Genomic DNA, 288,358 nt, shown 5'->3' with positions numbered 1-288,358 from the left:
ACAGCTAATCAAGTCTTAAAGCTACAAACAATGTCTGTGGAGAGAGCATTAAGACAGGTTAAAGAGATGTGTATTGTCTCCAGACAGGACAGCCAGTGAGACTCTGCAGGTCCAGGCAAGCTGTGGGGATTACAGATAGTGTGACATGAACCCAATATCCCAGTTGAGGCCGTCCTCGTGTGTGCGGAACTTGGCTATCAGTTTCTGCTCAGCGACTCTGCGCCATCGTGTGTTGTGAAGGCCGCCTTGGAGAACGCTTACCCGAATATCAGAGGCCGAATATACTCTGATATTCGGGTAAGCGTTCTCCAAGGCGGCCTTCATGACACACGACGGCGCAGAGTTGCTGAGCAGAAACTGATAGCCAAGTTCCGCACACACGAGGACGGCCTCAACTGGGATATTGGGTTCATGTCACACTATCTGTAATCCCCACAGCTTGCCTGGACCTGCAGAGTCTCACTGGCTGTCCTGTCTGGAGACAATACACATCTCTTTAACCTGTCTTAATGCTCTCTCCACTCACATTGTTTGTACCTTTAAGACTTGATTAGCTGTAAGTATTCGCATTCCAACCATTATTCTGTAAATTGAGTTTGTGTCTTTATATGCCCTGTTTGTGAACAGAATTCCCACTCACCTGAAGAAGGAGCTTAAGGATCCGAAAGCTTGTGGCTTTTGCTACCAAATAAACTTGTTGGACTTTAACCTGGTGTTGTTAAACTTCTTACTTTGTTGATCATCAGATTCCCTCTCATCTAATGTTGACTGCTCCTCATAATAACTCAGGGTATGTGCATGTGAGGTACAAGGTTCCTCCTGCACTTCAGCATCTTGTTCAGATGCTCCAAATTCATACCCAAGTGCCACTACTCTCAAAGAGTGTCTGGTTACCGCGTTGTACTATAACTACCTTGCCGTCTATTCCTATCACTTTCCGAGGCCCTTTCCACTCTTTTTTGCCCTCTCTTTTATAGTAGACCCTATCCCCTTTCTCAAAGTATACACTCGATGGTCTTATGTGATGGCTTACGACCCTTCTTATCTGCCCTTCTGAAACCTCAGCCTTAATGAAGGCCTTTCACCCTGCATGCATAGAGTTTAAATGTGCAGAAAACATGAAGCTAATGCTTGTCCCTTCTAGCACCGGGGGAGCAAGTGTTAATACTGACGGCAACTTTGGATTCCTCCCAAATACCAACTGGTATGGATTGTAGCCCCTCACCTTTTGTAATGAATTTTTCACGTGCATTGCCCATGCTAATGCAACATGCAATTTACAGCCCGGTTGATCTGCCAAAGTTTTATACAACATGTCATCTATAACCGTGTGATTCCTTTCACAGAGGCCATTGTTGAATGCGCTCTCCATTGCAGTGTGCATTATTACAATATTTAAATTTTTGCATATATCTTGAAACTCATCATTTGCAAATTCGCCCCCATTGTCCGTCAAAAATTTAGATGATGCCCACCAATCCTGTTCCAATCCAGTGGGTCATAATTTTATCTATAATGGTCTTTTTATCTTTGCTGTAAACCACCGTGGATATGCTAAACTGGGTGGCCATGTCCACAAAGTGCAATAAATAAACGCCTTTGTCCTTGTCCCATATCTTTAGATCCATCGCCAATACATCATTGAAATCTCGTGTGTGTGAGTGAGTGAGAGTGTGTGAGTGTGAGTGTGTGTGTGTGTGTCTATGTGTGTATGAGTGAGTGTGTGTGTGAGTGAGAGTGTGTGTGTATGTGTGTGTGAGTGAGTGAGAGTGTGTGTGTGTGAGTGTGTGTGTGTGTGAGTGAAAGTGTGTGTGTATGTGTGTGTGAGTGAGTGCGAGTGTGTGTGTGTGTGTGTGTGTGTGTGAGTGAGTGTGTGTGTGTGTGTGAGTGAGAGTGTGTGTGTGTGAGAGTGAGTGTGTGTGTGTGAGTGAGTGAGAGTGTGTGAGTGAGTGTGTGTGTGAGCGAGGGTGAGTGAGTGAAAGAGCAGGAAGGTTGTTATTTTGCATTAGCAGCAGGAAACTGGTCATCATATTTACCCTGTAATGTTCCAGATAACTTATATTCCCTTTACTGAACTACACCATAGGATTGTCCTGTTAATTTAACAGTTTTGCTAAGGCCACTCCCAGTTTGTCCCAATATATTGCTACACAACACCTGGAGAGATTTTATTCAATTCGGCCCCTATGTTGACTGCAGGGTTTTGTGGCTGCAGTCGCCTCTGGTTTCAGAGTTCTCATTCAATGCAGAGTCATGTGGTATCAATTTTAAAATGTATGTTTCTATTACAAAGAGGATTATATGGAGGATTATATGAACAAGACAAACTTTGCTGAATTTGTGTGTGAGAGAAAGAAATGTTCAAATATATAATCAGACCAATATTTTGTTTTTGACAGGGTTTTCAGGTCCCCAAAGGATGGAGTGTGATGTACAGCATTCGAGACACACATGACACTGCCCCTATATTTCAACATCCCGAAACATTCGATCCAGACAGATTTGCTCAAGATCAAATGAAGGGCAAGGATGCACGTTTTCAGTACCTGCCATTTGGTGGAGGTGTCAGACGCTGCCTTGGCAAAGAGCTCGCCAAACTTATCCTCAAAATTCTTGCTATTGAGTTGGCCACAATCAGTCATTGGGAACTAGCCACCAAAACATTTCCTAAGCTCCTGATGGTGCCAGTTGTTTGCCCAGCTGATGGACTAAAGGTGCAGTTTTCTGCCCAGCTTTGCAACAAGAGTAGTCGCTGAGGTTAGTTTAGAATAAGTAAACTCACTTTCAAAGCTGAAAAATATTTATCTTACAGTGTGATCGATAATTTATAACACAATAACGTGACAATTAATTCACTGCTACTTTAATGCTTCAAGCTGCTATCAACGTCTTTCAGTTCCAGTGGGACTCACAGATGTGGGATTGATGGAGTCAGAGCACATTAATGGTGGCGTGCTGCTCCTGCAATATTGTACCACAGATCACTCAAATTCATGAAATGAATATGATAAAGATATCAAACACTTTTTTATTGTGGGGGAGAACAGTGGACCAAGTATCAACAGTGAGCACTTCCTGGTCAGAAGAAGCCCAAGTTAAAAGCAGAGTACACTTTCTGAGGTATATGTGTTAACACGTTCCTGGGAGTACCCAATCGTACAGAGTGACTTTTGGATTTTAGACATCAGCCAGCCTCACAAACTGAAAATACTAACTTTGTACCGTATTATGAAAAGATTGGTACTGTGCATCTTGAGCCCACGCTGAGAACGGTGTTAAGATATTCCAAATTGATTCCAGGTCAGAATCGGGAAAAGCGATATTTATTTTTTTCGGTTAAGTCCTATCTAAACTGTCCTATTACATGAACTGTTTAATGCCCTCACTAATAGCAATATAGCATATCTCTTGATCAGTGGAGTTAGTCAGGCTGCAGGAAGAATTTCTAATTATTGAAACCTTGCTTCAACTCACATACCAAGTTTAAATGACCATTGTACTCTGGTGGTTGTGTGAGTCTCCTTTTATCACACTTGTTAATGTCGGATCTGTTTGATACAGGGAAAGTACAGAGCTGTCACTTGTAGAGCAGAGTAGTTTGATAAGATTATTGATTTTTGATTACGCGCAGTACCTGGGTTGCCTGTGGCAGACAGATGCTACCTGTTGATCTGTCTTTGAATAGATTGTCTACTTTTATCTATTTTAATGCTAATTTATTTATGTAATCTTAAAAAGATTAATTTTTTTTGTACAAGATTCTTGTTTCATTACCTGATTTTAGAGTATTTAACGATATCAAATTGAAATAAAAGCTAGACAATATTGAAAGACAAAATGTATTTCTCCAATTTAGCTCACTTTCCCCTCTGGTCCATGCTGTGTGGATTATCTTCATTGCTGCCAGAGCTGGGGCCATGCATGTTCAACCTGTTTATTGAAATTGGAGCAAAAATATGAAGGTCTTCTTCATCCACTAAGCACAGTAACAATCAGAATGCAAACAAAAGTGAACATCCTGTAAGTGGCATAGACAAAGTATAATCAAAAAGTCAATGTAAAAATGATCCTGGTATTGCAATTTTTTCTTTTCTACACAGTAAAGAGACATGTTTACAGGTAAATCAATAGAAAAGCTTTGGCAGTGTAATACTTACTAAACTTGACAGTGTGCATATCATTCACCCTGTATATACAGTACTCAGTGTAACCTCATACATCTTCATATATCTGTTCATCCAATATATCCTCATATTCCTTCCATACTCTTCAAATACTCTTGTACACCCTCCAAACACTTTTGTACCTTCATAAACCTTGTACCATAGAGTACCAATAGTACAGAAGGAGGCCATTCAGCCCATTGAGTCTGCATCAAATCTCTGAAACCCCAAGCATTTACCCCGCAAATTCCCCTTAATTTTTGACACTAAGGGGCAATTTAGCTTGGCCAATTCACCTAACCTGCACATTTTTGGAGTGTGGGAGGAAACCGAAGCACCCAGAGGAAACCCACGCAGACTTGTACGCACTCTTTGGACCCCCAGAATCTTCATATACTTCATACACCCAGTCCTTCCTCACATTTGCCCCCATACAACCATTATACCCTTGTACTTCATCATGCAGTTCATCTACTGAGACAAACTCATTTATCCAGTACATCCATTATACAACTTCTTTATACCCCACATACTACAGTTGCAACGCATTACCTGCCTGTAAACACTATTACAGTCTCCAAAGACCCTGTAGATCCTCAAACATCATCCATACTCCATATAGTCACTCATACAGCCCCCAAGTACCCCTTATACATTTATTTGTCCTCTATCACCACCCACATAGTTTGACACTCTTCATACAACCAACATATACTTGTAGAGCCTGTATAGGCTGTGGTGCTGAAGACCCATGCTCCAGAACTATTTTCACCCCAAAGTTATTCCAGTGTAGCAACAACACTGGCTTCTCCCTAACAATGTGGAAAATAGCCCAGGCCCGGCTTGTCTATAAAACAAATCCAACCCAGCTAATCACTTTCTTATCTATTCCCAAACATCATCAAAGTGATGAAAGGTGTCATCAGCAGTGCTATTGAGCAGAATTGATCGACCAATAACCTCACAGAGGTTTGGGATCCACAAGAATCACTTGACTCTGGATCTCGTTATAACCCAATGCACACAGGAGGTGAATTTCAGCGGTGACATGAGAGTGACTGCCCTTAACATCTAGACAATATTTGTCTAAGTACGCCACCAAGGAGCCTGGCAAGAGTGAAGGAAATCCTCTACAATCATGAGAAGAATGATTGCCCAAAGTGTGTACATGTTTGGCAATTTTTGTATGTTTAGTTCACAAATGAATGTTGGACCATTTAAGAGCCGAAAGGGCAGGTGGAGGTCAGTTGGGATGGATGGTATTGGGAGTGGTGGCAGAGGTGTGGTAGTAACTGATGGCAATGTGAGAAATATTGTCACTAAGTAGAACATTTGCACCAAAGGTCTTCTCCTGCCTAAAAATATTACAAATGATTCATAAAAGCATTGCAAATCTCTGCTTTTAATTGAAGCACATTCTACAAAATATGTTCAACTTCTTTTTGCAGCGAATACAAGTCATTGAAACAGGGCGGAATATAAAGCCTCCCTTGAAGGAACGTTAGTGGAGGATGAAGTTGAGTGGACAGGCTTCTCACCAATTGAAACCTTCAAGTGGGCAATTAATGCACAATTATAGCTCTCACACCACTGCTGCTGATATTCACTCAGTGGGGGACTCAGCATGCGGGAAACCCAGTTTTTTGGGGGGCGTGGAGGTGTCCCCCATACAAGGAGTGCCACCTCCCTGCCTGGAACGGCTCAAGGTATTAGTGAGGAAGCTGCTTTAATCACAAAGTGATTTATACAAAGTTTCTATTATCAATTGTACCTAATAGCTAGATTTTAATTACTTTTAATTCGTTTTACTGAAAGAATTAGAATGAGGAAGAAGTATACTTGTGCAATGGATAACGCCCTGTTGGGTGCTGACAGAATGCAATTTCCAATCATACGAGATACACGCCTAGCTCATTATATTTTTGGCTTTCCTGACATTATTAATAAAGAGAAACTAGTGACAATTTAGGACATATAAAAATAGACTATTTTGCAGAAGCAAAGAGTGATGATGAAAGAACATAAACACAAGTACCTCTCTCCTAAAACAACATTAACATAGCTAAAGGTATTAAGAACAAAGCACGAAAAAACAAATTTTGTCTTTTATTTTGATGGGAAACAATAAATTTAAACTTATGGTATAATTGTTCAGAGGACACCTGTGGTAGCATGGCCCCTTTAAGGGGGTGATCCCTGAGGGCCCCTATGGAGAGGCAGCCTGGGAAGCCAAGCCAATTGGTTGCAAGGGCGCATGTCCCGTGTCGGGGAGGAACCTCAATTGGAGACAGGGAGGAGAAGAGAGTGGACTGTATTGCAGTTCTGTAGACCCATCATTTGCACATAGATAAATATTGTTGGTAATAACCCCTTCATAAATTGAAGCCACGAGTTGCGTTTGAAGTTATTACACTGGCGACGAGGGAAAACTTCTGTTTGTTGCTGAGAAATCGCAGTGTGCAGCTAGAGGGGAAGGAGAGTGAGCGTTGAGATACAAAAGACAGCTACATATGCCATGTTAAAATACCTTTAATTGGAAAGATTGAGCCATTTGACCCTGGAGTGGAAAACTGGGGGCAATATACCGGTAGGCTGTATTATTTCTTTGTAGCAAATGAGATCACAGCAGAGAAAGAAACAAAAGGTGATACTAATCACAGTCTGTGGCCCACAAACTTAAAGCCTAGTGAGAAGTCTAATATCGCCTGAAGCTCCAGACATAAAGGGTGCGATCTTACCAGCCGTTCACACCACACTCCTGCTGCAGCGAAATCGGACAATTTAGTGCCCAGCCAAATCTCAATTCACTGCAGTGTGATGGGAAAATCCACCGGTGTGAATGGCCACAACATTCCAGTCAAAGTCTTTTGACCAGATAGTTGAATTGGTCAAAAATCATTTTAATCCCTGACTTTCAATTGTCGTGTAGAGGTGCACATTCCATTCAGGGAGCCACGGGGAGTCAATCTCCGATTTTGTGGCCAGATTGAGAAGGTTAACAGAGCCTTGTGAACTGCAAAAATGGAAGTCGACAGAGGAGCCGTGGCCACAGTCATAGGGGAGCAGGCAGTTTGTTACCTTCTAAGAGGTCTGCAACCATTGAGATTGAGTGAGTCAGAAGCCATTTTGTCTACTTATATAGAAGAGACATTGAAGAGAGTAAGGTCAACAGTAGTTGCTGTATCCTGCAGAAACCTAACAGCTCGACTACCTGCTCTAGTAATTGAGAGTCACAGACCTTGCCTAATGGGTCAGGATTGGTTGAGGGAGATAAAATTTGATGGGTTGGAAACATTAAATCTATATGAAAAAGATTTTCAAAAGCTCCTGCGCAAATACTCTGAGGTTTTTCAAAAGGAACTGGGACGAATAAAAGGGGCTAAAGCCAAAATTTATTTGAATCCCAAGGCAACACCAGAACTCTTTCAGGTCCAACCAGTGCCTTGCTCACTGCATTATAAGATAGAAGTAGAACTTGGGGGATTGGATTGGAAGATTTAGGTGTTATAAAAGCTGTGCTGTTCTCAGAATGAGCTGCACCAATGGGTACTGTCCTCAAACTGGACCATACTGCAAGGATATGTGGGGATTGTAAATTAACTATTAATCAAGAAGCTCAGATAGATAGACATCTTATTCCTAAAATTGAGGACCTCCACGCTAAATTATCAGGGGGCCTGAAGTATCAGTCATGCCTACCAGCAGCTGGAGTTGGATGAAGATTCCCAGAGGTCAGTTACTAGTGGCACCCACAAAGGGTTTATACCAGTACACACACTTACTTTTTGGAGTCTCATCAGCCTGTGCCATTTTCCAAGGTACGATGGAACGTTTGTTACAGAGCAATCCTAACGTAGTGATGTATCTAGATGATGTCCTGACTACAGGAGCCTCACCTGAGGCAAACATAGAGGAAGTTTTGAGAAGATTAAAAGACGTGGGCATCCATTTAAAATGAGAGAAGTGCACTTTCCAGGTGGATGAAGTTACAGTTCTGGGTTTCAGGGTAGATGCTAAACACTTACATCTTTTGGAGGATAAATTTAAAGCCATAAAGGAAGTACCACAGCCTCAAAATGTGTTGGGGTTAAAATCATTCCTAGGAATGGTGAATTATTATGGCAGATGGACCGGGCAGACCCATATCCACCTCCTTGCTTCCTCCATAAACCAAATTCAAAATCCAGTTGAATCCAATTCATGGTCACCACAAGAGAAACAAACAAGATCCAAGCTGACAAGAAAAGACACTGCACCCTATCCTGGGCTTGATCTGATGCTTGATCTTAGCCAAAAGGCCGAAAAGCAATAAGGCTTAACTCATGATGGCCAATGAGTTTGACAAGCAGGATTCTCAGGAATGTTAGGGGCTACAATTACTTTCTGAAGCTGAAATAGACAACACTAATAGCTACCATTTATAGTCTGGTTAGTGATCCCGAAATCCCATTGCTTTCAAGCCTTTGCACTCAAGACAGGGCAGCCACTGCATGATCTCTAAATATTTGCCCACCGTACCCTTCCCCCCCCCCCTCCCCCTGCCCCTCACCCACTCACAAATCCACCCAGGCTGCCTACCATCCTGTCTTTCTCTTTTGGGGTCTCATCCAACCAGCCCCTTAGGCTGGCCCCCTTCAGTCTCATCACATCCTTGCCCCCATCTCAGGAGCCCTGCACCCACAGATGCCCCATACCTCCATACCACTAACAACCGTAAACTAGGAGCTTACTTTCACTTCCTTTCCACACAGGCAGGAGTCTCATTTGGGGCTGTGCTCAGTTAATAAAACAGGCAGCCTCCAGAATCATTCAGGATTGTGAACATTTTTTCAAACAGACAGGCTGAAGGCTTCAGGACAACACACACCAGCCGTGACCCCCATCCTGGAAGAGGCCCACGACCATCCACCCACATTCCCCCCCTCCTACCTCACCCCCCCCCCTCCCCAAATATCTCCCTTGATGGTCCTATAGAGGTGTGTAAATGATTGTGGGCACACAGTGGCACAGTGGTTAGCACTGCTGCCTCATAAATCCAGGGACCTGGGTTTAATTCCTGGCTTGGGTCACTGTGTGGAATTTGTACATTCTTCCTGTGTCTGCGTGGGTTTCCTCCGGGTGCTCTGATTTCATCCCACAGTCCAAAGATGTGCAGGTTAGGTGGATTGGCCATGATAAATTGCCCCTTAGTGTCCCAGGATGTGTAGTTTAGAGGGATTAGTGAGGTAAATATGTGGGGTTACGGGGATACAACTAGGTGGGATTGCTGTCAGTGCAGACTCGATGGGCTGAATGGCCTCCTTCTGCACTGTAAGGTTTTTATGATTCTTCTATGAGCATGAGTTGTGTGACCGTGCTTCCTCAGTGTGCATGACCTCTCCTGAGGACTCCCTGGCCTCCTCTCCCTCCAGCTCACTTCCTGGGCCCCCTCCTACCATGACTGCCTAGTTTGATAGGCCAGCCCTTTCCTCCCCTCTCAGCATTTTCACTTCAGGCCCTCTTGCAGCCTGAGGCAGGACCTCCAGTGACTAAGAGAAGCTTCACAGATGTGAGGACATCTCACATACATTCCTGGGGTTTCTGAAGCCTTACGAATTGTTGTAGAGTTCAATGTAGGACTCTGATGCCTACCGGGTTCAATTTAACTAGAAATCCTCTCATTGACAGGGGTGGATCATCATTTCATCCTCTTTGCCTATGGAACTCGGAAAAGGGTTGCTTAGTAAACCAGTCACGACAAAACCCCCATGCAACGGGGGTGTGAGTTGGGCCTGGGGGTGGGGGGAGGGGGTGAGATCCTCTGGCGATGGAGGGGAATCCTGTAGTTGGGGTGTTAGGGGAGGCACCCCTGGGGTTAGGGAGAGGAATCTTTTGGGAATCTGAATCCAGCTAATACAAAGACTCGTGAAAGACAGTATGCAGTTAAAGAGGTTCTTTCTTTGACCAATACGCATTGGGAGAGAGACAGCCAGAGGATTCTAACTTCTCTCTGACGTTACAGTACACGTGTAAAACCTTTTCAAAGGTTCGTTTCTCCTGCCCAACCTGTCATCCAAACTGGATGATCCAATCACATTAATACACATTATTTACCTTGGCCAATAGCATTCTACCCTCTAGCAGAATTAGGAATTCATTGGTCAACTGGACCTAGAAGTTCTTTCCCCCATTGCCTAGCAACCTATCTACACAAATCCGCTGGGTTCAGGGGTCACCTTCACCACCTGAAAACCATGGGAACGGATAGGGAGTCATGTTACTCTGGCTGCTAGTTACCCCTTATCAGCAAAAGCTGAATACGTCTATTCACTGCAGCCACAAGCTAAATGCCTCTATTCATTTTAAAACCTTGGTCGCTTGCAGCTGCAAAGTTTTCTACTGATAAGAGTGAATACATTCTGTCCCTTCTTGTTTCCAAGGAATGTGGCCTGTCTAGTCCATTTCCCATTATGCTTTGGGACAGGCTGCATCTTGGTCAAAGCTTACAAGACATTTTAAATCTACCATACTTAGTTAAAATTCTCTGCCAATGATTATATATGTCTATGCAGACAAAATCTTCACGTGATATACATGAGGCACTTTGTGATTCCTTATTGGTACATATAAGGCACACTGTGATCCCTATTCTAAACTTGTCTACTTTGTTTTAATAGTCTTCAAAATCCTAGGGGTTTCTGTACCCCCTGCTACAGAATCCATGGAGGAGAGTGGTCTGGGTCTGTACAATAGTTACCCAGAAGTTCAAAGTAGCTTTCATTCTAACTATTTCTGGGTAACTTGATGTGACTCAGTCAGAACCATCTGAAGTTTATGATATTCATCACATTTTCATGAGTTTCCGGTGCCACGGCAATTGCTCAGGGGACGTTTGCACTTCTGGGCAACTAAATGCAAACCTTACCTAGAAAGAAGCTCTGAGGAGGATTTCCCAGCGCGTTTTTGGGGTAACTCCCCAGTGCAATGCTGGGAATCTCAGAGGTTACAACCCATTCTTTTCTGGTCAATGACTTTTCATCAGAACTGCAAAAATTTCATTGAGCTGAAATGTTGACTCTCTTTCTCACCCCGCTGATGCTGCCTGACCTGCTGAGTATTTGCAGAATTTCTATTTCACTCAACAGATTATCTGGCCATTATTGCATTGCTGTTTTTGGAATGTTGCTGTGCACAAATTAGCAGCACAATTTCTTACAACAGTGACTGCACCTCATTTACTGTAGAGGAGTTTATGAAGTTCTGACAGGTGCTGTACACATATGGGGAAGTGAAATTGCAGAAAGTTGCGGTTGTGTAAAAGTAACAGTTCAGACCCATTTTCTTATAAAGAGAGAAATCTCAAAGTATTTTAGGAGAGGAACAAATGTGGTCAGCAGCCCTGTAATTACACCATCAACAACTCTTCTAAACTGTGAACTCTGTAGTTTATTCACACGCATGTGTGTGTATGTGTGCGTGTGTGTCTGTGTGTCTGTGTGTGTGTCTGTGTGTCTGTGTGTGTGTATGTGTGTGTGTGTGTCTGTGTGTGTGTGTGTGTGTGTCTGTGTGTGTGTGTGTGTCCGTATGTGTGTGTGTGTCTTTGTATGGAGTGTCTTTATGTGCGTCTGTATTTGTGTGTGTGTGTCCATATTTGTGTGTCTGTGTGTGGGTGCGTGTGTGTGGGTGTGTGTGTGTGTGTCTGTGCATGTGTGTCTGTGTGTGTGTCCGTATTTGTGTGGGTGTGTGTATGGGTGTGTGTGTGTGTCTGTGTGTGTGTCTGTGTGTGTGTGTGTGTCCATATTTGTGTGTGTGTCCGTATGTCTGTGTGTCTGTGTGTGTGTCTTTGTATGGAGTGTCTTTATGTGTGTCTGTCTGTGCGTCCATATTTGTGTGTGTGTGTGTGTCCGTATTTGTGTGTGTGTGTCCGTATTTGTGTGTGTGTGTGTCCGTATTTGTGTGTGTATCCGTATTTGTGTGTGTGTGTGTCCATATTTGTGTGTGTGTGTGTCCATATTTGTGTGTGTGTCCGTATTTGTGTGTGTGTCCATATTTGTGTGTGTGTGTGTCCGTATTTGTGTGTGTGTCCATATTTGTGTGTGTGTCCATATTTGTGTGTGTGTCCGTATTTGTGTGTGTGGGTGTGTCCATGTGTGTCCGTATTTGTGTGTGTGTGCGTGTGTGTGTCCGTATCTGTGTGTGTATGTGTGTGTGTATGTCCATATTTGTGCGTGTGTGTGTGTGTCCGTATTTGTGTGTGTGTGTGTGTGTGTGCATGTTTGTGTGTGTCCGTATTTGTGTGTGTGTCCGTATTTGTGTGTGTGTGTGTTTCCGTATTTGTGTGTGTGTGTGTGTCCGTATTTGTGTGTGTGTCCGTATTTGTGTGTGTGTGTGTGTCTGTGTGTCCGTATTTGTGTGTGTGTGTGTGTCCGTATTTGTTTGTGTGTATGTGTCCGTATTTGTTTGTGTGTCTGTGTGTGTGCTTGTGTCTGTATTTGTGTGCCTGTGTGTGTGTGTCTGTGTGTGTGTGTCCGTATTTGCGTGTGTGTGTGTTTGTGTCCGTATTTGTGTCTGTGTGTGTGTCTGTATTTGTGTGTGTCCGTATTTGTGTGTGTGTGCGTGTCTGTATTTGTGTGTGTGTCTGTGTGTGTGTGTGTGTGTGTCCGTATTTGTGTGTGTGTGTGTCTGTGTGTGTGTCCGTATTTGTGTGTGTCTGTGTGTATGTCCGTATTTGTGTGTGTTTGTGTGTGTGTGTGTATGTCCGTATTTGTGTGTGTGTGTGTGTCTGTATTTGTGTGTGTGCGTGTGAGTGCGTCTGTGTGTGTGTGTGAGTGTGTCTGTGTGTGCGTTTGTATGTGCTTGTGTCTGTGGTCATAGATCACTGAGAATCTGACACTTTGCACAAATTTATTTTTTATTTTAAGTTTGTCCAGAAATAAACTAAATGTTCCCAATAACTAGATTCTGAGAGGGCACTTTCCTTTGAGTCTTATCAAACTCGTGCACAGCAGTATAACTCAGATCTGTCAGCTCCATGTCATAATCCAGAAATAAAGGAAATGGATTAGTAATTTTAACAGGACAAAAGTTCAGATTTTTTAAATAATTCATTCAAGGGATGTGAGCTTCATTGGCAAAGTCAGAAACTGGTTGTGAGCTGCCATCTTGAACTGCTGCAGTCCCTGAGGCGTAGGTACACCAACCGTGCAGTGAGGGTGGAACTTGACCAAGCAACAGTGAAGAAACAATGATATATTTCCAAGTCATGATGGTGAGTGGCTTGGAGGGGAACTTGCAAGTGGTGGTGTTCCCTTGCTGCCCTTGTCCTTCTAGGTGATAGCGGTCGTGGGTTTGGAAGGGGTTGTCTGAGGAGCCTTGGTGAGTTCCTGCAGTGCATCTTGTAGATGGTACACACACTGCTGCTGTGAATATTTGTGGGAGGGATACCAATCAAATGGGCTGCTTTGTGCTGGGTGGTATTGAGCTTCTTGAGTGTTTTTGGAGCCGCACTCCTGCCATGTGCCTTGTAGATGGTGTTCAGGCACTGGGGAGTCAGGGTGACGAAAGGGATCAGTCTTGTAAATTATTCAAATAACAAAATGTTTATTCAACTTTAAAACATACAATGAGAAAGGCAACAGTAAAGAACAACATTTACAATTAACTACAATTAATGGTTACCCAGACAGTGTATTTGAATTACATCCCCTACCAATCCAAATCTATCTACTTTCCTAAACTCCGAGATTACACATCCCCCAAAACAACATCCCATAGGTTTTAACACCATGAGTCAAATCCAGCAAATAATTACCACATAGGACCTGTAGTTTTCTTTTGGAAACACTTCTAGTTTACAGTAGAATTTCCGGAGTTGAACACAACAACTTCATCTGCTTTCAGCACAACAGCTTGACTCTCACTGAGAGAAAAGAAATTCTGTAATTGGCTGATTACTGCGGACGCTGGAATCTGAAACAAAAACAGAAAATGTCGGAAAATCTCAGCAGGTTTGACAGCATCTGTGGAGAGAGAGTAGAGCTGCTGAGATTTCCCAGCATTTCCTGTTCTTGTTTCAGATTCCAGCATCCTCAGTATTTAGTTTTTATCTTCGTGTCTAACTCACTGCCACTTCCCTTCCAGGAATGCCTTCCCTGAAGAAATACTGCTCTTTTCCAGCTCTGACGAATGGTCACCCAGACTCGAAACATTGGCTCTATTCTCTCCCCACAGATGCTGTCAGACCTGCTGAAATTTTCCAGCATTTTCTGTTTTTGGTGCTTTAATTGGCTGAGTTGGTTTCTCCGTTTCTTGTGTATAAGACATACCTGGGCAATTTTCCACAATGCTGGGTAGATGCCAGTGTAGCAGCTGCACTGGAATAAGTTTGGCTAGGGGTGCAGTAACTTCTGGAGCATTGTCAAGGCCCATAGCCTTTGCAGCATCCAGTGCCTTCAGCCTTTTCCTGATGTCACATGGTGTGAATTGAATTGTCTGAAGACTAGCCGCTGTGATGCTGGTGACCTTCGGAGGAGGCCAAAAAGGATCATCCACTCTGGATTTTTGGCTGAAGGTGGTTGCAAAGTACTGGAGTGCTGGGTTCCCCCATCATTGAAGATGGAGGTACTTTTAGAAGTTTCTCCTCCAGTGAGTTGCTTAATTGTCCACCACTATTCACGGCTGAATGTGGCCGGACTGCAGAGATTAGATCAGATTCACCAGTTGTGGAATCGCTTATTTTTCTTTTCAAATTTTTTTCAATACAAATTCAAATTCAATTAAATTCATGATCCCCACAAGAGGGACAAACAAGGCCCAAGCTGACAAGGTGAGGCATTGCACCTCATCCTGGGCTTGATCTGTTGCTTCATCTTAGCCAAAAGGCCGAGATGGCTTTGAAAAATTGCATCAGGCGATGCCTTGGTTAAACATCATTGGCTCTCTGTTCATTGACTCGTCCCTAGCCTGGGAGATTAACCTGCCTGATCATTGACTCTCCCCTGCCAGGTAAATTGTGGGATCGTTTATCTCTGTTTATCACTTGCTGCTTATGATGTTTGGCAGGCAAGTAGTCCTGCGTTGTAGCTTCACCAGGTTGACACCTCATTTTTAGATATGTCTGGTGCTGGCATGCCCTCCTGCATGAGGTTCTCTTCACTGAACCTCAACATTACCTAAACCTATCCTCACAAAATAATTACAGATGAGGAAGGACCTGGCATTCATCTTAATTCACCACCCAGAGAGGTCCTAATATTCCTCACAATGCAAAATCCAACCATTTCTTAAATGACTCCAGTGTTTTTGCCTTTGTGACTTTATCTGGAAGTTTATTCCATTGATCATTCTCTATATGCAGAGAAATTTCCTGACACCTTTACGAGTTTTAACCAGCGTCTCTTTGTCCTACTGCCAGTTTAATTTGGAGGGTGGAATTTTCCACTTTCAAAGTTAAGTGCGGTGGCGGCTGGGTTCCACAACACATTTTTCTGCTGCTCAGAGTGGCGGGAAATTGCGCCCAATTCCACATTCAGAAGCTCATTAATTATGCACAGGTGAGTATCTCTCTGACTCACACGGTGTGTCGGGAGCTGATTCGTTCGCCCTGCGCTACCTATTGGGGTCAAAGGTCCAGCCGCCATATTTAAACTCCACCTGAGCACATACATTTCAGTCTCTAGAGCCTGGCTGTCTGCAGGAGACCCGCAGAGATGGCTGCCAAACAGAAGAAGTAAGCTGCATCCCACTTCCGCCAAGACAACATCCAGGCCTTGTTAAGAATACAGCAGCTCAGGGATGTCCTTTACTCCAGGGATGACTCGAAGAAGCACACTAGCCTCACCTCTCCAGCCTTCAAGTCCACAGCAGAGCAGATCAGCATGGTGGCACCCACATCCAGTGCAGGAAAAGGAGGAATGTTCTCATCCATTGCATCATGATAAGTCAACCATTCACCTCCCTCCAATATCTAATCATGGATGGCACCATGTACTCAAAGAGTTTCTCTCTTCGCAAGCATAAACAGGGCACATATACCACTGATCAGGAATACTTTCACATCACCACCATCTTATCTACAATGCTGCTCACACTCCATCCTGTCATAGAATCCCTACAGTGAAGAAGGAGGCCATTTGGCCCATTGAGTCTGCATCGACCACAATCCCACCATGCCCTATCCCCATAACCCATGTTTACCCTAGCTAGTCCCCCTGACACTAAGGGGCAATTTAGCATGGCCAATCCACCTAACCCACACATCCTCAACCCCTCTGCTGGGGGCTCACCACACACAGTGGGTATACATGTTTCCCAAATGTTATGATGACCACAAAGGCTACAGGGAATCATTAATCGATCTACCTGTAGGCTTCGTGGAATACCAGCTGCCTTATTGAAGGCTCATCCAATGGGAAACAGCCAATGGGGGGGTTTTAATCTTGTAACTTTGTTGTAGGTCTCCAGGTGAAGACTGCCTGGTTGTAAGCCACGGGAGCGGCCTTTTCCTTTGATGCAGAATAAAGGGTGTTGGTGATGGGAAACTAGCATTTGGCTGAATTACTACATCTGCGACGAGGAGAAAAGTTCATTTTTCCTCCGTCTTTCGCTCTGAACAACCTCTAAATGTCAAGAATTTCACATTAAGAAAAAGCTGTTATGTCTCTTTTCGGGAAACCTGTGCCCTATGACACCAGTGGGGAATACACTGAGAACATGCATTACACCTTCTGAGCTGACAACAGAAGGAAAAGAAAAGAAAAAGTGATATTGTTATAACAGTATATAATGCCTCGACTTTCAGTGCGATAAGAAATCTGACCTATCCAGATGTCCCTGACTCAAAAACTTCGAATGAACTGGTAGACCCGTAAAAATAAAACCATGATGACCTGAAACCCCTGGAAATTCTCCAGCGATATTGTTCCAACGTGGCTGGGAAAACCTCTGGAGAACCTGTCACTGGATTCTTGGCTGGGTTGCAGAACCTTACTGAACACTGCGAATTTGGACCACCTCTTAATGAAATGCTGCGGGAAAGATCGGTATGTGGCATAACCATCCAAAAGAAACTGTTGACAGAATCCAATTTGAACTTTAAAAAAATGCTGCCTTGTCACTTGAGAACATGAAAAAAAGGGGCATCAGGCAGCAATGTCTTCCAACTAGGGGAAGGCACCTCATGCAACCAGTCCTTAAAGCAGAATGCTTGTGTCAATCAGGTATTAAGGGGCCCAATCTAATATAGGAACCCTAATGTCACTACTAGACAGTTAAGGAACAGCTATCCCGACAAGACTATTGAAGAACATACTCCAGGAGGGTGTAGTTGCCAGTTGACAGATTACTGCAAGCACTGTCAAAAGTCACAGTCACAGCAATGTGTCAGGAACAGGCAAAATGCACAGGAAGGAAGCCAAGGCTGGTACCTGAGTGAAACATGCACGTATCCACTCTTCCAGAGACAGGGACACTACAATTGAATTGTATTGTACCAATGACATAACCCGATAATGGTGGATTTATTAGTGAATGGTTATCCGTTGAGGATGGAGGTGAACACGAGAGCCATTATCGGGAATCCAACTCCTGAGGTTGGAAGATACAAAGGCCAGGCTAGCCACCTACACAGCGGCTCCTTTACAAATAAGAGGTGCCACAGTGGCCCTACTGACTTATAGACAGTAATCAGCTCACCTCCCACGCATTGTTGTAAGGGGACACAGACTAAGCTTTATGAGGAGAGATTGGCTCCAGCAGATTCGGCTCAACTGGTTGGAAATCTTCAGGCTAGGCGTGGGGGGACTGCACGAGGTTATCAGTAGATGCCCTAATGTTTTGCAGGAGGGCCTGGGGAAAATAGAAGGAGCCAAAGCTTAAATCAATGTTGACCCCCAATGCTACACCTGGGTACTTCAGAGCCTGGCCAGTTCCTTTCTCCATGCTGAAGAAGATAGAAACTGAACTAGGGCGCCTGGAAAACTTGGGTAAAATAAGGGCAATTTGCAAAATGGGCTGCGCCTGTAGTTCCTGTTCTTAAGCCTGACAAGTCAGTTCATCTTTGCAGAGACTATAAACTGATGGTCAATCGGGTCTCCAAACTCGATAGGTACGCTAGGCCCCAGATCGAAAATCTGAACGCCAAATTAACAGGTGGCAAGATATTCTCTAAATTGGATGTGAGCCACACCCATCTCTAGCTTGAATTGGACAAATCCTCCCAGAAATAGGTGACAATCAACACACATGAAGGACTTTATGAAAATATCTGTTTGGCTTTCAGGGTCCCATTGGCATGTGCTATCTTCCAAAGAGTTATGAATAACATCCTTCAAGGGCTACCCAAGGTAGCAGCATACTTAGATAATGTCTTGGTCACAGGGGCTTCAGAACAGGAACACCTGGCTAGCCGAGACAAAGTCTGCAGCGATTTTCCAGGGCAGGAGTTTGCTTGAAAAGGGAGAAATGCATTTTCCAGGTGGCTGAAGTAACCTATTTAGGCTGCTGAGTAGATGGTAAGAGGTTACGTCCGGTAGATGATAAAGTAAAGAGCATCAAGGAGGCACCGTCCCCAAGAAACACCACCGAGTTCAAATCCTTCCTAAGGTTGGTCAATTATTACGGAAAATTTATCCCAAATTTGGCTTCCATGCAGGCCCCACTATGAAAAAAACCATAGATGGTTTTGGGAAGTGCCACAGGCAGAGGCTTTTTCTAAGGCTCAACATCAGTTACTGTCATCCAACTTACTGACCCATTTTGACCCTAAGAGAGAACTTATCCTAGCCTTTGACACTTCCTCATACGGGGTTGTTGCACTGCTGTCACATCACTGGACGCTGGACGCAGGAGCTCATCGCGTATGCCTCCAGGATCCTTGGATAAACACTCCTTTCAAAGTCATTGTGGAGAAGTAAGATCACATGACTCAAGTGGCCATTTTAAAGTTCCTATATGCCTTTGTGAACTGAGAACTATTCAGTCTGGTGAGAAGCAGGCTCCTCCAGGCAAAACAACCATCTGCTCACCTAGCCTGTCTTTGCTGGAAGATTTTGTGCCATCGCCTACAGAACCAGTAAAGTCTCAGCATACTACCTCTTCTTGTAGTGTCAGCAGCAACTGAAAAATGAATAATACAATCCCAATCTTCAGCCAGCTGAACTTGAGTTTAAAGTTTATTTATTATTGTCACAAGTAGGCTTACATTAACATTGCAATGAAGTTACTGTGAAAATCCCCTGGTCACCAGACTCCAGCGCCTGTTTGGGAGAATTTAGCATGGTCAAAGCACCTAACCAGCACGTCTTTTTTGACTGTGGGAGGAAACCAGAGCACCCGGAGGAAACCCACGCAGACACGGGTAGAACATGCAGACTCTGCGCAGACAGTGACCCAAGCCGGGAATCGAACCCGGGTCCCTGACACAGTGCTAACCACTGTGTGCCACCCTGCTGCCCACTTGAATGCCAATGTGAAAGAATTCTTCATTAGGTTTTGGCTTTGGACTCCAGAACACACGTGAACTAATATTCATTTCAGTATCCTTGTCGTTTTTTTCTGTCCCCTTCTTCTGCATGTAAGTGTGTGTGCTGGAGTGGGGCATTGAGGACACCTCTCCCCCAGTTTCTTGAATGTGAAATAAATATAAACTTCTGAGTTAATCCTAACTTGAGTTTGCCATGGATTATTAATTGGATCACAGAAAAATCCAAAGGGTATTTTAAAAACTCAAAACACCTTCTGCTAATGGCCAGGTGGTAAGATCTGCTGTCTGTAACACAACGGATCATCCTTCAACCTTCTCTCTTTGTTGTCTTCAGTGTGCAAAGGACTCTCTTGCTTCTTCGTGTTTCAAACTGACAGCACAATTCAAAATGCAGACTGGTTAAAGAATTTTAAATTTTGACCATCCTAGAATGGTCAGCAGAGACCTGACTAATTTAAGGGTGTTATGATGATGTGACTTGAGCCTGAGTGATATCTGTAATAACCCCCATGAGCTTCATGGGGAATCTCTAATTGATCTCCCTCTGGGGTTCGTTCAATAGGAGTCCCCTTGGTATCGTCAATGCCCTGCCCCCAGGTGGAACTCGGCACTGGAGCCCTTTATAAGGCAGAGACCGGGATGGGTCTGCAGAACTATTGTCCTGCTTGGGACTTGTGTGAGAAATGTTGTCCAGGTTAGGACTCGTGTGTCCTAGAAGGCGAGATCCCAGACGGCGAAACCCCAGACAGTGAAACCCCTGACGGCATAACCTCGGACGGCATTACCCCGGAAGGCGTAACATTGGAAGGCGAAACCCGAAAGGTGGCAGATAATTTAACTGACAATGGACTCCATTTTCATTGAGAGTTTATTTCCTGCTATATTAAGGAAGGTATATTTTTGTTGATATTGTAATTATATCAGCTTGTTATCTTAATAATTCATCATTGGGTAATTATAATATATTTGGATTGCAATGTATTTGGATGAATTTTTTAAATAAAAAAGAAAGTTGAGACTAATGTACGTACGCCATGGGGTAATGGCTTTATATTGTGTTTTACAATAAATACCATTCTTTTCCAGTTGAGTTTCCTGAGTTATTACATTGGCGACGAGGAACGAGGAAAGTTTTGGATAACCTTATCTTTCAATGAACCTGGTAAAACTGTAACGGGGAGATTTTAAAATGCCGCTGTTCGAAAAATTGGAATCGCAAAAATTGGAATCATGTGGAGGATTAGCCCTAGTGGGCTGAATGGGTTAAATACTTCTTCCAGGAAAACGGGATAGAAGGGAACGACTGGCAAAAAGTCATCCTGCTGATTGCTTGTGGGACCCCAACTTTCAATGTCATAAAGAATTTAACCTACCCTGCAGCCTCAGATTCAGAATCCTTTAATGAACTGATAGATTTGATAGCGAACCCTAAACCATCTGTTATATTGCAGCGCTACAGGTATAACACAGCGAATAGCCATTCTGGGGAACCAGTTACAGAATTCTTTACAAGACTGCAGAAATTGGTGGAACACCAAGACGGACCAGCACTTACAAAACCATATGGGGGTATCCTCTTTCAAAGCATTGGCACCTCCTGGCTCATCTCATTGTTCGAGTCAATGGTCTAAGTGATATCTGCATCACTTGATCCATGTGGACAACAGATGCCAGCTGGATGGATCATCGATATGTAATTTCAGCAAGTTGACGCCTCATTTTTAGACATGCCTAATGGAGATACGCCAAGCCATGAGGTTACAGATTATTGTCAAATACAATTCTGCTACTGTTGATGGCCCACAGTGTCCCATGGATTCCTAATTTTGAGCTGCGAAATCTGCTCTGAATCTATCCCACTTAGCACAGTGGTACTGCCAGACAACGCAATGTATGGTATCCTCAAGGTGAAGATGTGGCTTTGTCTCCACAAGTAACACCTACTAACACTGCCGTGTGACAGGTAGATTGGCGAAGGTGAGATTAAATAGGTTTCACTCTGTGTTTCTCATCACTTACCACAGGCCCAGTCTGGCTGATATGTGTATCAGGACACTGCCAGCTCTGTCAACAATGGTGCTACCATAAGGTAAAATATGATATGGTGAATATAACAATGTCAGCCCAGTGAAACCAGTGCAAAAACTGAATTTACAGTATTAGAGTCTGGAGTCACATGTAGGCCAGACATGGCAAAAAAGGTAGATTTCTCCCCTGAAAGACATGAGTGAACTAGATGGTTTTTTAGAAGACTGGTGATTTCATGGTTATTATTAATGAGACGAGCTTTTCATTTCACATTTATTAATTAATTAGCTGCCCTCATGGGACATGTACTCATTAGTGCAGTCCTCAAGATTTCTAGTCCAGTAACTGTTTGTCATTTTCATAAATGACCTGGATGAGGAAGTGGAGGGATGGGTTGGTAAGTTTGCTGACGACACCAAGGTAGGTGGTGTTGTGGTTAGTTTGGAGGGATGTCAGAAGTTGCAGCGAGACATAGATAGAATGCAAGACTGGGCGGAGAAGTGGCAGATGGACTTCAACCCGGATAAGTGTGTAGTGATCCATTTTGGCAGATCCAATGGGATGAAGCAGCAGTATAATATGAACGGTACCATTCTTAGCAGTGTAGAGGATCAGAAGGACCTTGGGGTCCGGGTCCATAGGACTCTTAAATCGGCCTCGCAGGTGGAGGATGCGGTCAAGAAGGCGTACGGCGTACTAGCCTTCATTAATCGAGGGATTGAGTTTAGGAGTCGGGAGATAATGCTGCAGCTTTATAGGACCCTGGTTAGACCCCACTTGGAGTACTGCGCGCAGTTCTGGTCACCTCATTACAGGAAAGATGTTGAAGCCATTGAAAGGGTGCAGAGGAGATTTACAAGGATGTTGCCTGGATTGGGGGGCATGCCTTATGAGGATAGGTTGAGGGAGCTTGGTCTCTTCTCCCTAGAGAGACGAAGGATGAGAGGTGACCTGATAGAGGTTTACAAGATGTTGAGAGGTCTGGATAGGGTAGACTCTCAGAGGCTATTTCCAAGGGCTGAAATGGTTGCTACGAGAGGACACAGGTTTAAGGTGCTGGGGGGTAGGTACAGAGGAGATGTCAGGGGTAAGTTTTTCACTCAGAGGGTGGTGGGTGAGTGGAATCGGCTGACGTCGGTGGTGGTGGAGGCAAACTCGTTGGGGTCTTTTAAGAGACTTCTGGATGAGTACATGGGATTTAATGGGATTGAGGGCTATAGATAGGCCTAGAGGTAGGGATATGATCAGCGCAACTTGTGGGCCGAAGGGCCTGTTTGTGCTGTGGCTTTCTATGTTCTATGTTCTATGTTCTATTACCACTGTGCTACCACCCCCTCTGGCATAGCAAGGTCCCACAAACAGTAGTGAGATAATGACCTGATTATCTGATGTTGCTTGAGGGAGAAATATTGTGCTTGAAACTTCTTCTTCTGATTGTGTCATGGGAGACTAGATGGGAATTTAGATGGCATCTCCAACAGTGCCAAACGTCATCAGTACTGCACTAAAGTGTCAACCTAGAATAAATGGTCAAGTCTCTGGAGACATAGAGACAGACAAGTAGACGGAGAAAGATAAAGGATTATGACATGGTAAATCCTGATAAATTGTTTCCATTGGTCAGTAAAATGGCCACAAATCACACAAGGATACGGGACATTAGAAAAGTTAACTACATGACATGTGATTAAAATATGAAAATTTGTTGGAACTAAGTGTATAAATTCTTCTGATCAGTGAACTGCTTCAAAAAGAGAAGTGCAACCAGGAGACTGGGATTGGACCAAATAGATCCCATACGGCAAAACCCCAGCGTAGACTTAATGAGCCCAAAAGTCTCTTTCTGTGTTGTCAGGTTCTGAGACTGTAACTCAGACCATCTTTGGGGTGTAGTCAGGACAATGTTTTTTGAGAATTGCTCTAATTTTGGGATATGATTCCAATCTGAGTTACACACAATCAGGTGCAGTGGTTGATGGATTTGTTAGCAATGTATTAAAAAATCATCACCTTTGAGCAACTCAGTCTTATTAAGCGAATGCAAAGCACAAGGCTAGGGTGCCACAGACAGGCTGATATAATCCGCTGCATTGGAAAGGTTCTGTCCCCAGTTACTGCAAAATGTGAAAAGGATAACACTAAAAATGCATTATTGGTCTTCAACACACAGATTGGCCTTCTGTATCATTAATTGCTCTTTAATCACTCAATAAATTTATATCTAAAAGGGGAGTAGGTTAGCTCAGTTGGCTGGTTTGTTATGCAGAGCAACACCAACAGTGTGGGTTCAATTCCCGTACTAGCTGAGGTTATTCATGAAGTCTTCTGATCCTCAGGTTAAATCACCACCAGTCAGATCTCAAAGGGGAGAGCAGCCTACAGTCATCTGGGACTACGGTGACTTTACCGTACCTATTTAAAAGCTTCTACAATACTTCCCTACAGACAATGTTTGTGAATGGAATGGACATGCGTGGGCGGTGGGATGAAAGGCTATTACTTTCATTTCCCAATCCCCAGATCAGGGTCTCTCTTGCAATCCATGGTGATATTTCTTGATCATTGTTTTAATTAGAAAAGAAAACTCACAGTGAGTGCTTTTGTCTTTTTAGGCAGTTCATCAAGAATCACTTTATTGTAAAATCATTATTAAAAATCAGACAATGAAAAAATCGAAACAGACCGGAGCATCAGTATCAAGAGTTTCAGAGGGAAGGGAGCTTCGATTCATAGTAACAATGAGCTGGCTGATTCAAGCACCAGCAATCTGATTCTCCTTAACAGACAGGAGAAAGATAACAAATGCCAAACTCGAGGTAAATAGCTTAGATGCTTTCAAAAGGAAAGGAGGTGAGTACATGAAAGAAAAAGGGATAAAAAGCTAACCTGAAAAAGCTGATAAGAGGTATATAGAGTGAGAGGTTTGTGTGGAACACCAACTCATTGGGCTCAAATACCTGTTTCTTTGCTGTATATTCTCAGCAATTCTATGTAAAAATCCAAACTTATCTAAGAATAATCTATCAATACCCGGTATATTCTTCACAATAATGTGAGGAAGTGACCAATAACAACAGGTGTAAGAAATCAGCAAATATTTCTAGAATTTTAAGTTTACGTTTTTTAAGTTTATCACAAGTAAGGTTTACATTAACACTGCAATGAAGTTACTGCGAAAGTCCCCTAATCACCACACTCCAGTGTTTGTTCGGGTACACTAAAGGACAATTTAGAAGGGCCAATGCACCTAACCTGCATGTCTTTCAGACTGTGGGAGGAAACCAGAGCACCCGGAGGAAACCACAGGTTAGAGGTTTTATGCAGTCACAGGTTAGAGGTTAAATCAGTGCCTTTGCAAAAAATGATGAAATCTCTCCAGCCTTTACTGTTCCCTCAAATGGGTTTTGCATCAATAAAAGAAAGATCATTAGAAATAAGCCCAGGAAAGGATAAGTAGTACTGAGATTTTAAAATATCTGCAAGCACAGGAAATCGTTAAGAAAAACAGGAAGTGCTGGAAACACACAGCAGGTCAGTCACTTGTGATTGAAGAGACAGATAGGAGCTGAGTTCTTGGTAAACTGATGCACTTGAAACCTCACTTCTCTTTTTCAAATGCTAACTGACTGTAATTTTACCGTCCCGTCCGCCACGGGAACCGTACCGGGCAAGGGGCGGACAATGGGAAGGTCCGTTTACCATGGGCGGGATTTTACGGTTTCGGGACAAGCGAAGCCGTAAAATCCCGCCCACTGTTTTTCCAGCATTTACTGATTAATATTGTGTCAGAATGGTTGAAAAATGTACCAATAACAATTGCACTTATTTTATTATTGAAACGACTTTAAAAGGCAAGACCAGGAAACTTCTGTCAATGACATAAGCATAATTTTGCATTTTTAGGTTTCCATGTGAACTACTTTCTGAATTTCAGCACCACTGAGAATTCCTGTAGTCATCCTTATGTTCCCTACAATCTGGAGTGCATCTCTCCTTGCCCAATATCTAAGTAAATAACAGACAACAGGAATTCTAACAGAGAATCTTATGCTGTATGCTGGCTCATGGAAGGTTTCACATACTAACGTCCTGATATCTCCCTTTTCCAAACACAGAGTGAATATACATTGTTAACTGGAATTCCTTTAGATTCTGAATCAACAACTGATTTGACTCACAAACATAGCAGGAGAATAACAAAGAGAATTTGCAGCTCAACTACACTTAGGAGCATAGCATCATACAGCTCGCTGCCCTGTTCCTTCCCCGTGGAGCTGACAATTCCTCTTTTCAATTATTTATCCAAATCCCTTTGGCCAGATATTTCTGAGCATGACTCCTTCACCCTGCATTCCAGATCAGAACAACTCACTGCACAAAATAAAATTCTCCTTCTGCTCCCAATTATCTAGACCCTGGGACCTCTGATTTCTAACCGTCCTGCCAGTGAAAGCAGTATATCACGCACTGCTCTATCAAGATGGATTCATTGGTCTCTCTCTAAGAGCCAAAGGGAAAGAAAGACTTGCATTTAAACAGCGCCTTTCATCTTAAGGTGCTTTCCAGTAAATTTAGTACTTTTGAGTGTCATCACTGATGTAATGTAGAAAATATGGCAACCAATATGTGCACAGCAAGGTCCCACAAAAAACATGGGGATAATCTGGTATTTTTGAGATACTGATTGAGGGGTAACTACTGACCAGGGAGAGAAGGATAACTCCCCTGTTATTCTTCAAAATAATACCATGGTATCTTTTATGTCGGCCTGAGGGGTCGGTGGGGTCTTGGTTTAACACCTCATCTGAAAGGTGACACCTCTGACAGTGTAGCACTCCTCAATACTGCACGAGAGTGTCAGCTTACACTTTTGTGCACAAGTCCTGGGGTGAGACATGAACACACACTCTTCTGACTCGGAGGCAAGCATGCTAACAACTAAGTCATGGCTGGCACAATTCCCCGGCTATCGGTGCCAACAGTGAAGGATTCATGAGGATTTAAACTAATATGTAGATGGCTCAGAATGATAGTCATGATCTAAAAGTACAGCTCTTCTCCAGGTTATAGAGATTTGTGCAGGTGGATTCCGGTCTGATATTCTGGCTCAAAGTCTCCCTGAAATATAAGAACATAAGGTAAGAACGTAAGAAATATGAGCATAAGCAGGCCATGTGGCCCTGGAACCTGTTCCAGCATTCAATAAGATCATGGCTGATCTGATCTTGGCCTCAGTCTGTTTCCCTGTAGTTTAACAATCTGTCTACCTTAGTCTTGAATATCAGTCTCCATGGCTTCCTAAGGTAGAGAATTTGAGAGGTTCACAACCCTCAGAGAAGAAATTCCTCCTCATCTCGTGTTAAAGGGGCAACACTGATTCTGAAACTATGCCTCTGTTTTAGACCCCCCCCCCCCCCCCCACGAGGGGAAACATCCCCCCAAGCATTAACCCTGTCAATCCCCCTCAGAATCTTATGTGTTTCAATCAAATCACCTGTCATTCTTCTAAACTCCAAAGAATCTAGGCCCAGCCTGCCCATCCTTTCCTCATAAGACAACCCCTTCATCACAGGAATCAACCGAGTGAACCTTCTCTGAAATCCATCCAATATCACCCTTAATTGACCGGAGACCAAAGCTGTAATATTTAAGGTTATTGAAGTTTTAAGTTTATTTATTAGTGCCACAAGTAGGCTTACATTAACATCGCAATGAAGTTACTGTGAAAATCCCCTAGTCGCCATATTCTGGCGCCTGTTCGGGTACACAGAGAGAGAATTTAGCATGGCCAATGCACCTAAGCAGCACATCTTTCAGACTGTAGGAGGAAACCGGAGCACCCGGAGGAAACCCACGCAGACACGGGGAGAATGTGAAGACTCCGCAGAGACAGTGACCCAAGCTGAGAATTGAACCCAGGTCCTGGCACTGTGTCCAGGGGATTTGTTAGCCTTATGTTCCATGATTTTGCCTCGTACTTTATTTCACCTGTTTTAAGTTCCTCCCTCCTATTGGCCCTCCAGCATTGGGAGACCATGGGCCATCCTTAACTGGACAGTGAGTGAGTTCTCTGGCCATTAGCTGGCCATTTCTTGGAAAATCATGTCAGCTGACTATTTCTGACACCATGGGGTGCTGGGGCCCAGATTTGATCTCGGTGTTGGGATCCTGACCCCACTTCGCCCATGGAATCATAATTCTCTCTATCTCATTCTGTGGATATTGTTCCATTTTGGCATTACTTTGTCCATAAAATTAAACATCAGATCAGTGGGCTGAATGATCTTTTCTTAAACAGCTCATGAGTCAGAGCACTGAAGGTTAAAGTAGGCAACGAGAGTTATACAAAAGCCAATGCATTTTCCATCCAATTGACATGGAAAGAAAATCAGGATAGATCCTGTTGGGGATGAGTTAACCTTGCCTTGTCGTTCAACGATCTGTGTTCAGCCCGAGTGAGTTTAACATTCAGGTGGCAAAGGAAAAATCCACACCAATGAGCATTATTTATTGGCAAGATCCTATATAAATATATAATATATATATTCAAGATCTCTATATACCTAGATTTTATCTTTATATTTACTATATATGTGTTATACATATAATACAAGCAGAGAGCAGGAAGGCAGTGAAGTTAATCTTACCAGTCTCAGTGGGAAAGGAAGAAGTAGTTTTCTTGTAGATAAGAATAGTAGCAACAATAATTAAAAGCAAGCATCCCACAACAGAAACAATCCACAGCAGAGTCATCATCCCTGGGCTTTGGCTGGACTTCACTGCTTCTAATCCAAGCAAAAGAGAAAATAAATCTCTATTGAAGCAGGTCAAGAGGTACAATATAACAAACAGTTCAATACAGTAAAAGTAATCATGGGCATCTTCTCATTTCATGGTGCCAGTGCGATGCAAAGTGATGCCTTATCGGATGCCATTCCTGTCATTAATGCCATCAAGCAAGATGTATAATGGCTGCAGTTCTGTTTGCCATCTACTTTTCCGCCATGCTCTTGTCTGCACTCAAAGATCTCAAAGACATAAGAGTTTACATTCAGTTCTGGATAGATGGCAATTTCAATCTGAAAACGCTCAAGGTGCCTAGAAAGAGCACAGAACATCTGCTGAGTGGGTGACTCCACAGGGCATCCAGCAGCCTGTTGACCATTTTGTCTAGGCCTCAGAACGCTTCAGCCTTACAGTAAGCCTGAAAAAAACAAAGATCGTGTCCCAGTCGGCCTCTGGGCACAAACTCTCAGATACCATAGTCAAAATCAACAATACACTCCTCAGCCCAATTCAGAAGTTCTGTTATCCTGGGAATATCCTCTCCAACAACACTACTTTGAATGATAAAATCGCCCATCACCTGGCAAAAGTGAGTTCAGCATTTGGCAGACTCACCAACAGGTTTTCGAGAGAGAATGAACTTTGTCTCAAAAAGATCAATGTCTACCAGGCACTGCTTCCTGCATCACTTCTCTATAGCTGTGAGAGATGGGCAACCCACCAACTTCACCCAAAGCAACTAGATGCATTCCACTTTCATTGACTAAGACCTATCTACAACATAGGTGGCAGGACCCAATACCTGACACTGAAGTTCACAGCCCAACAACATCACACCAACACCCCACCCACAAATTCCCCCCTCCCATAGACGCACACCAACCCAGGCTCACACCCACACATATACACCCCCGAAACAAACACCACATCCATTCACACCATGCACATTGATACCGACACACATTTATCCACCCATAGACTCCCAAAGCACAAATGCACATGTCCTTGCATCTCACCACCGATTTACACACACATGCACACTAATGTAGACCTTACCCAGATCCTTACTGACTGCTCTCCGCATCGGCTGTCCCAGAGACACGTGTTTCACCTCACACCAGTAAGTGCAGTTACTCTCCCACTCTGCTGTTGGCACGGTGAGCTGGCTCACAGTCTGGTAGGTGCTGTTACTGCCCAAAGCCACTGCAAACTGCATCACTCCTATATCCACTGGGCCATTCTCATCTCTCCAAGTCACAGAGATAGCAGCAGGGTAAAAGTCTGACACCAAACAACTCATTACAACAGTTAGCCTTGCAGATGCTGCGTCAACAGAGGGAGAGATCAGTTGGATGACAGGCTCCTGAATATAACCATCTACAGCAGGGAGAAGAACAGATCATTAGATAAGAGATTAAACCAATATTTACAGCTTTATCACATACATCAGATCAAATGCATTTAAAACATGTTAGGTGAAGGCAGAGGGTAGTAGTATCCTGCTTAAGTAACATCAATAATTTTGCAATAAAGCAGAATTGGACATTCATTAGGTTCATTTTTGTACAACCTGATTGGCCAAACAACAGGTAAAACACCCAATGGTTCCTAAACTGTTAAAGCACAAGGTAAGACTCAGTACAAGATAACATGATTTATACAAAAACTTATGCTATGCTTGATAAATAGACTTTGCAGTTATTTAACTCAATGGTATAATAATAAGCTAAGAACATGAGATAGAATGGAGACATTTCAGTTTATTCTTTTCCTACCAGCTACCATTGACAATGTAGCATGTCTCACAACATCAGGTTAAAGTCCAACAGATTTATTTGGAATCACGAGCTTTCACGTGAGTAATGAAGGAGCAGCGCTCCGAAAGCTCGTGATTCCAAATAAACCTATTGGACTTTAACCTAGTGCTGTGAGACTTCTTACTGTGCCCACCCCAGTCTAACGCCAGCATCTCCACATCATAATTGACAACGTCACTGACTTTTCCTAATCTATGTAGACCCCCGGGAAAGGTGAACAATCACAGGCACAGCTTAAGGAAGAGAAACCATAAAATGTTTTCCTGCTCTGTAACTTACTGATGTATTATTAAAATATACCTTTCTTGATGTCAGTGTATTTGCAGATCATAAACATCTGGTACCAAATTCCTTCTTCTGCTGTCTACGCTTGATAGACCAATCCCACCCACGACAAATAATCATCCAAAAGCCTCCTAACTTTATTAATTGAGAAAACAAATATATTTGATAGGAATGTATTGCATAGAATTATAACTCTGTTTTTTAAAACATCATAAGATTTATAGAGTACCCAAGTGGTAGAGTCTGATCGAGACATCTGTGACTAACAATATTCAAACAGAAGTATTACTGTACTTTGGGAACAAAAAGGTTATGAGAATAATGACATATAGCTATCTATGTAATTATAAAATATTTTGATTCCTTTTTAGTAATTTGATATGCAACACTAAAATTATATGGAGAGGCATTCAGATTGTCCCTTGAACATGCTTCATGCCTTATTTAAGGTCATGGTAATTAATGAGTTCATTCATCTGATTCCTGGAATGAAGGGGTTAACTTATGTGGACAGGTTGGACTTGTACTCATTGCAATTTAGAAAAATCAGAGATGATTTTATTGAAATAAAAAAGATCCTGAGGAGGCATGACAGGGTGGATGCTAAGAAGCTGCTTCCCTTTGTAGGGAGTTTTGAGGGGACGTAGGTTAAGGGTCTTCCATTTAGGACTTTTGTTTCTCTCAGAGTCTGTGAAATGCTCTTCCCTAGACAGCAGTAGAGACTGGATCGTTGAATGCATTTAACTCTGAGTTAGATAGATTTTTGATTGACAATGGAGTCAAGGGTCATGGAGGATAAACGGGAAAGTGGAGTTGAGGCTACAATCGGATCAGCTATGATCATATTGAATGGAGGAGCAGACCCGATGGGCTGAATGGCCTATTCCTCTCCTAACCAACACTCACTGTGGTCTGGGGGAGATGCTGATTTGAAACTGGTGCATGAAGTACAAATGGCCAATGTCAGTAGTGGCCTGCACTAATTTCAGAAAAAACACACTGTGACGATCTGGTGGGTAATACCTCTGCAATATGACGAGGAGACTGGAGAATGAACAGTGGTCTTTTTTTGGATGAGAAAGTTTTTGTTCCTCTGTCACATGGACCCAATATTTTAATACTATAGATCTCGCCGACTTCAACTGAATTGAAGACAAATAAAGGTGCAAATGAGAACTTATTGCTCCTGTATGCTGGTGTTTCTGGATAGGGAATTAATTGAATCAATTGTTGATGTCAGTGGGGTTTAGCTACTAAGAAGGGAGATGTTTATTAAATCCAATCATCCTTTCTTACTCCTAAATACGCTATACATCTAATGCCTGACTGTAACCAAAAGATCGAAATAAGGAAAAGTCTGTATTTTTAATGTTTTATATAATACATTAATAAATATTACAGCCTCAGCAATAACAACACTGAACCCATGACACATTGACTAAAAACACCCTGTTCTGTTAAAGTGGTGAGACTTAATTAGAAGCCAGTATTTAATAAAGCTTCCATACAGAATCTGAAAACAATCTGTTTAATAAACCTACCATCTTTACCGATCGTTCTGATGACTGGCAAAGACAGGGCTTCATGCGAAACAATGCAAGTATAACGAGAGCCATTGAGCCATTGCGATGTTGAAATTGCTAATTTGCTGATCATGGTGTAACGACCATCTGAATCCATCAGTCTACCTGAGTGTGAAATCTCTGAAAGTACCTGCATGCCTCCTTTATACCAAGACACAGATATTTCTTTTGGGTAGAAACCTCTCGACATGCAAACAATTGTACTGCCAGTCTGCTGGGAAATTCTCTCAGGAGGTGCATAATGGACATTCACTGAAGGTGGCCTTGGTAAAATGGCTGAAAGTAGAAGGGGGGGGGGGGAAGGTAATTAATTTCCATTATATTTCATCACATTAAAACAACATGGCCTATCACAGCTCTGATTAAAGCTAGTTGCATGGAATCTCTTACGTATTTTTCTAATCCAGTTTTTGTGCACATTTAATATTAAGCATTAGGTTTGTTCTATAGCCAGCGTCCCTCAAAATATTTTTCTTTTGTGTTTTTCCCATATGTGTGCTTCAAATTATGTGACTGGGCTGAGGATTAAATGTATAAACAGCTGGCGTAAGACTGACTGATGGGAAAACTTGGGTTCATCAGCTTTGAAAGGTGTACATTGATAGCCTGTACAGAGCTATAAACTGGTTTAAACAAACAAGGTCAGGACATTAGGAAATACTTTGTGTAAAGTTTAATGCCTGAATTGATCTTTGAGCTTGGACTGTCGGGTAATGATCTGGATTAATCTGGCAGATAGTTAACGCTGTGTTAAGGAATCAGTAGGTTTCTATGTTTGCCGTGGATTGGCTGAGCTGCATTAGTTGCTTTCTCTGAGAGATTTAATGTATCCTGGGTAAATCAGTTAAACTTACAATCATAGTATACGTTTCAAAGCAAGAGACCATTTTATTATCTAATTTGGGAAAACCAAACACAACATCGTTGATAAATGTTCAATTAAATGAATGGTATCCTTGAAATTCGCATAGCTGATCCATCTGTACCAGCTTCACCCCATTGGCCCTGCCCCTGATCCATCTGTACCAGCTTCACCCCATTGGCCCTGCCCCACTCCATCTGTACCAGCTTCACCCCCATTGACGTTGCCCCTGATCCATCTGTACCAGCTTCACCCCCATTGGCTATGCCCGATTCCATCTGTACCAGCTTCACCCCCATTGACGCTGCCCCTGATCCATCTGTACCAGCTTCACCCCATTGGCCCTGCCCCATTCCATCTGTACCAGCTTCACCCCCATTGGCCCTGCCCCATTCCATCTGTACCAGCTTCACCCCATTGGCCCTGCCTCACTCCATCTGTACCAGCTTCACCCCCATTGGCTCTGCCCCATTCCATCTGTACCAGCTTCACCCCATTGGCCCTGCCTCACTCCATCTGTACCAGCTTCACCCCATTGGCCCTGCCTCATTCCATCTGTACCAGCTTCACCCCCATTGGCTCTGCCCCATTCCATCTGTACCAGCTTCACCCCATTGGCCCTGCCTCACTCCATCTGTACCAGCTTCACCCCCATTGACGTTGCCCCTGATCCATCTGTACCAGCTTCACCCCCATTGGCTATGCCCGATTCCATCTGTACCAGCTTCACCCCCATTGACGCTGCCCCTGATCCATCTGTACCAGCTTCACCCCATTGGCCCTGCCCCATTCCATCTGTACCAGCTTCACCCCCATTGGCCCTGCCCCATTCCATCTGTACCAGCTTCACCCCATTGGCCCTGCCTCACTCCATCTGTACCAGCTTCACCCCCATTGGCTCTGCCCCATTCCATCTGTACCAGCTTCACCCCATTGGCCCTGCCTCACTCCATCTGTACCAGCTTCACCCCATTGGCCCTGCCTCATTCCATCTGTACCAGCTTCACCCCCATTGGCTCTGCCCCATTCCATCTGTACCAGCTTCACCCCATTGGCCCTGCCTCACTCCATCTGTACCAGCTTCACCCCATTGGCCCTGCCTCACTCCATCTGTACCAGCTTCACCCCCATTGGCGCTGCCCCATTCTGTCTGTACCAGCTTCACCCCATTGGCCCTGCCTCACTCCATCTGTACCAGCTTCACCCCATTGGCCCTGCCCCATTCCATCTGTACCAGCTTCACCCCCATTGGCGCTGCCTCATTCCATCTGTACCAGCTTCACCCCATTGGCGCTGCCCCGATCCATTTGTACCAGCTTCACCCCATTGGCGCTGCCCCATTCCAACTGTTCCAGCTTCACCCTTTGGCTCTGCCCCACTCCATCTGTAAGAAGTTTAACAACACCAGGTTAAAGTCCACCAGGTTTATTTGGTAACAAAAGCCACAAGCTTTCGGAGCCTTGAGCTCCTTCTTCAGGAATTGGTAAGGCCACACTTGGAATACTGTGTACAGTTCTGGTCACCCTATTATAGAAAGGATATTATTAAACTAAAAAGAGTGCAGAAAAGATTTACTAGGATGCTACCGGGACTTGATGGATTGAGTTATAAGGAGAGGCTGAATAGACTGGGACTTTTTTCTCTGGAGCGTAGGAGGCTGAGGGGTCTACAAAATAATGAGGGGCATAGACAAGCTAGATAGTCAATATCTTTTCCCAAAGGTAGGGGAGTCTAAAACTAGAGGGCATAGGTTTAAGGTGAGAGGAGAGTGATACAAAAGTGTCCAGAGGGGCAATTTTTTCACACAGAGGATGGTGAGTGTCTGGAACAAGCTGCCAGAGGTAGTAGTAGAGGCGGGTACAATTTTATCTTTTTAAAAGCATTTAGATAGTTACATGGGGGGTACGATGGGTATAGAGGGATATGGGCCAAATGCAGGCAATTGGGATTAGCTTAGGGATTTCAAAAAAAAGGGCGGCATGGACAAGTTGGGCCGAAGGGCCTGTTTCCATGCTGTAAACCTCTATGACTCTATGACTCTATGGCTCTGCCCCTGATCCATCTGTGCCAGCCTCAACGCATTGGCCCTGCCCCTGATCCATCTGTACCAGCTTCACCCCATTGTCATGCCCAATATTTGGCAGGAAGAATTAAAAATTGGTATGTTCCTTAAATGGAGAGAAATTGCTGTGCAGAGGGATCTGGGTCTCCTGGTACATGAACAACAGAAAGTTAGCATGCAGGTACAGCAAATGATTAGGAAAGCAAATGGATTGATTTTGTTTACCGCAAGGGGAATGGAATATTAAAGGAGGAATGTTTTGCTCCAGTTGTACAGGGTGTTGGTGAAACCACATCTAGATTACGATGTACAGTTTTAGTCTCCTTATTTAAGGAAGGACAAACTTGTATTAGAGACAACTCAGAGAAGGTTCACTTGACTGATTCCTGGGATGGGGGAAGTTACCTTCACAGGAAAGGGTGGAAAGGCTGGGCATTGGAATTTAGAAGATTGAGAAGTGATCTTCCTGAAATATGTAAAATCCTGAAGGGTCCCGACAGAGTGGATACTGGGAAGATCATTCCTCTTATTGGAGAGACCAGAACTAGGGGACACAATTAAAAATAAGAGGTCTCCCATTTAAGACAGGGATGAGAACTTTTTTCTCTCAGAGGGTTGTGAGTATTTGGAACTCTCTTCCTCAAGAGTGGTGGAGGCAAAGGACATTGAATCTAATCAAATCTGTGTTAGATAGGTTTTTGATCTACAATGGGGTCAAGGGTTATGGGGGATGGTGAGGAATGTGGAGTTGGAGCCATAATTAGATCAGCCATGATCTTACTGAATAGGCTCAAGGGGCTGAATGGCCTAGAGTTCCTAAAACTTTTGTTCAGATTTATCTACATCATTGACTCCATCCCGTTCCACCTGTACCAGTTTCACCCAATTGACACTCCCCCAGTCCATCTGTATCAGGTGGATATTACTGACTTTGTTCCATATAAATTAATTCCAAATTGTCCATAAGAAAAACACCAAGACATCCCCATTACCACAATAAAAGAGAAATACCTTATGCCAGTACAATCACCAATATTATTTTTTTAAATTCTTTGATGGGATTTGGACATGACTGGCAAGTGCCAGCATTTGTTGTCCGTCCCGAATTGCCATTTCAGAGTGCCGTTAAGAAACAACCACATTGCTGAGTTTGGAGTCACATGTAGGCCAGACCAGGTAAGGACAGCAGATTTCTTTCCTTAAAGCTTTAAAGTTTATTTATTAGTGTCACAAGTAGGCTTACATTAACACCACAATGAAGCTCCTGTGAAAATCCCCGAATCGCCACACTCCAGCACCTGTTCGGGTACACTGAGGGAGAATTTAGCATGGCCAATGCACCAAACCAGCATGTCTTTCAGACTGTGGGAGGTAACTGGAGCACCCGGAGGAAACCCACACAGACACGGGGAGAATGTGCAGACTCCGCACAGACAATCATCCAAGTCAGGAATCGAACCCAAGTCCCTGGCACTGAGGCAGCAATGCTAACCACTGTGACACCATGCCACCCAGAAGGATGGGTTTGTATGACAATTGACAATGGCTTCATGGTCATCAGTAGATTCTTAATTCCATATTTTTATTGAATTCAAACCTCCACCATTTACCGTGTCCGTGGATTACTAGCCCAGTGATAATACCACTACACCACTGCTTAATGATCCCCATTACACTCTGTGGAGCCGATTATATTTGAAATGCTTGTAGGACATTGAAGAGGGAATAATCCTCTTTTGGTGACCTCTAGATCATTGCTCCTCAACAAGTAGGTTCTTTCTTAGCTATGGCGGAGGGGTGGCGAGGGATTCAGTTCATTTGGCAGCCAGATTAAGTCCTCCCACTTGGCTAAATATTTCCTATCACTTACTTGGTTTCACCTTCAGTGTAGTTCCACAGCCACACCAGTCGTCAGCTTCTTTCTCATTTTGACAATAGTATCTGGCCGAATCCTCCTGTTTCACGTTGTCGATTTTTAAAGTGTTCTCACCGGATCCGGAAAAACGGGGTTCGATCCCCGGCATTCGAGTAAAATTGTTAGATCCCGGCCTCCAGGACACGAGCCACTTGATCTCGGTGGAGCCAGGCGGCACATAACCCCACTTGGTAAGGAGGTTGTCCTGGCTGGTTCGACACTGGAGTGTCACCGATGCTCCCTCCTGACTGGACACAGTGGTGGATGATATGTGTAGAGTAGTGTGGGAGAAAAGTGGATCTGAAATGGAAAAAAAAGAGATGGGAAATGTTGAGGAGAATTCCAGTGAGGACAATGTGAAGATGAAGACAATGTAGGAAGCTTGGCTCTTTACCCGTCTGGAGGACAATCAGAAAAAACGACCAAAACATCCCTTGCATTTTCATCTGGGTCGCTGCTTCCAGTACACGCCGGTGAAAAGCTCAAGTGCAGTTTTGTTCCCCAGAGGAGGATTTGGGTCATGTATTTCCTTCTTCTTTTGCTTTTATGAGCTTTGCGAGTTAGAAGTTGTGAAGATTGCCTCTAAATCTGCAGTCGACACTGGGCAGAGTCCTTCTGATCTCCACCCTTTCCCACAAACTGCTTCCTGCTGTCAGAAAGATCTCGTTAGCAGCAAGAGAACTAGAGACATTTGGACTTGTCGACCTCGAAAGGCGGCAGCCGACCTTGTTAAAGTGAAAAAGGTGAATGTGGAGAATTACTTCAAGTACATTGCAAGAGCAGGATAATGGGAAGACAATTTGAGTTTGGCAAGGTCTCCAGAGAAAGAGTGATCCACACTTAAGTGAATTCCCAGGAAAGTTCTGGCACTGTCTGCGGGAGAAGATTATTTTTAACTTCAGTAGTTTTGCCGAATTGGCGAAACTATTCACTAACCGAAAGGGAAAGATAACCAGTTCCTTGCAATACTGAGCCATTAATAGAATACGAGAGTCAGTGTCTGGATATGTCGTGTAAGGAGTTTTCACATTTTTCAGTGTTAGATATTCCATGTTATTCCAAAGCTTTCAGCTGTGAATTAACTTACTGGGCATCTGTCATAAATAAATTCTGTTGAGTGATTGCAGGAAATTGTTCCAAAAGATATCAGACTAATACTTTTAAACATTTACTTTAAACATATAGATTGCCACAACTGCATTAACAAAGCATAACTTTGTTTATTTACGGAGAACATGATTTATGTTAGACTGGGTGTGATCTAACAACATTGTATAGTTACCTTTAGCAGAATAAAGTGCTTCACAGGAGCAATATAAAATAACATTTGACAATAAGCCACCTAAGGCAATCTTAGGGCACAAGGTAAAATGCTCATCACTGAGATAACATTTAAGAATCATCGAGGAGGAGGAAATAAAGTTGAAGAGGATAGAGGTTGGACAACTAAAAACATAGCTACCTGTGGCGATGGAGTGATTAAAATCAAGAGGCCTGCATTAGATGAACGCAAACACCAAGGAGGGTTGTGGGTCTGGAGGAGATTACAGAGATACTCCTGGGCAAGGCCACGGAGGGATTTGAAAACAAGGATGAGAATTTTAAATTTGAGTTGCTTGACTGGGAAGCAATGTCAGTCAGCAAGTACAGGGGTGATAGGTGAATGGGATTTAGTGTGAGTTAGGTCATGAGCAGTAGAATTTTGGATGATCTCAGGTTTACAGAAGTCAGTTACAATCAGAAATCCTGGCACAATGTGTAGTGGGGAGGTTGTGCTCTCTCCCCAACTTGCACTGGGCCCAGTGGTTGTTATGGTGCCTGTTAACCAGGTCCACACCAACAGTTGGTGCCGATGGTGGAGAGTGCAAGGTTCCCCATGATCTGTGAGTGAGGAAGTGGTTTCTTTGGCAGACTTGTGGGCTAGGGCCAGGAGGATGCAGTCAGAAACATGGTGAAGGAGCCACTGAGAGTGGCCCAATAGGTAACTTGGGAACCAGTACTAACTACTACGGATTGATGAAGACAGAACGGATAGCATGGAATCCCCTGAGTTCAGGATGCCCCAAGACACTGAAGATGCAATTTGTGGTTTGGATAGTAAGCTCACTTGTGTCTCACTTATTTGAGTGAATCAATCAACAGGAGTGCCACGGCTTGGGACACTCCAGCTTGGAGATGAGCTCCCAACATATTGGAAATCTTTTTATATGTTAACCTTTTTTTGAGCACAATAAACAGTCACTGAACTAGGAATTTAGTGTGCTTTTGTTCTGCAATACATCTCGAAAGCTAGTTAAGCCTTATTTTAAGAATCCTTACTTGCACATGTTTAGCTACCTCCTCTTGGTAAATTGCTTGCGTACATTGTCAAAAGCTTTTTTTTTGTCTCTGTTCTCCCTACCCTTCAAAACTGTCCCATCTCCCCTTCCTCATGAAGCCCACTACCAACCACTCACTAATAAGTTTCTAACTTCTAATCTTTATTTCTCCAATATGATGATGAAAGAATGTTTCCTCTTGTGGGAGAGATTAAACATATTTTAAACTTAAGGTGTCTTCCATTTAGGACGGGAATGAGAAGAAAAACATTCTTTCACTGGGTCGTGAGTTCTTAGGTTTGTAATGCCCTCAACTGCAATATCATTACCAAATGCTGTGCTCCTCTTTCCAATCATGCCTTGTTTAAATCACTTCAGTCTAATATCTACCCTGTCTGCACTACCAAATTACCAAGGACATTCTTTGGGATTGTGCACATGACTCATTAAACCTTCTTGTCCATATTGAAGTCCCCTACTTGTCCTTCTCCTATTCCTCATCTAGATGCTTCCTCTCAGTAATATAACCTGCATGTATTGGGATTAACTTCTACATGTATCCTAAGAAACACCACTACCTCCCTTCCACCACATTTAACTCCATAACCACTGCTGCAGCAGTTAGCTTCTTATCTGAAATTGTCAGGGACGTGTCAGACCTTTTTCTAACTTGGCAAGACTTCACTTTTCTTTCCTTCAGTCCTGCACTGAATGTCAGTGTAGACATTTTTCGTGGAGTGAAGTGTGAGCCTGGAACCTTCCAGCTCATTGGTAAGAGTTCAGTAGGTTACCAGTTAAAGTTTTAAGTTTGTGTATTAGTATTACAAGTAGACTTACATTAACATTGCAATGAAGTTACTGTGAAAATCCCCTTGTCGCCACGCTCCAGTGTCTGTTCAGGTACACTGAGGGAGCATTTAGCATGGCCAATGCACGTAACCAGCACGTCTTTCGGACTGTGGGAGGAAACCGGAACACCCGGAGGAAACCCATGCAGACACGTGGAGGACATGCAAACTCCGCACAGTGACTCAAGCTGGGAATCAAACCTGGGTCCTTGATGTTGTGAGACAGCAGTGTTAACCACTGTGCCACCGTGCTGCCCTAGTCAAGGTGTAAAAGTGGGGGGGAAGAGGAAATAAATTCAATACTATCACTAGAGAAAAAGTATGAAGGAAACTAATGGGACTAAAGGCCAATAAGTCCCCAGGACCTGATAGTTTGCATCCTAAGATATTAAAGGATGTAACTACAGAGATAGTGGATGCACTTGTTGTAATCTTGCAAGAATCTTTAAATTCTGGAAAAGTCCCAAGGATTGGAAAGCTGCCAAGGTAACATCCTTATTCACAAAGGGAGGGAAACAAAAACAGGATCTATTAACGTTTGTCTATGGGAAAATGTTAAGAGTCCATTACAAAGGACATCATTTGTGCAGAGCATTTAGAAATACATAATATAACCAAGCAGAGTCAGCATGGACTCATGAAGGAGAAATCATGTCTGACAAAATTATTAGAATTCTTTGAGATGGTAATGAGCAAGAAAGATAAAGTGGAACCAGTAGATGTAATATACCTGGATTTCCAAAAGGTGTTCGCAAAGGTACTGCACAAAAGGCTACTTAATAAGATAAGAACCCATGGTGTTGAGGGTAGTATATTATCATGGATTGAGTATTGCCTAACAAATGGAAGCAGATGGTTAGGATAAGAGGGGTATTTTCAAGATGGTGACCTGTAACTGGTGGAGTGCCACAGGAATCAGTGCTGGGGCCACATTCATTTACAAAATATATTAATGACTTGGATAAGGGAAGTGAATGTATTATTGTGAAGTTTGCAGATGACACAAAAATAGGTGAGAAGGCAAGTGATGAGGATGACACAAAGAATCTGCAGAGGGATATAGACAGGTTAAGTGAGTGGGCAAATACTTGGCAGATGAAATATAATGAAGGAAAATGTGAAATCATGCACTTTGGTAGGAAGAATAAAGGAGCTGAATATTATTTAAATAGAGAGAGGCTGCAGAAAGCTGCAGCACAGAAAGATTTGAGGGTCCTCATGAATAAATCACAAAAAGCTAGCATGCAAGTTCAGCAGGTAATAGGGAAGACAAATGGAATGCTGGCCGTTATTTCAAAAGGAATGGAGCATAAAAACAAGGAAGCTTTGCTAAAACTGCACAAGGCACTAGTTAGACCACACATGTAATACTGTGAACAGTTTTGGTTCCCTTATCTAAGGAAAGATACACTGGCATTGGAGGCAGTTCAGAGGTTGATTCTGGGTACAGAGTGCTTATGTTGCAAGGAGAGGTGAAGTAGGTTGGGCCTGGACTCATTGGAATTTAGAAGAATGAGTGGCGACCCTATTGAGATATCTATGATTCTCAGGAGGTTTGACAAGGTAGATACTGAGAGGTTATTTTCTGCTGTGGGAGAGTCTAGAACCAGAGGGCATAAGCACAGATTAAGGGGTCACCCTGAATGAGGAGGAATTTCTTCTCTTGATGGAGCTTAGAAGGAAAAAGGGGAATCTAACTGAAACTTACAGAATACTGAGAGGCCTAGATAGAGCGGGCATGGAGAGGATGTTTTCACTAGTGGGAGAGACGAGACCTCAAGGACACAACCTCAGAGTGAAGGGACGTTCCTTTAAAACTGAGATGAGGAGGAATTTCTTCAGCCAGAGCGTGATGAATCTGTGGAACTCATTGCCACAGAGGGCTGTGGAGGCCAGGTCATCGAGTGTCTTTAAGACAGAGATAGATAGGTTCTTGATCAATAAGGGGATCAAGGGTTACGGGGAGAAGGCAGGAGAATGGGCATGAGAATCATATCAGCCATGATTGAATGGTGGAGCAGACTCCATGGGCCAAATGGCCTAATTCTGCTCCTACCTCTTATGGTCTCTCAGAGGGTAATGAATCTGTGGAATTCTTTACCGCCGAGGGTTGTAGAGGCTGGGTCATTAAGTATGTTCAAGGCTGAGATGGACAGATATTTAATCAGTAAGGGAATCAAGAGTTATGGGGATACGGTGGGAAAATGGAGTTGAGGATTATCATATCAAATCAGTCATGATCTCATTAAATAGCAGAGCAGACTCGATGGGCTGAATGGTCTACTTCTGCTCCTGTATGGTATGGCCGGAAAGCAGAACCATTCATGCTGATGTAGCAGAAAGGAAATTCAAGAGTCACCCTCTATTGAGCCACAGAACCTCACTTGAATTTCCCAGTCAGGCGGTGTCAGGCTAAGCACTGAACTGGGGTAACCGAGCTGGAAATGCAGGGGATGATCTGCACCTTTCTCCTGCTCACCCTGCAGATGGGTAAGCAACAACCCTACTGCCCCCCACCCCAAAAAAATACTTCTTTCCTCCGCTTGTCCCCCATTTGCGTTCACTTGAATATTTCTGTCTGCCTTTCTTTACAGATGCGGTGTTATCTAACGCTAATTTGAGAATTGAGCAGGCAATTGTGAACAGTCGAGAGGGAGAGACGGTGAGACTGGGATGTATAAGCAGCAGAAAGGAGAATGATAGCCTGATGCGATGGGGTTATGTACCCGCTAACTCTACACAAATCAAATGGCTGGTGTTCTTGAGGCCGGGATCTACACATTTCACTCGAATGGCAGGGATCGAGACCCGTTTCTCCGGAACCAACGAGAGCAACTTAACCTTAAAAATCGACAACTTGAAACAGACGGATTCAACCAGTTATTACTGCCAGAGTGAGGTTAGCAAAGAGACTGACTGGTGCGGCTGTGCAATGATCCTGAAAGTGAAAGCAGGTAAGTGGAGATTCATTAGGGGGAAATAGTGACTGATCTCAAATGTTAACCCCACACCCCGGGGAGGAGTTTCCTCGTGTGCTATCTGTAAGGGTGTGTTAACTCTCTCCAAACAGCCAAGGGGGAATTTGATTGTTGAGCTTATCTATTCACTGTCAGCAGCTCGCAATGTGGCAGCTCCCCCGACTGACTCCAGCAACCTGCAACAGTTAGTTATAAACCGAATCACGGAATAGTTATTGCTCAGCCTTCGATGGTCTAAGAAGCAATTGAAGCAATTCACTCTGGAAGAGTAATCAATTCTACACATCCAATCTTTATTGGATGCTGTATTGGTCCAGATGTGTTCTTGTTATTGTTGTAGCTTGGTCTTTTCAACCAGCGACTTAGTTGTGTTTTATATGGGACATATTAATGGTCTAGATCTTGGTGTGCAGGAGACAATTTCATAGTTTACCCATGATATAAAACCAGAAGTATTGTGAACTGTGAGGAGGACCATGTAGGACTTTAAAAGGACACAGACAAGTCGGTGAAGTGGGCAGATAGGTGGCAGATGAAGTTCAATGCAGAGAAGCGTGAAGTGATGCATGGAAGAACTTGGGGAGACAAAATTAAATAAGGGGTAAAATTCTAAAAGAGGTGCAGGAGAAGAGGGGCCTTTTTTATTCTGCACTTGTGGGACATAGGCTTTGCTGGCTGGCCAGCATTTATTGCCCATCCCTCATTGCCCTTGGAGGGCAGTTGAGAGTCAACCGCATTGCTGTGGCTCTGGAGTCACATGCAGGCCAGACCAGGTAAGGACTGAAGATTTCCTTCCCTAAAGGACATTAGTGAACCAGATAGGTTCTTTCGAGAATTGACAATGGTTTCATGGTCATCAGTAGATTCTTAATGCCAGATTGTTCTTTATTGTATTCAAATTCCACCATCTGACATGGCAGGATTCAAACCCAGGTCCCCAAAACATTAACTGAGTTTCTGGATTAATAGTCTAACGATAATACCACTAGGCCATCGCCTCCCCAAAGACCTGGGTATTTATGTGAATAGATCATTGAAGATGGCAGGACAGATGGAGAGAGCAGTTAATAAAACATATAGTATTCTGGGCTTTATTAATAGGGTCATAAAGTACAAGAGCAAGAAGGTTATGCTGAATTTATACAAAATACTAGTTAGACCTCAGCTGGAATATTGTGTATAGTTCTGTACACCACATTACAGAAAGGAGGTGAACACATTGGAGAGAGTGCAGAAGTGGTTTACAAGAATAGTTCCAGGGATGAAAAACCTCAGTTATGAGGATAGACTGGAGAAGTTGGGACTGTACTCCTTGGAGCGAAGGCTAAGAGGACATTTGATAGAGATGTTAAAAATCATGATAGGGTTGGGCAGAGTAGATATGGAGAAACTGTTCCCATTCATAAAAAGGATCAAGAATGAGAGAGCACAGATTTAAAGAGATTTGCAAAAAGAAGAAATTTGCAAAAGAAGAAAAAAGTTTTTCATATAGCAAATGGTTTGAGTCTGGAATTCACTACCTAGAATTGTGGTGGAGACAGGTTCAATTGAGACATTCAAGAGGGCAGTAGATGATTATTTGAATAGAAGCGATATGCAGGGCACAGGGAAAAGGCAGGGGAATGGCATCAATTCACAATGCCTGTTTGGAGAGCCAGTGCAGACACAAGGGGCCATATGGTCTCCTTCCGTGCCGTAACAATTCTGTCATTTTGTGAGGCAATGGTGTAAAGCTCTTCCAGAGAGCATCCAGGGTTGAGTGTCCTCCTTCTGCACTCGAATTCAATGGCCAAATATAGACATTAATACACAGTCAGGTATTATCATCAAAAGCATCAACATCTGAAGTGTGCATACAAAAGTTACAAGAATTAAATAAAGACACCGATCAACAGAACAAGGACCAAATTAGACTTAATTTTAAAGCTGTGGCTAAAGTAGGGTTAGAAAATGGATTGGCAAAATATAGCAAAGCTACACACACAAAATGATATAAGCTTGCACATTGTTAGTGTTACAATAGCAGGAAATTCAGCTAATTATTCCTTATCTTCTGACCTCAGCCACCATGCCTAGAGCGCCTTCAGTTTATCTCTTACATCCATCTCCTGAGAAGGTGTCCCAGCAAACTGACAGCAAACTTGTTTGTGTGGTGAGCAATTTCTACCCAGAAGCTATCTCTGTGTCTTGGTACATTGCCAGCACCCAGCTATCTTCGGGGATTTCTACTTCGGGCGTACTGATGGAATCTGAAGACAGTTACACCACTATCAGTGAACTGGCAGTATCAACCTTTCAGTGGGTCAGTGGGCTTCGTTACACCTGTGTTGTTTCACATAAAGCCCTGTCTTCTCCCATCAGAAAAGTGATCAGTATTGGTGGTAAGTGAAATAAATAAGTTTATTTGAAATCTCTTACACATTAATTATCAACAGCTACCTTTTAAATTAAAAATGCAGATGTTAATATCAATTAGAGAGCAAGATTCTCTCAGGGGACTCCTCTACTACCTCTACTATCTTATTTTTGCAAAAAATATACTTTAGTAGTAAAATATCTACAAGAATACTACAAACATTTCAAAATGGCCATCACACAAAGTGCAATAATATTCGTGTTCTCTACATACATCATGTTGCACTCTGAGGTACTTCAATACAGTCAAAGAAACATTTATTTATTGTGTCACAAGTAGGCTTACATTAACACTTCAGTGAAGTTACTGTGAAAATCCCCTAGCCGCCACACTTCAACACTTGCTTAGGTACACTGAGGAAGAATTTAGCATAGACAATGCACCTAACCAGTACGTCTTTCAGACTGTGGGAGGGGACCCATGTAGACACAGGGAGAACATGCAGACAGTGACCCAAGCCCGGAATCGAACCCGGGTCCCTGGCACAGTGAGGCAGCAGTGCTAACAACTGAACCACCATGCCGCTCCCCAATAAAGAATGATGGGTTTATATGACAATCGACAATGGCTTCATGGTCATCAGTAGAGGCAGCAGTGCTAACCACTGTGCCACCTGAACCAAATAACCTATCTGTCTGCACAGGAATAAAGCACAAGGTCACATATACAAATTAAGGACAACATAAAAAAGGGGTTGCAGGAAGAGCTATCTTCTTGAAGAGTGGCAGCATGTGGAATACATTACTGGTATGTGGTGGAACAAGAAATGTGCATGGATTTTAAGAAAGAACAGGACAGTTCCTTGTCAACATATGGGATTCAGGGTTGTTAAAAATGCACCATAGGAACACTAAATTGGAAGGATAGATGGACCCAAGACCTTCCCTTGCTTGGATCTGTTATTATGTTACTATGGCATAGAAACCATCCAGGAAATATTGTTTTAGTATTTATACCAATATTTAGTATTTGAATAATTATTCAAACAAATAAGATTTATTTTCTTAAGATTTCACCAGAAATTATTCTCATTGCTGTTTGTGGAATTTCACTGTGTGCAAATCAAACCCCATATTCACCAACAAATGCCTTCACTGCTTCTGAAGTGCTTTGGGATGTTCTGAAGCTGTGGTATGGAAATACAAGTTCTGAGTTCTGTAAAATATTACTCTGAACATTAACCGTCTCTATTCATTTAGATCCGATTCCACCATCTATCTATGTTTTGCCACCAACCTCCGAAGAGATTGTTGTGGAGAAGACAGCAACAATTGTGTGCCTGGCTGTTGGATTTTATCCTGAACGCATTTTCTTTAGGTGGCTGGTTGATAACCAGGTTAAAGAAGCTTCCAGTTCGCAAACCTTTCCTCCAGTTCTAAATGCAAACGGGAGCTATACTTCCAGAAGTGAGTTAACAGTTGTTGCGGACAAGTGGGAGTCTGGCTCCGTGTTCACCTGTGAAATTCAACATGTTTCGCTCTCCTTTCCTGTGAGGCATAGTTTGAGGAAAAGAAATGGTAAGGACATTGCAATCTGATTGACTTTAACTATTTACTCCATATATCCTAATTAACATTAAATGTCCTTAAACTACACACAGCCTCTTCCACAGTTTCTTCCAAAATTTCAATTCCTCTTTCCTACCAAACCCTTCAAAATGCTTTCATTTTTAAAAGGTCCGAGTCCACTTAGACATGGCATCCTCCTTTCCCTATGGGACAATTGCTACTGACGCTTTCTCATCAAATCACTGAGCAGTTTCTCAAGACACAGCCACGGAGATGCCATTTTTTTGCCACCATGACTTGAAGCAGATAAGGAGCAGTCATTTAGTAAGCTGACTAGACTCAGTGGATGAATGAACAGTATTTCCATGTCCATTATCCCATCTATTTATCCTGTTGTCTTAAGAAAATAAAGGTAGTTTTAAGGGATTGATATTTGTATTAGTAAATATTAGAAATAAGGTATAGTTTTAAGTGGGTTTAAGTTAGTGTTTCTGTGTAAAGAACAGTAAATCTATAGTTAGATTCCTGCTGGACAATGGTGTTTGTAGATGTGGGGGTTTTGGTTTCAATTCAGACTGCTTCTATTGTGCTTAGACAGATTATGGCATGAAAAATAAACAAGGTTGTTACTTAGCAACCAGGGGCCCTTTTAAGTTAGAAAGGTTTTTGGGTTTAGTTTTAGTTGGATATATTGCAGTTGGAAATAGGTAGTGAAGGAGAAGGCAGCTCTCACAGTGCTGCTAGCAACAGTTGGTTTAGAAGGTTAGAGAGGGAATATCTCTCTGAGCTTTGCCAGAAGAAGGCCATACCATGGAGTAATAATTCAGAAAACAAGTGCAAAGAGCTAAAGTTCAGTTAGTTAAGGAACCTCAAGAGATGAAGAGAAGTTTCCAAGAAGCCTGAGGTTAAAGGTATTAGAATAGAGAAGTGTTCAGTAAAGACAGACAGAGCAGAGAAGTGTGGTGAGATGCCAAAAGGATAACTGAAGTGATTTTCAGGTTTGTGAAACATTATTACAGTTTGGGAGACATTATTAGAAATAATCATGAAAATTAGTGGCTGGATCTCAGAGTTTGTGTAAGACATGTCTTCTGTTGTATTGCACAATACTCCAGAGATCAAAGGCTCAAGCACTAAGTTGCTACTTGTATTTTTCAGTTTCCATCTAAGCATGCCTCAGAGGAAGCTTAATGATCCAATTCCATGATTAGATATTGGTCAGCAAGTGCATCTCAAGCATGAGTGCTGGGTGCTTGGCAGTCATCTTGCATTGCAATGCTGCACTTTCGTCTTGGTGTTGTCCAGTTAATTTAGCTCATTTGCCATCACCGCTACAATGGCTGATTTCTCATTTCTGGTATCACAGGATGTGGTTTGTGCCGGTTGTAGAGGCATATTTAAGCCAGGACTGATGGTATAGCACCCAGTTCTGATCCAGGACCATGGACTGGAATTGATGCAATAAAGGTTATTTCGATGAGTTGTTATGGCACACTTATTTAATGGCGCGGGAGATGTCATATCTACACGAATACAAGATTTTACATCTTCATTCGTGTCATTATCTGCATTGTGGATATGGCTTGAAGACGGTCAATTTGGCAGCATGATGCATCATTCATGATCAATGGCATCATGAGAAGCAAGTTTGCAGATGACAGCAAGGTTGGTAGGGTGTTAATAATGAAGAAGTAGGTCATAGGTGACAGGGAGATATAGATAGGTTGGTCAGATGGGCAGAGCAGTGGCAGATGGTATTTATCCCTGATAAGTCCCAAAGTGACACACTTTGGAAGAAGCAACAAGACAAGCGTGTAGTTAATGAATGACAGGACACTAGGAAGCTCAGAGGCACAGATGGATCTTGGGGTACTTAGTCACAGATCCTTGAAGGCAGGAGAGCAGGTGAATTGCATGGTTAAGAAGGCATATGGGACACATGCTTTTATCAGTCGTGGCATAGAGTATAAGAACAAGGAGGTAAAATTGGAGCTGTACAGTACATTGGTTAGGCCAGAGCTGGAGTACTGTGTGCAGTTCTGGTCACCTCACTCTAGGAAGAATGTGATAGCATTGGGGGGGGTACAGAGGAGGTTCACCAGGACGTTGCCTGGGATGGAGCATTTGAACTATAAGGAGATACTGGATAGAATTGGGTTGATTTCTCTAGAGCAAAGAAGGCTGAGGGTGCATAAAATTATGAAGGGTATGGGTGGGGTGAATATGGAGCAGCTGTTCCCCTTGGTTGAGGGGTCAATCTCGAGGGGGCATAGCTTTAGGGTAAGGGATTGGACATTCAGAGGGGATCTGAGAATTTATTTTCACTCAGAGGGTGGTGGAAGTCTGGAACGCACTGCCTGGAGAAGTAGTGGGGGCCTGAAACCTTATAACCTTCAAAACGTATTCGGATGAGCACTTGAAACATCATAACATTCAAGGATGTGGAACAAGTGTTGGAAAATGGGATTAGTGCAGCTTTAGTGGTAGTTATTGTCGGTGCAGACTCAATGGGCCGAAGATTCTTTTCTGTGCTGTATGACTCTATGACTGTCAGGAAGGTAGGATGCAAGGTGTTTGAAACCATGTTTATGATGAAGAGGGTTAGCTGCAGTTTCAATGTGATTGAATCAAACTCAATGATTTTGTTTTCCGACCTTGTGAAGAATGGGTAGACTGTGGCATCAAGGCACAAGGATCTTTATGTGGAGGTATTTCACCAGAGACAGTCTCTGAGAATCATAGATTCCTTATAGTGCAGAAGGAGGCTATTCAGCCCATCGAGTCGGCATCGAGTCTCCGAAAAAACAACTTACCCAGGCCCACAACTCTACCCTATCCCTGTAACCTTACATATTTACCATGGATAATCCAGTTAACCTACACATCTTTGGACACTAAGGGGCAGTGTGGCATGGTCAATGCACCTAACCTGCACATTTTTGGACTGTGGGAGAAAACCTACACAGACATGGGGAGAAACAGACAGACAAGCACCCAAGGTCAGAATTGAACCTGTGTCCTTGGTACTGAGAGGCAGCAGTGCTAACCACTGTGCCAGCACGTCACCACTGTGATAGCAGTTGTTATTTTGGAGGACCGTATCAAAATCTATTCTGAACAAATACCTATCAAGAAGCCCCTCCTGCACTGAAGCAGCCCTGGATGCGTGTCCTTGTATTGTCGACTCATCTTCATCTCTTTAAGAATGGCTTGAATGTGCACGGGCTTCCTCTTCCTCCTCCTCAGAGGTTGGAGCTCTGCCCATGGCTTCGTTGTCATCTCGTTGAAGGCTCCTCCGCTGTGCGAATGTTGTGCAATATGCAGCACACAATAACTATTCTTGAAACCCTTGCTGGAGAATATTGGAGAGCTCCCCCTAATTAATAGAAGCATGGGAACCTCATCTTTCAAATCTCAATGGCCTGCTTGATGATGTTCTTGGCTGCTGGTGTAATTTTGCTCTGCCGCCAATTATGGGTTCCTAAAGGGGGTGTTATCTATGTTCTTAGGGAGTAACTCTTGTCCCTTAAGGAGTCATTCCCAGACCTGGATAGGTCGCTAAAATAGATTGGGGAGTTATGAATTCCTTAGTGTGAAGGAGTCATGGTAGTTGCCTGGGAAACTTGCACACATTCATTGTGGTCACAAACCATCTGCACATTGATCGAGTGGAACAACTTACGATTCACGAAGGTGAGTTGGGCCTTTATGGAAAACATGAATGGAGTCAATGATGCCCTGCACCCACGGGAAACCGTCAATTCTGGCAAAGGCTGTGGCTCAAAATCCATGGCCAAGCCAATGTGTTCTCCCACATGAGCCTTTCCATCCACAATCACATACTGTTATTCTCATCTACAAGAGCCTCTGCCTCATAACAAAAACCTCAGCCATTGTGTGTTTTACCTGCTGTTAGAGTCACCAGGTTGTAACTGCAATGCACCCCAATATTAACTGTTCACCACGTCCTGGCTCTAGAGTTCTGAATGTCTAATTGATTCCGCTTTATTGCAAAATTATTGATTCTATGTGACCAGAATACTCACTGCCCTCTGCCTTCACTTAACATGTTTTAAATGCATTTGATCTGATCTTTGTGATAAAGCTGTAACTGTGGCTTTAATCTCTTACCTAATGATGTGTTCCTGTCTCTGCTGTAGATGGTTTTATTCAGGAGCCTGTCATCCAACTGATCTCTCCCCTTCTTGACGCAGCCTCTGCAAGGCTAACTGTTGTAATGAGTTGTTTGGTGTCAGACTTTTACCCTGCTGCTATCTCTGTGACTTGGAGAGATGAGAATGGCCCAGTGGATACAGGGGTGATGCAGTTTGCAGTGGCTTTGGGCAGTAACAGCACCTACCGGACTGTGAGCCAGCTCACCGTGCCAACAGCAGAGTGGGAGAGTAATTGCACTTACTGGTGTGAGGTGAAACATGTGTCTCTGGGACAGCCGATACGGAGAGCAGTCAGTAAGGATCTGGGTAAGGTCTACATTTGTGTACTTGTGTGTGGACAAGTATCTGAGTGGGAGGTTGAGTTGCCTGTGTGTGAGTGGTGAGGTTTGCAATGTGAGTGTCAGGATGTTTGAGTTGATGGGGGTCTGCAAGTGTGGTCGGTGTGCATGTAATTGGGGCAGGGGTGGTTTTGTGGATGATGTATGAAAAGGGATGGGAGAGTTAACAGTTAATTGGTAACCTGGGCCCCATGAAAATAGCTCTGGGACCATTTGTACTTTCTGTAGAAGTCTGTGGTTTGAGGAAAGGAACTTCCAAAGCTGCAGAGGGGGAAGCAGCTGCTAATCAAGTGTGTACATAACTGTTAGTTTCATGCACACATTGGTTTACACAGTAAGAAGTTTAACAACACCAGGTTAAAGTCCAACAGGTTTATTTGGTAGCAAAAGCCACACAAGCTTTCGGAGCTCTAAGCCCCTTCTTCAGGTGAGTGGGAATTCTGTTCACAAGGGGCTTAGAGCTCCGAAAGCTTGTGTGGCTTTTGCTACCAAATAAACCTGTTGGACTTTAACCTGGTATTGTTAAACTTCTTACTGTGTTTACCCCAGTCCAACGCCGGCATCTCCACATCATCACATTGGTTTACACATGGTGTGAGTATTAAATTGTAAAGATCAGTTTAGGAGATTGTGTGGTGCAGTGCTGGTGTCCCTATCTCTCAGCATAAAGCTTTGGGTTCAGGTCCCTCTTCAGGGCTTGATGGCCATGGAAGGTATGTCAAATATGGTCAAACAGGTTGACTATCAGCCTGTAGGTCCTGCCAATGCACCTGATGGTGGGTGGTAAGAGCGGCACAGGTCAGATTCCTGCTCAGCCATACCAGAGAAGGCAATGGCAAACCATTGCAGTACATTGTCAAGCATAACAACCAATCCAATGGAAGTCAATGGTTACCAATTTCCTCTTAGGCTATGGTAACTGGAGAATTAAAGCCAGTTTGATATATTCCTCTACCTAAAAGCCTCACCACCTATTCTTCAATCAGGAAATTATTTAATTCCTACCACAACGCTGCCCTGTTTGAAAATAGATCTATTATCTCCTTTTCTTAAAAGCAGTGAAGTCCAATGGAAACCTGGGAATGATGGCTCCGCTGTGGAGTTTTGCTGTCGTGGGAGGCTTACTTTTAATTATTGCAGCTGTTATTCTCATTTACAAGAAAACCACATCTTCCTCCCACGGCGAGACAGGTGAGATTGTTCATTATTGCCCTATATGCACAATTGAAACATTGGCACAATTTAACACAAATGTTGTACCACACTTCCTGTAAGGACTCCATCCCATTCTCCCAATTTCTCCACCTCTGTTGCATCTGATACAATGATGCTCCTTCTGAAATGGACATGTCTTCATTTTTCCTGAATTGAGGGGTCTCTCCCCCCACTCCACAACCTCCCCCCCCACCCCCCCACCCTCCCCCCAAACCCCCCTATGGTTGACAACGCATTAAACCGTGCCTGACCCATCTCCCACACCTCTGCCCTCACCCCTTCACCTCCCTCCCAGAATCATGACAGGGTCCCCCTTGTCCACACTTTTCACCCCACCAGCCTCGGCATTCAAAGGATCATCTTTTGCCATTTCCACCAATTCCAGTGTGATAGCACCACTTCACGTGCCTTCCCCTCATCCCCCAGTGTCAACATTCCGCAGGGATTGCTCCCTCTGTGACATCCTGGTCCACTCTTCCATCACTCCCAACATCTCATCCTCTTCCTACCCCACCTTCCCTTTACCTCCTCACCATCCAAGGTCCCAAATATCCCTTTCATGGGAAGTTCAAGTTAAAATATTTCAGTCAAATACGACATCAAGGTTACACGCTGTCTAGTTCAGTCTCATAGCTACCAAGGAGAGGGACAAAATTAGTGGCCTCCTTTTGTAATATTCCATGATTCCACTAAACCATTGTTTGAAACCTAACTGTGAAAAGAAAGTTATATCAATACACATTTGTAAATTATTGTAACAACATTTAGCGAATGACAGTTTCTTCCTATGTTTCCATTTCTTAACGCAGCTGACTTCAGGGGGACGTTAAGCCTCGGCACCAGACAGGAATCCATCTACCAAAATGTCCATTACAAGGTACTTGGACCATAGTCGTCTGTTTGAATCATGGGGGAGGTGTGTCTGTATCATACGTTTCAGGGAAATCTCTTTGAAGTCTAAGACATGATCGTTAAAGTCACGGTGATTGCACCCTTGCACAGATCTAGTGAACTCTTGTCAGTAGATGCATTTCATTTAGATATCAAGACATAATTCAACCTGACTTAATATCTGATCAATTTTTAACCAGAAAATTCACACTTTGTTGTATTAACTCAATCTACTGGATAATTCAGACTTTTGTTCAAACACCAGCAATGAATTTTTAACAGATGGCAGAAGTAATTTGAATGGTTTCTGTTCTGGTAAATACACAGCCTGTTCATCTTAGCAGTTAAGCTTTTGTGAATGCTGCTGTTCTGTTATTCCAGTGTGATTCTGAATGTAATTTTCATGTTTGATTAAACTAAAAGACAGAGCAATATTATATTGCTGTGTTCTTCTAGCCTTTGAATACCTCTGGACTGAGATACAGAGTGATACCTATCTTCTGACTCTCAGACAGCAGCCTCCAATGAAAGACCAATCTTCACACAGCAGATCTCCAGAGAGAGACCTTTCTTCACATAGTATATCTCCAGAGAGAGGATGTCGGGGGTGGGTTGGGGGGGGGGGGGGGGGGGGGATACTTCTTGCCTTTTGCAGACCTCTGGAGAAATATCTATTTTCTACCAGGTCTCAGACTTCAATTTCCAGACAGAGGGAGAAAGAGCTGATGCTCCTTTTCAAATTCAAACAGCAGCTGCCTGCTTGTCTCTCTGTAAGCCTAGCTCCACCCGTTTACATGACTTTCATCTTCTCAAGCACCCTAATTAAACTCTGCACTGAAACCCAGGGGACAACCCAAAATAAAAGAAAACTGCATTAATTCAGATTAAAATGAATACCCCAATAACTAGGAGCAATTATTCTTCAGCATGCAGGCTGCCGGTTGTAGACAAATTGGCACTGTTTAGGCAGAGTTGAATCTTAACATTTCCTTCACAAGAAACATGACACAAATACATTTCTTAAAGGTACAGTATTGTCACATGTTAACTTCAGTCCACTTCTTTCTAAGCTTTAGTCCTTAAAATAATTTTGTTTTGTTATAGCAGCATTGGTGGTTCAGTGATAGAATTCCCATCTGCCATGCGATTCCCAGCCAGTGCAAGACCAGTCTTTGATTCCTCTCACTGTTCCAGGGTGACACAGTGGTTAGCATTGCTGCCTCACAGCACCAGGATCCCGTGTTCAATTCCAGCCTTGGGTGACTGTCTGTGTGGAATTTGCACTTTCTCCCCATATCTATGTGGGTTTCCTCTGGGTGCTCCAGTTTCCTCCCACAGTCCAAAGATGTGCAGGTTAGGTCGATTGGCCACACTAAATTGCCCTTTAGTGTCCCAAGATGGATAGGTTAGGGGGATTAGCAGGGTAAATAGGTGGGGTTACGGGGATAGGGCCTGGATCGGATGCTCTGTCAGAGAGTCAGTGCAGACTCAATGGGCCAAATGGCTGCCTTCTGCAGTGTAGGGATTCTATAATTCTATGGTTAAAGGTTGCATCAGATATAATATGACATTATTATGCTTTCCAACAGTTGTGAAATGAAGAGTGAGATGATGGATGAATGTAAAAGAGAAGACAGCTTCATGTTTTGGGTGTCAGCTCCCCTAGATCTCAGACCCTGTAGGGATTTTCCAGCCCTTCCCACCGGCAGGATCTTCTGGCCTGCCAAAGGTGAACCCCCAAGTGCCATGGGTTCCCTGGTGGTAGGACAGGCGACGCACTCGAAGTACCATAGACATGGGGGGGGGGGTTTGCCGGAAAATCCCACCGGCAGCCAATGCTGAGTTGCCTCCGCTGCCAGAAAACACACCGCGGTAAGATCAGAAAATCCCAACCTCTTTACAAATGCCAATCCACCGTGTTTCCAGCGGTTTTGTGTTTATTTTTGAATTGTATTGTGAAATTTTGAAATCGCAATGTTAATTATTGTTTTCTAGGTTTACTTCTAAAGATCTTTCTTTTATTTCAGTCAAATACACTTAAGGGATCAGCAAGGGTTGGTGACTTTGCCGGGAACTATGTTTTGGATACAAGCTGCATTTAACTGCACAATTCAATGGGAAGAATAGAAATATTTGATGATTTCTTATGACCTGTATTTCTCTGTCGTTTTGGAACATAAATGCATAGGAAAGGGTGGACCATTTAGCTTCTGAGCTATTCAATGACAGATTGGCTCAACTGAGATCTAACTCCACATATCCATCTTTGTCCCGAACTTTGTGAAATAGATACACAGGCATTGATTGGCTAGCTCACCCTCTGCTTAGATGTTTTTGGATTTCTTTTAATCTTTTAACATAATTAAAGATAATCAGCGAATAGCTCGTTTCTAAACTGTAAAATTACATGTAATTGTGTGGATTCCTTGTACTCTCCTTCCATCCAGGACTCTCATCATATTTACTCGAGGCCGTTTGCCTTGTTTCCCGAATCCCTTGTTTATTTCAAATTTTCATTGACTGCTTCTGCACAATCATCATTCAGCAAAGAGGTGGTTAGTGCATTGCTGAAAACTACAGGGGGTGGCAAATTGAAACAGTTCCTATTACCAGGATTTGATTTTAGCAGATAAGAGGATTCATCAGGGGCTATGGATCTTTATTTACAACGACAAGCCAGGCCTGAGAACTGACTGGGATAAGCTGGTGTTGTACAGCCTCTCTGTTAGAAACAGTCAGATCCTGGAGTCTATTAAGCACAATACAGCCTGTGTTTGAAGGATATAGTATATTGCCCACTGCTTGCAAGGTTTACAATAAAGCTTTTTTTTTTACATGGAACAATGAATATTGATCTAGTATTTAATTTCTTCATTGCACAGAAGCGATTAAGTATAGGGGACTGAAGCTAATACTTGAGCTACATCCAGTTGTCAGTTCACTTTGAGTGATTGTTTTGGAGATGGATGATGCATTCAAAAAAAGTGTTTTTTTAAATAATTATGATTTAATCCCACTGATGGTGAATAATGCCACTCCTGTTTCAGTGAGAAACACTAATTCATACATTACAGACACATCCCTTCCAGTCCTTCAGCCTATTCCAACCCATGAATGGTTAAAATCAGTAGACAGTTAATGAAACTCTGAGTGCAGGTCATTTTACCTGAGATGGTGTTTCCAGCAGGGAAACAGGATCTGCAGTCATGGCTCATAGTAAATAATTCTACCCCCGAACTGAGAGCTTATACTGATTAGGAAACACATAAGAGATTGAGGCTCTCTTTCCCTTGATAAAAGTTGGGTGACTGACGGTTTTTTAAGATTATGAAAGTATTTTGATAAGGTAAATGTAGGTATGCTTTCACTTATTGGACATAAAATATTATGTCCAATAAAGAATTTAGGAGAAATCTCTACCCAGAGACTGGTTAGAATGCAAAATTCACTACCACAGGTGAGAGAAATATGCATTTAAGGTGGAATTAGATGAACACATGAGAAAGAAAGGTAAGGAGAATGTTAATGGGGTCAGATGAAGTAAAATGAGTGCACTTGTGTAGAGTATAAACACCATCATAGACCTGTTAAACTCAGCATAGCTGTGGGTGTGTGGAAGGAAAGTTTCAATAGAATGTGACGGGAAACGTAAACAATGTTGGATCATCAAATCTAGAGAATGGATCTATGATTAAAGAAAGTAGAACTTTAATTATTAATCTTGTCTAATAGTTTAAGAAAAAATGAGAATTAGTGCTTAAATCCAAATTTAATAAACTAGAAAATTAACAATCAAATCAAAAAATTTAGATAGGCAACTTAGTTTTGTAATTATCATACTCAACTTGAATATTAATTTAAACACTGAATTGCTATTTTGGGCTTCATTCTTGTAGTTAGTCAACTAAATATGACTCTCTTGCATATCACATCACTTATAGTTTTATCTGTATAGTTGCTGTCCTGCAACATCCCATATTTTTGTATCTGAATTGTTTAAATAAAATGGAATTTCTCAATAGGTGTGGACTTGATTTTGAAATGTCACAACTGAATTAAAAACATGAAGCAATTCCCGAAACTGTGAGCAACTCAGATTGAAATCGCACAAGTAAAACCCAGCTATCCTCAGAACACTTCGCTCTAACTAGTGTTTTGCACGACTGACATTAGAATGATCCCATTTTTTAAATTTCGTTTATGGGATGCAGGTATTACCCTTGGTGAGCTGCCTTCTTGAATCACAATGTGGAGATGCCAGCGTTGGACTGGGGTAAACACAGTAAGAAGTCTCACAACACCAGGTCAAAGTCCAACAGGTTTATTTGGTAGCACAAGCCACTAGCTTTAAAGCTAGTGGCTTGTGCTACCAAATAAACCTGTTGGACTTTAACCTGGTGTTGTGAGACTTCTTTCTTGAATCACAGCAGTTGATACACTCTCAGTGCTGTTAGGGAGGGAGTTCCAGGACTTTGACCCAGTGACAGTGAAAGGAACAGTGATATATTTCCAAGTCAGGATGGTGAATGGCTTGGAGGGCAACTTCCAGATGGTGGTGTCCCCATGTGTTTGTTGCCCTTTTGCTTCTAGATAGGAACATTGGAATTAGGAGCAGAAGTAGGTAAATTCAGCCCTTCGAGCCTGTTCCGTCATTCAATCAGATCATGGCTGATCTCCCGCTGGTCTCAAATCCACCTCCCCACCTGTTCCCCATATCCCTCTTTCCATTTTTAAAATTAGATACATGTCTATCTCCCTCTTGAAACCATTCAACGATTCAGACTCTACCGTGTTCTGGGACAGCGAGTTCCACAAATTCACCATCCTCTGCAAGTAGTTCCTCCTCATCTTAGTTTTAAATCTACCGCGTTGCAACCTATAACTGTGACCTCATGTTCTAGATTGCCCCATAACAGGAAACATTTGGCTTACATTTATTTTATCAATCCTTTTAAAAATTTTATATACTTTGATCAGATCTGCTCTCATCCTTCTAAACTCTAGCGAGTACAAGCCAAAATGTTTAATCTGTCCTCATACCCCTTCATTCCTGGAATCAATCTGGTGAACTTCCTCTGAACTGCCTCCAATGCCACCGCATCCTTCCTTAAATAAGGAGATCAAAACTGGACACAATACTCCAGATGTGATCTCATCAACATTCTATACAATTGCAACAACACTTCGCTACTTTTTTACTCCAGTCCTTTTGTTTTATTACATGCTGCACCTGCATACCAACTTTCTGCGATCCATGAACATAGACATTAGATCCCTCTGCCCGGATGCAATTTGAATCTGCTTTTCATTGTTATAATTTGCCTTTCTAATTTTTCTGCCAAAATGGATAACTTCACTTATCTACACTTAACTCCATCTGCCAAATTTTGGCCCATTCTCCTAGCCTACCTATATCTGTCTGTAAAATCTATATCCTCTTCACTGCCTGCTTTCCCACCTATTTTAGTATCATCCACAAATTTTGCTATGTTACACTCTGTCCCTGCTTGCAGGTCATTTATACAGATTGTAAATAGTTGAGATCCAAGGACTGATCCCTGCGACACCCCGCTAGTTACATTTCGCCAGCCAGAAAAGGACCCATTTTTCCCGACCCTCTGCTTTCCATCAGCAATCCTCAACCCAATCTAGTACTTGTTGGAGTAAAAGGGAGACGCTGCCAGATGGAATTTCAAAATTAGAAGATACAAGATGGCTACCTGGTACAAAATGGACTCTGTGGAAAGACATTAAAATGTGCTGATTTAGGCATAGACATTGCACAACGGACTAACCTTTGAGCTACATCCTGTTAGTGTATAAATAAACTGCATGTTAGGCCAAAAGACCAGACTTTGAGGTCCATGTGGTCAGCTTAGCTTAGAAAAAGAGGGCTTTTGTTAATGGTCGTTTTTGAAGGAATGTGATTGGAAACTAATTGTAGCTAGGGGAGCCCAATTGGTTAATATATGTAACCGCCCAAAGCTGCTGACGCAATAACTGCTGGTGTCTGTATGATTAAAGTGTATAAAAAAAGGCTAGCCGCCACACCAAATCGAGAAGTTGACTGCGAGCACTGAGGAGTGCCCAGTGCTTCTCCCAAAGCTTTGTTCAATAAACTGCATGTTGAATCTTTAAGTCTGACTCTGAGTGGTGATTTCCCACAACAGTACACTACACCCAATCCCCTGCAATCTCACCTCCTGGATCAGTCTTTTATGCGGCATCTTGTCAAACACCTTCTGGAAGTCTAGATATACCACATCCAAAGGCTCCCCACTATCCACCTTGCTGATTATATCCTCAAAGAAATCAAGCAAGTTTGTCAATCATGACTTTCCCTTCATAAAACCATGCTGATCATGGTGAATTGAGCTTTGACTTTCCAAATACTCTGTCATCACCTCCTTAATGATTGATTCCAGCAACTTCCCAACCAGAGGTCAAGCTAACTGGCCTATAGTTTCCTACTTTTTGCCTCTTTCCCTTTTTGAATAAGGGTATCACATTAGCCTGTTTCCAATCACCGGGACCTTACCAGAATCCAACGAATTTTGAAATATCACAACCAATGCATCCACTATCTCTGCTGCCACCTCCTTTAATGTCCTACGGTGCAGGCCGTTAGGTCTCGGAGATTTATCTGCCTTTAATCCCATTAGTTTATTGAATACCTTGTCCCTAGTGATGGCTGTTGTAGCAAGTTGCTCTGCATTAACTATTTCTTGGAAAATCTTCATTATTCTCTACCGTGAAGACAGAGGCAAATGATGGTAGCAGTCCTGAGTTTGTAAGGTCCTGCCTAAGGAGCCTTAGTGTAGTGCATCTTGTAGATGGTACACAATGCTGATGCTGTGCATCAGTTGGTGAGGTAGTGAATGGGCTGCCAATCAAGCAGGCTGCTTTGTCCTGAATGTTGTCATGATTCTCAAGTATTGTTGGAGCAGCACTCATCCAGGCTAGTCGAGGATATTCCATCACACCCAGAGTCATAAAGGTTTACAGCATGGAAACAGGCCCTTCGGCCCAACTTGTCCATGCCACCCTTTTTTAAACCCCTAAGCTAATCCCAATTACCCGCATTTGGCCCATATCCCTCTATACACATCTTACCCATGTAACTATCTAAATGCTTTTTAAGAGACAAAATTGTACCCGCCTCTACTACTACGTCTGGCAGCTTGTTCCAGACATTCACCACCCTCTGCGTGAAGAAACTGCCCCTCTGGACACTTTTGTATCTCTCCCCTCACCTTAAACCTATGCCCTCCAGTTTTAGACTCCCCCACCTTTGGGAAAAGATATTGACTAGCTGATCTGTGCCCCTCACTATTTTATAGACCCCCACAAGATCACCCCTCAGCCTCCTATGCTCCAGAGAAAAAAGTCCCAGATTATCCAGTTTCTCCTTATAACTCAAACCATCAAGTCCCGATAGCATCCTGACTTCTGCATTATAGATAGTGCAGTAAGAAGTCTCACAACACCAGGTTAAAGTCCAACAGGTTTATTTGGTAGCAAATACCATAAGCTTTCGGAGCATGCTGCTCCTTCGTCAGATGGAGTGGTCTCTGTTCTCCAACAGTGCAGACACAGAAATCAAGTTACAGAATACTAATTAGAATGCAAATCTCTACAGCCAGCCAGGTCTTAAAAGGTACAGATAATGTGGTTGGAGGGAACATTAAACACAGGTTAAAGAGATGTGTATTGTCTCCAGACAGAACAGCTGGTGAGATTATGCAAGACCAGGGGCAAGCTGTGGGGGTTACTGATAATGTGACATAAATCCAACATCCCGGTTTAGGCCGTCCTCATGTGTGCGGAACTTGGCTATCAGTTTCTGCTCAGCGACTCTGCGCTGTCATGTGTCGTGAAGGCCACATTATCTGTACCTTTTAAGACCTGGCTGGCTGTAGAGATTTGCATTCTAATTAGTATTCTGTAACTTGATTTCTGTGTCTGTGCACTGTTGGAGAACAGAGACCACTCCATCTGACGAAGGAGCAGCACGCTCCGAAAGCTTATGGTATTTGCTACCAAATAAACCTGTTGGACTTTAACCTGGTGTTGTGAGACTTCTTACTGTGCTTACCCCAGTCCAACGCCGGCATCTCCACATTATAGATAGTGAGCAGGCTTTGTGGAATCGGGTGAATCACACACCAAGGACTCCTAGCTTCTGACCTGTCGTTGTAGTCATGGTTTTAACATGGCTAGTCAAGTTTAGCGTCTGGTCAATGTTTACCCCCAAGATACTTTGTAGTGGGAGATTTAGCAATGATGATGCCATTGAATGTCCAGAAGCAATATTTAAATTCTCCCTTGTTGGAGATGATCATCACTTGACACTTGTGTGTGCAAACGTTACTTGCCAATTATCAGCCCAAGTATCCGAGGAGTCACAATGGTCATGAACATTGTGCAGTCATCAGCAAAGTTCCCCACTTCTGACCTTACAATGAAAGGAAGGTTGTTGATGAAGCAGCTGGAGATAGTTGGAAGAACTCCTGCAGCGATGTCCTGGAACTGAGATGATTGACCTCCAACCACAATAATTTTCCTTTGTAGGTAGAATTCCAACCAAGAATTTTCCCCTGGATTTCCATTGACTCTAGTTTTGATATCACACTTGGTCAAATGCTGCCTTGACATAGAACATAGAACAGTACAGCACAGAACAAGCCCTTCGGCCCACGATGTTGTGCCGAGCTTTATCTGAAACCAAGATCAAGCTATCCCACTCCCTACCATCCTGGTGTGCTCCATGTGCCTATCCAATAACCGCTTAAATGTTCCTAAAGTGTCTGACTCCACTATCACTGCAGGCAGTCCATTCCACACCTCAACCACTCTGCGTAAAGAACCTACCTCTGATATCCTTCCTATATCTCCCACCACGAACCCTGTAGTTATGCCCCCTTGTAATAGCTCCATCCACCCGAGGAAATAGTCTTTGAACGTTCACTCTATCTATCCCCTTCATCATTTTATAAACCTCTATTAAGTCTCCCCTCAGCCTCCTCCGCTCCAGAGAGAACAGCCCTAGCTCCCTCAACCTTTCCTCGTAAGACCTACCCTCCAAACCAGGCAGCATCCTGGTAAATCTCCTCTGCACTCTTTCCAGTGCTTCCACATCCTTCTTATAGTGAGGCAGTCACTCTCATCTCAACTCTGGAATTTAGCTGTACTGTCCCTTTTCAAACCAAGGCTGTGATATGGTCAGGAGCTGAGTAACCCTGGCAGAATCCAAACTGAGTGTCAGTATGCAATTGCTAAGCAAGGGTTAGTTGACATCACTGTTGATGATCACATCATTATATTGATGAGCAAAAGTAGACTGTTGGAGCAGTAATTGGCCAGGTTAGATTTGTCCTGCTTTCTTGCGTGTACAGGACATAACTGGGCAATTTCCCACATTGTTGGTTAGAATGTAGCTGTATTGGAACAACTTAGCGGAGGGTACAGCAAATTCTGGAGCACAAGTCTTCAGTACTATTGCTGGAATAGTCAGGGTTTCTAGCCTTTGCAGTATCCAGTGCCTTCAGCTGTTTCTTGGTATCACAGAGTGAATCAAATTGGCCGAAGACTGGCTTGTGATACTGGGAACCTCCAGAGGAGACCAAGATGGATCACCACTTAACATTGTTGCAAATGCTTCAGTCTTATCATTTGCATTGATGTGCAGGACTCACCCACCATTAAGGATGGGGATATTTGGGGAGCTGCAGCTGCCTCCTCCAGTGAGTTAATTGTCCAGTGACAATACCGCTATGCCACAGCCTCGCAACTATTGGGACTAAAACAAATACTTCAAATGTACTTCACTGTCACCCCTATGCTGTGTAGAGTTGATAGAGCAGGATGAAGTTGAAAGCCTTATGAATGTCCAACATACTATTTACCTTATATTGATTGGAGGTTTAAGTTTGAAATGGTAAATTGATCTTTGAACATTCAGCATTGAATTAGCAAATAATCCAGACAATAGGGATAAACGATTTTGCTAATCTTAGCCATGATGCAGAGGGGAACTACAATGTTGGTGCTATTCAGGTATGTGAACTTTAAACAAAGCTTGAGCACTGGGGATTTTAACTGATAGTGCTATGAGATGTTTCTGCTAATGGAAAATTAGCAAAGCTCAATGAAGAATAAACATTTGAGAAATATTCAATTCACAAGTCATTATTTGATAAAATTACTAGTGTGAAATTGTTTCTGGAAAACTAGTGATGGAAGAGAATGAATCTGGAGGCGAAATGAAATTTGAACTTAACAATAAGCAGCCAGAAGGTGAAACATTCACATTTCGGAAAGATGCATGGAAGGCAAGCATGTGTGTTTTAGAGATAAAGGATGATGCATTTATGAGACTTAATGATTTGTGTGTGAATATAGGCTGAGAGTATTAAAATGATGTGTTTGATATATATAGTAACTTATGAGACTTCATATTCTTGAGATACAATAATTAGGGGAGAGACTGACTGAAAAAGGACATTTACAAGACGGAGTTCTTGTCAGATAAAGATATGGTGAAGAACTTGAATTTATATAGCATTCCTCACAAGGTGTCCCAAAGTGCTTCACTGTCAATTACTTTTAAAATGTAGTTACATTTGTAATGTTGGTAAATGCAGCAGCCAATTTGTTCATTCAGCTTACCAACAGCAATAAAAGTATTTAAATGATGGTGATTGAAAGATAAACATTGGTTAGAAGCACTCCTCTACTTATCTTCGAATTGCACTGTAGAATATTTTACACCCACCTATAAAATGCACTCAAACCATGGGTTTAACATCTCATCTGAAGATGGCACACTCCACCAAGTGCAGCATTCACAGTGCTGCACTCAACTATAAGCTTAAATACTTCAAGTTGGACTTTTCATTGAGACAAGAATGCTGCTACTAAGTCAACACTGATACTTAACAACTGGTGGTAGTGAAAAAGAGAACCAGCGGAAAATGAACTGATGCAAATTTGATAGAGCATAAATACAAAATTATGAAAAATATATAAAAAATGAAAAGGATAAGGAGTTTCAACTGCCTAGAACAGTTTACAAACTGTTAGCAAAGCAAAACTTCATTTCACCCACCTGATGTACTGTGGGGTCTCCAGCTCAACTTACCTTGACAAATGGAGTATAATGTGGGGAAGCATGAAGTTATCCATCTTGATAGAAAGGGAGGATTTTTTTTATAACCAAGTTGAGACCGATAAATGTTGGTATCCAGAGATTCATGTGTCCAATTAATAAAGTAAATGGTATGTTAGCCTTTCTTGCAAGGGGATTGGAGTATAACAGTAAGGCATTCTTACAAAGAGATCAAACTTGGTGTGCCATATTCAATTTGGTCTCCTTACCCAAGGAATGATCCATTTGCCTTTGGGAATGAAATGACATCACTAGCTTGATTTCTGGGATGAGAGGACAAAAGAGAGACTGAGTAAAATAGGCTTATATTCTCCAGAATTTAGACGAATGAGGGGTGATCTCACTGAAATGTATAGAATGCTTTGAGGGTTTGACATGGGAGATACAGAGGAGCAGTTTCCCCTGGTCAGAGTGTCTGGAACTGAAGGACATGGTCTCAGGATCAGATCAGCCACTTAGGATTGAGATGAGGAGAAATTTCTTCACTCAAGAGGCTGTGATTCTTTGAAATTCTAACTCCCAGAGTGCTGTACATGTTCAGTTGATTAGAATATTCAAGACTGAGGTTAAATTAATTAGGATACAAAAGGAATCAAAGGATAGGGATGTAGGAAAATAGAGCTGAGTGAGTTTAGCCAATATCGTACCGAATAGCAGAGTTGGTTCATAGTCTATTCCTGCTATTTCTTATGTAGATTTCAGAATTTCTTATCAATTCTTCTGGATTTGCTAGGCCTGATGTGTTGTGATAATGTTCATACCCTGAGCTTTTTCTGTACATGGATGGAATATCAACCAGTTCCGGGAAGGAGAATTCCCATAATTCTACAAATTAGATCCCTCCATTTGGACACAAAGGTCTTATGATTAAAACATCCCCCACATATAATATATACCAGCATAAAACACTACAGAATTTTAAGCAAGTTAAAATGAGCATAAATCTAATTTCTGCTATCTTTAACAGTTCTAAAACATTACACTGAAAGGCTACATATGGAAAAAAGAGCATGGTAAGTTTTCACTTGCACTTCTTCACTGGCGATAATTTAAAAAGATTACTCACAGGTTGTGGGCTAAACACTTAGTAAAAATGGATTTTGTGATAATCCCATTTTCAGCTGTAAAAATAATTACATTCTATTATTCTTGCCAATACACTGGTTCATGGAAGATTTTACTTTCACAATAATGCAATGGGTTTGAATGGAAACTTCATTTCGAAAAACTAACACAATTTATACCCAGCTTGCCAACTGCAACCAAAGCAACTCTTAAATCCGCATTATTTCAAAAATTTAAGTAGATAGTTGATGCCTAGATCTTTATATGAATGAATGAGTTTATAGTTATGTTTTCTCTATTGCTCTCATCCTATCCTTCATTTTCTGTAACTAGTTTAATATAATTTCTAACTTGCATTACTATTTATTAGCCAAGTATTTCATCCACTCAATGTGGAAACTGGGACCGTGTCTGACATTTAATAATGGTACAAAAACCAGATAATCCATATTTCGTAATGCTGGTTAAGGAAAGAATCTTGGCTAGGACTCGTGGAGAGCACTATGCTCTTTTGCATAATGCCATTAATCTAAATAAATAGGTGGACAAGCTGTGCTGTCATGTCCCCTCTGAACAGTGTAACACAAGATTCAGTGCTGGATTGAAATGATAACCCATATTACATGCTCAAATTCTGTAGTGGGGCTGGAATTCACATGTTATTTACCGGAGAGAAAACAGAACTGAACTGAAATATGAAGCAGCGATCATGTGTCTGTTTTGTTTTGGTTTTGAGATTTTCTGTTTGTACACAAATTAAATTGTCCTCCCAATTCTTGCTTGTCTGTCTGTCTCAATACTACAAGGTTTATCACTCTTACATCTGCTAGGCAAAAAACAAATTAAGGAGTTGGTTCTCCTAACACCATCTGTCACCAATAACGATATAAAATTTTTATTGTGTAGTGTTCAGGCATAACAGGTTCTCCATTCCAGCCAATCTTCTCAACAACACAATTTTAAACAAACAAAATAAACCAACAATTTCACATTTTGTCATTTAAAGCTTGTTTTCCAACTGATCCTGGACACATCAAGGTTGAAGAAAGTTTAAAAGCAAACATTTTTAAACAACACTGCAATCAAACATGAAATAAAAGGAAACCGGCCCACTTCATTAACTACCCCATTTTTCAAATAACTAATCTACTCTCCAATTTACTGCTCGTTGCAGTATCCTGTGTTTAGCTGTTCTCAGAAATTTCACACATCATTTGGGAGTCATATATCACTCCCAAAGGGGAACAACTTGGCTTTCACATGCTGCCCAAGAACTGGGAATACTCCTCTACCCAGGCCAGGCATATACTGCTGATGGACAGAGTAATCTAGCAGGTCAATTCTGGCCATATGTTTGGACGGCATGATCTACCAAGGCTTCTTTGTACAGCAGTGGGTTCATTACAGATCAAAATCAAGGAAAAATGTTTAAACAGTTTGAATACAAAACAATGTCTTTACTAAAGACCACAGATTTAAACAAGAAGCAAGAGTACATCACAGTTCTAATCGGCAATGATTTTGTATGTCTGAATACTTTAAATACCAACACCATCTCTCAGCAGTTTACTAAATACACTTGTAGATCGAATAGACAAGCAAGCTTGCTCTTAGAAATGCAAAAGCAAGTTATGTGAGTTCAACTGCAGATGAAGATAAGGATCTGATTTAGACTCTGAGGCAAACTGAAAACAAGTCACTTCAGATAAATTTAGGACAGTGTGACAGAAACCTCAATGTTCTTAAATTTGATCTTTGACACCTTATCAGCAGCAAAACACAATAATCATAGCTTTTGCAATAATTCTGAGGGGTATTAGACTTTTAGTGCACCTCTGTTGTATGTTCCACATAGAGTTAAAATGTTTTAAAATATGTGCTTAAATTTTCTACACTTTCTAAATAAACAACAAGATAGTATTTAGAAAATGTGCAACCAACAGAAAAACAATGTCTGAGGCTTAATTAGTCTAATGGAGTCAAACTGTTATTTTGAGTTTTTTTGGTTCCCTTGGAATTTTCAATTTTTGTTATTAATGGCAAAGATATTTTGAATATCCTTACGACACAATATGCAAGAATTTACAGTGACCTTTCCGAGTCCATGCATGACACTACTGATGCATCAGCAACATGAGTATCTAAAACTGAGTTACAATTGCACAAGACTTTGGAAAATGTGACATCTGAAAACAACCAACAAAGTTCATGCCTCTTAATTATCCATTTCGCAAGTTCATACATTGAATGCAGCATACAATCCTGTGAAATAAATTTAGCAATATAACCCTCACTTTTTCATTGCACGTCTGTCTTTGTGGGTTTTCACACAGGTACAATTTTAATATTTAAATTCTCTCAGGCAGTCATGTTGAATGAAGACTCCGATTTCACTATGCACGTCAGGCATTGTGCTGCAATCCGTATGAATGAACTGAAGTACAAAGGTCTCAAGAAACCAAATGGAATGCCCACACCAGAGTCTAGATAGCGCCCTGAAAGAATCTACTTCAGTCTACAAAACACAGTAATGGGGACTTCCAAAATACACATTTGTTTTATTGCGTTCCAGATTTAGAATGTTGATCCATCCAGATTCGGTGAAGTTGCCACATATCACTTTAGGACTAGACAAGTTACCGGAAACTGCAACATCAGGTACAGTTTAAAATCATACATTAGAGATCTTTAAAAAAAACTGTTTCACTGTTCAATCACTGACCAAACCTTCTACAATTACGGGTGTGACGCAAAAAACAGCTGTTACATTAACTGATTCATTGGTCCTAACAAAAACTGCGCATGACAGTAATCAGTAAAATGAGCTAAATAAGATCTGGTATAAACAAAATTCATATGACCAAGAATGATATTTGTAAAACACTCTTAATTGCAGATTGAGAGTTTGCTATAAATTATAACTGCATGTTTACCTAACATTACACCAAGCATTGAATATGCTACTTCAGCATGCTTACAAAAGTAAAAATGGTAGAGTACTTGCTGTACATAACCTTATTTTCTGAAAAAAATGAAAGTTCACAGAAAAATGTGAATTACTGCTAATCCATGGGGAGGGATGGAGGCGAAACAACCTTAAGAATGTCGCACTTTGTACATGTAGACCTCCCAGACAATGGCATTTCTTTAGCTGATTTATATTGCAGGGTGACAATAATTCCTAAATTGCAGATGAAAATTCACTGAATGAATGTAGAAACAACTATTTTAAGACAATAAAATAGAATGTGCTGTATTTTTCCACTGTTTATAGGTGTTAAAGGAAAACCCTCAAAACTTTGCTCATTTTGGGTTGAGATGGATGGATGTCAGTGTTGGTCCAATATATCACAACCCAGATTACAAACTCCCTATTTATGGTTTTACAATTGAAAACATAACCAATACAACTCAATATTCCAATTTAAACAAGCCAAGGAATAATGATGGATGAGATTCACTCTCATTTAACATTTCAATCATTCTCATTACATTTCTCAAAATGGATTTCTATCGAAAGAGTATTTTACTTTTTTCCAACACTGCCAGTTACATTGTTAACATTTATATTAGCTCAACAAAACATAACTAGCACTTCATCTCTTCACAAACCAATTCCAGATGTTTAACCAGAGACAAATACTGCATGTTGGATGTATTTGCTTAGATGTTTTTGTTATATTCAGGTGTTAACAAATCAACCTTTTAAAAAAAGTTTGAAGCTTCATATTGTTAGCACTGAAGGCATAATCACTGCTTTATAAAACATTAATGTAGGTAGTGGTGAGAAGCAGCTCATAGCAAGAGATCATACTGTGTTCAAGATTGAGGCATTGGGACTTGGGTTTCACAGCTGGAGGGATATGTGGTTTGCTGCAATTGGAGTTACACTTACTGAAGCTTCAAAACTAAAAAAAACAAACATGAAAGCTGTGACATATCAATGTTTCAAAACTCAAACTTTTGTATACTCCTAGGTTTTTCAACATTAGAGCACGATACTCAAGTAAATGTTTTCAGTTTATAAACTGCAAAAAAGACCACATCCATCTGGGTTGTCAGTTTGTGTTCAATGTTTTGGGTAATACTGGAATTATGCTTCTCATTGGTTGCCAGGTTCTTGTTCAGTTACTCCTGAATGATTTGCTGCTGCTTTTCTCTCCAGTAGTCCATTGCTTGCTTGGCCAGTGTTTTCTTTAAAAGTATAGCAAAAAAATATGTTAAAATAGTAACACGGACATTGCCACAGAAAACCCTCACCGTGCCTGGTTGAAAGACGACGACAAGCAGTGTCAGTGAGTTATAGGGCACCAATCAGTCAAATTCTGTTTTTATTACAAATGTTCATGATAAATTTTACAGTAATAAAAATGAAAATGCCCTTATGAGCATTTACGCAGCCACCTAGGAATCCTGATCCACAGCAAAATGCAATGAGGATTGCATCATATTTGCTTATATAACCCCTTAATGCAATGCAATGAACCAGATTTTGCCAAAAAGGCATATAAACAAAGCATGTAGCTATTAAAGCATAAATAGGCCAGCAATCTGTAGGAAAGACGAGCTATCCCATAAATTGAAAACTACCACCAGTTTCTGGCTGATTTGTACCAATTCACTAAGCTTAACGTCCCATAATTTTCAGAGTTTCTATTTCCACGTTAATTGCCAGTAAAACTCAAACACAAAGTTAAGTCTAAAAGAAAATACTGCGGATGCTGGAATTTGAAACAAAAACAGAAATTGCTGGAAAATCTCAGCAAGTCTGACAGCATCTGCGGAGGTGGAAAACAGAGCTTACATTCGTCAGAGCTGAAGACAAAGAAAACAGGACGAGATTTATACTGTAAGGGCGGAACGGGGGTGGGGGGTATAATTGACAAAGATGTAATAGACAAAAAGACAAAGGGAATGTAAATGGTGGTAGTTAAGGCTGAGAATGGTGCTAAAAGCAGCCCACGAAGCTCACCTTTTCAGGTGAAGCAGCACTTCACGTGCACCTCCTTTAATCTGCTTTATATTCGCTGCTCACAATGCGATCTACTCTACATCAGAGACCAACGCAGACTGGGTGACCGCTTTGCAGAACACCTTCGGTCCATCCACAAGCAGGACCCAAACATTCCTGTCGCTTGCCATTTCAACACACCATCCTGTTCTCTTATCCACATGTCTGTCCATGGCCTGTTGCAATGTGGAGATGCCGGCGTTGGACTGGGGTAAACACAGTAAGAAGTTTAACAACCTCTTGGAGATCCTCTCCACTTGAAGTTGTTAAACTTCTTACTGTTGCAATGTTCCAGTGAAGTCCAACGCCAACTGGAGGAACAGCACCCCATCTTCCGATTAGGCACTTGACAGCCTTCTGGAATTAACATTGAGTTAAACAACTTCAGAGCATGAACTCTCTCCTCCACTTCCACTCCATTTATTTTTAGCTTATTAATCCATTTGTATTACTTCCATCGTTTCATTTGTCCACTTCTTAAAAATCTCCTTCTCCATTGTGTTCTGCCCCCTCTCACAAGGACATCTGCCACATGCCTCAGGTGGTCCTTTGACACTCTGCACCTTTTTTCTGCCATTTACACATTCCGATCTCTTAATGGGCTGCTATTAGCACCATTCTCAAGTCTTTACTACCATTTACATTCCCTTTTTTTTGTCCATGACATCTTTGTCAATTACACCCCCCGACGTTACAGAATAAATCTTGTCCTGTTTTCTTTGTCTTCGCCTCTGACGAAGGATCATCCAGACCTGAAACATTAGTTCTATTCTCTCGCCACCGATGCTGTCAGACCTGGAGATTTTCCAGCAATTTCTGACAAAGTTAAGTCTAGTAATTAACAATGCAATGATCCTTTTAATGATGTAATAATTATTAATGGTTGCCAGTCAACATCACTTGCGAAGGGAATAAACAATTAAAAGTTACTTCAAGATGAAAACTTTTAGATTTAAAAATGTCTAATTTTAGCTTGTCTTTTCTCTTTTATGTTTCCCAATCCAATGTTTCCCTCACTTGATGTACCTGACTTGACATTGAATTCACCCACCCTAATTAACTTTCTCAGCCCTTCCTCGGTATCTTTCTCAATCCTTCAATCTCATTGATTAAAGAGAAGAAATATTTTGCCTATTGTTAATCAAGATCCCAGATGGCCTGCTGCCCTTGTCAAATTATCAACTTACACTTCAAGCAATTGTTTAGGCAATTTCGCCTATACGTGCAATTGTAAATATAACTAATTGCCCATGCTTTACTGCAACGAAAACAGACACACACACATATATATATATATTTCAGTGCATGATGAGATATCATATATACGTATGCTCATTTTTCCATATCAATATAGGATAAAAATTGCTCAATTAAGCTGCTCAGTTTAACTCTTGTTGAGTTCAATAGTGATAATCTAAGTGGAAACACATCTTCTAAAAATCTATCTCACCAAAAAATGTGTTGCTACAAAAAACAATGCACCAGCAATTTAATGGTTGTCTCATTCTTCAAACTTTCATCCTCCACTTAATAGGATCACACAGATGGTCTGAAATACTTTATTTTTCACATGAATTACATGCACTATTTGACCCTCCCCCCTTCTGACAATACAGAACTCCACACTTGGGCTACCTAGAAGAAATGCTCCACATTCTGAAACTGCCTGTTTTTATTGCCTGGCTTAGATTGCATGACTAAAGATAGAAATTGGAAACTATTCGAACTTTGTGTTCCTTATTCTGAAAGCTAAGCTTCTTCAAAGCAAGGAACTTCTTCAAAAAGGGACACATGTGGAAAGAAAGAAAAATCTACTTCCCTTAACATTCAGACTTACCTTAAGTCTCTGATAATGATCAACAGTGCCACAGTGAGTCTGCTTCGCTGTCTCTTCACTTGTGTAGAAGAGACAGCAGAGTTTGCAATAGTAGCCAGTTTTTGGAACCACATAATCTAACCCTGAAAGAGAGTATAATGCTCTATTAGCTTTCTGATCATTCCAGTGCAAGTACTTAAATATTGCCAAAGCAGACACTGTAAATATTATTCCTGGATATGTTGCACAGCAATGCAAAGCAAACTGGTATAGAATATATGGAAGGAAAAAAGTTAAAAGGTAATGTAGTTCAGATATTACAGGCTGTATACCAGCTTACAGAAATTACAAATATGCAGGGAGTGTTTATTAATATCTACAGAATAGCAGGGCCAATGTGCTTAATCAAGAAGCATACATTTTCCATTAAAAAGGCAAGTCATGGGGTGATGTGGTACATCAGTTCACAAAATATTTTAAAAGTACCTACTCTGATGCCTGACACTATGAAAGATGATGTATTAACATTAGTATCGAGCTTTTATCAAGCACTGTTAGTTACTCAATGCTTGACAGCATTTTTTGTGTTGTAAAACTCAATGGGCCCGATTTTATCATCACGTTGCACCTGTTTTCGGGCACGAAAACTTGATAAAGTCGGGCATGAGGCGAGTAGCGTGATCTGTGTCCGCCTCCGTGCCAGTTCCCCCTTTACCAAGGCCCTAAAATGGCCGCGATCAGGACCACACCCAAATTGGGCGTGACGTCAATTTAATTGCATTTGCATGCATTTAAATTGACTTAATGGGCTGCACTCCCAACTTTACCAGCACTTGCCCCTTCACCACCCCGTTCACCCATCCAGAATCGGCGCAAAACAGACATACTCCATAGAAGTTTGATTCAGGCTCAGTTAGTGAGGAGGTAGGTGCTGAGCATCCAATGGCTCTCTGCTTGAGATCGGGGGGAGGGGGTGGAGGCAGGGATGTGGCAGGGGAGCAGCATTCCTATCATTTTTTTGAGTGCATGTGCAGTTGGAGCTGCTGAAGGGAGCTGCAGGGTTCCAGGCGCATTAAGCCCCGCCCATAGGTTTGTGCAGCACGATTCGGAATTGCTGATATTTTTGCGGGCAGAGCACGGGGGAGGGAGGGGGGGGAGAGGAGGAGAGAATGGGCAAGTGCACTTTCTGGATCAAAACAACCATAATATTAGGCCATTGCTTCTTAATTCATCTGTTACTTAACCTATTCAATGAAGAATCTATGACTGAGAAACAATACCGAGAGCCAGTTATGTAGGTCTACAGCTAACTCAAAATACAGAAATCAACAGCAACAATGGACCAAAATGTTTAGTCCTCTTAAATTTAGGATTTCTACTGTGTAGTCCGGTTCCTGCCTGGTGACACTGCCATTCAAGACACACACAGGTTCAACTGGTACAAGAATCACGAACATTGAATTTGGCAGCTAATTAGTTTTATTTAAGTTCAATTTTCACTCTGGAGAAAAGGGCTTTACCCTCAATGTCACTTTCTGAAGTTACACTGCAACTGCTCCAACAAGCTGTGCATGAGCCAGGGTTTTCTGTTTAAAACTAGCCAAACTGTGCCAGTAGAGCCAGAACAGTGACACCTACCTGGCAATGTAGACAATTGACCAGGTAAGTCTTGTGCACAAGAAATAGGACAAATCCAACTTGGTCAATTTTTGCCCAGTCTACTCTCCTTCATCAGTGAAGCAATAGAAAGGGTCATCAACAGCGCTATCATCTGCTCACTGATGCTTAGTTAGGGTTCCGCCAGGGTCACTCAGCTCCTGACCTCATTACAGCCTTGATTTAAACAGGAACAAAAGAATTGTATTCCAGTCGTGAAGTGAGAGTGACTTCTCTTGGCATCAAAGCTGAATTGACCCAGTGTGGCAGCAAGCTCCAGCAAAGCTGAAGTTAATGGAGATTAGGGGGAAAACCATCTGCTGCTTAGAGTCATACCTAACACAAAGGAAGATAGTTGAAGATCAATCATCTCAGTTCCAGGACATTACTGCATGAGTTCCTCAGAGTAGTGTCCTAGGCCCAACCATCTTAAGCTGCTTCATCAATGATCCTCCTTCCATCATAAAGTCAGAAGTGGGGATGTTCATTGACGAGTGCACAAATGTTAAGCACCAATTGTGACTACTCAGATAGTGAAGTAATCCATGACCAAATGCAGCAGCAAGTAACATTCATGCCACATAAATGCCAGGCAATGACCATCTCTAACAAGAGAAAATCTAACCATTGCCCATGATATTCAGTAGTATTATCATCACTGAATCCCCCACTATCAACATCCTAGAGGTTACTATTATCCAGAAACTGAACTGGACTAGCCATATAAATACCGTGGATACAATTGCAGGTCAGAATCTAGGAATTCTGCAGCAGATAACTCACCTCCTGACTCCACAAAGTCTGTACACCATCTACAAAGTACAAATCAGGTGTGTACTCCTCAAAGCTTAACCAATCTTCCATCCATGCTAATATATTACCCCGACTCTGTGAGCCTTTACCTTGCATAATAACCTTTATTATATTTATTACTGAATGTCTTTTGGAAATGCAAGCATACTACTTCTACAGGGTCTCTGTTATCGATCCTACTGGATATCCTCAAAAAAGAATATGCTTGTCAAACGCTATGCCCCTTTTGCAAAGCTGCGTTGGGCATACTTCAGATTTTTCTAACAGCAGTGTTACAATTTTATTAATAGTAGATTACAGAGTTTCCCTGATGACTGATGCCAGGCTAATGGACCTTTAGTTTTTAGCTCTTCTTCCTTTCTTGGAATATAACAGTAACATTAGATTTGCTAACTTCTAATTTGCTAGGACCATTCGAGAACTAGGAAATTTTGGAAAATCATACTCAGTGCATCAACCAGGGGTGAGAATGATTGACAACAAAAAGTTTGAAATTTGGTGGCCGAAGAGAAAATGGTTGGAAAATGTTGTGAGACAGAATCATGTACACATTATAACGCAATCTGGCAAATACACTACAACATGAAGAATCAGAAAATTACAGTACTTTTAATCAGCTGTAGTGAAATGTTTCTAGGCTACTTCAAATGAGAATTGTATGGTACCATAAAATGAATGCAGATGGACTCACTTTTGGACACTAAATCTAATAACCACCTGATACGGCTAGGATGCACTTTTATTATAAAGGAACACGATACAAACCATACCAAAGTATCAATGATACCAGAGAGAGGGGCAAGAGGGAGGGAGGAGAAGGGAGAGGGCAACACGGTATGGGCGGCACGGTAGCACAGTGGTTAGCACTGCTGCTTCACAGCTTCAGGTTCCTGGTTCGAATCCGGCTCGGGTCGCTGTCTGTGTGGAGTTTGCACATTCTCCCTGTGTCTGCGTGGGTTTCCTCCCACAGTCCAAAGATGTGCAGGCTAGGTTGATTGGCCATTCTAAATTGCCCCTTAGTGTCCCGGGATGCATAGGTTAGAGGGGTTAGTGGGTAAATATGTAGGGATATGTGGATAGGGCCTGGGTGAGATTGTGGTTGGTGCAGACTCGATGGGCCGAATGGCCTCTTTCTGCACTGTAGCATTCTATGATTCTATGAACAAGAGTCAAAGGGATGACAAGAGACAGTCTCCTGTGAACAAATATAAAAAAAAGAAAGCCACTGGAAAGGACTGAACTTTTTTTTTGTTCGGTTATTGTTCTTCCAACAGTAGTTTGTAAACTTGAAAGCCAGACCCAGGGGTGTTTTAAAAGGAAAAATAAGTATTTTAAAAGAGTTGAGAAAGCGTGTATATAAATGAAATAAGCTGCAAGTGTGAAAGTGAGCAATGCTACCTGCTACCCTAGAATCCCTACAGTGCAGAGAGGCCATTCAGCTCATTGAGCCTGCGCCAACAACAATCCCACCCAGCCCTATCCCCGTAACCCTATGTATTTACCCTGCTAACCTCCTTGACACTAAGTGACAATTTAGCATGACCAATCAACCTAACCCACACATCTTTGGAGTGTGGGAGGAAACTCACACAACATAGAGAGAGTGTGCAAACACAACACAGACAGTTACCCAAAGGCTGCAATTGAACCCAGGTTCCTGCCGCTGTGAGGTAGCAGTGCGAACCACGGTGCCACCATGCCCAAACCCCCCACCCCCCCTCCCCGGATTCATGTGGTAGATTGATTAATCAAATTATGGCCAACTCTGGCAGTTTTTTGTTTTGGGGTCTTGAAGTCTATCATAACCCAGGAGTAATAAGGAAATAGAGTAGCGCTTTGCGAGCAGTCCTGCGCCAAATAAACCATAATGTCCTAGATTTGACTGTCAGTGTTGAATTAACTAATCCCTGCCAAGGAAAGGAGCTGTTACAACTAGCACCTGAAGGTTAGGGAAAGGAAAATAATTCAAGGTTTATCATATGATTGGTTATCACTTATCCTGCTGGGAAGTATGCTTGCATAGACTGAAAACCTCCTATATCATGTAGGCTTACCCATGAAGAGTTAGCTTTTAGGGGAGATACCAAATGCCTGTGAGCACCTGCTAAAAATCACTTGAAGAATCAGTAGTTGTATGGGAAAAAAAAGAAAAAATTAAGGAATGAAGTAATTAACGTTAAGAATGCTGAATTAGTGATCCTCAGAAACTAGTTCAAATCCTACCACAGCAGCTGGGGAAATTAAATTCATTAAATAAAAAATCCAGAATAAAAGGTTAGCATCAGCAATGGTGACAATAAAACTATCGGACTGTGATTAAAAAAATCTGGTTCACTAATATCATTTAGGAAAGGAAGTCTGCCATCTCGAAATGCTCTGACCCAAATGTAACTTCATAATTCACAATGTGGTTGACTCTTAACTCCCTCTGAAATGGCTTAGCAAATTGCTCAGTTGTATACAAGAAGGTAGCTCTTCTCAAGGGCATTTAAGGATGAGGAATAAATGTTGGCCTTACCAGTGTCACCTACATCCTATGAATATTAAAGAAAACTTACCTACAGGATTGTTGGGTTTATATGGCCCAAGCTTGTATTCATCTGGAAGAGGAGAGAGCGCCTGGATCTGTTCACTTGATGGTTCTTCACATATTGTGGAACTGTTTCCCTTTGCTTCTTCATCGGTTTTTCTATCAGCTTCAGGGTTTTCATCCATATTGTTTCTTAGATTAAACCTTTGTCTTTCAGCATCTTGTTCACCTTTGCTAACATCAGCATCCATTTTGTCAGTTTGGACAGATTTTATTTTCGGAGCCAGAATACCATGCGGGTCATCAACCTCATCAAGGGCAAAAAACTCATCTACATATTCTGGACACCGTATGCCTTCTGATCTCTGAAGTGAAAAAAAAAATTACAATAGTACAAATAAAATGTCACAGGTTCAAAATGTGATTCAACGGCTTTGCTGTACAGAGAAGTTCACTTATAAGATGTTTGGTTGCTCCAATGTCATTTTTGGATAAGAAAACAGAATAAGAAAACTGGCCTTTTTGGGTTTGAGTCCTGTAAAGAGACAACTGTCTCAAAACCATCACTGCATATAATTTCATTTTACAGTTAAATTACAGACATTCTGAAAGCAAGCAAATGAGTAAAAAACAAATTCATACAGTGAGGCGAAAACTCAAAAAGAATTCAGAGAAAACAGGCAGGTAAAAAGGGATGTTTCTACAGGTAAAGACCATATAAAAGGTCTTTCGGATTTAGTGTTGAAATTCAGCTGGATCAATGCTGGAGCTGAGGCAGCTTCTGCTAAATAGTGCTAAAGACACCACCAACAATCAATGAACGGTCCAAAGACAAGTCAGCAACTGTTATACTCCACCACTCAAAACTAGAAACGTCATCAAGCAGCACTTGATTAATGGCCAAAGGCTTTTTCACCAAAACTTTTGTTAGGCTATACAAACCAATGTGGCTCTACAAATATTATTTTATTTCAGAGAGTTCCTCTGTGCTTAAATGGACTCCAATATGTTCTCGATAGACAGTTCCAAGTACTGACTCACTGGATATTAATATTATTCATACATTTTCATCACCATTCTTCTATCCTTTTTAAAATAATATGCATTCCGATGTTCACCATTTCTCCCCAAATCTAACTACACATTCTCTCGTTTCTTCCTTCCTCCTTTCCCCAAGTATAAACCTGAAGTTTGTACTCATTGGAGTTTAGAAGGTTGAGGGGAGATCTTATAGAGACATACAAGATAATGAAGGGGCTAGACAGGGTAGAAGCAGCGAGGTTATTTCCACTTACAATGGAAACAAGAACTAGGGGGCATAGCCTCAAAATACAGGGGAGTCAATTTAGAACAGAGTTGAGGAGGAACTTCTTCTCCCAGAGGGTAGTGAATCTTTGGAATTCTCTGCCCAATGAAGCAGTAGAGGCTACCTCGTTAAATGTGTTTAAGTCACAGATAGATAGATTTTTAACCATTAAGGGAATTAAGGGTTATGGGGAGCGGGCGGGTAAGTGGAACTGAACCCACTATCAGATCAGCCATGATCTTATTGAATGACGGAGCAGGCTTAAGGGGCTAGATGGCCTACTCCTGCTCCTATTTCTTATGTTCTTATGAAGCAGCTATCTGCCTTTCTTCACAAATAAATGAGAATTTTGTAACATTGGTTAGCTTTATTCATTTACTTTAGTTTGAAGAGGAGACCAGTGAAGTCAAATAGCATAACTATCAGTATCAAAGCGATCAATCATTTGTTGAGTTTGGTCAAATGTAGAGAAGTGGATGGTGGAAAACTGAGCAGTTGATTGGATTTTAAAATGATTCGTACCTTTGAAAAGTTAATGCAAATATAAAGCTGGATGTGATTCACAACATCAAAGCAAACCATCAGGTGAACTGAAATGGCCTGGTGACTGAGGTGTAGTTGATGTGAAAGCAAAGGGATGGTTAATGTAGTCTCAGCCCAGTAGCTGTGGGACTGCTTCCCTATGGATATTCTGCTTTGCTCATTGCTGACCATATGCCATAATAAGAGTTTTAACAACACCAGGTTAAATCATGACTACCATCGACACCGCAAACTGTTGGACTTTAACCTGGTGTTGTTAAAACTCTGACTGTGTTTACCCCAGTCCAACGCCGGCATCTCCACATCATATGCCATAATACATAGTGAAGTCACTATAACAAGTCATCAAGATTCTCAGCACAAGTGCTGCAAGAATTATGACGTCCATTGACTGTCTACACTTCCCGCTGCCTCTGCAAAGCAGCCAGCATAATTAAGGACCCCACGCACCCCAGACATTTTCTCTCCCACCTTCTTCCGTCTAGAAAAAGATACAGAAGTCGGAGGTCACGTACCAACCGACTCAAGAACAGCTTCTTCCCTGCTGCCATCAGACTTTTGAATGGACCTACCTTGCATTAAGTTGACCTTTCTCTACACACTAGCTATAACTGTAACACAACATTCTGTGCTCTCTCGTTATGTACGGTATGCTTTGTCTGTATAGCGCGCAAGAAACAATACTTTTCACTGTATATATGTGACAATAATAAATCAAATCAAAAAATCAAAAGGTTATCCAATGCAAGGCCAGGTACAAGTACAAACTCTCTGAAGGCCAGGTCCATGTACAGTTTTCTAAATTGAAAGAACAAAATCTTGGAAGCAGATAGAAAATGAGAACTGCCCCATCTAGTGACGTAACATCAGAGGAACAAAAGAGAATGATGGTTTTTTGGAAGTGGGGATATCCTACAGTAGAGAACAGCGCAAGAATAGCATGCAGGGGGTCACAGCAATTCTCATCCATTGTTCACATGGAAGTGAAAATAATTTGCCGAGTATATAAGATTTCCAAGTTAATCATGCTACAAGATTACACTCATATGAATTTCTTAAAAAGAACAACCTCCTTATATGTCCACCCCGCCACCTCCCAAGAGAATAGCAATATTCAATCTGTATGTGAAGGCTACATGAAAAGCATTGGGTGTGCTCTTAACCATTGTTTTGTGCTGCCGTGTTGCAATTTAGGAACAGCAACTCATTTCAGACTCCAGCTGCAGCAGGATAAATAGTTCTTGTAAAAGGGAGGGGAGAATAGACAAATACTCATGTTAAAAAACCTTCTATTGCATGATAACTGCTATAATAACTTTATCTTCTTGAACCTTTGTTCTGTTTCTAGTATAGAATATGGCATACAACCATTATCACTATACTACAAATACACACTAAACTGAATCCAGACTGAAAAATGACAAATGCAAGAATACAAAAGCATTCATAACACCTGAATAAAAAGGGTATGAACACTGTTAGGAAAGCATGAATCCATAAACAAGTTTCACCCTTTTCTGTAATCCAAATCACACATATTTAACATTTTAAATTGTCAGTATATTTAAACAAACTATGCCTACCTTTCCAGATAATCGTGCTGAGATCTGAGAACCTGACTCAGCATCATCAGCCTCCTCTTTAGTTTCACATTCGCTGAAGTGCCCGACTTCCATATCTGGTTCCAATTCCACTTCCATATCATCACCAGGTTCAAACTTGGCTTTCACTGATTCATCATAGGCCAACAGTAAGTCTTCTGCTCCATCTTCTTCATCATTATCAGTGTCTGGCGAAGGGCTGCCCTGTGACTTTACTTTTGCAATATTTTCTCCTTCCGTCTGTTTGGAATCTTTATTTTCCTCCATCGAAGGAGAGCCCATCTCTGTACTTTCATGGTCTGTTTCCTTCGAATTCTTGGATTTATCTTGAGCCTTTCTCTTATTGCTGGGGGATCGTGCTCTTTTAGAAGGAGGACTGTGAGAACGACCCCTTTTCCTGAAATCAAACATCCATGAAAACATGAATTGAACTATTAGGCATTTCAAAAAGTGCCATCATTAGTGCTTTCCTTAAGAAAAAGGCCAGAGTTTCAACACACTGTTGGTTTGTATCTTTGATTACAAGCTCCTGATTTTAGTTGATGTTAAAAGAACAGATGCCAAGAATTTGTCAACATAGGAAAATTAATAATCACTCACAGCATTAGGAAATGGACTAAATACAAAACAAAAATATACCGGCTTTGAATCTACTCGCGGATGATTGCATTTGCTTTCTGCTCCCGTCTTAAGACTGGAGCATCAAATGATGACATTGGCAGGTTAAAATCACTCTGAATTCAAAGCTAAGTTGTCCATGATTATGAATTAATTAGTAATTGCACCTATAAACACTGAAGATTTAGTGCCCCACCAGGGGCTGTCACCCCACCTCATTTGTGTTTAATTTATTGATTTTTGTTTTACTTAGAAGAGTATTAAGTCTGAACATTAGTTGCTATGTAAATAGATGCCTTGATGCTCCAGGAGAGTACACTGCTCTCTTAAGGTTATAAACAAATCTGTTATTTAGTCTGAAAAGAATTGGTGGTTAAGTGAGCGAGTGGAAAGATTATACCAATTTTTTTAAGGTCTTTAATTTTTTCTCTCCTTTCCACATGCTGCAATCTATCTATGATGGCTGTCACCAAACCCACAAGCTTTCACCAAAGATGCTCTGAAATTAGCAGCAGAAATGTGTATAGCAGAGCTGTCTTTGTTGCATCTGCCTAATTGCTAATGCCTGTATGTCAAACTGCACCAAACTCCAAAAAAAACATTTACAAAACACTTACACTGCAGATATTTCTAAAGGGAAATTTCTAAATTATTAATATCTAATGCAGCTTAATTACATTTGCTTAACTGTCCCTCAAATAAGTTTAAATTATTCTCAATGAGTTACTGTTGAAACTTAGCCAACATAAATAAATAGAACATTTAAGTACACAGCTTACCGGTTTTCTCGCTCTCTGTTTCTTAACAGTTCGTCAACTCCTTTGCCTTGTTTCTGAAAGAAGAAATAAAATATCAATTCCCTTGTTGCCACCTGAGTTAATTCTTGAAGTAGGCAGAGAATTCTTAAAGTACAATACTAACTCTTTCATGAAGGAGCTCTTATGCTAGACAATTTAAATAATTTGCTTATTAAGGGTATGAGAAAGTATGTCATCATTCTGTTACTAAAGCATCAAACCCAGCAGTAAATTCCACGTTTTTATGAGGTCATTCTGCATGTGCAGTTCAATTGTTCTGGTACACACTGTGAATATCTACTTCCAACTATTTAGCTATTTAAATTACCAGTCAGTACTGCTCAGCAACATTGTTTACTGGGACAGTGTTGGTTCTACTCAGGCAGCAGTGGTATGCTTTGGCTGAGGTAAATGATGCCACAATAGCAATGCAAGTTGAAAGGGCATTTTTGTGTGCCAGCGAAACAGGTTGATTTTGCAAATCCCAAAGTCAACATTTCAATAACCATATCCAGCTACTCACTGGCCTCAATCCTAATAAATAAAATTTAACATTAACATATGACTTACCCTCAATACTAGATTTTTATATTTTTGAGACAAATATACTTTCAGCTCTCTGCCATGGAACATAAGGGGTATTTTCTTGAACTTCTCAATCATGGCCATTGCTATTTGGTGTGTTTCCATTTCCAGGAAAACCTGTAGTTGAAACAAAGGATCATTAGGAAACGTAACTAAGACTGGGAATACAACCAAACAATCCCAACCGTGCAGAAAGAGGCCTTTCGGCGCATTGAGTCTGCATTGACTATCCGAAAGGGCATTACCAAGGCACTCTTAGAATCTTCTTAGAATCCCTACAGCACAGAAAGAGGTCATTCGGCCCATCGAGTCTGCACCGACCACAATCCCACCCAGGCCCTACCCCCATATATTTACCCACTAATCCCTCTAACCTATGCATCTCAGGACACTAAGGGCAATTTTAGCATGGCCAATCAACCTAACCCGCACATCTTTGGACTGTGGGAGGAAACCGGAGCACCCGGAGGAAACCCACGCAGACACGAGGAGAATGTGCAAACTCCACACAGACAGTGACCCAAGCCAGGAATTGAACCCAGGTCCCTGGAGCTGTGAAGCAGCAGTGCTAACCACTGTGCTACCGTGCCGCCCCTCTCATCCTCCCTATCCCTGTAACCCCGTGCACAGAGCACAGCTAATCCACCTAACCTGCACATCCTTGGATTGTGGGAGTAAACCCACGCAGACACGGGAATAATGTGAAAACTCCACACAGTCACCCAAGGCCGGAATCGAACCAGGGTCCCTGGCCCTGTGAGGCAGCAGTGCTAACCATTGTGCCACCCCTCCAGTAGGTTCAGCACCACAGCAGAAATAGACTATACGCAGCCATATAATCAATCTTTGAAAGAAGTTCACTTATAATTAGGAATGGCCAGGAATCTTACCAGGAAAAATAACATTAACACCATCTTTCCAAGAAAATATATATTTGGGCAGCAGACATTCCTTTCTCTCATTGTGTTAGTTCAGAGCCTTCATATTAAGCAGGTTTATTGCTATATATCTAATGATACTACGATCCTTAGAAACAATTCAAATATTTACTATCAATTCTGAATAATCCCTTAAATCTAACAAAGCATCATCCCTAATATCCTTCTATAATGTGAGAAACAAGTAATTCCCACCTCACTTAAAATGCTTCTGCTTTTACACGAGTTTCATCATTCAACATTATAAAATGCATGACTCAGTTACTCTGCCTTCTTATTATTTTTATTGTTTCCACTTTTAGAACAGCACTGATGTCACAACCGCACCAATATAGGTCATCTTCATAGTTGACCATCTATTTTTACCTAACTATTCATATATACCTTTACTCCCACCCATCTCATTTTTCTGCTCATGTCGTGATGTCAATATTTTATCTTAATATTTGCAGATATTACTGTAGCCAATAATTAATTCAAAACTTGGATCAGTGAAGCAACAGCTAGTGCAGCTGAATGAATCAACTGCCCATGACTCAAAAGTAAAAGGAGAGGGGAATGGTTGGATGGAGCACTTCCCATTTACAGTACTGGTGCATGATATCACGATCACCTTCAACATCTCCTCCATGTCTATCCTGACCTGGATATACTTAGTTGCCTCTTTATTGTCACTAAGACATAATTTCTACCCAACAGCATTGTGGGGCACCTTCATGAAATGGACTGCGGCAGTTCAAGGAGACCATCATCACCTTCAAAGGCAATGAACAGATGGTAAATGTCAGCCTTGCCAGCATTGCTCATTCCCCAGAAATTAAAAAAATTGTGTGCTACTTAAGATTGTAGCAAATTGCACTAAAAACAAGTTATGTATTAAAATCTTTCCACTAACCACAAGGATGAGAGTAGCCAATGACAAAAAGGTCTGAAAATTCATGACATGGAATCATGTAATTTTCGTACTTTTTTCATGACCTGCAGTGAACTGGGATTTCTGAAGCTCTCCCCTCCTGGTGTTGGGAGACAGAAGTCAGAAAAATATAAAAGGACAGAATTCCCTATTGCAAAAGTCAGAATTCCACTAAACAATGGAAGTTTCTCCCCCCCTTAAAACACACTCAGTTTTAGAACCAAATAACCAAACAAATGCTAAGTTAAAATAAATGTTAATTCTATTTGAATGATTACAACTGTCAAATCCTAACAGGATAAAGAAGCAAAATCAAGGAACTTGCAACACACTCTTTTTTTTCTATACTTTTCCAATTCAATCAAATCAAGTCCAATTCAGAGTCTCAACAAGTTGAGACATTTCCGATCCATGCTGACAAGACAGGGTATGCAACCCTTTACCCTGTCTTGGGCCTGATCTACATGAGCCAAGCTGATTGGAGTACGAGGACGTCTCCGCCTCCAAAGCTTGATCTCATTTGCATCTTAGCCAAAAGGCCGAGATGCCGCTTTTAAAAATTGCTTCATATGAAAATGAAGCTTAAATGCAACCCAATGACCTCAACCAAGTGCAGCATTAGCAGACCACACTTGATCTTAGCCAAAAGGTTGACACACTCTTTAAATAGCTTGAACAAGGCGAGTCCTGAATCCTTTGGAACATACAGTATTAAAATCTTGCAACCATTGAAATGCCAACAAGTCACACTCCAGTATATATTTGGCGGCTATTATTTTTAAAAAAACATTCCTCACTAGCAGAACAGTAATATATGGTCCAATTAACTCAATTCCTTTTATTACTCAGTCATAAAATATTTCACATTATTGCTGACATTTTGAATTCCACAGCACCTGATTCTTAACTCTCATCAGTAGGTAGTTGGTCACTTTTCCAAAGGGTATACCAAGGCATACAATTTCTGAATCAGTGTAGCCAACAGAAGGCAAGTTGCTGATGTGGACCACCCGGCTGCGTTCCTCAATTTCGTTGCCCTAAACATGAATGGAAAATACATTATTTAAACCACATAACCGCCAGCACCTTAACTTTCAACAAAACTGGTGATGAGGTGTCTTCCAGCAAGATCGTCAACAAAGGCCAATTTTAAACAAAACTGGCGATGAGAAAACAGTCTCATCGCCAGTTCATCTGGACTTTGAGTCAAGAGTCGATTTTCAGGGGACCATCATACCATCGATCAAAAGTGCAGTTAATTTAGCCGTGGAAACAGATTTTGTTTAGCACTTGCTGCAGGTGAATATTAACTTTTAAGTTGATAAAAGCACTCTTGACCATTCCATTTTTTTTTTAAATCGACTCAACATCGAGATAGCTCAAGGAGAATCAGGTGCAAGAAAAGTAATAGTTGGTGAACATAGCATTTATTAAATAAATAGGTGGGCTCAAAGCCCCCTAGAAAACGAACAGATTATGTAAATAAGGGAACAAATCTAAAATCAATAATTTTACTCACTGAATTGGAGACTCCTTTCGGGCTCTCCGTCGCACGTGGCGGCGTCGGATACTGTGTCTCAGGGTGACCCTGCTTCTGGAAAGGCAACTGCTCCAACAAACCACAAACGAAAAACAAAGATAAATCAGAATTTAAAGGCAGATCGGTGTTTGCTATAAAAATAATCAAGGAAAAAAAAAATTGGATTTTTTTCCAATTTTGAGTCACAGTCCAGCCAAGAAATAATTTAAAGAAACAATCGTCCAAAAATTTAAAGAAACAACAGTCCAAAAATGTGCGGGTTAGGTTGATTGGCCGTGCTAAAAATTGCCCTTAGTGTCCTGAAATGTGTAGGTTAGAGAGGTTAGAGGGATTAGTGGGTAAATATGTAGGGATATGGGGGTAGGGCCTGGGTGGGATTGTGGTTGGTGCAGACTCGATGGGCCGAATGGCCTCTTTCTGTACTGTAGGGTTTCTATGTATGTCTTTCTATGTAATACAAGTTAAATTTCTAAGAGTAAAAAAAAGGGAAGAAAAGGTTAAATAAGTACTACAACCTAAGAATCAGTACTGCAATGGCGGGGCCATGGAAGTGTTTGAGAAAATGTGGAAAATGGACTGCTTAAGAAGAGAGATTTGAATGTTATCTTGCAGCAAATAGGATACTGGATGAACTTAAAGTAGTCGCTTTCCTTAGCACTGTAAGGTGGAAAACCTTTGCTTTGCTTCAGAGCCTATTCATCCCAAGAAGCCTAAACCACTAACAATTGCTGAGAGCTTCAGATTCTATCAATGGAGCCAAGAGGACAAAAATATATCACAATTTGTAGCAACATTAAGGCGGCTGGCAATAAATTGAGAGTTTGGCTTGACCCTCGGCTGGCTTGACTGTCAGACAGGCTTTTTGTGGGCTTTGAAATGAAGCAATTCAAAGACAATTGCTCACTGAAACTGCTTTAACACTAAAACTTGCTATTGTATTCATGGTATCCATGGAATTGGCCGCAAAAGGAGCTTCTCAAATTGGAGCTGGAACCAAACCATATAAGATGGAAACTGACAGAAAGAAACCTCTTAAAATGCAAGCATGCCATAGATATGCCCAGGTGGGGGACTTGCCACATGAATGCTAGAGCAGAGAAAATAAACATAAAAGCTGTGGCAAGAAGGGCCACAAAATGAAGGCGTGTTGGACACAACATACTCTGCAAACCTCCAAGATGTGCAAACACAAGAAAATGTCAAGATTTACAAAAGGGGTCTACAAAGTATCTGAGGACGATGAAAATTTCCAAGATGATACCAGACTGGAGAAGATCCAAGAATTGAAACTAGGTGTCCTATCCATGCAAGGGGATACGCAAAGGTCTGGGTTTACCCAAAGTTAGACGGAAATGAAGTAAAAATGGAAGCAGATACAGGAGCAGCTATACCACTTCTCCCAGAAAGTATAAACAATCAGAAGCTTAAACATTTATCACTAAAACCTTTAAACATAATTCTGCAAATTTATACTGAGGAGGTAGTTCCATTGAAGGGATATATCGTGGTTCAAGTAGAAGTTAATGGTCAATCAGCAGAATTACCTCTGCATATAGTAACGGGAAATTCTCCTGCACTCTTTGAAAGAACATATAAAATCAAGCTTTACTGGGGAGCATTTAACCAATTGGTTGACAGCAAGAACACGCTGCAAAAACCTCTGGAGAAGGTGGTTGAGAACTCCCTAGGATCCATGACTGCAGTGGAGGCAAAGCGTAAGGTCAAATCTGATAGCAACCGTAGATGTTTCAAGGCAAGAATTGTGCCTTAAGCAGTGAGACAGAAGATAGAAGTGCAACAAGAAAAAATAGTCAAGGATGGAGTGATTGAACCTGTAACAATGAGCAATTGGGCAACCTCAATTGTCCCAATTAGTAAATCTGATGGTTCTGTACGAATTTGCAGGGACTTTAAGGCGACGATAAATCCAGTAGTGTGTGTCAACCAGTACCCTATACCGTTCATCAAAGACCTATTCGCTGGATTATCTGGTGGTCAGCAGTTCAACAAGCTAGACTTGTCCCAAGTATACCTGCAAATGAGGGTGGCAACTGAGTCACTGCTAATGATTGTTATCCACAAGGGATTGTTCCTGTATAAGCAATTACCATTCAAAATAACACTTACAATGGCCATATTCCAGAAATCAATGGACCAAATCCTATATGGCCTCAACAATGCCCAGTGTTATTTGGATGACATTCTAATCACAATCAAAACTGAACAGGAACATTTACAAAACTTGGAGGAAACACTGGAGCATCTAGAGAAGTCGAACCTCCACATGAAGAACAAAAAATGTGAATTTTTCAAATAATTCCCATCAGTTATCTAGGTCATGTAATAGACAAGGATGGCCTACACAAAGAACCTAAGAAAATGACAGCAATCCTAGATGTGCCAAGACCACAGAATGCGTCATAGTTGAGATCGTTTTTAGGACTAATCAATTATTACAATAAGTTCATCCCAAACTTTGTGACACTACTAAAGCCACATCATACTTGGTGTGCTAACCAATAATGGAATTAGATGAAAGAGCGTGAAAGTGCATACAAAGGAGTTAAAGACGTGCTCAAGCAATTGAGGTATTGATCCACTTTAACTCAGAGTTGAAAATTCAAATAGCATGTGACGCATCGCCCTATGGGGTGGGTGTGGTATCTCCTCACATTATGGCAACTGCGGAGGAGCGGTCAACAGCGTCAACGATCTCAAGCGCAGGAACAAAATTATGCAGAAATTGAGAAAAAAGAGCTCTGCATAGTTTTGGCATTAAAACGATTTCACTTGTATGTGTATGGTAGATGAGTTATTTTGTTGACCAACCACAGGCCATTGACAACCATTTTTAGTCCATACCAGGGAATTCCATTATTAGCTGCAAGTCATCTAAAAACATGGGCATTGATATTATCAGTGCATAATTATGAAATCAATTTCGGAGATCAGAACAGCATGCCAAAGCAGGTCCTTATCGAGCTTATCACTTCAAGACAAAACCGAAGGCAAGACAGCAATATCAACATATACTTTTCCCAGGTAGAGAATGCTCCAATAAAATTGTCTCAGGTACAAAGGCACGCAAGGAATGACTCGGTAATGGGTCGGGTCATAGACATGGATTTAAGAGGAACATAACATAACGGCACGGTAGCACAGTGGTTAGCACTGCTGCTTCACAGCTCCAGGGTCCCGGGTTCGATTCCCGGCTCGGGTCACTGTCTGTGTGGAGTTTGCACATTCTCCTCGTGTCTGCGTGGGTTTCCTCCGGGTGCTCCGGTTTCCTCCCACAGTCCAAAGATGTGCGGGTTAGGTTGATTGGCCAGGTTAAAAAAATTGTCCCTTAGAGTCCTGAGATGCGTAGGTTAGCGGGATTAGCGGGTAAATATGCGGGGGTAGGGCCTGGGTGGGATTGTGGTCGGTGCAGACTCGATGGGCCAAATGGCCTCCTTCTGCACTGTAGGGTTTCTATGATTTCTATGATAACAAGAATCCTGAATTAAGACTTTACATAATGAGGGAACTTGAATTAACTGTCCAAAATGGAGATTGCTATGAGGGATCAGGGCGATCCATGTTTACAAAGCTGAATCCTGGATCATCTGCACAAAGATCATCCAAGGGTAATGCGAATGAAAGAGCTTACACAAAGCTGTTTTTGGTGCCCGGGACATAACTCACAAACAGAAGAAAAAGTGGGACAATACCAGCCATGTGCCAGAATATTCCACCCTACAACCACTTCACTCATGGGATTGGCCAAAACAATCTTGGCAGAGGCTACATATCGACTTTGCAGGATCCATTGAAGGCTACATGTTTCTTGTCCAAGTGGACGTGCAAAGTGGCCCAAAGTCAGGATAATGAAAGACGGAAGAAACCAGAGTTGGATGAGTTGCTCACAAGATTTGGATGGCCCGAACAACTAGTCAGTGATAATGGGACTCAGTTAACATCTCAGGAATCTTTCGGTTAACTTAAGAGCAATGGTATACATTAGGACTACCCCATATCCATATCATTCGTCTGCTAACAGATTGGAGGAGAGGCTAGTACAGTCACTGAAACATGACATTAAAGCATCCAAAGACGAAGGTCCGTTATCTGGGGGAGTAAACGACTTTCTCAAGTCCTATTGGAACACGGCTCATACCACCAGCAGTGTTGTTCCTGAGAAGGAAACTAAATTAGATCTACTCACACCACCTGACACAACTACAATAGTAGACCAACAACAACAAGCATAACTAACTCGCCATTAACAAACATCAAAACTGAGGCATTTTAAGCAAAGAGAAAGAGTTTTAGCGAGAGGCTACTCTGGGTACCTGCAACCATTCGAGCTAAAATGGACCTGATGGACATGGATCAAATTCCCACTTCAAAAAGTGAGTGAGCAGAGACAGTATCAGAAAGGCTTATGTCAGACACCAAATCCCTGAACCAAGAATTACTACAGACCTAAGTTCAGAGTCTACTCCAGTAGAACAACCAACATCTCAGGAAGCTAAAAACGAAAAAATAACTTCATAAGATGAAATACCTGATATTCGTAAAGAAAAGGCTATCAAGGATGTCAAAGATCAGACTCCAGAACGTTGTATCTTACCAAAACGAAATCACATTCACCAAAAAGACTTGTGATGTGATTGCGTATTAATTGTACATATATCGGGTTTAATCTCAGTTGTTTGGGTTTAATCTCAGTTGTTTGGGTTTAATCTCAGTTGTTTGGGTTTAATCTCAGTTGTTTGGGTTTAATCTCAGTTGTTTGGGTTTAATCTCAGTTGTTTGGATTTAATATCAGTTGTTTGGGTTTAATCTCAGTTGTTTGGGTTTAATATCAGTTGTTTGGATTTAATCTCAGTTGTTTGGGTTTAATATCAGTTGTTTGGGTTTAATATCAGTTGTTCTGGGTTTAATCTCAGTTGTTTGGGTTTAATATCAGTTGTTTAGGTTTAATCTCAGTTGTTTTGGGTTTAATCTCAGTTGTTTGGGTTTAATATCAGTTGTTTGGATTTAATCTCAGTTGTTTGGGTTTAATATCAGTTGTTTGGGTTTAATATCAGTTGTTCTGGGTTTAATCTCAGTTGTTTGGGTTTAATATCAGTTGTTTAGGTTTAATCTCAGTTGTTTTGGGTTTAATCTCAGTTGTTTGGGTTTAATATCAGTTGTTCTGGGTTTAATCTCAGTTGTTTGCGTTTAATCTCAGTTGTTTGGGTTTAATCTCAGTTGTTTGGGTTTAATATCAGTGATTTGTTCCCAGGAGCAGGCTGAGGGTAAGAGAGTGGGTTTTCTGACTTTAATTAATTATTTATTTTTTCAGTTAATTTTGGGTTTAAAATCGGAGGTTTTTTTCAAAACCAGAAGTCGGGCCAGGAGAGGCCTGGGGAAGTTTTTGGAGGTTTTAAAAGCGCACCAAAGTATACAGCGGGCAGCATCGTAGCGGGCAGCAGAGTGAGTGGGAAGTTGAGTGAGCTGTCAGGGCTTTGGCTCACAGGGCTTGGACGAGCAGGGGTGAGTTTTTGTTTCCTTACACTCTTATTAACTTTTCACTGTCTTACTTGACATAAAGTGTCCAGTATGAGTGTGAAACCAGTGTGTTGTTCCCAGTGTAGGATGTGGGAGGTCCTGGAGGCATCTGGCCTCCCGGACATCCACATCTGTGAGGGGTGTGTCGAGCTGCAGTTCCTGAGGGACCGTGTTAGGGAGCTGGAACTGCAGCTCGAGGATCTTAGGCTGATGAGGGAGAATGAGGAGGTGATAGACAAGAGCTATCATCAGGTGGTCACACCAGGGCAACGGGAGGAGGCCAAGTGGGTGATGGCCAGGAAGGGTAAGGCTAGGGTGGTTGAGAGCACCACAGTGGATTTGCCCCTGCACAACAAGTACTCCTGCTTGAGTACTGCTGGGGGGGACAGCCCGCCTGGGGGAAGCAGCAGTGGCCGTGTCTCCGCAGTGGAGTCCAGCCCTGTAACTCAGAGGGCTAAGGAAAAGAGGAGGAAGGCGGTATTAATCGGGGACTCGATGGTGAAGGGGACAGACAGGCGTTTCTGCGGAGGTAGGCGGGATTCTCGCATGGTGGTCTGCCTCCCTGGGGCCGGGATCCAGGATGTCGCTAGTCGCGTCCCGGAAATCCTGAGGTGGGAGGGAGAGGAGCCTGAGGTAGCGGTACATATTGGTACCGCTGATGTGGGTAGGAAGGGAGAAGGGGTCATGAAAAGGGAGTACAGGGAATTAGGGAGACAGCTGAGAAAGAGGAAAGCAAAGGTAGTAATCTCAGGATTACTGCCTGTGCCACGGGAAGGTGAGGGCAGGAATGGAGTGAGGTGGAAGATGAATGTGTGGCTGAGGGACTGGTGCAGGGGGCAGGGATTCAGGTTCCTGGACCATTGGGACCTCTTTAGGGGCAGGGGTGATCTGTATACAAAAAACGGGTGGAACTTGAATCACACGGGGACCAATATCCTGGCCGGTAGGTTGGCTAAGGTTACTGGGGAGAATTTAAACTAGATAGGTTGGGGGGAGGGGAGCTAGAAGAGTTGACTAGGATCAAGGAACTAATTGATGGGGTGGAGGATGCAGGGGTAAGGGGAATTACAAAATTAATGGTAGAGGAGAGGGTGCAAGTGAATGAAGGCGGTAATTTAGATAAGGGAGTAGAGGGAGAGGGTGTTCGCGACTCATCAAAGCGGGTCCAGATAAAAGCTGGAATAAGGACACTTTGCCTGAATGCACGAAGCATTCGGAACAAGGTAAATGAGTTGATGGTGCAAATCAGCACGAGTGGGTACGATCTAGTGGCCATTACAGAAACGTGGCTGAAAGGTGACCAGGACTGGGAGATGAATATCCAGGGGTATCAGGCGTTTAGGAAGAATAGACAGGAAGGAAAAGGTGGTGGGGTCGCGCTATTAATAAGAGATAATATCAGGGTAGTACTGAGGGATGACATAGGCTCTGAGGAACAAAACGTGGAATCATTATGGGTAGAGATGAGGAATAGTAGAGGGAGAAAGACACTAGTAGGTGTGGTATATAGGCCCCCAAATAATAAAGTTGAGGTAGGGAGGGCTATAAACAAGCAGATAAGGGATGCGTGTAAAAACGGAACGGCAATAATCATGGGGGACTTCAACATGCACATTGACTGGCAGACTCAAGTCGGTAAGGGTGGAATGGAGGAAGAGTTCTTAGAATGCTGTCGGGATAGTTTCCTTGAACAGCATGTTACGGAACCGACGAGGGAACGAGCTATTTTGGATCTGGTATTGTGTAACGAGGTAGGTAGAATTAAGGATCTTATTGTGAAGGACCCTCTTGGGTCTAGTGACCACAATATGGTCGAATTTCTGATTCAGATGGAAGAGGAGAAAGTTTGGTCCCAAACCAGTGTCCTCTGTTTGAACAGAGGGAAATATGATAGGATGAGGGATGAATTGGCTAAGGTAGACTGGGAGAGCAGGCTGGCAGGTAGGATAGCTGAGGAACAGTGGAGGATTTTTAAGGAGATCCTTTTCAGTTCTCAGCAAAAATATATTCCAGCAAAAAACAAGGATTGTAAGAAAAGGGAGAACCAGCCGTGGATAACGAAGGAAATAAAGGAGAGTATTAAAATAAAAACAGCTGCGTACAGAGTGGCCAAAAATAGTGGAGAAACAAGTGATTGGGAAAAATTTAAGAAACAACAAAGAGAGACTAAGAAAGCGATAAAGAAAGGAAGGATAGACTATGAAGCTAGGCTAGCAACTAATATAAAAAATGATAGTAAAAGTTTTTATAAATATATAAAAAGGAATAGAGTGGCTAGAGTGAATGTTGGACCCTTGGAGGACGAGAGGGGGGAGTTAATAGTGGGAAATGAGGATATGGCTGAGTCTTTAAATAAGTTTTTTGTGTCGGTCTTCACGGTGGAGGACACAAATAGTTTGCCAAATATTAACGATAGAGGGTTGGCAGCAGGAGAAATACTTAATACAATTAATGTTACCAGAGAGGCAGTGCTGGGTAGACTAATGGGACTGAAGGTGGATAAGTCCCCAGGTCCGGATGGAATGCATCCCAGGGTATTGAAAGAAATGTCAGAGGTAATAGTGGATGCGTTAGTGATTATTTATCAAAACTCGTTGCATTCTGGGGTAGTGCCGGTTGATTGGAAAACGGCTAATGTTACGCCGCTGTTTAAAAAAGGAAGGAGACAAAAGGCGGGTAACTATAGGCCGGTCAGCTTAACGTCTGTAGTAGGGAAAATGCTGGAATCCATTATTAAAGAGGAGATAGCAGGGCATCTGGATAGAAATGGTTCGATCAATCAGACGCAGCATGGATTCATGAGGGGAAAGTCGTGCTTGACGAACATGTTGGATTTTTATGAAGATGTGACTAGGGCGGTTGATGGAGGAGAACCGGTAGATGCGGTGTTTTTGGATTTCCAAAAGGCGTTTGATAAGGTGCCCCATAAAAGGCTGCTGAAGAAGATTAGGGCACACGGAGTTGGGGGTAGTGTGTTAAAGTGGATTGGGGACTGGCTATCCGACAGGAAGCAAAGAGTCGGAATAAATGGGTGTTTTTCCGGTTGGAGGAAGGTAACTAGTGGCGTGCCGCAGGGATCGGTACTCGGGCCGCAACTATTTACCATTTATATAGATGATCTGGAGGAGGGGACGGAGTGTAGGGTAACGAAGTTTGCAGACGACACAAAGATAAGTGGAAAAGTGAATCGTGTGGAGGACGGAGAAGATCTGCAGAGAAATTTGGACAGGCTGAGTGAGTGGGCGAGGATATGGCAAATGGAGTATAACGTTGAGAAATGCGAGGTTATACACTTTGGAGGAAATAATAACAAATGGGATTACTATCTCAATGGAAACAAATTAAAACATGCTACCGTGCAAAGGGACCTGGGGGTCCTTGTGCATGAGACGCAAAAGCCCAGTCTGCAGGTACAACAGGTGATCAAGAAGGCAAATGGGATGTTGGCCTATATTGCGATGGGGATAGAATATAAAAGCAGGGATGTCTTGATGCACCTGTACAGGGCATTGGTGAGGCCGCAGCTGGAATACTGTGTGCAGTATTGGTCCCCTTATATGAGGAAGGATATATTGGCATTGGAGGGAGTGCAGAGAAGGTTCACCAGGTTGATACCGGAGATGAGGGGTTTGGATTATGAGGAGAGGCTGAGGAGATTGGGTTTGTACTCGTTGGAGTTTAGAAGGATGAGGGGGGATCTTATGGAGACTTATAAGATAATGCGGGGGCTGGATAGGGTGGAGGCGGAGAGATTCTTTCCACTTAGTAAGGAAGTTAAAACTAGAGGACACAGCCTCAAAATAAAGGGGGGTCGGTTTAAGACAGAGTTGAGGAGGAACTCCTTCTCCCAGAGGGTGGTGAATCTCTGGAATTCTCTGCCCACTGAGGTGGTGGAGGCTACCTCGCTGAATATGTTTAAAGCGCGGATGGATGGATTCCTGATCGGTAAGGGAATTAAGGGTTATGGGGATCAGGCGGGTAAGTGGTACTGATCCACGTCAGATCAGCCATGATCTTATTGAATGGCGGGGCAGGCTCGAGGGGCTAGATGGCCTACTCCTGCTCCTATTTCTTATGTTCTTATATAGATTATACTACTTGGTAACGCAACTGATGTGGATAATCATTAAAGTTTAAAAGCTTGTCGTTGTACTACTGAAGCAAAGAGGGAGAGATGTTATGTATTGTGAAGCAATGCATCTCTGTATAATTCGTCACATGACATACTGTGATATCACCGCAGGCACTCTCAGGGTTCTCTCTCTCTCTTCCATCTTAGACTGTTATAAAGCCACACACTAATCCAAGGGGTGGCTACCTATTCTTTTCTTCTGTAGAAGAGGTCAAATGCCCAAAACATAACACATCCCACATTAAATAAAATACCTTTATGGTCAATTTTTTATATTTCTGAGAGAGTTCTACTCTGATGACATTGCCATCGACAAAGGTAGGTTTCATCTGGTAAAACTTCACCATGGCTTGAGCCGCTTCAGGATATGCCAATTCCACAAATCCCTATAATTAAAAATATAAAATGTTGAATGCAAATAGATCTTGACAATCACCTGTAATTTTTTTTGTATGACCAGCTCCAAATATGGATATTCAAACCTGATGGCAAGCAAGCGATGTACAGTGGGAGAAGGGGCAGGGGGAAGAACAACACAATTACAGACTGAGGGATGGAACTAGCACAGAGAAATTTCAGTTATGTGACAGCAGACCATCAGTTCTAATGTTGAAACAACTTAGTGAAACAACTGTAAAACAACAGAATACTCGTTTGGTAGCACAGAATTGTGATTGCTGAAAAGGGAGACTTTTTTGTCAAAGTTTTTCATCTTGCACTCATCAGGACAATTTGGAAGAATACCAAATGTAAAGGGAATGACAATTTATACTATATGAGAAGGAAGACAGACTGGTTGGCAGGTGTGCTCTGATTGATAGTGGCATTGCCATGGCCAATCCACCAGTTGATGGTGCCTGACAGTTAACTGCTAAGCATTGTTTGAATTTTAAACCAAGTAGCTTGACTTTGATTGGTCAAGGCATTGCCCTGTGGAATGAACCAGCAAATGGCTGCCAGTTATTTTGATTAGCTGAAATAGGCACAATGTATGCATGTTCTTTCTGTCTGCAAAGAACGGGGTCCTGCATATTCATATACGTAACTCCCAGTACACGCAAATGGCCCATACTGCAAGCCTGGCAGACAATCTTAAATTGGTTATCACCATAATTCTGAGCACACTGAGGATTATGTAGCAAATGTTATCCAATCGCGGAATTACATCTCATGTTGGAAACTGTGCTATCAGTCTCACATAATTGCAAGCACATGCTGGTTGGGTATGGTGTGTATCCTGCAGAGTATCGGGCAAGCTGTTTGATAGCGCATATTACATGATTCTGAATGGCCTGTCTGATTTTCACATGCAACGCAAGTGTCTTACAGCCTAGAGACCAACCGGGACATACACAGCTGTAAACTTGACAAAAGAATGGGAATAATCATCCATAACAAGCATGACTATATCAACAAAATGCATGCCATTCTTAATTATGGTCTAAATTTGCATCCATTGGACTTGCTGCTCAACATGACCTTGCTCGTAAGTAAGCTAATAAAAACCACTTAGTGGGCTTGTGTAACAGCCATAAGCTGCCGTGTGATATAGATGACAGGGTGCGTGCTCATGAATCACTGTGTAGACGTATGTATGGGCCACCCAAGATGCACAAGAGTCATGACCCGTTATGCCCTATTTTATCAATTACTGATTTTGCACAACATGAACTGTCCAAATGGTTGGGTGACTTGTTACAACCAGTTTTGAGCACGTTTTCCCACATACACAGTGAAGAATTCCTTCACATTTGCAAAGACCACACAGGACTTGCAGATCAATAGCAACGATGCATCCCTATGCTTGTTTAACATTGCTAGCCTATTCAACAATGTTCTATTTAAGAACATAAATATTTGCACTATAGCACTGTATCATGGTGATCCAGACCCGCCATCATTACATGAATCAGTATTCATCGAACTTATGAACTTTGCAGCTCACGCAGTTGAGTTCAGTTTTAACAACGCAATGTATGCCCATGCAGATCGTGTTGCCATGGGATCCCTCCAGGCCCATCTCTTGCAAACATCTTTATTAGATTTCATGAGGAACGTGCCTTTGATGGAATGACACCCAACTCCTATCCCTTGCATATTTACGATATGTGGATGATACATCTGCTACATTGAAATCTGCAGTTGCCTGTAATAATTTCCTTGGATGGTTTAATAGTCTCCATCCTGCACAATTTCGCCTTGGAAATGGAGCTGTCATATGAACTCCATTTCTTTAATGTACTGGTTGTGAAATCTACCAGGGGGTTCTCTAGCACGGTAGTTAACTGTCAGTGACTATCAACTGGCGCATTCTCTCTGGCAACACCTCTACTAATCAGAGTCCACCTGCAAACCAATAGCACTCTTCTCATATGGTATAAGTTATTGTTCCCATTACATTTGGTATTCTTGCAAGTGCCCAGATGAGTGTAAAACAAAAAACTTCAACAAAAAAATATTTTTTCCCCAGCAAAAACAGAATATTGGAACAACCATCAGAACAGTACAGAAAAATTTAGAGGTTAATTGATGAGGCCATACTTTTGAGAACTACATTCCATACTTCAAAAGGAAAATATACATATTGATGAGGGGGCAGGAAAACGATGATAAAGAAAAATTAACAAAAGATCTCCCTGAAGTTTGCAAAATATTAAATGGTTTAGATAAGGGGAAAGCATAACAATAAATGAAGGTTAGGCTCGCCAGTAGAACAACAGCTAAGATGGAGTCAAGAGAGTTTAAGTGATTGGTCGGGTAAGCTGGAAATATATATCACCATTCCTTCACTGTCACTGGGTCAAAATCCTGGAACTCCCTCCCTAATAGTACAATACCTACACCACATGGACTGCAGCAGTTCAAGATGCAACTCGCAACTCAAGAACTATTAGGGACTGGCAATAAATGCTGGCCTAGCCAGCGAAAGTCCCCATCCCTTAAATAAGAAAAAGAACACACTGGAAGGCTGAGCTTCAATTAGCTGACCAGCCTTTTCTCACCACCAACATTTTCTATCATAATTATCAAACTTTCTTTAAGGGAATCTGTCCTTTCTGGCCATCATGACACAACTTATAAATATATCCAGGAATCTGGAATGATTATGAAATTTCCACAGGCTTCAACACAATGCAACAGAATAAGTTTAGCCATGGCTGATTCTTACCTCACCCTTTGACTTTATCAGCAAGTAGTTTGTCACCTTCCCAAAAGGTTCAGCCAGCTTGATCAGGTCACGATTCATACATTTACCTCGCTGCAACTCGCTAATGTGAACTACTCGGCCAGGTTCATCGTTCAAGTTCTAAGATACAAGAAAGGACGAGCAGCAAAAGACATTTATTAAGCTCGAGTGCATTGTAACATTAAATTATATACTGTTCCAAATGCACCAAACTGACTAGGTCAGGTAATGGCCTCTGGTTGCAACGGTGTGCTCAGTCAATGTAGAACTCCCAAGGTACACTGTATTACAGGTATGGTCACACAGTGACAATTATTGCTCCCATCACTCAAATCCATACCTGCAATGTGCTGCTCAGATCACACTGTGCTTCCTAATGCAAAGCAAGTTTAAACGACACAGTATTCTTCATGTGCAACATACTGCTCAGGCACACAGTGATGCCTGGGCAATGTTACAGTAAAAAGTGCATCCTGTCATATCAGACATACAGGAAGTAGATTTTTAATCATAAAGAGCAAAAGAATAAAATGGTACCAATATTTTCTATTTTATGCTCTTTCAATTCAATATTGAACAAAAATCATTACTCAGATATCAGAATTCTTCTAGTTTTGATCAATTTAATGTGGTTGAGTAAAGGGTTCACAGAATCCCTACAGTGCAGGAGGCTATTCGGCCCATTGTGTCTGCACCAACAACAATCCCACCCAGGCTCTATCCCCATAACCCCACATATTTACCTTGCTAATGCTCCTGCCACTAAGCGGCAATTTAGCATGGCCAATCCACCTAACCTGCGCATCTTTAGAACGTGGGAAGAAACCGGAGCACCTAGAGGCAACCCACACAGACATCGGGAGAATGCGCAAACTCCACAAAGACAGTCACCAGAGGCTGGAATAGAACCCGGGTCCCTGGTGCCGTGAGACAGCAGTGCTAACCACTGTGCCACCATGCCGCCCATTCTTCTTTAATATTTTGCTGATGTCCAATGGTTCGTGGAAATGAAATTTAAAAATATATCCCCCTTGAAAAATAAATTCTTGGCATATTTTCTCTTTCTTTCTCCAAAACCCTCTGAACAACGTATATTAGTTATCAGTCCAAGGAAACTGGTATTATCTAATGGCTTCCTGATGTTGTTCAGAGATGTTACTTAAAATAATGGAATCCTTAAGCAAATATAACCTTGACCTCAATAAGCATGCAAATTGGGAAAATCTCACCTATAAATATATCAAAACGCTGAACAGCAGGTATAGCAGTATTGATTGTAGCTACCTAGTTACACAGTTATACATTAACTTGTCCAAAACAGATATTTGTTCACAGAAGTCTAATCATAATTTCCACATTTTTCACAAAGTATAAAGAATGATCACTGTAAAATTATGATACTAAATTAAGAAGTATTCTTTGATGCATGCAAAAGTTAATTTGAGTGGACACTAACTGGCACGCCACCATTCCAGGATCCTTCATATTGCAGGCACAAGTTTGTGGCGATAAGAGTATCAGAAAGCTGCATAGATCTCTATATTTATATATGTTCTATATTTATGCTCAAACAGGTACAGGAGAGTACTTGTGACTCACTGCTTGATCTTTCTTCATCTCATACACATGCTGAGGATTTCAACCACAAACATATTTCAAGGTAGGGTGCTGATCACATGGATAACTACTGATATTCAAGTGTGTTGATTATATCCAACACCACTGCAGTGGCCCCCACACCCACCTCACTACGCAGATTAACTAATGGTACTGAAAATACAGCCAAATCCCTCATCAAATCATTAACTAGCTTCTCGGAAACTAGATTCTATTCAGGGCAATTCGTAACTTTCATTTAAGAATCTTACAAGAGAATGAAACACTAACCATTCTAAGTGGCTTCTTTAGCCTCTGAACATTGTTCCCTTGCTGGTTATCCATAGGACCTTTGCGACTTGATGCTAAAATAGAGAAAGAATTAAACAACGTCACTCCCAAAAGATTTCAAATTCAAGTATTTTGCATTTCTTTTTTCCCTTTGTCTTCTTTTATTTTCACTTCCCAACGAATGTTTTTATTAAACATTGCGGCGCAATATCACCAGCTTGGCTGAAAATTATGGACAATCAAAAATTAGATTAATTTATCAAAGCTTTGAACTGTTATATAAAGTTGACCTCAGAGGCGCTAAACTTATCAAGAGTCCACAATACATTATAACAAAGAACTCAACAAAAATAGCTACATAAACATGAAGAAGCACTATGAACCTGATGAAACTAGGACGGCCACACCCTTCACGTTATCTCCTGGCGGATTCACAGGGCATTCTCAAACACTTAATTGCAGTAAGTTTGCCTTTTTGGTTCAAAATAAGGAGCAGCCACCTCCCCCACCCTCACTTCACAGGAAGGACAGATTTTCTATAGGGTACCCACCACCCCCGCCAAACCCAACAGATTATAAAGTTCTCCCCTATTTCATGTATTGAGGGTAACCTTATCAGTTGTCTGTGCTGCTGAGTCGCAGAAAGGCGACAGCACAGTTTGATTTTTAATGAAGGCCTTCAGCACTGAGATCAGATTAAGTAACAGTATGTTCCATTGCAAGTTCACATACTAACTTGAGACAATCTCTGTGGGACTTCTCTGAACTAAATGTGAACTTTTATGCCAACTGAAGTCAACCAATAGCGTTCTCAATTTCTGGATATGGATAAAGATTGGAGCAGATCCTTGCTCATTTGGCTTAATTTAGGTTTGCTTCAAATGACTTTTTTTTCATTGATATGAATTTTAATAGCTTATTTAGCTAATAGCTAATATTAACCCCATCCACAGGATCATCAGTTGACTGTCTCTTAAAACTCTTCAGCATTGCCTTGACATACTCCCTGTTAGGATATCTTAAAATGATTTCAATTGATCAAAGTATCCCAGCTTATCAGTAACATTTTAGCTAGAAAAGAAATGCGGAGGAATGGGAAAATGCATGAACAAAGGCAGCTTAGAAACTCAAAGACAAAGAATGATTTATACCTAGTTCAGGAGGCAGGCCCTGCTTAAATAAAGGGGCAGTTGCGAAGATATCACATATGAAAAAACTGCAAAGCCACTTGGCTTACTCATTCCAACAACTTAAAAAAAACCTCTAGAACAAAAGATGAAGGTCAAAATATGAGAAGCTGGTAAACAATTAAACATAGCCTTCGCAATCTTGCACCTACACACGTGTTGTGTACAGATGCCGTAAGTAGCAAAGTAGAAGAACAACAGGACTCATTTTTCTTGAAGGATAGAGCACTGTTGGGGTAACTGGAAGTCATCTATGAAAGATAACAAGTCTGAGAAAGTAGGACTAGACTTTGTGGAAAGATAAGCAGGTATTAATTGCTTCCCATTCAATATAAACTGTAGAATAGTTACAGAAAATCAATATTGTCAATAATCAATGTATATTAAAACTTTGTATGTTTAAAAGCCACTCAGGCCCGAATCTGAGGAGAGATTATTGTTCTAGATTAACAACCCAAGTCCTGCATCCCAACAATCTTTCATTGAGTTTCCGAGGGAACAACTCAAAACATAGCCAAGAGGAGGAGGATCATTAGACAATTCTACAAATCCTCAAATCTGGATTAATGGTTTGTGAACAAAATTAACCTACAGTGCTTGCTAACAAATTTTGAAAATCTCGAGTATTTCTGCAAGTTTAGCTTCTTATGCAGTGGGCCTGTTTCACCCCTTTCACGAGACTCTAATCAGATATACATGGATATTATTGAGCAAGCTACTGTCAACTAGCTGGCAGATGCATCTACAATGTCCAGTATGGCATCTTTGCTACTTGCCATTTAAGCCTGAGGTTGGATCATAATTGGAGATTGGTTACCTCATCCAGTCAAGACTGAACAGGCATAGAGGTTGATGCATCGTGATTTAGAAAATCAAAGACGGGGAATATATACATATATATGTGTTGCTGCTTACCTGCTTCTGCAAGCAACATGTCAAGAAATAGCAACAATATGACAATATTGTACTCTGCAAATTAAAACTCGCTCACCTGTGTTCATGCAACTCAACCTTATCCTTGTGTTGAAGTTAATGCAGAGATCTTCCAGATGTTTTAGATGACTAATCTGGGTCCTGATTCTCAAACTGCGCTGGCGTGGCAGTTTGCACCATGCCAGTGCCAACCTGCGCTGGGGGAAATGCCATGGGTGGACCCCAGTGGGAGCCTCATGGGTGGGATGGGGAGGGGGTGAATTATTTACATGTGGTGGTGGGTGGGAGTAGACATGGGAGCTGGGAATGCCAGTGATGGCTGTGTGGATGGGGGGAAAAAGGGCCAGATTTTTAGAGGGGAAGTGGGTGCCAGCACTGACTGTTGGAAGGGGTGGGGGGTAGAGGCACAGATAATCCACTTAGATGGACAAATCTTTGAACACTAACAGACAATTTAGCAAGGCCAATCCACCGAACTTGGACATCTTTGGACTGTGGGAGGAAACCAGAGCACCCAGAGGAAACCCCACACAGATACTGGGGAGAACATGCAAACTCCACAGTCACCTAAGGCCAGGGTCGAACCCGGGTCCCTGGTGCCGTGAGGCAGCAGTGCTAACCACTCTGCCGCCCTCATGCAAGGGTGTGAAAGTTTATGATTGCCAAAGATCATCTTCCACTGCTGAGGAAATGGCAGTATTAATGCCCTGACATGTTCTCCCTTCAAACATCCTAAAGAGGTAGTCATGGAGATTTGTCATATGCAACTTTACCCTTAATTTTATTTTCTTTATTTTTCTGTTTTATGAATTCCTAATATATTGGATTGTATTCAACATTTGCTTTCTGTCCAATTATTATTACAATACCTGTGTGTTGTATCAATGGTCTGATATTTGTACTTTACGTATGATTCGGCACATTTTAAATCTGAACACAAAGCACAATTTTAATCAAAATAAGTAATCCTAACAGCATTTAACAATTGCATTTGTTTACTTACACAGTCCCACTGCCGACTGCAATGCAAATTAAGATTCCAGCCACAGATTAATTACTTAGAGACCGCAAAATACATTAGTTTTCAGCACTGAGCACAATGCTGAAAATTACACTCTCCCCATTAACTTTAAAATGTAATAAAACGATTGATGGATGATCATTACCCCCATGGGATTCCATTCCTCTGTTGCCGGATGCAAGAAAGGATCCAGATGGTGGAGGACCCAGGATACCTGGAGCCAGGTTGGTTGACTGTAAAACCAGCGGATCGGCCCTGGAAGCAAGGAAGAAACTTCAAGCAAACTTCAGACACACACCAGAAATTATGATGGATAAGCAAAATGGTTTCATAACATTAATTCAAAGGCAAAAATAATTGATTGAAACTAAAAGTGTTGCATATCTGTTACTTATATGCAATATATGAGTTTTTTAATTGGTTATATTGAAACAAGGTGGAGCGATGACAGTGGCTCAAAAGGATGATTAAGGAAGGTGTCATAAAACAATTCAGCTGTCTTCTTGTGCAAAATAAAAGGACCAGGAACCACTGATTTCAGGTAGCAAAAATTATGGACTCAAATGCTATTATTAAGGTCGATAGATTTTGAAAATTTTGGAAATAGTGCCTTGTCTAAGCTTTGACAGGAACCTACTCCTTGAAAATTCTCCAAACAGAATTAAAAGTAGTTTTATGAAGCACTCAAGTGTTGATAGGCAAAGTGTACTCAATTCCGAATTTACACAGAAAATATGATACACATAAATGTGCAAATAAGTGCAAACTTTAATAGGTTAAACTACTTTTGGTTACTGCTGTTAAAAGACCATATTGCAGTATGCAATCTAACATTCCCATTCTTTTAAATTGTGCAAAAGGAACTGTTCATAATAAATGTTAGTCACACCAAATAATTAAACCTGCTTAATATAGTGGTTTATATGTCATTTCTGAAATAACCTTTTACATATTAGTCCATGAAGTCATGAGTACATGTGCAAAAGGAGATGTATTTTCCTTAGTAGACTTTGTTTCATTGTTGAGCTCTGTCCTGTCAAGGAGTTTATAGCCCTATTGCAAACCAAAACATTTGTTCATTGACGCTAGCTTCAAATTATTCGATTATGATTAATTTTATTGCTTTGATAAATATTACTTGATGAGAGGCTTTCTCCAAACAGTTTTAGTTTACATTGCAGAAATAAAACAGAACATAAACAGAACACTGCAATTTTCCTCACAATGGTCCCTGTTGAATACAAATGATAGACAGAAAAGCAACACAGTAGGTTCCTTGGACGTTGGTCCAGTGTAATTTATCGAGCAGCAATTATAGGATATGCAAGGGATCAAAATGTGAAATAGGGCTAATGACGCTGTTGCACTCAGAATATACAGATAATGCAATACTTATACTTCACACCCCACTTAAACCATGAAACATCAAACAATTACTCTCTAATGCTCAGAAAAAATGCCATCACCAACACTGCATGAGACGTCATCCCAACTATCATACTTTGTATTGATGGCATGGCTTGATAATATTGAGCCTTAGAAATTCTCTCAATGCTAACTGGAAATAAATATCCTTGAGCCCAATTATAGTGCATTAATTTATTTAGTTATACCTTAAAGACGATGAAGGCTTACAATATATAAACACAGGACCTAGGAAAGTCAAAAAGCACCTTTCCCACAGTACCTTCAAGAAAACAAAGTTACTAAAACAAATATTTAAACAACATTTGTCTATGCATGGCGTGGACACTTACATTTGGGGTGGGAAGGCATCTGGGTTCCATTCTGGATATCTAGAAATGAAGACATTTTAAATCACAACAAAGTCCCCTTTATTTCATTGATAGTAATCACAAACAATTTTATCAGAAATGAACAGCTGGCTACTGCAAATACAAGTATATTTGGCATACATCTCAAATTTACATCTTCAAAGAGTCATTCAGCTGCAGAAGAATACATCATGACCATAGGATAATGTCTTGAATCATCATGAGGGAGACTACTGGCCCAGGGACCAATCTGGCCCATTACACTTTTTATCCGGCCTGCAGGGAGATTTCAAAATCTGGTTCCACCCCAAATGCTACACTCTGGGCCAGCTACTGCCATGTTCTGATATCTGAACCTTGGCTGCAGTGATCTGAGGCCGAGGTTCAGGGGAAAGAGCAAAGTCTGAGATCCAGGAACAGGGAACAGGAAGCTTGGTGGGCAAGAGCGAGTAACCCAGACAATATCCCTCTCCACCCACCCCAGATCCACTGATGCCCAAAGATCGGGGCTCAACCCCTGAAAATTGAGGTAGAGTCCCAGGCTCCAAGTTCAGGGGCAGCCTCAGACTGGAAGTTGGCTAAAGCCTTGGGTTGAGTCTGCCCTAGTTGGGAGTGAGATTGCAAAATGGCCGAGGAGGGAGACGACAGACAGAGAGGAGACAAACAGATCAGATGGGAAAGAAGAGAGATAGACAGAGAGAGAGAGAATGGAAAAGGAAAAAAGCAAAGGATAGAGTTGAAATTCAGAATTCAGTTGCTACTCATCAAGGAAAAGCAAACAACCATCACATTAAAGCAGTGGGCGAGTTGTAACACTTTTCTATCTAAAATACATTAAGTTGGTTTTCATGCGTTTGTGGGGCCTGCAACTGCTTTTGCCTACATCTGAGTGGCCTTTGATAAAATAAAAGGTTTTCCACCCCAATGGAAAATGTTTACCACTAACGGTTTCCAACAAACCCTTATTTTATATTTCTATAAGTAACCAAGTATAATTAACTAACCACATAATACAACAATAATGTGGTTGATTAATGTGCTTAAGTTAGTAAAACTATGCTGTAAAACATCATTAGCAAACAAAATGCTCCATACATTTCCACAAGGAGGTCACAAAGCCGTATGTGTGTTGTACTATTTTTGTGCTGGTTCCATTCCTATAAAGGAAGAAAAAGAACATTGAGAAACATATCAACAGAACTTAAAATAACAATTTGCAATACCAACATGAAGAAGTAATTCACAAGCTTGATGGCTCCCCAGCGCTAATAGTATTGTGTGATAATAAAGTAAAACTATAGAAGCATAGATTTCAAAAAGTATTTGCATTATATTTCACCATTAGGAGAAAGGCAAATTCATCTTGAACCATATTCCTCACAGCTTAAATATTCTCTCCATATCGTCAATGAATAAAGACAAACTAATTATTTCATTGATAAATTACAGGAAATGTCAAGACCTCCAGAAATTCAGTTATCCACACTTTTATAAGGTGATTGCAGGCAACCATTGCTGCTTGCCAAACAGAACTAGAATTGACCGAATAGCCTAAATTCTACTCTGATTGGATCTGATTTCACAAATTTTTACCTAGACTTTGGCAAAACGACAGTTCTATTAAGCCCACTGAGTAAGTCAAATTGTTTTAAATGATGTGGGAGCACAAGACTCTTTCCAATGTTCTGGAGATCAAATTTCACACCAAACCATTTCACAACAAAAGATCTTGAAGATATGTAGCATGAAGGAGGAAATCAAAATAGGATTCAATTTCCTTAACTCCATTCACAAACCACGAGGGATAGATTTGTTAACCAATTGTCGTTCCAAACCAAGTTCAGTATATTATGGACTTTCAGTTATACTTTAAAAAAACACAAAATACTACAAGATATGGCATCCAAAGGTTATCTGACTTCTCTTGTTGATTGAAACCCTCCCATCAAGAAAAAACAAAAGGAACTTTCCAGACTGATGTTGACTCAAGTGCCTTTTCCCCGAAATTAATTCAAAAGGATAGTTTCAAATTAAATGGGTCATTCAGATATAAAGACACTCACTGCCTCAAAGTTTCATAAGTGTGAAACCCATCAAGCAGAATATATAATCGACGTGTCCACCCAGAAAACTACTTTGGACTTGTAACAGATCACATGGTCAGAGAGCCATGTTTATTGCCTGTTTTTAAAACAGCAAGCTGTTCTGCAAAGAAATCCATCAGACCAAAGGACTCCGTCAAACAGTCATCGAACTATTGCAAGTCAATTAAGGTAACAAACAACCATACCCTAACCTGTTCCAACATAAAGTTCACCTGAGAACCAACCTCCTGGAAAATTGACTACAAGAGGCTACAGAATCCTCTGCTGTATAAGACCTTCACTTCAACGATAGCATCAACTGAAGTTGCAGGCCTGCCACGAAAGAGAAACTAAGACAATCATATATTGTAATTGTATTGTTTTTCCCTTATTTGTATGTAATCTTTGTGTGAGTGATACTGTGGATGTTGTGTTTTCAACATCCAGGGCAAGTGTGTGATAATAAATAACTTTACTTATTTTTAAACTCACAAAAAGCTTGTTGTTGGAATTATTTAAACTGGGGCAATCACTCTGAAGGCAAGAAAATACACACCCCCTCACTTGCAAAACGCATTGATCATGAGCAGTAAGAAAAGACAAATTCTGACCATGCCATAGTAAATGAAGATTAATAAGTTTAAACTAATGTTCAGAATTATCTGTGGATCTAAAAATGAATAGCAAAGGTATAACAGAATTTCATCAATTACTATTGATTATGGTCATCCTTGCTCTTTGCATAAATATAAAGATAAAAATTGAATGCCAAACTTGAAAGGGGCGGGCGTCATGGGTGTGATTGAGATCATACAGAGAAAGTGCCCTCAAGCCATGTATGGCATACTATTTCTAATCCAGCAATGTTGCATATACTGGCTTATTCTAAACTCCTTTAATTCTTTGAACCCCAATGGAGGTAAGAAAATAACGTTAGCAAAAAGCGTTCTTTTTTAATAAAGTTATACATGCACCAAGTCAGAAAAAGAATCAACTGGAAGGAATAGCAAACAGGTATTTTGGTGGCTGAGTTCACATTTCTTTCAAAAATTGAGTTTCATAATGCCATCATAAAATATTCTTCCTCAGTTATGCAACTTTTAAAGACAATATGCAAATTGATGACAGGCTCCTCGCTTTGACAATTTCCACATACTAATGCTGAAATAATTTGTAACTAGCACTGCAATCCTGATCATCTAAACTTTAGGTTGAATTTTAGCACTACAGTTTTTTCAACATCCTGATCAATCAGGTTAAGAGAATAATGCTTTCTGAAACAATAAACTGCAGTTCATCAATTGATCCTATTCAAAAAGTACCTATGAGAATATGGATAAAGACTTTCGGAAGAACAGCCAAAATTAGGACCAATGCACCTTGGAGCAGGGGGCTGTTCAAAGGTGGAAGGAGGAGGAGCCTAATATGGTAGCTTTGAGGGATTCAACAATTTGGGGGGGGGGGCGTGGGGCATATAGCATTTTTTGTAAACAGGACCTCTTCACTGAAGAGCCAAAAGGACTTGAAATGTTAACTCTGCCCTCTCTCCTTCCAGATACTGCCAGACCTGCTGAGTTTTTTTCCAGCATCCTCTGCTTTTTCAGAGCGCTACTTTGCTTGTTTATACAATTGAAGAGATCGGGCAATTTTCAACAAAAGAACAATTTTTAATGGGGGATTTTAACTCTCTTATAGATAGGAGTAAGCAAAGTAGCATGCCAGAAAGTCAGCAAATGTTTTGAATATGTGCAAGATAGTTCTCTATAACAATATGTGCTGAAGCCAACAGGGGGTTATGTGTATGGTTTACTAATAAGTAATGAGCTATATATATAATTAACAGCCTAACTATGCATCAACATTTAGTTAATAGCAATCACAACAAGATTCAAGTTCAATGCAATGTTTTGAAAGGGAGAAATGTGAAAGATACTAATATTTTAGATTAAGGCTGATTTCAATGGGAGCAGAAAATGTCCAGAGTAAACTGCGCAAATCTGCAAATGGGTAAAACAGAAAATCAAGTGGGCTGTTGGGAGTGTTGACTTTCTAAACAAATTTAAAGTGAATGTAAAGCCATTGGTGCAAGAGCTCTAAGAAACAAAATTGTACCCGCCTCTACTACTGCCTCTAGCAGCTCATTCCAGACACTCACCACCATTTGTGTGAAAAAATTGCCCCTCTGGACCCTTTTGTATCTCTCCCCTTTCACCTTAAACCTATGCCCTCTAGTTTTAGTCTCCCCTACCTTTGGGAAAAGATGTTGACTATCAACCTCATCTCTGCCCCTCATTATTTGACAGACCTCTTTGGATCATCCCTAAGCCTCCTATGCTTCAGGGAAAAAGTGCCAGTCTATCAAGCCTCTCCTAATAACACAAACCATCAAATACCGGTAGCACCCCAGTAAATCTTTTCTGCACTCTTTCTCGTTTAATAATATCCTTTCTATAATAGGGTGATTAGAACTGAACAGTATTCCAAGTGTTATGTTTTGCATAACTTCAACAAGACCTCCCAACTCCTGTATTCAATGTTCTGACCAATGAAACCAAGCATGTCGAATGCCTACTTCATCACCCTGTCCCCCTGTGACTCCACTCTCAAGGAGCTATGAACCTGTACTCCTCGATCTCTTTGTTCTTTAACTCTCCCCAACGTCCTACCATTAACTGAGTAGGTCCTGCTCCGATTCAATCTACCAAAATGCATCATCTCACATTTATCTAAATTAAACTCCATCTGTCATTTATCAGCCCACTTGCCCAATTGATCAAGATCCCATTGCAATCCTAGATAACCTTCTTCACTGTCCACTATGCCACCAATCTTGGTGTCATCTGCAAACTTACTAACCATGTCTCCTAAATTCTCATCCAAATCATTAACATAAAAAACAAATAACAGTGGGCCCAGCAGCGATCCATGAGGCACACTGCTGGTCACAGGCCTTCTGTTTCAAAACCAACCCTCTACAACCATCCTCTGTCTTCTGTCGTCAAGCCAATTGGCTACCTCACCCTGGATCCCATGAGATTTAACTTTATGCAACAACCTACCATGCGGTACCTTGTCAAAGGCCTTGCTAAAGTCCATGTAGGCAACGTCGATGCACTGCCCTCATCTACCTTTTTGCTTACCCTTCAAAAAGCTCTTATCAAATTTGAGAGACATGATTTTCCACTCTCAAAGCCATGCTACTATCCCTGCTCAGTCCTTGTCTCTCTAAATGCCTGTAGATCCTGTCACTCAGAATGCCTTCTAACAACTTACCCACTACAGACGTTAGGATCACCAGTCTGTAGTTCGCAGGCTTTTCCCGGCAGCCCTAAAGACACATTTGCTACCCTCCAATCTTCAGGCACCTCACCTGCGGCTGTCAATGATTCAAATATCTCTGCTAGGGGACCCGCAATTTCCTCCCTAACCTCCCACAATGTCCTGGGATGCATATCATCAGATCCCAAGGATTTATCTACCTTGCTGCGTTTTAAGACTTCTAGCACCTCCTTCTCTGTAATATGTACACTCCTCAAGACATCACTATTTATTGCCCCAAGTTCCCCAACATCCATGCCTTTCTCAACAGTAAATACTGATTAGAAATATTCAGTTAGGATCTCACCCACCTCTTGTGGATCCGCAAATAGATGACCTTGTTGATCCCTAAGAGGCTCTACTCTCTCCCTAGTTACTCTTTTGCCCTTTATTTGTAGAAACTCTTTGGATTCTCCTTTGCCTTACCTGCCAAAGCAATCTCATGTCCCCTTTCTGTCCTCCTGATTTCTCTCTTAACTCTACTTCGACAACCTCTATACTCTTCAAGAGATCCATTTGAACCCAGCTATCTATGCATGTCATGTGCCTCCTCTTTCTTTTTGACAAGGGTCTCAATATCCCGAGCCACCCAGGGTCCCCTTGCCCTTCACTCTAAAAGAAATGTGCTTATTCTGAACCCTGGTTAATACTTTTGAAAGCCTCCCATTTACCAGCCACCCTTTTGCTTGCCAACAGACTCCCCCAATCAACTTTTGAAAGTTCCTGTCTAATACCAATTTAGAATTTCAACTTTTGGGCCAGACCTATCATTCTCCATAGCTATCTTAAAACTATCTTAAAATTCCTCCTGAATAAACTTAACAAATTTCTCTCCATCCAAGCCCCTAATGCTATGGGCTGTCCCAGTCAATGTTGGGAAAGGTCAAGTCCCCTACTATTACCACCCAATTGTTTCTTGCAGCTATCCTTACACATTTGCTGCTCTTCCACTGACTATTTGGGGGCCTGTAGTACAATCCTAAAAAAGTACTCTCTCCCTTATTTTTCAGTTCTACCCATATAGACTCAGTGGGCAACCCCACGGATATATCCCCTCTCAGTACTGCCATGATGTTCTCCCTAATCAAAAATGCAACTCCGCCTCCTCACTTACCTCCTGTTCTTTCTTTCCTATAGTATCTGTATCCAGGAAGATTGAGCTGCCAGTCTTGCCCCTCCCTTAGCCATGTTTCAGTAATAACTATAATATCCCAGTCCATGTACCCATCCATGCCCTGAGTTCATCTGCCTGGCTTAATAATAATTGGAATCAGAGTATTCTATCTTTTTAAAGCCAGTCTGGCAGTGCCAATTTCACGGAGTTGCTGTGCAGCTGCTTCAGAAAACAAAGTGGCCCCAATTTTTTCTCCAAATAGCCTGCCAGAAAGCAAAAACTGTCCAAACGTCAGCAGCAGTTGAAAAATAGTGGGTGAAATCCCAACAATTTTCGAACCAATTTAATGCTGTGTGTGTGTGTAGGGGAGTGTGCGTGTGTGCGCAAGGTGGGGAGGGAGGATCCAAATATGTTCCGGATATTGGAAAACTCAATAAGGAAAAGGGCAATGACCACGCTAAACTGGTATGGTTACAGTCGTTATATAGAGAGGCCTTATAAACAATAAATTGTATTACTGGCACGTGAAACTTTACAATGAATAAATGAAGCCTCGGCACGCCATTTCTGAAAGGTTGCTGACCCCTAACTTAGATAATAGGATAGAAAGCTATATATCCAAATCTGCTGATGACACAAAGATATGCAGCATTGTGTATGGAAGCATAACATTACAAAGAGATATTGATAGGTAGAGTGAATGGACAAAACTTTCAATCTAGACAAATATGAAGTTCATCATAGAAACCCTACAGTGCAGAAGGCAGCCATTCGGCCCATCAAGTCTACACTGACAACAATCCCACCCAGGCTCTATCCCCGCTTAGTTACCCTACTAATCCCTCTAACCTATCACATCCCGGGAAACTAAGGGTTAATTTAGCATGTCCAATCAACCTAACCTGCGCATTTTTGGAGTGTGGGAGGAAACTGGAGCACCCAGAGGAAACCCACACAAACACGGGGAGAACGTGCAAACTCCACACAGACAGTAACCCAGTTCGGGAATCGAACCCAGGTCCCTGGAGCTGAGAGGCAGCAGTGCTAATCACTATGCCACCGTGCTGCCCCCAAAGTTGTGCACTTTCGACCGAAAAAGATAGAACAAAGCACTTTCTAAATGGTGGAAAGCTAGGAGGAGGTCTAAAGAACCTTGGTGGTTCAGATACCAAGAAATTTAAAATGCCATGAAGAGGTATATAAACTAATCGATGGGTAACACAAGGCTGGTCTTCATATATCAAGAAAACTGGAATACAAGGGGATAAAAGGTGTGGTAAAAGCCCTGGTTTTACCACACCTACTAGAGTACTGCAAGTAGTTCTGGGCATGACACCCTAGGAAGTGTTTCTTAGCAGAGAATTTTACCAAAATTATATCTGGAATTCGAGGGTTGAGTTTTAAAAATGGTGATTACACAAATCAGGGTTGGATCCTCTGGAATTTATAATGTTAACAAGTGATTTGATTGAAGTTTTCAAAATGTGCTTTTTGATACACAAAAGTGCAAGGGCTACATTGTGATCAGAATGAGAAGATGCAATACAAAATAAGTGCAATTCTAAAGTGGGTGCAGGAACCAAGAGATCTGGGGTTAAAAGCATATAAACCATTGAAGGTGATGGGACAGATTAAGAAAATGGTAAATAAGGCATATGGGATAGTTTAATAAATAGAGAACAAAAGTACAAAAGAAATAAGGTTATGGTGAAATCTTATAAAGTGCTGGTTTGACCTCAATTGCTCAGTGTGTCCAACTCTGAGCACTATAATTAAGGAATGATATGAAGGCTTTACAAATAGTACAGAAAGGACAGATAAGAATTGTTCCAAGGACAGAGGTCATCAGCATCTGGATTGACTGGAGAGAATTGGGTTATTCTCCTTGTAGAAGGGCAGTTTGAGAGTAATGGTGTGCAAAATCATGAGACATCAGGGCATTGTTAATAAAAAGAAAGTGTTGCCTTTGACAAAAGGGTCATGAGCCAGAGGATAAGGTCTGAAGTGATTAGCAGAAGATCCAAAGATGACATGAGGATTCTCACACAGCTGGTATTTACAATCTGAAATGCACTGACTAAATGCAGTGGAGGCAGATTTAACTGTGGCTTTCAAAGGGAATTGGTAAGCATCTGAAGAGATAAGAAAAAAATCCAGGGCTATGTGAAGAAGAACGGGGAGTGGGACTAACTAAATGGCTCTTACGGCAAGCTAGCACTGACTCAGCAGGCTGAATGCCTTCCTTCTCTACTGTAACTATTCTCTAATTCCATTCTGCTGTTCAAATATTCTACATTGAGAATAGACAAGGTATATAGAAACTCATTTTGTTGGTTGGGGAGTCAGACTACAGCGAATAAAATCAGAATCTGGCCTTTCAAGAGTGAAATTTTCAAACCCTTTCTTCACACAAAGGATGGTAGAACTTTGGAACTCTCTACTGCAAACAGAAATTAATGCTATATCAACTGTAATTTAAAAAATTGAAACTGAGAGATTTTGTTCACCAAATGTATTAAGGAATACAGGGCAAAGACAGGTAGATCGTAGACCAATCATGGTCTCACTGATTGGCGGACAGGCTTGAGGGTTAAATGGCCATTCCTAGTTCCTGAATTGCAAACTGCTTTGTTTATAGTTACAAAAGATAACCCTGCACAAGCAAAGTGGGTTCTGACTGTTCTAATGTTTTTGGTCAATACGCAGAGGTTGTTTTCCATCACCCAGTTCTCTAGCCTATATTTACTTAAAATGTTGTCCCCTTCACCAATTAACTGGTTCAATCTAAACATAATCATTACAAAATGAATCCACACTCTGAAATAAAAACATAAAATGGTGGAAATATTCTGCAGGACAGGTTCCTGCACCTTCAGCAAAGTAAAATTCCATGACTGTTCCATGCTGTTTTGTTCTCTCCATGTTAGTCACCTCGACTACTTCCTCTTGTAGCAAGTTCCAAATTCTCACCACTCTGCATAATCCTGTTCTAAAACCTCTCAAAGTTCATTTATCCTGGATTCCCCTTTAGATTTATTTTCTCTTTTAAGATGATCTGATGAAGTTATTACAATGCTTGTATGAACACAAGGACTTAAAATGAAGATTCACCATAATATCCTGGTAACATGGCTGACATTTGTCAGAAGAATATATAACTGCAAAAAGTCCTCTTAGCAAGGCTCTGTTATTACAGCTGCGTGCGTTGGCCCTTGAAACAGGCAAACAACACATTCAAACCCAAATTCTGACACACTGCAGTGCAAGTAGCTCCACAGACTTATAAGTGACCGCCTTAAGTGAAATCTTTTCAGCATACTTGGTAGATAACCTTACCTTTGTTTACCATACTCCAGTTCTGAAGAAAGTATCCACTGGGGAGTCATCTGCCTCCACAACAAATGTCTGGAACTGACAACCAACAAACACACCTCTCCTCATGAGAGGCATGCAAAAAGGACTGCGGAATCCAGTGCATAGTACTCGGTCAATTACAGCTATTGTTCTGGCAGTGTCCAAAGAGCCAACCATCCCAACTGACAGACTACTCAGCCAATGTCTGCTGTTGTTCTGGCAGTCTCCAAAGCAGCATCAGTGTTCGCAATGGATTCCGAACATGTGGCATAAAGCAAACAATCAGAGAGAGAAGGAAGTGAGTGTTGGGAAAACATTGAAAAGGTTGGAATTTGCCCCAAATCAGAAATGTCTCATCCTTGACTTTATAACATTGTGACTTTTCAATCACTTTGGGCCTTTTTTGGAAATCTCCGTAAGTTTTACAGGCCTGGAAAATCATTTACAAATTCCATGGCTTTTCCAGATTTTCCATGACCAGCAGGAACCCTGAAGAGAGACTTGAGATGGAATTTTCCCAAAAAGATTCGAAGTGTCAAACGGGTGAGAAAACCTCAGTGAGCTGAGTCTTGGTCATTTGCGGTGGTTGGGGGCGGGTGAGGTCAGAGAGCAAAGTGAGCCTGAACAATTGCATCCCGGGCTTACCAATAACATCACAATGAGGTTATAAATATTTAAATCAGCCTCGCGGGCACGAGGGACAGGATTCTCGTTTTAGCCTCCCATTGCAACTTCCCACCGTGCAATGCTACTTGACCAGCACAGCAGGTCAAAAACATTGCACCCATGGTGTTAACAGTCCAGGTTGATGATCTTTCCACCAAAATCTTTTTAAGCTCTTTCCACGAACTTATAATAAAGTCTCCTAAGAAACACTGCATAGTAAAGACTTCTGCACAGTCTCTTGCTCACCTTACATTTCAACGTAAGGTACTGAAAATCCTTGAACTGTTCAGAAACAGTGCTAGATTTTTTTGCCCACTGGCGAAGTTGAATTTTTTGGGAAATATAGCCACAGTATCTTTCTCTGAAATAGAGAGAGGTAAGCTTCATAGGATAATTCAAGTCATTCCCAACAGTCTAACAATTAGATTGGTAACCAATTCTGTCACTAAGTAAGTATAATTTAAGGAATCTGTACACTGCTGAGGAAATCACAACCACACTCTGTTGTACATATATATATCCCAGCAATTTTAACTGCAATTCTGTTATCAAGCATTCTCCCTAGCTCATTTGCAGTTCATGCTTGACTCTCAATACAACATGGTGGCTTTGGTGTCTAGCTTTCTTGTCCTGGATTCAAAGCACTACTTTCTCTTTGACCCCTTATCTGGTCCCTGAAATTCTAACAAAGTCTCTTTTGAGTCTCACATAGACACAGCCTGTCTGATTTTATATCCTGCTTAAATTTCTACCCTGGTTTTTTGACCTTTTGTTTCATTTTAACATTTGAGGTCAATAAAACATTTGACAAATGAAGATGCGAGCCATAATTTGTAATGATGTCATCTCTCTGTTGCTTCTATCCAGGATATATTACAAGATGGAGGCAAACTATTGTAGATGCTGGATGACGAAGGGTCATCCAGACTCGAAATGCTAGCTCTATTCTCTCTCCACAGATGCTGTCAGACCTGCTGAGATTTTCCAGCATTTTTCTGTTTTTGTATATTACAAGATGGGTTAAGTAAGTAAATGAGTATCATCATAACCACATTTGGCTTTTGTTTATTCAAGAAAAAATGTGGAGTAGGAATTGTGTAGGATTCTTACAGTGGGACTTAACATTTCCTCCATTCAAATCCTGTAAAAGGGAAACCGGGAAGAGAATAATTGAAAAAAAGCATATACAAACTTTTCATTCTGCGACAAACTTCTTGTCAAGTAATTTTCAACAGGGTATGAGGACACAGAGACCTGAGGATTCACATATGGATCTCTTAAGGTGTCAGGTCAAGTAAACAAGATGAATGCTTGTATAAAGAGAGACATAGAGCACAAGAGCAAGGAAGTTGTAGTAAGCTTTACAAATCATTATCTAGGCCTCAGCTGAATGATTCTGTTCAATAATGGATATCACACTATAGGAAGGCTATCAAAATCTCAGGGATGAAGAGATGTATGTGAATGATACCAAGGATGAGGGTCTTTAGTTACTGAGACTACAGAAGCTGGGATCATTTTCCTAAGATTAAGGGAGATTTTCAAAATTATGAGGGCATTTGACAATAAACCAGAGAAATTCAAAACATACAAACATGTTGTCAGCCATAATATATGGTGCACCGAGAAACATGACAACTTATTATCCTTTAGAAAAACTTGGGATTTTAAATAGTGTTTTTAAAAGAGTAAAATATCCCAAGGTGCTTTGCAGTAGAGCAAAATAAAGCTGCAGGAGGAGATATTAGGGCAGGCGACCAGAATTTTATTCGAAGGGAGAAGTTTAAAGGAGCACCTTAAAGGGGTTTAGAGAGGGAATTCCAGATCATAGGGCCTTGACAACTGAATGCATGGCCAGCAATGGTCAAGCAATGAAAATTGAGGATGCTTCAAGAGGCTAGCTCCATTAAAATGCAAACATCCATATTTAAAGTGAGTTTCAACAATGTAACTGACGTTTCCATTGATTTTCATAGAAATCATAGAAACCCTACAGTGCAGAAGGAGGCCATTCGGCCCATCGAGTCTGCACCGACCACAATCCCACCCAGGCCCTACCCCCACATATTTACCCGCTAATCCCTCTAACCTACGCATCTCAGGACTCTAAGGGCAATTTTTAACCTGGCCAATCAACCTAACCCGCACATCTTTGGACTGTGGGAGGAAACCAGAGCACCCGGAGGAAACCCACGCAGACACGAGGAGAATGTGCAAACTCCACACAGACAGCGACCCAAGCCGGGAATCGAACCCAGGTCCCTGGAGCTGTGAAGCAGCAGTGCTAACCACTGTGCTACCGTGCCGCCCGTGTGCTACCATTGCTGCTGACATTTAAGATGGCAACCGACATTGCACTGTGGATATGCATTAGTTCACATATGCGCACAGTAGTCATTCACATCATTCCAGAGTGTCCACGATGAAAAATTGCCAGTGCTGATTTACACGTGCAAGGGTGACATCATTATGCATCAGCAGCAAAACGTGAATCATAGAAATCATAGAAACCCCACAATGCAGAAAGAGGCCATCTGGCCCATCGATTCTGCACCGACCACAATCCCACCCAGGCCCTACCCCCATATCCCTTCATATTTACCCGCTAATCCCTCTAACCTATGCATCTCAGGACTCTAAGGGGCAATTTTTAGCATGGCCAATCAACCTAATCTGCACATCTTTGGACTGTGGGAGGAAACCGGAGCACCCGGAGGAAACCAATGCAGACACGTGGTCACATACCTTATTCATTCAGTGAATCAAAAGTAGCCATGTGGCCTTATGGTTATAAATCATGGTGTTGCCAGAGAATTGCACGTTTGAATCCTGCCCCAGACTTTTACACAAATATCTGGTTCAACTTCATGAAACTAAACTGTGTTCCTAGCCATGAGCTGAAAGTGCTGATTTTCCTACCAAAAATTGCAGGACTCTTTAGTAAAACAATATTTTCTGTTTATATATTTCTCATTCATTTTTGGATTTTGTTTAGTTTCTAATAAACAAAATTGAATTCATCCCGATAAATTAATTAGGGCATCAGCTGTGCCACAGTTGGTAGCACTTTCACCTTCACATCTCATAAGCATATTGTCTTGTGTTAATGCATAGTGTTATCTTTATTTCTTAACTGAACAATTGAGCAGCACCATCTTTCATACTGGCAGCTGAACTGTCAAACGTACAACACTGTGCCACCTAGCGGTTCCATTGGTGTTAGGTGCAGCCTTTTACATTAATTCATCTCCATGCTGTAAAGCTCACAGGAATGCTTTCTTGTTTTCTAACATCAGCAAGATGCTATAATCTCCATTTGGTTCCTATCAAGTAACTGCTCTACATCAGGAAATTGGTTGGCATGGGGTAAAGGCTTACCTCTGAAAACCATTCTTTTTTCTAAGCCTAAGACTTCAAGGCATTTTAACATTTACTTTTGAAAATCAGATCCTGAACTAACTTGGAAGATGTAACGCAATGTTTTCATCAAATACAAAGGCAGGAGAGACCATTGCTTTCTATTCTTCTATAATCATTACATTTGATTTTTCTGCCTTTCCTCTGCTCTGCCAAATATTAAGTGTGCTGATACTTTAGCTACAGAAGATACTTGACAAGTGGAGGCATCATTTATATTAATATACCAGTTTTTGTAACAGCTTAGTTGGTTTGATAGCATGCTTGACCTCCTGTGTTTTCCAACAGACATTAAATATTTTCTAACGCCATTTAAGGAAGCATGGAGTTCTCCCATGTCCTGGCTAATAAATCTCCTTCAACGATAAAAAAGAACTGATCATTCATCCCACAGTTATCTATAAAATCTTGCTGTGTTACATTTGCCTACATGGCAAATCTCTAAACTTTTAATTTATTTTCTGTGAAACTTCTTTTTGCACTCTGAATATGAATTATATATCAATGTAAACTTATTAATATCTACACTGGAACATAAATAGAAATATATAGAAATGGAAATGACTGACGAAAGTGGATCAGCCATTAATATTTCAATTCTGAGGCACATGAAATCTTATGGATATGTTCTCCAGAAGCACAATATAACTACTTTTTAATAATTAGCACGTACCAGTTTCATTCAGAACAGCACCAAATATTTCCCCTTCCCATGAGTACTCTTTATCTGCTCAACACTTGCTGTGACTGGATTCTTCAATCCGTCTTTCTGCCAGCTCCTCCATATCCATAGCACAAACTTGATGGTTTGGAGTACCAAGTAGAAAACAGTCACCAGCAGTGTGAAAGTTCACCCGTAAACATCTTTTTTTAAACAATGGTAACCATTTTGATTTAAAGGAGAACATTTTTAAAATAAATTTGACTAGCTGTGATAAATCTTACATTTAACTTCCTAATTATGCCATTATTGAAAGCTTTCATACACATTAAAAGCCCTCTGCTCATATTTATTTACATTAGTGCATTTTTGTGGGAGACAAAAACTGAATTTTCCAGAGTGCAATCTGATTTGGATTTTTATGTTTTCATCTTTTATTAAATTTAAAGATGCCTTAGCCTGCAATATAGAACATTAAATTAAGTTTTCCCATTGCTTATTTTTCATGATAGAGCCACCACCTGTTGCCCTGAAGGTTGCCTACTTGATTTTTAAAAAATTCTTTGGATTTGAACCAAGATTTGGTCTGATCCTTAAACGTTCTTCTCGTCTGAAAAGAATGAATCCTTCCATTCCCATCCTTGTAATCTTCTCTGCCCTACAAACCTCCGGGTATCTGCAGTGCTTTAATTCAGGCCTCTTCAGCATACTCAATTTTAATCACTCTGCTATGCCTTCAGTTGCCTTAGCTTTAAGTTTGGGATTTCCTCCCCATACTTTTCTACCTGTACCTTGCTTTTATGAAGACCTAGTTCTTTGACCTATCTCCTTATGTGGTTGTGTCACATATTGTTTAATAACATCTCTGTAAAGCATCTTGGGCTGTTTTATTACATTAAAGAGCCAACAAGATACCATTTGAATAATACTGCTATCTTATCTACGAACATTAGATAATTTTGAAAGGATTGAACTTCATCCTGTTATGGAGTTTAACTTCTCATGAATCTTCATATACAAGCCATCCCGTTATCAACACAAAACCATCCCCAAAACCAGGACCAGCCCAAAATACTTGACATCCTTCTCCCTTCCCCCAACCTCAATACCACCAATACCAACCCCAACAATATGAAACTGAATGATGACATGGCACAACATATTTAATAAATTGCAGGATATTTCTAGAAACAGAATTTCCTCTTAAATAGGTCTGGAGTTCATCAAACAAAATAACACACTTCAATAACTGTATTTAACAGCCTCACTATTGATCCGAAAAACACATACTTCACCATGACTGTTTTTTTATTACAGCTTTATTCATTCCTCACCCACCATCCTGTTCAACAGAAATGCAAATTGCTCAACAGCTCAATTTCTTTCCCTTCTCTTCTGTAAGCCTTATGCTTTGTGTCCCAACACAATCTGATGTAAGCCATGTCTGTGACTTCATAATGTGTGGGTTAAGACAGCATTGTAGTGTCATCATTCCTTGCGATGAATATCATATGCAATTGATTTTTCTGTTGATAATTACTGGAGTTCAGAAATAACAGACCACAAACTGGACTGAGGGGGCAAGATGGCCAAATCGGGAAACTGCAAAGTGGTTATGGGACAAGGAGATTTTGCAGCTAAGAAATTAGAGCAAGGGGAATTAACAGTTAAGGACACGTGTAAAATTTGCTTGGAGGACATTGAGCTAGCCAGCAAGTGAAAGTTGAGGAGACTTTTTTTAGGCTTAGTTCTCTCTCTCTCTGAAAAAAATGTCACATGACACCTCCAAATACATAATATATATGCAGTCAAATGCAAGAGGGGAAATTGCTGTCACTTGTCACCTACAAGCATCACAGATTGAATACATAAGAAATATGGATTTGAATGATGACAAGACATAACATTTGATCATCTGTGGTTAATGTAATTGGAGACATAGATATTATAATTCATTGAAACTAATAATATTCTGGTTTGTGTTTTGTAGCTAAGTTTAAGGGAATATATAAAATCTCAAGAGACAATAAAAAGAATAGAAGTGAGACAACCTTCGCAAAAGTGTTGAACAAATGCTTCAAATAAAGTTTTTCTCAGATGTTAAAGGAATACAGCTTAGCCAACCGTACACTTTAATTAAAATGTTACTGACACTACCATCATAATCAAGGAAATGTTTCCATAAACAGGATTTTGACATTTTCCATCTTCTTAAGTCTGTTTTACTAGAATTATATTTTTAGTATGCACCACGTGAAGCAAATCTGAACAAGGCAATTGACAGTGATACTTATTCTAAAACATGGTAGCTTATGATAGCAATTGAGAATGAGAATGCTGTTGGCTCTATCTTTGCTGGAAAACTCTTAATGACAAACAGCCTCCAGAGGAGGGGAAATAAGAGTATCAACCTTGTGATGTAGAAGGTCACTCCGATAAATATATTGAGCAGTCAATATTAGTTCCAATTTCAATACATACTGAAAGCTTTTCAAGACTAGTTAACCAAGGACAATGGACTGTAGCTGGTTTCAAATTCCAAACCCTGCCTCACATTCGGTCAGGTACACAGTTGGCACTCTTGGCCAGACTAGTGAGGCACACACCATATGTTGTTCTTCTTTACTGGCTTCCAATACAGCAATAGTTGCAGAGATGTCAACAAGAACCCAAAGGCCTGCAAAGAGTGTTAAAATATTTTGGAAAGCAGATTTAGCTGCAGGTAAAACACAATGTTGTGGTACAAACACATGGGTTGGATGTGTAGTTCTAATTCCTTGTTCAATTTTTTTTCTATTTATTTGTATGTTAACAATTTAGCTGAAGAAAGGTCATTCCATCTCTTTCATTTGGGGGTGGGGGGTGGGGTGAAAGAAATGCAGTGGTAATAGGGGACAGTATAGTGAAGGGGATTGACACTGTTCCCTGCAGCAAAGAGTGAGTGTCCAAATGACTGTGTTGCCCACCTGGGGCCAGGGTTCAGGATACCTGCTTGGGGCTGGAGGAGAACTTGGAATGGGAGAGGGAGGATCCAGTTGTCATGGTCAATGTAGGTACCAATGACATAGGCAAGATGAAAAAATTAAGAAACAGAACATCTCTGAGCCACATGCAAATTGAAATAGGGCAAATAAAATTAGAGAAATGAATGCTTAGCTCAAAGACTGGTGTTGGAAAAGTATGTTCATGGTTTGTGCATCACTGTAATCAGCACTGAGGAAAGTGGGGGCTGTCTGATGGAGTGGTCTGCACCTCAACTGGGATCGTAGAGAGGGCTTTAAAGTAAATTGGGGTGGTGGGGGTCAACCTAAGGTAGATGTTACAAATCTGGGGTAGACTCAAGGCAGGAGAGCAAACTAGTAATACAGGAAATGAGTCAGAGAATGACAAGAAGGGAAAGAGAGAAAAAGATCTAAGAGCACACCAACAGTCAAAACTAGATGTTCCATAGATAGCGGCACAGTGGCAAGCATTGCTGCCTCACAGTGCCAGGAACCCGAGTTCACCCGACTTGGGTGACTGTGTGGAGTTTGCACATTCTTCCCATGTCTGCATGGGTTTCTTCCAGGTGCTCTGGTTTCCTCCCACAGTCCAAAAATATGCGGGTTAGGTTGATTGCCCATGCTAAATTGCTCCTTAGTGCCAGGGGGATTAGGAGGGTAAATATGTGGGGTTACGGGGATAGGGCCTGAGTGAGATTGTTGTCGGTGCAGGCACAATGGGTCGAATGGCCTCCTTCTGCACAGTAGGTATTCTATGATTCTAGATCAAAAAAAGGCTGTGTCTGAATGCATGTAGCATTCATCACAAAATAAATGAATTGATAGCACACTTTGTAGTAAATGAATACAATCTGATAGCCATTACAGAGACATGGCTGCAGGATGACAAGGACTGTGTCCTAAATATCATGGGGTACAAGACATTCAAGAATAGGAAGCTAGGTAACGGTGGAGGGGTTAATCGAAGATGGCATTGATGCAATAGTTAGAGATGACCTTGGCTTAGGAGATCAGGGTGCAGAATCGGTTTGGGTAGAGATAAGGAATAATAGAGAAAATAAGTCACTAGCGGGAGTGGTTTCGCCCCCCCCAACAATAACCACAATGTAGGACTAAGTATACAAGAAGAAATATTGGGTGCTTGTGATAAAGGGACAGCAATAATCACAGGTGATTTTAATCTACATATTAACTAAAAGTCAGCCTGGCAGTAGTAGCCTGGATGTGGAATTCATAGAATATTTTCAACTTAGTTTCTTAGCATTTTTGAACCAGAGAGCAGTTTATATTAGACTTGGTATTGTGTAGTGTCACAGGATTATTTGATAAGCTCAGAATGAAGGCACCCATAGGCAACCACAATATGATTGAATTTGACATCAAGTTTGAAAAGGAGAATAGAGGTTCTAAGATTATTATTTTAAACTGAAATAAGGGCAGCCATGTGGGCATGAAAGCTGAGTTAGCTGAAATGAACTGGGATACGAGGCTTGAGGATAGATCAATAGAGAAGCAGTGTCAGACATTTAAAGTGATATTTCAAAACATTCAGAATAAGTTAATTTCTACAATTAAGAAAAATTCAACGCGCAAGACCAATTATCTAAGATTAATTAAACAAATTAAGGAAAGCATCGCACTTAAGGAAAAAACATATAACTGCACAAAGAGTGAGTGGCAGGTCAAACAATTGATCAAAATATAAAGAACAGCACAGAGTGACTAAAAGGTTAATCTGGAGAAAGAAATTAATGCAAGAGGAAGCTAGCTAGAAATGTAAAATAGATAAAGGGTTTCTGCAGGTATTTAAAAAGAAAAAGAATGCTTGTTCCTCTAGAGTGTGACAATGGAAAGTTAGTAGTTAATAAGGAAATGGCAGATGAAATTAACAACTTTTTGCTTCTGTCTTCACTATAGAGGATACAAAAAACAGTTCAGTAATAGCTGTAAATCAGGAAACGGAGGAGAGGGAACTTGGTGAAATTATGAACACTAGGGCGGCAAGGTAGCAAAGTGATTAGCACTGCTGCTTTACAGCACCAGGGACCCGGGTTCAATTCCCGGCTTGGGTCACTGCCTGTGTGGAGTTTGCACGTTCTCCCCGTGTCTTCCTCTCAGTGCTCCGGTTTCCTCCCACATTCTGAAAGGCGTGCTGGTTAGATGCATTGACCCGAACAGGCGCTGAACTGTGGCAACTAGGGAAATTTCAGTAACTTATTGCAGTACTAATGTAATCCTTACTTGTGACGAATAAATAAACTTTACTTTAGGGAAGCCTTATTGAGCAAACAGATGGAGCTCCAGGTTGACAAATCTTTGGGTCCTGATGGACTTGACTCTTGGGTTTTAAAAGAGGTGGCTAATGAAGTAGTAGATGCATTGCTGTTACTTTTCCAAAATTTGCTAGATTCTGGAACAGTTCCTTCAGACTAGAAAGTAGCAAATGTGTTCAAATCTGTTCAAAAAAAGAGTGAGGCAGAAAACAGGAAACTATAGGCCAGTGAACCTGACATCTGTCAGGAGGAGGCATTAGATTCACTCAGTATGGAGATTAAAGCTGGGCATTTAGAAAAACTAACGTAAATGGGAAGAGTCAGCATGGTTTTGTGAAAAGGAAATCATGTTGAACCAATTTATTGAAGTCCTTTGAAGGAGTAACATGTACTGTGCATAAAGAGGAGCCTGTAGACTTACTATACTTGGATTTCCAGAAGGGCTTTGATATGGCACCACATCAAAGATTATTGCAAAAAATGAAAGCTCTTGGTGTCAGGGTGATGTATTAGCACAGACAGAAAATTAGCTGGCTGACAGAAAACAAAGACGATGCTTAAATTGGTCTTTTTCTGATTGACAGTATGTAACAAGTGAAGATTCCACAAGGGCCTATGCTGGGGCCTCAACCTTATAGAATTTATATTAATGACATTGGTGAGGGGACTGAAAGCATGGTAGCTAAATTTTTAGACACGGAGAAAGGAAAATATATTATGAAGAGGTTACAGATGGCTAAAGATAGGTTGTGCAAGTGGGCAAAAATCTGAATATAATGTGGAAAAATGCGAATTTGTTCACTCTGGCAGGAAATTTTAAAATAGAATGTTATTCAAATGGAGTTCAGATGTACAGAGAGATCTAGCTATTATAGGTCACAAAAAAGTTGGTATGCAAGTCTAATGATTTACTCGGAATACTAATGGAATGCTATTCTTTTTTATGAGAAGATGTTATGCTTCAGTTATACAGGGCATTGGTAAAACCACATCTCGAATACGGTGTGCAGGTTTGGTCTCCTTATTTGACAAAGGTGATAAATGTATTCGGAGGCAGTTCAGGGGAGGTTTACTAAATTGATATTAGGAACGAGTGGGTTGCCTTATCAGGATAGGTTGGACAGGCTGGGTTTGAAGAGTGAGGGGTGACTTGATTGAAGTATATGAAGTGGAAAGCATGTTTGCCTTTGTGGGGGAATCCAGAACTAGGGGACACAGTTTTAAAAGTAGGATTTGTTCTTTTAGGACAAAGATAAGGAAAATTCTTACTGCTTTGGATACTGTTGGAGGGGATGGCCTCTTAGGGGAAAGCAATAGTAGCTAAATTCACAGCACCGTGGGTGCCTCTGCTGCTCAGAGGGGCAACAGGAAAACTAACAGTCGCAGGGCTAAAGTGATAGGGAATTCAATAATCAGGGGCAAAGACAGACAATTCTGTGGCTGCAAATATGAATCAAGGATGGTATGTTATCTCTCTGGGGCCAGGAGCAGGTGCAGTGCATCCTTGGGGGGGGGTAGGTGTATAGCCAGGGTCGTGGTACACATTGGTACCAACAACATAGGTAATTTAAGGGATGAGAACCTGCAAGCTGAGTAAAGGAATTAGGAGATAAATTACAATGCAAGATCTCAAATGTTAGGATTATACGCTAGAGAGAGCAGGCAGAAGAGGATAGACCAAGTGAACACGTAGCTGGAGCAGTGATGTAGCCGGAAGCAATTCATATTCTAGAGGCATTAGGAATGGTTCTGGGGAAGATGGGACCTGTACAAACCAGACGGGCTGCACCCAGGAACCAATATCCTTGCGGGGGCTTTTGCTAGTTTTGTTGGGGAGAGGGCACTAGTGTGGCAGGGGGATGAGATCCCCGGAGTAGGATCAGATAGGCCAGATTCAGGTCAGGAAAATAGAGGCAGAATATTAGCTAGTGATGTAGAAGGTATAGTGATAGATTTGGAATTACAGGAGAAGCAAAGTTTAAAAAGTGTCCAGCAAGTGAAATTGAGTATCACAAAGGTCAATGAGTTAATGGTACAGATAGAAGGGGCAAAATTGGCAGCTCAATGTTCCTGGTTATAGAATTGGGGGGGGGGGGGGGGGGGGGGGAGGAGGAGAGAGAGTAGCACTAAGGGGGGGGGGGGGGGGGGAGAGAGAGAGAGAGAGAGAGAGAGAGAGAGAGAGAAAGAGTAGCACTAATGGTTAAAGAATCAATTCCAGTTGTGAAAAGAGATTATATACTAAACGGGTCAACAAACAAGGCTTTATGGTTGAGCTTAGAAATAAAAAAGGGGCAGTCACACTACTAGGGGTATACCATAGACACCCAAATAGTGAAAGGGAGATAGAAGAATAAATATGTAGCCAAATTTCTGCCTGTAAGAACAAGAGGGTGATAATAGTAGGAAACTTTATCCCAATATCAACTGGGATTCAAACAATATAAAGGGTACTGAGGGAGGAAATTGCATGAAGCATGTCCAGGAAAATGTTTTCAACCAATTAGTTGAGGGGGGGAAAGGGGGTGTCAAATCTGGATCACTATGGTTGTCTAGAGGAATACAGGAGAAGACCACACGGAAAAAGAAAGTGTACGATTGGTACAAAGAACTAAGCACTGCAGATAGCCTAGACGAATATAGGAAGTGCAGGGACGAAGTTAAAAAAAGGAAATCAAAGCGAGGGCATGAAAAACATTAGCAATTTAAAGAAAATGTAAATATATTTAGATGTTTTACCAATATACTAATGGTAAAAGGTTAGTTAAGGAAAAAGTGAGACCTATAAGAGATGCAGAAGGGAACTTGCGTGTAGATGCAGAGGCTGTGGAAAGGGTTTTAAATGAATATTTTGCCTCCGTATTTACAAAGGAAAGGGATGATGCAGATATAGTAGTCCAGGAAGAGCATTGTTGAGAAATTGGACAAGATAATCATAAAGAGAGAGGAAGTATTCAAAGGGTTGAAATCTTCGAAAGTTGATAAGTTGCCAGGACCAGACGGACTGTTTCTGAGGCTGCTGAAGGATAGCAGATGCTCTGAGGATGATTTTTCCAAACCTCACTAGATAAAGGAAGAACTTGAGAAATGGAAACAAAGTTCCATTGTTTAAAAAGAGATTGAAGGAAATGCCAAACAATTATAGGCCAGTTAGTCTTGTATTGGTAGTGGGCAAATTAGTAGAATCAATCCTGAGAGATCAGATTGACTGTCACATAGAAAGGCATGGACTAGTCAGGGTGAATTTGCCCTCACAAATGTGATTAAATTCTTTGAGAAAGTGGCAAGAAGGATTGATGACGGTTGTGCAGCGGATGTTGTGTACATGGATTTTAGCAAGGCGATTGACAAGGTCCCATATGGCAGATTGCTGAAAAGAAATTAAAGCCCATGGGACATAGGGGGCCCGATTTTACCATTTTCATTCTAAGTGCTGAATCTGGGCGCAATTCAGATCCCACTTGGAAATCTGCTTTCAGGCGCCCCCCATATGCACTTAGCTCCAAAAAATAAAATCGTAGGTCTGAATCGCGCTGTGGGCGGGGCTCAGCACGCCCGAAACGATTGGAGCTCTGAACTGCGCATGCGCAGTTAGAAAAAATTTGAAAAAGCGCGCCCGTGTCAGATCGCTCCTGGACCGCAAAAAGCGGGAGCGATGGCCCCCACAGACATCACTGTCCCCTTTATCCACCCACCCCCCACTACCCAGACCGATCGCGACCCCCTGCCCCCTTCACCCCCACCGATCACCCGCAGAGTGGCAGCGGACCCTCCTACACCCCCCCTCCCTCGTTTCTCCCCCCACCAGAGATCCATCTAGCCTCCCCCTCCCCCCCCCACCGAGAATGATCTGGCCTCACTCCCCCCTCCCCCCAGAAAATGATCCGGCCTCCCTCCCCTCCCGACCAGAGAATGGATCTGACCTGCCTTCCTCCCCCACCAACCAGACAACGATCTGGCCTCACTCCCCTCCCCTCCTCCCTCCCCCACCCAGAGGTACATCTGACCCACCTCCTCCTCCCTCCCCACCCCCTCACCAGAGAATGTTCTGACCCGCCTCTCCCCACCCCCCCTCTCCCACCACCGATCTGAGTCAGAGGCCACCTCTTCAGTAGCTGGAGCACCCGAAACAGACTTTTATTTACCATGTCCATTTTGGCCCGATTCCGGATTGGCGAACGCGGTGATAAAGGCGAACATGCCGATAAAGTTGGACGGGCAGTTCATTAATTCAATTTAAATGCATGCAAATGCATTTAAATCGTCGTTGCACCCGTTTCTGGCATGAATCGGATCGCAGCCATTCCCGGGCTTCGGTAAAGTGGGCATCTGCACGGATGCAGGCGCAGATCGCGTTAATGGCCTCACGCCTAACTTTACCACATTTTCGCGCCCGCAATGGTAAAATCGGGCCCAGGGTAACATAGCAACTGGACAAAAACTTGGCTTAGTAACAGGAAACAAAGGGTAATGCTCAATGGATGCCCTTGTGAATGGAAAGTTGTTTCAAGTGGTGTTCCACAGGACTCAGTGTTGGGATTTTTACTGTTTATGTTATATATAAACAATTTGGACGTGAACGTGGGGTGAGAATGATTGGGGAATTTGCAGATGACACAAAGATTGGTTGAAAATGTGTAGAATATGTAGAGAATAGTTGTAATCTACAAAACAATAGAGATGAATCAGTGGATTGGCGGTAAAGAGGCAGATGGACTTTAACACAAGTGTGAGGTCATGCAGTTAGGGAGGTCAAACAGTTATATGAAGTACACAATAAATGGGAATATACTGAGAGGGGTAGATGAAGTGAGAAATCTTGGTGTACAAGTACATAGGTTAAAGACAGCAGTACAAGTAGACAAGGTTGTAAAGAATGTTCTCCTTCACTGGCAGAGGTATAGAATATTAAAGTAAGGATATAATGTTGGAATTGGATGAAACACTGGTGAGGCCACAACTGGAATATTGTGTGCAGTTCTGGTCACCACATTATAGGAAGGACACAACTGTTCTGGAGAGAGTGCAGAGGAGGTTTATAAGAATGTTGCCAGGGCTAGGAAAGTGTAGCTACAAGAGAGATTTGGGTTATTTCCCTTAAAGCAAAGAAGGTTGAGGGGTGACTTGATAGAAGTGTACAAAATTTTGCAGTGAAGAGATAGAGAGGAAGGATAAAATTGTTTCCCTCAGCAGAGAATTCTAGAATCAGGAGACATAGATTCAAGATAAATGGCTGAAGGTTAGACGGGACACGAGGAACAACTTTTTTATGCAGAGGGTAATGGGTGTCTGGAACTTATTTGGCTGAAATTAAGTGAGACATTGTTATATGCAGAGATCATGGATTAATTTTAAGTGAATATTATAACCACTCACCTTTGTTGATGGGTTCAGTTTTACCATTACTTTACCATACGATGTATTAAATTGTCACTGGCTCCTCAACAGTCCAGAGGATTCAGTTCTTACTATTTAGGTTTCAGAAGCCAAATGCTTATGAAACAAAGTTATAAAGTTTCAGGGACAAATACCATTTAACATGATATGGGCATCTAAAAATATCATAACAGAATAAGTGCTGTATTGTAAATATAAATTCACAGTTGCATTCCCTTTACATTTATAAACCATGATAAATGTAATTTGAATGGCAGAATACCAGTTTCCAGCCACCCAATATCATCTTTTAATACGACTGTTTGCTTCAGCAAAGTTTTGATTATTTTCAAAACATTTCCCCCACTGTCTATGAATCTGCAAGGCAAAACAAGGAAAGCATCACCCATAGATTTTGGTGCAGCTGAAACTCTACAATTCCTAGCAAGCAAGTACACCTATGCTAAGGAGCACAGGGAAGAAACACCATCACTGCAGATGGAAGAGTGATAGGGTCGAAGACAGAAGACAGAAGAAAAAGAGAAGTTGAACAGAAAACAGACAGTCATATAAACTGTCACATAGCCAAATATAATGCCAGACTTTATTTTGATCAGCAAATTTCAAATGTTGGTAACTTTGGAAAATGATTGTTGCTCCCACACGTGACAGAGTTTAAAAGGATGATAGATCCTTTATTATATGGAAATATGGCTACGCAGTCAGGACATCCGATAATACTGTCCACTCAACAAAAACAAAATCATATCTTAAAACAGATCAAAAGTAGTGACTTAGAAAACGTCATAAGGCTTTCTGAGTTTCTAACCTAATTAAGTTTAATAGTGATGTTGTATTACTCAAATTTGAATGAGGTTCACAGCCTCACAGCCAGGACTGAGCAGAAGCTAAATCTCGCTGAAACACTAAAGCTAATCCAATATTCAACAACAGCTTAATTTACACAAATACATTTCATTGAAAGAAAAGATGGTGTAGAAAGTAGATTTAATTGCATCATATTTTTGAATAATGCATCAGAAGCAAAGATTATACAGAAAGACATTTTGAGAGAATTTAAAAACCAAATGATGTTTTCCAAGTCCAAGGAGAGCTGTAGTTGTAATAGTTCTTTGTAATTAAGCAATTCTTAAAGAAGTTAGAGGTCACTCACCTGCACAGAATGAATGTTTAGATCACACAGCGAGCACAAGTAGGGGAACACTGCTGGCAAGAAACCATGGTAATCGTTTATGTTGTTCAATGAAGGAGATCCTCGTTTTCTCTCAAAGAGAGACCTTTCATGTGTACGAGGAGAAGGAAGACGAGCAGCTCTTCCATAATCAGAATCAAATTTATTGAAATTGTGTGAAGGATCAGAGAGGTGAATTTCCTCTCTGGAGAAATCATCGTTGCCTCTTAATCGTTCACGTTCATAGTCCTTCCGGTCATATCTAGAACTTGACTCTCGAGAAGAATGACCGTGGCTATATTCAACCACTGAGTCAAGACTGGAGTCACGACTTCCATAATTACGTTTCCTAAAGTGTCTTTCTTCCTCCCAGTCATCATGGGAGACTCTGTAGGAACGGTCATGTCGTAGAGAAGCATCACCTCTGTTGTACTTTGAAGCTGCTCCTTCATTAGCTCTTCTCCTTTTTATCTCTGTAAGAATTTCTGGCAAGGATTCCGGTGTAAGTTTATCTTCAGGGTAGTGGCTCAGTTCATCCAAATCCCTGGATGAGAGACCAAATGCAGCTAGAATATTACTGGCCCTGTCTGCATCAATCTGTTTCTGAACAGCATGAGATTGTTGATTCTGATTTCTAACTCCAAACAAGGAAGGCAAGCTACTGCTAGCAGTGTCGCTGTATCGTGAGGGCCCACCAGCTGAAGACATCAGACCTTTAGATCTCTGTCCTGCACCTTGCGGGCCAAAGTTCTGACCCTGTCCCATACCTTGTGGGCCAAAGTTCTGACCCGGTCCTGCACCGTGTAAGCCAAAGTTCTGACCCTGTCCTGCACCATGAAGGCCATAATTCTGACCCTGTCCAGAATTTATTAAGCCAGCCAAGTGTGGATTCTGGCACAATGTCCCAAGAGCTGCTTGGATATTCAGAGGTGGACCTGCAGCAAGGCCTCCAGCATCTGCATCATGAAAACGACTCTTCCTCTTAGTACGCATTTGATTGCTCTGGCCTCTGCCAAAACTTGCCATTTTGGCACAAGAGAGTGTCTATTTCAATACCGGTCAAAGCAGGCTAGAAGTTCTTTCTTGGTTAGTAGAAGTTCTAAAAAAGTTGTTTCACTGTCTAACTTGGTCTAAAAGATGGACGATTTCATAAACTACAGGGATGTAATTTCTCCAAGAATTTTTGTCAGGCTGAAAGTTAAAAGAAAAACATTAGATCCAAGAATACGAAAGATTCGCAAGGATAGAGATTAGAGTCAGCTTCAAGTTTTGAAATTCAAAAATGATCTGTAGAAAGGCAAGTAGCTTAAAATAGGATTCAGTGCAATATTTATACAGCTGTATATGGATGGAATGTATGGTGCAACCCATTTTTCTGCCCTTGAAATCAAACTTTAAAAATAATTCCACAAAACTTACCTTAAAGGTATTTTGCAAATATGCAATCAAGGACAGAGGAGTATGAACAAAATTATATGCCATGTGCATACAACATGATGGTGTACAACCACCATTAATACATTAAATGCAAGTCTTTCTAGATGTAGAAATAAAAGGCTTTCTGGATATTTCTGAAAGAAATTCAGTCTACATTTTTTTATTTCCAGGGCTTTAATAGCCATTTCAATCACGTAAAGTTCTACCTTTTGAATTATGTCATTCTGGTGCTACAGTGTTGGTCACCAAGCATGTGAAGTACATCACTGTAGCAATTTGATGCAGAAAAGGTTGTAGGTAATACTTCAACATTGGCATATGTTGCCCAGTCAATTTAAAAGCATAGATCTGCAAAATACGAACTTCGCCAAATGCAAACTAAACTAACTTTGATGATATACAATTTATCCTTACTAAATGTATAGGCCAAGTTTGTTCAGAAATACATTAATTAGTTCAGGGTTTTTCACAACACTTCAACCCAGAGGTGTTTCCTGGTTGTTTGTTTCTTCAAAGGATTGGGTAGATACATAATAATTTATACTAAGAGAAAATAAGCAGTTATACATGAATAGAGCAGTGACAAAAGGTGGAAATATATATTCCAATAACTTTCCGGTACACTCATTGTACTTATTTTTGAGCAGCAAAATTAAGTCACTTCAATGCAGTTTTAAGGTCACCACCTTGCACTAATCTCCAAAATGTAAGTTATCAGCCATCATGGTCACAGAAGAAAATAGTTCTCACAATATGACCAGTTGGGCTTTGATTCAAAACAAAATCTAGTACCTACGTGACAAGGAGAAGCATGAGCACAATTATGAGAGCTGGGTGGTCTCTGGAACAGCAGGTGATATTTTTATTAAATATAACAAAACACTGCAACAATGAGCATAAATCAAGTGATCAGAAAATGTTCAACAAGAGTTGAAAAGAGCATTTAAGGTTTGGAGTATGAAGTCAAATGTGAAAATGCCATCAAAAAGACTAATAGCAGTAGAATGCATTGCAAGGGCACAAATTGAAAGTTCTTCTAACGTTACATGCATGTTGGTGATGTAAAATTTAGATTTTTTTTGTGCAATACTAGTCACACTACATCCAAGGGGATACTGATGTGCTGAAAAGAGTACCAAGCATAATTCCAGGACACTGGAATCTGAATTATAAAGAAACATTCAAATACTTGCTTTCACCACAGGTAAGATAAAACAAAATACTGTTTTTTTTAAAAATGCATACAGGAATGAAAGAGGAGGTGCAAGGAGGATAATTAACTTGAACCATGAGCATATGTATATAAATAATGTATTGAGCAAGATATGAGATTAGAAGGATTTGTTTCCTCCTTGCAGAGGTGTGGAAATGTGATATTAACTCCAAGTAGAAAATGCTGTTTTGATTATTTGTTTAAAAGCAAAAGTATAGATGGAGTGAATCAAATACACAGTAGAACGTGGCTCTGGCAGGTCAGAAGCTGTCATGCTTAAAAATACTCCAGCATGTATATTGCACAATGGATGATTACACAAGTATCCTGGAGCTTTTCTTGATATACTTTTGAGGTTAAGGAGAAAAATTGAAAACTTTTCCTCAGGAGATTAAGTTGGTCAGATGGAGTACATGATACAATGTTAAGAGAAGGAATTGCTTGATGATGCCTTTCATTATTCCATGCTTCCTAATCTTATAATGGCCGGTGAGGTGCTGAAGGTGCTTTTACATGAACACTTTTTAGTTTGGATCGGGAAAGGGCAGGTTGCGCTCTGCATTTACGCTGCAAAAAAACAGCTCGTTTATTCCAGCATTAGAAACTCCTACAATCCAAATTATACAAACATGAATATAAAAAGTGCCAAAAGGGAACTCAGTTCTGTATTCACCAAGTGATCTGACTGTAGGAATGTGCACTTTGTAATGGACTGAACAAGTGCATTATTTTCTTAAAACTTGCACAATAAGTTTCATGTTTACTCAAATTATAGTCATTGCTATCTGTAGCAATATTCAGTGTTTAGATCAGGAACTGAGAATCTTCTTCCTCACCTTTACAAATTAAGCTTATTTCAATGCTTTGATGTTACAAATTGCAATAGTGATTGTATTTCTAAAGTAATCCATTGGCTGTAAAATATTGTTTACCGGGTAAGTAAATGGAATAAATACTTGCATCACATAATGACTTTCACAATCTGAGGACGTCCCAAGCCATATTTTTGTTGATTTAAGTACTTTTGAGTTATAATCACTGTTGCTGGAAACATGGAAATCAATTTACACTCAATGAGCTCATTAATGACCAGATGTTTTTAATGTTGATTGAGGAATAAGTATTAACCAGGTCTTCAGGGAAAAATTCCCTTCTATTCCTCAAAGTAGTGGCATATGAACTTTCATGCCTACCCAAAAGAGCAGATGGGGCCACAGTTCAACATCACACCCAAAAGACGACACCTTTGATACCATCTTTGTTCCTCAGCACTGCACTGAAGTATCAGTCTGTATTTTTGTGTCCAAATCTCTGGATTGAGACTTGAACCCACAAACTTCTGACTAAAGAGATGAGGAGTTACCCACTGTGCAACAACTGACACATTTAGCCCAGGTAAAGCACCTTCTATCATTATTTCTGCAATTAAGTTTGTTTCAACCAAAGATATTTGGGACATGATGCAATTAATTTGACCCTTAACCTTCAAGTTTTAGTAATTTTGATTAAATATGTGACAAGAAAATAACCACTCCTCATTCAAAAATAACATAAGGGAAGCAAAACAATGGAAGTGAATGTTCCCAGAGCTACTACCACTTTACTGCTAACTCCTGCCAAAGATATAGCTGCAATGTGGAAGAGACATCAAGAGTATTCATTCCATCATACAATAAATACACAATGCTATAACTTCGAATTCTGATATCAGATTAAATTCAATTTTGAATTGAAAGCTCTTTCTTTATCATTTGTAAGAGAAATAAATAAATCAATGTGGGTTTTCTGAACCCAAATTCAAAAGGCTGCACACCTACAAAGCAGTCTTTCCAGTAACCCAGGAGGACCTTATGTACACAGTGGGTCCCAAATGGTTTATTTTCCCAGTCTAACTAGCACAAATTTCTGCCACTTTGAAGAGTGATTGCTGTCTTTAAATGTTGGAATTCCATCCAACTTGGTACAATGTGAACACTCTCAAACAATGCATCACATTACGTTAAAAAACTGCATCAAAAGTACATTTTGATCAGTAATGGTAAGATTTGGGAGGATTTAGCAAAACTCAGCAGACCCACTCAGTTTGCAGAACAATGAATGCCTACCAATATGGCTGAAGTGTTGAAGCCAATACTTGAGCAGATAAAAAGGTAAATACTGCAGATGCTGAAGTCTGAAGTAAAAACAGAAAGAATTGGAAACACACAGCAGGTCAGTCAGCATCCGTGGAGAAAATACATAACATTTCACGTGTGTACCCTTCTGGAGAACTGAAAAAGAAGATGACAGGCATATTAATACGGTCAGAAAGGGGGAAGAATATAGATATAAATGACAAACAACAGAGAGGGAGCAGAGTGCACTGAGAACCAATTAACTCCCAGTCAAGTAATAGAACAAAGCACCAAAGAAATAAAAAAGAAAAAAGGCACATGTAAATGGCTAAGGAAGTGAAACGCTTAAGGAAAGTGCAAGAAAATGGGAGATTATGGAAAATCAAGGAGGTAGTTATGAAATTGCAACAGGTTTGAAAGTAAGAATATAGCTAAAGTCTAAAGCCACTGAATCATTTTTCAGACTAGAGGCTTAGATATTGCATAGAATAAAGAAATTGTTTGGAACAGAATAGAAAGTCAATGATAGAGGCAAGAGTGGAAATGAGAGGACTGGTTTAAGTGATGCGCCTTGGACAGTTGTAGTCACACAGACAATTGAAGGAATTTGGCAAAATGATCAACTAATCTACATTTGTCTCTCCAATGCAGAGGAGAACACACCATGCACAGTAAATACTGCATACTAGTTTAGAAGAAATACATTTAAATCATTATCCCACAGAAACTGTTTCTGGGGCTCAGACAACCATATACAGTGGTGGCAGGTGTTGCTTCTCCTAAATTTGTACAGGGCGGTGCCAAAGGAAAAGAGAACCAGGATTTTTCAGAGGAATCAGTTTTCTTGAAAAGTGGATAGGATACTGTGTTCAATTATGCTGTGGATGGTAGAAGATATTCCAGTAAATATACAGACTGCTGAAGTGGAAGATAAAGACTTTCTTGGTTCTGAGAGGACAAAGGAAGAACAACAAAAAATGGGGCTGATCTGATCCAGGACAGTGCTAAACACAGCATAGGGTGAAAATTCATAATTTCTGGTGCAGAAGATAACCAGAGTACATGTATTGAAATGGAGAAGGAAATGAAATTATTACAGGAGACAAGGTAGGATAAAGCATGTTCCATATAGATGGGGAAGTCAGAGTGCCTGTTTGAGATTTATGGAAAGCCAACTGCCATAGCTAACGAGAAATCAAAGGGGAGACAGAGAGAATGTAAGAAATGTACCATAAAGGTAAGGGGTGAGTGGAAATTGGAAGCAAAGTTAATGACAATCTCAAGATCAAAGGGGCAGTAAAAGCAATGTCAACAGTCATCAGCATAATGGAAGTGGTGATATGGAAGTGGGCCTGAAACAAACGATACTTTATAATCAACAAAATAAATGCTGGAACCCACAGTTATCCTTTATTTAGAAGTGAGTAATGTTAAAAAAGAAACTGCTCAAGGCAAGAAATAGTTCTGCCAAATGGAGAGTGGCAGAGGGGGAATATTTGGGACACAATACAAGGAAGAAGGGTCCTGCTGGCAATCCTGATGAGGGATGGAGATGTCATGACTGTCGATCCACAGTGAAAAAAAAATAGGGGTTAAAGAATCTGGCAACAATGTTATCATGGATGTTGGGGAGAAAAATAGCATCTTTTTAGAAGGCAATGAAACTGACCACAGCCTCTGACAATGCATGCATATGGAACAACTTTGCATCAGAAGGATCAGTCTGCTTGTGGAAATGTCTTACGGCAGAGCACAGTTCATTTGATTATACTCTGTAACATACAAAAAATAATTTGACAAGTGGTTAATTCATGGAGGCATGTTCAATTAAGGCATTCCAAGGGGAATTAGATAGTTATCTGAAAAGGGAGAATGTGCATGGTTATGGGAAGAAGGCTGGGGAATGGTACTAAGTGAATTACTCACTTAGAGAGCTGATCCAGACATGATGGGCTGAATGGCCTCCTTCTGTGCTGAAACAATTCTGTGAACTGGGGTGCGAGGCACCGTTGGGGGCAAAGGTCCTAATAAAATAAGCCCATAGAAGTTAAGTGTTAGTTTCATCTTCCGCAGACAATCAAACACTGCAACCATATGAAAAGAAAGTGACTGAGGTGAAAGTAGACATCCAAGCAGCAGCTTTTTTCCAATTTGCGTATTTAGCAGATTGATTAGCGACCAGGGTATATAGTTTGGATACTATTCCTCAGGTATGAGTGAGTTCAAAAGCATTTAGTCACTGGATTGTCTAAGGCAATCCACGGCAATGTACTGTAGCTGATCTCCTTAACTTGTATTGCAACAATCTTGTTATATAGATCTTTCAAATATTTAAAGGTTATGAGCATTGATTCAATGGAAATCATTGTTAACTCTCCACTTCAGATCCATTAAACATTCAATAGAAGACATAGGTCAACACATATAAAACTGTGGCAGCAAAGTGGAAAAAAAAGATATTTTCTAAATGATGTCTTGTCAGCTGCAGTCTTGCTTCATACAACAGCAGAGGTGTTCCTGTCATTAATAAATGTTTGTCTTAACAAATTAATTAACAATATAAACGTTCCCAGAGTTTACTGATAATACTTTTCTTCAATCAATTTTTCAATTAATTATTCACTTTCTTTCAGGTGGGCCAACTAAAATAATTTTAAAAACACATGGGCATATTTTAACCATGTGCATTTCAAAGCATTTTTTTCAAAATAAATATCAATGCATTCCAGCCTACAAACCTGCATCTCTCATTAGCTGAAGTACACCTACTGCATTTGTCACAGCTTCGATGCAATTACAGTCTGTTCTTCCAAAAAATATCATGCCCTTCTAGGAACGTAAGAGTGCTCTAAATTTCCACTGGAACTTTTAAAGCTATAGCAGATCAGAATTGCAGCAGAAACAACTTTACTACCAGTGCCACTTTATGAAGAAAATGTAAAAGTAATTTCTTTGAAAAATACAAACCCATTTTTCATCAACAAAATGAAAACAAATCTACCTGTTAAAAGAAATGTTTATTTTTCACCCCATGACAGCTATCACCTTTTCCCATCTCTACCAAGATCCCAGCCACACCAGTGCCATATAATTACATCCAGCACACACACCCCAGAAAGGCTTTGATTCTTTTGGTACCATAATCTATCTGGAAACAATTATCCATGAGTATGCTTCTGAATGCAGTCAGCAGTTGGAAGTCCCCAGCCCCTAGTTGTTCAATTGGTAATTTCGCTGACCTGTGTACAGATCAGCAAGGTTTCAGGTTTAATCTATTTTCTTAAAAATGCACATACCGATATGTCAGACAAAGACAACTTTGGCGGTACTGACCAGTATTGTAAACTAGTCAATAACGTACATACATATGGACATCTGGTGAGGCCAAAAGAATCTTACATTGATTAGCCATTTCTTGCTGCTTCACTATAATCATAACCCGTGGCTACTTGGATGCAGTACTGGAGATGGTCAGCATGCAGTGTGTTATGCAGCACCTCTGGAAAGCGATTTAGAGAAGCAAAGGACAGAAACACTACAAAACAAACAAGGGCTATTGAAGTAGCTTGGCAAGTGAATAAATCTGTGTTGTTCAAAAACATCTTGCCTTAATCAAGATACGTTCCCCCCACCATGAGATGGAAAATACTTTCTGCAACTTTTTGAAATAAGTTGTTTCTCAAAAATATCAATGTTTTATGACAGTAAATACATCTCCTGAAGCATACAAGGAAGCCTAAAATTAAGAGCCTATATGAAAGTAAAGTGTGCGCACAAATGTTATTGCCATAATACGAGCCACAATGTTCTTAAGTCCACTTATTTATCCACATCCATGAAGCTAGTGTATATAGAAACATATGAAGTTAACAATCCATCTTTCAAAAATTCTAATTTCTATCAATGAAATCAAATTTTAACCCCTTTAAACAAGATTAATTGGAATTGTAGCCCATCAAGTGTAATCATAATAAAGTTGTTCCACATGATTAAGAAAGTTAAGTCTATAATCTTATTTGTCACATTAGGAATAAAATTTACCATCTATAAATAAATAATTTGATTGTCAATGCAAGATGGCTTGTGAGCAGTTGCCCCAGGTCATGCCCTCAGAAATAATGCCGGGCTGCCCTGCCCCCTGCTACCCCCACCTAAACTCTATTCTTTGGACAAGACTTTTGGGACACCCATAGAATAGTACAGCATAGGAGGCCATTCAGCCACTCTCTGCAGGCTCTCTCAAAGTAATCCAGTTAGTCTCACTTGCCTCACTTTTTTTTGGCACATCCCTACAATTTTTCTCTCCCGCAATTTTATTCTGTGGGCTACAAGTGGATTTTTATCCATTGTTGCTATACATTCCAAATCCTAACACTGCAAAAAACGTTTCCCCAAACAATGGAAACAGTTTTGCTTTATTTATTCTCTTTAAACCTTTAGATACGTCTATCAAATGTCCTGTTAGCCTGCTCTGCTCTAAGCTTCTTCAGTCTATCCAGGTAACCCTAATCCCTCATCTCAGGAAACATTCAAGTAATTCTCTACTATACCGTCTACAGTGGTGTCAAAAATTGGACAGATGTGTTGCAGTCGTTAGTACACTGAATCTGACTTGGCTATGCTCAAGAATACACACCCTTTTTTTTGTTCGTTCAAGCACCTAATATCAGCACCAAATACTTTCAAGTAAGGTATAGCATAGCCAAAGCAAAGATTCCTCTAACCTGCCTCCCTTTCAGTTAATCACTGAAACAGAGCAATTTTTTCCCCCATTTCCCAAACCAGCCATCATGTGTCCTCTTGGAGTAAAGTACCTAATTAATAACAGCTTAAATTTATATTGCGCCTTTAATATAGTAAAACATTAAAAAGTATTTCACAGGACCGTAATGAAACATGACACCCAGCTATACAAGGAAGTATTAAGAGTGACAAAAAAATGGTTGAAGAGGTAAGTTTCAAAAATGTCTTAAAGAAAGATAGAGTGGCAGTGGTATGCAGTAGGGAATTCCAGAGCTTACGATTTGAAGTTATAGCTCCCATTGGTGGAGCAATTAAAACTAAGGATGTGGGAAAGATCAGCATAGATAACACAAAGGGTTGTGGGATTGAAGGAGATTACAGTGAGGCCATGGAGCAATTTGAAAATCAAGATCTAAAGCTAACACAGGTCAGTTCTGTGCTGTAACCCATGCTCCCCAAGCACTGGTTTAAGATTACACAAACTGAATTTACCTTGCTACCAAGAGAAACTTTCATTCCATCCATCTGGGCTTGATTTGAATTAGTCATGATTGCTAGAGATGAGAGTGGAATTGGTCTCAGAGACACCACAAAGTTACAATTCCATTCTTAACTCCTTTTGTAACTTCTGGCCACAACTAGCCTCCCATTTTCAGATTACTTAGAGGAATGATTGTCTTTATAACCCTTAACTAAACACGAGACAAAATTTATGATCATTCTTAAAATTCCAAGTTGATCTTGTTCCTTTCATTTTTTCCCATGTTACATGGGGTCACCATATTGAAAGTTTTGGATATGCTGGGTGGTTTTGCAACCGACACCATTCCTGCTATTAACGTTTCTATTAATTCTGGCTCGGGACCAATGATATATTAAAATACCAAGTAAAATTCAAAATAACAAAGAGACATGAAAAGTCAGAATATGGAAGATATCTATTTAATTTTTAAAAGTCCTATGTTGAAGCTTGCTTTCATATTTAAATTAGTCACTATTTTATATGTCCATATTCAGGTCCATTTACACCTGTGTCTTATTTCTCTTATTTTTATTATTGTTTTGCAGCCACATTACAACACTCTTGCTTGTGAGCTTTGAAGGTTCATACTCTTACGCAGATCTCCCATACCAGATCAGTATTTTCTTACAATTGTTCTGCTCACGAACCTGTTGGGAATATTATTTTCCTTAAAGGTTTATGATACCTTTATTTTCTCATTCAGCAGCTCATTATTCCATTGCTGATTCAATGGAATATAAATATGTTTTATATATTTTTCCTTGTACTATAAATTTGAGAAACTGCACTTTTTAAATTGTGTGGTCTTTCAGTGAGTAAAGAGTTAAGTGCTGAGCTGTCTTCTAATGGGTGTTACTACTTGCACTGTTTAGGTTAGGTGTAAATAAAGGATGTCACTTATCAATTAAAGATAACGTGTTGTATGAAACCAGACATTTATAGAGACAAAGGGTAAGAAGTTGGAACAATTTAAAATGACTAAATGCAAATTAGAACAATTTAAAATACTTCAGTCTGTGGAATGTAGTTTAACGATGAGATACAGGAAAAGGGTGATTCAAAATGACTAGGCTGTTCACATTTTGATAATATTGCTATATTCTGATTTTAATGTTACCAAAGAACAATTTAGATTCCAAATCAGGTGCATACCTTAGTTCATTAATGGCAGTTCAGGGTGCAGCTATTGATTGTGTATCAATGGACTATTGATGCAACTGTCAATGGTAAACTGATCATATTGACTGTGTTATGAATAGAGCAAGTCAATTGCTTTTACCAAATACAATAGGAAAAACCTTAGGATACCAGAGCAACAGAGGGATAAAAAGAGCTCTCCGAAGGATCCAGCAGACATTTGGAGACAGAAGAGAGAAGAAATAAAGTCAGACCAAATCAGAACCAGCATCAACCAGCACATTTTCCCCATGTCTGCATGGGTTTCCTCCCAGTCCGAAGGACGTGCAGGTTAGGTGCATTTGCCATGCTTAATTCTCCCTCAGTGTACCCGGACAGGCGCCGGAGTGTGGCGACTTGGGGATTTACAGAGTAACTTCATTGCGGTGTTAATTTAAGCCTACACGTGACACTAATAAATAAACATAAAACCTGTGTCCAAACTGCTCTGCAATGTAAAGGCATGTGTGATGTGTAAATGATCACCTGGTTGTTAATTATTAATTATTTAATAAATCTTCTTAATTTGTTACACCAAAGCTACCATCTGCCAACTTGTCTTATCAAGAACCTAAATGAATTTCAAATAACTTTACTGAACCTTAAAAATTCCTAATTTGCTCAGATCCATCATAAACCAACTCTCTAGCAAGCTGATTGCAACATACCCACTCAGCTGCAGATTCATCATGCCTGTGTTCTTGCATGATTACTCATCTTTATTTAAATCTATCAATGGCCTCACTCCTTCCCACTTCTGAAATTTTCTTGAATGTGACAAATCCACTGAACTTTAAATTTATCTGACACTGGCATTCCTCCATCCTCAACACCACTTCCAATCTTTTTGGCTCATCATTGGAAACCATATCTTCAGGCTCCTAGAGACCACACAGTGAAATTCCCTCCCTAAACCCCTCACTTTCTTTAACCTCCTCTTTAAGTCACTCAGATTTATACCTTCTCCGAATACTTCCTTCTTTGCTTTGGTCAAGCTCCCTCAGAATCCTATATGCCAATAAAATTACCCTCCCTGTTTTTCTAAACACAATGACTATAGTTAAAATCAACTCAACCTTTTCTTTTAAGACAACGCCTTCACCCCAGGAATGAGCTCAGTGAACTCTCACTGAACTGTCTCCAATCCCAGTATATGCTCAACCTATCTATACCCTTTGCAGGCTCTTTGTATCCTCTTCACAACTGGCTTTCTCACCTATTTTTGTATTGGCAGTAAATTTGGTTGCATACACTTGATTCCTTCATCAAGGGCGGCACGGTAGCACAGTGGTTAGCACTGCTGCTTCACAGCTCCAGGGACCTGGGTTCGATTCCCGGCTTAGGTCACTGTCTGTGTGGAGTTTGCACATTCTCCTCGTGTCTGCGTGGGTTTCCTCCGGGTGCTCCGGTTTCCTCCCACAGTCCAAAGATGAGCGGGTTAAGTTGATTGGCCATGCTAAAAATTGCCCCTTAGAGTCCTGGGATGTGTAGGTTAGAGGGATTAGCGGGTAAATATGTAGGGATATGGGGGTAGGGCCTGGGTGGGATTGTGGTTGGTGCAGACTCGATGGGCCGAATGGCCTCCTTCTGCACTGTTGGGTTTCTATGACTTCTAAGGTCATTAATATAGGTCGTAAATTGTTGAAAACCCAGTAATAATCCCTGTAGCACCCCACTAATTGCAGTTTGTCAATCTGAAAATTACACTTTTATTCTGATTCTGTTTGCTATTATTTAGCAATCCGCTATCTATGCCAATATATTACCCCCAACACCACAAGCTCTTGTGCAACAATCTTTTACACTGGAAATCCAAACACACTCCATCTACCGATTTCCCCCCCTTATCTGCCTACTCATTATTTCCTCAAAGAACTCTAATAAATTTGTGAAACAATTTCTCTTTCATAAAACCAAGTTAATCCTGCTTGTCTTGTTACCACTACTTACTTAATAATGGATTCTAGCATTTTCCCAATGTCAGTTATTAGGCAACTGGCCTATAGTTTCCTTTCTTGAATAGTGGTGTTACATTTGCGATTTTCCAATTGACGAGTATCTCTCCAGAATCTAGAGATCGACCAATGTTTACTTTTAGCTACATTCTTCCTTTATACATACTTGTTAAAAGTCAAGACTCTTATTGCTTGTTTTTATATTTGACTAGTATCCTCTCAATTGCTTTTTTCCCTGTTATTTAGTCATCCTTAGCTGGTTTCTGAAACTTTTTGGACTTCACACTAATCTTCACATATGCTTTTTCTTTGATAACATCATTAACTTCCTTAGTTGTCTACAGGCAGTTCATCCTTCTCGCAGAGTCTTCCTTTCTAAATGGAATGTATGAAGTATGAAATGTCTCCTAAAGATTCTGCCACGAATTATCTACTGCCTTACCTTTTAATCTATTTTCCCAGTCCACTTTAGCCAAGTATCTTCAAACCTTTGTGGTTGTCTTTACTCCTGCTCCTAATTTGTATGTTCATTTTTTAAAACTTCATTTGGGTATTGTTGGCTAGGCCAGCATTTATTGCCCAACCCTGTACATTTATTACACTAGTTTCATAACCATGTTGCTCACCTTCAAACTCAATGTAAAATTCTATCACGTCATGATCACTCTTCTCTAGAGCATCATTTACTATGAGATCATGAATTAATCCTGCCTCATTACCAGATCTAAAATAACCTATTTCCTGGTTAGTTCCAAAGAAACTGTCCTGAATACACTGAACTCATCCTCAAGGCTACCTTCACTATTTTTTTGCCCCATCTATATGAAGATTAAACTCATCCTCAATTAATTTCAGCACCTTTCTTACAGACCTCCATTATTTTTTGCTTCAATGTGTTCTATTAGTGCATTTAGCATTAGGAACCCCATAGACTGCTCCCAGAAGTGACATATTTCCCTTGCTATCTCTTATTTCCACCCAAACTAATCCTTGCTATCTCTTATTTCTACACAAATAGATTCTTTTCAATCTTCCAAACCAAGATCATTTCTCACTGCTGTCTTGATATCATTCTACACTAAAGCTACCCCATCTTCTTTCAATGTCATTTTGTCCTTGCAAACGCCTTGGTTAGCATTCAGCTGTGTCCAATTTTGGTTCCCTCATATGTGGTAGATCGAGGGGTTAAAAAAGGCTGGAGGTATACAGGTCAGGCAGCAGATGTGGAGGAAAAAAAGTTAACATTTCAGGTTAATGGAAAGGTGATGCACCTGAAGTGTTAACTTTATCTAGCCACAGATGTTGTCTGCTTTGCTAAGTATTTTCAGCATTTTCTGTTTTTACTTTAGATTTACAGCATCTGTAACATTTTGTTTGGTTTGATGCAGAAACCCTGGAAAAGTGAGGAGGCTCACTGGATTACGATTGGAAGACCCTTCAGTGAAGCATTGAGGGAACTCTGCCAGATATCAAATCTAAAGACATAGGCGAACATAAAAACAGTGGGCATTGGTAAATATATTTCCCAATGTCATCTAGAATTTATTTAATCACCTTCAGATAAAGAGAATGGCAACCCATTTTTTTTCCAAAATTGGCCTTTGATAAGAAGGGGCAACATAATCTACAGGAGGCAGGCTAATAAACTTTATTTTCCTGTGCTCATATTTGTTGCTCCCCACAATTTAATTTTTGGTCCTGGTGGTAAATCTTTTGTCCCTGGCCTTAGGGGGGGGGGGGGGGGGGTTCTAATCCCCTCATCTCCCGAGACATGTCTCATTTGCCAGCTGGAGATTTTTGTTGCACCCCTGGAGATTTACTTTTGCTCCCTGTGGCCTACGTTTGACTTCCTGCGGTTTCTTTACAGCTCCATGAGGTTTATTTGTGACTATATTAAATCTGTGCGTCGCTCCCTCTGATTAAATTTACAGCACGCTGTTTTCTTTTGCTCCTTAAGATTAATTTACCGATACTGGAAATGTATTTCTTGTTACCTGATATCTATTTGTTGAGAGGTAAGTTTGTGGACCCCCGCTGAGGGTATTTTTTTGTTCTGGGAAAATATTTAAAGATCTTAAGAGGTTTTGTTTTGGTTCTCAAGAGATTTATTAATTGACCCCTAAGGCTTCTTTTCTCCTTGATCTTTTTGTTTTGCCCGAAGGTTAAGTTATTGCCCATGGAGGTGTTATTTCTTTCCCCCACAGCAGGCCTATTGCTGCTCCCTCTAATTCAGTATTTTCTCTGCGTGTCTTCTGCAGCCTTTCCCATTGATACAAAATGGCGGCGGCTGACAAACTGCCGCTCAAAGTCGATCGGCCTCCCTATTAATCGGCAGGAGCCTCAATGAACTCTCTCCGCACACACATACACACAACCCCGCTTTTCATCCGCCTGTCAGGTACTTTCCACCTGGCATATTCGCTAGAAAAGATTTTCTAATCTCTTTCCTTCCTCTCTCTCTTCACCCCGTCACCCACATCCCTCTCACTCCGCTTTCTTACCTCCAGCAGCCGCTCGAGCAAGTGGAAGCAGGCCAGATAAAGTCCCACAATGCACCGCGCGCCGGCCGCCCGCCCTGCCAGGACTCACCCCGCCCCCCCGCACACACACACAATCCAACGTGCCGCGGCGGATCCCCCGCTGGTCTGCCAGGAATCCCAACCTCCACCGCGCGGCTGCCGTCCGGCTAGCCATCCCATGCCGCACTGCGAGGCGCCCATTTCTCCCGCCCGCCCTCCTCTACAGGCGCATGCGCAACAGGCAGTGTTTCCCGCCTGTATCCCTCAGCCAGGCTCCCGACCAGGCGACAAGCATGTGGAAGGACCTGAAAGATGCCACTACCACTTAATGCCACTTAATACAGGGAAATACATGTGCTCAACCACAATATGTAATCTCATGGCTCGACATATCCCCTATCTACCATTACCACCAAGCCAGAGGATCAACCCTGATTCAATGCATTTCTCCACTCCACCTGAGGAAGGGGCAGCGCTCCGAAAGCTAGTGGCATTTGCTACCAAATAAACCTGTTGGACTTAAATCTGGTGTTGTTAGACTTCTTGCTGTGTTTACCCCAGTCCAACGCCGGCATCTCCACATCAATGAAGTATGCTAGAGGGCATGCCAGGAGAAAAACCAGGCATACTTAAAAATGAGGTGCCAACCTGGTGAAGCTATAATACAGGACTACTTACATGCGAAACAGCATAAGCAGCAAGTGAAGTACAGGACTAAACAATTCCACAACCAATGAATTCAGCCAATCAATTTGAATTAGGCACTTAGATACCAAGAACCTATTAAATTTAAATCTGATGTTTTTGACAACCTAAGACCAATCGTATTGTGGGAAATATTGATATGTCATCACAGGTATAAAAGAAGGGGGCAGTGAGTCAAAAAGAGAGAGCAACTGCCACTTACCACAGCTCACAGCTCTGAACTCAAGGCCCCGTCTAGATAGCAAAGGTACCAAAGAAGAAAGAAGAATTAACAGAGAAGGCCCAGAAGATTCTGGAAGAGACAAAACCTGGTTGCAAATTCTTTGATTTGATTTAATTTGATTTATTATTGTCACATGTATTAACATACAGTGAAAAGTATTGTTTCTTGCGCACTATACAGACAAAGCATACCATTCAGAGAGAAGGAAATGAGAGAGTGCAGAATGTAGTGTTACAGTCATAGCTAGGGTGTAAAGAAAGATCAACTTAATGCAAGGTAAGTCCATTCAAAAGTCTGATAGCAGCAGGGAAGAAGCTGTTCTTGAGTCGGTTGGTACGTGACCTCGGATTTTGTATCTTTTTCCCGATGGAAGAAGGTGGAAGAGAGAATGACCAGGGTGTGTGGGGTCCTTAATTCTGCTGGCTGCTTTGCCAAAGCAGTGGGAAGTGTAGACAGAGTCAATGGATGGGAGGCTGGTTTGTGTGATGGATTGGGCTACATTCACGACCTTTTGTAATTCCTTGCGGTCTTGGGCAGAGCAGGAGCCAGACCAAGCTGTGATACAACCAGAAAGAATGCTTTCTTTGATGCATCTGTAAAAGTTGGTGAGAGTCGTAGCTGACATGCCAAATTTCCTTAGTCTTCTGAGAAAGTAGAGGCGTCAGTGGGCTTTCCTAACTATACTGTTGGCATGGGGGGACCAGGACAGGTTGTTGGCGATCTGGACACCTAATAACTTGAAGCTCTCAACCCTTTCTACTTCATCCCCATTGATGTAGACAGGGGCATGTTCTCCTTTAGGCTTCCTGAAGTCGATGACAATTTCCTTCATTTTGTTGACATTGTGGGAGAGATTATTGTTGCCCCACCAGTTCACCAGATTCTCTATCTCATTCCTGTACTCTGTCTCATCATTGTTTGAAATTCGAGCCACTACAGTGGTGTCGTCAGCAAACTTGAAAATCAGATTGGAGGGGAATTTGACAACACAGTCATAGGTGTTTCAGGAGTGTAGTAGGGGGCTGAGAACACAGCCTTGTGGAGCACCAGTGTTGAGGATGATCGTGAGGAGGTGTTGTTGCCTATCCTTACTAATTGTGGTCTGTGAGTTAGGAAGTTCAGGATCCAGTCGCAGAGGGAGGTGCCAAAGCCCAGGCCATGGAGTTTGGAGATGAGTTTCGTGGGAATAAAAGTATTGATGACTGAGCTGTAGTCAATAAATAGGAGTCTGACATAGGTGTCCTTGTCATCTATGTGTTCCAGGGTTGAGTGCTGGGCCAGGGAGATGGCTGTGGACCTGTTGCGGCGGTAGGCAAACTGTAGTGGATCCAGGTAGTCCGGGAGGCTGGAATTGATTCGTGTCCTGACTAGCCTTTCGAGACACTTCATAATGATGGATGTCAGAGCCACCGGCCAATTGTCATTAAGGCACGCTACTTGGTTTTTCTTAGGTACCGGGATGATGGTCGTCTTCTTGAAGCAGATAGGGACTTCAGATTATTGTAAAGAGAGGTTGAAGATGTCTGTGAATACTCCCACCAGCTGATCCACACAGGATCTGAGTGCTCGTCCACGTATCCCCATCCGGACCAGTCGCTTTCCGTGGGTTGACCTTCGAGAAAGCTGCTCTAACATCTGCAATGGTGACCTCAGATACAGGTTCATTCAGGGCTTCCAGGGTGGAGGGCATGCTCTCCCTGACGTCTTGCTCAAAATGGGTATAGAATGCATTGGGCTCATCAGGGAGGGGTGCGTTGGAGCCGGCGATTTTACATGCCTTCATCTTGTAGCCTGTTATGCCTTGCAGACCTTGCCATAGCCGGCGGGGGTTGGTGTGGCTAGCCTGGGACTCTAGCTTGGTCCGGTACTGTCTTTTGGCATCTTTGATGGATCTCTTTAGATCGTATCTGGCTTTCTTGTTTAGGTCAGTGTCGCCTGACTTGAACGTCTCAGACCTGGACTTTAGCAAACAGCGGATATCCCTGTTCATCCATGGTTTCCGGTTGGGGAACACACAGATTTACTTCTTTGGCACAATTTAGAGAGTAACTAATTTTTTTTGTTAATGAGTGGGAATTGCATTTATTGGAACAGCATAACCATTAGAATCTTGTTTTATTTGGTTTATTAATAGTTTAGTGAATTTATTCACTGTTAGATAAATAAATAGTTACGAGTTGATTTTAGAGAGTGTCAGGGATTTATTCTGTATTTAACCATTAGAAGTTGCTGAAGCAGGTCACACCACTTCACACACACTTTTTACAGATTATGAGGCGAGGTAATCCTCTTTGGGACTTTTGGTGTTAGTTCTCGGAGGGGGGGGGGAATCAACCTCCACTTTATAACAGTATCTACTCCAAAAGCCGCTCCAACCTGGGTGGCTTCAATGGTGGCCAATGTTGCAGGGTTCCAATCTCACCTTCCGAATCCAATTTCCCTAGATTTGCGAGTGCAATAGCTTGCAAGTATAATTTAAGCTCTTCAGCTGCGCCAAGCAGAATACCACTGCTCCAAAGGGGTACTTTGCCCCAATGGTCCACAGCACAGCGTCACCAAGCTTTGGCTGATTTCATAGATCTACTGGGCTCCTTCACCTAAACTCTGCTCTCCGCAGCCTTCTCTCTAAATTGGAGCCAGTTTCTCCAATCCTTTCTTTTAACTTATTTGGGACTTGTTGCTCCCTGGTGCCTGTCACTTCACCCTGGGGCACTTTGCTGGCTGACTGACTAAACTGATGGCTCACTGAACTTTGAACTAATCTGCTGAACCGGCAAAACATTCCCAAGAGGGTTCTGCCCTTGTTACGAATGTAACAAGTAATGGAACATCCTGTTTCTTAAATGTTACAATCTCGATAGTCTGCTAACTTACCACCTGGAAACACAAGACAAAATATATGTCACAACAGAAGGTGTAGATGATATTTCTATTTTTCCTACCAAAGCCAATCACCTTACTTTTACCTATGTTAAAGTTCATTTGCCACTTAATTGCTCCATCTGAAAGTTTTCTTACATTTTTCTAACCATGTCCCCCTGATTTTGAACGGCATAACCGTAGCTAAATTCCCCATTATCAATATTCTGGGGTTACTATTGACCAGAATCTGAAAATGACTAGCCATATAAATACTGTAGGTACAAGAGCAATGCAGAAACTAGGAATTCTGTAACTCACTTCCTGACTCCCCAAAACCTGTCTATGATCTACAAGGCACAGTGGAATCCTCCCCACCTGTTCAGATGAGTGCAGCTCCAACAATATTCAATAATCTAAATACCATCCAGGACCAAGCAGCTCACATGACTGGCACCACATTACTGCCTTAAATATTCACTCCTTCCACCAAGACACACAATGTCAGCAGCATATACCATCTACAGTACCATCTATACCTTCTCAAAGGGAATTAGAGATGAACAATAAATGCTGGCCAAGCCAGCGACACAGCCTGGGAACGAATAACTAAAAACATGTTGCATTTTCTCAATGTTAGTTATATGTCCCAGTTTGGTATCATCTCCATATTCTGGTATTCAGTTACTTCCCGCCAAATCAAAATCAATAATGTAACTTATGAATAAAGTGCTCTCTATGGCATGGGGGTGATACAGCTAGGGTTCACCAGATTGGTTCCTGGGATGAGACAGTTGTCTTAAGATGAGAGGCTGAGTAAAGCTGATGTTTAGAAGAAAAAGAAATGATAACATTGAAGCTTACTACATTTGTAAGGGACCTGACAAAGTAGATATAGAGGTTGTATACCTTGGCTGGGGAATCTAGAAAAAGAGGGCATATCGTCAGGTTAACAGATTGATTATTTAGGACTGAGGTGAGGAGACATTTCTCCACCCAGAGGTTTACGAATCTTTGGAATCCTCTACCTCAGAGGGTTGTGGATGCTCCATGATTTGAGGCTAGAATAGATAAATTTCTGATCAGTCAGGGGACATGAGAAACGGACAGAAGATCAGTGATGTTCATAGAGTCCATCCCTAAATTAAAGAGGCAAGGTGAGCTGCCTTCTTGAACCACTGTACTCCATGTTGCTTAGGTATATCCACAATGCTGTTAGGGAGGGAGTTCCAGGATAGGATCAAAGGGCCATATATGAACCCTCGAACATGGAGCAGTAATAGTCCATTTGGCCCCTTGAGCTTGCTCCGTAATTTAGTAAGACCATGCCTGATGTTTAGAAAAAAACCCATAAGAAATAAAAACAGGAGTAGGCCATTCATCCCCTCAAGCCTGCTCTGCCATTTAATAAGATCATGGCTGACCTAACAGTCACTAAAGTCCTTTCCTGCCTTATCTCTATTAGTAACCTCAAATCAGCAGCCCACCTACCACCAATCACCCCCTTGCTTACCAAGAATCTATCCATCGTTGCCTTAAAAATATTCAAAGACTCTGCTTCCAATGCCTTTTCAGGAAGAGAATTCCAAAGGCTTTTGACCCTCAGAAAAAAATGCCTCAGCTCCATTTTAAGTGGGGGACTCCTTAGATTTAAAAAAATAATCTCTAGTTCTAGATTCTCCAACAAGAAGAAATATACTCTTCACATCCACGCTGTCAGGACCCCTCAAGTTCTTATGTTTCAATCAAGTCACCTCTTACTCTTCTAAACTACAGCAAATACAAGCTTAGCCTGTCTAACCTTTCCTCAGAAGACAACCTGCCTATTCCAACACATTTATATCCTTCTTCATATAAGATGACTAATACTATGCTCCAAATATGATCTCAATTGTGTCCTGTATTAATGAAGCACAACCTCCCTACTTGTGTACTCAATTCCCCTCGCAATAAATAACATTCTATTAGCTTTCCTAATTTCTTGCTATATCTGCATTCCAGCCTTTTGCAATTCATGTACTAAGACACTGAGATCCCTTTGCATCTTAAAGTTTTGCAATCTTTCACCATTTAGATAATATGCTTCTATTTTATTCTTCCTGCCAAATTGGACAATTTCACATTTTTCCATATACTCCATTTGCCAGGCCTTTGCCCAGTCACTTAATTTATCTATTTCTTTGTGAAGCCTCCTATGCCTTCGTCATAACTTACTTTGCTACCTATCTTTATGGCATAAGTAAATTTGGCAACCATCCCATCTATCCCTTCATCCAAATTGTAAACAATTGAGATTCCAGTACTGATTCCGATGGCACATCATTCGTTATATCTTGCCAACCTGAAAAAGACTCTTTTATGCCTACTCTCTGATTCCTGTTAGCCAGCCAATCTTCTATCCATGTCACTATGTTATCCCTTTATACCGTGAGCTTTCATTTTGTGCAATAAACTTTGATGTGGCACTTAATCAAATACCTTCTGGAAATCTAAGGATAGTACTTCCACTGGCTCCCTTTATCCATTGTATGTTACTTCCTCAAAGAACTCCGATAAGTTGGTTAAACATAGAACATAGAAAAGCTACAGCACAAACAGGCCCTTCGGCCCACAAGTTGTGTCGAACATGTCCCTACCTACTAGGCTTACCTATAACCCTCTATCTTACTAACTTCCATGAACTTATCCAAAAGTCTCTTAAAAGACCCTATCGAATCTGCCTCCACCACCACTACTGGCAGCTGATTCCACGCACCCACCACCCTCTGAGTGAAAAACTTACCCCCAACATCTCCTCTGTACCTACTCCCCAGCACCCTAAACCTGTGACTTCTTGTGGCAACCATTACAGCCCTGGGAAAAAGCCTCTGAGAATCCATTTTATCAATACCCCTCAACATCTTATACACCTCTATCAGATCACCCCTCATCCTTCGCCTCTCCAAGGAGAAAAGACCTAGCTCTCTCAACCTATCCTCGTAAGGCATGCCACCTAATCCAGGCAACATCCTTGTAAATCTCCTTTGCACCCTTTCTATGGCTTCCACATCCTTTCTGTAATGAGGCGACCAGAACTGGGCACAGTACTCCAGGTGGGGTCTGACCAGGGTCCTATACAGCTGCGGCATTATCTCCCGATTTCTAAACTCAATTCCTCTATTGATGAAGGCCAGTATTCCATACGCCTTCTTAACCACAGCCTCCACCTGCGACGCTGCTTTGAGCGTCCTATGAACCCGGACCCCAAGATCCTTCTGATCTTCCACACTACCAAGCGTCTTACCCATATTATATTCTTTCATCCTATTCGACCTGCCAAAATGAACCACCACACACTTATCTGGGTTGAAGTCCATCTGCCACTTCTCCGCCCAGTCTTGCATCTTATCTATGTCTCATTGCAACTGCTGACATCCCTCTATATTATCCACAACCCCACCAACCTTTGTGTCATCAGCAAACTTGCCAACCCATCCTTCCACTTCCTCATCCAGGTCATTTTATAAAAATCACAAAGAGCAAGGGTCCCAGAACAGATCCCTGGGGCACTCCACTGGTGACCGACCTCCATGCTGAAAAAGACCCATCTACAACCACTCTTTGCCTTCTGTGGGCAAGCCAGTTCTGAATCCACAAAGCAATATCCCCTTGTATCCCATGCCCCTTCACTTTCTCAATGAACCTTGCATGAGGCACCTTATCAAACGCCTTGCTGAAATCCATATAAACTACATCTACCGCTCTTCCCTCGTCTATGTGTCTAGTTACATCTTCAAAAAATTCAATTAGGCTCGTAAGGCATGATCTGCCTTGGACAAAGCCGTGCTGGCTATTTCTGATCATACTATTCCTCTCCAGATGTTCATAAATCCTGCCTCTCAGGATCTTCTCCATCAACTTACCAACCACTGAGGTTAGACTCACCGGTCTATAATTTCCCGGGCTATCTCTTCTCCCTTTCTTGAATAACGGAACCACATCCCCAATCCTCCAATCCCCCAGAACCTCTCCCATCTCCATTGATGACACAAAGATCATCGCCAGAGGCTCAGCAATCTCTTCCCTCGCCTCCCACAGTAACCTGGAGTACATCCCATCTGGTCCCGGCGATTTATCTAACTTGATGCTTTTCAAAAGCTCCAACACATCCTCTTTCCTAATGTCCACATGCTCAATCTTCTCAGTCCACTGCAAGTCTGCACTGCAACTACAAAGATCCTTTTCCATGTGAATACTGAAGCAAAGTATCCATTGAGTACCTCTGCCATTTCTACCGGTTCTATAGTCTTTCCCACCGTCACATTTGATAGGTCCTACTCCTTCACATCTTATCCTCTTGCTCTTAACATACTTGTAGAATGCCTTGGGGTTTTCCTTTATCCTGTCTGCCAAGGCCTTCTCATGACCCCTTCTTGCTCTTCTAATTTCCCTCTTAAGTTCCTTCCTACTAGTCGTATACTCTTCTAGATTTCTAACATTACCTAGCTCCCTGAACCTTTTGTAGGGTTTTCTTCTTGACTAAATTCGTTGCAGCTTTCGTGCACCATGGTTCCTGTGATCTACCATAACTCCCGTCTCATTGGAACGTTGCTGTGTAGAGCTCCACACAAATTTTCCTTGAAAATTTGCACATTTCTTCTGTACATTTCCCTGAGAAAACCTCCTTCCAATTTATGCCTCTAACTTCCTGCCTAATGGCCTCACAATTGCCCTTACTCCAAATAAACACTTTCCTAGCTTGATTGATTCTATCTCTCTCAGATGGTGGGAGTCCAGAACTAGGGGTCATAGTTTGAGGATAAGGGGTAAACCTTTTAGAACTGAGGTGAGGAGAAACCTCTTCACCCAGAGGGCGGTGAATGTGTGGAACTCACTCCCACAGAAAGTAGTTGAAGCCAAAACGTTGTGATTTCAGAAGTACTTTGCTAAAACTTCTTTAGAAACTGCTTCTAATATTTTCCCTACAACAGCTGTGAAGCTAACAGGCCTGTAGTTACCCACTTTCTGTCTCCCTTTTTGAATAATGAATAAAAACATTTGCTATCTTCCAATTTAATGGGACCTTCCCAAATCTGGGGAATTTCAGAAAAATGAATCAATTATTTCACAAGCCATTTCTTTTAAGGCCCTCTATACTCTGTTTCTTACACACTTATAAAATAAGAAAATCTGCAATGCTACAAGAAAAGTACTAATTGAATAGCTTTTTCAAAGAGCCACCCCATGCAAAATTGGTAATTGACTTCCTATTCTGTATTAGTCTATATATTGCTTGGCTCAAGGTTGTTAGCCTGTTATCTCAAGTACCTCTAATTTCTTACACATAATGCAAAAATAGATAGCAAGTTAGTGTAATTTTAAATAGTCACTTGGTGCAGAACTTGAATTTTGCTGAAAAACAATACTTAAAAGCAGCCCTGCTGAAAAGCAAGTTACATGAGCACTTGTTGGACTTGTATTAAAATAACAAGCTGCCTGGTAATGTATAGGATAGAATTCATCCTCAGTTCACTGCACGCATGTTTGTATGGGCTGCCCAAGACACAAAAAGCCCTATTATTTAATGGCTCGTTCTGCACAACATGATTTCGCCAAATGGTTGAGCAAGCTGCTACAACCAGTTCTGAGTAAGTTTTTCACATACACAGTGAAGGATTCCTTCACCTCTGTGAAGACTATGCAGGATTTTCATATCGATAGCAATGCCATGTCCATGTTTTCATTCAACATTGCTAGCCTATTCACCTATGTACCATGCATTATATGCACAGCAGCACTATATCATGGTGATCTAAATATGTTGCCATTGTCTGAATCTGCGTTAACTGAACTTATGAACTTAACAATTCACACAGAGGAACATAGAACAGTACAGCACAGAACAGGCCCTTCGGCCCATGATGTTGTGCCGAGCTTTATCTGAAACCAAGATCAAGCTATCCCATTCCCTATCATCCTGGTGTGCTCCATGTGCCTATCCAATAACCGCTTAAATGTTCCTAAAGTGTCTGACTCCACTATCACTGCAGGCAGTCCATTCCACACCCCAACCACTCTCTGCGTAAAGAACCTACCTCTGATATCCTTCCTATATCTCCCACCATGAACCCTATAGTTATGCCCCCTTGTAATAGCTCCATCCACCCGAGGAAATAGTCTTTGAACGTTCACTCTATCTATCCCCTTCATCATTTTATAAACCTCTATTAAGTCTCCCCTCAGCCTCCTCCGCTCCAGAGAGAACAGCCCTAGCTCCCTCAACCTTTCCTCATAAGATCTACCCTCCAAACCAGGCAGCATCCTGGTAAATCTCCTCTGCACTCTTTCCAGCGCTTCCACATCCTTCTTATAGTGAGGTGACCAGAACTGCACACAATATTCCAAATGTGGTCTCACCAAGGTCCTGTACAGTTGCAGCATAACCCCACGGCGCTTAAACTCCAACCCCCTGTTAATAAAAGCCAACACACTATAGGCCTTCTTCACAGCTCTATCCACTTGAGTGGCAACCTTTAGAGATCTGTGGATATGGACCCCAAGATCTCTCTGTTCCTCCACAGTCTTCAGAACCCTACCTTTGACCCTGTAATCCACATTTAAATTAGTCCTACCAAAATGAATCACCTCATATTTATCAGGGTTAAACTCCATTTGCTATTTTTTCAGCCCAGCTTTGCATTCTATCTATATCTCTTTGTAGCCTACAACAGCCCTCCACCTCATCCACTACTCCACCAATCTTGGTGTCATCAGCAAATTTACTGATCCACCCTTCAGCCCCCTCCTCTAAGGCATTAATAAAAATCACAAAGAGCAGAGGACCAAGCACCGATCCCTGTGGCACTCCGCTAGCAACCTGCCTCCAGTCCGAAAATTTTCCATCCACCACACCCTCTGTCTTCGGTCAGACAGCCAGTTACCTATCCAATCGGCCAACTTTCCCTCTATCCCACACCTCCTTACTTTCATCATAAGCCGGTTTTCATCATAACCGAGTTCAGTTTTAATGACACATACTGCCAAATTGCTGGTTTTGCATTGGAATCCCCTCTAGGCCCAGCTCTTGCCAACGCTTTTGTTGATTTTCGCAAAAAACAGATCTTTGATGGAATGACACCAAACCTCCTATCCCTTGCATGTTTCTGAAAGTAGATGTTTGCCACATTTGAATCTGCAGCTGCATGTAAGAATTTCCTTACACACCTAATGATTCTATCCAGAGCTCAAATTCCCTTTTGAAGGTGAGCAGTCGAGTTAGCATCCTTTCCCTGATATGCTAACTGAGAAATCTGACAATGAGTTGTCCATGACGGTTTATCACAAGCCCACTTTCACTGGTTAATTCCCGAGGGATTCCTACAGTTCCATGAATCATAAGGTCAGCCTTATTGGCAATTTCGTAATTGGCCCAAATCATTTTCGCATTGTGCAAGCCTGATGTCAAAATAGTGCACGTCAAAGCTAACCTGTGGGATAATGGTTACTTTGATCAGATCACTGCTCACAATATATTGCACAAACACATGAATGCGCCTAAGGCTGCCACTTATGGATCTGAAAAGTCCCCAGTATACCTCAGGTTACCCTCAAAGAGTAAAATGTCTCAAACATTTGAACAGGTGAAACTTGCTGTTCCATGCTGCCACTATGCAGTAGCAACATGAGTAGTATTTTCTACACTCTCAACCAATTTAAGATCATCAGTCAGACCCTCAGTGTGGTTCACATACTGTGCTAAAAGTTATACATATTCACATACACAGCATCCTGTCATTTACAAACAGAAAAAACATATCCATGCGTTGTGTCTTTTTAACTAAACAAATGTTTGGGGGACAGCCATTCCTTGTTCATTCCCTAAGGCAATACCATGACCAATCAGAGTCAAGCTGTCTGGTTTGAATTTAAATAAAAGCTTGACAGTTAACTTTTCACTGGTGTATTCTCCATTGCAATGTCTATACCAGAGTCAACTTGCCAACCAATGAGCAGCTTTTTTTCAGGCAGCATAAATTATTCCATTTTGAGATTTAGTATTCTTGTGAATCTGTCACGATGAGTGCAAGATGAAAAACTTTGACTGCATATCTCTTTCAGCACGAGTAATTTTCTTTCAAATGCATCAAAAAAAACTAATATTTTAAATTATACCTTCGGTATCACCCTTCACACACAAGTTTGTTGGGAATATTGAATGTTTTTCCCGAAGATGTAGCTAAAGCCTTCTGGAAGTCTAGGTATACCACATCCATGAGCTCCCCACTATCCACCTTACTGGTTATGTCCTCAAAGAGCATTATTTGTCAGGTAGTCTGTTCCACACACCTGTATTCCAGTACTCTCATGGGGTTCTTTGCTCCGATCTGCTATAAGTACCACAGTTTAAATAAAGATACCATCATAGACAGTACCCCATCTCTGTCAGACATTGATCAACCAAATGTGTTGTGCAATCTTTGTATATTGTAGCACTCTTAGAAATGATTACACTATCAACCATGCAGTGATGAAAAAACTTTGTACGAACAGTACTAGGATCAAAATGCTATGCTGCAGCCACATTGAATGGAAACACTGACCTGAATGAAAACCTAGCCTGGAGACATGGCAGCTGTGACAGACAGTGACATTATTAATTCCAGTAAATAAAAATGACCCAAAGCACCACTTATTTGTTTTGGTCTGGTGGGTAGTGCAGGACATCACAAGACGCAGGCCATTACACAATTAGTCTGGGGTGAAAATGGTACATCATTGTTACTAAAGAAGCATGTATTGAGGACCTAGAGCCCCACTTGATACCTCTTCCCCTGCTATTTGAGCCAACACGCTGTATAGTTCTACAAATGCATCTTTGTGCCAAGTCTTCTGAATGCATCACTCAAGAAAAGCCATCTGCTAAGTCAGGAAAGGGCTTCACATTTGAGAAACTGTCTTGATGAAAGTCACCAGAAATAGGTGTCAGAGGAGTCAGTTATCACAAATAATCAGTGATACTTCACATAAGTTTTAAAATACAGATTGGGAAACCACTGACGGCCAAAGAGCCAAAAGGGATCAGCTTTGCCAATTAAGTCAGGATGGTATTTTAAAATGAAATAAAGCACAAGTAATTTTTTAATTAAAACAGTTGGTAAACTTCATGTTTCAAACAACCTTCAAGGGTTCCGTCTCTGTAAATCCAACAGCTCAGTAAGTGAAGGATTAAATACTAAATATGTAACAATCAAAACTCAGATCAATAGCAAAAGAAACTTTCTGTTTTGGGGATAGCCAACCAAAGTCAAAGTGACAGCTTAGAATGGAGCCTCAAACAGTGGTTCAGGACTTCCAGCAATGAGACACTTCCACCTTTTTCCAGAATGCTGATTTTTTGATTATGGAATTGCACCCTTTGAAATGTTTTTCCAACCTCTATCTCCCCTTCCTCATCGTCCTTTGCTTCGCTTTGCATGTACTTAGTCTGGCAAGATGACGTCTCTTGTCCGTGTGGTCTTCATCCTGCATTACATACACAGAGTGCACTGAGTACTGAAATGCTGAGGTCACTTTGGTGATTTTATACAAATGCAGTTGGTCCACAGTCTTGACAACAATAGAAGCTAAACAAAGGGAAAACCAATGTTCCACCCACTTGAAGTCTAACGATTCCATTTGAAGTCACCGAGAAACATTTGCATTTCACTACACATCATGAAAAGTGCTACAATTTTCCAACCCCTCACACTGCAGTGACTTTGCTGCTTTCTGCTGTGTGTACTCATTCCTTGTCACAGAAAAAATTCAGATCTTTTTGTCCTCACCGACTCATCCTTGCATCACAAAAAGTGCTCTTTTTAATGAAAGCCGTCATAGTAGAAGTGCCATTTCCCGAGGCACTGGACAGCTGTGAGAAAATACGAATTATTCTATGAACACTTTTGCAATCTATAAGCGAGTTGAACAATAAAACTAAATTTTCCAGCATTAACATATTACAATTTTTACAGATTTATTAATGACATATTATTACAAATTAGTAACACTCAACATTTATTTTGATCACATCACTTTACAATGGTAATGGAATTCTATTATATTAAACATCATTGACTGGGGGTATAATACAAGGATAGAAATATAAACCAAGCTGAACAATCTCATCCTTGCATTGGATGGAGTTGCCAAGAGGACAGGGAGCGTGGCTAAAATTAGATTGAGCTGACCTAAAAGATTCTGATCATGTTCTGATCATTAGCAGATGCTGGACAGTAAATTGACTAACTGCTTGTAACAAAATGGTACTTGTTCAGAACAAATCGTCAACTCACCACTTTGGATAGAGAAGTGTGTAGCATGGGAAGATCATACATTTTAAATTCCTCGTTTTGCAGCAATAAATGCAAGAAAAAATTGACTTTTGCTAGTTGTAATTTTATGTTTTAAAAAAAAATCTAACTTGAACTTGATATTCAACAGACAAAACTGTTCTAAAATATGGAGATTCACAAAATGGAAGAGATTCCTTCTGTTGCGATCCAGTGGGCATCATCCTGTTCACACTACTGTCAAGGCATGAATATATTCTTAAAGATAGGGTACCCTCTTGAGTGCCCTCTCGGGTGCCCTCTAGGATATCCCCTAGGGTGTCCCCTAGGATGTCCCCGAGGGTGACCCCGAGGGTGTCCCCGAGGGTGACCCCGAGGGTGTCCTCTAGGGTGTCCTCTAGGGTGTCCTCTAGGATGTCCTCTAGGGTGTCCTCTAGGGTGTCCTCTAGGATGTCCTCTAAATGGCGTTCCTGTAATAAAACAATAAGGGATATTAACAAAGATATTAGCAAGAGACATATTTTTGGTAAAACTTGTGATATGACACTATGGTATATCGAGCTGTCACAAAGTAGATCGTTATAGGTTTAAATCCATGTAATTCCCAACAGAAATTCACCTGAATTCTTGGGAATATGTTGTAAATGTTAAGTACCACTAGAAAATAAAACAGAAAATGCCAGATAATCCCAGCAGGTCTGATAGCATCTGTGGAGAGAGAATAGAGCAAACATTTCGAGTGCCTGACACAAAACATTGGCTCTATTCTCTCTCCACAGATGCTGTCAGGCCCCGCTGAGATTCTCCAGCATTTTCTGTTTTTGTTTGCCAAATGCCCAAATTTACAGAATTCAATGAGAATTTGTTGTGGGATTTGACCTTATAATCTCCAGGTTCAGTATCATACACGACTTGCATCATCACCGTCTGCAGTTTGTACTCTATCCCTCTGGCTATATGTCCAAAGATCCAATCAGCTTTCATTGGCACATTAGACTGCTCGCTTCAATGAGTTATCCACTAAGATCCACACAGCTCTCCTGTGTTGTGTCTTGCAGCCTAGAGACATTTAGTTCATGTTGTCTGTTCATTCTTGTTGCCATTACAACCATAATCCTTCATTTTCCACAACAATACATCTAAACTCCTCCTTTCACTTGTCACATAGGCAGCTGTGTTTCCTCATTCAATCCACAACCACAGCTCCTGGAAGACTAATTACTGCTCTAATTTAATTAATCATAACCATAAAGTACACAAATCACAACTTGCACTTATATAGTAGCTTTATGATAGTTAAGTATCCCAAGGATTTCTCAGGAATCCTATCAAACTGAATATGACACCAAACTACATAAGGGGATATTAGAGCAGATGGTCAAAAGCAGGTCAATGAAGTAGGTTTTAAGAAGCATCTTAAAGAAGAAAAGAGTAGTAGAGAGATGGAGAAGATCAGGGAGGGGGATCCAGAGCTTTAAGGCCATGGCAGCTGAAGGCTTGGTCATCAAATGGTTGAACATTCAAAATCGGAAATGCACAGGTGGCCTGAATTGGAGGAGCATAGGTGAAAGGGTTACTAATGACAAGTTTAAAAATCATATAGACTGCTATGAAAAAACCAGAGGTCTTTATAAAAGTCTTCACAGATAAACGTCAAGACCTTTAGTCTGAGAGAGTTCATTAAATCAAACATCTGGACATGGGAGGAGGAGTAATATACAAATACATAGACAAACTGGGACATCAATGATAACTTGTAAGATGATGAATTAGGTCACCTAACATGATTAAGTCTTCACGCTGATTGGATATTATAATTAAGCAGGCATGTAATGATTGTGATTGGTTTTAATAATCAATAACTATGAATAGAATAGAATAGAAACCCTACAGTGCAGAAGGAGGCCATTCGGCCCATCGAGTCTGCACCGACCACAATCCCACCCAGGCCCTATCCCCATATATTTACCCACTAATCCCTCTAACTACGCATCTCAGGGACAATTTTTAACCTGGCCAATCAACCTAACCCGCACATCTTTGGACTGTGGGAGGAAACCGGAGCACCCGGAGGAAACCCACGCAGACACGAGGAGAATGTGCAAACTCCACACAGACAGTGACCCGAGCCGGGAATCGAACCCGGGACCCTGGAGCTGTGAAGCAGCAGTGCTAACCACTGTGCTACCGTGCCGCCCAATGAATGGATAGAGATAACTCCTATTCCTTGATTGGTATATGCTAACTACTTGTAATTGAATCTGAAACTATAACTGTTTGTGTATTCCTGAATTCTGGACTCTGGATAGTTACAGGCTCTGACCTGCGATTTTCCAGTGTTTTCGCTAGAGTTTGAATTAAAAACAGCTGCTTAGGAGAACTCCATTATTTAATCTGGTTACTTGGAAGGGTATCAAGTTGTGATCAATTAAAAGGCTGAACATCAAAGCCCGCAACAGTAGGTATCTTAGAGGGATGCAGGGCTGGACAAGATTGCAAAAATGGGGAGGACCACAGCCAGGGAGGATTTTGTAAAAAAAGGGTGGAGGATTTTAAAATAAAGACATTGGCCAAAATTTTCTGGCTGCTCCCATCAGCGGAATCATCTGGTCCCTCTTAGCGATGCCCCTTCCCTCCCCAGTAGGTTCCATGGCGGGAGAAGCTGCAAACAATGGTAAAACCCATTGGAAGCAATGGGACTGGAAGATTCTGCCACCGGCCAATGGCAGGCCGCCTCAAAACACAAAGGAGGGGTGTGTGGTGAGGAGTAGATGTGCATTGCTGAACCACAAGCACAAGATGGTGTGTGAAAGGGACTTGCTGAAAATTCAGTTTATGGATAGCAGAGCTTTGGATGAACTCAAGTTGAGGATGAGTGAAAAGATGAAAGGCTCACCAGGGGAGCATTAGAATAGTCAAGTTTCGAGGTAACTAAGGTACGGATGAAGACTACAGCAATGGATGAGCTGAGGTAGGGACAGAGTCAGGAAATGTTGAAAGGTGGAAATAGGAGGTATTAGTGATAGTGTAGATATGTGGTCGGAAACATATGTGGTTTAATATATGGTTGTTAACAATCTGGTTCAACCTTAAACAGTTGCCAGGGAGGGAGATAGGAATGGATTTCACAGAGGGCCATACTGCCGATGTACCAATTAAAAAATCTGTCCCACTGCCATATCAGATTGCCAGTAGGCTAAACAGGCTGAGAGTGGAATTTCTGCTCCTCAGTGGGAGAAAGGACTGCCCTTGATAGCTGTTGGTCAATCAGTTCCAGCAGCACCAGAGATTAGTACTGGGAACTGCTGGGACTATGGGACTGCAGAACTTTGATGGACCCTGGAGCAAGGTAAGTTCTTTGCTTTGAGGGCAAGAAGGGATTGGGCAGGCTATGGAATGGGATGGGGCAGCAGGTTTTGGATGGCAGGCTGGGAGGTAAAAAAGGGGTGGGATAACATCTTGTGGGGTGGCTGGGGGCGGGGGGGGGAAGTTGCACCAAATGCACTTAGGGAACTTCCCAAAGGATGTCCATCTCTTCCTTCCTTTGAACCAGCTGTGTTGGCCTTCCCGCACCAAACACATTAGGGCATGGGCAGCATAGAATTCTGGTCGGTTGGGTTGCTAATAAGTTCAATTACCCATTAATTATTTATTTCAAAATGGTGGGTGGCCTACCAATTTCAGCACACTCCCACCTACCGTATTGTTGGGACAGCTCAGGGAAGGTGGTGGCAGGATACCCCTCATATTTCATGTCCACCCCGCACAGAACACACCCTGTGGGAGTGGGGCATAAAATTCAGCCCATGGAGTTGAGTTTAAAGCATCAGTGAATCCCCGTTTCTCCTGCAGCTCTTGTCATGATGCTGCTCCGGTTATCAATTCCTGAGCCAACCCACTGTTCTTGCTGTTTTTCTTCTTGTTCTTCCCAAGTGTAACCCTTTTTGTTCCCTTCTGTCATAAGCGTCACCACTTTAGCAATAAATTTCCTTATTCTTCCCCTCCAGTTGTGCCCCAGTCAGAGCAGATTTATATCTGTATCTAATATACACTCCCCCTGCTATTTCCTATGAATAGATCAACAAATCTGATTTTCATTCATTTCTAAAATGTACATCAATTCAACTTTTCAGTTGCAATGGTTATATATTTATTGTAGCTGAGAGAATTGATCTTAACTATATATCTAGACACAGAAGATTAATTTGTACTAAAGCTTGCAATTCTTTCATTCAACTGTTTAAAAAAGTGCAATTTTCCACTAAATTGCCAATGTCAGACTAATTTTCACTTAAATTCAATAATAAAATTTAGAATCCTTTCCCCTGAAGTGAAAACATCTTCCGTGTTCTTTAACAAGCATTACACAACCTGACTGAACCGTTTTAAATTTATTTATTTAATTGCCTCACCCCCTCACTCGCCAACAAACAAGAGAGAAACTTACCACAGCCTCTGAATATATTTGTGTTGCGGAATGGTTGCTGTTTCTTCAGTTTTATGAAAGGTTTTTTCTTCTTGTTGACAATGACAATCGGCTTTTTAGTCACTGCTGGTAAGGGGTTCATATGCTTCAAAATTTCACCCTTCTTTTTTATCTCTTCTACAGCTTCTGCACCCAGGAGGTCGGATGATGTCAAATTTGGATGATCTTGTGGTTTTACAGGCATTTTGAACTTGAATAACTGCAACACATTTTCTGCTCGAAGACTGGTCAACCAGCGATGAGTCTGTCCAGCGCACACAATAGATTGATGACATGAAATTACTGTAGACTGCAGCCTCTCTTTCAATTTTTCTGTAGTAAGGGAATCTAATTCTCCAGACAACTCATCCAATTCATATTTCTGTATGGCAACTATAAGTGGACCTACAATTTCTGCTACTTTTGACTGTGCCTTACATAACACCTTCTCTGGTTCACCCAACTTTTTATCCAGATCCTCACGTGAGCGTATAACTTTCTTACCAATCAGCAGTTGAATAAATGCATCATCAATTTTTGGTGTATCCAACTCATACATGTCAGGAGTTCCAGTCAGACTTTGCATATGCTGTTCATGGGTTTCTAGCATTGGAACTTTGAAAGCATATGGTAACAATTTGAAGCACTCAAGTTCTTTCCCTTCATGGGTTGGAGGAACCCACAATTTATTTTTCAATGGTACCTGGTCCTCAAGTGGCACTTTGGTCCACCTCAGCAGCTGTGGTGAATATTTAGCCCTTAGTTCAGCTAAATTTGGGGTACATGATGGTGCAAATATGTCTTCTTCAGGTGCAGAAGTATTTTGCTGAACGCCAAATTTTCTGAACATTGGCTTTGCAAAAGGAGGCATACCACCAGCAGTTGGATCCCAGTCAGGAAACTGTAATGACAAATCAATACAAACATTACCAACCATTCAATCTCCAGCATTGCCTTTTCATTTAAATTAACATGTGGTGCCTATGGACACCGAATGAGTGACAGCTTCAGCTATTGCCTGTTTAAGAGTACCCTCCTTTTTGGCTTTCAGTTTGACAAAAGCATTCTGCAGGGTTGTAGAAAATAAAGCTCAATTTTGGTCTACTTGTTTTTCTTGGTTTGTTTTCTTTTCCAAACAGGATCTTAACTCTATCTACAATTATGCTTTCTCCACTGGCTGCTAGTAGCAATAAAATGACAAACAACAACTATCTCCTACCATTTAACTGATAGAAATATCAGGAATTGATCCAAACATAATAGTCACAATTTTAAAAGGCAAGTGTTTTGGGAAAGGGTAAAAGGCGGGACAGGGAGGGAACCACTGCAGGGAAATTCCAAGGTTTCCTTGTGCTATACAGAACAACACTCTTGTTCACAAGGAAACCAAAACAATTGGCCTTCCTGATCCTCCTTATTTTTGCTTTGTGCCAGGCTTATCCAGCAAAATTGACTGTGAATGGTGAGCGCACAACTGTGCTTTTAAAAATCACATTAAGGTCCTATTTTATGACGTTTGCATATTTAGAAGACCTTAGCCTACCTCCAGCAAAGGAATCGATGCTACCCAAAACACACAAGTGCAGGGTAAGCAAAGTGCACTCCCTGTTCTCAAAATGCATAGAATGTTAAAATCTGGCCTGATAATCTTCATGAACCAAGTATTATTTTGACATTTCACATCTACTTCCTGCTGCCTGCTGTTCACCTTCCAGGTTAGTGCAGCAGATTGGTTCACAGAATTCCTCATTTTTTGCACCCTTTTAAAAAATCTATCGAGAAAATCTTTTTCTTCTCATAACAGGCAAAGTACATTGCTTTATGTTTTCAGCAGATAAAGCACTTTATCCCAGTTATTAACATCGGGCACAAAGGAGAAGCAAATTTCATATAATTTAGGGTACAGGCAACAGTGAGTTGATTGTTCCATACGTATATATAAATATTTGTAAAATACCTTCACATTCAACTTCTTATATTTCTGGCACATTTCCACTGTGATGATATTGCCTTGAATAACTGGTGGTTTTGCTTGGTAAAACTTCACCATCGCTTGAGCTTCTGCACTTTTGGACATCTCCACAAATCCCTTAAAAACACATTAAATATAAGCATAGAAGCACAGCCAAGTATTGAGAACAATACAGAAGCTTAATTCTAACAACATAAACCGTTGCCACTACACAGAATAATAATGTGGGTTTATAGCTCAACCAAGGTTTATATGATGTTGAAGAGAATAGACAGTCTTTGTGGAGGCAGTTTGGCTCAAGCTTGAAAATCCAAGAGGGTTTCTGAGAAAACAAAATTAAGTTTAGGCCAGTTCTGAAATTAGTTGTCAGCATTTACGGTACCCAGCTAGACGAGCCACAGATTAACAGCCACTTCAAGATTTTAACTGGCTTATTAATTTCATATTACTCTCCAGTGTAAGAACAGGCTTCTGAGGATGACGGCTAAAAAATAAATAAAAGAAAGTTGCAGGGTTGGGGCACTGCTAAATTCAATAATCTGACTGGTAAACCAAAGCGATTTTGCATTTTGGATGGTCCTTCCAGACTCATGGTGTAATCAACAGATAGCACGCGACTACATCATGCTCAGATGAAAACCAGCACAGCACACACAGCTCACGGTTATTGAAGGCCAATGTAGCAAATAGCACATTGTTCAACAGTAACATCTGGCACTTCAGGGAAGGTAAACTGAATAGACTGCCAAATTAAAAAGTCACCAATCCAAGACTCTGCAAATAATCCAAGACTCTGATAAAACAATGGAGAAATTAAACTAAGGAAGGGCGTGCCTTTTACAATGCAAAAGAAAGAATGACAGAACTTGAATTCTAATCTTGTCAACACTGAAACAAAACACAGAGGGCTCTCAACTGCTTCTAACCCATCTCCCGGGCCACTGCTCTCACTCCTCCCCTCCATCCAAAACCAGGACAGGGTCGCCTCACCCCACCAGACTCCGCATTCAAGGGATCATCCTCTGCCACTTCCGCCAACTCCAGCATGATGCCGCTACTCAACACACCTTTCCCTCACTCCACCTGCCAGCATTCCGCAGGGAACAATCTCTCCGGGACTGACCAACTTCAGAGCATGAACTCTCTCCTACACCTTCACCCCATGAGCAGGGAGGAGGTAAAGGGACCAGTGTTGCCTTCTACGATTGCATGGGAAGTTGCCGTGGGCGGGGGGTGAGGTGTTGGGTGTGATGGAGGAGAAACGCTGGCTCTATTCTCTCCTCACAGATGCTGTAAGACCTGCTGTGATTTTCCAACATTTTTTGTTTTTGTTTCAGATTCCAGCATCTGCAGTATTTTGCTTTTATCATTAGCATCAGTTTGTTAGCCTGATGCAACTATATGAGATACATATTTAACATCCTTTTTTCTTGACTACGTTTCAAACAAGTATCTCAGGTAGACTTCCCCTTATTTTCAAACAGTGTAAAAGGGGGAAGAAAGACACAGGCAGACATACGGAAGGCATGGACTGCTTCAGTATCAGGGGAGTTGGGAATATTACTGAATACTGTAATCATTAGTGAACACCCCCATTTCTGACCAGCGAGGTTCAGATCTACTCTGACTACTAATGCAGGGCTTCTATGTTTGGCCTTAAAGTTAAAGAAGTTGAAGTTATGTTCTGCATATTACAGTAAATTTATTGTGGTCTTTGCTGCAGTTAATTAATTAGTAATAAAACTTTTGCATTTTATAGCCTAAGCCATGGTCTTAAACTTTCCCAAGTCAATGAAGTTATACAAGGGTACATGATCCAGCCAGTAAGCCAATACAGTGACATGGGTTCACTAGTTAGCCAGACATTGGATGGTGAACTACCAGCTCACTGTGCTATCCCACTTTCCAATGGGTTATAATTTCTGCAATTCTATTTCTTATATTCATGGGCTTATCCTCAGCTATGTGGTAGCTATGGAGCCAGCAGTTTCAGCTCAGCTACAATGGTTTCTACCCAATAATGTGGAAAATAGCACGTATATCCTGGCCACAAGAAGGACTAATCTGCCCAGCCAATTAGTGCCACATCAGTCTATTCTCAATCATCAGCAGAATGATGGAATGTGTCACTGACAGCACTATAAAGCAGCACTTACTCAGCAATGACCTGTTAACTGATGCGCAGTTTGGGTTTCACCAGAGATACTCATCTCCAGATATCATCAAAGCTTTGATCCAAACATGGATAAAAGAGCCAAGCTCCAGAGGTGAGGTGAGACTGATTGCCCTTGGCATTAAGGCAGCATTTGACCAAGTGGACATCAAAAAGCCCTAGCAAAATTAAAGTCAATGGGAATCAGGGGGAAAACTGGTTAGCAGAACTTGGGTGAGATTGCTGGAGTCCCAACATTACTGTAGGTGTTCTTCAGTACTGTATCCCAGGTCCAATTTTCAGCTGTTTCATCAACAACCTTCCCTCCAACATAAAGTCCACCCTTCCACTGGCCTTGACATTCAATAGCATCATCATTTCTTAATCCCTCACCATGGGTGGGGGGCTGCTATTGCCCAGAACTGACCCGGTGCTTGATGGCCAGCATAGACAAGATGGGCCAAAGGGCTCTTTTCACGTGCTGTAAAACTCTATGACCCTATGAAAAACTTAACTTGACCAGCCATATAAACACTATGGCTACAAAAGTTGCTCAGAGGTTGAGAATTCTGCAATGAATAACTCATCTCTTAAGCCCCAAACTCTGTTCTATGATGCACAAGTCAGTATTGTGATGGAATCCTCTCCACTTTCCTGGACAAGTACAATTATGAAACTCAACAACATCTAGGACAAGGCAGTTTGCTAAATTTGGCACCCACCCGATCCACCATCTAAAACATTTGTACCCTCCACCAACAGTGCACAGTGGCTACAGTCAGCTACAAAATGCACTGCAGCAATTTGCCAAGCTTCCTTTGACAGCATCTTCCAAACCTGTAGCCTCTACCACCCAGAAGGACAAGGACAGGAGATGCATGAGATCACCGCCAGCTGCAAGTTCCCACAAAGTCACACACACCATCCTGACCTGGAACTCTATTGCAATTCCTTCAATGTCATTGGGTCTCCAAACAGCATTTTGGGTGTACCTACACCACATGAACTGCACTAGTTTAGGAAGACGTTTCACCACCCCTTCTCAAAGGCAAATGTGCTCACAACTTTGATATGAAAAAAATTACTTCCTTCCACAGATGTGATTCAAATTGATCCAAGTTTGGTCAATGTTTGTGCTTACCTCACCCTTTGCTTTGATTAGAAAGGTGTTATTAATCTTGCCAAAGAGCTCAGCAAGGTGGATTAAATCATTTTTTGTACATTTCTCTGGTACCAGGTCAGCGATGTGAACTACTTGTCCAGGTTCTTCCTTCTTATTCTAGGAACAAAGAAAACATAGTAAGGATACACCTGCCACAATGTAATGCTCTGATAAATTCATCCAACACTCACTCCACACAGTGTCACGAAGACTAACATACTGCTCATATCATATACCACAGCACTACATGGGTGCATTATGTTTTTGTAGGTTAGATTTATTGACAGCTTTTGGATGTCATTTTTACAAAAATACTGATTTATGGAAATAATGTTTGAATCATTCCTAGGCAGGGGTGTGTGTGTGTGTGTTTGTGTGCGTGTGTGTGGGGGTGGGGGGGGGGGGGGAGGTTGCTGCATGCAATATCTCAGTGATTAACCAAGCATTCTACACCTATCCCCTGCCCTACTGATTCACAGGTTCTGAGATGTACAAGTTGGTGGAACTTGGAAAGTATTGTTTTCAATAATTAGCATAAGGAAACAAATTACATTTGTGTGCAATAGTAGATAAATGTATACTGGGAAGTTGGATGTTGGTATTTTTGTGTCTTATCTGACTGTTGCATCATATTTGCTGTCAGAGACAATTGCCACTGTATTCCAATTTATGTAGCGTACTAAGGAAAACAGAGAAGTTCCAGAAAAGCAGGGAAGAGGGACTATCAGGCAGGAGGAAAGGTAACAGGATTTTCCTTAATGCATTCCTAAGGCATGCAAACCTAGATCAGCAAGCACATTAGGTATAATCAGATACAGCTTCGTGATGATCTTTGACATTCCGGGAAAAATATTCCAAGAGCAATAACATTTGAATTTCACATTCATAAATAGCGGTAAATATATTACTCACTCCAAATGTCTTTTTTTTAAACCAAGGCAGCCTGCAAAGAGACTGCCTGATACCACAGAAGCCATTTGGATAAAAGGTGAGACGATTGAATCTTCCTAATCATTCAGAGAAATATTGCCAGACAGCCCAGAAAACAATTTTGTCAGAATAATGAGGTCTTTTAAGGATGTCACAATAGAGTTCAATCAGTCAATTCCAAATAGTGTGAGGATTTTTGGACTTAGGTTTTGGCTAGTCTCCAAACTTGAAAACTGAGGGACAGTATTACCCCCACTGAAGGGGACAGTAATATCCTCACTGAGGGACAGTATTACCCCCACTGAGAGAGGCAGTAATATCCCCATTATTGGGTGGAAGTCATACCCCTACTGATGGAGGCAATGATGCAGGTATTCCAGGAATACCTTCAGATGTCGCAATGGGTGGTAGGTACAGGATGGTAATCTCTCTACTGAGGGAGGGAAGGAATGCAAGCCTTCACTGTGAAGGATAGTTTCTGGGCTAGCTGCTGGTGTAGAGTAGAAATGTAGGACATTGTCAGGGAGTCAAGCCCAAAGCTTGGTAAAAATGACTGAAAGACAATTTCTGCTGCCTATATTCAGAATGCTAACCCATGTTTGCAATTTTTTCTCTTAAAAATACATCATTTTCTTAGAGTGTCAATTTTAAATTTAAGCAAGTTAACAGCTATACCGTCCGATGTAGTTGAGTGCCACCTGAACCATGGTTGGCCTATGGTGCGCTGTATGCAGTATTCATCTTAACACAGTTCAGGATTTTAAAAATAGATCTTGCATTCCATGTTAGCGTTGTCTTAATCATGCGGGCAATTGGGATTTGTTTTTAGGGGTTTAAAAAAAAGGACGGCATGGACAAGTTGGGCCGAAGGGCCTGTTTCGACGCTGTAAACCTCTCTCTCTCTCTCCATGACAAGATGCTGCCGAGGTAAATCTAATCACTTCAAATGTCGCAGAAAGAGTGCATCACAGAACTCATTTTATAAAGTCATAGAGGTTTACAGCATGGAAACAGGCCCTTCGGCCCAACTTGTCCATGCCACCCTTTTTTTTTTAACCCCTAAGCTTGTCCCAATTGCCGGCATTTGGCCCGTATCCCTCTATACCCATCTTACCCATGTAACTATCTAAATGCTTTTTAAAAGACAAAATTGTACCCACCTCTACTACTACCTCTGGCAGCTTGTTCCAGACACTCACCACCCTTTGTGTGAAAAAATTCCCCCTCACACTTCCCTTATATATGTGACGTACAATGTTTCTACATCACTGCATTGGAATTGAGCTGCTTACTAGTGACAATGGATTTTAACATATGTAAGGAATCAAGCTTCAAAATTGTTGTAGGAAGAATCATCTTCCACTACACAATTTGGTCACAATGACCGTCACATTTTATAAAGCAATATAACAAAGCCCAGCCATTGGCAAGGACTTAAGATACGTTTCCTCAAAATGTAATTTCTTATAATTCATCTTGCTATGTAAATGATATTCCTCCCAACAGTCTCAGTGTATAGGAAGAAGTGCATATCATTCAGCCCCTCAAGTCTGATCCACCATTCAATTTGATCACAACTGAATTGTACTTAAACTCCATCTGCCTGCCATCGCTCTATGTTCATGGCAAATAAATGTACCACTCAGTTTTCAAAGTTTCAAATTATAACGATGTGAATTCAGATACCACCTTTAACATAGTAAACAGCTCACAATCATTAAAAGAGAAAATTTGATATGAAGTCACATGAACAGACATTAGGACAGTTAGATATATTTTAAGGAACATATTTTAGGAGAAGTTAAATAGGGAAAGAGGTTTAAGAAGGAAAATGCTAAGATTGAGCCGAGGCAACTGAAGTCTTTAAAAAACACTGGTCATATGCCTATTGGAAAGCACCGCTTCCTCCTCACAAGAAACCATACTGAGTTTTTATCTCAAAGACATATCTTAAAATTAGACCAATTATTGAGGGAAATTGAAAAGCACTTTTTCCACACAAAGGTTAAAAAGAAATGTGGCATTCTCTCCCCCAAATAGCTATGGGTGCTTTCTTGGCTGATATTCCTCATCCACACCGAGTAAGCTACAACTCATCCAAAACTCTGCTGTCTGTATCCTAATATTTGTGTTCCCTGCACGAATACATTTACAAGTTTCACGCCTTTCGATTATCATTTTGCTTTTTCTATTCTTACTACCAAAGCAAATAAACTTATAAACTTGCTTATTCCTATCTGCCATCTTGTTGCCTACTCACTTAACCTTAAATAAACAATTGTAAGTCTGAAAATGAGGATTGATTGTTTCAATTTGAGAAATAAAATTGTAAAATCACACTTCAATATTGCTAGATTTATTGTAGATGGTCTTTCAATCATGTTACACTCGTCATTCAGATTTAAGTCTTCATCCTTGATTAACTGTGGTTATGTGATTATCCGTAGTTTTCAAGAGGATATACACTAATGACCAACCCCTTATCTTGAATATGAATCAGTTTTGTACTCTCCAGCCAGAAGAAACAACCTCTCAACAACTATCTTGTTAAGCCTTTGAAGAATTTTAGACATTTCAATGAGACCATCTCTCATTCAGTTAAATTCCAGAGAATATTAGCCCATTCTACTCAATCTCTCTCTTCCCAGGAATCAATCTACTGATTCTTCATTGCATTCCCATTAAGGCTAGTATATTTATTCCTTGCTAAGACCAAAATAGTTCACTATATCCCAGTAAGGATTTTCTTACTTTTGTAATCCAATCTCCTTGCAATAATAGTTAGCATACCATTTGTCTTTCTGTCTGCGGGATTAACTTCTTTGATGTCAAGAAAAAGCTAGGTGGGAGGATAAGTTGTGCAGAGAACACAAAAAGGTTGCAAAGAGATGTAGGACAGCAAAATGATTGGGCAAGAACGTTGCTGATGGAGAACATGGGGAAATGATTCACTTTGTTAGGAAGAATAGAAAAGCAGATTATTTTTTCAAGTGAGAGGCTAGTATTTGTTGGGTTTCAGAGGAATTTGAAAGTCTGTGTACACCAATCACAACAAAATAAAGTGCTCCTATTTAAGCTCTAATTTGGTAATTTCTTCAATTCAGCAAGGCTGTAGATGACAACACTATCAGCTGCCATTCTTGTACTTTAGTGTAAACCATCTATGACAAACTGTTGTTACAACATTCCCTGCTCAAAATCATCTTGCTCTTACCAGCAGCTGGAATATAGGTGGCAACAAGCATTCTTTCTAGTTGTATCTGGTATGGCTCCTGCTCTGTCCAAGACCGCAATAAACTGCAAAGAGTTGTGAATGAAGCCCAGTCCATCACTCAAACCAGCCTCCCATCCATTGACACTGTCTACACTTCCCGCTGCCTCGGAAAAGTAGCCAGCATAATCAAGGACCCCACGTACCCTGGACATACTCTCTTCACCTTCTTCCATTGGGAAAAAGATACAAAAGTCTGAGGACACGTACCAACCGACTCAGAAACAGCCTCTTCCCTGCTGCCATCAGACTTTTGAATGGACCTACCTCGCATTAAGTTGATCTTTCTCTACACCCTAGCTATGACTGTAACACTACATTCTGCACTCTCTCTTTTCCTTCCCCATGTACAGTATGCTTTGTCTGTATAGCGCGCAAGAAACAATACTTTTCATTGGATACTAACATGTGACAATAAGAAATCAAATCAAAACCAAATCAATTGGGTGGCTTGTTTATGCACAAATATTACCCTTCACAAGACGACTTCAGTAATTGCTCTTTGCAGGTGTCAAATAGCTTTCATTCCTTCTAAGCAGGAAGTGGAGCTTCTCCCTGGGCAGGTAATTTGTATTTTAGTTGTCGGCACCCAGAGGATCAAGTGCAAGTCAAATTGTGGCCATGTAAACAGGACATCAGAGGGCTCTATTTGGCCTGTCTGAGCTTAATGCTCCAATCATCCCAAAGGTGCAGTCCCAATCGAAGGGATTATAAAAATGACTATGTGTTAACAATCCAGGAGCACTGGGACATCTAAGCCAAAACATATGTAAAACCTTTTCCTCAAGGGTTAATGTAATATAGGCCTCTTTATTGAATAGATTTACACATTTAGAGTCAGAAAGTTTTCCTTTTTGCACTACTAAACCGTGTATATATGACAGATAATGTTTAACTCTAGATCTATGATTGTCTGCTATATAACTTAATTTCTTTTAAGCCCTAGTTTATGCCTGCAGATTGTTATTTGAATGAAGAGTAAACTTTATATTAAATGAAAAGTGTGTAGATAAAAAGCAATTCTCTAAATTAATGAATAAAATCAACTTCTGTCCCCACAGTAGAGAAAGACATCAACTTTAAATTTACGACATTATACGTGATTTTCCCTGCAGGATTCTGGTCATTCCTATTGCTGGACAAGTGAGGAATGACATTTTCTTGGTTATACCTGCTTCGCAGGTTTCACAGCTGCAGAATTCTGGACTTTTCCAAATTTAGCACCAAGTTTTCCAATAGCAATGTTTGGACAACTAGCAGGAGGCTGGTTCTTAGGTACTGCCATCTGTCTCTCTGGACCAGTTTCTTTCTGTTTCTAGATAGAAAAAGAAAAAAAAAAATTAGAATCAGGTGTACAATTAACAATTGTAATCACGTTGACTCTTACACTTTATTGGTTCACATACATATTTAGTGGAGCACTCTTTGTGAGGTGATGACTAACATTGCTGTGTCAAAGCTAAGTGAGCATGGCCCTATTATACCTGCCTTGAGCACCGCTGATACTGATATACAGAGGAAAATCTGGAAAAGTCTTGCATTCCCCAGCATGATGATATCCCCTCATTTGTGAGAAGAAAACTAAGTCACCAAAATACTAAAAAATTAAGAACAAAGAATATTATTTGAGGCTAAAACTGCAACAATTTGTTGGGGTCAGTCAAATATAATTGTTTTGTTTTGTAGGTTCGTTTTCTATACACTCTCACATCTGATTTACTGCAAGATGGCTGCAGCTATTCAGATAAGAATAGCTAAGTTCAAAGCCAATTTTCCAGGAACACAATGTTAAGACCGGTTTCATTCCCGTTATTAAGGTCAAAAAAGACCTGAAATTCCAATTGCGCAATATTTTGTCAAACAAAATAATTGTGATGGGGATTTAAGTCCTCAAATTAACTTATACAAGTATCTTGGCATCAAGGTTCTAAAGATCTGCTTCCAACTTTTTGGTGGATTTCTGCTGACTTAAATAGATAATTAAAACTTAAATCAGCACATTTTACTGCATATCCTCCATTGACGCTTTCACTTCTTCCTACATATCAGCAACCTCTTGCAACCAAAATATGTGGCATAGCTGAAGAATGGTGAATAAAACCCAAATACATCATTTAAAGAAAACAGCTCAGCATCTTTTACCTTCACTGGCACTATCTCTTGTGGATGCATTCTTACATCAGCTCGATTATCAGTTTTCTTCACTTCATCCTTGGATTCATCGTGTGTATTCTCTACAATCGTATCTTCATCTGAATCAGACTTTTCCATCAAAGTTTGAAGTTCTGAATCACTTTCCAGAAATGGATCAGTAGTCTCCTCTAGAAGCTCCTCTGATCTCATTTTTACATCATTATTTATTTCAGGCTTCATCCTGTCCTCTGAAATATAGTTTTTATAATGTTCCCACAATGCTTTCTCTGCGTCTGCACAGTTTTTCCACTCTCGCTCTATGTTCTCAGTCCTCCCCTGCTTCCCCCTCTCACTGTCTCCCCACTCTGTTCTCTCGCCGCTGTTCCCCCACTCGATCCTCTCGCTGCTCTCTCCCCATTCTACCCTCCTGCTGCTGTCTCCCCACCCTTCTCTCCCGCCGCTGTTCCCCCACTCTATCTTCTCGCTGCTGTCTCCCCACTCTACCCTCTCGCTGCTGTCTCCCCACTCTATCTTCTCGCTGCTGTCTCCCCACTCTACCCTCTCGCTGCTGTCTCCCCACGGTATCTTGTCACTGCTGTCTCCCCACTCTACCCTCTCGCTGCTGTCTCCCCACGGTATCTTGTCGCTGCTGTCTCCCCACTCTATCTTCTCGTTACTGTCTCCCCACTCTATCTTCTCACTGCTGTCTCCCCACTCCATCCTCTCGCTGCTATCTCCCCACGCTATCCTCTCGCTGCTGTCTCCCCACTCTATCCTCTCGTTGCTGTCTCCCCACGCTATCCTCTCGCTGCTGTCTCCCCATTCTATCCTCTCGCTGCTGTCTCCCCACTCTATCCTCTCGCTGCTGTCTCCCCATTCCATCCCCTCGCTGCTGTCTCCCCAAATAATCCTCTCGCTACTACCTTCCCGTTCTCCCCTCTCGCTGCTACCTTCCCACTCTCCCCTCTCACTGCTGTCTCCCCAAATAATCCTCTCACTGCTGCCTTCCCGGTCACTGCTGCCTCCCCGGTCACTGCTGCTTCCCCGCTCGCTGCTACCTCTCCGCTCACTGCTGCCTTTCCGCTCACTGCTGCCTCTCCGCTCTGCTCTTTGGTTGCTGCCATCCCGTTCCCTTTTCTCACTGCTGCCTCTCTGTCCACCTCTTTCCCGACTGCCCCTCCGTTCAGCCCTCTCGCGACTGTCCCTGCGCTCTCCTCTCTCACGGCTAGCCCTGCGCTCGTCTCTTTCATCCCTTGCCCTCCGCCCTCCTCTCTCACGGCTGCCCCATCGTCCTCCCTCTTTACGACCGCCTCTCTGTATTCCTCTCCCTCGACCAGCTCTCCGTGCTCTTCTTTCACGGCTTCGCCACCTTATTCTTCGCTCTATTCTTTCTCGGCTTCTGCGCTGCATTCTTTCACGGGTTCTGCGGCGTTTTCTCCATTCTGTTGTTTCACTGCTTTCATCAGAACTCTTTGACTCTGCTCTTTCACTACTTTCAGAGCTTTTCCGCTCTCTTTCAGATGTTGAGGACTTTTTCAAATCACCAGGTTTATGCTTCATGATAGGACCCAGAAAAGATTCTTTAGTACTGTAATGGAAAATAAATTGATTGTACACAACATTACACTGTCTTATTTTGGCAATTATGCATTTAGTTTGGCTATTCAATATCTTCCAAAGAAACAGCAGTTTTTACTATCATTTCCCTCTGTGTCTCACTTAGTTATATTAATGGACCAAGTTGTGGACAACAATGCTGTTTCGCATTTGGTTCAATATCCAACAAGGATATTGTCACTTTTTTCACCTCTTCCATTTAATTGGTCACCCCCTCTTCACTTGAATATATATCTTTGCATGCTTTCATGGGTACAGATTGTCCTCCAGTCCCTCAGCCAATTGATTTTACTTCCTATGTAATAGTGAGCATTAGCAGGTTATTCAGTTTGCAAGGCTCTAAGAGTAGAGCTCAACAGTACATTTTGATTGGGAGAAGTGGGGTGGGATTCTCCGGCCACACTCGCCCCAAAACCGGAGAATTCCGCCCGAGGTCAATGAATCTTTGTGTGGTCCGCTCCCGCCTGCTACAATTCAGGACGAGAGAATTGCCCTCCATAATCTTGACCGATATTCCCCATGTAGCCTGGAGACACTGAGGCTGTTTGCAGTATCCCAATGACTACATCAGCAGACTGAGAATGGAACAGACAATTAATTTGGAATATTCCTAATCTGCACGGTTCATTAATTGACTTGAGTAGCAATTTTTATTCACTTAAGCTACAAGAACACAAAAAAACTTTGCTTGTAATTCAACTAAGCAGGCATCTAATTAAATACATTTAAAACTGAATAATGCAAGTCATCTTAGTGCATTTTAAACTGAAATGCAAAATGTGGTGGTGCAACTAACTGGAGCTGCAATGTATAGTTGGACTACTGGTTTACTACAAGATCCACATTGAACTGAGTTGTCAGTTCGTGGAAGATCATAGAATCAAAAAATCCTTACAGTGCAGACGGAGACCATTCAGCTCATCAAGTCTGCACTGACTCTCTGGCAGAGTATCTTACCCAGGCCCTTTTTCCCCAACTCTATCCATGTAACCCCACACATTTACCATGGCCTTAGCATTTAACCTACACATTTGGGGACTCTAAGGGGCAATTTTAGCATGGTCAATCCACCTCATCTGTACATCTCTGGAGTGTGGGAGGAAACCAGAGAACCCGAAGGGAACCCAAGCAGAAACGGGCAGAACGTGCAAACTCCACACCCAGTCACCCAAGGCCGGAATTCAACCCGGGTCCCTGGTGCTGTGAGGCAGCAGTGCTAACAACCATGCCACCCTATGTTAACATTGGGAGCTGCCGAGCAGCAGCACTTCCCCACAATATCACTCTGGCATTTACACAAAGATACAAAAAGAGAATGAAAGGCTGAAGGCTAGGACCAAATTACTTGCAATTTGTGCTCAACTGGGCAGGGAAAGGAACTACAAAATATACAACATGGCATGCCACTACTAAAAACAAAATCTCTAATTTATATCTATTATGTCCACCCAATGTCCATCAAACTTTACCTCTAACAGATATAGTTACAAGGCTAAGAGAACACTAAAATATACATTATCTTTAAAATGTGCCATGCTGGTCTAGTTAAGCACTCAAAAATTGCATTTACCAGATATCTGCTTGATTTACTTTCTTCAACATTTCTTCAATCTTTGCGGATGGTTTCTGGATAAATTAATCAAACAAGCAAAAAGAATTAGAGAAAGTTCAAGATAATTGCAGTGGTACACAGTAGACTGGAAAGAATAGGCGGGGCAAAGTGCCTTTCTTGATTCCACAGATTGTCTCTAATTTTATAGCATCATTTAAAGATTTAGATAACACTGAACACAAACAAGGTATGTAGAATTTGCAATATTTGGATTTTGAAGCAAACAATTTCAAAACTTTCCCTTGATTGACAAGTCACCATGGAGGGAAATAAACTATTCAGTTTGAGTCATTTTCAAGTAGGTTTGTTCTGTGTTAGGTTCCTAAGTTCACCAGGGTAATGGCTTACATGTTTCTTTATGGGAAACCCCTGAAAACATTGACGCATTTTTGACACCTACTGAAAATTTGTGTCAAAAAATGTTGAGCACTTCAAGTTTTGTATTGATGCTTTATACAAAAAAATCCAGACTCTTTTCGATCCAGATCTCCAGGCAGAGTGTGGTTTATCCTCAGCTATTATAGATTTTACCCTGTCTCCATAACTCATTTCTTTAAGGGACAACTAAACATATCCTCTGACATCCCCACAAATAAAATCTAAAAACAAAAGTCAGCAAGATCCCTACAAATCTTTCAAGATGGAAACAAAAGTTTAATAACACAAATAATTTGACTAACTCACTTTTATTGAGAAAAATTGCTCTGTAATTGTAGATTTTCACTCCTGCATTCTTTACCTGTTCAATTCTGATTTCTTGCTGTTTCACAAATATGAAATTCTGCCGTTTTGATTCAAAAAGTTGCATATAGAAAAAGATGACACAAGGTCATAGACAAACACGTGCATGAGCAATCTTTTTATATATTATGAGCAGATTTTTTATGTCTTGTTCATGTTGAGTTGGAGGATGCACTGTTTGTGCCAAGTAGGGAATATATTTACGGGTGGCATGGTGGCACAGTGGTTAGCACTGCTGCCTCACTGCGCCAGGGACCCGGGTTCGATTCCCGGCTTGGGTCACTGACTGTGTGGAGTTTGCACGTTCTCCCCATGTCTGCGTGGGTTTCCTCCGGGTGCTCTGGTTTCCTCCCACAGTTCAAAGATGTGCGGGTTAGGTGGATTGGCCATGCTAAATTCCCCCTTAGTGTCAGGGAGACTAGCTAGGGTAAATACATGGGGTTATGGGGATAGGGCCTGGGCGGGATTGTGTCGGTGCAGACGCGATGGGCCGAATGGCCTCCTCCTGCACTGTAGAATTATACATTATACATATCCATATACGTATCAAGAGCTGTTAATTTACATTGATTAAATTTGATTATAATCCCAGAACATAATTAATAAAAATGGAATTTAACATATTTTGCGGGTCAAATTCAAACAAAATAGACAAACGTGTTATATATTTTAGATCTGTAAGCACATCTACATATTTTGCATCTCCGTGCATTTGTCAACTTTTTCATTATAAATTCCCATGTCCAAATTTATAATTGAAACTGTCAATCTATAATTAGATCCTTCCATTAATTACAGTGTGACGAATTTTACATAGGTAATTTTCAATATAAATGTGGACATTAGTTTCTGTAATTACAATTTCTTCTGAAAAAACAAATGCAATTTCATAAAGATATAATTTTATCATGTGGCAAAACCTATGCTGAGTTCAGGAAGTCCGGAACTCTGATCACCGACCATCCTCAGACCTTTCGTGCATGCACCAGCCAAGAACTGGCCACATATCGAAACATAGAAGGTAGTAGCAGGATGAGGCCATTCAGCCCTTCAAGCCTGCTCCGTCATTCATCACGATCATGGCTGATCGTCCAACTCAATAGCCTAATCCTGCTTTCTCCCCATAACCTTTGATCCCATTTGCCCCAAGTGCTTTGCTAGCCACCTCTTGAATACATTCAATGTTTTGGCATCAACTATTTCCTCTGGTAATGAATTCCAAGGCTCACCACTCTTTGGGTGAAAAATTGTCTCCTCATCTCCGTCCTAAATGGTCTAACCCAAATCCTCAGACTGTGACCCTTGGTTCTGGACCCACCTACCATCAGAAACATCCTTCTTGCATCCACCCTATCTAGTCCTGTTAGAATTTTATAAGTCTCTATGAAATCCCCCCCTCATTCGTTTGAACTCCAGCGAAAACAATCCCAACCTAATCAATTTCTTCTCATACAACATTCCCACCATCCCTGGAATCAGTCTGGTAAACCTTCTCTGCACTCCCTCGAGAGCAAGAACGTCCTTCCTCAGAAAAGGAGACCAAAACTGCACACAATATTCTAGGTGTGGCCTCACCAAGGCCCTGTATAATTGCAACAGCACATCCCTGCTCCTGTACTCAAAACCTCTCGCAATGAAGGCCAACATACCATTTGCATTCTTTACTGCCTGCTGCACCTGCATGCTTACCTTCAGCGACTGATGCACAAGCAGACCCAGGCCCCGCTGCACACTCCCCTCTCCCAATTTACAGCCATTCAGGTAGTAATCTGCCTTCTTGTTTTTGCTTCCAAAGTGAATAACCTCACATTTATCCAAATTATACTGCATCTGCCATTGATTTGCCCACTCACCCAACCTGTCCAGATCATCCTGAAGAATGAACTTGGTCAATAGAACTTGAGGAACTTGTTCTCAAAATGAGTTTCTCTGCATGTGGCTGCATGGTGGCACAGTGGTTAGCACTGCTGCCTTCGATTCCTGGCTTGGGTTACTGTCTGTGTGGAGTCTGTACTCTCTCCCCGTGTCTGAGTGGGTTTCCTCCGGGTGTTCCAGTTTCCTCCCACAGTCTGAAAGACGTGCTGGTTAGGTGCATTGGCCATGCTAAATTCTCCCTCAGTGCAGCCAAACAGGCACCGGAGTGTGACGATTCGGGGATTTTCACAGTAACTTCATTGCAGTATTAATGTAAGCCTACTTGTGACACTAATAAATGAACTTTAAACTTGCTTAAGTACTCTGGGATGTAGATTATCAGGCCCTGAGGATTTATCCACCTTTAATCCCATCAATTTTCCCAGCACCATTTCTTTACTAATATTGATCTCCCTCAGTTCTTCCTTCTCATTAAATCTTGCATTCAACAACGTCTCTGGTATCTGATTTGTGTCCTCTTTTGTGAAAACAGAACCAAAGTATGCATTCAGTTGCTCAACCATTTCTTTCTCCCCTATTATACATTCCATCATTTCTGTCTGTAGGGGACCTACCTACATGTGCAGTACCGTTTCATATTCTTCAGGCTCATGACAACCCTGAACAGAAAGCAGAAAAAAGAACAGTGCAAAACCCAGATCAGGTGACCTTTTGCGGCTAGCCATTGTTGAGTAAGTGTCTCAGGACAGGGACAAAGATGTGGGACAGGGAGAGGTCCTAAACAAGGGAAGAGAGTCACGGAGTGGTCCCAAACTAAGGAAGCGGTGAGGTCTTAAAATGAAGTCTCTGGTCAGGGATGAAAGAAATAGGTCCTGTTAAGATAAAAGAAAGAAACAAAGAAATAGACTCAAATGAAAGAAAGAGCTGTAGGGAGCAGAAATAAGGGAAGTGGGCACGAGAGAAGCCTTGAAGGTTTGAGAAAATAACCGAAGGTTGGTGAATCTGTGCTGCTGGCCGCTGGGGCAAAGGTACCCCTTTACAACAGTGGTGTTCTGTTTGGCACAGCCAAAGATGTGAAATTGTACTTGTAAGAGGACTCTTGAGTACACTCAGAAATCCAGGGGAGAGGAATTTCGGAAGGCAAGATTGAAACCCTGCAAGGAGAATTGTTGTTGAAGCCATCCAAGTAGGAGCAACTTTTGGAGAGATCGTCAAAAGTGGAGATTGGAAGCGCTCGTTAGGAAGACAACATTTCAGTGAGATTGGTTGGCTCACAATATGATAAATGTCTGGATGGGTTGTTGAGAAATCCATGGAATCGGGTTTGGTCGCATGTGCCTTTTTTTTCTGTAGTGTGGTGTGCTCAACCACAGTTCGCCTCTTAATTCATATGTACCTCATACTTACCCTGTACATTAACAGTATAAGCCAAATACTGTAAATTGGTTTATCTTTCTGAACTTGTAAAGTTATTTTTGTACCAAAGCTGTGGAATCTTGTGGCTTTATTTACTTAATGAGCCTCTTGAAACTCAAGCTGTCTACTTTGAACAAAACTTTATTGGTTCCAAACTGGAATGCCCTCCACTACCTTGGGCCTGGCCAAGTATCATGATGTGGAGATGCCGGCGTTGGACTGGGGTAAACACAATAATCATAACACATGTAAACACAATGTTTAGTTCTGGTGCTAATGTGTAGACATTCAGGCTAAAAAAAGTTCAATTGTTAAGTTAACATCAATTGAATTAATAGTATGCTGTAGTTAAGTAAACAAAAATAATTTTGTGCAAAATAAATAATTGTAAAAAATTGTTCTGAGCAGTATTTTCTATCATTTAGTTTCACACAAAAAATGAAAATATAATATTCAAACATTCAGAAAATTAGGCACAAATATGCCTATATTTACTTACCTTTAGCAATGGCTGTATTTGAGCAGAGGACAGATTCACAGTCAGTATTCTACCATAAAACAAAGGTTTTCTCTTGAAGTGTTCAATTATGTTATTGGTTGCGATCATGGAATCCATTTTCAGGAAAGCCTATTCATTACAGTATGAACATAATCATTAAACACTTCATAGAAGTACTACAAGTATTTACCAATTAATTATAAAGCAAAAACATTAAAAACTTTTATCACCAGCTCACTGCATCTAAAAATTACCCATTTACCCAAAGCAATCATAGCAGCCTAGCTACTTAAGACTCTTCAATATGGTACCCTCACATACATCATCAAATTATCAACATCTATTTAACAAGATACCACAGTAATAAGTTTAACTTAAAGTTTACTACAACCTTCTTTCTCTTCCATGCCTTGTGGTCTGAGTCAAGTTTCCGCATGGTAGGTTGTTGCATAAGGTTAAATCTCACGGGATCCAGGGTGAGGTAGCTAAATGGATACAAAATTGGCTTGATGACAGAAGACAGAGGGTGGTTGTAGAGGGTAGTTTTTCAAACTGGAGACTTGTGACCAGCGGTGTGCCTCAGGAATTGGTGCTGGGTCCACTGTTATTTGTCATTTATATTAATGATTGGATGAGAATATAGGAAGCATGGTTAGTAAGTTTGCAGATGAAACCAAGATTGGTGGCATAGTGGACAGTGAAGAAGGTTATCTCGGATTGCAACGGGATCTTGATCAATTGGGCCAGTGGGCTGACGAATGGCAGATGGAGTTTAATTTAGATAAATGCGAGGTGATGCATTTTGGTAGATTGAACCAGGGCAGGACTTACTCAGTTAATGGTAGGGTGTTGGGGAGAGTTACAGAACAAAGAGATCTAAGGGTACATGTTCATAACTTCTTTAAAGTGGAGTCACAGGTGGACAGAGTGGTGAAGAAAGCATTCAGCATGCTTGGTTTCATTGGTCAGAACATTGAATACAGGAGTTGGGGCGTCTTGTTGAAGTTGCACAAGACATTGGTAAGGCCACACATGGAGTACTGTGTAGCGCTTCTGGTCACCCCTATTATAGAAAGGATATTATTAAACTAGAAAGAGCGCAGAAGAGATTTACTAGGATGCTACCGGGACTTGATGGTTTGAGTTTCAGGAGAGATTGGATAGACTGGGACTTTGTTCTCTGGAGTGTAGGAGGCTGAGGGGTGATCTTATAGAGGTCTATAAAATAATGAGGGGCATAGATCAGCTATATAGTCAATATCTTTTCCCAAAGGTAGGGGAGTCTAAAACTCGAGGGCATAGGTTTAAGGTGAGAGGAGAGAGATACAAAAGGGTCCAGAGGGGCAATTTTTTCACAGAGAGGGTAGTGAGTGCCTGGAACACGCTGCCAGGGGTAGTAGTAGAGGCGGATACAATTTTGTCTTTTAAAAAGCGTTTGGACAGTTACATGAGTAAGATGGTTATAGAAGGATATGGGCCAAATGCGGGCAATTGGGACAAGCTTAGTAGTTTTTTTTTAAAAAGGGCGGCATGGACAAGTTGGGCCGAAGGGCCTGTTTCCATGCTGTAAATCTCTATGACTCTATGAGTCAACCCATTTTTTCCGCTTACATTCAACAGGTCATATTCTAGATACTTTCCTTCCTGAAAATGGGGCATGAGCCAATTTACAATTCCCCACTCACTTGATGTGATGAGAGTTCACCACTGCACTCCTAAGGCGTGAGCATTCTGCTGAATGTTAATGAAGTACTTAGAGCTCTTAGCTTCACTCATTGAAGTGGGGCTCAAATGTTTAACCTTCTGATTCAGAGACAAACGTTTTTACTGAGCCACGGCTCATTCGTTTCTATCTTACTGGATTCAAATAATAAGATTATTTAACTCTTTGATCCGTGTACTTAAGAACTGCCCTATGTACACAGCTATTAAATTTGTTACACACTACTTGGGATATGCTTGGAATTATAGTCTGCCAATTATTGAAGATGCAGTTAAATACAAACTGTTCATTGCAGTACTTGCAGCAATCCTCTTTGTTTTAAGGGGAGAGACTGCTCTACCCACTAAGAAAGCTTGCTTTCACAGAAGAGAAGTCCTTCACCTGCTTTTTCTCCCTCAATAGGACCAGCATCTATTGGGAACTGCTGGCTGTTCTATGTGATGTATAGTTTATTCCAATTGAAGCTTAATCCAAAAACTGGGTTTTTGATAGCCAAGAGTTACTCCATAATGGAATTTCTACCTAACTTTCAGCATTATAGGGCAGTGGATTGCAAAATTTTTTAGTCTGAGGACCACTAGGCAAGGCAACTGACTCCTGTCCCACCTGCTTTCACTTACCACTGCATAAAGATTAATCACAATTACTGGGAAGTATGAAAAATATTATTTTTGTGTTTCTTACACTACTAAATGCAATAAGTTTATCTGAGTTACTTTTTAAATTAAATATCTTAGTTATTAATTCATGCAAGAAACAAAAGTATAGACATTTTCATGTTATAAACATGAATACTACAAGCAAACATGTTTAATTGAAACATTCTAATGCATGCTATATTCACAGTAATCTTCCGAGAAACTAATATTTATTTTACATTTATAGTAATCAAACAAATTAAACACTATCATAAATCTTGCTGTTCTTCAGGCTTATAAGCAACATGTACCTCACACAAAGGAACCAGTCTGGTTCTGTGACTTCACACAAGTGGCGGCAATAAAGATTCTGGCCTGCTCTTTCATAGATCTTGGTCCTAACAGTGGACAACCTTACAAGATGTTATATCCAACTTTAGGGTTTACAAATGTCTCAAAAGTTAATGAATAATACATTTATTCTCTGAACTAAGGAAAGATTTACTGAAAATAAAGGAAATAATTTTTCACATGGTTTCTATTACCCCAATGTCTAACAAGAAAGACATAGGAGGACGTTTGGATTTTTTTTTTACATTGAAGTTCAAGTACTGAAATGCATTGTCCACTGTGGTCTGCTGGGGCAATTAGACAGCAGGAATGAATAATCCATGGTCAGCTTTTGTAATTAATTAAATAACCTCTAATGTAGACACAGTGAACCAAAATAACATTATTTCCCTCAATATAATTTGTTGTGATAGGATGCCAGCACATTGTTACATGATCTTCAAACTTTATATGAACTAGGTCTGAGATATTCTTAGGGAAATCTAGAGCTCAAGCTGACGCCCCCATGAATTTGACCATTTGTTCAATGAAGTAGAAGTGAAAATGTTACCAAACTCCATGAGTAGGGAAACAAGGTTTAATTTACCATGCCAGTAAGGTAAAATGTATCGGGGCACGCAAGTAGAGGCTGCATACTTGTCTTGAAAGAAAGGGCAAGAAAACTACTGTTACAGATCTCTGACTGTCAACTAAGAGTAACTATGGCAAAGGTCTTGGAGCAGAAAGCTCATCCATAAATAGTACAGGGTCCTTGAGCCATGGAGATAGAACATAGAACACAGAACAGTACAGCACAGAACAGGCCCTTCGGCCCACGATGTTGTGCCGAGCTTTATCTGAAACCAAGATCAAGCTATCCCACTCCCTATCATCCTGGTGTGCTCCATGTGCCTATCCAATAACCACTTAAATGTTCCTAAAGTGTCTGACTCCACTATCACTGCAGGCAGTCCATTCCACACCCCAACCACTCTCTGCGTAAAGAACCTACCTCTGATATCCTTCCTATATCTCCCACCACGAACCCTATAGTTATGCCCCCTTGTAATAGCTCCATCCACCCGAGGAAATAGTCTTTGAACGTTCACTCTATCTATCCCCTTCATCATTTTATAAACCTCTATTAAGTCTCCCCTCAGCCTCCTCCGCTCCAGAGGGAACAGCCCCAGCTCCCTCAACCTTTCCTCATAAGATCTACCCTCCAAACCAGGCAGCATCCTGGTAAATCTCCTCTGCACTCTTTCCAGCGCTTCCACATCCTTCTTATAGTGAGGTGACCAGAACTGCACACAATATTCCAAATGTGGTCTCACCAAGGTCCTGTACAGTTGCAGCATAACCCCACGGCTCTTAAACTCCAACCCCTGTTAATAAAAGCTAACACACTATAGGCCTTCTTCACAGCTCTATCCACTTGTGTGGCAACCTTTAGAGATCTGTGGATATGGACCCCAAGATCTCTCTGTTCCTCCACAGTCTTCAGAACCCTACCTTTGACCCTGTAATCCACATTTAAATTAGTCCTACCAAAATGAATCACCTCACATTTATCAGGGTTAAACTCCATTTGCCATTTTTCAGCCCAGCTTTGCATCCTATCTATGTCTCTTTGCAGCCTACAACAGCCCTCCACCTCATCCACCAATCTTGGTGTCATCAGCAAATTTACTGATCCATCCTTCAGCCCCCTCCTCTAAGTCATTAATAAAAATCACAAAGAGCAGAGGACCAACCACTGATCCCTGTGGCACTCCGCTAGCAACCTGCCTCCAATCCGAAAATTTTCCATCCACCACCACCCTCTGTCTTCGATCAGACAGCCAGTTACCTATCCAATCGGCCAACTTTCCCTCTATCCCACACCTCCTCACTTTCATCATAAGCCGACCATGGGGGACCTTATCAAACGCCTTCCTAAAATCCATGTATATGACATCAACTGCCCTACCTTCATCAACACACTTAGTTACCTCCTCAAAAAATTCGATCAAATTTGTGAGGCACGACTTGCCCTTCACGAATCCGTGCTGACTATCCCGGATTAATCCGCATCTTTCTAAATGGTCGTAAATCCCATCCCTAAGGACCTTTTCCATCAATTTACCAACCACCGAAGTAAGACTAACCGGTCTATAATTACCAGGGTCATTTCTATTCCCATTCTTAAACAGAGGAACAACATTCGCCACTCTCCAGTCCTCTGGTACCATCCCCGTGGACAGTGAGGACCCAAAGATCATAGCCAAAGGCTCTGCAATCTCATCCCTTGCCTCCCAAAGAATCCTAGGATATATTTCATCAGGCCCAGGGGACTTATCGACCTTCGGTTTATTCAAAACTGCCAGGACATCCTCCCTCCGAACCTCTATTTCCTCCAGCCTATTAGCCTGTAACACCTTCTCTTCCTCAAAAACATGGCCCCTCTCCTTGGTGAACACTGAAGAAAAGTATTCATTCATCACCTCGCCTATCTCTACTGACTCCATACACAAGTTCCCACCACTGTCCTTGACCGGCCCTACCTCACCCTGGTCATTCTTTTATTCCTCACATAAGAGTAAAAAGCCTTAGGGTTTTCCTTGATCCGACCCGCCAAGGACTTCTCATGTCCCCTCCTCGCTCTCCTAAGCCCCTTTTTCAGCTCGTTCCTTGCTAACTTGTAACCCTCAATCGAGCCATCTGAACCTTGTTTCCTCATCCCAACATAAGCTTCCCTCTTCCTTTTCACAAGACATTCCACCTCTTTTGTGAACCATGGTTCCCTCACTCGGCCATTTCCTCCCTGCCTGACAGGGAGATACCTATCAAGGACACCCAGTATTTGTTCCTTGAAAAAGTTCCACTTTTCATTAGTGCCTTTCCCTGACAGTTTCTGTTCCCAACTTTTGCCCCCTAATTCTTGCCTGATCGCATCATAATTACCTCTCCCCCAACTGTAAACCTTGCCCTACCGTACGGCCCTATCCCTCTCCATTGCAATAACAAAAGACACCGAATTGTGGTCACTATCTCCAAAGTGCTCTCCCACAACCAAATCTAACACTTGGCCCGGTTCATTTCCCAGTACCAAATCCAATGTGGCCTCACCTCTTGTCGGCCTATCCACATATTGTGTCAGGAAACCCTCCTGCACACACTGCACAAAAACTGCCCCATCTGAACTATTTGACCTACAAAGGTTCCAATCAATATTTGGAAAGTTAAAGTCCCCCATGACAACTACCCTGTGACCCCTACACATATCCATAATCTGCTTAGCAATTTCTTCCTCCACATCTCTATTACTATTTGGAGGCCTATATAGTAAACTCCTAACAACGTGACCGCTCCTTTCCTATTTCTAACCTCAGCCCATATTACCTCAGTGTGCAGATCCCCCTCGAAGTGCCTTTCCGCAGCCCTTAAACTATCCTTGATTAACAATGCTACTCCTCCACCTCTTTTACCAGCTTCCCTACACTTACTGAAACATCTATACCCCGGAACGTCCAACAACCATTCCTGTCCTTGTTCTACCCACGTCTCCGTAATGGCCACAACATCGTAGTCCCAAGTACCAATCCACGCCCCAAGTTCATCTACCTTGTTCCGGATGCTCCTTGCATTGAAGTAGACACACTTCAACCCACCTTCCTGTCTACCGGTACCCACCCTTGACCCTGATACCTTCCCCAATACCTCACCACCCTCACTGACTTCTGGACTACAACTCCTTTTCCCACTCCCCTGACAAATTAGTTTAAACCCCCCTGAAGAGCCATATCAAATTTCCCTCCCAGGATATTGGTGCCCCTCTGGTTCAGGTGCACCCCGTCCTGTTTGTACAGGTCCCACCTTCCCCAGAATGTGTTCCAATTATCCACGTATCTGAAACCCTCCCTCCTACACCATCCCTGCAACCACATGTTTAACTGCACTCTCTCCCTGTTCCTCAACTCGCTATCACGTGGCACCGGCAACATACCAGAGATGACCACATGTTTTGTCTTGGCTCTCAGCTTCCAGCCCAGCTCCCAAAATTCCTGTTTTAAATCCCCGTCCCTTCTCTTACCTATGTCGTTGGTACCAATGTGTACCACGAGATAACTACACAAAAGTGAAAATTCACCAATACACTAATAAAATGGATAAAGCTCTCAAGGTTTGTTACAGAATAGTTTATTTTATAAAGTGAACTTCAGAAAGGTAAGAAGTAGTAAATGGTGAATCCTGATGTACGTGATCAGTAGTACTGCACTGAATGACTGGAATAAAATGAGAATATCTTAAATAAAACAGTGGAAGGAACTGTCACAAAAGGAACATAATTTCTTAAAGGAACTGTGCACTTTGGTTTTGTCCCCTCTACCACAACAACATGCATTTAAGAAACAGCCTTCAAAAGAAAGAACTCTATGCAGTAACAGAGAAGTATGGCAAGCTGGAGGTATAGATGTTAAACTGGGATAAGCACCATGAAATGTTATTTTCATTAGGCTACCATTGAAATGTTATTTTCAGCAGATTTTTGACTGGAGGGAGGTATCAATACAAAGTAGCTTTAGGAGATAGTTCCAAGCTGAAGATAGTGGCAGGTGTGCAGCAGTGTGAACAGTGAAGAAGTAATCCAGAACTGGTGAGCTGAAGGTTGGAGGCACATACTTTAAGAACATTCAGCACACCACCAAATCTGCACTGAAACTATCAAATTTTAACATCAACATAGTGGGAACAGGGATGGAATGTAGTGATAGGGTTTTTGGGACTCGGTCAGAAGTGACTCAGCCACAATGCTTAGAAATATTTGATGCTTATGAAGGATGCTAGGGGAGAGGCCTGTGAATCTAGCATTTAAGAAATGAATCCTAGAAATAACAGAAGTTGAGAAATTCAGTGAGAGATAGAGACACAATCTTAATCTTTCAGTGGAAAATGTATTTTGGTGACTGAATGGATGTATGCTCATGAGTCAAGCACAATCCATGGTTGCATGTACTATGTTGGCACAAACATATTGTGGGGAATAAAAAAAGGTTTATTCACCAACAATGAAAATATTAATTATGAATAATTAGATACTTGGCATACAGTTGAGGAGCCCAATGGTCTTATAAGTCAAAGGCATGCATGTTGGAATGCATGTGAAAGCTAACCTTATGTTTGTTGATGATGTTGCTGAAAGGTAGCACTGCCATTCATCCCACTATTATTAATGGCTGTGATTTTAGCCACCTATGTCCTAAACTCTGGAAAGCTTTTGCTAAATTGCTCCACCTCTGGTTAAAACGCAACTCTTTAACCAAGCTGTATTTCATTTTTCATAGCTCCCTCTTTGGTTCAGTGTCATTTTTAGTCTGATTATGCTTGTGTGAAGTGCCTTGGGAATTTCTTTCTATATACAAGGTGCAATGTAAGTGCAAGCCCTTGTTGTTGATTAACCCTTCGACAAGAGCTATAAGCAGCATCAAATGGAGAGGTGACAAAATTAAGGTTGCAGTCTGTTTTGTTTCACAAAACTTGAACGGAAAAAACATTATTTATATTTGACCCATGTTTCATCATTGCCTCAAAAAATACCTTAATTAGTTACACCAACAACAAGGATCCCTCACCGCCTGCTACTACTATCCTTTGGCACTTGCCATCTGGTATGGCTCAAATAAAAAAACTGAACAAAGTAGGGAAAATTATTACTTTTCATTAGATGGAACTGCATGTTAATAGGTTCAAATCCAGGTGGATCTGTTCTGGCAGTTGCATATGTCAAGCTGCACAACAGACATAACTCTTTCTTTGACATTGTTTAAAAAAAAAAGACCGTTTCATTACCTTTTCCCCCACTTTTAGGTACTTGAGCACCTTTCCAAAAGCAGAACCAAGTCTCACAGTATCAAAATCTGAAAAACCAGATGAAGGCAGATTGCTGAGGACCACAACTCTACTTTGGGGTTCTTTCTAGAGGAAACAATGCAAATAAAATTACAATGAGAGGCAAGATGTATTAAGCGGTGAATTTTTCTTTGAGTCTTAAAACCTAAAGCTTGAATCAAATTTGAGCTGTAATGAAGATTAGATTAGCTCCGAAATACATTGTTTAATTCCCAAGCACCAAGAAAATGTGAAGTGTTTCATCAGAGGGAGAAAGATAGGAGAAAATCGAAGAGCAAGGAAACTTAAAACTTTATTTTAATTTATTCATGGGATGTGGCATCAATGGCAAGGCCAGAATTTATTTCCAAATTTCTAATTGCTTTTGTAACATAGGTGGTGAGCCGCCTTATTGAACCCTGCTGGAGTTTGGGTGATGTAGGTACACTGACAGTGCTATTAGGTTGGGAATTCCACAATCTTGACCGTGGGGTTGAACCCAGATTCAATTCCAACTTTGGGTGACTGTGTGGCATTTGCACGTTCTCCCCATTTCCACGTTCTCTGCGTGGGTTTCCTCCAGGTGCTCCGGTTTCCGCCCACAATCCAAAGATGTGCAGGTTAAACGGATTGGCCCTTCTAAATTGCCCATTGTTGTCCCAAAAATTAAATGGAGATTCATAACATCTGTTCTGTCCAAAAAGCGCCGAGTCAGTCTTTTTAATTTCAATACAACTGTGCTTTTCTGTTTTGAATTCTATGCTCAATTCTAATGGCATGAGAAAACATTGTACTTTAAAGAATTGTGATGAAATTAACACTGACCAGGTTTTCTCGTTTGCTCTGTTCAAGAATCTCTGAAATAAAAAAAAAATTCAATCAGATTTACATTCAATATATTATCTTTAAGAGATTAACTTAAAGGTTTGATGAATATTAATACTGCCAGTCAATAATCGAGTTACAGCTCATGTTCTCAGTTAGGTTTCTTTTCCCTAACCTTCCAATCCACTAACCGGATGTTGCCATTAAGCCAAAAAGACGTTCTGCCGATTACACAAATGAATAATGTGGTATATCAATTTCAGTGCCAGTGTGATGCTAGATCTGCAAGCCGTATGTCCCAAAGACGTATCAAACAGCATCTCCCAGTCACTGTTTGCAATGGGCAAGGTACAAACCATATCCAACCAGCCTGTGCCGACAAAACTCAATACACAGTGTCCAACATTAGATGTGATTCTGCGATTGGACAACATTTGCTAAATAATCCTTGGTGTGCTAGGAATTATGCGGGACAATCAATTAAAGACTGTCAGTCAGACTCTTGGTGTAACACATTTGTATGTACTAGAAGCTACATAGAACCATGGGACCACAGAAAAGTTACAGCACAGAAGGGAGTTATTCATCCCACCTTGTCCTCACCAGCCTGAGGGCACCCAGGTGCCCTTTCTAATGCCAACTTCCTGCATCCAGCCCATAGCCCTGTAGCTTACTGTGATGATACTGTGCCTTTAAGAAATGCATTGTCTTGTTTCTGTGCAGGATGTTTTTAGCAGTCCCTTCCGTTTTATTGGTGCCGCTGGGTCCATAACCGTCATCCTGCATTGTTACCGCAGCAGCATAATTTTTCCTAATTGCTAGAATGTTTGTTTTAATCTGAACTAATGCTGTTCTGCTGTTTTTAGTGGTTTCCTTTGGGGTTTTGCAGAGTAGGACTTGATGGGGTTGATTTTCAGTAATATCATGCAACTGGGTGGAGCTAAACTTACACCGAGAACTCAAGTTTAGTTGTTGTTTAGAAACTGAAGAGAAACGTAGCCCTTTCTCTTTCTGAAGTCTGGTGACTGGGATCTGCCAGAGACTATGTTTATTTCTCTGAGGTTCTGCTGTTCGAGGATATATCTTTCTCTGAGAGTCTGCAGTGTGAGAGTCAAAAGACAGGTGTCTATCTGGATTTTCATCCAGAGGTATTAAAAGGCTAGAAATCTAGCATCCAGGTAAGCATATCTGCTTTTAGTGTTGATTGGTTCTGAAGAAGGGACTTATGTCTGTGGGGATACTGCTAAATTGGAAGAATAGGGATTGATAGCTATTAAGAATTATACATTGTCATGTTTAAGTATTTTAATTGGTAAAGGTTATGCTATTTCTTTTGGTTATATTCTAACTGTGCTCTTAAATAAAGTTTGTTTTGATAAAAGCTTCCTCAATTGAACCATACCTGGAGCGAAACGCCTTCTGCTCACACTAATACCTAAATCAAAAGGAAAAGCTGGGGTCCAGGCTAACTTCATAATATACCTTGGGATTTCTGATCTGCTCCCTAACACTTACAGCATTTAAGGTGCAGATCCAGGTACTTTTTAAAAGTCTCTGTCTCCACCACCATCGTGGGCAATGAATTTCAGATACCCACTACTCTCTGCATAAAGTTCTTCCTCATGTTCCCTCTACACCTTCTGCCACTTATCTTGAATCTATGTCCCATGGTTCTAGAATTCTCCGCCAAGAGAAACACTTTTATTCTGCTCACTCTATCTCTTCTCCTCATAATTTGTGCACCTCTATCAAGTCATCCCTCAACCTTCTTTGTTCCAAGGAAAATAACTCCAACCTATTCAACTCTCCTCGTAGCTACACTTTTCTCGCCCTGGAAACTTTCTTGTAAATTTTCTCTCCAATCTCTCCAGAGCAATTATATCCTTCCTATAATGTGTTGACCAGAAATGCACACAATACTCCAGTTGAGACCTCACCAGTATCTTATACAATTCCAACATTATATCCTTACTTATTTATTCTATACCTCTGCAAAAGCAGGTCAGCCTTCTTTACAACCTTGTCTACTTGATCTGCTGCCTTTAGGGACTTGTGTGCTTGTACGCCAAGATCTCTCACTTCATCTACCCTTCTTAATATATTCCCATGTATTGTGTTCCCTTTAACTGTTTGATCTCCCTAAATGCATGACCTCACACTTCTCTGTGATAAAATCCATTTTATACCTACTCCTCCCCAACACCACCACCACGTTCATGTACAAATCGTTAATATATACATATAATGTGTCCCAATACCGAGCCCTGTGAAACACCACTTGAAACAATTGTCCACTCACAAGGGCATCCTCAACAATTACACTTTGCTTCCTGTTACTGAGCCAACTTTTTATCCAGCTTGCCACATTACACTGTATCACCTGGGCTTTTACCTTTTTGACCAATCTGCCATGAGAGATCTTGTCAACCGCCTTGCTAAAATCCATGTACGCAACATCCGCTGCACTGCTTTCATCAATCCTTCTTGTCACTTTCTCAAAGAATTCAATCAAATTTGTCAGCAAGACCTTCCTTCAACAAATCCATAATGACTATGCTTGACTCGTCCATGCCTTTCTATGTGACGGTTAATCCTATCTCTCAGGATTGATTTTACTCATTTGCCCATTACCGTCGTAAGACTAACTGGGCTATAATTGTTTGGCATTTCCTTCGATCCCCTTTTAAACAATGGAACAACGTTTGCATTTCTCCAGTCCTCCTTTATCTACCCTGTACCTAATGAGGATTGCAAAATCATCCCGAGAGCATCTGCTATCTCCTCCCTGACCTCCTTCAGCAGCCTCAGAAACAGTCCGTCTGGTCCTGGCGATTTATCAACTTTCAAGGATTCCAACCCTTTGAATACTTCCTCTCTCTTTATGGTTATCCCATCCAATTTCTCAACACTGCTACTTCTGGACTACTATATCTGCATCACCCCTTTCCTTTATAAACACTGAGACAAAATATTTATTTTAAAACCCTTCCCACAGCCTCTGCATCTACACACAAATTCCTTTCTTCATCTCTTATAGGTCCCACTTTTTCCTTAACCAACTTTTTACCATTAATATATTGGTAAAATTTGGATTTATGGCTGCAATTCTCATTAGATGGGAAAGAGAGACAAATCACCTGCAAAGGGAAGAGAGCAAAATCTCACTAAACTGTCAGAGGCAGAAGAAGAAAGATTACCAGTGAAGTTAGAAGAATGAGAGAGAGTCAAAGGAAAATATTAAACTGGGGAAGTTGAGATGAGGAAAAAAATCACTGCTGGATCAGATGGAAGAGGTTAATACTCCATTACTAAAATGATTGTATTGAGGGGCAAACTAAATGACAGACAAAATTAAAAATGAAACAAAACACCATTAGCAGTGTAAGTGAGTTTATTGGTACCTGGACTTCTTTTGGCCTTCACCTTTTTTTTGAGTACAACAACAGAAGTTTTGGGCTTCTCAGTCGAATTTTTCCTGCATGCAACCAAAAATAGCTTCAATAAACTTTGAGAAGCGAGCAGCAATTTCAATTAGAAAGAAAGTTACAACCATCATAATTAAAATGCAATGAAAACTAAAGTCAATAATTTACATAAATTCAGAAACATTGGATCAGAACTTGCGACTAGAATTCGAAAGAGATGGTCCGTGGACCCAACATCCCCTTTTTTCCCACTGCACTCACTGCTATAAAGTAAGTAGGTTTAAAGGGCCCAGTAAAATTGACAAGCTAGGGAGAATGTAAGCGTCTAAGGAGTCAGACATTGGCTGAAGGTTAGGGGAGGGGCGGTCGTCTTGTGGGTTCAGTCTGGGTGTTTACAATAGTTTCTCAGAAGTTGGAAGAAAGTTTAATTTTTCTAACCTTCTCTGGGTAACGACTGGTGTAAAGTCTGGTGGAACCATCCGCAATTGGTGATTTAAATCACATTTTTGAATGGTTCCCGATACCAGGCAATTATCCAGATGAAGTTAGCACTTCTGGGCAATTGCCGTGCAAACCTTACCTGTGAAGTTCCAAGAGGAATTCCCCAGCGCATCTTGGGGGTGGGAGAGGGGGTTCAAAAGTTACAGCCCAATTAAATATTATTTAAATCACCTACCATTTGAATAGTTACAACATTTTCATTAAGTTGGATGATTACACAACATACAAAGCAAGATAATTGGCCTTGTAAATTTTACAGGCTTTTTATAAACTTGGTTAATTACTTACAAGAAATCCATTCATTCTTAAGCTGACATTTTTGGAATTACTAAAGATGTTGGAAATTTAAATGGAAACTAAAGAAGTTAAATACTCAAGTCAGGCAGCATCCTTGGACAGCAAAACAGAATTAACATTCCATTTCTGTGACCTTCCATCAAAATTGGAAAACATTGAATATTAGCAGGTTTTAAGCAAGTACAGATGCAGTGAAAGATGTTCATAGAAATCCCAGTGCAGGAGGCCATTCGCTCATTGAGTCTGCACCGACAACTAGGCCTTATCCCCCGTAACCCCATATATTTACTCCGCTAATCCCTCTAACCTATGCATCCTGGGACACTGAGGAAATTTAGCATGGCCAATGCACCCAACCACACATCTTTGGACTTTGGGAAAAAACCGGTACACCCGGAGGAAACCCACGCAGTCACGGGGAGAATGTGCAAACTCCACACAGACTGTGACCCAAGTCGGGAATCAAACCCAGGTCCCTGGAGCTGTGAGGCAGCAGTGCCACCGTGCCGCCCCATTTTTGGGGGAAGCAAGAACAAAACAGACCTTCCCTTTGGTTTTGCCTCCTTCATTCCCTCACTGCTTTTTCCACATTTGTACTTACTTAAAAGCTATCAACATCTGTAAGTTTCCAGTTATAATAAAAAGTACACACCAAAAACCAAATTCTCTTTTTTTTCTCCAACATATTTAGTTTAGTTCTCAGAAGACAACCTGCCTAATGGAGATTGAGTTCTTTATTTAGCCCTTGGTTTGCAATAATTAATTCCCATACATAGGCAGTCCAAGTAAAAGCAACAGAAGGTCCAACAATCTGGTTTCCTTTTGCCCACTTTGGGTTTACAAATAGAACGCTTCTCTCTTGTACTTGGGTCTTATATATGTTTCTGAGTTTGAAGGAACGCTGGAACTCACACACAAAATGAACCATGATTTGAGAGTGTCAATCAAGGACCAATTGAAATTATAGCACACAAGCCTAAAATGTAAAGTAAAGATCAGCCCATTAATAAACGTACTCCTTTCACTGACCATGAAAATACACAAGAACCAGAGATATGGGAAGAGTAAAAATAAAAGCAACATACTGTGGATGCTGGAATTTGAAACAAAAACAGAAAATTCTGGAAAATCTCAGCAGGTCTGACAGCATCTGTGGAAAGAGAATAGAGCCAACATTTCGAGTCTGGATTACCCTTTGACAGAGCTGTTTTTGTTTCAGATATAGGAAGAGTAGTCCATGAGCTGGCTCCACTATTCAGTACAATAATAGCTGAACTTCTTCTTCAGTTACTCCTTCCCATATCCCTTACTATTGAAAAACTGTCAATCTCTGACATGAATATATTCAATGACTGACCATGATTGTTCGCTGTAGTCATGATGTGGAGATGCCGGCGTTGGACTGGGGTAAACACAGTAAGAAGTTTAACAACACCAGGTTAAAGTCCAACAGGTTTATTTGGTAGCAAAAGCCACACAAGGAGGTGTGGCTTTTGCTACCAAATAAACCTGTTGGACTTTAACCTGGTGTTGTTAAACTTCTTACTGTGTTCGCTGTAGTACAGAATTCCAAAGGATAGAGCTGTATCAAAATGTTTGTTGCGCCACAGCCCACAGTGGTGTGTGCAATTCTGGTCACCAAACTATAGGAAGGATGTGACTCCACTAGAAAGGCTGCAGAGGAGATTCACTGTGATGTTGCCTGGACTGGGGCATTTCAACGAGGAAGAGAGGCTGGATTGGCTGGAGTTGTTCCTTTTTTATTCATTCATGGGACATGGGCGAAGCTGGCTGGCCAGCATTTATTGCCCATCTCTAGTTGCCCTTGAGAAGGTGGTGGTGAGCTACCTTCTTGAGTCACTGCAGTCCATGTTCTGTGGGTTGACCCACAATGCCATTAGGGAGAGAATTCCAGGATTTTGACCCAGCGACTGTGAAGCAACGGTGATATATTTCCAAGTCAGGATGGTGAGCGGCTTAGAGGGAACTTGCAGGTGATGGTGTTCCCATTTATCTGCTGCCTTTGTCCTTCTAAGGACTTTTGATAAATTGCTGCAGTGCATCTTGTAGATAGTACACACTGCTGCTACTGAGCATTGGTGGTGGAGGGATTGAATGTTTGTAGATGTGGTGCCAATCAAGCAGGCTGCTTTGCCCTGGATGGTGTCAAGCTTCTTGAGTGTTGTTGGAGCTGCACCCATCCAGACAAGTGGGGAGTATTCCATCACACTCCTGACTTCTGCCTTGTAGATGGTGGATAGGCTCTGGGGAGTCAGGAGGTGAGTTACTCGCTGCAGTATTCCTAGCCTCTGACCTGCTCTTGTAGCCACTGTGTTTATGTGGTGAGTCCAGTTGAGTTTCTGGTCAATGGTAACCCCAAGGATGTTGACAGTGGGGGATTCAGTGATAGTTACACCATTGAATGTCAAGGGGTGGTGGTTAGAGTGTCTCTTATTGGTGATGGTCATTGCCTGGCATTTGTGTGGCATGAATGTTACTTGCCACTTGTCAGTCCAAGCCTGGATATTGTCCAGATCTTGTTGCATTTGAACATGGACTGCTTCAGTACCTGAGGAGTCGTGAATGGTGCTGAACATTGTGCAACCATCAGCGAACATCCCCTTATAGTATCCAATTCTGGTCACCACACTACCAGAAGGATGTGGAAGCTTTGGAGAGGGTACAGAAAAGATTTACCAAGATGGTGCCTGGTATGGAGGGTCTTAGCCAAGAGGAGAGGTTGGAGAAACTTGGTTTGTTCTCACTGGAACGACGGAGGTTGAGGGGCGACCTGATAGAAGTCTACAAGATTATGACAGGCATGGACAGAGTGGATAGTCAGAAGCTTTTTCCCAGGGTGGAAGAGTCAATTACTAGGGGTTGAGGGAAATGGATGATCTGACCTTATGATGGAGGGATGGTCATTGATGAAGCAGCTGAAGATGGCTGGGCCTAGGACACTACCCTGAGGGACTCAAGCAGAGATGTCCTGGAGCTGAGATCACTGACCCTCCACAACCACAACCATCTTCCTATGTACCAGGTATGACTCCAACCAGTGGAGAATTTGTCCCCTGATACCCATTGATTCCAGTTTCTCCAGGGCTCCTTGATGTCAAGGGCAGTCATTCTCACCTCAACTCTGGAATTCAGCTCTTTGGTCCATGTTTGAACCAAGGTTGTAATGAGGTCAGGAGCTGAGTGACCCTGGCAGAACCCAAACTGGATGTTACTGAGCAGATTATTGCTGAGCAGATGCTGCTTGATAGCACTGCTGATGACCCCTTCCATTACTTTACTGATGATCGAAAGTAGACTGATTGGGTGGTAATTGGCCGGGTTGGATTTGTCCTGCTTTTTGTGTACAGGACATACCTGGGCAATTTTCCACATTGTTGGGTAGATGTCAGTGCTGTAACTGTACTGGAAGAGCTTGGCTAGGCGAGGAGCAAGTTCTGGAGCACAAGTCTTCAGTACTATTGCCGGATGTTATCAGGGCCCATTGCCTCTGCAGTATCCAGTGCCTCCAACCGTTTCTTGATATCACATGGAGTGAATTGAATTGGCTGGAGACTGGCATCTGAGATGCTGGGGACCACTGGAAGAGGCCAAGATGGATCATCCACTCGGCACTTCTGGCTGAAGATTGCTGCAAATGCTTCAGCCTTATTTTATGCACTGATGTGCTGGGCTCCTCCATCATTGAAGATGAGGATATTTGTGGAGCCTCCTCCTTCAGTGAGTTGCTTAATTGTCCACCACCATTCACGTTTGGATGTGGAAGGACTGCAGAGCTTAGATCTGATCCGTTGGTTGTGAGATTGCTTAGCTCTGTCTCTCACTTGCTGTTTATGCTGTTTGGCATGCAAGTAATCCTGTTTGGTAGCTTCACCAGGTTGACACCTCATTTTTAGGTATGCCTGGTGCTGCTCCTGGCATGGCCTCCTGCACTCTCCATTGAACCAGGGTTGATCCCCTGGCTTGACGGTTATGGTTGAGTGGGGGATATGCCGGGCCATGAGGTTGCAGATTGTGCTGGAGTACATTTCTGCTGCTGTTAATGGCCCACAGCGCCTCATGGATGCCCAGTCTTGAGTTGCTAGATTGGTTCGAAGTCTGTCCCATTTAGCACGGTGATAGTGCCACACAACACGATGCAGGTTATTCTCAATGTGAAGGCAGGACTTCGTCTCCACAAGGACTGTGCGGTGGTCACTCTTACCAATACTGTCATGGACAGATGCATCTGCAGCTGGCAGATTGGTAAGGATGAGGTCAAGTATGCTTTTTCCTCTTGTTGGTTCCTTCACCACCTGCTGCAGACCTTAGAGCAGAGACGTCTGAGGGCGATCTCATCGACATGCACCAAATTTTGAGGGATATAGAGAGGGCAGATAGAAAGGAACTTTTCCCCTGGTAGAGGGGTCAATAACCAAGGGGCATAGATTTAAGGTAAGAAGCAGGAGATTTAGAGGAGATTTGAGGAAAAACATTTTCACCCAGAGGGTGATGGGAATCTGGAAGTCACTGCCTGAAAGGGTGGTAGAGACAGGAACCTTCACAACATTTAAGCAGTATTTGAAAGAGCACTTGAAACGCCATTGTATACAAGGCTAAGGACTAAGTGTGGGAAAATGGGGTTGGAATAGATAGGTGCTGATGGCTAGCGCAGACACAAAGGGCTTCTTTCTATGTTGTAAAACTCTACAATTCTAACTGTTTGAGTGAAGAATACATCCAATCATGGACCATTCCAAGTAGTTTAACAGTTCAGCAGTTTAATACATATAGACTATTGTGAATTAGCTCTTTCCACACTAGTCTTTCTGAATGTGGTTTCACTTACTTTGCAATTGAAAGTTCTCCAGGGTTCCAATCGGGGTAACTAGAAATAAACATGGAAAACGTTAACTTGATTAACAAAGAAACAGAAAGAAAAGAAAAAAAATCATTCCAAAGCCATTGTCTACAGAAATAGCTGAAACTTCCCAAGAATCAGGAGAACATTTTTTTTAAACTTGTCCTTTCTTAACAGTCAATGTGCCTCTTTAGTCTGTCAAGCTGAATAACCACTTTACAATACTGTTAGTTAACACGGTGAGCACAAAAATAATGCATTTTGTATTGTATAATTCACCACTGCAAAGTGTAAAGCATTAATGTTGCTCATTGTACAATTTCAGAAATTAATGTCACGTGGCCGGACCCATGTATCTTATTTACTTCATACCCCAATTATCAGAAAAAAACCACTGCAAACACAGAAGCTAGTGATCAATTCCTAATATTAATACATACACTCTCTGAAGTAGCAGGCAACGTAGTTTGTGCAATGGATCATTCATATGGTCATTCCAATCCTGTACAACAAGAAAAAGGTTAGATTGTTTTGATAACTAAAAACGGTACGAATATAAACAGCTTACATTTTAGTCTCAGCAGAAATCAGACTTACATAGAAAGACTCTACAAAGTAGAATTGATTTTGTTCATGAACAGCAAATTTAGCATTAGCAATTATATTTGCATTGTACAGAAAATTAAAGATAGTTGGTTGGCTAACTCAAATATGGGGGTCTCTAGCCAGTCATCACAATATCATTTAAAAACTCAAACCAATTTCACAAGACATCAATCATCCTAACACCCTGTTGATTATAACATTGGAACTTACGGTTATTTATTTATTATTCTTTATTCCGCTTGGACAAATCTGGATATGCAATGTGCAAGCTAGCATATCCAATACAGCCATCAAACCAGAGGCTTGCAAAGTTAAATGTAATAATGCCATTTTAAATGCAATCATTTAGATTTGTTCACCAGTATAATGAACCAAAATAACGTAAGAAACTTGTATCTTTTGGCTGCAATGTTAGAATCTAACATGGGAGAACAGATTATGCCAGAAATTGGCATTATCAAGTGACTCACCTGCAGAGTATCAATTATTTTGTCACACAGTGAGCAACAGTGTGGAAGCACTACAGGCAAGCAACCAAGGAAATCTTTTATGTTTTGTAGAATAGGAGTTTTCCTTTTGGTCTCAAGGATGGATTCTTCTTCACACGGAAAGGGGAGCTCCTCAACTATTTCATAATCGGATTCAGTTTCAGAATCAGAATCAAATTTACTTTGAGGATTTGGTGACTCAGTGAAATGCCTCTCCTTTTTACGAAAACCGTCACCGCTTTTTCCTTCCCGTTCAGATCCAGGACTGGACTCTCCAGAGGAAGGATCATAGCCATAGTTGACCAGAGGTTTCAGCACAGTGCCTTGACTTTGAGAACCCCTTTTCTTCAATGGTTTTTCTTCAAAAACATCTTCACGCAGAGTCTTGATGGATTGGTTTTGTTGTGGAGAATTATCACCTTTATTGTGTTTCAAAGATGCTCTTTTCTTTTTAATCTGCTTAAGAATCTTTGGCAAGGAGTCAAGTGTAAGTTTGTCTTTAGGGTAGCTCTTTACTTCATCCAGTTCCTTAGATGAAAGGCCAAGTGCAGCTAAAATGTTACTGGTCTTCTGTGAACTAACTGGTTTCTTAAGATGTGACAACAGCTGGTTTTGCCGTCGCGGTCCAAAGGAAGGCAAACTGCTTTTGGCAGCAGTTTTGGGAAAAGATGCACTACATGAAGACTGATATTGAGATTGATGTTCAAAGCTCTGAGAGAATCCTGCATCTCGCTCAGATTTTTGATCTCTCCCTAAATGTATTGTACCATACGGAATGTGGCTCAATCTCTCAAATTCTATTTGAACAGGAGACTGGTCAGATGTAGAGGAGTCGGCATTTCCTTCTTGAAAATGAACCTTTTTAAACCCACCAATTAGGTTCTGGCCCTTTGACATTTTGACAGTGTGGCTACATCAAGTCTGCTAAAAGTAGGCTGAACCTTGAGTGGTAACAGAAAATTGTAGAAATGTTATCCAGATTGATGAAAATAGAAGTGAATCATTCTCCCAATGTTGCCAACCTGAAAGTTAAAGAAAAGAACAAAGTTTTCAAATCAAACGCAAGTTCAATTTTTTAAAAGCAACTGCAACATTTACACAGTAGTTTGAATAGATATTTTAAAAACTATAAAATTTCAAAATGTTTCATTTACGGCAATTTCAATGTCGACACAGATATCCATTAAAATATGGACAATTGGGAATCTATCAGATGATAGAAAGCGTGGATGAAAGTAGCACAGTTGATATAAAAATGGAAAATGCTGCATCCAATGTTGCTTTTATAGTCATGCAGTTGATATTGTGTAAATAAACATTCAAAAGACATTTGATAAAATACTACCATGAACACTTTTCAGCAAAATTAAAGCCCAGGAAAGGAGCAGATAAATTTGGCTAAATGATAGCAAACATGTAGTTATGGTTTTTTCAGGACAAGACGGATGCATACTGTGACGTTCTAAATCCATGACTGCTACCACCTAGAAATGATGCGGAGATGCCGGCGTTGGACTGGGGTAAACACAGTAAGAGTTTTAACAACACCAGGTTAAAGTCCAACAGTTTATTTGGTAGCAAATGTCATTAGCTTTCGGAGCCCTGCTCCTTGGTCAGATGGAGTGGATATCTGCTCTCAAACAGGGCATACAGAGACAAAAAATCAAGTTACAGAATACTGATTAGAATGCGAATCTTTACAGCTAATCAGGTCTTAAAGATACAGACAATGTGAGTGGAGGGAGCATTAGGCACAGGTTAAAGAAATGTGTATTGTCTCCAGACAGGACAGCCAGTGAGATTCTGCAAGCCCAGGAGGCAAGCTGTGGGGGTTACCGATAGTGTGACATGAACCCAAGATCCCGGTTTAGGCCGGTATTAGGTCAGTATTCTGTAACTTGATTTTTTTGTCTCTGTATGCCCTGTTTGAGAGCAGATATCCACTCCATCTGACAAAGGAGCAGCACTCCGAAAGCTAATGGCATTTGCTACCAAATAAACCTGTTGGACTTTAACCTGGTGTTGTTAAAACTCTTACCATCTAGAAAAACAAGGGCGGCAGAAAAATGGGAACACTACCACCTGGACATTCCCCCTCCAAGTCACTCACCATCCCGACGTGGAAATATGTCACTGTTCCTGGGTCAAAATCCTGGAACTCCCTCCGAAACAGCACTGTGGGTGTACCTACACCGCAGGGACTGTGGTGGTTCAAGAAGTGGAGATGCCGGCGTTGGATTGGGGTAAACACAGTAAGAAGTCTCACAACACCAGGTTAAAGTCCAACAGGTTTATTTGGTAGCACAAGCAACTAGCTTTCGGAGCGCTGCTCCTTCGTCAGGTGAGTGGGATTTCAGTTCACAAACAGGGCATATAAAGACACAAACTCAATTTACAAAATAATGGTTGGAATGCGAGTCTTTACAGGTAATCAAGTCTTAAAGGTACAGACAATGTGAGTGGAGAGAGGGTTAAGCACAGGTTAAAGAGATGTGTATTGTCTCCAACCAGGACAGTTAGTGAGATTTTGCAAGCCCAGGCAAGTTGTGGGGGTTACAGATAGTGTGACATGAACCCAAGATCCCAGTTGAGGCCGTCCTCATGTGTGCGGAACTTGGCTATCAGTCTCTGCTCAGCAACTCTGCGTTGTCGTGTGTCGTGAAGGCCGCCTTGGAGAACGCTTACCCGAAGATCAGACGCCAAATGCCCATGACCACTGAAGTGTTCCCCAACAGAAAGAGAACACTCTTGCCTGGTGATTGTCGAGCGGCGTTCATTCATCCGTTGTCGCAGCATCTGCATGGTCTCCCCAATGTACCATGCCTCGGGACATCCTTTCCTGCAGCGTATCAGGTAGACAACGTTGGCCGAGTTACAAGTGTATGTACCGTGTACCTGGCGAATGGTGTTCTCACGTGAGATGATGGTATCCATGTCGATGATCGTATCCATGTCGATGATCCAGCACGTCTTGCAGAGGTTGCTGTGGCAGGGTTGTGTGGTGTCGTGGTCACTGTTCTCCTGAAGCTGGGTAGTTTGCTGCGGACAATGGTCTGTTTGAGGTTGTGCGGTTGTTTGAAGGCAAGAAGTGGGGGTGTGGGGATGGCCTTGGCGAGATGTTCGTCTTCATCAATGACGTGTTGAAAGCTCCGGAGAAGATGTCGAAGCTTCTCCGAGGCAAGGTACATTGGGGAGACCATGCAGACGCTATGGCAACGAATGATGAACACCGCTCGACAATCACCAGGCAGGAGTGTTCCCTTCCAGTCGGGGAACACTTCAGTAGTCACAGTTATTCAGCCTCTGATCTTCAGGTAAGCGTTCTCCAAGGCGGCCTTCACGACACATGACAACGCAGATTCGCTGAGCAGAGACTGATAGCCAAGTTCCGCACACATGAGGACGACCTCAACTGGGATCTTGGGTTCATGTCACACTATCTGTAACCCCCACGACTTGCCTGGGCTTGCAAAATCTCACTAACTGTCCTGGCTGGAGACAATACAGATCTCTTTAACCTGTGCTTGGCCCTCTCTCCACTCACATTGTCTGTACCTTTAAAACTTGATTATCTATAAAGACTCGCATTCCAACCATTATCTTGTAAATTGAGTTTGTGTCTGTATATGCCTCGTTTGTGAACACAAGTCCTCACTCACCTGATGAAGGAGCCTGAGACTCCGAAAGCTAGTGCCAAATAAACCTGTTGGACTTTAACCTGGTGTTGTAAGCAGGAATAACACAACCTTCCTGTCATCAGTACCACAATGGGCACTTAATTTATGGGGAGTTGCTTAGCTCAGCTGGCTGGACGGCTGGTTCATGATGCAGAGCAAAGCCAAATACATGGGTTCAATTGCTGTACTGGTTGAGATTATTTATGAGGGCCCACCTTATCAACTTTGCCCCTCGTCTGAGGGTGTGGTGATCCTCAGGTTAAAATCACCCACCGGCCTATGGTCATCCGGGAATATGGCGACTTTACCTTTACAACTGTCTTTCCACAATGACGGGGCTCGTGAGTTGGAGACACAGTTTTCAGTTTCCAGCACAATTCCCAAGAACCTATTTTCTTACCTCAGACGTTGGCTGGCTCAAAAAACTGAGACACAAACAGGGAAAACAAGTGAAGCTGTGTGAACGGCAGAAGGAGTGAGGCCGACAATGTTTTACTATAGATCCTTTATCTGTTTGCACTGAAAATTCACAATAATTTAAAGAAAAGTTTACTTAGCCAATGCAAAAGCTGAAGAATTTCATTGCTCAAGCATTCCATTCCCACAAAAAGGGCAACAAAAAAGTTAAAATGGAAACCTGGATAGCAAACACTTTCCCGAGACTGGGGGAAATATCCAGGAATGAGGTCAGATATGTATGCAACGTTTGTGAATGGACGCACATGTTAAAACAGGCACAGCCATTTCCATAGCAACCCTTCTGGATGTGAGATATGGATTGATTTCAAAGCCAAAGTACCGCCAATTTTTCTGACAGAAAGGAGAAAGAACAAATGTCAAACACACAAGAAAAAATTGTAAGAGCAAACCCAGAGAAACAGAAACAAAGTGCAAGATAAACAGGTACAGAAAGTGCGGGACAAAGAATTAGGAAGTGGGAAACAAGCCGACACAAAATTCTAGGAAGTAACACATTATAACACCTCAGGATTACAGAAAAATCAAAGGCTTCAAGAACAATATCCCATCTAATTGCACACACATTTGCTTCACATAAATATGACAGTCATAGAGAGGTTTACAGCATTGAAACAAGCCCTTCGGCCCAACTTGTCCATGCCGCCCTTTTTTAAAAACCCCTAAACTAATCCCAATTGCCCGCATGATTAAGACAACACTAACGTGGAATGCAAGATCTATTTTTAAAATCCTGAACTGTGTTAAGATGAATACTGCATACAGCGCACCATAGGCCAACCATGGTTCAGGTGGCACTCAACTACATCAGACGGTATAGCTGTTAACTTGCTTAAATTTAAAATTGTCACTCTTAAGAAAATGATGTATTTTTAAGAGAAAAAATTGCAAACATGAGTTAGCATTCTGAATATAAGCAGCAGAAATAGTCTTTCAGTCATTTTTATCAAGCTTTGGGCTTGACTCCCTGACAATGTCCTACATTTCTACTCTACACCAGCAGCTGGCCCAGAAACTATCCTTCACAATGAAGGCTTGCATTCCTTCCCTCCCTCAGTGGAGAGATTACCATCCTGTACCTACCACCCATTGCGACATCTGAAGGTATTCCTGGAATACCTGCATCATTGCCTCCATCAGTAGGGGTATGACTTCCACCCAATAATGGGGATATTACTGCCTCTCTCAGTGGGGGTATTACTGTCTCACTCAGTCAGGGTACCACTGACATCTGAGAAGGGGTATTATTACCATCCTTCGTGGATGTATTACTGCCCTCTTTAGTGGAGATATTGTTGCCCCATCGGGGATATTACTCCCTTTCTAGTTGGGTATTATTCAGTGGAGTTGCATTGCTTCCCTCAGTGGTGAGTTATTGAAACTCATTGGGGGGCATTACTCCACCCCCACCCCCTCAGTGGGGGTATTACTCCCCGAAGTGTAGGTATCACTGCCCATCAGTGAGGGTATTACTGTCCCCTTCAGTAGGAGTACTACTGTCCCTCAGTGGGGGGTATTACTGTCCCTCAGTGGGGGGTATTATTGTCCCTCAGTGGGGGGTATTACTGTCCCTCAGTGGGGGGTATTACTGTCCCTCACTGAGATGTTACTGTCCCCTTCAGTGGGGACAATACTGCCCCTCAGTGAGGGTATTACTGTCCCCTTCAGTGGGGGCATTAGTGTCCCTCAGTGGGGGTAAGAAGTCTCAGAACATCAGGTTAAAGTCCAACAGGTTTAGTTGGTAGCACGAGCTTTCGGAGCTCTCTGCTACCAAATAAACCGATTGGACTTTAACCTGGTGTTCTGAAACTTCTCACTGTGCCGACCTCAATCCAACGCTGGCATCTCCACATCAGTGGGGGTATTAATGTCTCTCAATGGGTGTATTACTACCCCTCAGTGGGGGGGGGGGGGGTATTACTGCCCCTCAGTGGGGGGGGGTATTACTGCCCCTCAGTGGGGTGTATTACTGCCCTTCAGTGGGGGGGGGTATTACTGGCCCTCAGTGGGGGGGGGGGGGGGGGGGGGGGGTATTACTGCCCCTCAGTGGGGGGGGGTATTACTGCCCCTCAGTGGGGAGTATTACTGGCCCTCAGTGGGGGGGGGGTATTACTGCCCCTCAGTGGGGGGAGGGTATTACTGCCCCTCAGTGGGGGGGGGGGGTATTACTGCCCCTCAGTGGGGGTATTATTGTCCCTCAGTGGGAGGGTATTACTGTCCCTCAGTGGGAGGGTATTACTGTCCCTCAGTTGGGGGGGGGGGATTGCTGTCCCTCAGTGGGAGGTACTACTGTCCCTCAGTGGGGGGGGGGGGGTATTACTGATTACTGTCCCTCAGTGGGGGGGGTATTACTGTCCCTCAGTGGGGGGGTATTACTGCCCCTCAAGTGGGGGGGGGGGGATATTACTGTCCCTCAGTGGTGGGGGGGGGGGTATTACTGTCCCTCCATGGGGGGGGGGGGGTATTACTGTCCCTCAGTGGGGGGGTATTACTGTCCCTCAGTGGGGGTAGGGGTATTACTGTCCCTCATTGGGTGGGGGGTATTACTGTCCCACAGTGGGGGTAGGGGTATTACTGTCCCTCAGTGGGGGGGGAGGTATTACTGTCCCTCAGTGGGGGGGTATTACTGTCCCACAGTGGGGGGTATTACGGTCTCACAGTGGGGGGTATTACTGTCCCACTGTGGGTGGTATTACTGTCCCACAGTGGGGGGGGAGGGGTATTACTGTCCCTCAGTGGAGGGGGGGGGTATTACTGTCCCTCAGTGGGGGGGTATTACTGTCCCTCAGTGGGGGGGGGTATTACTGTCCCTCAGTGGGGGGGTATTACTGTCCCTCAGTGGGGGGGTATTACTGTCCCTCAGTGGGGGGGTATTACTGTCCCTCAGTGGGGGGGTATTACTGTCCCTCAGAGGGGGGGTATTACTGTCCCTCAGTGGGGGGGTATTACTGTCCCTCAGTGGGGGGGTATTACTGTCCCTCAGTGGGGGGGTATTACTGTCCCTCAGTGGGGGGGTATTACTGTCCCTCAGTGGGGGGGTATTACTGCCCCTCAGTGGGGGGGGGGTATTACTGCCCCTCAGTGGGGAGTATTACTGGCCCTCAGTGGGGGGGGGTATTACTGCCCCTCAGTGGGGGGGGGGGTATTACTGCCCCTCAGTGGGGGGGGGGTATTACTGCCCCTCAGTGGGGGTATTATTGTCCCTCAGTGGGAGGGTATTACTGTCCCTCAGTGGGAGGGTATTACTGTCCCTCAGTTGGGGGGGGGGGGGGATTGCTGTCCCTCAGTGGGAGGTACTACTGTCCCTCAGTGGGGGGGGGGGGGTATTACTGATTACTGTCCCTCAGTGGGGGGGGTATTACTGTCCCTCAGTGGGGGGGTATTACTGCCCCTCAAGTGGGGGGGGGGGGATATTACTGTCCCTCAGTGGTGGGGGGGGGGGGGGTATTACTGTCCCTCCATGGGGGGGGGGGTATTACTGTCCCTCAGTGGGGGGGTATTACTGTCCCTCAGTGGGGGTAGGGGTATTACTGTCCCTCATTGGGTGGGGGGTATTACTGTCCCACAGTGGGGGTAGGGGTATTACTGTCCCTCAGTGGGGGGGGAGGTATTACTGTCCCTCAGTGGGGGGGTATTACTGTCCCACAGTGGGGGGTATTACGGTCTCACAGTGGGGGGTATTACTGTCCCACTGTGGGTGGGTATTACTGTCCCACAGTGGGGGGGGGAGGGGTATTACTGTCCCTCAGTGGAGGGGGGGGGTATTACTGTCCCTCAGTGGGGGGGTATTACTGTCCCTCAGTGGGGGGGGGTATTACTGTCCCTCAGTGGGGGGGTATTACTGTCCCTCAGTGGGGGGGTATTACTGTCCCTCAGTGGGGGGGTATTACTGTCCCTCAGTGGGGGGGTATTACTGTCCCTCAGTGGGGGGGTATTACTGTCCCTCAGTGGGGGGGTATTACTGTCCCTCAGTGGGGGGGTATTACTGTCCCTCAGTGGGGGGGTATTACTGTCCCTCAGTGGGGGGGTATTACTGTCCCTCAGTGGGGGGGGGGTATTACTGTCCCTCAGTGGGGGGGTATTACTGTCCCTCAGTGGGGGGGGGGTATTACTGTCCCTCAGTGGGGGGGTATTACTGTCCCTCAGTGGGGGAGTATTACTGTCCCTCAGTGGGGGGGTATTACCGTCCCTCATGTGGGGGGGGGGATATTACTGTCCCTCAGTGGGGGGGGGGGGTATTACTGTCCCTCAGTGGGGGGGTATTACTGTCCCTCAGTGGGGAGGGGGCATTACTGTCCCTCAGTGGGGAGGGGGGGGTATTACTGTCCCTCAGTGGGGGGGGGGTATTACTGTCCCTCAGTGGGTGGGGTGTATTACTGTCCCTCAGTGGGTGGGGTGTATTACTGTCCCTCAGTGGGTGGGGGGTATTACTGTCCCTCAGTGGGTGGGGGGTATTACTGTCCCTCAGTGGGTGGGGGGTATTACTGTCCCTCAGTGGGTGGGGGGTATTACTGTCCCTCAGTGGGTGGGGTGTATTACTGTCCCTCAGTGGGTGGGGGGTATTACTGTCCCTCAGTGGGTGGGGGGTATTACTGTCCCTCAGTGGGTGGGGGGTATTACTGTCCCTCAGTGGGGAGGGGGGTATTACTGTCCCTCAGTGGGTGGGGGGTATTACTGTCCCTCAGTGGGTGGGGTGTATTACTGTCCCTCAGTGGGTGGGGGGTATTACTGTCCCTCAGTGGGTGGGGTGTATTACTGTCCCTCAGTGGGTGGGGTGTATTACTGTCCCTCAGTGGGTGGGGGGTATTACTGTCCCTCAGTGGGTGGGGGGTATTACTGTCCCTCAGTGGGTGGGGGCTATTACTGTCCCTCAGTGGGTGGGGGGTATTACTGTCCCTCAGTGGAATACTATTGAAACTCAATAGTTTTATTACTCCCTTCAACTGAACTTTTGCTGCCCACTTCAATATGAGGTGGTGCCACTCCCCTCGGGGGGGGGGGGGGGGGGGTTATTTATTTGCCCTCCTCCAGCCTCCATCCTCCTCCCTGTGTCTCTTTCCCCCGGATTTGATACAAAATGGTGGCGACGCTGCCCCGGAGCTGACAAACCGCTATTTAACACCGGTCAGACAGTTACACTGATTCACTCGCATTGCTCCTCCGCTGGCAGCAACAATCCCGGTATATTCGCTGCGGGGAGTTTAAAGACTCCACTTCCCCCCTCCACCCGGCCACTCGCCTACCTTCTGCTATCCCTGCAGCCTGGCCTGACTAAGCCCCACACTGCACCGCGCGGCCTCTTGCTTGCCAGGAATCCCACGCTGCACCGCGCGAACTCCTGCTGGCCAGGAATCCCACGCTGCACCGCGCGGCCTCCTGCTGGCCAGGAATCCCACGCTGCACCGCGCGGCCTCCTGCTGGCCAGGAATCCCACGCTGCACCGCGCGGCCTCTTGCTGGCCAGGGATCCACTCAGGGCTGTGTCATGAGTCTGGTGTCTGAATGCTGTTTCTCTGATTCACTTTTCTCCCTGCAGTAAACGTGTGGAAAATAGAAACAAGACGCAGTAATCGGGAAGAAGTACGCGATTTTTACTCTGTGTGGCTAGACTGATGTGGAGATGCCGGCGTTGGACTGGACTGGACATATAGCCGTTCTATCTGGAGACAATACACATCTCTTTAACCTGTGTTGAATGCTCCCTCCACCCACATTGTCTGTACCTTTAAGACCTGGCTGGCTTTAGGGATTCGCATTCTAATCAGTATTCTGTAACTTGATTTTGTGTCTGTTTGCACTGTTTGAGAGCACATTTCCACTCCATCTGACGAAGGAGCAGCGCTCCGAAAGCTTAGGTATTTGCTACCAAATAAACCTGTTGGACTTTAACCTGGTGTTGTCAGACTTCTTACTGGCTAGACTGAGCCATGGGGGGAGGGGGGAGAACACAAGATAGAGTCAGTGCTGACAAAATTCCTTCAGTCTTTCCAACTGCTCAATAATGTTCCTTTACAGAGCTTTTCTTCCTAATTCATTTACAGGATGTGGGTATTGCTGGCTGGGCCAGCATTTATTGCCCATCCCTAAGTGTCCCTCAGAAGGTGGTGGGGAGTTGCCTTCTTGAACCGCTGCAGTCTCTGTAGTGTAGGTACACCCACAAGTGCTGTCAGGGAGGGAACTGCAGGATTTTGACCCAGCGACAGTATTTCCACGTCAGAATAGTGAGTGACTTGGAGGGGAACCTCCAGGTGGTTGTGTTCCTCGGCATCAATCAGTACGGCGGCTGCCTCACAGCGCCAGAGACCAGAGTTTAATTCCAGCCTTGGGTGACTGTTGGGAGTTTGCACGTTCTCCCCGTGTCTGCGTGGGTTTCCTCCCACAGTCCAAAGATGTGCAGGTTAGGTTGATTGGCTGTGCTAAATTGCTCCTGACGCGCTGTCAATTCATGAAGACGATAGTGAGTGTGAAATTATAACAGGCTTTTAATCACTAAGAACTGAAAAACACCCTTGTCGCTAGCCTGGACCAGACTGAGGCAAAGGGGAGGAACCTTTATACCTCGACCGGTGGAAAGGGAGGAGCCTCGGGTTAGGTGCAGCAGGGGTGTGTCCAGGCATACAACACGCAGTTACAGTGGGTAACCACAGCTCCTTAGTGTCCCAAGATGTGTAGGTTAGGGGGATTAGCAGGGTGAATATGTGGGGTTATGGGGATAGTGGCTCGGTGGGATTGTTGTTGGTGCAGACTCAGTGGGCCAAATGGCCTCCTCCTGCACTGTAGAGATTCTATCTGCTGCTCTTGTCCTTCTAGATGGTAGTGGTCATGGGTTTGGAAGGTGCTGCATAAGGAACTTTAATGAGTTCCTGCAGTGCACTACGTAGATGGTACAAACAGCTTCCACTGTTCATCAGTGGTGAAGGGATTGAATGTTTGTAGAAGGGATAGCAATCCAGTGGGCTGCTTTGTCCTGGACGGTGTTGAGCTTCTTGTGTTGTTGGAGCTGCACTCATCCAGGTAAGTGGAGAGTATTTCATCACACGCCTGACTTCTATCTTGTAGATGGTGGACAGGCTTTGGGGAGTCAGGTGATGAGTTACTTGCTGCAGGATTCCTAGATTTGACCTGCTCTGGTAACCACAGCATTTATATGACTAGTCTAGTTCAGTTTCTAGTCAATGGTAACTCCCATGATTTTGATAGTGGAAGATTCAGTGATAGTAATGCAATTTAATGTCAAGTTCAGCAGAAGAATACAAGAAACTGATCAAGCATTTAACCAGTTCCACACAGTGTTACAAAACACAGCAAAAGCTGCAGATTTGTAGTTGCGGAAGAGATATTCCAAGGCCAATCCTTGTGCGGGATTCTAGGTGTGAAGGTGCAGGAGTGACTGCAAGAAGGTCGGTGAGACTTGTCACATATCTGAATACATGGTGGAGCAACTCAGAGTTATTGGGGGCTCAAGTGGACAGAGTATGGAAGCCAAAGCAACCCCAAGGTGTGGAAATAGCAAGTTCCTGGCCAAGAGCAGACACTTGTGAGTGAACAGTGTTTACTGCAGCAGAGTGATCTAGTGAGTACACTTAATTTTGGGAAGAGACACAAGTTCCACTGAAGCCCTGCTTTTGGGAAAACATGCTGCAAGTGCAGCAATATCAACCATTTGTGCAGTAAAATGTTCTGGAAAAGAATTGCCCACAAATAGAAATACAGCTGGAGCTGAAGAAACAATGTGTAGAGAAGTAATAAGGTCAGTGCTTTTGGTTTGGATGACTGAGTATGTCACATTTAAACTGGAGTCTCGCAGCCACATAAGATTTCCGACAGGCGCAGGTGTCCAGTGTAACACGATTCCACCTGTTACTTTTCAGTAAATGAAATTTTAAGCTTGTAAAAGCTCAACTTGAGACTGAGATTCGAATTTATGGTAGTCCCAATTTCCCCATTGGAGGGCAAGTATGAATTCTGGTCCAATGTGGTGACTGTGAGCCAGATTGTGAACTCATTGATAACATGACTGTACTACCTCTGCTGGGCAGAAAGGCCTGGTCGGGCATGAGCACCATTGAGAATGACAATGAGAATGATGAAATTAATAGATCACCGTCTGCTGAAGTAAAAGAAAATGATGATCAATAACTACAAGCCACGAACTGAGGAATGTTAAATACCGAGACATCCATGAACCTTCAGCAACAGGACAAGTTGATGGAGAGTAACCAATTAGGCTCAGTAGGTAGTAGATTAGGTTCCAACAAGTCCCACGCTAAGCACTGGAAACATAACTGAGTTTAAGGAATGAATGGATGAAACTCGGATGATTTGCTCAGACAGGATATCAATATTCCTGTAACAGCTCTGTTATCCTGGATCAGTTTGATGGTAGTTGTAAGAGGGACAGCACACCAGGCATCTACTTAGATCCTAAATGCTGAAACAGGGCTATCAAATGAGAGCATTAGTCTCCATCAACTATTAAAGATGTATCTACATGCTGACATGGTGCTAAAGTCTTCATAATTTTTGCCATTCTCATGAGTCTTGATAAACATTCATGGTATGTAACCATATTTCACATACATTTTGGGTGATATCACTTGAACTTGTCAATATATAAGAAGCTATTCTAGTTGGGAACAGCTCAGCACTAGAAACGCAAAGAAAGATGCATAAGCTGTTGGAAGGACTGCACGGGATAAAGGTAATTGTAGATAATGTGATGGGTAGTTTTGGAGAAATGCTTGGAGTAACAATTCAAAATCATAAGTTTCTGGAAGCTTTTCAACATTGGTGCACAATGATGGAGTGGTGTTAGGCATCAACCAAATGAAACTTAATGAACAAGAAATCCCTTTAATTGAGCATGGTTACGATGTTGATCCAGCCCCAAAGTTAGTGTAGTTTTGGAGATGCCATTACCAACTAATCTAGGATCCAATGACTGCTTAAATTTGCTCAATATCTTAACCATAAAATCCTACAGTGAAGGAGGAGACCATTCGGCCCATCAAGTCTGCGCCAACCAGAATCCCACCCAGGCACTGTCCCCACAACCCCATGTATTTACCCTAGCTAGTCCCCCTGACATTAAGGGGCAATTTAGCATAGCCAATCCACCTAACCCACACATCTTTGGACTGTGTATCTGAAAATGTTTCTGCTGCATCTGTCAGACAGGATGAAACCAGAGTCGCCCTCAGGGAAGAATCATGAGAGTTGGCAATGTAACTTTAAATAGCACTTAGTATGCCGCCGGTCCTCATGTATGCCTGAATAAGTATTAATTACTGCACAGGAAACTGACCTAACAGTTGTAACGTGAGTCATAAGCTCTCTATAGAAGTGGACAGTGTTTACTGTAGCACAGAGTGATCCAGGAGCAGAGTCATTTGTGAGTGGAGTGTTAAATTGGGAATTTAGTGCAGCAGAAGGATACTTTTCATTCTTCTGCTTTATCTCCAGTAATTGGTGAGTACTCTTACTTTGTCTCCAAGCCAAGAAATTTTACTTTAATTAGTATCTAGTTAACTAATCAAATAAACAAATGAGTCAGACATGACAGAGCTGTTATTAGGCATAGACTACAACATATGGGAGTTTGTGGAATGCATTTCAGTCCCAGGAAACCACATCTGTGGAAAGTGTCTGCAGCTTGAACAACTTTGGTTCAGAGTTACTGGGTTGCAGTTTGAGCTAGAGACGTTACAGGGCATCAGGGAGGAGGAAGAGTTACCTAGATATCTTATATTGGAGGCAGTCAGACCCTTTAGGTAAAGTAGCATTTGGTCAATGGTTAGAGATAGGAGGGTGTGACTGGGAGTCGGATCCAGCATATATTTGATGGAGAATCCTCCACCTTTGCTTTGACCAAGAGGTTTGAGGTAATTGCAACCATGTAAATGAGAGCAAACACTACAGAGTGATCAGAAAACTGATAGTAGAGAAGGCCATTCAATTCAAGTGAAAAGGAATGCGATAGTGACAATATAGTCGGGGCAATACTCTTCTCTGGAACCACCACAGGGAAGTTTGAAAATTGTACTGCCTGATCTGTGTAAGGGATAGAGATATCTTCTGGCTGGAGACAAAGTTGGAGTGGGAGCCACTAATGACAGCCTAACTTCAAATAGAGCTATACAAAGACCATCTGCATTTAATAATCCAGGCTAGCCAGAAGGAGATAGACCACCTGCTAAGACAAAGGCCCTACAACCTTCCTTTCAATTCCTAATATTTGAGACATTTAAGTGTCTTTGGAATCCAGATGATGGCTACTCATCCTTTGTCAAAGATGGTGGAGAGATGGGACTCACATGACATGGACTTCCGGCTTGTGGATAAAGTAATGTACTGCTAAACTGAAAAGCTCAGTCTGCTGTTTACCATGTAACTATCTGCCTCACGTACAGGGGAATTTATCCAAGTGGAATACCTGGACCCATCTACACTGCTTCTGCTGGAAAATTCCCATCATGGACAATGTTGGTTCATTTCTGCATGTCTATTCCAGTGTGAAGAAAATACCACCAGCGCCAGGGACCCGAGTTCAATTCTGACCTCGGGTCACTGTCTGCGTTGGTTTCCTCCAGGTGCTTCGGTTTCCTCCCACAGTCCAAAGATGTGCAGGTTAGGTGGATTGGCTATGCTAAATTGATCCTACTGTCAGGGGATTAGCAGGGTAAATGTGGGATTACAGGAATAGAGCCTGGGTGGGATTGTGGTCGGTGCAGACTCGATGGACCAAATGACCTTTCTGCACTGTAGGGATTCTATAAAAATGAATTATCCAGCATCAATTTTCAGCCCACCGACCTCGTTGAAGAAACATCTCATTGGACTTTGACTCTAAACTCTGAAACTCATTTATTTTCTTTGTGGTCTCTATTGTAAAATCTCCTTTTCTATTATGGATAGGAAGGGTTGGCCAAGTTAATCTTGTAAATTAAGTTTGTGTCTGTATATGCTGTTTGCGAACACAACTCCTCACTCACCTGAAGAAGGAGCCTGAGACTCCGAAAGCTTGTGCTGCCAAACGGCCTCAACATGTGCCGCCAGTGCTTCAGACAATACGCTAAAGACATCGGCTTCGTCAAGCTGGACTAAATTGTAAAAGGAGGAGTGCATTCTCATGCAGTACAAAATGGAAAGCAGCATTTATTGAACAACTTTTACTGTCTTCGCCTGAAAGAAGCAAACTTTTGTGATGCTCCAGTTTTGTAAATAAAATTTACAACTCAAAAAAAAATAAACCTGTTGGACTTTAACCTGTTGTTGTGAGACTTCTTACTGTGCTTACCCCAGTCCAATGCTGGCATCTCCACATCTTGGTCAAGTTAAACGGCCCTGATTTCTCCCCTCACTACCATTCCATAAACAAAGATGTTTTGCTCTTGATATTCCCTTTTATTATTAGCAGTGGCATTTTACCCCCAACTCCTCAGTTTTGCTGTGATCAATTTATTTTGCTAACCCACAGCATAACCCAGAGGGTTAGTTTATTTGCACACGCACAAAGTTGCACAGCCCTCTACGCACCCGTACAATAAAATGAATGACAGCAAAAGAATTAAAGGGTAAAGACCATAAAAAAAATTGTTTCACGCGAGTCCAGAGTCCAATGAGGTATTCCTTCAAAGGTTGATATGCCGAAAACTGATGACGAATAATTCACTTGACCATGGAAATGACTTCCACCGTGGCATAGGTATGTAAAAGTGAATTAGTCTTTTAGGCAATGGTATGGAAGTTCCAACAGAAACAGTGCAGATGGGGGCCAGGTATTCAAACCTGGATGGAGTCCATTTTCTGAGCTGCTGCTTAGTAGCTGGCAGACTAATTTTCAGCCCAAGACAATATTACAGGTTCCAGCAGCTATGGAAGTCATGTCAATGACTCCCACTTCTCCACTTTGGCGTGTGTATTCCTGTCTGGCTTCCTGACACCATTTATTCCAACGATTCAGAATTTTAAAGGAAGTTTGCAGGATTGTGTCCTGCCAGGCGACTCGGCTCAAGTTGTCCAGGCTTGGCTTTTAAAAATGGAAATGGTCTTTGTATAATTCTCTCAAATTTGGTCTCCAGTCCACAGGAGTCGTTAACATCTGAGATAACAAGGCACTAGTTTCTATGACTGCCAAATAATTGTTTGAGGGTCACCATCAAACAGCTTCAGACATTTAAAGCAATCATTGTCCACTTTTTAAAATTTTAGGAATTAGCCAGTATATGTTCCATAAAAACATGTAAATCTTAGTTCGGATACCTCTCTGCTGTTTCGAGTGTGGAGGTGATATTGCAACTCTTCTTTGTGTGTGCAATAAATTAACCCATCTTCAGTTTATTCTCTTTTGTTGTGAGGTTATCAATAGAAAATTGGATCATAAAAAACAAGGGGTTGGGAAATACAAACAAATTCTTATAAACAGATGGTGGTAAGAATTAGTGCTGCTTAAATTAATCTCTCTCAAAATGCATGTTGTGATCTGAATAAGGCACTTTTGCTATGATTGTATAGGATTTTAGTGAGACTACACCTGGAATAGCGTGCGCAACTTTGGTCTCCATATTTTAAGGAAGGATATACTTTCATTGGAAGCAATACAGTAAAAGTTCCCAAGGTTGGTTCCTGGCATGAGGGTTGTCCTATGATGAAAAGCGGAGTAAATTGGACTTAAACTCTTGAGTTTAGCAGAATGAGGTGACCTCATTTGTGACATAGAAGATTTAAAGAGGTTTGACATGCTACATATTGAGGCAGTGGAATCTAAAACACATGGGCAATCTCAGAAGGGACTGACCTTTCAAACTGAGGAGCAATTTCTTCAAAGGGTTGTGAATCTTTGTAATTAACTGCTCCAGAGGGCTGTGGCTTCATGGGGCATGTGCATAAAAATGAAGTTGAAGCTCAAATTCAATCAATCGTATTGAATAGTGGAGCAAGCTCAATGAGCTATATGGTCTACTCCTGCTTGCATTTATGTATTTAAGCTCAACGGCGAAATCACTCCACAATCTGGAGCAACATTGCAGGATGACCAGCTGCCTATACAACAGAGCATTGGCACCACAAGAGACAAAATACAGGTAAAGTACTTCTCTAGAGACCATGTTTGTCTGTGATAAACTTGATGCCTCTCCACAGCCAGAAGGTAGTAGTATTATAAGGGATCACGACTTATTGGAATCAAGCATTAGAGCTCAGACCATTAACCAATGCAGCTAAGAGACTTCAAAAGATGGTATTAAGATTCCAAAAACATTGCCTAATGAGTTTCATATAATGATCCATGCAGATATACTGAACAGATTAACAGCCGTGAACCAGAGGAAATTGATTGTCACTAATCACTTCACCCCGGTTGGAGACTTGCCCTGGAAACAACTTCCACCTTCCTACAATGACCCAGGTCAGAAGCAAATGTGTGCTATTATTTGGCAGGGCTGACCTAGATGAAGTTGGTGAATCTCCTATTCTATCCCCACTTTGAATTTCAAGATGAAGTAACTATCGGTTGGGAATTGATAGCAAAGGCAGCAACCCATTGTAAGCTGCATTATATAACAAGTGATTTCAATAGCCCATTCCTACACACAACAGCGGAAATGTAGAGCCCTTTAACTGGACTAGGATGTCAGAACTTAAACAATACTTTGTAAAATGAGATTTCTGTTTGGCTCATCCCAGTTCATTAACAAACCATTGCTATAAGAGATTGTGGCTGAGTCTTAGACAATGTATGGAGCTATCCCTCGAGTTTCATGGACATACACTGCCTCTGTGACTATTACAGTAACTGTATCAAAGTAGCTGGCCTCACTTCAGTTATTACATCCAGCATTGAGAATACTTAGGGCAATGTTTATAAGATTTGGACTAGCAACTCAGAAAGACACTGGTGTGCTCATCAGTATGAAGCAACTTCACCAGTACTACTGACAATAAATGAAACCGCTTCAAGCATCATAGCTTGGTGATCAAGAGAAAATGCTGGAAAATCTCAGCAGGTCTGGCAGCATCTATAAAGAGAGAAAAGAGTTGACGTTTAGAGTCCAGACGACCCAAAGGGGTCTCCCCATACAGATGCTGCCAGACCTGATTTTCCAGCATTTTCTCTTTTGGTTTCAGATTCCAGCATCTGCAGTAATTTACTTGGTGATAGTGTGGATGAAACTCACTGGTCACAGTAGTTGGAGTGTTGGGTCTATGTCGGTGGCTATCAACATTTTTTGCTTTCCAGGCTCCACGCCTGTGTTATAAACAAATACAGAACCCTCTAACAAACTCAAGTTATTTTGTATAAAAATTAATTATGCAATTCAACATTTTAGCTATTTCACATAACCAATGTGAGATTTGTTTCTGGTGCTGAATAAAATTCTGTCAAGGTATGGAAGAACCACAAACACACACACATATTGTAGCTGTTGATTAGCTCGGTTTGCCCCAAATGAGACCAACATTTTCAATGCAGAAGTGCTGCCGTATCTCCATCAAAGCATTCATACCAATGTCTCCAGCATTTCAAAGCTTCATTCGGAGGAAGTTGTCCTGATAAAATGTCAGCTTTTCCAATAGCTTTGAGGCAGAGTTCCAACAGCCTTGCCAAGAATCCAATTATGTATTAATATCCCAGCACTCTTCCACAGTAAGCAAAAGCATGATAATGCAACAGCAAACGTATCAGATACCTTAACTCCTTTTCTGAAGGAATGTTGCATGCTCTTGATGCTATTTTCCAGTATGTATACTGTTGCATACTTTCTACCTCTGTAGAAGGGGATGCTTTGGTAAGTCCCATTGTGAAACTGTGTCACTGATTGCAAACTATAGGGAAGTGCTCCACAGAGCGCCTGCTCTCTGGTGTCAGCCACTGCAGGCCATGGAACAGCAAGTCAAGCAAAGATGGAGTCAGGACAGGGTAAAGTTGAGACTGGATCTGTGAGAGTACAGTGGGGAGGGCTGGGGTGTGGAAGATTTAGCTAACCATCAGAATCATCCATTTTGGCACCGAGGTTTGGAAGTCCAGGCCTTACTGCCTCAAGTTGAGTTTCTACGACAATCCCCATGTTCAGTCACTTGCAGGAACAAGTGGTAGATGAAACTCAATGTAGAGAAGCTTGATGTGATTCATTTGGCAGGAAGAATATGGAAAGACAGTAAAAAAAAAACTCTGGGGCAGGAACAGAGGGACCTCAGTGTATATGTCCTTAGAAGACTGAAGATAGGGCATGTCGAGAACAGGGGCGTTGAGTAGAAGAGGTAAGGAGATCACATTGAACTTTAAGACACTAGTTGTGCCTCATCTGGAGTACTGTACCCAGTTCTGGGTGACAAAATTGAGGAAGGCTGTGAAGCCATTGGATGAAGTACAGAGGAGATTCACGAGTGATTCCAGGGATAAAGAATTGTAACTGAGGATAGATTGGAGGGGTTGGGACTGTTTTTCTTGGGGAAAAGGAGGCTGAGGTGTGATTTGATGAGGGGTATGGACAGGATAGGTGAGAAACTGTATCCACTCAAGCAGCAACAACTAGAGGGCACAGATTCAAAATAATTGGCAAAAGGAGCAAAAGTGATGAGGAAAGATTTTTTCCACCCAGAGAATGATTGAAGTCTGAAACAAAATTTGAGGGTGGTATAGGCAGGTTCAATAAGGCAAAGGAAATTGAATTGCTATCTAGAAAAGCTACAGGGATGAGGTGGGGGGAGAAGAATGGGACTAGGCAGAATACTGAGTGAACTAGTTGAAACCCAATGGACTGAATAGCCTCTCTGCACTGTAAAGATTGCAATTTCCAATTGCACCCTTCCCATCACACACTGCTCTTTCATGACTCACCATCTTGCAAGGAGATTGATAGGTTCCAATCACTGCCCACTTTCTACTGACTTCAATTTATTGCATGAGCACTTTGGGGCTGTGCTAATTTGAGAATAGGGATTGCCACATTTCATTGAACTCAATGAATAAAAAAATTAAAATTTTTCAATCATTAAAAAAAAAATCTTTCATGGGATATGAGCGCTGCTGGCAAACCCACCATTTGCTGCCTGTCCTTAATGGGCCTTGAAGATGGTGATTGAGTTACCTTCTCAAACCCACAGTGATGATAGGTATAAAGTTTTATACTTATGCAGTCAAAACTTCATGCATTACCATAATGTGAAATGACCACAGATGGTTTGAGGCATTTGGAAGTTTTGTTCGATACACCCGAATTTGGAGAAAGAAACTTTGTAGATAAAATGAGCTGGGCATAATCCACAATCAGCAATTCTGGGAAAAGAATAGACTTAATTCTTATTTTACGCTTTATATTCATGTTATGCACATATGGCTGAGCAGTGCCATATAATAAACCCTAACTGAATTCCCCACTTTTTGCACACAAAGGCATGTGCACACTTGCAAGTTCAGTCTACCGTAGTATTTGAAATGGTTCCATGGTTAAGCTGTTCAGCACCCTCCTGCAAACATACAGAATGGAATGTACAACATCCCTTTTGTTACAAACCTTTTCCATAGTAAACAGTTTCCAAGTCATCAACTGTGAAAGTCAGAATCAAAAATAAACTTGCTTGTGCCCCTATATGGATAAAAGCAGGGTTTGGCCAATTGGAATTTGACCTGATTGAAATGAGAAGTCAAACTGTAGCAGTAACAAATTCAGAAGTTCAGCAAAAGATTGACAGCTGGGAATTTTTGTGAAATAAACTCAGTCACAACACTCGGTCACAGTGGGAATAATAGTGGCACAGTGGTTAGCACTGTTGCCTCACAGCACCAGAGACCCAAGTTCAATACACGCTTCGGGTGAGAGTGCAAACTCCACACATTCTCCCCGTGTCTGTGTGGGTTTCCTCCGGATGCTCCAGTTTCCTTCCACAGTCCAAAAGGTGTGCGGGTTAGGTGGATTGGCCATGCTAAATTGTCCCTTAGTATCAGAGGGATTAACAGGGTAAATATGTGGGTATATTGTTGTCGGTGCAGACTCGATGGGCTGAATGGCTTCCTTCCGCACTGTAGGAGATTCTAGGATTCTAATTTGAGCACAAAGGTTAACAATGTAACTTCAAAAATGAGCTAGTAAGAAAAACCTATATTATGTACACAATCATTTTTCTTTCGATAAGTAAATGATTTCACTTAATAATTCTCTCAAAAGGCAGAGAAACTCATGTGATCATAGAAACCTGGAGCTTTATTTGAACGTAAAATGTTACAAAACTATTTGCTTCTACTCAAGAACAAAACACAACAGCAGTTTTCGCACATTACTGCCTCTTGATTAAAGCTGCAGTGTTTCACACAATCTCTTTAAACACACTTGGCTGCATATACTGTATTCTGTTCAGAAGAGACACCTTCATTCGCAAACTTAATCCCCTGGAAGCATTTATTACTCCACACCCATGCAGGATATACTTGCCAAGAAAGCACAACTTCCAGTAGGTCACAAATGTGTACGGTAACTAACAAACATTTTGCCCACATTGCAGTTCATCCACATCTAAAATAGGTACCAACATTAAAACATACCACGCAAAAAACTTAAAATTGGTGATATCTGCTAAAGAAAATAACCTACAATGAACAAGGTGCACTCACTTCAGTGACGGGGTTATCAGCACATTATGCCAATAGAGTTTTGGTCCAACAGTAATCTTCAGTTACAAATATGGTTATTAAAAACTATTTACAGCAGAATCTGTTTATATGCAGTAAGTTGGGTCAGAGTTGCTCACAATCACTTGTACATAAGGCTAAAATAAGTAGAGGATCAACTGGGCCACAATGGGGAAATTTTGGGGAACTTGTCAGAGTTTCCACACAAGTGGATTGCTCAATACATTACAAAAACAGTATGTTTAAATGGTTAGTACCAAAATGGACAGCTAACAAAAAAATTATGCGTTCACCTGTCAGCAGTTCCTGAAAGTGTGTGTGAATGGTTAACTACTACAAGCTGGTTTGTACAGCTGCATAAAAGAAAAACAATGTACAGGAAGGCAAAGGTAACCTCAGGTTACTCAAGACAAACCAACAGACTATTTAAATACACAATTAATTTTCTGCAATATTATTCCTATTTGTCATGTTGATAGAGCTAAGTAACTAAAACATCAAACTATAGTATTCATGAAAAATGTAGTAAGCTGCAGAAATTTAAACTTTTTTTTATTAATATAAAAATCTTATCACTTTCATATTTTCTCATCTATCCAGCATTTTTCTTTTAGTCATAACACTAGCAGATTTCCCCATAAGTATGAAAAGCTCAATTTACGCTGGCTACTTATGATTTAAAATTTAGCATGTGTACATGCAATGGAAATATTCAAGAAATTGTTTTAATAACTTTCAGTTTTGTCAGATTAACTTGCACTTTTCTGGAATAGTTGGAGAAAAGGCCAACTGGTGAGTTGGACAATATACTATAATTAATCAGTGCAACACAAATTTGAGGCACTGCAGGAACAAGACAAACAAAATTGTTCATTCATCTTAGCAAATTTCTACTGCTTTTATTTTTAAAATTGACTTCTTGTTATAAGGCAGTAATGCTATTTATATGCAGAGCTGTGGTACAATTTTTTTTTTTTAAAAATCAATATTTGCTGAAAACCCAGCCATGGCTGCTCAATTCCCCCTCCCCCACAAATGAATGACAAGCAGGTCAATAAAGGTAGAATGCATATTTGACCATCACTTTTATCAGTTGACTAGCTGATACATAAAGAGTACTATATGTACTCAGCATAGCCCAGTCCATTAATCCGCACTTTTATCAAACCGCTTATCCATTAATTTTGTCCTTGCATCAACATTTTACACCCCTCCCTTCCACTTTCCACCCTGACGTGGTGTACGGTTCAATAAGGGCACAGTTATACTGCAAAATTGAACAAGTGAACACTGTTAGTCATCTAGAAATTTCAATAATAATGTAATTTAGTCCTTTAAAAAAAACTAGAGAATCTGTAATGGAGCATGAAGATTAAATTTTTACCAAATCTTTTCAACTTTTAATACAATTGACTTTCACAGTTTTTAAATAAAAATAGCCTCACTGCGAAATATTTTTGCAATAAACAAAGGTATGTTTTGGACCAATGAATTTTTCCCCATAAGAGCCGCAGCAACGACTGATACTTTTGACGTGACCAGAGATCAATGCTCCTCGAAATGCAATACTTCCCCAACTCCCCAAGAAACATTTTCTGTTCAACAATTGCTGCAAGAAAAAATGTGATTACTGCTGGCCTTCCATTCATGCATGTTTGCACACTGCAATACTAAGACATCCCTAAACATTGTTAGAAGGACAAAATAAAAATGACGATGTTAGCAAACTATAAGAATGATCAGCGAGTGGGTTAGATGTTACAAACACTGGAATCTTCACTGGTTATGCTGCTCTTCAATTTGAACTTCAGGATTTTCTTCAGTTTTACCTTTACGGTATTCTTCAGCTTGCTTGTCCAACATTTTCTTTAAAATAAAAAGAAAATTACTGCAGCAACATATAGTGTATGGCCCAATGAAGAACTGACTAGTTTTGGCTGATATGTTCCAGATCCTGAAATGTTTAAAAGGATCTGTTAACATTGGGAGATTTGAATGTTGATCATTTTAGAATGTTGGGAATTGAATCAGTTGCAGTGATGCAACTTGTTACAACTGTCAAAATGTGAGCAGTTATCAGAGTGGATTTTTGATAGTGCATTGGCCTGAAGCCTCCTCAGTAAGACGCAAACTCTCACTACAAAGATTTGTTTTCAGCTTTGTAGTTACAGAACATTAACTAAGCAGGGAAAAGTCTCTAGCAAGAGTTAAATAATTGTCATAATGATGCATTAACACAGCAAGGTGAAGGTGTGCATTCTGAATGTCCTTTTCATTGTTCTATATGAAATAGCTGGAGAAAGACATTTCAGGATTACTCATGTATTCTCCAGCATGAAACCTATGCTGTTGATTAATCCCAAAAGCACAAATGAAGCTTGATAGTGGTGTACCCAGTCAGGGCATGATTTTGTCCCCTCCATCAAAACCATGTGTTTCTAGTCCAGTGCTGGAGAAGTACTACTGGCATCATGTGATGAGGATAAGAAGGGAGAAAAGCAAATTGTCTTAGTTACACAGTTTGCTTACCCACCTTGTCAAAGGTTGAAAATTCTGTAAAATATGCAGGTGTGATGAAGCATATACAAGGTAATTCCAAGAGATTAATGAGTGTAAAATCTATAAGTAGTATCAAAGAACATTACAACTTCCAATTGTAACCATGACTTGAACAAGGATCTAAAAATATGGACAAAGTCAGAAATACATTCATCCGACATGTTATACACCCAATTTAATCTTTCCACAATAATACACGAGGACAAAAAGGTTACGATAGACAAAACCATGGAGAAATAGATCAAAACTGTTTTTGAAACTCATGCAAGTATCTGACTAACAGTGGAAGGGAATTTGCCAAGAGTTCAGAGACGTGTGAGAATTAAGGTCTCGGATACCGCAGCTAAATATTCTTCCACAATGGACTTTGCGATCGATGACATTAAGATTAGCTGACCAGCTAGCCTGCAAGTTGACACCACCCTGGTAAAGGCAGTTGGTGCAAAACATCCATTCCAGATGGCTGAAGAATATAGACCACATTAGACGATGAAAAAGGCGATTTCCAATGGAGAATGTAAAGTTAATTTATTAGTGTCAGAAGTAGGCTTATATTAACACTGCAATTAAGTTACTGTGAAAATCCCCTAGTCACCACACTCTGGTGCCTGTTTGGGTACACTGAGGAAGAATTTAGCACGGCCATTGCACCGAACCAGCACATCGTTTGGACTGTGGGAGGAAACCGGAGCATCCGGAGGAAGCCCACGCAGACACGGGGAGAACGTGCAGACTCCACATAGACAGTGACCCAAGCCTGGAATCGAACCCAGGTCCCTGGCGCTGTGAGGCAGCTAACCACTTGCCACCTGAAGAACTTATGGTCACAGTTTCTGAATAAGGGGTCAGCCATTTGGAGTTGTATGAAGGGATATTACTTCATTCAAAGGACTGTGAATCTTTTGTCCTCTACACCCTGATGTGGATGCTCAGTCAGACAGACATAGATATATTTGGGTACTAAGGAAATCTGAAGTAGATCAGCCATGATCTTGCTGAATGGCAATGGAGACTTAAAGGGTCAAATGGCCTATTCTACTTCTTATTTGTGTGGAAACAAATCAAAACATTATAAAGTAGCACACAAAGCATAATTTTACATCCAAGTTTAAATTACAAAACCCAAGAGATGCCAGAAGCTTACCTTCAGTTTCTGATAATGCGGCAGACTGCTGCAATGCGTTTTCTTTGCTACTTCCTCCTTTGTGTAGAAGAGACAGCAGAGCGTGCAATAATATCCAGTCTTTGGAACCACATAATCTAGTCCTACGATAAATTAGAAAGTACAATTAATAGCAGGATGTCAATGCCACTTACTGTAAATACATTACCAACAATGAATAACCTTCAATACCCGCAAACAAGCTCTGAAATAATATCCAATTTCAAATTCTGCTAAGTTCCAAAGAAAACCTTATCTGCAGTTTTGAAATGTAGGAAGTAATCATTTATATATTTTTAAACTGAAGCACCAGACATTACACACCCAATCGAGGTCCACTGGGGCACAAAGATATCAGGCCATAACTCCATCCAGCGGAGTTAAGTCATGGCCCGCTGGAATTACAAGAGTTTAAAGCACATTTACCAGCTCGGGAAAACTTACCTCCACTGGGTGAGCTGTTTGGAGCCTGAAGCAAGAGTCCACGAAGGCCGCATGTGTGGACATGCCCTCCAGTGACCTTGGAGGGCATGTCCACACTAGCTGCTATAGAGCAAGTGAAACAGACAGGCCAGGGAGAAGGTAAGCAGATGGCATTTACTGCTCTGCTCAGGCCACTAACCTGGGGAGAGAGTTCCATGTGGCTCAGGAGGGGTTTTGGGGAATATCTCGGTGTTGGTTAGTCAGGGGGTGGAGGTCTGGAGTGTGCGGCTCAGTCTGGGTGAGCTGCAGTTACAAGTGGTTTTATTTCTTCTAACTCTTTCAGAGTAACTATCAGGAGTTAAACTTCCCAAAGCTAGAGATTTAAATTACTTAGTCAGATGGTTCCCAGCACAGCAACTGTCCTGGGGAAGTTAGCGCTTCTGCACAATTGCAACGCAAAAGCCTTAGCTGGGAACTTCAGAGAGGGATTCCCTAGTATCTTTGGGGTACCCACCAAATCTGATGCTGGGGAGCCATGAAGTTACACAACATCTAATGAACTCGGGTTCATATAAACCGCAAGTCTTTTGATCCTTTTCATTGCCAACAACAATACATCTTTACTGACATAAAAGCAAAATACTGCAGATACTAGAATCTGAAACAAATATAAAATGCTGGAAAATCTCAGCAAGTCTGACGGCATCTGTGGAGAGAGAATAGAGCCAACATTGAGTCTGGATGACCCTTCTTAGTTCCAGAGCTATGAAGAAAGAAAATCAAAGAAGATTTATACTATGGGGAGTGAGGGGGCTGCAGTGGAACAAAGGGAATATAAACGAGATAGAAGGCGGCTGAGAGGGATGCTAAAATAGCCTGTTAAGTGACCAGAATGTGAGAATGGTAGAACAGAGGTACATATAATTAAGGTATTAGATGATTATTTGAATAGCAAGCGTTCAAGGGTATGGGGGAAAGCCGAAGAATGGCACTGTGTCATAATGCTCATTTGGAGAGCCAGTGCAGACACAATGAGCTGAATGGCCTCCCTCCGTAGAATTCCTTACATTTCTGTGAATTAGGTTTATTTAAAAAATATAAAATACCAACTTATCTGAACATTGTCTAGAAAATATTGTGCAAAAAAAATTCAACATTTGCAAAATTTAAATATAGTGCAATCTTTTCCTACCTACAGGATTGTTGGGCTGATATGGTCCAAGCCGGTACTCATCTGGAGTAGGAGATCGTGAACGAGCACGCTTACTTTCTGGTTCTATGCAGGATGAAGTAGTATCTTCCTGCTTTTCACTCTTTTCATCACCATCCAGCTTATTTTCAATCATTTCATCTGCAACTTGCTTCACTTCAGTTTCTTCACTATCTTTTTTGTCACCTTTAGTTCTGATGTTCTTGCCCCTTTTCCGACCTCGTTTTCTTTTAGCTTTGTTCACATCTTCATCTTTTTGTTCATTGGTGTCCTCTGATTTCTCAGTTTGAATGCTTGCATCAGCATCATCATTTTCTAATTTACTACTGTTATCTTCACAAGACATCAGATCTTCAAGGTCTAAATTCCCAGCTTCTACATCACCCACCTCATCAACAGTAACAAACTCATCAATGTTTTCAGGAAAGCACTCTTCTTTTAGCTCCTATAGGAATTCAAAGATTTTCATAATCAAAATCTGAGTCCTCTTATTTCACAATATTGGACAAAAATCAATACATCTGTGAGAAAGAAAATGGACGCTTACGACAATTCTGAGGTTCACGATACAGTACTAAGTTTGAATGTAGTAAAGTGCAGAAGAGATCTTAAAAAATGGGAAAGAAACAGTATGGGAATGGAAAACAGAACATATCGAACAAGTACTCACATTTGCCTTCACTAAAGAGGATGTGCTAATGTAGCAGTAAAGGAGGAGGCAGAAGAAATGTTGAATAAAAGAGATTAGGTACTTTGAAGACTGTGGTCCTCAAAAGTAGAAAAGTCATTCTGTCGCAATGGGTGTATGTTAAAACTATGAGGGAAGGAAGGATGGAAATAGCTGAAGCTCTGGTCACCATTTTACAATTCTCCTTTATTTATCTCCCTTATTTATTTATCTCCCTTATGATTTGGGTGAGAATATAGGAAGCATCATTAGTAAGTTTGCAGATGACACTAAGATTAGTGGCATAGTGGACAGTGAAGAAAGTTATCTCCAATTGCAACGGGATCCTGATCAATTGGGCCAGTGGGCTGACGAATGGCAGATGGAGTTTAATTTAGATAAATGCGAGGTGATGCATTTTGGTAGATTGAACCAGGGCAGGACTTACTCAGTTAATGGTAGGGCGTTGGGGAGAGTCACATAACAAAGAGATCTAGGGGTACACATTCATAGCTCCTTGAAAGTGGAGTCACAGGTGGACAGAATGGTGAAGGCGGCATTCGGCATGCTTGGTTTCATCAGTCAGAACATTGAATACAGGAGTTGGGATGCCTTGTTGAAGTTGTACAAGACATTGGTAAGGCCACACTTGGAATACTGTGTGCAAATCTGGTCACCCTATTATAGAAAGGATATTATTCAACTAGAAAGAGTGCAGAAAAGATTTACTAGGATGCTACCGGGACTTGATGGATTGAGTTATAAGGAGAGGCTGGATAGTCTGAGACTTTTTTCTCTGGAGCATAGGAGGCTGAGGGGTGATCTTGTGGAGGTCTATAAAATAATGAGGGGCACAGATCAGGTAGATAGTCAATATCTTTTACCAAAGGTAGGGGAGTCTAAAACTAGAGGACATAGGTTTAAGGTGAGAGATACAAAAGTGTCCAGAGAGGCAATTTTTTCACACAGCGGGTGGTGAGTGTCTGGAACAAGCTGCCAGAGGTAGTAGTAGAGGCGGGTACAATTTTGTCTTTTAAAAAGCATTTAGATAGTTACATGGGTACGATGGGTATAGAGGGATATGGGCCAAATGCGGGCAACTGGGATTAGCTTAGGGGTTTTAAAAAAGAAAGGGCGGCATGGACAAGTTGGGCCGAAGGGCCTGTTTCCATGCTGTAAACCTCCATGACTCTATGCAGTTGGTGTCGTAGAGCAATGAAAGACTGCAAATATTATACATCAATTAAAAAGGAGATAAAGCCAGCAACTAGAAGACAGTCAACCTAAAGTGATCGACAGAAAAACATTGAGACAATAAACCAGGCTAAATTAATCGGCATTTGGAAAAGTATAAACCAAAAAGCATTGATTTGTTAAAGGTTAAATGATGATTGCCTAACCCGATTGAAATCTTTAGAAAAGTTAACAGAGAAGGTTGATGGACCAGATGCCATGTCAAATCTCTGGACTTCGACAGTACTACATAACTGACTTCAATATTGCTTATAACTATGGGATTAAAAAGCACAGCATGGGCAGTAAAATGGCTAAGAAACAGCAAGCATGGCGTACTGGTCAATGGTGGTCATTCAGACAGAATGCAATTATACAGCAGTGTTCTCTGGGGTTAATATTTTGACAAGTACTCGTATATGATCTGTACTTGGGTATACAGGACATAACTTCAAAGTTTGCAGGTGATAGAAAATGCAAAAACTGTAGATAACAATAAGGAGGACACAGACTGACAAGTGAAATGGATAGACACAGGGTAGATGAAATTTAAAACAGAACTATCAAGTAATTTTGGTAGGAATGAGGAAGAGCTCTATAACAGTATAACTATAAAGGGGATGAAGGTTTAGAGATGTATGTAGGTATATGTGCATAGATTTGTGTAGGTTATAGCACAAGCTGAGAAGAATTTAGGATACTTGGTTTTATTAATAGATACTGTAACAAACAGTTTTAAGTAGTACTGACACAAATGAACAGCATATCAAAACGTAAAGTTTCAAGCATTCTATAAATTAGTATAGAAAACAAAGCCAAACAGCAGCTATATTTATGTAAGCGATACTGGTGAGATACTGTTTGAAATAGATTCAGATGACTCTGACCTAGCCTCAGGTTCCACATCAATAATATAAATCCATCATCTTTTAACTGACAAAAAGACTGAAATGATCCTATTATAAGATTGAAGACTAATGAAAACACTACTGATTTTTTTTTGTCAAGAGCGAAGTAAAAAGTCAGCAGAGATAAAAACCTGACTCATGGTTTTTAAAATGACAGCCAAATCAAAACAAAAAACCAAAAATGCTTAAAAACAAACTCTTTCCACATGGCTCAACAGTTAGCCACACCTGAAAATAGGAAAGGATTAGAGTGGGTCAGTTGGCAAGTAATTTGATGTTTCATGCTCCATGACAGGATTGCTATCTTGGATTCCCCAGTTAGGGTGATGGGCCAAATGGACATTAAATTCCGCTTTGAAAATAGTTTTTTTCAAATAATTATTCTAAAGAATTATTTTGCGACAGATTTATGAAGCAATATGACACTTATAAAAATTGCTGCTTATTTTAAACAGTGACTGTCATCTTGCATACATTTTAAAATCCAATTATCCAACTAAATATGGCACATTTTTGCAAATTCTTAAAAGGACAAGATTAGTCCTTTTATTACATTCTTGAATAGCTTGTGTAACTAAAATCAGATTTGCAACATTTAAATGAACTTCAATTCAAAGCATTATTATTTATTGTGTTTTGTACTTCAATATTAAAAAAATCTCACAAACATAGCAGTTATAGGACCTTCATGATTTCATAATAGCAAAGTTAATTTGCATCCACGTATATGCCTGATAACCAGGATAGTAAATGAACTGAAGACTCAAACTAGGAATTGAGGTGCTATGGAACTATTCGTGCAAGAGGAATCAACAGGCCTCATTCATCTATCTTATTCTAGTCTACAGCCTTCCAACCTCTATGCAGTTCCATCACCAGACTGAAAAAAAAAACAGGGTGACCTTTAGTACAGACACCTCTTATTGACCCCAATGTTCTGTAACTTCATTAAACCACAGAATTTAGAAACGGTTTCAGACAGACATGTTGAATCCTGCAGCAGAAGCAGGCTTCCTCAATGTTCCCTGCAAGTACAAACACTATGGGTAAAGTCACAAAAGGCATTGTGCTGCAAATAACATTGTCATATGATGCTTATCAGACAAGCAGGCAACTTGATGCAAATGTTAATGAAAGGAATGGGAAGACGACAAAATCTCTACCTTGAATATAATGTCTCCCAAATCATTCAGATACAAACCCACTGATTTGGAGGACTTTGATCTCAGCTGTAGACAATATGCAAGAGTTTCTTTTGGTTTTGTTAAAAAACTGTGTTTTTCTGATTTTGAAGGTTAGCCTTTTGATAGTTTTTTGGCTTGTGATAAACTTGAATAGTTTTGCACCATATTTAACACAAATTGATCCTGAATCTATTTTTCTGATGCAAACATAGTTACCATTTTATCCTCAGTTTTTTTAAATTAAAATCGCTGGTTACAATTTTTACAAGTTCCAACTTCTCAGTTAACATCTGATTGTTGACATTTATTGTTAGGATCTATTTTATCAATAACAAGCAGAGTTACATTTTCTACAAAAATGCTGAATCCACATCTGCTTGCCACAAAAATTGACCATGTGCTGCCAAAGCATTCTATGGGGTTATTTACGACAGCCATCAATAGCTCCTTTGCCTGGTTACAGCAAGGCACATGCAGTGTAATGCAACAGAGTTCTAAATTTTTTCTTGTGTCTGTTACCTAGCCAAAAAACGCTAAGTATGGTTCTAATATGGGCTGATTCTGAAAATTTAAACTTCTGGTGTTTTGAGTGGAAGGCCAATATTTTACAGCTAGGGCAAAAACAATAGACTAAGATAGTCAGATAGTCAAATTACTAAGAAATAGGTTTAAAAAAAACCCATCACCTTGTTTAAAAAAAAACTTAAAACATATAGCTATAAAGCTCAGTGAGGAAAATTATCCGCGATGCTGCTTGTTGGTGTTGTTTACTCCTTTGAATTATTGGTACCTGCTTAAAAAAGCAGAAAGTTTTAATTTAAGAAACATTATCCTTATTTCATTGCTGTCCATCATACTTACAGCAAAACAAAAATTTGAGTACCAAACCTATGTTTTTACCTTCTCAGTTGTTTCTGTTGTGTTCTGCACATTTATTTCCTTATCTGCTTTGGAGTCTGGTTTTATGGAGTCGGTTCCTTTCATTTCATGCTTCATTTCCTTTTCCACATCTTCTTGGTCAGCTTCTTCACTCTCTGACTCTTCACTTCCCAGTTCCTCAACCATACCTTCTTCAGCAAGTTCTGCATCACTCTCAATAACTGCAATGGCGTCTTCTTCTAAAACGTCCTCTTTTTCTTCAGACTTCATTTCTTGTTTGTCTTCTCCCTCAGATTTCTCTTTCCCAACTTCTTTTGAAGGGGAACTTTCAGAGGTTCTCTGTTCTTTTTCTCCATCTTTAGGGAGGTTCTTTGATTTGCTAGGCAGCTTTTTCTTAAAGGATGGACTGCGGGAACGTCGCCGTCTTCTTCGAAAAAAGAAACAAAATATAAAAACAAGTCTATGCTATGGAGTTAGGTCTAGTTTTAGTCAATACACATTACAGCTTGGCAGCTAGCACTGCTAACAATATATGCAGAGATATTGAATGAAGACAGAATTGGCCTTAGCTGTTGTGCTCCCTGTAATGAAATACTTTGCCAAAGGTCACACAAGTACTTGTGGAACCAGATTTGTACTAAGATTTAGCAACTCCAGAAGAAAAGTGACCAACTGGTGAAAAAATCTCACACAATATGACTAGCGTGTCATACAAAGTTGGGAGTACAACTCTAATCTCAGCTTGGGGGGGCGGCACGGTAACACAGTGGTTAGCACTGCTGCTTCACAGTGCCAGGGGCCCGGGTTTGATTCCCAGCTTGGGTCACTCTGTCTGTGTGGAGTTTGCATGTTCTCCCCGTGACTGCATGGGTTTCCTCTGAGTGCTCCAGTTTCCTCTCACATTCTGAAAGACATGGTTAAGTGCATTGACCCGAACAGGCGCCAGACTGTGGTGACTCAGGGAATTTCACAGTAACTTTACTGCAGTGTTAATGTAAACCTTACTTGTGACTAATAAATAAACTTGTAGTTTTTCTTCACCCTCCTCACTTTTACAGAGCCCTGAACAATAATCACCTCATCCGCAACAACTGCATAGACAACTCAGTATTTTCAAAGCATTTCTCCGATTCTAACTGTCCTCAGATCAGAAATCAGATTTTCTTAAACAGGCCTGACAATTATGGCAAATTAATTAAGGAGCTTTCAAGTAACTTTTTATTTGATTTAAAGTCTTCATCTTTTAAATATTTTTGTATAAAATGTTGCATTTTAGCATCCTAAATTAGAGCAGAAACAGAGGGCAAATTTTAAGATAGTTTTAAAAATGCTTTTTAATTTGACCATTAAAACTCAAATGAGCAAACGAGAAGTACAGCACAGGAATAGGCCCTTCGACCCTCAAAGCCTGCGCCTGTAATCATGATGCTTGCCTAAAATAAAACCGTATGCACTGAAGAGTTGTATCCTTCTATTCCCATCCTATTCATGTATTCGTCTAGTTGCCCCTTAAATGCCACTACTGTACTTGCTCCCACCACCGTGTAAAAAAAAACTTGCCTCGTATATCTCCTCTAAACCTTTCCCCTAATACGTCCCCTATTACTTGACTTTTTCACCCTATGAAAGAGCATCTGACTATCCACGCCATTCAATCTTGTAAACCTCTATCAGGTTACCCCTCAACCCCCATCATTCCGGTGCGAACAAACCAAGTTTATTCAACCTCTCCTCATGGCTCATACCCTCCAGACCAGGCAACATCTTGGTAGACCTCTTCTGTACCCTCTCCAAAGCCTCCACATCCTTCTGGTAGTGTTGCGACCAGAATTGCACACAATATTCTAAATGAGGCCTAACTAAGGTTCTGTACAGCTGCAGAATGACCTGCGAATTTTTATACTTAATGCCCCAATGAATGCCTTAATCAAGGCAATTATGCCGTATGCCTTGACTACCTGCGTTGCCACATTCAGTGATCGGTGGACATGTATGCCCAGATCTCTCTGCCTGTCAATATTCCTAAGGGTTCTACCATTTACTGTATAATTCCTACATGCATTGGACCTTCCAAAATGCATTCTCACACTTGTCTGGATTAAACTCCATCTGCCATTTCTCCACCCACATCTCCAACCAGTCTATCTTGCTGTATCCTCGGACAATCATCATCACTATCCGCAACTCCATCAATTTTTGTGTCATCTGCGAACTTACGAATCAGCCCAGCTACATTTTCCTCCAAATTATTTTTATACCAAGAACAACATAGGTCCCAGAACTGATCCCTGTGGAACACCACTGAACATTCAGCCTCTGATCTCCGGGTAAGAATTCTCCAAGGCGGCCTTCACGACACACGACAGCGCAGAGTCACTGAGCAGAGACTGATAGCCAGGTTCCGCACACATGAGGATGGCCTCAACCGGGATATTAGGTGCATGTCACACTATCTGTAGCCCCCACAAGCTGCCTGGATGTGCATAATCTCACTAGCTGTCCTGTCTGGAGACAATACACATCTCTTTAACCTGTGCTTAATGCTCCCTCCACTCACATTGTCTGTACCTTTAAGACTTGATTAGCTGTAAAGACTCACATTCCAATCATTAAGCATGTAAATTGAGTTTGTGTCTTTGTGCCCTGTTTGTAATCAGAACTCCCACCCACCTGACGAAGGGACAGCCTGTTCCGAAAGCTAGTGGCTTTTGCTACCAAATAAACCTGTTGGACTTCTTACTGTGTTTACCCCAGTCCAACGCCAGCATCTCCACATCATGAACACCGCTAGTCACAGCCTTCCATTCAGAAAAGCACCCCTCAACTGCTACCGTCTTATGGCCAAGCCAGTTCTGTATCCATCTTGCCAGCTCTCCTCTGATCCCATGTGACTTCACCTTTCGTACCAGTCTACCATGAGGTACCTTGTCAAAAGCTTTGAAGTCCATGTACACAACATCCACTGTCTTTCCCCCATCTATCATCTTCGTCACTTCCTTGAAGCTAAATGACAATCCACAATTCTCTCATGATTCACAAATACCATTTTTATTGGATTGTGGCATTACATTTACTTGCTAAAGCCATTTTAGCACTAAAATAAATCATGAATGATGTGCTACAAAATCTTGGTCACTTAAGCAGGACATGATCACAAAATTATGAAACAAATATTTTTGAAGCACGATAGGTAAGAAATTATTCATGTTAAAGCTTCATTCTGTAGCTATAAATTGTGAATCGCAGTATACAGTGCATCTATTTTAGTAATATTTAGTATTTATCAAAACTTAAATGCTCAATATACATTCTCACATTATGAATGCAATATGCATGCTCCAATGGGCAATATGGGGGAACCAGGGCTCAAACTTGAGGGGAAAACTATTTTTACTGATTCAACAACCATAAAGTACTTTTGGAACTTAATGCCAAATTTATTTTAAACACAGATATAATTGAGCAATACACAACCAGGATGAACAATTCAGAAGCAAAATATAGTGGATACTGGAAATTTGAAATACAAACAGCTCAGACAAAAGATTATCAACCTGCAGTGCTAATGTTTTTCTTTCTGCAGGTGCTGCTAAACCTGCTGGTTATGTCCAACAATTCCTGTTTTTAATTCATACTGTCTAACTTCTGGTCTCATCCAAAGGGCAACAGCTTCCTAGTGCAAGGAAATGTGTGTTCAGGGGAAGACGACATTGTTCAGCTAGCCATGCTGCTCCTGCATACTTCCAAGCAGCCGGTTCAAATTAGCATTAGGAGGAAAGCAGAAGCAGTTCATTGCACAAAATAATGAGTGCAGCAGTGGAAAGAAAACAGCAACAACTTGTATTTATATAGCAACATAGTAAAACATTACAAGATATGAGGGGAGTATGGCTGCAGGAGATTATGGAAGGGAGGATCTCCTCCCCCCCACATTTTTGGACATTAAAGGGCAATTTTGCATGGCTAATCGACTGAACCTGCACATCTTGTTTCCAAGTCAGAGATGCAAGGATTTAGCACATCACCTACACTGACCAGTGCTACGTTGTTGGACATGGCAGTTTTTAAGTCAGGTATTAGCAAATATTTTCCAATCCTATTTATTAACCTATCAAACCTATCACAAGTTGGTAAACTAGATATATATCGAAACAATTTACCTGTCTGCTTCATCCTGTTCTTTCAATAGTTCTTGCACCTTTATGCTGGGTTTCTGAAACAATAGATTAAACAGGAATTGTTACAAATTCTGCTCTGCGATAGAAAATTTTGTATGGCTCAACGATGCTTGTCACATCTATAAATGGATTCCAACCCTATATGCCCGAGTTACATAGCCTGACATCTAATTATGTGAGAGCATAAGTCAAGCCTGCAACAATGAGATTCTCAGGTGAACTCTCCAATTTGTAAAAGATGAACTGAGAGAAAAAAAACAAGTAAAACAAGATCAGATGAATGTTTCAGGACTACTTTATTTCACATCAAATGAAAATTGAAAAACAGCAACACTTCCCTGGCCTACACAATCCTGACTTTCACTTTGCTAACTTGAAAAATAATTCTTACTTCTGTGTTTGCTTTCCCTTTGGACCAGCCTAAAGTTTGTTCTCTCAGTTTTCTATTTGAAGTTTGACTAACTTACTGCATCTCTTTCAACTTTTCTGATCTGCTAAACCACTCATGCCAAGCATAAAGGATAAAAGACTTCCAATACAATGATTGCGAATCTCACCAATTATCAAGGTAATGTGGCAAATGTGATTTATCCAGACTTTTTGAAGAAATTTAACATTTTAATTTCATCTTCAAATAGTCATTATTATAGATGACTGCAAGACAAAAAGCTTCAACAGCAGTCTTTTTTCAGCACTTTTAACCTTCCTTTGTTCCCCTTAGAGCAACGATTCTCAACCTTTTTTTGCCGCAGACCATTTAATCAAGACAAAAGACCCTGCAGACCACTTACTGGTTCTACGACACTGGTTTTCATTTGCAACCGCAAAACAGGCAACAAAATTAATGGGGAGAATGGGGCTGCATTTGGGGAGATCCCAATGAGGTAAAATCACATTTCAAGTTGGAGAGCTTCAGTCTCAAGTCAGGCTCCATATTCAGCCAGTTCATCTCTTTGTTTTAACCCCATAACTGTTCAAAATCCAATCTTGCAGCTGTCTGTTGCAACAGAACGTAAATCTTGTTTATAAAACTACATTATTGCTTCTCATGGATAAGCATCATCAAAAGACAATTCATGCCACATAGAAAGGGAACCAGTGATGTCACATGAACATGGATGAGAGTTTTAGTTAGTACTCCCAGATGGCTTCAACCCTGATGGTGCATGTACTGATATGCATTTTATACCAACCCATGTTCCACACCGAGTGTCTGAGAGGAAGGTTATGGGCAGATATGGTAGAGGTGCTCAAAAGCATGAGATTTTGATATTAGAAACATGTTCTGTTGACAGGAGGTTCAGTAATTAAGACCATTGAAAAAAGAACTATAGGGCAGATGGTGAGATATTTGTTTTTAGGCAGCCAGTTTTGATATTTGGAGTGTGTGGAATCACAGAGTGGAACTACTTAAAGGAAATTGAATAAAGCTTCAAAGGAAAAAACAAAAATAGAGCCATTGAGCAAGACATGGGAACGTGACTAATTAAACAGCTCTTTCAAAGAGCTGGCACAACTACAAATTGCCTCTATCTGAGCAGTGCAATTCTGTTATACAGTACACAACTGCTTTTGTTAAGGAGACCCATCAGAGTTATTAGTATTTATTTTATATTACAAAGTAGCTGTATTAGACAGATAAGATGGCCTATGGAACAGTTATGACAGTTTCTTAATCATTAAAGTCGTGAAAATGCTTAAGATGCAAGCAAGACATTACTTACCTTTAATACGAGTGTCTTATATTTCTGAGACGCATCCACGGTTACTTTACGACCACGGAATATTAAAGGTGTTTTCTTGTAGTGTTTAACCATGTCTACCATACATTTCTTTGACTCCATTTCCAGAAATGCCTGATGATTACAATATTGTTACATCAGGAAAAAAATCCATGCAAAGTTAGCCACAACCATTCACATTATTAATAGATGTATGCAAATGGTATTTGAAAAATCTCTCACGCCCACCATGTTTCTCCTTCGAGATGAAGAATTACCTTCTTCACAATGTTATTCCTGCCCCCCATGTATGACTAACACAACACTGGAGAACTCCAGGAGTAGTGGTTACAAAATTAGCCATTACTGAGACACTCATCTCAGTTAATAAGCCAAATATTCCTTTCTTGGTAATGCTATGCAAATTTGTAGTAATGCTTTTATGGTACGAGGGGCAAAGAGTCAAAATGAAATCCCTCATTTGTACCTACGCCAGCCCAGATGTATATAGCAGAAAACTGAATGATAAAAGAACTTCCCTAAGAGGAGATGGGCAAGAGGAAGTTCAAGATAGATTAATTATATTTAATCGAATAGAATGGGCTTAATGGGCCATTTTTGAAAAGTACTTTTCTTCTTTGCTGTATAAGTTACAAGTGGTAAAGTAAATTTTCAAATCAGGAATTCCCAGCATACAATTGAGCCCTTATCTCTCTTAAACAACAATATTTATGATAGTACCTGGTTCCTGAGTCTCATCACAATGTAATTAAGTACTTTCCCAAAGCTAGTACCAATTTTCACAATATCAGCATCTGAGTAACCAGAGGGAGGGAGGTTCTGGAGGAGTGCCACCCTGCCACCGCTCCGTTCTTGCTTTTGCTTCTGGAGAGATAAAAAAACACATTACAAAGATTACAATTTAACTGCTGAACTTCTTGTAAGGTATTCTCCAAAATATATTCCTCACAGAATTATTTTTTATAAAAGCTCTTATTCATTCAAAGATATTCCAAAGACCAAATATTTAGACTCAGTTACAATTGACATAAGCACTCAGTTGATCATAAAATCTAAGAAAGAAGAGTAGGCCATTTGGTCCATTGAATTTGTTTCAGCATTCAGCAAAATCAGGACTGATCAGATTGTGGCTTTAACTCTGCTTATCTGCCCGTCTTCCATAACCCTCTCCCCATATCAATCAAAATGACCTAGCTAGCTTCCACTCCTCTTTGGGGAAGTGTGTTCCAAGCACTAACCACTCTGAGAAAATAAATTCTTCCTCATCTGAGTTTTGAATGGGAGACTTATTTTCCTGAAAGTATCCCCTAGTTCTAGATTTCCCCATGAGGAAATATCCTTCCTGTCAAGACCCCTGAGAACCTTATATGGTCCATTAAGATTATCTCATTCTTCTAAACTCCAATGAGTATAAATCCAACCTGTTCAACCTTTCTTCATAAGCCAAACCTGTCATCCAAGGAATCAGCTTAGTGAACATTTTCTGAACTGTCCCTAATGCAAGGAAGGAGGCAAAAAACTGCAAAGTACTCCAGGTGCAGTCTTACTAATACCCTTGCCAGTTGTAGCAAGACTTCTCCACTTTTATACCCTATCCCCCGAACAAAGATCAATATTTCACTTGCCTTTATAAATACTTGCTGTACCTACATTCTAACTATTCATGATTCATGTACAAGGACACCCAGATCCATCTGAACCGCAGCATCGTTCTATTTAAATAATATTCCATTTTCCTATTCTTCCTATCAAAATGGACAATCTCACTTCCTCACATAATACTTCACTTGACAATTTTTGTCCACTCATTTAAACTATCTATTTCTTTGCAAACTCTTCATATCTCTTCATAGCTTGCTCTCCTTCTGCTCAAAGTTGGCTACAATACAGTCAGTTCCCTTCAGCCATGTCGTAAACACAGATCATCATTTAAGCCTCCAACATTGAACCCTTTGGCACTCAACTTGTTACTTTGACAATCTGAAAATAACTGCTATCTGAACTCTGTTTCATGTTAGCCAATCTTTTATCCATGCTAATACATCAACTCTAACACCTTGAGCCTTTTGGAAATCCAAATACATCACATCTACTGGTTCCCCATTATCCACCCTGTTCGTTACATCCTCAAAAACAAATTTGTCAGACACGATTTCCTTGTCACAAAATCATGTTGAATCTGCCTGACCGCATCATGATTTTCTAAATATCATGCTGCCACCCTCTTTAATATGGATTCTAGCATTTTACCTAGTGACAGACGTTGGGATTAACTGGCCTATAGTTTGCTGCTTTCTGTCTCCCATCTTTCTTGACTAATGGCATGACATTTACAATTTTCCAATCCTCTGGAACAGTTCCAGAATTTAGGGAATCTTAGAAGATTATGACCAATATATCCACATTTTCTGGAGCCACTTTTAAGACCCATGGTTGCAGGCAATCAGACCCAGGTGAGTTACCAACCTTTAATGCAATTAGGTTTTCTAACACGATTTTTCTAGTGATTATGATTGTCTCAAACATCCCCCCTTCCCTTTTGCTCCCTGCTTTTATACTCTTCTTGGGATGCTTTTTGTCATATGTGAAGAGAATCTCTGCTATTTCCTTGTTTCCCATTAACTCACATTCTAAGGTCTTTAGCTACTCTTTTTTAAAATCGACTTGCAAAAGCCTTTACTGTCTGCTTTTACATTTCTTGCTAGTTTCTCTAACTCCAGTTTCTCCCTTTTTCAGTCATCCTTTGCTTATTTCTAAAATGTTCACAATCCTTTGGGTTATCACTATGTTTGCAACACTGAACATTTGTCAATTTGATACCATTCTTAACTTCTTTAGTTAGTCCACGGTGATATATCCTTTACAGAGTATTTTTCTTTATTTTTTGCTGGAACGTGGATGCCACTGGCAAGGTTGGCATTTGTTCCCCATCCAAATGTCCTTGAGATGATACTGTCATGGCTCATAGGCCTGGGCAGCATCCAGTTGCTTTTTGGTATCACCTGGACTCAAATTGGCTAAAGATTGGCATCTGAGATTCTGTTTCTCAATGCAACACATATTTGTTGATATATCTCTTTAAATGTCTGCCACTGCTCCTTTACCAACCTAACTTTCAACCTATTTTCCCATTCCACTTTAACCAACGGCTTTTAATTCCAAGGCATTAGTTTCAGGCCCAAATTTCTCATCCTCAATCTGAATGTGCAGTTCCATCATGTTATGATCATTCTTACTTTGATGATCCCTTATTGAGCTCATTAATCAATTGTGTCTAATTACACATCAGGTTTAAAATAGTCTGCTCCCTGATCGGCTCTTGACGTATTGTTCTGGGAAATTGTCCTGAATACGCTCTACTTTTGCCAATTTGATTCATCCAATTTATATGAAGTTTAAAAATTCTTACAAGCTAGCATTATTTCTTGATTTATATTTGGTCCTGTAGTGTAGTTAATATCAGGTGCCCTACAAATTACTCCCACCACTGACTTCCTGCCTTTGCTGTTTTATATCCCCATCCAAACTGACTCGATACCTTGAACCAAGATAATTTCTCATTACTGTACTGATCTTATCCTTCTCGAACAGAGATATCTCATATCTTTTTCCCTTTTTATATTTCTAAAATGTCAAATACACTCAAACATTCAGGTACCAGCAATCTTTAATTCTGTCCTTTTACTATTCGCCCCATTCTCTGATATTATTTGCTGGTGCACTTATATTTTTGTATGTTCTTCCTGTCACACTCTTGTTATCATTACCCATATCGCTATCCTGCTCTACAGCTTTGTCTTTACTCTTTAACTTTCCATTCTTCCCTCACATGAACTCTCCCTCGCAATCCCATCATTGTTTAAAGTCTGCTCTATAATCCTAATTATAGAATTCGCCAGTCAGGTGAAATCCATCCCCAAAATAGTGCTCCCTCTTTCCCCAGTACTGGTGATAGCATTAATTTTTGATTAATCGAAACCCATTTCTCCCATACCAAGCTTCAAGCCAAGCATTCAATTCTCTGATCTTGTTTACCCAATACCAATTTGCCCATGGCTCAGGTAGTAATCTAGAGATGACCTTTGTGGTACAGAACCTTTTTCATAATCCTACCTATGCTGTTGGCATTCAGATGGATCACCACAACCAGATCCTACTCCAACCACTACAAGTTCTTCTCCAACCCCAAGATGTCATTAACTCTGGCACTGGACAGTAACATAGAAATCAGGATCTATTCCTCTGGCTGAAAACAATAGTATATATTCCCCTAACTATACTGTCATTGAATACAACTACATTCCTTTTCACTTTGCTCATTTGAATGATCATGGTCCATTTGCTCACCGTCCCTATGGCCCCTGCTCTCATCCACACATGCTGCAAGGGCTGAGGATCCTTCATTACTGCCTTCTAGATCCTCTTACCTGTTTCACTTACAGTCACACCTTTCTGTCCTTGACCAAGGACCCAATCTGAAGCATGTCTGCCTCCTGGAACAAAGTATTCAACTGGGCACCAAAAGGTCACTGACTGGCCTTTGTGGTGTATAGCTGAGAAAAATATTAATTTTTCTAGGCAAGCCCAGACAAGTGCACAACGATGCAACAAAGTGGTTGGGAGGTCTCCAACCTGAAATCCAACTCATCATACAATTGCAAGAATTAATGAAGGCATCAATGTCATGCTGAAATTTCTGTTTTCAATATTTAGCTTTCAATCACTGTCCAGCCAGAGGGGGGGAGGGGAGGAGGGGCAGGGGAAATCAGCATCAATTCACAGAAGGTACTACGGGTAGAATTTACACCTTTTTTGTTATGTTTTAATGGTAGTAAACACTGGGGGAAAAACATATCTGAAATATTCACTAACAGATTTTCAAGTTTAGTTACCTTCAAATCTATCTCCTTGTATTTGTGAGACATATCCACTCGAACCCTCTTGCCATAAAGGGTTGCTGGTTTCATACTGTAAAAAGCAACTGCTGTTTGTGCTTGTGCATTTGTAGCCATTTCCACAAATCCCTAAATTTTGATTTTTAAAGACAAAGTACATATTTATGACAATGCTATCAAAAGTTATATGCTAGAAGTACAACAAAAAATATGCAATCCAAAAGAGAGAATAGTGAAATTCACAAATTAACAATGAGCAATTCAAAATTACATGCATCTTTAAAAACTCAGCTTTAATACACCTGTATTATAACCAAGGGTCGACAGGTTACCATCATCCCTCAGTTACAGCATAATTGGGCTGAATCTGGTTTGCTAATTTCTCTTTATAGAAAAGGCATTTATTTTACTCACCTCACTCTTGGTATTTAAAAGTAAATATTTTGTAATGATTCCAAAAGGTTGTGCAAGTTTGAGGATATCTTTCACTTTGCATTTTCCTTTCGGTAATTCTGTCATATGAAGCACTCGGCCAGGTTCATCCAATGGCTTTTCAAAGAAAAACAATATAATTGCTTATTTGAGCGCACAAGATATTTCATTGGAAAGGAAACTTCAAAAATGCATTTTCCCTCCATTCTTAACCTCACTAGACACGAGGAATGAGAAATAATGCTGTTTTAACATAATTTGGCAGCAGTAGCTTTTCATTTGAAGATTATTGCAAATATAGAAGAATTTTAAAAGCTTTTTTCATACTTTCCTTTTAAATATTGACATTTGGCAATGTTAATAGGTTAAAGTGGATTAAATGAAATATATTCGACACCAGGGCACATTGGTTTTGTGAACTCTACAATTCTCAAAACAACTGTCTCATGCCAATAATGCCAAACCAATTTGCTCAATGTAGCCATTATTAATCTCCTCCATGCACCTGGTGACTTTCAAGAGAGTTTTAGGACAATACATGAGAATGTGAACTGCCTCAAATGGGTACTACGCCAATAAACTGTCGAGTTTTGACTTTTCCAATGGATCATGGACAAAGTAAGAAACACTGAACTGCTGAGGGATGAGCTTATCTAAAATGTCAACAATGCCAGTTTGGGTACTTTGATTACACCTACCTGATTAGGGTAGACAAAGAAGTGTTTCCAATTACAGGGAAATCAGAATTAATGATTCTTGCTAATCCTTTTAATCCAGAGAATGAAACCCAATACCAAAATGAGTAGCTGAGGTGAGTGAATAGCACAGATGCATTTAAAGGGAAATTTGATAAATAACAAGGCAGAAAGGAATAGAAGGTAATGTTAATAGAGGTAAATGAAGGGTGGATGGAGGGTTGGTGGAACATATACATTGGCATGGACCGGTTAAGTAAATATTATGTAACAATATATGCAAATGTTTGCTTGGATTCTGGCTAATACGTGGCAGAAAATAGCATGAAGACATAAATGAACCCGCTGACCCAGAAAAATTCCCGTTTCTCTACCAAAAATGACAAAATTGTTTGTATTATTAGTCTAAGATTAATATATGCCAAATATATTTAAGCCATGATCTTTGTTTCACTGGATGTTCTCACCATCTGTGTCTTATTTTAATCTTTTTCATTTTTAAAAACATATCCATAATTTAGTCTCTTGAACTAGAGAAAGTTTCCCCCAACCCTGCTAATATAGCCTAGAAGACCTGGTAGATTTTTTGGCCTCTGACATTATTCATACTATAACGAAGTGAAAACTGACCATATTTCGTTTGTTTTGCATTTGACCTTTTCTGTTGCCTGAAAAACACAAAACATATCATAAGCGCTGATAAAATACAATTACTTCTATAAGGCAGGGCATTCAATCTTTTATTTTTCAATGGGAAATTAATTTAAATATAATCTGTAACATGTAACAGCTAGCACCTCCCATTTTCAAACAATTAATACAGCTCAAAAGAATCAGATATCAAAACCAAGGATTCTAGTCTCAACAAGTGACGAGGACACTGAGTAGAGTGCATACCTCCACCACACTTTATTAACTCAACATTTATGACAATTACGCAGCTCTTACACGAGACTTTTCTCTGCCAGGCTAAAAATCTGTAACTATGAAGCTGAAAAAGGAAATCTTTTTACTTAGAGCTCCATCTCACTGAGGAGGCTTCAGGTAAATCCATATCCAACAACCTTTTAGTGGTGGAGGTAATAATTCAGCAACATACCAGTATAAAAATAAGGCTGCATTTATACTTTACAATGCTATATGGTGGAAATAACTGCCTCAAGTAGCTACCTTGTCAATAACTTATTAACTCATCCTCAAGAAGCCAGCATGGTATTCCTATACGTTTGCATGGATTGCATTAGATATGCAGGGAAATGCCATAAATTGATCAAATTTTGGCACGGCTCAAATTTGTATAGTGAATTTAGGGGGTGAAACTAGGAGGGAAAATCATGTTACAGAGTAAACCTGGCAAGTTCATCTGAATTAAAGAGCATATTTTTCAAACATGCCAAGCTCACCAATGCCACATTAGTAACCAATAGTCTGTGTTCCAAAGGAAAAACTTGCCTATGACAAATTAAACACTGTGGGTTATAAGGAATGGAATGCGCTTTCCATTGATGGCATTTGGATTTTTTTTCTTAAAAAAGAGAAAATTATCAGGTAGGTGAGCAAAGCTATCTGTGGCAGAGAGTTAACACTGGGTCAACTCTTATGCATCTTGACAGCAGCCAGCTTATTACTGGTAGACGCTTGGAAGGTTGTTTTAAGGTGCAATGCTGTGAGACAACTGTGAACAATAGGACAAGCACACACAAGAAATAACAGTTCTGATGTGTCATTATAATTTGCAGTCAAAATCATTTTATCCCAACCTCCATGAGGATCCAGTGCATCTAACTGTCTGATGGCTGCAAGGAGTGCTGATGCAGCATCCGGAGCAATGTTGGTCTGTCGTGCAGATGGATTGGACCTACATGGAGCCCAAAAGAAAAGCAAACTTAATATGCAAGTAGATTCAATTTACCAATTACTAGTTGCAACGTATCCTTTTCAAAACCAAGTATTAGCAATGCAAATCAAATCAAGGTTATTTATAGCCATTCAGCAGAACGAGTGCACTATCATCTCCAAAGTTGCACGGTCAGGAACTCAGTTGTATGGCAGAAGCAGAGTCTACATCAGGCATCCAGGCCATTCTTCAAGTTACCATTTAGTTCACTCTTAAGCTTAGTTTATGCATGGTTTTAAATTATCATTTAAGTTCCATACAGATGGGTGACCTAACAATAGAGATCTTTAAAATTATGAGTGTTTTGTTAGAAGGGACACAGAATGCTTTCACCAGCATGAAAGCATAAAGGCGTTTAATATGATAAGTCATCAAAAAAATCTAATAGGAAATTCAGAAGGAATTTCTTCTCTGAGTGGTGAGAAAGTGGAACTTGCTACAACATGGAACGATCGAGATAAATAGTAGAGGCATTTAAGAAGAGGCTAGATGAGAGAGATAGTAATAGAGTTACACTGATAGATTTAGAGGAGAAGAAGCATAAATGCTGGCACAGACTGGTTAGGCTAAATGGCCTGCTTCTGTGCTACTGATTTATACAGATAGTTGGTGTGCAAAAGCTTCTCAATAACAGCAAGCAAGGCAGTGATAGGCAGGCATCCAACCATTGTTTTTTTTAGATTCAAAGCAATGGTTGAGCTGTGATTGCACGTGTAGTGAGCATGCCATCTGTAGTTGCAGTGGCAGCAAACACAGCCTTTTATTACCAAGGTGCCTTTGGAATGAAACATACTTTTGTGGTACGGGGAAAGAAAACTGCAGCCACTTCAATATTTTAATAATACATGGAATGACCTCTTCAATGACCTCCTGGTGTGATGACAATAATCTCTCCCTCAATGTCAACAAAATGAAGGAGATTGTCATTTGACTGCAGGAAGCGTAATGGAGGACATGCCCCTGTCTACATCAACGGCGATGAAGTGGAAATGGTCGAGAGCTTCAAGTATTTAGGTGTCCAGATCACCAACAACCTGTCCTGTTCCCTCCATGCCGATGCTATTGTTAAGAAAGCCCACCAACACTTCTACTTTCTCAGAAGACTCTGGAAATTTGGCATGTCCACTACAACTCTCACCAACCTTTACAGATGCACCAGAGAAAGCATTCTTTCTGGTTGTATCACAGCTTGGTACAGCTTCTGTTCTGTCCAAGACCGCAAGTGTCGTGAATGAAGCCCAGTCCATCACTCAAACCAGCCTTCCACCCACTGACACTGTCTACACTTCCTGCTGTCTCGGAAAAGCAGCTAGCATAATTAAGGACCCCACGCACCCTGGACATACTCTCTTCCATCAGGAAACAGATACAAAGGTCTGAGGACACATACCAATCGACTCAAGAACAGCTTCTTCCCTGCTACCAGACTTTTGAATGGACCTACCTCGCACTAAGTTGATCTTTCTCTACACCCTAGCTATGACCATAAAACTACATTCTGCACTCTCTCCTTTCCTTCTCTATGTATGGTATGCTTAGTCTATAGAGTACAAGAAACAATACTTATCAATGTATACTAATGCATGTGACAATAAACCAAATCAAAAACTTAGCATAATTACCAACTATTACCAGAAGTAGCTTGAATTTACCTTGTGGATGGTACATCCTCTGGAACCCATTGTGGGTAACTAGAAATAAAAATAAGAACTTGTTACACACACAATACCAATCATTCCACCCACCGCTCCATCAACCATGATCAATAATGAAAATACACACAAGTCCAAAGAACTGTATCCATTTCTTGGCATCTGAGGTTGAATATTATTTCATAGAATCCCTACAGTGCATAGGGAGGCTATTTGGCCCATCGGCTCTGCACTAACCACAACCCCACCCAGCCTCTATCCCTGACGCCCCACATATTTACCTTGCTCGTCCCCTGACATTAAGGGGCAATTTACCATGGCCAATCAGCCTAACTCGCACATCTCTGGATTGTGGGAGGAAACCAGAGCACCCGGAGGAAAGGTATGCAGACTCAAGCAGAATGGGCAAACTCCACACAGGCAGGAATCAAACCCAGGTCCCTGGCGCTGTGAGACAGCAGTGCTAACCACTGTGCCGCCCCTATATATATATATATATATATATATATAAAACTGGCTATAATGGTTATAAAATTCTTGTATTGTTGTATTTGGAGCAAATTCTTGTAAATCCCAAAACATCCTGGAGGTTGACCAAAAATTTAACTGGACTAGCCATTTAAATATTGTGGCTACAAGAGCAGGTCAGAGGCTGTGTGTTTTGTGGCAAGTAATTCACTTCCTGACTTCCCAAAACCTTTCTAACACCTATAAGTGCATAATGGAATAGTTGCCTCACTTTTCTGGGTAGCTGCAGCTCCAAAAACACTCAAAAAGCTTGCCCACCATACAGAACAAAGCAGCTTGTTTGATTGGCACCTCACCACCACCTTAAAACATTCCCTCCCTCCACCATCAGTTACCATGGTTGCAGAGCATACTGTCCCCTGCAGTAACGTGCAAAGACTTCTTCAAAGCCTCTTCAATTTAAAAGGAAAAGGACCAGGGGTGCACAGAAACATCACCTCCAATTTCCCCACCATCCTGGTTCAGAAATTTTAGGCTACTACATTGTTCTTGCTGGGTCAAAATTTGGGAACTCTCCACCGAATAGCATTGTTGGAGTATCAAGTGCAATGGTTCAAAAATGCAGTTCCATCACCTTCTCAAGGACAATAAATACTGGCCTTGCCTAACAAAGTTCACATCTTGTGAATTAAAGAAAATAGAAAAGTGCTATTTTTAAGCATCACGTATAAAGGAGTATAATAGCTCTGACAGAGTCATCCAGATTTGAAACATTCGCTCTGTTCTCTCTCTCTTTCTCTCTACAGATGCTGTTGGGGCCTGCTGAAATTTTCCAGTATTTTCTGTTTTTGTTGAAGTATAATAGCCGTTGGAATTAAACTGATAATGGCTCTGATTTGCAATTCTCTTTCACAACTTGATTATAAATTTTGTTTGCATTCTGCAGTGCGTGTAAGTTGGTACTGGACTAGAATAGCTAGTCTTTCTCAAATGTCGTTTGGTGAAAAATTTGATGGAGCAGGTTTGTTTTCTTGGCTTAAATTGTTTTCTTTGGAAGGGATGAGAGAAGTCCTAATTGAAGCTTATAAAAGTATTAGAGGTCTTGATAGAGTAGCCCTAGGTAGCCCTATTCTACTAGGTTAAGGGGTCCATAACACAGGTCCATAGATTTAGGTAAAATATAGGAGGTTGAGAAAGGAATTAAAGGAAACAGTTTTCATCCAGAGGGGTAGTGTGGATCTGGAACTCTGCTTGAAAAGATGATAGAGGCAGAAACTCTCATAACATTTAAATAGTACTTGGGTATGCTTCTGCTGTGCCTTAGCCTTACAGGTGCCTTAGCCTTACAGGGAAAGTCCCAGAGGATTGGAAAATCGCTGTTGTAACCCCACTGTTCAAGAAGGGAACAAGAAAAAAGATGGAAAATTATAGGCCAATTAGCCTAACCTCAGTTGTTGGCAAAATTCTAGAATCCATCGTTAAGGATGAGATTTCTAAATTCTTGGAAGTGCAGGGTCGGATTAGGACAAGTCAGCATGGATTTAGTAAGGGGAGGTCGTGCCTGACAAACCTGTTAGAGTTCTTTGAAGAGATAACAAATAGGTTAGACCAAGGAGAGCCAATGGATGTTATCTATCTTGACTTCCAAAAGGCCTTTGACAAGGTGCCTCACGGGAGACTGCTGAGTAAAATAAGGGCCCATGGTATTCGAGGCAAGGTACTAACATGGATTGACGATTGGCTGTCAGACAGAAGGCAGAGAGTTGGGATAAAAGGTTCTTTCTCAGAATGGCAACCGGTGACAAGTGGTGTCCCGCAGGGTTCAGTGTTGGGGCCACAGCTGTTCTCTTTATATATTAACGATCTAGATGACGGGACTGGGGGCATTCTGGCCAAGTTTGCCGATGATACAAAGATAGGTGGAGGGGCAGGTAGTATTGAGGAGGTGGGGAGGCTGCAGAAAGATTTAGACAGTTTAGGAGAGTGGTCCAAGAAGTGGCTGATGAAATTCAACGTGGGCAAGTGCGAGGTCTTGCACTTTGGAAAAAAGAATAGAGGCATGGACTATTTTCTAAACGGTGACAAAATTCATAATGCTAAAGTGCAAAGGGACTTGGGAGTCCTAGTCCAGGATTCTCTAAAGGTAAACTTGCAGGTTGAGTCCGTAATTAAGAAAGCAAATGTAATGTTGTCATTTATCTCAAGAGGCTTGGAATACAAAAGCAGGGATGTACTTCTGAGGCTTTATAAAGCACTGGTTAGGCCCCATTTGGAGTATTGTGAGCAATTTTGGGCCCCACACCTCAGGAAGGACATACTGGCACTGGAGCGGGTCCAGCGGAGATTCACACGGATGATCCCGGGAATGGTAGGCCTGACATACGATGAACGTCTGAGGATCGTGGGATTGTATTCATTGGAGTTTAGGAGGTTGAGGGGAGATCTAATAGAAACTTACAAGATAATGAACGGCTTAGATAGGATGGACGTAGGGAAGTTGTTTCCATTAGCAGGGGAGACTAGGACGCGGGGGCACAGCCTTAGAATAAAAGGGAGTCACTTTAGAACAGAGATGAGGAGAAATTTCTTCAGCCAGAGAGTGGTAGGTCTGTGGAATTCATTGCCACAGAGGGCTGTGGAGGCCGAGACGTTAAGCATCTTCAAGACAGAAATTGATAAATTCTTGATTTCTCGAGGAATTAAGGGCTATGGGGAGAGAGCGGGTAAATGGAGTTGAAATCAACCATGATTGAATGGTGGAGTGGACTCGATGGGCCGAATGGCCTTACTTCCGCTCCTATGTCTTATGGTTATGAGTCAAAAGCTGGAATGTGGGAGTGAGCTTAATGGCTGTGTCAAAAAGCACAGATGTGATAGGCCAAAGGGCTGCCTTCAGTGCAGTAAATGTCTACGATTCTAAGCAAAAGAGAGTTTAATCACCATCATAAACACAGGCTGACTTTTGGTTTCTTTCTGAAGCCCAGAGGCCTGAAAGTTCAAAAACCATGTCTAAAAAATAAATTAGGTAATGGGGTGTGGGGAGGAAGATAATGTACATCCAAACTAGCCTCCAACAATAATATTTCCTTAGGGATAAGAGAATGGAACTGAATAAAGAGCCATCTGGGAAGATGGTCAATTTTATGAAGTATAAGGATAAAGAAAAGCATTTTGGAAAGAAAAAATAAAATTAGTTTATTAATAAAAATTTTTGAAACAGAGGCTGATCAATAGTAAATGCACACAAATCAGGATTTAACTATTTCCAAGGAAAGCTCTTAAAAAAAATTCTAAGGTGCTAGGAGAGTAAGAAAGGCACAGCTGGAGACCAGGATCTGGCTCATCCTTTCAAAAAATATATTATTCTTTCATCGTTTGACATCTGGGCACCTAGTTGAAAATTATGACAAACATATTCCCCTCCACTTCCATTTCCCATTACCAACAAAAAGTTCTCTCTCAATTTATTCAATGCATCTAACAGTAGCATTTCAATATGCTCATGTAATTAAAGCTATTAAAATGAAATTAAACTTTCCAAAGGAAATCAAAATGAAAATTGTCAAATATTCTTGCATTCAATATTGCATGTACTACTACTCATGTATCCAATTTAAAAACAGTTTTAAGTTAATCTTTTCATAGTAAATTATGAAGAACTGCATACATTTCCAAGAGCAGCAAGCAACGCCGTTTATGTGCTGGTTCGTTCTTATGCTGGTTCCAATCCTGAATAAGGGAAAACAAAATCACAATAAATTTTACATTTATGCTAAAATCACATTGTGCTACTATTTATACTAACAGTTGCAAATCTTTACCAGTATAGTAAGCAGCAAAGAAAGTTGATTCAATACCATATGATATAGAAAATAACTGAATGAATGCCCAGCAACAATACTGGAGGAAATATTGATTTATAAATGTCTTTTAAATCTCAGGATTAAGTCAGAACCTGTTATTTAATAATATACACTGTGTATGACTAATTTGAATATTTAGCTATACTTCCTCATTCTGAGCATGTTGTTCAATCTCCATATGCCACAATTAAAGAAGCAAACACTCAGCCACTGTACTTTTAACAGTTTGGTGTTACACTGGTCATATGTTCTTCCCTGTTTTGTTTATGTATCCTCCATAAATACCCCAATACTTTTGAGAGGATAAAACTAGTAGTTTTAACATTTACATTGTTCCTTGATCAGCAAAATCTAGCTACATTACTCAAGGATTTAATTTATCTAGGCCACACACTTGTTTTATCATCCCTGAAATTATACAATCTTGAACTAAACATGCGTTATCAGGTCATGGCATGGGAGATGGAGTTTCTAACTGGAACCTAGATAATACAATTACTACTTTTGGCTAATGGCTATCCTATAACAACAAAATATACATGTGGCCCAATTAACTAAGCTGTGGGGCCAGGAAGTACAAGGTTCAAACAGTTTGTTGAACTTAATAAAGATGCAAAGTGTATTATAATCAGTTTCCACAATCCAAGTCTAGGATAATCAACCATAACTACACTCCCAATTACTATCCAATCAGCCCTGCTGGAATTGCACAGGTGAATTTTGAGCAAGAGTATTATTGGTCTCTACCTTAATGCTCCTTATGATCAAACAGCCAGATGTCACTCACCATCCTATGCCAAGAATAGAGGAAAATAACCTGGCCAGAGACTGAGGAGCTGTACCCAAATTAGAAGTTAAGGCCTTCAGGAAAGATAGGACGAAATAAAACCAGCAGGGAATCAAGCGTAAAGAAAGAACATCTGAGGAGCCTTCCATTCAATGCTAATGACATCAGCCCAGAATCAATGTAATATTTGTATTGACCTCAAATTAACACTACAGTTGTTTAACCAGTTGAATACTAGCAAAACAATGTCCAATAATGGCAATGGAATTACAGCAGCGAAAATAATTCACCATGCTAATTTTACTTTCAATTTATGCAAATCCACAAACCTTACCAACAAACAGCTAGACTGTCACAAATGTAACATCTTGCTGAGGCGGTGGGGAGGGGAAAGAAGGTGCTTATTGGATAAACTAAAAATGGATATGTACAAATGTGGACAAAGTGGGGTTGCCATAATGGACACAATTAAGCCAAACAGAACAGTTTGTACTACCTTTAAAATGAGTTTCAGCAATTTTCTGCAGAACACTCATTCTGATCTGAAACATCACACTCTAAATAACTATTGATCTAAAGCTGGATGTGCTATTTGAATCCTCATAATTTTCTCCCCCACCAAATTTTTCCTTGAGGCTGAAAGGATGTGAAATCCATTAATAGGCAAGCACATTCTGTTTATAAAAGAAAAAGTTGCATAAGTAAAATCTTGAGCTTTCTTAATGCAAAACAAAATTTTCTAAGACTTCAAGGCCTAATTTCTGAAGTTGATAGCACCAGATAAATCATTTTCTTGCAATATGAAGCAACCCCATTGAATACTGCAAGCGAATGAACTGTCCTTGTCAAACGTGACCAGTTTCCTATTTGAAAAATAGCCTGACAAGTGATTTATCAGAATCAGAAAAAACTGAGTTGAAGATGAGATCCACAGTGTAATGACATTGTACCATAACATTAAGGGACAGGCTTTATGTATTAGCGGACTCTTTTCTGTCCTTTATTTTTGAATTTTCAGAACTAGGGATGAAGGAGCACACCTCCAAAGTTGGAGACAGTTGCAAATCCATTCCATACAGATTATTCAGCACCTCAAATCTGTTCTATCATTTTATTAGCTCACAAACATCAAATTGCGTATCAGCTAATGTACTTCAGCGCCAATTCTCAACTCTCAATTCCTTATCCTAAAAAACTGATCAGTCTTTCAGAAACAAAAAACAGCTCAGCATCTGTTTGGCTTAGTACCACACTATATGGCATATTTAACCTTTGGGGACATTGGAAGATTACACCTATATAACAGTTGTAGTTTTACTGGGCATTGGCATCAAGTGAATCATTTTATACAAAAACAGCCAATCAATTGGAACATACACAGGACCACAGTAAAGTGGAATAAGACTAAAACCAATATACAAGCTGGATGTTTTTTCCTCCCTAAAAAGAGGAAAAACAGCTGTATGCTTCCAAGCACTAGAATTAGGGGGAAGAAAAGGGGACAATAAACTCAAAGCAGTCAGTATGAGCAAATTATTCAGCTTTTGGTGGCTCCTAATCTATATATGGAGGCTGGACAAATAATATTTTGTGCAACTGCAACTAACTCGGGCAAAGCAACTAACAGCTTTTCCATGCTTGTTTTTAAATTAAAACCAATCATATTGTCCATGACTGTGACTCACTCTCCATTGCTTTTTTCTGACCATTTCTATCTGGAATTCTTTCTCATCTGCGGCAGCTTTCAGTCTCTTCCTCTGTTCAATTCCTCACCAACTAAGCTGTCATTTATCAAATGACTATTCATCTTTTAACATCCTAGCGACTTTTGGCGTATTGTTTATTTTCCTCTCCAAAAACTCCCTCTAATTTTGAAATCCCTGGATGAAAGGAAAACTACATACACAGTATACATTATGTAAATAACCAGATTTTCTGAAAACAATCAAACAGTAACAAAAGAAATAATCACTATCCTAAACACGGTGTTTTCCGTGACAAGTAGATTTTTAATTATTTGTGGGGCAGATATTTAATACCCCACAAGGAACCAAGTATAAATTGTGCGATCTTATAAAACTTAAGTATTACTCACCCCAAATGCAGTCAACTTCATTCTTCAAATGAAGTTTTCCCTCCAAACGGCTGTTTATCCATGTCATTGCCCACATGGTAAATTTATTTTGCCAATCACGTCATCTCATTAAGGGACTTCCATGTTTAGAGACCACCCTGATGCAAACTCACTGTTTTCCCATATGTTGACTGAAGATACTTCAAGCACACAAAGAAGGACTCTTAAGCTCAACCATTTTCTTTGGGAAAGGAATGCGGCAGACACTTACTAGCCTGCTACAATGTTGATTCATGCGAAGAAAAGAACGAAATATATATTTCATAACCTATATATTCTACCAGTTTCCTTCTCTATATACCCCAAGATAGCTCAAACTGTGGATCCCAAAAGGGAGGGAAGAGAATGGGAGGGCTCACCTTTCAATGATAGCATGGATTCTAATATTCTCTACCAACTCAGTTATCCTTAGAAGCTGAATATAGTATGTGGATTACTGTACTTGATGCACTAATATTCTAAAATGATATTGTCCCAAAATTAAGACCACCTCAGTTGGAAATATTTGAATATTGGTGGAAAGTGTGAATGTTTAAATTACTGAATTTCAGTGTGCTCCCTTACATTGAAGTATTGCAGCGTACATCTACATCCTTGAACTGATATTTCTAAAGGAGTGCCATATTTTTACTCCCAACTGTCAAGTAATTTGTCAGTTATTTTAAAATTATAGTGCTTTAGTAAACTAGGTTTGTGAATACCACATTGATAAGCAGGAATGTGATGGAGAATAGAGAACTAGCAGGCAACATATGACAGGAAAAGAATTTAGAGCATATATACCAGTTCCATCTTCCAAGGATCATGGTATCAGGAGTGAAAAAATTCTCCATTTATCTCCAGCCAGAGACTGAGAGAGAGTGATTCTTGAGAACATTTTTAAAATGTATTCATGGACATCACTGGCTCGGCCAGGATTTGTTGCCCATTCCTAATTTCCTTGCTTTCTTGAAAGCTGCAGTCCATGTGGTGCAGATACACCCACAGTGCTGTGTTTAACTTGTCCAGAAGATTTTACCCTCAAGTTAAAGTATTTATTTCAAAAGCCAGATTTGAAAATTATTACAGACTGCTTTTAGCCACCAGATTCAACGTTTTTCTAGTCAGTTTTGCAAATTACCACGTACTAATCAAGAATCTTAGTTTTTTCCTGGAACAAAATGATCACATATTAAAAATATGTCCTTGGCTTTTGCATTCCTTTTCCCTCATGTGTTACGTTATAATTGTCCTTTACCAGATTATCTTTTCCCTCTCATTTTAGTTGCTCATATAATTCATCTCCCTGTTGTTTTTGCTTCATCACCTTCTCATCTTTCATATTTTCCAAGTCTTTGGGCTGAATGCCAAATTCACCAATTTTTTGAAGAAATTTGTCATGTTTCAACAAATTTAAGTCAATGTTACAATGTTTAGAATTATTCTGAACATGCAAATCTTTACTGCAAAACTAATCTACATACCAGCAAATATTATTGGGGAAGGAGGTGCAAATAAATTCAACAGGTTCAGATGTAGCAGAGATAAATCGTACTGCAGTGGCAACTGGGACAGTTTTTAAGTTAATACCCTGAACAGGTCAGATGGCTTTAATTTCTTCACTTCTACATAGCAACGGCCTTTCAAAAGAATTCAACCACTGGGCATGGAGCAAAACAGACAGCTGTTGCTACTTGGTAGACTTTATTCCACTCAAGTCTGAATACAGGCCATCTATCCCATGCAGAACTGAGTGCTTTCTTTAGTTGGGCAATGAATTTAAGAAATCCAAGATTTATTTTGGAAATCCGAGTTTAACTTGCAAAAAAAGTGTGTTAAACTACTGCAAGGACAGTACAGTTTCATGTTGGACAATTTCCACAGTGCTACACTGCATAAAAAAGAAAATTACATTTCTACATCACAATCAATCTCATGTCACACTAATGAATTACTTTCACTGTTACAGACAAATACAGCAGCCATTTTCAAATTAAGGTCTTATAAACAAGCACGACAAATGCTTTAATGCCCTCTGATGAGAAAAAAGGGCTGGACAGACCACTAGAACCCCTGAAACAGCCACAATAGAAAAGGTCTTAGATCCATCAGAGCTGTGATTTTGGTTTTAACATTTTACCCAATGACAATGCAGCATTCGTCAATATAGCAGTGCCGAGAACCCAGTTATTGAAGCAAGGACTTAGAAGGCAGGAGTGGTACCAATGAAGACAAGACAAGAGCCAAGGCCAAACACAGTTTTAAAGAATGCTTAGTCAGTTCATGGAATTTGTTAGTCTTCAAAATTAAGGTGTGTTAGAGAGAGACAGACCAAGCAAGAACGAGGGAGAAAAAGATGCAATACTGTAGTCTCATGAGTCAGAACCTTGCATCCTCAGGCAACATCAATGTGGTATGCAATGGTGCAAACCCAGAAGTGGATGTATGTTTGTATTAATTATTTCTCAATTACAGCAGGTGAATATGCCTTGATCAAGTCATTTATGGGGCCTCAAGAGTTTTTCAGGGAGAAAATTATATTCAAAACAGCTGTCTGATGCATTTAATTCATCTTTCACTTAATTCAGCCAACAAAACTTGCCAGCTTTCTACTAAGATAATGATTCTTTTCAAAGCTTTTTGAAAACCGCATTGGTATTATCTAGAGCTCAGTCCCAGACAATAATGCCTATGGCAACTTTAAGCTCTTTCTTGATATGGCAATCTGGTCAGTGGGTAGAGCTCAGTTAAAAAATAAAAATAAGGTCAACCCCTATGGTTAATCCTCTACAATGAATATTTGCGTACGCAGAATAAGTCCTGTGCTTTTTGAAAGTTTGCTATCCATTCCAGAGAGAACAGCGAAAGAAAGAAAATCTATGAAATGACAATTCAGCATTTCTGGATGTCAGTATATCATTACATGTCAAAATGTCATAAAATCCAAAACATAGCTTCACAAACCAAGTGAAGTGCCTTGAATTTATGAAAGGTACCAATTCAGATCAATAGCAATCGGAAATATCTTTCTGTAACACGTGGAGATTTGGAACTCAAGAGCTGCTACAAGTTTGATTTTGCATTGGGAACTTACAAAAATGTAAAAATATCTGAAGTTTTCAACCAAATATTTTGTCATAATGCTGATAAATTTCACTGAAGACTAGCCAACAAGACGTACCAAATTGAAAAGCAATACTTGCATGGGTAACAACCATCTCAGAGGGGGAAAGTCACTTAATGAGATGCTTTCATGGTCAGAGGGGAACATCCAAATTATAAGAGCAATTATTGGGCAAATATTTATACTATAAAGATCTTTTTGTTTGATCAGCTGCAATATGATCGCATGAGGATCAAGTGATTATTTCCAATGTTATTTTGAAGAAGCATTTTTCAAAAATATTTATACAGCACCCTTTCAATAAAACCTTGATATTCTGGATTTTTTTCCTGTAACAAGTATTATCTATTATCTAATAGATAACACAATTATCCATAACAGAAATGGTAAAACGTCCACATTGAGATTCCAATCCCTTCAAAAGGAATGTAAACAATTAAAATTTCCACCTAACAAAAACACATTTTGCAACATACAAAATCAAATGTGTGCACAGTACTGTACCACTCACGTCGATAAACGTTTTCATGTACATTAATCTTCATGGTAGATTTTTTTTAAACCACCTAAAAGTCTGACAGAGCCAAAGCAGACTACAGTCACCTGGTTAAGTAAGAATCCCAAACAGATGTTGGAAATAATCTTCTCTTACTGTAGCTAAGCAACTGGGTGCTGGACTGAAGACATCAGTACCAACTTAAACTTTCTTTTATATAAATATCTTCACTGGTGACATTTCAGAAAGCCCCATCTTTAGCTAATAAGGGAAAAGAGAGGACATTGTCACAAGGCAAACTGGAAAACAGGCCAAAGTGTTGAGTGTTGAAAGGAAACCAGTCTTGTATTCAGATGTGCATTACACACCATCCTCTCTTGAACATGGTCCTTTGGAGAAAGGCATTTTGCACGTACCAAGCTGCACCATATATTGATATGTCAAAACATTAACAGAAAAAAAATTGAGGCCCAATGCCCGATAGATTCATAACATATGCTCTAACTGCCAAGGTGGGCATATAATTTCTGATGGCGAAAAGTCACTTTCCCTCTTCTTTTAACTGATAAGCAATGTCAATGGGTTACAAGTACTGCACACCCCTTTGATTTCACCAAGTCCAAAATATTATAGTTTCCATCAGCAATCTATGCATGAATTTGAGATGCATACTATAAATGACAACTGCGTTTAAATGGCTGGCAGTTGTCATTAAACTGATAATAATGAAGAGAGCCCGTGAGTACTTCATGTTGCTAAGACGTTCCAAAGAGTATCTGGAACAAATTAAGATCAAATGAGGTTCCACAAGTCCAACAAGAGCTGTTGTTTGTCAGAATTATACTTTATAAAGCAATTTTTAAATTAGAGGTCACTCACCTTCACAGAATGAACAGTTACATCACACAGCGAACACAAATGAGGGAACATTGTTGGCAAGAAACCATGGTAATCGTTTATGTTGCTCAGTGAAGGAGATCCTCGCTTTCTCTCAAAAAGAGACCTTTCTTGCCCACGGGAAGGAGAGGGCCCCATTTTTCCATAATCAGAATCATACATTGGCTCAGACATACGCATATCATCTCTACGAAAGTCATCACCTCTTAATCGTTCAGTCTCATAGTCCTTCCTGTCATAATATCTAGAACTTGACTCTCGAGAAGAACCATGGTCATAATTGACCACTGGATCAGCATCAGGATCACGACCTTCAAAATTACTTCGAAAGCGCCTTTCTTCCTCCCATTCATTACGGGAGGTTCTGAAGGAACGATCATCCCGAGGAGAACTGTCACCTCTGCCGTAATTCAAAGATGTTCCTTCATCATTTCTTTTCTTTTTAAGCTGCATAAGAATGTCTGGCAAGGATTCAGGAGTAAGTTTGTCTTCAGGATAGCGGCTCAGTTCATCCAAGTCCCTGGATGAAAGGCCAAAGGTAGCTAAAATATTACTGGCCCTGTCTGCATCAATCCGTTTCTGAACGGTAAGTGAGTTTTGATTACGACTGCCTACATCAAACAAGGAAGGCAAACCACTGCTGGATCGAGAGGGCCCACCACCTGAAGACATATTTTGATGTCCTTGTCCCACACCTTGTAGGCCCATTGCCTGACCCCGTCCAAAATTCATATATCCACCCATTCGTGCACCCTGGTTCATTCTCCCAAGATTCGCAGCGACATTTGCAGACTGTGCTGCAGGAAAGAATCCAATATTATGGCTGTCTTTCTTCATGCCACGACTGTGATCCTGCTGGGCTCTACCCAATGACATTCTGGCACAAGAGAGAGTCTAGTTCAAAACTGGCAAGAGCAGAATAAAATAATTCTTCAGTGGTTAGTAGATAGCCTTTGCTGGCTCTGTAGAAAGCTGTTTCGCTATCTAACTTCGTCTAACAGATGGCTGATGCGAGTAATGGCACAGATTCCTCAGAGAACTTTGCCAGGCTGAAAAGTTAAAACAAAAATGTTAGATCAGGGATCTCAAGGCCTCAAAAGGACCATGTATCTCGATCCATCTTGAAAGTTAGAAGCCCAAAACTGGTCTGCAGAAAGACAGTTTAAACAACAAGATCGAATGCAACATTTCACAGTTGCATGCAAAATCCAATGCAGTGGAATAATTTTTTTGTACTCTATACAACCTCTTAGCGAGAAACGATAAGAATCTCAAAAGGCATGTCAGTAGGAAAACATGGCCAGTGCCAACATCAAAAATGGTAATTGGCCACCAAATCTTTTCAAGTAAACAAGATATTTCCAACCCAAGTTTATAGGATATCTAAGGCATTTTGAAGATCACTAATAAATTTATAGTAACATTTTAGAAAATACTTTTGTAAAAAATTAAGATATTGCAATCATTCCCTGAAAGGGAAACACATGGATTGGATGTGTTGTAAGCCACTGAAAAAGAAAGAGGCTGTGTGCGCATTTATAACGCTCATTTCAGACTTCAATAAAGTCAATATATTTTATTAAAGGGCCTATAAATGCCTCCTTCTGCAAGGACATGTCTCTTGAAGATATTGTTCAGTAAGGCGTCTGCAATCTAAATTAACTGGTAACAAATAAAAGTGTGCACAGAATTGTACAATAAGGGAATAAAGCCAACATGGAGAATTAAAACAGCAACTGGCTCACAAGGAATAGCTGCAATGTTGAAATGTAACTATTGTGCATCCAACCCAAATCAGAACTGTTTGTTGGATAATTACATTTAAGACACTGCTGAGGGTCAGCATATTTTGTGTTTTGACCAATTGCTTACAAGTGTTTTTCCCATGAATTTTTTGTACCAGCTGAAAGTTATATATGGAAATGTAATTATAAACATTACTGATCCCATAAGTCGTCTGAAATAAACACCTTACTTCTACATGGGTTCGAAAGCCAACCCAAAATTTCAAGATTAAACAACACATACCTTGTTGATTTATGCTTTTAAGCACAAAGTGCATATGCACTATAAAGATGGTAGATAAGGCAATGAGAAACAACCAACATTGTATACTTTTCTGCATCATTGCCAAAACATTAAAAGATCTGAATCCAGACACCATCAAAACAACTAAGTAACAGCAGGGTTTATTCTTCAGAGCGAGGCATCTTGATGCAATGTGAGAAATAAGTTAAGTCTGCCTTTTTGGATGTTGTAGCACACACCATGGTGTGAAAAATTTTACTTAAAAACCATCTCAGGGATTCAAGTCACGGAGTACTGAAGTTCATCAAAATGAATTGTCTGTACCCTCAAACACAACACTTCAAATCTGCTGGATGATTTCTTTCTACAATTTGGAACACTAAAGAGCATTAGTTCCAATTTTGACTTGCAAAAACTTTGTCTCATCAATGGATTCCTGCTATATGCAATGTACAAAGTTTTTCTGATCATTGCAACAAGACTTACCTGCTACAGGACCAGTTGTACAACTAGATCAATAATGAAAACTGAGGTTTGATCATTTTTCTGCCAAGCATGCATGTGCGACTGAAAACACCTTTAGAACACTTATACAGCATCAGTCATCTTACATGTACAGAATCAGATTTTTGTTTGACGTCAAAACCAGCAGAATTAGTGGGATGGCTCCTTTCACTTGCACATGAAAGCTTGGCCAAGCATGTTTAGGCAAGTATATGCAGCTGGATCCTCAAAAATCAAAACTGCAAATTTTTGATTGAAACGTTACTTTTCGACATATCATTTTTCAAAGTAACATTAGATTCAGGTGGGTTAGAAACAAACTATTCAACAATTTTCAGGAGAATCATTTCTATTTTGATGAAATCCTCAGCTATAAATTGTTATTTTTGAATAGCTGCACCATCAAAATACATTCCAAAAAAGAGATTTCTTTAAAAGTTCAATTGTATTTAGTACATTTATTCCATAATTGTTTGCCTGACAAGTACTCTCCTTGTTATATGCAATGAAAGGGAACATTCCAGTTGTCAGCATGAATGTCTCAAATCAGTGGAGACATTTGTTTTAAGAACATTTTTAAGAGGGAAAATAAAATATTTTAGCATCACTTTTTGAGTCCTCATTTTATTAATTACACCTGGGGAATTGCAACTATATTTATCAATTACTCAGGCCCTTCGAGACCAGTCACCACATTATTTCAGATCTCAAATCAACAAGCAGGTGCAAACATTTAGGTGCAAATCTGTCAAGTGTCTCTGGCTAAGAGAGCAGGTATTTGTATCTAGGGTAAGTATTGGTATCCAACACCAAGTGGAATGTCTATTCCATTTTCCACAGCAAAATATTGACTGCCCTTGCAAGCAGAGCTGCTCGCTGCCAGAAAGATTAAAAGTCGAATCTTCAGCAAGTTCCTATAATTGATAAAATTGTTTGATTTAACAGGTTAAAATGCATGGATAGTTCAACACAAAGGTCTGTCTCCAATTACCTAGAAGTAGTTGATGGTTGATTTAGAATCTTGTTTTGTTCATTGTGGTATTTTTCCCCAACAGATACATCTTTCTAACTTGACAATTTTACCAGAATTCATTGGATTGATATATACTTTGACACATAATATGTTATATAGGTGATAAATGTTTTTTTTTAATCTGCATTGAAGTAGGGCTCCTGTTTGGTCCAATCAGAATGTAAAATCAGCCAGGATACTTCCTCTTAGTGCACCTGCAATACACTATCTATATAAACCTGGGATCGACAACGGCAAAGAAATATTTCTCTCTGGAATAGCAATGGATAATTTGTACCCTGACCCTCAGCACACCAGGTCAAACAGAACTAACATTAATTCTTCAACTCTGTCTCTCACTAACCAGTCTTCACATCACAGTATATGCAGGGTCCATGAGCAACACCAAGGAAGATCAATTTGGCAAGACTAACAACAAGGTTCAAACAATGCAGACAGAAAGAAAAGTTACATTTAGACAGGAGCCACCTTGTGTCTCCTTTTTTTAAAAAAGGAAAACGAGGATCCAACTTTCTTTTTACCCAATGGGAAACCATCTTTGCCCATAAAACAATTCAAAATTGCTGGCTAAAATTGCACAGAAACTCAAGTTCCCAGATCATTTTTCACCAATCTTTTAAAAAATTGTGCTGGCACACTTTTATATCAATATTTCCCGATTTTTAGTGAACAAGTTAATATCCAAAAATTGGCATTCTAAGAGCAAGCAAATTTGTAGATTAAATTATTAAACCAGTGTCTGGAATTAAATTCTACACTGAATTTATCAAAAGTTGGAGCATAAAATGTATCTTTAATTATGAATTTAGCCTAGAATATTGTGCCATTGTAACCTACGCTCAGCTACATAGTACATCAAGGAAACTATGGGTAAATGTATCTATGTACCCACACTAGTGCTGGAAGAATGAGATACGACAGAAACTAAACAGCACAATTTTGTTTCGAGTTACAGATCCTGGGGTTCGACACACAAATATGTGACGGTGAAAGAACAACATGGCTATTAAAAATTGTACAGTATCCATGTCTTTAATTATAGAGTACAGAAAAATAAGTAGTGCTAAACATTCATAAATTCCAGAATTTTGTTCCAAACATAGCATTTTGGAAGATCTTGGAGTGGGTGCAGCACAAATTCACCAGAATGATACTGGACTAAAAGATTAAATTACAAGGACAGATTGCATAAACTCAGTTTGTGTTACTTTGAATAGTAAAAAGGTACTCTCCAATTGGGGTATTAAAGATGATCAAAAGGATGATGAGGAACTATTTTAACTGGTAGGGGAATTCAGAACAATAAGGCATTATCTTAAAATTACAGCTAGGCCATTTAGGGTTGATAACAAAAATGCATTTCTTCACACAAGCTGGTTCTCTTTCCACAAAAGATTGGTGAGATTAGGTCAACTAAAAACATAGAAACATGTAATTTTATCAGACAAACATATTATGCATGACAGACCACGGTGGGTAGATGGAATTATGGCACAACTCAACATAGTCTAATGGAATGGCACAGGTTCAAGGGATTGAGTGACCTTCCGTTCTTAGAAGGCAGCAGAGGAGACTTACTAGATTGATGGACTGGATGAGAGATTTTAGTTGTATAGACTAGGGAAACCTGACAAAAGGATTGCTTTCTTACAGCAGAGAAGGCCGAGACGAGATTTGAGAAAGATGTTCAAGATCGATGGGGAGAAGCTTTTTTCACTGGAAGAGTATCAGTAGCCAGAGGCATTTGGCAAATTGGACCATAATTGGCAAAGGACCAGATGTTTTTTCTACAGCAAGTTATGAAATGTACTACCTGAAGTGGTAGTAGAAGCAAACTCCATAGTAACCTCTAAAATGGAATTGGGTAAAGAATTGCAGAATTATGGAGAAAATCCAGGGAAGTGAGACAAATGTAGTTTGTGCTACCTAAAGCACATTGGGCTAAATAACCTCATCTGATGCTGTATGATTTTGTGAAATGAGGATTCTTTGCTTTGAGGTTTCATGCATCTTTCACCTACCTGGTTGCTAACTTAGTCTACCACTACTGCTTTCATTGCTTTGAAATATTCCCAATAATACATGAACAATACCCAATCCAGAAACCTAATAGTTTTACAGAAATTATCTGTCAACAGGGCAAGAATATTGTATGTTATCTACACATTTGAAGTGCAGTTTATCAAATTTACTGATCACTAAAATGAATTTATGAATGCTGGGTTGGCCACCATTTTAAAAGAAATGCTAAACTGTCCTAGAATGTGCAATTTTATCGGTTGTGATTACACTATTAGTCATCAGAATTCATAGCAGGATCCTTTCTTTTACCATTCCCAAGGACACCAATCTACGCTGTACAAGTTTCTATATTCAAACTCAAAGGACAGCAAAATATACGATCAGACAGTAACTTACAAATCTGTTGCCAAGTCTAGCTCACCATTACAATGTAGGTAGTTAAGCATGAGCAAGAATGGCAGAATGTGTAGAACTGAGCAAATTTGCAAACCATGTAAGAAACTTTAAATGGACGACTCCAAAACTTAAATTTCTTTCCCCCTCACCTAGCATATGTCTCGCTCACTATCTTAATTTCTCATATACATTAATCTTTCATCCTCTCTGTCAATTTTTGTCTCCCCTGCATTTTGTACTTTCTTTATGGTATCCAAGTGTTGTAACCTGTTCTTGTCAAGGTCCTTTCCAACAGTATAATCTGGAATTATCCTCATGTTTCAATCATGGTCCAATTTATCGGAATTGCCAATCTAACAGTTCCTCAATTCGTTTACTCTTTGAATATTTTCTACAGTTGATTAACTCTTTCACCTTTGTTATTCATGAACAGAGACACCAGGGTCCCTTTGTACAGCAGCATTCTTTAGTCTCTCTCCATTCACATAATATTCTAACTTTTTGTTCCTTCAGCTGAAGTGGATAGCTGCACATTTTCCAAAATTATATTCCTTCTGCCCACTCATTAAACCTATGTACATCTGTTTTCAGACTCATCAACTTGCTTATATGGTCAGCAAACTGGTTTGCAATACAGCCCTCATCCAAATCATTAATATAGTACATAATAGCTAAGGCTCCAGCACTGATCCCTGCTACTTTGTCAACCTGAAAATGACCTATTTAGCCTGATGCTGGCTAACAGGAAACAATCTTCTATCCATTTTAATATGTTATCTCTAGCACCATGAGTTCTTACCTTGTGCAGTGACCTTCATGACACCTTATTGTGTGCCTTTTTGGAAATCTAAACACAGTGATTCTCCATTGTCCACCATGTTTGTCACATCTTCAAAGAACTAAGGGCACAGATTTAAATTAAGAGGGGAAAGAATTAATGGGAACCTGAGGAGCAACTTTTTCACAGAGGATGGTACATATGTGGAATGAGCTGCCTGAGGAAGTGGTTGAGGCAGGGACATTGACAACATTTAAAAGGCATTTGGACAGATACATGGATAGGAAAGGTTTAGAGGGATATGGGTCAAATGCAGGCAAATGGGGTTAGTTTAGATGGGCATTTTGGTCGGCATGGATCAGGTTGGGCTGACGGGCCAGTCGACATGCTGTTGATTCTATTAACTAAAGCAATGTTGACACTGCCTGATTGAATTCTGATTTTCCAAATGTCCTGCTACTACCCTCTTAATATTCAATTCTAATATCTTCCCAATGACAGTGGCTTATAGTTTTCTGCTTCTAACTCCCTTCCTTCTTGAATAGTGGTGTTACATTTGCAGATTTCCCAATCTGTAGGGACCTTTCGAGGATCTAGGGAATTTTGGAAGATTCCAACCACTGAATCTACTATCTCTGCAGCCACTTAATTCAAGACACTAGGACCTCGACCATCAAACCTAAGGTACTTTTCACCATTTAATCCCATTACTTTTCCTGGTACTTTTTTCTAGTGATTATGTGGTCCCTCACTCATTTTTGCCTGCTGCTTTTTCTACTACTCTTCGAATGCTTGTGTCTTCTGACTCTGAAGACAAATACAAAATGCTTGTTCAAAGTCTCTGTCATTTTCCAGTCTCATCCTTGAAGGGACCAGTGTTCACTATAGCTACTGTTCCTTTTTATGTACTTGCACAAACTTGATCTGTTTTTACATTCCTTGCTAATTTTCTCTCATACTCTTAATTTCTTCCTTTTAAGTCATCCTTTGCTGGTTTCTATTTCTTTTCCAACTTACTGGACAACTACTCATCTTTGCAGCATTGTACATCTATCTTTTAGTTTGATACCATCCTTAACTTCCTTAAGTTAGCCATTTCCTTCTCAAAATTATTTTTCCCTTCAATGGAATAAATATTTGTTGGCATTCATGAAATATTTCCTTAAATGTCTGCCCATTTCTCCATTACCTTACCATTTAAGATATTTTCCCATTCCACTTTAGCCAACTCTGTTTCTATAACCTTGTAAACACCTTTATTTAAGACACTAGTTTCAGACCCAAATTTCCCAACCTCAAACTGAATGTAAAATTTGATCATGCCTAGAAGATCATTTATTAATTAATTTTGTCTCATTAACAGATCTAAAATAGCCTGTTCCTTGGTTGGTTCCAGAATATATTCCGAGAAACTGTCCAGAATACACTATAAACTCATCCTCCAGGCTACCTTTGCCATTTTGATTTGTTCGAACTATACAAGAATTATGATCTCCCACAATTATTGCTGTACCTTCCTTATAAGCTAACATTTCTTGATTTATACTTTGTCCTACAGTTTGGCTACTTCTCTCATTTTCCCACCTTTCCCTTTACTTCATTTATCACAGGAATTTAGGGATAAGGACATTAGCCCAGAAATAACAGCAGATTTTCAATGAATTTTTTTTTACATGCAAAGGCTGGTAGTAGTTTGCAATTTCCTTCTGCAGAAGGCAGTCAATGACAAGATAACAAGGGGTATATTTCAGTATATGGGGTACAGATGAGCCATGATCTTAACAGTGAGCCAAAGAAGCTCAAGAAATTTAAAGGCATACTTGTATTGCCATTCATTCTCTCTCCCCATTAATTTTTCTTACTTATTCTACTCTTATTCCAAGATGTGTCATTTTTTAACTCTGTCAGAATTAAAAAAAACATTTTTATTGCCTTTGCTTAAATTGCCTCTTTTCTACCCCTTCCCATCTTCTTTCTCATCCACCTCCCGTCTGCCTTCATGGACTCTTTATCTCACTTCGCAAAGACATATTAGTGAGCTGGTTCGAAGATTGGTTAGGCAGTAGGAAACAAGTTGGGATAATGCATAGGGACTCAAATTGGAAGGAAGTGACTTGGTGTTTCAAGGATTTTGTGCAGCGGTCTCAATTATTCACTAGACTTATAAATGGTGAAAAACCAGGAACCAGGTCCATCTTTATATCACTAAAACATCAAACTCCAGTACAAAACAAAAGCAAAAAGGCCAACAACTAGTATTGATAACTAGAAGGATAGAACATAAGAGGGAGAAAATTTTGTTACAGTTATAAAAATTCCTAATTAGACCTCATCTGGAGAAGCATATAGTTTTCAAGAGCTGAAGTGGCTCAGTGCATACTCTACTGTCTCTGAACTGGAAGACCTCAGATTCAAGTCCGAGTCCAGGAACTAAGAAAGAATCCATAAATTTGCACATGCCAGCAAATTGATGGTAAAAGGGGAGGGTCAACAACAGGAAGGGTATCTGGCTGCAAATCACACACCAAATCCAAAAATGAGGGTCGACATGAAGTTGATTAGGAGATTTCATGTAACATAGGAAAAACTGAAAGCAAACAACCTAGAGTAATGTACAGATCTAGCCACCAGAAAAGAAAGTGGCCTTGGAAGGAATAAATACACCAGAAAGTTACCAGTGCTTCATGTATTCGATTATAAACTTTTCTGGAATATAGATCGTTAAAGATATTTTGATTTGGGTTTTTAAGATTTTTGAAATGAATTGAGAATAGGGGAGCCCAAGAAGACAAATCATTAAATTTGAGTCCAACCATTCAGGATATTGTTTAGATGAGATAAATTGGAAGTGTTTCCTTAAAATAGGAGATAGCGTTCCCTCCCACAAATAGCAGATTCTAGTCTAATTAATGCAAAATGTGATTTTCGTGTGCTAGCCAAGAGCATTAATGCATCTGAAAACAAGGCAAGTGGATGGAGGCCAAATACAGATAATCCAAGATCTCAATCCATATGCTCGGATAGCTTAATGGCCTACTCCTCCCTCCTCAAAATATTTTCGCTCTGCATCTTTATATCTCCGCCTCCACCCTCACCATAGCTCCCTTACTCCTAGACTAATTGCCCCTCAAAACATTCCTCCGCAGCTTCTATTCCCCAGTGCGACTGCTCTCCCCACATGTGCTGCTGTTAGTCCTCGGATGCTCTTATCCGTTTATTCCGATTGCCACCGCCAGAATTCCCTTACTCCTTCCCTCTACTGCTCTTATTCCCCTCCTGCTCGCCTTCTATTCCCATCGATGTTTTTTTTCTGGGATAGTGAGTGATCTCCTTTATTTTTTTAGGGTTCACTCCAAACACCCGTCCTGCCGCCACTTTGGTTGCTTTCTGCGCGGTTTCATTTGCTGCATTTTGAAAAATCTGCTCCAACACAAAATGGCGCCGACTCGGGTGGCGAAAAATAACAGCCGCTCACCCCCCTCCCTCCTCGGAAACAGTCCGACATGGAAGCTCCGTCTCCTTACAAGAACATAAAGCCAGAAGTGTTTCTCCCGCCGCCACTTTCACCTCCGTGCCTGCTGGAGTCGGTCCAGCAGCCCTTTTCCCCTTGCTTTCTATCCCGTCTCATTTCGCCATTCTCCTCCCGCTTTCTTACCTCCAACAGCGCGTCTTCCCCACCAAATAGCGTGCGCACACGCAGCCTGCTTCTGCCCACCACTGCGCACGCGCCGCCGACCCTCAAGCCCGGCTGCCGGCCAGGCACAGCACTGCGCATGCGTCTCACGCTCACGCCCCTTTCCTCCAACCCAGCATGGCATGACACTGCGCATGCGTTTCACGCCCCTCCTTTAGATCCCGGTTTAGCCTCTGATCTTCAGGTAAGCGTTCTCCAAGGCGGCCTTCACGACAGCGCAGAGTCGCTGAGCAGAAACTGATAGTCATGATGTGGAGATGCCGGCGTTGGACTGGGGTAAACACAGTAAGAAGTTTAACAACACCAGGTTAAAGTCCAACAGGTTTATTTGGTAGCAAAAGCCACACAAGCTTTCGGAGCTGCAAGCCCCTTCTTCAGGTGAGTGGGAATTCTGTTCACAAACAGAGCATATAAAGACACAAACTCAATTTACATGAATAATGGTTGGAATGCGAATACTTACAACTCATCAAGTCTTTCAGAAACAAAACAATGTGAGTGGAGAGAGCATCAAGACAGGCTAAAAAGATGTGTATTGTCTCCAGACAAGACAGCCAGTGAAACTCTGTGGGGGTTACAAATAGTGTGCCATGAACCCAATATCCCGGTTGAGGCCGTCCTCGTGTGTGCAGAACTTGGCTATAGCCTATAGCTGATAGCCAAGTTCCGCACACACGAGGACGGCCTCAACCGGGATATTGGGTTCATGGCACACTATTTGTAACCCCCACAGAGTTTCACTGGCTGTCTTGTCTGGAGACAATACACATCTTTTTAGCCTGTCTTGATGCTCTCTCCACTCACATTGTTTTGTTTCTGAAAGACTTGATGAGTTGTAAGTATTCGCATTCCAACCATTATTCATGTAAATTGAGTTTGTGTCTTTATATGCTCTGTGAACAGAATTCCCACTCACCTGAAGAAGGGGCTTGGAGCTCCGAAAACTTGTGTGGCTTTTTCTACCAAATAAACCTGTTGGGCTTTAACCTGGTGTTGTTAAACTTCTTACAGAAACTGATAGCCAAGTTCTGCACACATGAGGACGGCCTAAACCGGGATCTTGGGTTTATGTCACACTATCAGTAACCCCCACAGCTTGCCTCCTGGACTTGCAGAATCTCACTGGCTGTCCTGTCTGGAGACAATACACATCTCTTTAACCTGTGCTTAATGCTCCCTCCACTCACATTGTCTGTATCTTTAAGACCTGGTTGGTTGTAGAGATTCGCATTCTAATCAGTATTCTGTAACTTGATTTTGTGTCTCTGTATGCCCTGTTTGAGAGCAGATATCCACTCCATCTGACAAAGGAGCAGCGCTCCAAAAGCTAATGGCATTTGCTACCAAATAAACCTGTTGGACTTTAACCTGGTGTTGTTAAAACTCTTGCAGAATATATACTGCATAGACCAGTTCCACTGGATATACTGAATGGCAATAACCCAATTTGAGACAGAAAGTAACATTCTCAGGTCAGAGGCCTTTTGGAATGTGAAGGTAGCACACCATGTGCTGGTTACATACACGTGTCATGGTGACATTTTCCTACTTATACTCTGCTTGCTGTTTCTCCAAAGCTTGGGCTTTACTCCAGTAATCTGTGGAAGTAATTAAACAAAAAATAATATTGCTAGTGTTCCCTTGGTATAACTCACTCTTCTACCTCAGAACATTGGCTGTTCAGAATTTGTATCATTTAGTCAAGCCTGACAGTGAAATATTGAAAGAAAGCTTTCAATACATTGTTGCATGTGCCATCTCTTGGATAGGATTCAGCCTGTCAATTGGTTGGGAGGATGTAAAAAAAAAAAAATCTTATAACAGAATTTGAGAAAGAGCAGGTATTTATTCTGGAACTTCTCAACCAACACCGCCAGAAAGAGAATAATTGGTGTTGCAATGAATCTGCAGATCTGGTGGGTTCTTGTTGTGTGAAGGTCAGCTGCCAGGTTTATCAATAAATCTGAAAACATATCCCATGGTCCAAGTTGTGGAGTCCTTTCGCCTCTTTACAACAAATAGCACTTCAAAAAAGAAATCCACATCTGTGAATGACAAATTCCTGAAGAAGTGAAGATGCAAAAAGCAGTCTACAGTGATACTGACCCGTGCAATATCCCAAGTTTTCTACACTGTCTACACTTCCCACTGCCTCAGAAAAGCAGCAGGCATAATTAAGGACCCCACGCACCCCGGACATACTCTCTTCCACCTTCTTCCATTGAGAAAAAGATATAAAAGTGTGAGGACACGTACCAACCGACTCAAAGAACAGCTTTTCCCCGTCAGACTTTTGAATGGACCTACCTCGCATTAAGTTGATCTTTCTCTATACGCTAGCTTTGACTGTAATACTACATTCTGCACTCTTTCCTTTCCTTCTCTATGTACGGTATGCTTTGTCTGAAGAGTGCACAAGAAACAATACATGTGACAATAATAAATCAAATCAAATCAGCTATGAAAAGTAAGGGAGAAAATAGGGAAGACGCTGAACATTATTTTCCAAACCCTTGTTTCAACATGCATGGTACAAGAGGACAGCTAATATCATACTGTTGTGTGAAAAGGGAGGGATAGATCAAGTAATTAAAGGCTATAAGCCTAACCTTGATTGTAAAGAATTCTAAGGGACAGTATTAATTGCCATTTAGAATGGCATGGGTTACTCTAGGACGGTCAGCATGGATTTGTTAAGCGAAGATCATGCCTGCCTAACTGCATTGAATTTTTAAAGAAGGAAAGAAAGTCGATGAGGATAGTGTGTTTGATGTGGTCTATATAGCTTTTAGCAAGGCATATAAAAGGTTGATTGATCAGAAGGTTGATTGATCAGAAAAGTCCTGTAAGTGGAAGGGAAAGTGGCAAATTGAATTCAAAATTGGCTGAGTGGTAGGATATTGGTTGAAGTGCTTTTGTGACTGAAAGACTGGAAAAGGACTGGAGTACAAGAACAAGGAAGTCTTGCTACAATTTCATAGAGCTTGCATCTGGAGGACTATGAGCAGTTTTGATCTCCATATCGAAGGAAAGATATATGTGCCCTGGAGACACAACAACAATGCTTCACTAGACTCGATCTTGGGATTACAGGGTTGCCCTATGATGAGTAGACTCCATGAAGCCCAAGGCCAGTACTAAGCAGCAATGAAAAGATGATGCAAAAGAAGTGAGAGCATTGTGGAAGTAAAACTTTTCAGGTTATGTGTACACATATTTGGTGTTCTGAAATTGTGCCACTATAATGCAGGGTACAGAAAAAGAACCACCCTGAACTGGAGTGCTGTGTGAAAGGTTAGTTGCAGCATGATTGGTTTAAGAGGATGAGGATTGTACTGGTGCCCAGGGTGGGCATGCAAGGACCCAATGTGTTACTTTAAAAGCCCAAAGAGATTGTTGACTTTTTTCTGGTACTCGCCCAGGCTGAGAGTGTTGAAACACAGGTTTGGTGAAGTCTCTCCCCACTGCCGTCAATTTCTGTGGGGAGGTTTGCATCAGTCAAGGTTGAACCACTGACCCTCTGGAAGCATGTGGTATTTGAATGGTTGCTATTCTGTAAAGGTCTTGCAATGCAATTATTTGCGAGTGAAATGGGCCAGAAACGGATCCTTTTTTAATTGTCCCACAACCTGCTGCTGAAAATCAAGGTCTTGAATTTTAAAAGGGTTGCACAGAAGTTTCCCAGTAGTTCAGCTGTTACATCAGGTTTTCTGTACAATTTATACCAATGATCAAACTGATGCAAACTAGCAGACCCAGAAATTCTACATGACTCCATTTGCAAACAATCAGCTGGCACGGTGTATTCCGAAAGTGGCAAGGTGGCATAACTGTGGAAATTCTAGATTAACATTTTATATTATTTGAAATTCTGGGAGTGTCTCCAGTGGAGCATGGAAGGCAATGACAGATTTAAGAGAGCTTTTTAAAATAAAATAAGTATTTTGATAAGGAAAGATTTCTTCTGGTTCACAAAGTCAGGGATGAGAGGGTTATTCATTTAATATTGTCACTGAGTGAAGAGATTTGATCAATTTTCTTTCTGCATCGAATTGTTGAAGAATGGACTCCTTTACCGGGACTAGCATAGAGATAGAAGCCACTACATTTTTGAAGGGAAAAGTTTAAATATACAAGGATATGGGAAGCGAGCTGCTCTGTAGAATTAGGGTGGTTTGCTCCAACAAAAACACAAATGACTGAATGTGCTATGAATTTCTAATGTTTTACTAAACACACAAACATTTTGAAGATACAATAATTTCTGTTATATTTCTCCCTCGATCACACTTTTCTGTATGCCTCATTCTGTTTCATCTTTTCCTCTTCCTTTTCAATCTTATCTTTAGAAGCAAGTGCTCAGCTTAGTGTCCTTTGCCACTTTTTGTCCAATTTAGGTACCTTCAGTGGCTGTTTTGGCTCTAGCTCTTCAGCCTCGCCCAGAGAAACCGCTCAAAAATCTTTCTCCATATTGCCAAGCCATAGAGAATCTCTGCCCAGCTTGTCTGTGGCTCCTTTTGTTTTGCTTACATATTCCTGAGCTCCTGGCATGGGTTCTTTGGTGAGAAGCACAGTGCCTCTGTAAGATCTTAAGATGTTGATAACTGGGAGTTTTTTCACGGCATGCTGCACGCCAAATCAGAGACAAGCATTGATCCAGATGCTTGCTGTGGAATTCTATCTGCATCCATTTTTAGACACACAGGGCCAGAGTTTGCTGCAAAAAATAACGGTGACAAATGATCCACAGCATATTTAATGAGCATATTGGCCAGTAAATGCAGGGAATTAAGTGATATGCCAAAAAATGAAAATCTCCAGAGTTTGTTGGTTGACAAATGCTGCTCCATCATTTGCTTTGCACAAGCAACATCTCGTCTATAGACTCTCGTTATTTTTAAAAGCTAGCTGGATTTGCAAATTAATTGCACATCAAATTTGTCACAGAAAGTAATATCTAACAATTAATAATGTACATTTTAATGACTGCCAATCAAACCCTCTGTGGCTCAGAAAGTGAACAATTTCAACTGTGGTGTTTCATTCCTTCTTATTGACCCTACCCAATGGGGTAAGGCCATTCAGTATTTAGTATGGTGTAGTACCTATTCACCTTGAACTACACAATCTAAAACACATCACTCAAAGGCCAAGATTTGCCCAATATCCAGGTTATTTAACTCTCATCTGAGCTCAGAGAGGCTGATGCTATCCAGTATCATCACCTGAGATGCCACCATCAGCAATCTCTCATGATTATTCCTTGTGGATGGCTGTGTTGATGTCAGGGTTGGCTGTGGGTTTGCAAACAACCTGTGGGTTCTATCGTAGCCTTGTAGTCTCTCCTACAATGAGGACATATGAACATACGAATTAGAAGCAGGTGTGGGCCACTTGGCCTTTCGAGCCTGCTCCAGCATTCAATAAGATCATTGCTGATCTACTTTTAACTTCAACCCTGTTTTCCTACCTACCCCCCAATAATATTTCACCCTCTTGGTAATCAAGAATCTATCTAGCTCTGCCTTAAAATATACAAAGACTCTGTTTCCACTACCTATTGAGAGAAAATAATTCTCCTCATCTCCATCCTAAATGAGCGAGCCCTTATTTTGAAACAATGACTTCTAGCTCTAGATTCTCTGACAAGAGGAAACATCCACACACACACTGTCAATATCCCTCCGGATCTTAAAAGTTTCCATCGTCGTCTCTTATTCTTCTAAACTCCAGTGGATACAAACCTAACCTCTCCAATCTTTCCTCAAAAGACAACCCTCCCATTCCTGGAATTAGTGTTGTAAACCTTCTCTGAACTGCTTCAAAAGCATTTGCATCTTTCTTTAAATAAGAAGAACAATACTTATACAATACTCCAGATGTGGTCTCCCCAAAACCCTTTACAAATGAAGCATAATCTCCCTGCTTCTGAATTTAGTTCCGCTCACATAAATAATAATATACTATTTGCTTTCCTAATTACTTGCTATACCTGCATACTAGCCTTATGTGATTCATGCACTAGGCCACCCAGGTCCCTCTGCACCTCAGAGCTCTGCAATCTTTCACCATTTTGATAATAAGCTTCTTTGTTATTCTTCCTGCCTTAATGGACAATTTCACATTTTCCCACATTATACTCCATTTGGCAGATTTTTGCCCACTCACAACCTATGTTCTTTTACAGCCTCCTGAGGTCCCCTTCACAATTTACTTTCCCTAACTATTTTTGCATTATCAGCAAATTTAGCAACCATACCTTCAGTCCCTTCATCCAAGTCATTTTTATAAATTGTAAAAAGTTGAGAGCCCAGCACTGATCCATATGGCACACCACTTGTCACATCATGCCAACTAGAAAAAAGATCCATTTATGCCAACTCTGTTTCCTGTTAGCTAGCCAATCTTCTATCCATGCCAATATGTTATCCCTACACCATGAGCTTTCATGTGGCATCATATGAAATATCTTCTGGAAATCTAAGTACAGTACACCCTACAGTTCCCCTTTACCCACAGCACACGTGACTTCTTCAAAGAACTCCAATAAATTGGTTAAACATGATTTCTCTTTCACAAAACCATGTTGACTCTGCCTGATTGCCTTCATTTTTTTCCAAGTGCTCTCTATAACATTTTTAATAATGGCTTCTAACATTTTCCCTATGACAGATGTTAGGCTAACTGGCCTATGGTCTCCTGCTTTCTGTCTCCCTCCCTTTTTGAATAAAAGGGTTACATTTGCTAACTTCCAATCTAATGGAATCTTCCATGAATCTAGGGGAATTTGGAAAATTAGAACCAATGCATCAACTATTTCATTAGCCACTTCTTTCAAGACTTTAGGGTGAAATTCATCTGGGCCCGAGGATTTGTCCACCGTAGACCCAATAATTTACTTCCCTAGTGATTATAATTTTCATGAGTGCCTCCCTCTCTTCCATTTCTTGATTATAGTTGTTTCTGGGATGTTACTGGTATCCTCTCTAGTGAAGACAGATGCAAAAATGCCTGATTAATTCATCAGTCATAGCCCTACTTTCCATTACCAATTCCCCAGATGGGTTTTCTATTGGACCAATGCTCATTTTGTTAACTCTTTTCTTATTTAAATATCTATGGAAATTTTTACTGTCCACCTTTACATTACTGGCTAACTTTCTCTTGTACTCTAGTTTTTCCTTTCTTATCAGTCATTTTCTCTTTCTTCGATGTTCTTAATATTCTTTGTAATCTTTTGACTTGCCACTCATCTTTGTGCAAATATGTGCTTTTTCTTTCATTTTAATACTGTATTTAACATTTTTAGTTAACCACAGGTGATGGACCCTTCCCTTGGAAGTTTTCTTTCTCATTGGAATGTGACTAATCAGTATATTCTGAAATATCCCTTTAAATGTCTGCCGTTGAACATCTATTGATCTATCACTGAAGCACGTTTCCCAGTTCACGTTAGCTAGTTCCATTTTCGTGCCCTAATAGTTGTCTTTATTTGGGTTTAAAATGCTTGTCTTGGATGCACTCTTCTCTCCCTCAAAGTGAATGTAAAATTAAATCATATTGTGATTGCTGCTACCTAGGGGTGCCTTTACTATGTGGTTATCAATTAATCCAATCCCATTGCACAAAATCAAGTCCAGTATAGCCTGGAGCCACAGAGATCTGGTTGGCTCCAGAATGTGCTGTTCGAAGAAACTATCCTGAAAACATTCCACGAACTCTTCATTTAAACTACCTTTGCTCATCTGATTCTTCCAATCAATTTGTAGATTAAAACCCACATGATTATTGCAATACCTCTCTGACAAGTTCCCATTATTTATTAAACAAAGCTCTCTTTGTTTATACTCTGCCCAACCATGTAGTACAATTAGGACTTCAGATCATCACTCCCACCAGTGACTTCTTGGGGGCGATTCTCCCAAAGAAATTCGAAGTGTCAAATTTGCGTAAAAACTGGAGTAAATCCTGCTGTTTTTTTCAGCAGGAGTTTCAAAATGAATCTCCCACACTCTGTGCACTGCAGAACCTCATTAAAAATTTGTGGGCAGGGCCTATTCCCACTGGAGAGGCTGGCAGCATTGCACTGAGTGGGCCACTGCGCATGTGCTGATCTGTCAGCACAGAGATGGGCACATGCGCAGCGGTCCTGCATCACTGGCTTGCAGAGCCCCCCCACCAGCCGATCGCTGGCCTCCTGAACATGTCCGGGCCAGCCTCCCCCCCTCTCCCTGCACCCACTGGCCCGCCTCGAACTCCCCCCCCCCCCCCCCTCCCCCCCACCACCCCGCGGTCCCAATCACCCGATCCCCTCACAAATGGCAGTCCTGATCTCCCAATCCCTGACCCAGCCTTGACCCCACCCTGATACCCAGCCTCTCTCCCTCTGTCATTGATCCCTCTGCAGAGTGCAGCGGGACCCCCCACCAATATCGATCTCCCCACCAGAAGCCCCACCCCATTAGGCCCTGCCCCCTCTGGCCCTACCCCCTTGGCACTGCCTCATGCCTGGTGGACAGTGCCAAGCTGCCACCTGGACATTGGCACTTTGCCCCCTGGGCAGTGCTGGTGACCAGGGTGGTATTGCCAGGGGGCATCCTCCCCTTACCCCTGACATCCTGGGAGGCCTCGATGGCCACCCTTCACTCCAGTGGGGTCGGTAGAGGTGTTGGTGGATTGAGCAGCTGCCCTTTCTTTCCATCTCTTTCACCATTCTCTCTTTCGTTGCTCTCTTGATTGGAAGGCTTTGATCCCATTTTCAATGATGAATCATCATTTTAGTCATAAATGGCCACCTGTTTCCCTTCTGCTGATGTGAATAGACCAGACCTTCAGGGAGGCTCTGGGACAGCTTTTTCAAATGTTTATTTTGGCTCGCCTGTGAACAAGCTTCCTGATATATTTCTAAATTATTTGGCAGTCTTTAGTTGGGCATTCTGACAACGTCCCTCCAACTTAGTTCATGTGAGATTATCATGGCCTCTGTAAGTGGCCTATCTGGAAAGGTGTTCATGTTTGTTCTTTTGTCCTCATTTGCTTTTCAAGATCCTTCTTAGACAGTGTTGGTGATGTTGTTCTAGGGCCTTGATATGGCGTCCAAACTTCAACACCTTAGAGTAGTATGGAGAGAACCAAGACCCGTACCTGAGAGACTTGAGTTAAATGTCAGGCCTGGTTTCATGATCCTCAAATTTGAGAATGTAGCTTACCATAGCCTGAGCTATTACATTGGATCAAATGGTGTACCTCTGTCAGTTAAGATGTGTAAGCTAAGATCATTCTCAAAGATTCCTGGTTCAGGTTTTTAAAAAATTACACAATTCAAACAGATCACAACAGCTGGAGTCAGGTTTTTTTTTAATACCCAGTTTCCCAACTACATGAAGTTGTTAAATATATCCAGCTAAGTCACCAAATGCTGGTCTAAACCAGTCCCAGCCATGTCTGAGCATGTACTGTTTAAAAAAAAAATACAGAAAATGCAACTCTTGTTAACAGTTTATCAAAAAAAACTTCACTGACAGTCACTGCTAATGATAAAGTATTGCACCCATTTTGACTTGTCACTTACAATTAGTTATAGAAATGCAACCTTTGGACCTATGTTGCCTCTTGAGGTGTGCAGCGAAGAAAATATAACCATTAATCTAATCATAGTTCCAAAAGGTGTTGGAAAAAGATTGAGCAGGAGACCAGAGAAAGGAAACAGAAGACTGCACACACACATGTTTGACACAGCTACGGCTGTTACCAAGTAACAGGTAAGGTGCAGGTACAGCTCTGCATATGGGTCCAGGTGTGACCCTTATATAAGTTTATAAGGGTGGCAAAATAGTTCATGCTGCATGGAAGTTATCAGGGGGCTCAGTTCCAAATCCTAATTGTTTGAGTTCAAACCAGTTCTGTGGATCAAAGTGTAATTAAAATATGTTTAGCAGGGTAACCACACTAAGTGAGCTTCAAGTCCCTGTGGAAAGTGTGCATGAGTAAATTAAGATTATTCAGTTCAGGTATCAGATTTGTTCCACAGCATCTGGTTTCTATCTTTCTGATTATGGTGACATCTCCATAAATGCATTCCTGATCTGATCTCGTTCTTGCCAATGTGCGGTTAGATTCTGTGCCAATCCACTGGGAATGATTAATTCCAGTACCATTACCTAATGTTCCATTAGGATCCTGCTATCGGAAATCCATTCCACTGTTCGCACTGATATCGAGCCCTATCAATGGCACTGGTTGAGATATTTAATCGTGAAGGTTATTATACTACAAGTATAATAAGTTGTAGAGAGACATGAAATTGTTAGAACTGAGTTATTTTATACACCAAGTTGGCCACTGAGAAAGAAAAGGCATATAGAGAGAAATGTACACACATAGAGAGAGAAAGGATATTAGAATCAAACAGAGAAACTACAAAGAAAAGAGACAGAGAGGAGACTTGTAAAAGAGGGAAAATGAACAAAAAAGTCAAAGCAGCTACAGATGCATCAGAAAGGGCAAGAAAAAAACCAGCTGGTCCATCAAGCCTGCTACAACTGAAGCACACCATTAAACCTATCCCCCTCCTCTTGCAGTTAAACAGCACTTAAGAGAGGCAAAGAAAAAAACATCATTAAAGAGAGAACTATATAAAGCAAGAAAGAAAGTCAGGAAAATAAGATAAAGTGAACAAAAAAGAATTTAAGTGTGAAACAAACAGAGTGACAGCTGGGAAGAAGACATAAAATCTATGAGCAATGCTAATGGAGATCAACTACTTCCCTCAGATAAAGATGGGTTAACCCACCTGGATTGAAGAGAATGTGTACAGTATCACCCTTTGCCTCAGCTGTTCATACAGATGATTGTGAATGAGCACATTGACTTTATTCCTTTGTCCCCACTTTCTATTTTAGTTTTTTACTGTTCTCTCATTCTTTTGCTTTCTCATCCTGAATAATTTCTCATTTCCTCATTCCTTGAAAACTCAAAGCATGCCAGAGAGGATGCCCACCACAGAAGTGAGACTACTTGGCTCATTAGGATCTTTATCTATTTGGGCGAAAGAGGACTTTTCGGTTTCATGTATATTATGTAACTGCTCTAGAGTTAGATTTAGGTGCTGATAAAATAACTCCTAGAACTCTGATATACCTTTTTACAGTAATAAGCCAACAGGCATGGAACAATCGGTGGTTAGGAATTTAATGCACTACCCCAAGAGAAAATCATACAGCCATAAAAATGTTTACTTTTCCATATCTCATCAGACAAAGGGGAATCATCAAACACATTCTAAAGCAGTTCGCAGCTTTTAATGCAAGAATGGTTTTGATTCAATATGCCCAGTGGGGGATGTTTAGCTAAGTGGCCATAACTCCCACCCCAAGCATAGAGGGCTGTTGTCATTTACAGTGTTGACTTCAATTGGTGGCTAATTGAGCCAAGATCCAGCACAGAGAGCTGAGGGAGGGGATGGATGCTGACCATTGTCTCTCACTCTCTCCATGAGGAAGTCAGTCTTGGACAGTTTGTCTGAATAGTGAGGTTTCAGTGCAACAGTGGGAAGCCACCCTCTTCCAGGGTATAGCTTCTGATGGATTAGACAGAGGCCCACATAAAACAGGGAGGCATCTCTTAATATGTAGTGCTTTCACTTTTGGCTTGCTTCGCTAGTGGGAGGCTGTGAGACTCAAAGCTAAGATACAATTGCAATCTGTATGAGCTAAGGTTATTGCCAAGAAGTTCAGGAATTACTGGGCTGTAAAATAACAAGAGTATTTTACTATTATACTCACATTATTTTATTTAACAGTATTTATTATTTTTCATGGTATAACTAGTGATGAACAGTAACCTCATTGGAATTTTTTTCTTTTCTTCATCAATTTCATGTACGGTAAAGCAGTTTTGTGTTTTCTGGTTATTTGTGACTCGCTGGTATTTTTCAATCTACCTTCTAGACAGATAAGGGAATTCAAGGGGAAGCTGTTAATAGTATGTTAATTATATGGTAAAGATATAAAGGTGAAGGGCATTGTTTAATTAAGTACTTAGGGCACTTATAAAGAGAGACTGCTGAGACACAGGGATAGCAGATAGGGAGCAGGCATTTGTAAAGCCAAATTATGCACATAAACGTATTATCAAAAAAATTACGAATGTCTGGTTTCATGCATCACCAACGTGATTGGTATTGAATTAATAGAAACATTGGTGAAGTCAAAAGCATCAATTTTAACTCTGGGCAGATAAATTTTTGTTTCAATTTGAAATTCAACCACTGCAGCCACAATAACAGACCCAGGATATTCTCCCAACTCAATGCTGTATTTTGAATTGACTGACTCAATGGGAAATATACCCTCTTCCAGGGTATAGTTTCTGATGGATTAGACAGAGGCCCACCTAAAACAGGGAGGCATCTCTTAATATGTGGTGCTTTCTCTTTTGGCTTGCTTCGCTAGCATGGCAAAGGAAAATCATCAGGTGAATAAGTTAGACGCAGGCACCTAGGTTCTTTGAAGCCTCCATCAATGCGATTGTGGAAAGGTGAGGGTGAGAAGAGAATTGCTGTTCTCCAGCAACGCCAGTGAGATTGTCAAATATATTTTCCACCTGGCATCGAGACAGAGCATTAACTTGTGGAATGTCATCCCAGGTCGTGAGTACAATGTGAGATATGCTTCCGGGACCTTGCTGGAGTAGCAATGCTTCTTCATTTTACCCTCTCCGGAACACATTGCAACTGCCTCAGCAAAAACAGCCAGGACTGCTGCTTCAGAGACATGAGTTCAAATTCCAACATGAAGACTGGTGGGGTGTGAACTTGGTTAATT

The 288,358-nt window shown here is 41.2% G+C and overlaps 5 protein-coding genes and 1 gene segment (V, D, J or C); 2 read left to right on the top strand and 4 right to left on the bottom strand.

Annotated features, from left to right (window-relative positions):
* The window catches only part of LOC144505355 (cytochrome P450 26B1-like), a 22,743-nt gene extending 19,987 nt beyond the window's left edge, over positions 1-2,756 (top strand). Inside the window, exon 6 of the mRNA XM_078231476.1 lies at positions 2,400-2,756. Within this exon, the coding sequence (XP_078087602.1) occupies positions 2,400-2,756 (357 nt within the window). The remainder of the gene's footprint in view (positions 1-2,399) is intronic.
* Positions 2,757-24,261: 21,505 nt separating this feature from the next.
* Positions 24,262-37,578, bottom strand: LOC144505511 (immunoglobulin kappa light chain-like). Its single transcript, XM_078231634.1, has 6 exons — positions 37,356-37,578; positions 36,917-37,261; positions 32,081-32,398; positions 29,494-29,814; positions 28,299-28,436; positions 24,262-26,769 (listed from the first exon to the last, which is right to left on the bottom strand). Exons 1-6 carry the CDS (start codon positions 37,405-37,407, stop codon positions 26,759-26,761), a joined length of 1,185 nt encoding a protein of 394 aa, XP_078087760.1. The 5' UTR covers positions 37,408-37,578; the 3' UTR covers positions 24,262-26,758.
* Positions 37,579-42,499: 4,921 nt separating this feature from the next.
* Positions 42,500-57,666, top strand: LOC144505509 (Ig gamma-2C chain C region-like). The segment is given in 8 exon segments: positions 42,500-42,617; positions 42,722-43,081; positions 45,169-45,486; positions 46,721-47,038; positions 51,190-51,510; positions 52,602-52,733; positions 53,567-53,634; positions 55,676-57,666. Coding segments are annotated over 8 exon segments (1,638 nt in total).
* Positions 57,667-66,758: 9,092 nt separating this feature from the next.
* LOC144505224 (matrin-3-like) lies at positions 66,759-148,394 on the bottom strand. Of its 3 annotated transcripts, none has more exons than XM_078231225.1 (16): positions 148,321-148,394; positions 132,641-133,849; positions 107,300-107,361; positions 106,187-106,225; positions 104,575-104,684; positions 101,289-101,362; positions 99,384-99,521; positions 96,469-96,600; positions 86,527-86,613; positions 85,904-86,044; positions 83,142-83,273; positions 82,554-82,606; positions 81,139-81,553; positions 77,735-78,071; positions 72,729-72,850; positions 66,759-70,074 (listed from the first exon to the last, which is right to left on the bottom strand). In XM_078231225.1, exons 2-16 carry the CDS (start codon positions 133,682-133,684, stop codon positions 70,009-70,011), a joined length of 2,952 nt encoding a protein of 983 aa, XP_078087351.1. In that variant the 5' UTR covers positions 133,685-133,849; positions 148,321-148,394; the 3' UTR covers positions 66,759-70,008. The 3 variants fall into 3 exon arrangements, with proteins under 3 accessions (XP_078087351.1, XP_078087352.1, XP_078087353.1); XM_078231226.1 differs by lacking the exon at positions 148,321-148,394 and adding an exon at positions 139,349-139,446; XM_078231227.1 differs by lacking the exon at positions 96,469-96,600.
* Positions 148,395-161,225: 12,831 nt separating this feature from the next.
* LOC144505217 (uncharacterized) lies at positions 161,226-215,318 on the bottom strand. 3 transcript variants are annotated; one of them, XM_078231202.1, is made up of 16 exons: positions 215,234-215,290; positions 210,236-210,323; positions 205,819-206,858; positions 205,183-205,244; positions 204,731-204,769; positions 199,063-199,136; positions 195,662-195,693; positions 194,798-194,923; positions 186,278-186,406; positions 181,705-181,760; positions 178,527-180,105; positions 177,556-177,699; positions 172,163-172,300; positions 168,855-168,986; positions 166,880-167,798; positions 161,226-162,902 (listed from the first exon to the last, which is right to left on the bottom strand). In XM_078231202.1, the coding sequence occupies exons 3-16, from the start codon at positions 206,731-206,733 to the stop codon at positions 162,673-162,675; spliced, it is 4,575 nt and encodes a 1,524-aa protein (XP_078087328.1). In that variant the 5' UTR covers positions 206,734-206,858; positions 210,236-210,323; positions 215,234-215,290; the 3' UTR covers positions 161,226-162,672. The 3 variants fall into 3 exon arrangements, with proteins under 3 accessions (XP_078087328.1, XP_078087329.1, XP_078087330.1); XM_078231203.1 differs by lacking the exon at positions 210,236-210,323 and having other exon boundaries at positions 215,234-215,318; XM_078231204.1 differs by lacking the exons at positions 210,236-210,323; positions 215,234-215,290 and adding an exon at positions 209,729-209,938.
* Positions 215,319-227,172: 11,854 nt separating this feature from the next.
* LOC144505222 (matrin-3-like) lies at positions 227,173-275,586 on the bottom strand. Of its 16 annotated transcripts, none has more exons than XM_078231212.1 (16): positions 275,496-275,556; positions 271,862-271,961; positions 265,062-266,128; positions 257,467-257,528; positions 253,332-253,370; positions 251,543-251,640; positions 250,413-250,450; positions 249,070-249,204; positions 248,653-248,784; positions 244,481-244,624; positions 243,743-243,874; positions 242,001-242,053; positions 237,862-238,267; positions 232,952-233,414; positions 231,319-231,440; positions 227,173-229,481 (listed from the first exon to the last, which is right to left on the bottom strand). In XM_078231212.1, exons 3-16 carry the CDS (start codon positions 265,953-265,955, stop codon positions 229,392-229,394), a joined length of 2,808 nt encoding a protein of 935 aa, XP_078087338.1. In that variant the 5' UTR covers positions 265,956-266,128; positions 271,862-271,961; positions 275,496-275,556; the 3' UTR covers positions 227,173-229,391. The 16 variants fall into 16 exon arrangements, with proteins under 16 accessions (XP_078087338.1, XP_078087341.1, XP_078087350.1 ...); XM_078231215.1 differs by having other exon boundaries at positions 237,862-238,264; positions 275,496-275,523; XM_078231224.1 differs by lacking the exons at positions 265,062-266,128; positions 271,862-271,961 and adding an exon at positions 260,545-260,723 and having other exon boundaries at positions 237,862-238,264; positions 275,496-275,586.
* Between the last annotated feature and the right edge of the window lie 12,772 nt (positions 275,587-288,358).

The sequence above is a fragment of the Mustelus asterias genome, chromosome 16 (assembly GCF_964213995.1).
Source record: "Mustelus asterias chromosome 16, sMusAst1.hap1.1, whole genome shotgun sequence".
NCBI lineage: Eukaryota > Metazoa > Chordata > Chondrichthyes > Carcharhiniformes > Triakidae > Mustelus > Mustelus asterias.
The sequence above is the reverse complement of the archived record's forward strand: the minus strand, read 5'-3'. Positions and strand labels throughout refer to the sequence as shown.

Bases quoted from the DNA above. Each gene is read 5' to 3' on its own strand.
- LOC144505224 (XM_078231225.1), bottom strand. From the start codon at position 133,684: ATGGCAAGTTTTGGCAGAGGCCAGAGCAATCAAATGCGTACTAAGAGG. The intron at 101,363-104,574 runs GTAATGATCATC...TCTCTATTTTAG, and splicing joins AGGAATGGAATCCCATGGGG to CATCAAGTCGCAAAGGTCCT. The intron at 86,614-96,468 runs GTATTTTATTTA...TTGTTGGAGCAG, and splicing joins ATAAAAAATTGACCATAAAG to TTGCCTTTCCAGAAGCAGGG.
- LOC144505217 (XM_078231203.1), bottom strand. From the start codon at position 206,733: ATGTCAAAGGGCCAGAACCTAATTGGTGGGTTTAAAAAGGTTCATTTT. The intron at 204,770-205,182 runs GTATGTATTAAT...GTTTATTTCTAG, and splicing joins TGCCTGCTACTTCAGAGAGT to TTACCCCGATTGGAACCCTG. The intron at 199,137-204,730 runs GTAAGTGAAACC...GGTTGCATGCAG, and splicing joins GGAGAACTTTCAATTGCAAA to GAAAAATTCGACTGAGAAGC.
- LOC144505222 (XM_078231212.1), bottom strand. From the start codon at position 265,955: ATGTCATTGGGTAGAGCCCAGCAGGATCACAGTCGTGGCATGAAGAAA. The intron at 242,054-243,742 runs GTAAGTAATGTC...CTATTGTTTCAG, and splicing joins ATAAGACACTCGTATTAAAG to AAACCCAGCATAAAGGTGCA. The intron at 238,268-242,000 runs GTAAATTGTTTC...CTTTTTTCGAAG, and splicing joins GAACAGGATGAAGCAGACAG to AAGACGGCGACGTTCCCGCA.
- LOC144505511 (XM_078231634.1), bottom strand. From the start codon at position 37,407: ATGAAAATGCAAGGGATGTTTTGGTCGTTTTTTCTGATTGTCCTCCAG. The intron at 37,262-37,355 runs GTAAAGAGCCAA...TTTCCATTTCAG, and splicing joins TCTGATTGTCCTCCAGACGG to ATCCACTTTTCTCCCACACT. The intron at 32,399-36,916 runs GTAAGTGATAGG...TTCTACTTTCAG, and splicing joins TACACTGAAGGTGAAACCAA to CCATTTTACCAAGGCCACCT.